The 279791-nt window shown below is 54.2% G+C and overlaps 5 protein-coding genes across 11 annotated transcripts; 3 read left to right on the top strand and 2 right to left on the bottom strand.

Moving 5' to 3' along the window:
- The first annotated feature begins 6359 nt into the window (after positions 1-6359).
- Positions 6360-19825, top strand: MRPL45 (mitochondrial ribosomal protein L45). Its single transcript, XM_047758299.1, has 8 exons — positions 6360-6508; positions 7335-7512; positions 8227-8344; positions 9774-9872; positions 16867-16915; positions 18160-18309; positions 18974-19147; positions 19332-19825. Exons 1-8 carry the CDS (start codon positions 6374-6376, stop codon positions 19416-19418), a joined length of 990 nt encoding a protein of 329 aa, XP_047614255.1. The 5' UTR covers positions 6360-6373; the 3' UTR covers positions 19419-19825.
- A 4098-nt stretch (positions 19826-23923) lies between these two features.
- On the bottom strand, positions 23924-40436 carry GPR179 (G protein-coupled receptor 179). Its single transcript, XM_047758845.1, is given in 12 exon segments — positions 23924-29170; positions 29172-29567; positions 30550-30696; positions 31485-31590; positions 32751-32889; positions 33084-33322; positions 33624-33733; positions 34115-34183; positions 35279-35514; positions 35945-36032; positions 37897-38005; positions 39643-40436. Coding segments are annotated over 12 exon segments (7167 nt in total). The 3' UTR covers positions 23924-24436.
- Positions 40437-49033: 8597 nt separating this feature from the next.
- SOCS7 (suppressor of cytokine signaling 7) lies at positions 49034-85367 on the top strand. Of its 3 annotated transcripts, XM_047757153.1 has the most exons (10): positions 49034-50150; positions 57781-57845; positions 61656-61760; positions 62513-62614; positions 63692-63822; positions 64318-64486; positions 67843-67971; positions 74600-74735; positions 75163-75316; positions 79627-85367. In XM_047757153.1, exons 1-9 carry the CDS (start codon positions 49177-49179, stop codon positions 75284-75286), a joined length of 1935 nt encoding a protein of 644 aa, XP_047613109.1. In that variant the 5' UTR covers positions 49034-49176; the 3' UTR covers positions 75287-75316; positions 79627-85367. The 3 variants fall into 3 exon arrangements, with proteins under 3 accessions (XP_047613109.1, XP_047613111.1, XP_047613110.1); XM_047757154.1 differs by lacking the exon at positions 62513-62614 and having other exon boundaries at positions 49036-50150; XM_047757155.1 differs by lacking the exons at positions 61656-61760; positions 62513-62614 and having other exon boundaries at positions 49035-50150.
- An 8747-nt stretch (positions 85368-94114) lies between these two features.
- On the top strand, positions 94115-191929 carry ARHGAP23 (Rho GTPase activating protein 23). 3 transcript variants are annotated; one of them, XM_047756931.1, is made up of 24 exons: positions 94115-94230; positions 134942-135103; positions 137926-137953; positions 139362-139457; positions 139659-139737; positions 139896-139950; positions 142845-144009; positions 146597-146752; positions 146982-147093; positions 147260-147317; positions 149851-149994; positions 156449-156769; positions 158077-158138; positions 158420-158550; positions 159386-159507; positions 161814-161969; positions 167914-167992; positions 171639-171712; positions 171969-172058; positions 172719-172844; positions 180569-180610; positions 181145-181241; positions 183608-183639; positions 189452-191929. In XM_047756931.1, exons 1-24 carry the CDS (start codon positions 94222-94224, stop codon positions 190475-190477), a joined length of 4422 nt encoding a protein of 1473 aa, XP_047612887.1. In that variant the 5' UTR covers positions 94115-94221; the 3' UTR covers positions 190478-191929. The 3 variants fall into 3 exon arrangements, with proteins under 3 accessions (XP_047612887.1, XP_047612888.1, XP_047612889.1); XM_047756932.1 differs by lacking the exon at positions 94115-94230 and adding an exon at positions 130625-130729; XM_047756933.1 differs by lacking the exons at positions 94115-94230; positions 134942-135103; positions 137926-137953; ... (1 more) ...; positions 139659-139737; positions 139896-139950 and adding an exon at positions 141792-141869.
- An 11150-nt stretch (positions 191930-203079) lies between these two features.
- Positions 203080-275177, bottom strand: SRCIN1 (SRC kinase signaling inhibitor 1). Of its 3 annotated transcripts, none has more exons than XM_047757969.1 (21): positions 274971-275175; positions 247713-248014; positions 244001-244099; positions 237072-237095; positions 232652-232847; positions 231861-232059; positions 231312-231405; positions 229955-230805; positions 228812-228904; positions 228520-228563; positions 228032-228219; positions 226712-226887; positions 219354-219484; positions 219066-219213; positions 218471-218717; positions 217203-217437; positions 215239-215393; positions 214775-214927; positions 214039-214161; positions 209727-209873; positions 203080-203398 (listed from the first exon to the last, which is right to left on the bottom strand). In XM_047757969.1, the coding sequence occupies exons 1-21, from the start codon at positions 275092-275094 to the stop codon at positions 203264-203266; spliced, it is 3864 nt and encodes a 1287-aa protein (XP_047613925.1). In that variant the 5' UTR covers positions 275095-275175; the 3' UTR covers positions 203080-203263. The 3 variants fall into 3 exon arrangements, 2 of the variants coding, with proteins under 2 accessions (XP_047613925.1, XP_047613926.1); XM_047757970.1 differs by having other exon boundaries at positions 237072-237092; XR_007131857.1 differs by lacking the exons at positions 203080-203398; positions 209727-209873 and adding an exon at positions 211102-211471 and having other exon boundaries at positions 212729-214161; positions 274971-275177.
- Positions 275178-279791: the final 4614 nt, after the last annotated feature.

Genomic DNA, 279791 nt, shown 5'->3' with positions numbered 1-279791 from the left:
TCAGAAGATAAACATTTGTAAACCCCAGAGAGTTCATTTATTTTTTATTTTTATTTATTTTTAGGGCCACATCTGTGGCATAGGGAAGTTCCCAGGCAAAGGGTCCAATTGGAGCTGCAGCTGCCAGCCTACACCACAGCCACACCACCACCAGATCCAAGCCGCATCTGTGACATATACCACAGCTCATGGCAACACTACGGCTCACAGCAACACTGGATCCTTAACCCAATGAGCAAGGCCAGGGATCAAATCCGTGTCCTCATGGATACTAGTGGGGTTCCTTAACCATTGAGCCATGACGGGAACTCCTGCCCATAGAGTTTAGAAACAGTGGACCTGGCCACAGCTCCGTTAGTTGCCCCTATACTAAGCTGCTTTTGATTTGAAGTCCATTCAAATCAAAATAATTAGAGACTAATTTATTCGAATTAAAATAGTAGAGGCTTCATAAGCCTTCCAGGAGCAGTCCAGGTAAGGAAAAATGAATGGAGATCTCTAAATCGCTGAATATAGCTATTTAAAAACCCTGGAATCGTTGGGTTTGCATAATAGGCCTCCCTGCAATCTGAGATCCCAGTGCAACCTGGGTACCCTCTAGTGGAAGTTTCCTGCATTCACAAAGGTTCCCTGGCTTCCACCCCAAAGAGCTAGAAAGGAAGTCCTCGCCCAGCCATTGGAGAGCAACCCCAAAGGAAGGTCAACTAGAAGATACCTTTTCTTATGTCAGGCAGGTAGAGGAAGAATACAGACCAGAGGGGAGCATGTGGCTCACAAGGATCCCCCAAGGAAGTCCTGGTCAGCTTTTGTGCTTTTTTTTGGCTGCGCCTGTGGCATGTGGAAGTTCCTAGGCCAGGGACTGAACCCTCGCCACTGAAGCAATCCAAGCCACTGTAGTGACCTTAACCCGCTGAGCTACAAGGGAGCTCCTGTGCATTATTAGTACGAGCTCAATACATATCACAAGGCACTGTAGGTTTTGGAGGCACTAGAGAGTGATTTTTTTTTTTAAGGAATTTTTTTTTTGGGGGGGGGGCACATCCATAGCATATGGAGATTCCCAGGCTAGGAATTGGAGCTACAGCCACTGACCTATGCTACAGCCACAGCAACGTGGGTCCCAAGCTGCGTCTGCGACCTACACCACAGCCCACGGCAACACCAGATCCTTAACCCACTGAGCAAGGCCAGGGATCAAACCTGCAACCTCATGGTTCCTAGTCGGATTTGTTAACCACTGAGCCACGATGGGAACTCCAGAAATTGTTTTTCGGTTTTTGGTTTTTTGGTTTTTTTTTTTTTTTGGCTGTGCCTGTGGCATGTGGAAGTTCCCTGGGCCAGGGAATCAAATCTGTGCTGCAGTTGCAAACTACACACTACACCGAAGGTGTGGCAACGCTGAATCTTTAACCCTCTGTGCCACAAGTAAACCTCCTCCAGGGAATTGTTTTTGCATTCATCTGCCCACAGTCTATACACTTTTCATTCTTTTGTTCAACACATGAATAGAATGCCTCTGATTACCAAACACGACTCTAGGCTTTGCTTTTCAAGTTCGGAGACTCTTTTACTGGGTATCCCAGCCGATGAGAACAAGCTCCCAGTCTCCTGAACCCCATGCCTACAGCCCCACAGGCACTCCTGGAGTTTCTTCCCCAAGTTCCCAGTGCCCAGATGTCAGATTTATTTCTGTCTCCCACCTCCTGCAGAGGTAATCCCTGGCAATGGAAGTGGGTTAGAAACAGATTACTCTGATCCAAGGGCTTTGCTCTCTCTTCCCTGAATGTGGCACGGGACGGGGGGAGGGGGGGAGAGGAGTCACAAATAGCCTGAAATTCCCTTTTAGGATTATCTCTCGATTTAGCCAGCTGGGGCGAAAGTAGAGCAAGAAGAGGGGAGGCATTAATTGCAGATGTCACTTGAACAGTGGGATGCATGGGCTTCTTTTCTGGCTGAGCCAGGATGAGCAATATCTCTTCCTAAACATACCTTTACAAACAAAGATTCTGAGGCAGGCAGCCAAAGATAAAGGAAAAAGTCTTTGTCTTCAGCAGCAGGGATGAATGAAAGGATGGATGAGACGGAAGAGCAACTAGAAGAAAGTCATACAGCCCAGAAATAAGGAATACTTTGGGGCATGGAAACAGCCTGCATTTCGATGGTTTTAGCTTCAACAGAGGTGAGAATGGCTCCCTAGGGGAAGAGAGCTAACACACAGGGCTTCCTGAGGATTTTCAGTTCTTCTTTGCTGCAAGGATACCGCACTAGGGTGGACTCTGGGGCCATGGATGTTATCTGTGTCCAGCACAAAGAACAGTTACTAGGACTCTGCTAGGCTCCACATATATTCCTTCCAGGTCTATCATGAGGCTTGAAAGCAGTTACCATGACTAACCAGAATGGGAACATGTGGTAACTCCCTTAATGAGTTAATAACAAGTCTATGAATTAGGTACTTAATTACTCCTTTTCTTTTCTTTAACATTTTTTAATTATAGTTGATTTACAATGTTCTGTCAATTTCTGCTGCCCAGCAAAGTGACCCAGCCATACATCCATATACATTCTTTTTTTCACATTATCCTCCATCATGTATCACAACTGATCAGATATTGCTCCCTGTGTTTAATTACTCCTTTTTTTTTTTTTTTCCTTTTTTTAGGGCCTCACCTGCGGCTCTCAGGGGTCGAATAGGAGCTGAAGCGTCTGGCCTACGCCACAGCCACAACAACGCCAGATGCGACCCGAGTTTGCTACCTACACCACAGCTCATGGAAACCCCAGATCCTTAACACACTGAATGAGGACAGGGGCAAAACTGGCATCCTCATGCATACTGGTTGGGTGCATTACTGAACCACAACGGGAACTCCCAATTACTCCTTTTCTCTAGTGAAGAAAAGAGGTGGAGCTAAGATGTAAATTCATGCACTATAACATTCTTTTTCGTTTGTTTGTTTTTGCTTCTTAGGGCCGCACTCACAGCATATGGAGATTCCCAGGCTAGGGGTCCAATCGGAGTTACAGGTACCGGCCTACATCACAGCCACAGCAGCGCCAGATCTGAGCTGCATCTGCAACCTACACCACAGCCCACAGCAACACCAGATCCTCAACCCACTGAGCGTGGCCAGGGATCCAACCAGCATCCTCATGGATCCTAGTTGGGTTCATTAACTGCTGAGCAACCATGGTAACTTCCATGCACCATAACATTCTTAACCACTAGGAGAGAGCCATAGAGAGTCAACTCTCCTAGGGGCAAAGAAGCTCTGCTAACATCGTTAGCTAAAGATCAGTTGAGAATATTTCTTAGAAAGTCAAAATTCTTGGTTTCTTCTATGTCACCTTATCTCGGACAATTCACTTCTTTTCCTCTTCATGCTCTCACTCAAGGGAGGGAACTACAATATAAACATATGGCAAGCCTATTATTTGCTTCAATCCAAGTATCATACTGTCGCTGCGCTGTTTGGGGGATTTTTTTTTTTTTTTGGCGCTGCCCTCGACATGCGAAAGTTTCTGGGCCAGGGATCAAACCTGAACCACAGCATGGCAGCACTGAATCCCTAAATGCTAGGCCACCAGAAAACTCCTTGTACTGTTTATTGTAATCAATAAACATATTGTTATCAGATTCTTCCAATTCTCCAGAAGGATTTTCCTTGTTCAAATCAACTGTGCCTCAGAGTTCCTATCTTGGCTCAGCGGAAACAAATCCGACTAGGAACCACGAGATGGTGGGTTCGATCCCTGGCCTCACTCAGTGGGTTAAGGATTCTGCGTTGCTATGGCTGTGATGTAGGCCAGCAGCTGTAGCTCTGATTGGACCCCTAGCCTGGGAACCTCCATATGCCAAGGGTACGGCCCTAAAAAGCAAAAATAAGGAGTTCCCATTGTGGCTCAGTGGCTAATGAATCCAACTAAGAACCATGAGGATGCGGGTTTGATCCCTGGCGTTGCTCAGTGGGTTAAGGATCTGGCGTGGCCATGAGCTGTGGTGTAGGTCGCAGACACAGCTTGGATCTTAGTTGCTGTGGCTGTGGTGTAGGCCGGTGGCTACAGCTCTGATTAGACCTATAGCCTGGGAACCTCCATATGCCAATGGTTCGGCCCTGGAAAAGGCAAAAAGACAAAAAATAAATAAATAAATAAAAGCAAAAATAAATAAACAAATGAAATGCGCCTCTCCTAGAATATCAATTACTAGGCAGAATTTCAGAGTTTCTGATTTTTGATATCCTATCTGCCACAGGGCAGTCGGGGGGAGAGTGCAAATATTGCACATATCTCACTGCTCATGGGCTATCCTATTTTCTTTGGATCCACTTAAATTTCAATAAGACAAAAAGATTCTAGGAACTCCCTGTATTTAGAGAAACAGGAAATCAACTTTTCCTTCTGCCTAATCATATTTTATCTGGGATTCTAGTGATCTATTTATTGAATAAATATTTGACTATTTACTACGTGCAAGACTGTTCTTTGCAAGGCTGAGCCCTAACCACCTTATTCCTTCCTCTAATGACACAATGGGTTTCCTTTTCTTGCTCTTACCTTGCTTCTCCTGAAAGTGAGCTACTGGGGTTGTAGGATTAAGAAATATTCTTTTTTTTTTTTTTTGTCTTTTCTGGGGCCACACCCACAGCATATGGAAGTTCACAGGCTAGGGGTCCAATCGGAGCTGTAGCCGCCAACCTACACCATAGCCACAACAAAGTAAGATCCTTAACCCGCTGAGCAAGACCAGGGATCAAACCTGCAACCTCATGGTTCCTAGTCAGATTCGTTAACCACTGAACCACGACAGGAACTCCAAGAAATATTCTTTTAGTGTCACGTCCCCAGCAGACAGCTCCCAGTTGTCCATGGAGTTAATGAGATGGGAAGATAATATGAATTTTCCAGAAGAGCAGCTAATAAAGCCCACTTGTAATTCATCTCAGAATGAATTAACCGAGATTGACTCCCCTTATTTCATTCAGGTTGATATGGAACAAGTCTTCATTCCCTGAAAAATTGGTTAGAGGGCAGGCAAAGATGATACGGGATGTGTTGGCTACCATGTAAATCAAACATAAAACTCAACAGTGAAGCAGATAATCCCAGATAGACTGTATCAGTGTTCCATATTAATAACCATTCATCATGGAGTAGAATTTCTTCGCTTTGTCAGGAAAACCAGTGGGGAAAAAAGTTCATGTTTGGAGTTCCCGTTGTGGCTCAGCAGAAATGAATCCAACTAGGAATCATGAGATATCAGGTTTGATCCCTGGTCTCGCTCAGTGGGTTAAGGATCTGGCGTTGCCCTGAGCTGTGGTGTAGTTTGCAGATGCAGCTTGGATCTGGTGTTGCTGTGGCTGTGGTATAGGCCAGGGGCTACAGCTCCAATTCGACCCCTAGCGGGGGACCTTCCATATGCTGCAGGTGCAGCCCTAAAAAGACCAAAAAAAAAAAAAAAATTAATCGGCAAAATGAGATAAAACCGTAAAGTTAAGTGTAGAAAGCGTTTGCCTTTCGGCAATGATTACAGCACTGGCTTTTCCAGGATGATGCATGAAGCAGTACAAGGTAGCAGTCAGTGAATGGGTTCTAGAATTAGACTGCTTGAACCTGAATCCTAATTCTTCTAGTTCTTAGCTGTGTGACCTTAGAAAAATTACATAATTTCTGTGCAGCCCAAGTTCATATGTAAACGAGTATTACTCCTACGTTGATGATTGGGTAAATAAATGTAAAATGCTTAGCGAATTGCCTGGCAATGCCTAAGCAAATGCTACAGGTACCTCTGTACCTCCGTCCCAAAAAGACAGATGTTTTTATCAGTCCATGCATCTTTTGTTTCAATAAACACAATAGTCATTAACTACCTTAATTTGATGGTAAGAAAGACTATTATCCTTCATACGGTATAGATTGGGAAAACCATATTATTCCATATTAATACTACATTGTTAACTCCGCCTTAAGGTTGTCCGAGGACGGACCCAGACCCAGAACCCAGTCATTTTTGCCATTCCTAAGATCCAAATAGGCACTGAAGAAAAACACTTGTCTCAGAAGAGAAACAGCTTCTCATTCTTTACGGACTAGAAGCAAGGTGCAGCAACATGCCAATTTTACAGGAAGGGAGTAACGCCCGGCCGCCAGAACGCCTGGTGCGCAAGCGCAGCTCTGGCTCCACGCCCTCCGCCTGGCGCGTGACAACCGTGCTCCCCCCCGCCCCCAACGCCGTCTTACCACGCAGGCGCAGCCCTACTCCACTCCCCCACCCCGCCCCCCTCCCCGACGTGCACGTGCGCGTTCGCGCCTCTCGCACTTTGGAGGAGGGCGCGCGCCCTGGAAAATTCCACGGCCGCGCTAGCTCCACCCTATGCGCCTTCTTTCCTGCCCCAGGCTCATCACTTTCAGTCTCCATCCCAGCTGCCTTTGCGTGAGCAAAATGGCAGCCCCCGTAACACGGGGCTTGTTTTGCTTACCCAGGGTTTTAGGATGGTGGTCTCGGCAGGTGGGTAGGGACGGGGGTGGATAGGACTCTTGGGGCTGGAGGAGTAGGAGAGAGTAGAGAGAAATACTCGCTTTGCAGTTGTCCTTCGTGAGTTTGGATGATATGAGTCGTACCTAGGCTAGGGAAGAGTTGAGGTAAACGGGACACAGCTGTGTGGCTGAGTGGTGAGAGCCTCGGTATGGCCATGAGAACGAGCATTTTCTCGAGGATTAAGGTTTCTCCCGTTAAGTCTGGGTCTGACGAGCGCGAAGGTGTTAAAGGGGAGAGAATGGTTTGGAAGGTGGGCTCGCTTCCCTTTTATTTTTATAAATATTTCGATTGCACAGTGGCTGTACAGGAGGGAGTCTCGCACCTGCCTGAAGAAATCTCATGATCAGAGAGAAGAAACCTGGCCTTTGAAAAGGTTATTGATCACTTGGGAGCTAGAGCGACAGAGTGAAGTTTACAGTGAGGCTTTCAATAGAATGTAATCTGAGTAAATGTAGAGGAGATACCAAAGAGTTGGTGTTTAAGTTCCCCATCAGACTGAATGTTCTTTGAAAGCAAAAGCCTTGCTTTCATCAACTCTGCATCCCAGGGGTTTGGCATAGTCCTGTGCCATGGAAAGTACTAAAGGAAAGCCATGCGTAAACATTGGGTTGTGTTAGTAAAGTTACTTCCTGCCTTTTAGTAAGAGACAGCCATAATTGTTAAGATAGTAGTGCATTTCCCCTTGTGACATGTGGCTTTATAATTGTTCCTAAGTCATTTTTTGGATGTGCCGTTTCTATCTCTGCTTAGAGTTTGTGCAAGATTGATTATCTAACCTTTTTCTGCTATCCTCCAGCCAGTCTTGGTGACTCAGTCCACAGCAGTAGTTCCAGTGAGAACTAAAAAACGTTTCACACCCCCTACCTATCAACCCAAGTACAAATCAGAGAAGGAGTTTGTAGAACATGCCCGGAAAGCAGGACTGGTCATACCTCATGAACGTTTGGAGCGCCCCATACATCTAGCCTGTACAGGTGAGACATGGTATTTCTGAAACCGAGACCCAGTCTCCTTTTGTCAGAGATTTTCTTGGAGAGTAGAATGATTTGGACTGTGATTTTTTTTTTTTTTGGCTTTTTGTCTTTTGGCAATTTCTTGGGCCACTCCTGCAGTACATGGAGGTTCCCAGGCTTAGGGTGGAAGCAGAGCTGTAGCCACCAGCCTACACCAGGGCCACAACAACTCGGGATCTGAACCATGTCTTCGACCTATACCACAGCTCACAGAAATGCCAGATCCTTAACCCACTGAGCGAGGCCAGGGATCGAACCCACAATCTCATGGTTCCTAGTCGGATTCGTCAGCCACTGAGCCATGATGGGAACTCCTTATTTGGGCTATGATTGAGAGCATTTAATTAACCACAGATTAAGTTCAGCTTCAATAATTAACATACACTACATTTTATGAGGTTGTCTTTGACTGTGCTTTTAAATTATTCATTGAAGTGGCCTTCAAGGAATTTTACCTGGCGGGTAAAATTTCTCCATTTTGTATAAGAAGAAGCTCTGAGAGAAGACTAAAATTACCTTATTCTACTTTTTCTAATGCAGCATAAAACCTACATGGGAAGTCTATTTCATTAGTCTGTTTTGTATCCAGAAGGGCTCCCAATTTTTTTATGACCTCAAGATGACTTTTTCTCAATCTTTCAATGCTTTCTTAGTTTTCTCCTTCTCTCTTTACAGCTGGTATCTTTGATGCCTATGTTCCTCCTGAGGGTGATGCCCGGATATCATCTCTTTCTAAGGAAGGACTGGCACAGAGAGCTGAGCGACTGAAGAAGAATGTGGCCTCACAATTGTCGTAAGTGTCTGAGATAGCTGGGGGTCACTATTAGAATAAAAATTTCTTGGCATTCCCATCGTGGTGCAGCAGAAACGAATCTGGCTAGGAACCATGAGGTTGCGGGTTCGATCCCTGGCCTGGCTCAGTGGGTTGAGGATCCGGCATTGTTACAAGCTGTGGTGTCGTTTGCAGATTCGGCTCGGATGTGGCATTGCTGTGGCTGTGGCATAGGATTGGACCCCTAGCCTGGGAACCTCCATATGCCTCAGGTGCGGCCCTTAAAAGGCAAAAGACAAAAAAAAAATTTCTTAATCACCATTTTATTCCAGAGAGGCCATCTTGGGTTAATCGGGTTGGCTATAACTGGGCAATATTTTCTTCCTTTCTTTTCCTTTTTTTTTTTTTTTGCTTTTTAGGGGAGCAGGCCTAAAAAGTACCCACATATGGAGGTTCCCAGGCTAGGGGTTGAATTGGAGCTACAGCTGCTGGCCTGCACCATAGCCACAGCAACACCAGATCCAAGCCACATCTGCAACGTACACCATAGCTCACGGCAACGCTGGATCCTTAACCCACTGAGCGAGGCCAGGGATTGAACCCACAACCTCAGGGTTCCTAGTCAAATTCATTTCCATTGTGCCACAACGGGAATGCCCCTGACAGTGTTTAAATTATAGGTTCTTTAGGGTCATATGTAGATTTCTGTGCACAAGCATATTGAGTCAGTGTTAATTATTCATGTGGCCATAGCATATTTCTCTAAATACAGATCTTATTTCATCAACTCTTTTGCCACACACTCCTTTGTGGTTCCCTGTTACCTGAAGAATAAAATCTAGATTTCTTTTTTTTTTTTTTTTTTTGCTTTTTTGCTTTTTAGGGCTGCACCTGCAGCATATGGAGGTTCCCAGGCTAGGGGGTCAAGTCGGAACTGCAGCTGCCAGCCTACACCACAGTCATAGCAACACCAGATCAAGCCGTGTCTGTGACCTACACCACAGCTCATGGCAATGCTGGATCCTTAAGCCACTGAGCAATGCCAGGGGTTGAACCCGCAACCTCATGGGTCCTGGTCAAGTTCATTTCTGCTGCGCCACAGTGGGAACTCCGAATAAGTGCATTTATATCATTTTTTTAAATTTCACATATAAGTGATATCTTAGAATATTTGCCTTTCTGTAAGATTCTTTTAAATCTTCCTTCGATCATCCATTCTAATAATTATCTTTCCCAACTACATAACCGTCTAAGCTATTGATTTAAAAAAAATGTATCTGATAGGGAGTTCTCGTCATGGCACAGCGGAAATGAATCCGACTAGGAACCATGAGGTCGCAGGTTTGATCCCTGGCCTCCCTCAGTAGGTTAAGGGTCCATTGTTGCCATGAGCTGTGGTGTAGGCTGGCATTGTCTTCTTTAGAATAAATTCTCATGTTTAATTTTACAGAATCCGCAAGATAAGAGAAAGTGATCCTAATTTTAAAATTAAGGACTTCCCTGAAAAAGCCAAGGATATCTTCATTGAAGCGCACCTGTGTCTAAACAAGTACGTGAACTCCCTGTTTTATACCGGTTATGTTCTGAGCAGCTGTTGCTCTGGGCACAGAGTTTTCTTTCCTTCAGATAAGAGTTCTAGAGTGGGAGCACTTCCTCTGTGGGAAATAATTGGAGCCTGGAGCTATCCTTGACTCCTCTCATGGCTTCTGGGAGTTTTTACCATTCGGTCTGGCTCAGCTTCACCAGCAAGTGTTGGGACTCGGCTGAACTGCTACTGTTTTCATCCCATCTAATTCCTAATTCATCTTGACCTTTTTTGTGTTCATGCCTTGTGTAAATGTACATTTCCTTTGCTTAATTATTTGGAATACACTTCTTTTAAAAATTCCCAACTTGGAGATCCCATCATGGCTCAGTGGTTAACGAATCCGACTAGGAACCATGAGGTTGCGGGTTCGATCCCTTGCCTTGCTCAGTGGATTAGGGATCCGGTGTTGCCATGAGCTGTGGTGTAGGTTGCAGACGTGGCTCAGATCCCCGAGTTGCTGTGGCTGTGGCGTAGGCCAGTGGCTACAGCTCCGATTGGACCCCTAGCTTGGGAACCTCCACATGCCTCGGAAGCGGCCCAAAGAAATGGCAAAAAGACCAAAAAAAAAAAAATTTCCAACTTTTTCTTGATTTAACCAGGAGAGAAGTCAAGGCTGCTAGAGAGTTGGAAAATCAACACGAGGGGCCTGAAATAATTTTTTTTTTTTTTCTGCTTTTTAGGGCCACACCTGCAGCATATGGAGGTTTGTAGGCTAGGGGTAGAATTGGAGCAGTAGCTGCAGGCCTATACCACAGCCACAGCAACTCAGGATCTGAGCTGCATCTGCAGCCTACACCACAGCTCACGGCAATGCTGGATCCTTAACCCACTGAGCGAGGCCAGGATTCGAACCTGCATCCTTATGGATGCTAGTCAGGTTCATTTCCATGAGCCATTACAGGCACTACCTTTTTGCTTTTCTTTTAAAAAACATTTTAAATTGTGAAATTTTGGGAGTTCCTGTCATGGCTCAGCCAAAACGAATCTGATTAGCATCCATGAGGATGCAGGTTCCATCCTTGGCCTTGTTCAGTGGGATAAGGGTCCAGTGTTGTCATGAGCTGGAGTGTAGGTCGTAGACGTGGCTTAGATCCTGCGTTGCTGTGGCTGTGATGAAGGCTGGCAGCTGAAGCTTCAATTCGACCCCTAGACTGGAATCTTCCATGCTGCAGATGTGGCCCTAAAAAACAAAAACAAACAAAAGAAATGTGAAATATTGGATACATATAAAAAAGTGCCATTCAAGGTAATAGATGTTTACATTTTGCCATATCTTTTTTTTTCTTTTTTTAAGATTTTAATTTTTTTCATTAGTTGATTTACAGTGTTCTGTCAATTTCTACTGTACTGCAAAGTGACCCAGTCATACATTCATGTATTCTTTTTCTCACATTATCCTCTGTTATGTTTCATGACAAGTGATTAGATATAGTTCCCTATGCTATACAGCAGGCTCATTTTGCCATATCTGAATGCCTGATTGGGGGAGGGGACAAGGATAAAGCTTTATAGCTAAAGGCCCAGCCTCCCCATTCTTTTCCTTCCTAGGGAGAACCACTGTCCTATCATTCCCATGAAGGTTTTTTTTTGGTTTTTTTTTTTTGTCTTTTTGCCATTTCTTGGGCTGCTCCTGCGGCATATGGAGGTTCCCAGGCTGGGGGTCTAATTGGAGCTGTAGCCACTGGCCTACGCCAGAGCCACAGCAATGTGGGATCTGAGCCCCATCTGCAGCCTACACCACAGCTCACAGCAACACCAGATCCTTAACCCACAGAGCAAGGCCAGGGACCGAACCCGCAACCTCATGGTTCCTAGTCAGATTCATTAACCACTGCGCTTCGACAGGAGCTCCTCCCATGAACATTTTTATACTTTCATCACGTGTACATATGAATAAACAACGTACAGCATTGTTTAATGTATTGCGAAAATTTATATGAAGGCTGTATGTTTTCGTTTTTTGCTTTTTTTTAGGGCCTCACCCACAGCATATGGAAGTTCCCAGGCTAGGGGTGTGATTGGAGCTGCAGCTGCCGTCCTCTGCCACAGCTACAGCCACACTGGATCCAAGCCGCGTCTGCAACCTACACCACAGCTCCTAGCAACGCTGGATCATTAACCCACTGAGTGGGGCCAGGGATTGAACCTGCATCCTCATGGATACTGGTCAGGTTTGTTTCACTGAGCCAAGATGGGAACTCCTGGATTTTTCTTAAAAGGGCTTTATCATGTTGAGAAAGGTAATTTCTTTTTTTGTGTATGTGTGTGTCTTGTCTTTATAAGGCTGCACCTGCGGCATATTGAGGTTCCCAGGCTAGGGGTCCAGTTGGTGCTGTTGCTGCCAGCCTACACCAGAGCCACAGCAATGCCAGATCCAAGCCGTGTATATGACCTACACCACAGCTAACGGTAACACCGCATCTTTAACCTATTGAGCAAGGCCAGGGATCGAACCCGCACCCTCATGGTTCCTAGTTGGATTCGTTTCCGCTGCACCACAGCGGGAACTCTGAGAAAGGTAACTTCTAGTCCTAGTTCATTGAATGTTTTTATCGTGAAAATGTGTTGGATTTTGTCAAATGCTTTTCATCTTCAGTTGAGATAGTCATGTTGGTTTTCTCCTTTCATTTTATTATGTGGTGTATCACATTGATTTTCCTATGTTAAACCACCCTTGCATTCTAGAGATAACTCCTACTTGGTCATGATGAGTAATCCTTTTAGTGTGATGTTGAAATTTGGTTTGCTAGTATTTTATTGATTTATCCTCATAAAGGATTTTGGCCTATAGGTTTTGGGGTTTTTTTTTTTTTTTTGGTCTTTTTTAGAGCATACCTGCGCCATGTGCAGGTTCCCAGGCTTGGGGTCCAGTTGGGGCTGTAGCTGCCAGCCACAGTGACAGCAATGCCAGATCTGAACCATATCTGCGACCTACACCACAGCTCACGGCAACTCCAGATCCTTAACCCACTGAGTGAGGCCAGGGGACAAACCTGTGTTCTCATGGATATTAGTTGAGTTCATTACTTCTGAGCCATGGTAGGAACTCTCCTTGTAGTAAATTTTTAATTTCATTTACTATACTTTTAAGTCTAGAATTTGGTTCTTTCTCATAATTTCTATCTCTTTATTGATATTCTTATTTTGTACATTGTTTTCTGATTTTCTTTAGTTCTTTGTCTGTAGTTTTGTTTATTCATTTATCTCAATGAGTGTAAGTAGGATAGTTGATTGAACGCCTTTTTTTTTTTTTTTTTTGTCTTTTTAGGGCTGCACCAATGGTGTATGGAGGTTCCCAGGTTAGAAGTCGAGTCGGAGCTGTAGCCACTGGCCTACACCACGGCCACAGCAACGTGGGATCTGAGCTGCATCTGCGACCTGCACCTCAGCTCATGGCAATGCCAGATCCTTAACCCATTGAGCGAGGCCAGGGATCGAACCCACGTCCTCCTGGATGCTAGTCGGGTTTGTTAACCACTGAGCCATGAACTCCTGATTTAACATCTTTGACTAATAATTCCAGTGTCTGGGCTTCCTCAGGTATGGTTTCTGTCAAATATTTTTTTTCTGTGGATAGGTCATGCCTTCGTGTTTCTTTGTTTACTTTGTTTTTTTAATATGATTTTTATTTTTTCTGTTGTAGTTGGTTTACAGTGTTGTCAGTTTTCTACTGTACAGCAAAATGATCCAGTCTCACACACACACATATATATATTCTTTTTCTGACATTATTCGCCATCGTGCTCCATCATAAGTGACTAGATATAGTTCCCAGTGCTATACAGCAGGATCTCATTGCTTATCCATTCCAAATGCAATTGTTTGCATCTATTAACCCCAGATTCCCAGTCCATCCCCCTCCCTCTCCCTCCCCCTTGGCAACCGCAAGTCTGTTCTCCAAGTCCATCAGTTTCTTTTCTGGGTAGGTTCATTTGTGCCACATACTAGATTCCACATATGTGATGTCATATGGTATTTGCCTTTCTTTTCCTTTTTTTTTTTTCTTTTTGCCATTTCTTGGGCTGCTCCCTCGGCGTATGGAGGTTCCCAGGCTAGGGGTTGAACTGGAGCTGTAGCCACCAGCCCACGCCAGAGCCACAACAACGCAGGATCCGAGCCGCGTCTGCAACCCACACCACGGCTCACGGCAACACCGGATCATCAACCCACTGAGCAAGGGCAGGGACCAAACCCGCAACCTCATGGTTCCCAGTTGGACTCGTCAACCACTGCGCCACGACGGGAACTCCTGCCTTTCTTTTTCTGACTTTCTTCACTTAGTATGAGAGTCTCTAGTTCCATCCACATTGCTGCAAATGGCATTATTTTGTTCTTTTTTATGACCGAGTAGTATTCCATTGTGTATATATACCACGTCTTCTGAATCCAATTATGTGTCATGGACATTTAGGTTGTTTCCATGTCTTGGTATTATGAATAGTGCTGCAATGAACATACAGGTGCATGTGTCTTTTTCTATGAAAATTTTGTCTGGATATATGCCCAAGAGTGGGATTGCTGGGTCATACGATAGTTCTATATTTACTTTTCTAAGGCACCTCCATACTGTTTTCCATAGTGGTTGTACCAGTTTATAGTGTAGGAGGGTTCCCTCTTCTCCACATCCTTTGTAGTATTTGTTATTTGTGGACTTGGTAATGATGGTCATTATAACTGGTGTGAGGTAGTATCTCATAGTACTTTTGATTTGCATTTCTCTAATAATCAGTGATGTTGAGCATTTTTTCATGTGCTCGTTGGCCAGATATCTTTATATCTTCTTTGGAGAAATGTCTATTCAGGTCTTTTGCCCATTTTTCCATTGGGTTGTTGGTTTTCTTGCTTTTGAGTTGTATCTTTACTTTGTAAAATTCTTTTGAGAGCTAGACATTCTGAGTAATATCATGAAGTAACTCTGGAAGTCAGATTCCTCCTCTCCTCAGGAATTGCTGACTTTGCTCATTAGTGCCGCTGCCATCCATTTGTGACTTTTCTAAACTAACATTGCTAAGTGTGCATTCTTTGTTGGGGGTAGTCATTGAAGTTTCTGTCCTATTATCTCTGCAGTCAACCCAGTGACCTGACAAAAATTTCCTAAATTGTCTGGCTGAATAAAAACAAAACAGGTGTTCTTGTCCCTTTATCCCTTTAAATCTTCTGCTTGATGTCAGGGGGAAAAGCTGCTGTAGCCAGCAGGGCTGAAACCAGGGCAGCATTTGCTCTGGTCTCTTTGTGATCCAACTAGACTGACCAAAATGTGCAGTTCAGAATTTTGGAGGGCAAGGCCCCCAGTACCTGCCCTAGCACCAGCCATCCACTCCAGGAACATGGCAGGGCCGAGGGAAGGAGAAGGACAGATTTGCACATGTTCTTAAATCCAGGGTCACTGGTTTCTCCCTTCAAGCACTGCCCTAGTTGTTCATAAATATCTAGTCAACATCCAGAGTCCTGAAATTGTGGTTTTGGTCATTTTTTTCTAATTGATCAGTTGTTTCCGTGGAGGGATCTACCCTCAGTGTTTCCTGCTCTGTCGTTTTGCTTAATGTCTCTGTCTTTGGTTTTGCTAGATCGAGTCCAGAACACTTTGTAATGTTTCATTGTAAGCTTTGGTTTAGTGGAGAGTGTTTCTTCTGAGGGATTTCCAAACAACTTAAGATGGGAGTATGCTTCTAGAGAGGTTTTGTTTCTGTCAGATACTCAAGGGATATCATTCCCAAGTATCAGTTAATTTCTTAGCTTAGGTATTCTTTTTTTTGGGCTGTGCCCAAAGCATACAAAAATCCCCAAGCCAGGGATTGAATCCATGCCACAGCAGTAACAATGACGGATCCTTAACTGCTAAGCCACTGGGAAACTCCTTGGCTTACGAATTCTTACACCACAGATAAATTCTGTGTCCATATCTGTGGATAATGTGGGTTTAGGGCTTTAGTTTTTTAATTTGGGGGGGGTTGTTTTTAGATTCCCCCCCCCCCCCCCCGACTCCTCAAGATCTCTAGACAGAGGGAAGCTTTCTCTCTAGGTTGGTAGACTATTTTTCTAGGTTCCCTTTCTCATAGGTGCAAGACTCCTTTTTTTCCTTGGCTTTTTGTCTTTTTTTTAGGGCTGCACCCGTGGCATATAGAGGTTCCCAGGCTAGGGGTCTAATCAGAGCTATGGCTGCCAGCCTACGCCACAGCCACAGCAATGGAGGATCCGAACCGTGTCTTCGACCTATATCACACCTCACAGCAACGCTGGATCCTTAACCCCCTGATCGAGGTCAGGGATGGAACCCACAATCTCATGGTTCCTAGTCGGATTCGTTAACCACTGAGCCATGATGGGAACACCAGTGCAGGACTCTTTTGGAGGTCATTCAGGGATCTCAGTTCCAACTCTCCGTCCTTCCAGTGTCCAAGGTTTCAGGAAAAGTCAAGCTTTAGCCAGCAGATCCTATTTCTGGATCCCTTAAGCGTCTCTTATGCTGGTGTGGTATCAGGTTGTGTTTTTTCCATTCTGCTTTTACTTCCCACTTCCTTTCTGGCATCTGGAGATTTTAAAATGTGTGTGTGCACGTGTTTTCTCTCCAGCCTTTCTGTCTTTTTTTTTTTTTTAAGGGCTGTATCTGCAGCATATGGAAATTCCCAGGCTAGGGGTCAAATGGGAGCTATAGCTGCTGGCCTACACCACAGCAATGCCAGATCCGACCACATTTTCGACCTACACCACAGCTCACAGCAATGCCAGATGCTTAACCTACTGAGCGAGGCCAGGGTTGGAACCTGCGTCCTCATGGATACTAGCCAGGGATCGTTACTGCTGAGCCACGATGGGAGCTCCACTAGTTGGATTCTTAACCTGCTGAGCCACAACAGGAACTTCCTTAAAAATTTCAGGGTGTGTGCAGCCCTAAAAAGACCAAAAAAAAAAAAAAAAAGCAAGAGTCAGTGATATATATCTTTTTCCTTTTTAGCTCAGACCATGACCGGCTTCATACCTTGGTAACCGAAAACTGCTTTCCGGTAGGTTCTCATGCTTCTTAAAACTGTGGGATGCCTGAGCAGACATTGTCTAGATATCACCTCTGGTTTTCTTAAAGATCGGTTTTGAAAGTGCAGGAAGTTTAAAGCAAAAAGTTGAAGTTCGATTATTTTTGGCTGCATGATAAAGACTTGAAATGGAGTCTTGTAAGGGCCATGCAAATGAAGGAAGCAGAAGTCCCTCAGCAGACAGTCCTGAGACTCCAGATCCTGGGATCAGGGTACAGGGCCACATTAGGCCAGCCCCGCCCATGTCTTTTCAGCCAGAAAGGATTTGACAGATATTCATGAGGCCTACACTGTGTGATAACAGGAGTGCCAGGGGAGTTCCCTGATGGCTCAGCAGATCTGGTGTTGTCCCTGCTGTGGCGCAGGTTCGATCCCTGGCCCGGGAACCTCTGCATGTTGCAGGCGTGGCTAACAAAAAACAAACAGAAGAATAACGGGGTGACAGGTACTTTAGGAGACCCCCCCCCAAGAATGAGGACTTTACGGTTCAGTTAGAGGTTCAAGAATAAGAACCTCAGTTTCTGTCCGTTCTGCCTCACCTCCCCAGGGACAAGTATAGCTTACTGTGTCTTAGCGGGTTAGCCTTTATATTCCTATAAAATCCCATCTTTCACTGCCAAAAGGTGAAAGAATCAAAACCCCAAACCTGAGCAGTCAACAGAAATGCATGCAGTAATGAGCAGGTTATGAAGGGGTTGTAGAGGGGTAATGGCATAGTAGGTAAGCTGGTAGTTTGGAGTGTGCTTTTCATTGATTTGGAGAAGGGTCCTCTCGAGGAGGTAGGTGGGTCTTGAGTTGTGACTTAGAAATGAAAAGAGAGGAGTTCCCGTTGTGGCCTACCTGATTATGTACCCAGCTAGTACCCGTGAGGATGCAGGTTTGATCCCTGGCCTTGCTCCATGGATTAAGGATTTGGTGTTGGCATCGAGCTGTGGCTTAGGCTGCAGATGTGGCTTGGATCTGATGGTTTTGCAGCCCTAAAAAGAAAACAACAAAAAAGAAGAGAAATGAAAAAAGAGTTGTTGTGAGGTGAACTTGAGCAGTAGCTTCAGTGCAACTTGGAAAGGTGAGAGAGAAAACAGGCCCCAGAAAGCATTTGGGAGGAAGTGTTGCATGTGGACTGTAATATTGCAAGAAATGAGAGCAAGTGTGGAAATCAGCAGCGTCTTCCTAGCAGGGAGGAAAAATCCAGTTGAACTGTTCTCCTCTGCCCTCAGGATATGGTCTGGGACATCAGATACAAGACTGTCCGGTGGAGCTTCGTAGAATCTTTAGAGCCACCCCAGGTGGTGCAGGTTCGCTGTTCGAGTCTGCTGAACCAGGGCAACATCTATGGCCAGGTCACCGTCCGCATGCACACTCGGCAGGTAGAGGCACCAGTCTGCTTTCCTCCCCGCTTTTCTTCACTCTTGGTTTGGGCACCTGCCTCCGAGTCCTGGATACAGCTGCCCGGGACCGTGAGTTTTAAGGAAAGGTTCACCGTGGCCTTTTTTTTTTTTTTTTTTTTTTTTGATTTTGAGGGCCACACCCACAGCATATGGAGGTTCCCAGGCTAGGGGTCCAGTTGGAGCTGTAGCTGCCAGCCACAGCCACAGCCACAGCAATGCTGGATCCTTAACCCATTGAGTGAGGCCAGGGATTGAACCTGAAACCTCCTGGTTCCTAGTTGGATTCGTTTCCTCTGAGCCACGACGGGTACTCCAAGGTTCACCATGGTCTTGCTTGCCCTCTCTCTGCGCCTTCCTGCCGCTGGATGTTAGCTCTGCGACAACAGTGTGAGGCTTTTCTAACCCACCCTTCCTGACTCCTTCCCACCTACTTCCAACCCTTCCACCCCAATCAGAAACCATCTAAGAGTAAAGTGTCAGTGGTTGATCCGTCAGTCTAGATTCAGAAATCTGAAAACACTTGTTTCTGTCCGTTAAATTTTTTTGTTCTGGTTGTTTCAAAAATAGTTGTGTGGCAAAGAGGAAAAAAAAAAAAAAAAAAGCTCTGAGAACTAACAGACTAGATTTACTTTCATCCTTGCAGACTCTGGCCATCTATGACCGGTTTGGCCGGTTGATGTATGGACAGGAAGATGTGCCCAGGGATGTCCTGGAGTATGTTGTCTTTGAAAAGCACCTGGTGGACCCTTATGGGAGCTGGCGAATGCATGGCAAGATCATTCCCCCATGGGCACCCCCTAAGCAGCCCATCCTTAAGGTAAAGTACATTGTGTGGTTTACAACATGGCATCCTAAGCTACCCGTGCTGGGCTCTGCCTAGTGGAGAGAGGGGGTGATGCAGGGTCAGGGAAGAGGAATCCTCCTGTTGGGAGTGGGCCTGAATCTCTCCTGGGTAAGCCATGGACTTAGATGGTACATAACTCAGCTTCCTGCTCTTTCAGACGGTGATGATACCTGGCCCCCAGCTGAAACCCTGGGAAGAGTTTGAAGAGCCACAGGGAGAGGTCCATAAGCCTCAGCCTGCGTGACGGCGAAATGACTCCTGAGGTGAAGCGTGGGTGATGAGATGGCTGGAAGCTGTGAAGTCTAAGAATCTGGGAGCTGTGAAGTCATCTGTCTTCTTCCTGCCGTAGAAAGAACTACCTTTGCTCTCTCTTGCTCTGCGTGGCTCTTCTGGGCAGTCTTGTTGTCAGTAACCACTGCTGATGGCTGGGCCCTGGTAGGTGGGTCCTGTGCACAGCCATGGACCCTCTTCTTCTTTAAATCTTATATCCAGCTTCTGACTCTGGATGAGAAACAATGTGGTTCACAGAGCATCTGATTATCAGTTTTTCCCACAGCAAGAACTGTCAGGAGCACACTGGCTAACTTTCATTTCTCATTACAGGGCAGGGATCAGAGTTTGAAATAAAACACTGTCAGGTGTTGGACAAATTGTGATAAGTCCAGTGCATTTCTCCTAGTTCAGGCTGGAAGTAGACTAGCCTTCAAAATGGCAGAAATGGAAGTTATCTTAATTGTGAGTGATGAGACTTTTAGGAAATCCAGACTTGGGAAAAATTAGTATTTATAAAAGATGGTATCATTTAAGGGGGTCTTTTCTCATATACTGACTGACTGAATCAGCATTTGTATTTCACAAATGAGTGTAAATCCAAAAAATCATTTCTCCCTCAGCCTTTGTATTTTGTTCTTTTTTTTTAAATTTTTTTTGCTTTTTATGGCTGCACCTGCAGCATATGGAGGTTCCCAGGCTAGTGGTCGAATCGGAGCTGCAGCTGGCAGCCTACTCCACAGCCACAGCAATGCAGGATCCAAGCTGCATCTGCGACCTACACCACAGCTCACAGCAACACCAGATCCTTAACCCACTGAGCGAGGCCAAGTATCAAACCCACAACCTCATGGTTCCTGGTAGGATTCGTTTCTGCTGCGCCACGACAGGAACTCTGTATTTTTTTCTTACTTATCAGCTCCATTCTGGTGTGATCCCAGGAAACATTGGGGGAGGCAGGGATCAGGGAAGTGTTGATGCATTTGGAAGATCCATCAGTGAGACTTGGTTCCCTGATTTATAGCACCTTTTGGAGATGGTGGCTATTTTTCCAGACTGCACTGGAAGCAAAGGTACCGGACTATGGACCTGTGTAGCGTCAAACAGCGCAGCTACCCTCCTTGTTCCTTAGCTCCAGCTGGGCTGTCAGGAGGAGGATGTGGGCCCTTCAGTGCTCATGGGTCATCGGAGGTATGACCAGGGAAATCATTCTCCCCTGCAGCAAGCTTGGCTTACAGTACTGTTATTTTGATCCGCCCATGAGGGCTCCCTGTAAAAATCAGGACCTAAATTCTCGTGTTTCTGTTTTTCAAGTCTAGAATTTTTTTTTAAGAAACTTATCACTTCAGTTAAGGATTAATCTGTTTTGACCTTAACTTAAGAGGAGAGGCCAAGGAACTGGAATCAGGCTGAGAATAACCTGACTCCTCAGTCTCTGTAAAGCTACCATCTCAGCAAAGCAGCAAACAGACCAGGCCTCACTGGGGGAAACTGATGTTTTCGTAACAGCTGCCGAGTGCTGACCATGGAAACAAGGTGTGTGTACTTAGAGGCGGGGCGGTGCTGGTGGGTAAATCCAAAGCAGCCACTCATCGTGCTACTTAGTCGCAACCCTTTTTGCTTAAAGTGTACATCAGTTTCCAGCACTGCTGCCCAAGTGAGGTTTGTTCATATCGTATTTGCCTGAGCTGTGGATTAAGGCAAAATGAGGAGGGAAGTGCTTTGAGTAGGATCAAAGGGGAATATGGAACAAGGGGAGGGAATCTTGGGAGGGTGGGGAAGCAGAGAAATAAGAAAAGCACACTTAATGACCACACAACACCTTCATTTCTCTGGGTATGTGAAAAAACAATGTTTCGAATAAGCCGTTTCACCCCATTCCCTGGTCTGTCTCAGGGGTCTCTAGATAATCCCAAATAGCAGCTAAGCAAGCAGTAGCTGCCACCAGGGAGCCAGAGGATAAGTGCAGTTTTCATTTCCCCTTGGAATCAAATCCAGCTGAGCAAATGGCCCAGATGTACAGGATTGGCTCGACGGGCCTGGCGGAGACCATTGACTGCCTGCCATGTAGCTGGGCACTGGCAGAATTGGCCAGTCCACCCCATGGTCCTGAAGGCCACAGTGTGGCTTTATTTATTTAGTCTTTGTAGCTGCTGGCCTACACCACAGCCACAGCAATGCCACATCTGAGCCGTGTCTGCGACCTACACCACAGCTCATGGCAACGCTGGATCCTTCACCCACTGAGCACGGCCAGGGATCAGACCTGTGTGCTCAGGGATGCTAGTCAGATTAATTTCCACTGAGCCAGGATGGGAACTCACTGCAGTGTGGCTTTAGAACAGGCCTTGTTCTTTCCTTTCTTAACCTACAATTAATATTTAGAAACGTTGAGAAAAGAAAGTTACCATCATGAATAAATTAGAAATAACTGCCACAGTCAAGAAAAAAGCACTTTATTTTTTTTTACTTTTTGCCTTTTCTAGGGCCACTCCCGTGGCATATGGAGGTTCCCAGGCTATGGGTCCAATCGGAGCTATAGCCACTGGCCTGCGCCACAGCCACAGCAACGCAGGATCCCAGCCACATCCGCAACCTACACCACAGCTCATGGCAACGCCGGATCCTTAACCCACTGAGCAAGGCCAGGGATCAAACCCGCAACCTCATGGTTCCTAGTTGGATTCATTAACCACTGCGTCACAACGGGAACTCCAGCACTCTTTACTTTTAACTTGTGGTTTATTTCACAACCGTGGGTAGAGGGCCAACTTTTCTATTCCTAACTAGTCCAGACCCAATGAGATTGTTCTGAGGTACAGAGTTTGCATTGGTTCAGAAGTTATGAGGCTAACGCAGAGCCCAGAGCAACAACACACTTCAGTTACTGCTCTGAAAGCCAAGGGGAAGGGACCTAGGAAGGAGGGCCTAGATACCGGAACAAGGCCATCTGGCCCCTGGAAATGGGTTACTCCATTCCTCTTTCTCCTTTTTGGAAATGGACCACTTTGCTGCTTTTCCTGTCAAGTCCTATAGCTGCCCAGAGTATTTACATGCAGCCTCATCTTTTTCCCTTTGAGTGTTTGATCCCCACCCCACCCCACCTGCTTGTCCACACCCAAGGCATATGAAGGTTTCCAGGCCAGGGCTGGGATCAGAGCCGCAGCTGTGGCAACACTGGATCCTTAACCTGCTGCAGCACAGAGGAACTCCTGGTCCCCCTTGCTTTTCTTTTCCTGAATGACATCTGTATCTGTCCCATTAGAGTGTGGGTCCCTGCCATGTTTGGTCTGCCTGTTACCACCCTGCCAATCCTGGGACATCTGTGACACAGTGTTTTTTCTCCTTCCTCATTTCCCTCGGGTAGTGTCACCTAATTCTAGCACTCTTATCTGGGACCGATTTAAAGGTAGCCTGAACTGACTTGAGAGAATGGAGCCGAGCTAAGAAGAAAGCTCCCTAAGAAAGGAGGCTTTGTAGTTACCCTTCCCCTGGCCTCCAGGCCCCTAACCTGCCCCGCAGCACTCTTTCTGAGGGCTGTTAAAGTGCTGGCTGTAAACAGGACCTCCTTTCTTTTGGCTTCTAGGGAAAGAGACTAATGTGGGCCTCTTGTTACCCAGCAAGTGAATCGGAGCAGTTCTTGCATCAGAACCAGAAACTCCCCCTGCTTCTGGTTGCATTTGACAACAAAGATGACAAACAGAGGTTCCTTTGATGACAGCACTGAAAGGCTAGGAAGAGAAAGAGAATGAGCCAGTGGGATGAACTCTGCAGACTGGCAAAAGATGGGCAGGCAGAAGGGAAGATGGTCTAAAAAAGCCAGCAAGAGGCATGCTTCTTAAACCATGAGAGGGCTTCTGGAAGGGAGAGCTGTCCCTGGGCCTGCCTCTCCCTTTAAGCTGTCTGACTCAGGTTGCTTCGAATGCCAGTTATTGAAGATACGGTTCCTATGGATGTGAGTGCTTAGTTGCTCTACTTTAGCAGTCAAGCAGGACAGGTATGAGGACCAATAAAGCAGAAACTGGAGATCCAAAGACAAAATGACAAGGTCTTTAAGGCATTTCAGGCTCCTCTTTTGAGCCATTTAAGTGCTCCCCCCCCAAATTCATCTTGAATTAAATCGTCTTTTTTTTTTTTTTTTTTTTTTTTTAGGGCTGTACCAGCAGCATATGGAGGTTCCCAGGCTAGGGGAACCACAGCAATGCTAGATCTGAGCTGCATCTGCAAACTACACCACAGCTCATGGCAATGCTGGATCCTTAATCCACCAAGCAAGGCCAGGGATGGAACCCACAACCTCATGGTTCCTAGTGGGATTCATTTCTGCTGCGTCAGGATGGGAACTCCTTGAATTAAATCGTTTCTAAACTTCCTATGGTGACTTTTTTTGGCCATACCTGTAGCATGCGGAAGTTCCTGGACCAGGGAGTGAACCCATGCCACAGCAGTGGTTCAAGCCACATCAGTGACAATGCCAGATCCTTAATTCACTAGGCCACCAGGGCATCCCCTATGGTGACCTTTATAACCTTCTGTAATCTTCAGCCCTATGTTGCCGATACCTTATGTGGTTTAGTTTCTTTTCAAAAAGTGTCCTTTGTAGAATTCCAGGAGGGATGGGTCTTCCTTTGAGAAAATGTGGGCTGGACACTGACTTCCTTTTATCACTATTGGCTTTACAAACGAGTGTCCTGTCATGGGTGGCCTGTGTTGAGAACTCTAGCTGGATGGGAGGTGTTATTAGAAGTAGAAGGTCCAGCCTTTATTCCCTGGAGCAAGAAGGAGAGTTGGAGGTAAAGAGAGGATGGGATTTCTGAGCTTCACTCTTCTTGAACAATTTGTCTTTGGAACGAGATGACTTCTGGCCTTCTTGGAGAGGGAAAGTGGCGAAGTGTGTTTGATTCAGTTGTTTTTGGAAACACCTGGCCCTTGGAAAGGACCTTGGCTTTGGTAGGCTAGCCACCCCATGTTTGACTTCACCCAAGGGAGTTGCTACTCCCTGTCCCAAGGATAGACACTTGGAGGGCTGAGTTCTTCCTGTTGAGCTATAGAAGCTACTTCCCCTTGGTCTTCGGTTAAGGAGGAAGACTTCTGAGCCTCAGTTTCTTGGAGTGTTAGCTCTGGGATTAAGCTGATCCTTGGCCCAGGTTCTGAAGGTACTTGGAGTTCTCTGACGCCTTCCAGAGTAAAAGCACTGGCTGGCTTGCTCCCTTTGGGGCGGGGGCTTTTGCTTTCTGGAAGGAGGCCACCCAGAGGTCTGTGGACTAGAAGGCATGGTGGGTTCTCAGGGGCCATGGGGGAAAGTATTTCTGTCTGAGTTGTTCTTAAAGCTGGGAGGCCAGATCCCTCAGATGGGGCTCCAGTTCCCTCCCAAAGATGGATGTCGATGTCTGCCATGGTCCCCTTTATTTTATTTCCTTCAGGATCTGTGACTTCCCACTGACACAGTTCTGCCATCCTGCTCCCCACACCACTTGCCCCGTGGGGACTAACTTCGGGTTGGTCAACATCTGGAGCCTCTGACTGTGGGGGGAGCCCCCCTGATCTTGAACCTTCCCGGGGGCAGACAGTCTCCTGCTCGCCACTGACTTTCGCTACTTCTTTTGAAAAGTGTTCTTCCATCGTGCCGGCTCCTGCCTTTTGCTGGAACATCTCTCCTTGCCCTTGGAAATCTCTATCCACCTCTTGTTCCAGTCTCTCTTCCTCTGCTGCTCCCTGGCTCACCTCCCAAGGGCAGATTTCTATTTTCTTATCACAAGGAGCCTCTTCTGCTTCCCATGGACATAATTCTGCTACCCTGGCCCTGGCCCTGGCCTCCGCCTCAGAACTGCTATTGCTTCTGTCAGAAGCTTGTAGGGCTGGTTGTGGAAACAGATCTTGACTGTCCCAGGGACACACAGCCTCTTGCTCTCCATCCACCCTCTCTGACTTTTCCTGAACAACCACAACTTTGTGCTCTGGTTTTCCTGGAGCTTTCTCCTTGTCCTCTTGAGGCTCCCCTTCTCCATCCTGTCTTGACACCCCTTCTTCAGGGATTCTTCCAGTCACCTCCCAGGGACAGATCTCGGCACTGCTGTCGGGTTTGTGAGCATCCACAGCGTGAGCATCCCACGGGCAGACCTCAGTGAGTCTGCCCCCAATACCGAGGGGCAGCTGAGAGCCGACCTGAGGTCGGGCAGGGCACTGGCTGCCAGGGTGGGAGAAAGTGCCTGCCGGGGCCATGCTCTCCAGTAGATAGATAGGTCGTGACTCATCGTTCGCTTTGCCCCCATCTTCAGCGGCAAATTCTCCTGCTTTTGAAGATAGAGCTTTTTCTGGGGTTACGTGTTCCAGGAAGGAGTCCATCTTTAGGTCTTGTGTCAGGTCCCCTTTCTCTGCTGCCTCCTCCCTCGCTTGCAAGGAATGCCCCTCTGCCCCCCTGCCCCTCCTGCTGCTGGGCAGGTCTGAGCCCTCAGGGGCCTGCGCAGAGGGTGCCCTCGAGTCCTCCCAAGGACATGTAGCTTCCTGCTCTGGACTCAGTTTTGTCTCCCATTTTGGTATGTCTTCTCCCAGGGAGGCAGGTCTTTCCTTTTCTAGAGTTGTCTCCCTCTGCCCCACTGAATCAGTCCCCACCTCTTGTTCCAGGCCCTTCCCAGTGGCTCCTTCGTTCACCTCCCAGGGACAGATCTTGGCTTTTTCACTGATAGGCACTCCCTCTGCTTCCCAAGGACACACCTCCGCTGTCTTGCACCCACCACAGTCCAGTTCCTGGAGCCCCACGTTGGGCTTGTCAGTGCCCAGAGGGTCTGAAGGCTGATAGAAGCCCCCCTGATCCAAGCTCTCCCAAGGACAGGCCACCTCTCGCTCTCCAGGCGGCGGCTTCTCTGGCTTTTCTGGAGCAGTAGCAGCTATCTTGCCAGGTCCGGAGTCTGCAGAGGCCTTTCCTGTATTGTTTGGAAGTTGCCTAATGGCCTCAACTCCCAAAGCCCTTTCCTCCCCTGCTCCATCACCCACCTCCAAGGGACAGATCTCTGCTTTCTCAGCAGGAAGTGGTTCCTCTGCATCCCACGGACAGACCTCATCAGTTTTGCTTCCCACACCGCCTGACACCTGGAAACTGGCTTTGAGCTGATCTGTGTCTTGAGGACCTGGCGGTAGGGAGAAGCTGCCAGGGTTCACGCTCTCCCAGGGGCAGACTGCTGCCTGCTTTTGGATGTGCCCCTCAGGCTTTTCCCAAGTTGTGCTATCTTTGCTCGCTGATGTTCCAGGCATCATCTCCTTGTCCTTTTGCGATTCTCCTCCTTTTGGTGCCTGTCCCGACATCCTGTCCTCTGTTGTCCTTTCATCCACCTCCCAGGGACAGATTTCTGCCTTGGCAGGTGTTGCATCCTTTACCTCTGACCTGACATCCTCCCGTGGACATGTCCGATCCACGCTGCTTCCTCTGCTGCTGAGGAGCTGGCCACTGGTTTTGGATGAGGAATTGTCGAGATGGGGGCCGGAGTGCCCAGGGACTGTGCTCTCCCAGGGACACACCGACTCCTGCTGTGGGCTAAATTTTGGCACCGCTTTCCCAGTTTGCTCCCCCATCTCTCCGGAGCTCCCTTTGCTGGAGGTTTCCCCCCTTTTCTGGAAAGATTCTCTACCTGGCCCCTGATGCCATGTTTCCTTCCCCATTGCTTCATCACCAAGCTCCCAGGGACAGATCTCTGCATTCCCGTGAGCAAAAGGATCTCCTGCCTCCCACGGGTGCACCTCAGAAAGGCTGCTGCCCAAACGCCCCGAGCATCCAGGGGTTCCTGGCACCTGTGCAGAGACCACTGAAGGGCCGCGGAAATCTGTCCTCTCCCACTGACAAAGAGACTCCAAGCCTTCACCTGGTTTCTGTTCTTTCCAGAAGACTGCTTTCTTGGGGCTCTTCTGCTTTGCCTGGGGAAGCTTCTCTACTTCCTCCTGGGACGGTTTCTCATTCTCGCCTCCTTGACCTGCCTCCCAGGGACAGAGCTCTGTCTGGCCGATGGCAGGTGTCTGAGGTCTGGGCCCAGCAGCTTCCCAACGATGCATCTCCACCTCTCCAGGGTCCCTACTGCCCCCTGCCTCGGACCTGCCCTCGGTTCTCTCAGAGTCCTGAGGGGCTGATCCAGGGTACAGACTCCCGGGATCGGCACCCTCCCAGGGACACACTGCCTCCTGCCCCCTGACCAGCCTCTCTGGCTTTTTCCGAGCAGCGGCAAACATCTCTTTGGGCTTTGATTTTTCTGAGGCTTTCCCCCTCTCGTCTTGGGAGGCATCTGGATCTTGCCTCAGAGCCCCCTCCTCAGGGGCTCCTTCACTCACCTCCCAGGGGCAAATTTCAGCCTTGCTGCTACTGCCAGGCTGACGCGTTTCTGATTCGGTGACTTCCCAGGGACATACCTCTGTCACCCTGTGCTCAGCCCTGCCCAGGGGCTGGAGGCCAGCTTTGGGTGGTTCCCCACACCCCACTGGGGCCCCTTTTGCTTGCTTAGACATTTGGTCCCCAACTGTGCCCTGCCTGACCTGCTTCAGTGGAGCAGGCCCTGTTTTACCCCCGCTCTCAACTTTCCCCTCCCCTAGGCCCTGGGAGGTCCTCCTGCCTCTGTCTTCCTGTTCCCTGCTGCCCTCCTGGTGACAGACCTGGAGCAGCCTGCTGGTGTGAGTGTTCTGCTGGTTCTGCAGGGACTCCTCGTTATCACAGGGGGCGAGCGCAGCCTGCCTACCCACCGCCTCGGGCCGTCCTGGCCGGGGAGACCTGGGGCGTGCCCCCACACCCTCGCCCGAAGCTCGGCCCTTCTCCTTCTCAGGACTCCCTTCCCTGCTCTCCTTCTCTCTGTACGTGCTCCGAGAACGAGTCAGAACTCTGATAGCCAGTCCCAAGCTGCGCATGGAACCCTGCTGAACAGGGGCCTTGAGGCTGTAGGATTTAGAGACAGTCTTGGGCTTGTCCTCACCCCCATCAGCAGCCTCCCCTGGCAGGCGCCCCACATCTGTATCCATCCCGTTCTCCCCAGCCCCCCTTCTCTCTACTGCCACAGAGAGGGCCCTCCAGAGCCTGGTCCGAGCAGGGGCGGGCGAGTGGGTGTCCTGCTCCGGTCCAGAGGGGCCTTCTTGAGCCACCTTTTCTTTCTTCGCTGGCAGTTCTGCATTCTCCCAGGGGCAGATGTAGCTGAGCAGGCTGGGGCTTTGGGGGGGAACTGGGACGGGTGCCAGGACAGGGGCGGGGGCGGGAGCTGGCATCAGCGCTGGGGCCAAGGTGGCCGTGGGAGACAGCATCCCTGGCTCCCCCAGGCCAGCCCCAGACGTGACCATGACGGGGGTGGAGACTTGATGCCGGATGGGCGGGTGGGGCAGCCTCCTCGCAGCCTCGTGCAGCTTTCCGGAGGCGTGCGAGCTGTCCACGCTGCTGCTCTTGGCCGGGGAAGGGGGCGCGGACAGCGGGGCGCCTCGGGCTCGCTCCAGCCGCCTGGTTGACGGCCGCCGCGCGGGGCTGGCCGCGGCCGCCTCCGCCTTCCTTCTCTCCTCGCGCTCCCTGGCCAGCCGGTAGGTCTCCTCCAGGTAGGCCTGGCTGGCCAGGAGCAGGGCCTTCTCCCTGGAGCCCGCCACCACGCTGAGCGACTTGTGCAGCGAGGCGGCCCGGGCCCGCGGGAGCCGCTCGCCCACGGTCAGGTTGTGGGCGCTGGCCGACCTGAAGCCCAGCGCGGGCGGGCCCCGCCGCCGCCGCCGCCGCCGCCACCGACTCGCGGCTCTCGGTCCGCGGGCCCTTCCTGGCCAGCTTCCGCCTCAGCAGCGAGTCGAGCAGAGGCGGGGCCGGCTCGGCGCGGGGCTCGCGCGCCGGCTCGCAGGAGCTGCGGGACTTGCGCAGGCCCGGCGGCGCGGCGGGCTCCCGGAGGCTGGCGCTGAGCAGCCGGCGGCGGGAGGAGCCAGGCAGGCTGCTGCGGCCCGGGGAGCCCGCGTCCCGGGAGTGCTGGCGGGCCAGGGCCTCGGGGAACTCGGCCAGGTACCTCATGAAGGAGCGGCCCAGGCCCTGGCGCCAGCTGCCCCGCTTCTTGGGCAGGTGCGGGTTGTTCGCGGCCATTTCCTTCGTCTTGTGGACCTCGAGCTGCGCGTAGAGCTTCTTCAGCTCGTCCTGGGGGCAGGGAGGGGCCCGGAGAGCAGAGCTGACCTTGAGGGCTAAGCCTCTCCACCTGCTGGCTCCTCTGCCCCTCGGCCCTTGCTGAGACCATCATTCTCGGGGGGGGGGGGGGGGTCTCTTTCTCACCAGCTGTGTCCCTTCCCTGCCGGTTTTCCTTTTTCGTTGTGGGACCCCAGGTCAGATGGAGGTTCCCAGGCTAGGGGTGGAGTCGGAGCTGCAGCTGCCGGCCAACGCCACAGCCACAGCAACGCCCAGATCGGAGCCTTATCTTCCACCCACACCAGGGCTCAGGGCAACTCTGTATCCTTAACCCACTGAGCCAGGCCAGGGATGGAGGCCGCATCCTCACAGAGACTAGTACGGTTCTTAACCCGCTGAGCCGCAGCAGGAACTCCCCACCAGGTCTTAGCCTCTACGTAGGGTTCCCATGACTATACAAATAACCTTAAGCAGAAAAATAGGGCAAGGATTCTCTCCTGATGTAAGACTCAGGAAGAACTTCCTTTCTCGAAGACTGCCAGTCTAGGGAAAGGGGATCCTCATGTGGAATCCCTGATGGCCACTACCTGCCTCAACTCCCCAGCCCCAATGGCCCTAAGGTCGCTAACTGCCCTGGTCTGTTGGAGACTGAGAGACTCCTTAGTCTGCCTCTCACGATGGCCCTGCTGAGTGGGAGTGGAGGACATGAGCGATTCCAGCTCCACTCATGGTTCTGCCTCTGCCTTGCCAGGTGGGCCTCAGGAATCTGGCTTCTGCTGTTTGGGGGTCTTTCCACTTGTGTGGCCTCCTTCGAGGAGAGTCAGGGGAAGCAGCTTAGGGCAAGGGTGGAGAAGACAGGCAGATCTTAAGAGAGAGGAAGAGCTAGGGGGAGCGGAGAGGACCCGCAGGAGCACACAGCCCAGGGGGCAGGGCAGCAGTGCCCGCTGCCCCGTTCCTAAGCTAAGCATCAAGAGGAGGCGGGGAGACTGGTACCTACCCGAATGTCTCCAGGGTCCAGGCTGCGATCACTCCAGGCCGAGGCGATGCTGCTGTTGAGGTAGGAGCCCGAGCGCTGCAGGTTCAGTTCGTCCTCGTACACTTCGTCCAAGATCTCCTCTCGGGGGGAAGCTCCGGGCTTCCGGAACTGGCGGGGGTGGGCATGATTGAGAAAAAAGACTCACCTGGCTCCCTGCCTCATAAATAAGTGGAATTACTTCCTCCATAAATCTTTACCCCCCTCTCTAATTTGGAATTCTGGGGAGTCAAGGAGTTGGTTTTGGTTTTTGGGTTTTGTTTTGTCTTTTTAGGGCCACACCTGAGGCATATGGAAATTCCCAGGCTAGGGGTCGAATCGGAGCTGTAGCCACTGGCCTACACCACAGCCACAGAAACGCCAGATCCAAGTCGCATCTTTGACCTACACCACAGCTCACGGCAACGCCGGATCCTTAACCCACTGAGGGAGGCCAGGGATCAAACCTGAGTCCCCATGGATACTAGTCGGGTTTGTTACTGCTGAGCAATGATGGAAACTCCAGTCAAGGAGTTTTGTTGATTTTCTCCAGGTCAGAGATTGGGGTCTCAACTCCCCACTCCTGCAATTCCTAGCCATGTCCTTCAGCCTCCTCACCTGTCTCTCCGTAAGGAAATGTGTACCTGCTTCCAGTTGATTTTCAGAGGTCACCAACTTCCCAGTTGTGTTTCAAGGGCCCCTCCAGCTCTAGCTCTTATTTCCCTTGCTCAGGAAGTGGAGACAGAGCTTTCTTCCCCGACTCCAAGGTGGACTCCTTGCTTAGGTCCAAGTCCAGCAGGGCCCACTCACCCCCAGGGTGTCGTTCTCACTCTGAGCTGGAGAGGGCGCTGCCACTACAGCAGAGCCACAGTGCCCCTGGCAAAAGGGCTGGGGTCTGCCTCACAGGGGGAAGACCTCACCTTAGGGATGAAGATCAGAGCCAGTGTGGCAGTAACTGTGCTGTGGGTGTGAAAGAAGAAGAGGAGGAGCGTCCAGTCCGGGTGCAGGGAGGGAACCAGCACAAACCTGAGGGTTAGGCGGGAGAGGGATGGTTAGTTGCAGAGGCCGGTGGGAGCAGCCTCTTACCCCCTCACCCATCTCACAGGCTCTGCCCCTCTGTCCCAGCCCTGATCTCCTAGAGGTGCTCAGTGGAGTGAGAAGGGCACTCTTCTTCCTACCCTCTCTAGGATATAGGGCCCACCTCAGGTCTCACATTAATCCCCACCTCCGAGAAGCCCTCCTAGACTACTCCAGCTCGCCTTCCCTCTCTCTCTCTCTCTTTCCTTTTTAGGGCCACATCCATGGCACATGGAGGTTCCCAGGCTAGGGGGCGGATCAGAGCTAAAGCTGCTGGCCTACAGCACAGCCGCAGCAATGCCAGATCCGAGCTGCCTCTGCTGTGACCCACACCACACTCAAGGCAACACTGGATCCCTGACCCACTGAGCGAGGGCAGGGAATGAACCCGCATCCTCATGGATACTAGTCGGATTTGTTTCTGCTGTGCCATGACGGGAGCTCCCCAGCTGGCTTCCTCTGACAGTCTAAGGACCACAGGTTATGGACAGCCCTGCGGGTGGCTTCTACCTTCACCACAGGGCCAGGTCCCTGTGGACCCTCATGGCAGGCCTGCTACTGGGACAGCTGAGGCGTGAATGGGAGGAAGGCAGGGAGAATGGAGTCTGTCTTGGGAGGAAAGTGGTGGGGGTGGAATGGGAGAGGAATTAGAAGTGTGGCATGCTTCCTCGGAGTTCCCGTTGTGACTCAGTGGAAATGAATCTGACTAGCATCCAGGATGCAGGTTCGATCCCTGACCTCACTCAGTGGGTTAAGGATCCAGCGTTGCCATGAGCAACGAGTCTTGGATCCCGCGTTGCTGTGGCTGTGGTGTAGGCCGGCAGCTGCAGTTCCAATTCAACCCCTAGCCTGGGAACCTCCATATGCTGCAGGTTCGGGCCACCCCCCCCCCCAAAAAAAAAGAAGGAGTGTGGCATGCTTCCTCTTCTTGGGTGTTGGTTGTGACACAGGGTACAGGAAAGGTACCTGTGGGGCAGGGAGAGAGCTGCAGGTGGGGGGCCTTCCCCACCTTGCTGAGGCATAGCAGGTGATGCAAGGAGGGCTGGGATGGCGGGACCCTCACCTGGGAGAGAGTGGGAAGAGCGGTAGGTGGGAGGGTCCGTCCTCACCTGGCTGCATGGAAGGCGGCAGAAAGCAGCAGCTCATTATGCAGGGCGATGCCCAGGTACCGAGGCTCGTGGAAAGCCGAGGGGACAGCCCGGGTGGCGTAGCAGAGGAAGCTGCCCCAGCACAGGAGCAGCATCTCAGCTGTGGGGGAATCAGGAGGGACAGAGCCACGTACCACCTCACCCAGCAGCCATGCCACCCTTTTCTCTGAGGGCCGTGCTGGGGTGGTGTGGGGTGGGGTGGAGCCTGGACCAGGGGTCTGGGTACAAAGCGGGACCCCCACAGGTACACAGCCAGGGATCAGAGTGAGGCGGGGCTCAGTGGAAGCAGCTCACCCACAACCATGATGTAGTCCCAGCGGTCGTGGTGGCAGAGGTAGAAGTGGCGGCCTGTGGGAGTGTGGCCTCGAGTCACCAGGGATGTGTGCTGAATGCCTCGCTCTAGGACCCCCGCCGTCCATACAGCCAGGAAGCCCAGCACGAGCAGCAGGAGCAGCCCCAGACGCCGCAGCAGCCGCCCGCTGCTCAGATGGGGGCCCCGCTGGGCCGATCGAGACAGAAAGAGCTGGAGCACTCTGCCAGGGTTAGAGTGTGGGTTGTGGATGCAGGGAGGGGAGAGGCCTCTGTGCATTGCTTCCCTCCTGTTCGCTCAGACCTGTCCTCCCATCCCTTCCATGGTTCACTGCCTCCTCTTACCACCACCCCCTCCCCCCAAAAAAGTTTGCATGGGTGGGAGGGCTATAGTGATGGGAGCGGGCCTTGGGGGCACAGAGGAGCAGAGCTGCTAGGGGTCTGGCTGTGAAGAGCTCATTCCCTAGATGAGCTGGGGTGGCCTGGCATGAGCAGCGAGAGAGCAAGGTCTGCCCGAGACCCTACCTGTAAAGCTTGAGTATAATGGTGCCGTAGACAATGGCAAAACCCAGCAGCCGGACCCAGCGGAGGGCAATGCAGCGGAATACACTGGGCTTGAAGTAGAGGATGAAGACCTGGCGGGGAGAGGACAAAAATAGCTGCTCTCCACTGTGCGTCCGCTATGCGTCAGGCCCAAGCTAAGCACATTGCTGGGCCTTTGTCATAGAGGCACCATCGCCTCCTTTCTGCCAAGGAGCAGTTTTGTTATCAGAGAGGTTAGCTAACTTGTCCTAGGTCACAGAGCAGGTCATGGAGCTCTTTTAAGCCTGGACTCTTTGGCTCCAGCGCTCACTAGGCCAGTCTGACATTTGTGGATGTGAATAGGGGGATTTCGAGGTCTCTGAATTCCCCCCAACAGGGCAGAAAGGAAGGATTCTGGGGTTTGGTGGGTGCCAGGTTGGGACTGTGGGGGATCCTGTAGGGGAGATGGGGTCCGCCGCTAGCTACAAACTCACAGGGAAGTAGAGCAGCAGGGATCCAAAAAGGATGGTTTCCAGCAGTACCACTCCAGATGCCCGGATCCTCTGCAAACCCAGGAAAGAGAGAGGCGTGTAAGCAGGGCGGCAAGAGGACAGAGACTGGATGGTGGTGCTGGAGGGTCTCAGGCCTGCTTTGCGGTGGGGGGGTTGTCACTCAGTGGCCCTGGGCTAAAAGCTTCGCCCTGTAACATTAGCCCTGCCCTCTCCATCCACACAGCCTCTCCTACCACAGGCTCTTAGCTCCACTGGCACTAAGCCTAAGGCCCACCCAGGATTCACACAGCCCCTGCCACCCCAGCCCCGTGCCCCTCCCAGTCCCAGCCTGGGCCTTGCTGCAGACCCGGGCTAGAATCAGAGGTTCCTGGAGCGAGAAGGGATCTCAGGCTTTCCTCCAACTTTGGGTCAGACTGCTTCCTTTTCTAGAAACTCCATCCTCTGTCAGTTGACCTTGGCTCACATGTCCCATTCTCCAGAAAGCCTTCCCCTGCCATCTCAAACAGGATGATTGGTCCTCCCCTCCCAGTTGCCATAGCAACTAACATCTCCACCCTGGCCCTCGTCTTGCTGTGCTGTCATTTTATTTACATGTCTGCTCCTTCCATTCAACCAGAAGCTCAGTGAGGGTTCGGATCATTTCCCCTGGGGCCCCCATGGTGTTCCGAATCAAGTCCGATGCCTTCATTTTACAGGTAAGGAAACAGGCCTAAGGTGATGAGATCACCTGCCTGATGTCACATAGCGAGTTAGATGAAGAATCAGGACCAGGAGTTCCCGTTGTGGCTCAGTGGTTAATGAATCCGACTAGGAACCATGAGGTTGTGGGTTCAATCCCTGGCTTCACTCAGTGGGTTAAGGATCTGGCGTTGCCATGAGCTGTGGTGTCTCGGATCTGGCATTGCTGTGGCTCTGGCGTAGGCCGGCAGCTTCAGCTCTGATTAGACCCCTAGCCTGGGAACCTCCATATGCCATGAGCATGGCCCTAAAAGGACAAAAAGACCAAAAAAAAAAAAAAAAAAGAATCAGGACCAGACCATTTTCTCCCAAGTTCTGGTCCTAGGTAGTCTCTGGTCTCCGGTGATGCCAGAGACCCAAGACGGGTAGGACACATGTGCAGAAGAGAGATGTGGGGCCTTCCCTTGCCTTGCTCTGGCGGCAGCGGTAGGAGGCCAGCATGCTTACGAAGACGGCCAGCATGCAGCAGGTCTGACAGGACAGCACTGCTGCCCGCAGCACTGGGGCTTCCTCTGCCAGGCATGGCGTGGCATCCAGGCAGCTGGTGCAGCCCTCAGCACACGGATGGCACCGCAGCAGCCTCCCGGAGCTGCCTTGATTGGACCCGAATTCCCCTGTAGGCCGGACAGCACTCTCCTCTGAGCCTATGAAGAATAAGACAGATGTGGGGAGAGGGGCATGGCTGAGACCCCAGCCTTTTTTCCCAGCGGTCCCTGCAGCTCTCTCTCCCCCCTCTCCTATGGTCCATGGCCCCTGGGATAGGGTCAGGAGGGGTAGGAATAGGAAGTGGGTATTTTCAGGGGAAGGCATTGTTACAGAGGTGATGCCAGGCTAGGACCCATTGCAAGGTCAGCTTACATCACATTGGCACATTATAGGCTCATTCTCAGAAGGCACAGACACCCCGAAATTCAACCCAGCCTGCCTCCCCTGCTTCTCTTGACTTTCTGACCTTGCCCTACAAGTTTTCTCCCGGTATTTCACCCAACCTGCTTTTCTTCCCCAGGTGCCCACCCCTACCCCCATCAGCTCAGCCTGTAACACACCTGCCTGGCCCTCACCATCGTTACGTACCCCCGGAGCTGCTTGCCCCGTAGAAGCCAGGTCGGCAGCGGCAGAGATAGTGGCCAAGGACAAAGCCCTGACTCTCCAGGGGGATGCACTGTGGGGATGACAAATACCATAGGGATTCGTATGAGGCTTTCCCTTCTGGGAAGAAATAGAGGATCCCTCTACCTTCTTATCGGCAGCACTGGAGGCTACACTAGAGAATCCACCAGAAAGTTTCCCCAGTCCTGGGGATGCCTCCCCTCCCTGGAAACCTTGTTCGGCCCCTTACCAGTGCCTGTCTTCTCCAAGAGACCTCTAAGCAAAGGGTAGGGAGATGGATGGCCCTTTGATTCAGACTGCCCATGACAGGAGCCTCACAGATCCCGTTTCCCAGTGCCCAGCAGTTGCTAGAGCGAGGTGCTGGGGAGGTGGAAGCAAGGAGAACTCTGAGCTCAACTGCACCTGTGTGTTTACATCCTACTTCAGAGGGTCCCCATTGGCTCCCTCTTGGGCAGACAGGTGGGTTGAAAAGGCCCCCACGGATGAGCAGCTTCCTTCCCCAGGGCCGTCCGGCTTTGGCGCAGGACCACTCTCCCCAGCCCTAATGCCAGGCTGGTGGGATGCCAAGGCCAGCTCTTTATTCCACCTCTGCCTATTGATGTTCTCCCAGCAGGGGACAGAGCCGACCTCAGAGCCAGGCAGGGAGGAGGAGCACATGGATGAGGTCAGATCTACTATAGGGAGTCCTTGGGAACAGACAGCCGAGGGGCAAAGGAAGGGAACTTCCATAGCCCACCCCTGACCTCACCCATAAGGTGCTTCTGCAATCATGGTCCCGCTTCCTCTCCTGCTCAGAACACTGGAAAGCGCCCTGTTCCTGCCACCGTCTGTATAATCAGACACATGCATCTCCAGAGATAGAATGGGTTTAAAAGTACACTAGACAATGGGAATCCTTTTCCATTCCTGGACTTGTAGCTCCAAACCCCTGGGCCCTGAAGAGAAACAGATGCCCAAACCCACCCCACCTCCCACCAAGCTGCAGGGCTCGCCTTGGCTTTGCTTCGGCTCAGGAAAAAGCATTTAGTCAGTGCGGATTAGTTCATGGGCCTCCCAGTTTCCCAGTGAGGCTTGCAGGATTACCAACCATTGCTTTCCATTATCCAGATTCTCCTGCATCCATGGCTTTGCTTTTTGCCAGCATCTGGCCTGGATTCCATCATCCCTCCCAGTCCCAAAGCTCTTCAAGCTCCTTCTTTGGTTAGTCTCCTACACCCCAACCAGTAGTACCACTTATTTCAACAAACACCCAACAGAGCATCCTTTGCGGGCCAGAAGGAGCCCAGAGCTCTGTTGACATGGAGGATGTGGTCAAGGAGAAGGAAAGGGGATGAGAAGGTGGTCCTGGGAAGTGATCCTGGGGCCCCAGTACCAGTGGGAGAGCAGACAGGGAGGCATGCTGACATTTCAAAGGAACGAAGGTGGCTGTCTTGGGTGGGGGATGGGGCTAGGCTGTAAGCGTACTCACTTTTTTTTTTTTTGTCTTTTTGCTATTTCTTGGGCCACTCCTGCGGCATATGGAGGTTCCCAGGCTAGGGGTCGAATCGGAGCTGTAGCCACCGGCCGACGCCAGAGCCACAGCAACTCGGGATCCGAGCCGTGTCTGCAACCTACACCACAGCTCACGGCAACGCCGGATCGTTAACCTACTGAGCAAGGGCAGGGACCGAACCCGCAACCTCATGGTTCCTAGTCGGATTCGTTAACCACTGCACCACAATGGGAATTCCCTGTCCTTACTTTTTAAAAGCCCATCTCTATTTATCTCATCAATAGGGACTCCCCTGTAGCCCTGGGAGGCTGGTGTGCCTCTGTCGGTTGCTCCTGAGAGCTGAGTGACAGCAGAGATGGGGAAGTGTGTGGGGGGATGGGGTGGGGAGGCAGGACCCCAGCACCTCCACCCTCTTTATCCTTACCTGGGTGCTGTTGAGATCACAGAGGTGTGTGTTGGAGAACCAGCCTGGGCCGCTGGCACACTGGTTGATGTCCACACTCTGAAGATCTACGTCCATCTGCACCTGCCCCCTAGGGCAGTGAATTGGCAGTTAGGGGTATAGTGAAGGATGCTAAGGCAGCCTTGTGTCCCTGGACGGCAAATCACGGGGCAATGCAAGCTGTACAAACTTTATTTAGCACAGTGGCTGCAGTATGCCAGGAGAGAGGGCACACAGGCGTTCCATCTTCTCATGCTGTTAACCCTCACCGTCTCCTCTGTAACAATCCTCCCGCTAGGTTCTCCCTGCCCCGCCAGCCCCCCCTCCGCTTTTCAACATCCTAGCATTTCCCGATTTCTATCAATGGGTGAAGGGAAGGGGCAAGACATATGGGTGCTGTGGCTCTGATGATCTCTCTGAAAAGCATTTTCACACTTACTCACTGGCACACACACACGCGCGCGCGCGCACGTACACACGCACACATACGCGCACGCATGCATGCACACACATAAAGCTCAGCTATTAACCACCCTCTCTCTTTGCCCAAGCCAGGTCTGAATTGATCACAGCAAAGCAGATATAAAATAGAGGAGCCCAGGAGTTCCCATCATGGTTCAGTGGTCATGAACCTGACTGGTATCCATGAGGATGTAAGTTCGATCCCCGACTTCGATCAGGGGGTCAAGGATCCGGCGTTGCCGTGAGTTGTGGTGTAGGTCACAGACGAGACATGGACCCCATGTTGCTGTGGCTGTGGTGTAAGCCAGCAACTGCAGCTCTGATTCGCCCCCTACCCTGGGCCCTGGGAACCTCCATATGCCAGAGGTGCGGCTCTAAAAAGCAAAAAAATAAAATAAAATAAAATAAATAAAATAAATAAAACAAAACAGAGGAGCCCAGAGTCAGAGCTGCTCTGGGCTGAGTGGGGAGACAGCTGGCAAGGAGACAGGCTGCCTGTGGCCAGGAGAGGAACTCTGCTGGGGACAATGAATGGGGAACAGAGAGCTGGGAAAACAACGTTGCTGGTTGAATGCCTGGCAGTACAGTACCCATTTGCACCCTCCTTCCCATCAGGGCTGCCCATCACCTTTTCACTTGGCTGAGGGAGGAGGTCAGTTATTTGAGGAGAATTATAAACTCCTGGGTCAGGACTTGAGGTGAGAACAGAGCCATTAGGAGTGACCCTGGGGGTCCGGCCAACACCAGGACAAAAAGGGCAATGGTTCCAAGCCCCCCCCACCCCCCGCACCAAGTGTCTTCCTTCCCCTGCAGAAGCCTCCTTTTATAGTTCTAGATGGCTAGAGAGTGGTGGGTTTCACGCCTGGAGAGCCCCCCTGACTCATCCGAGCAGCCGGTGCATGGATGGTCACTGTCAAGGCTGTCACTTGTCACATGTAACGTGTCATCCACACAAGCCCTCTCCTGCCTTGTACCCAATACTCAGACCTGGGGGCCAAGACCTAGGCCCAGCTACGTGCACACATCTGTGCACACACGGATATATCTATGTGTAAATGGATTGATACAGGGCAGACACACACCCGTATAGGTTAACACATAGTTAGAGATTCAACTGTAAATACACACGGCTGAATGCACATTTGCACCCCACCCCGCGACACGCAGGGGCATGCCCAGTGGCCTATGCAGAGCTGACTGGACTTGGGCCCCCTCCCTGCCCCCACAAATCCACAATAGCGTCACATCTCACACAAACCCACTTACCTGACCTCTGGGCTGAGGTCGGGCTTGAGTCCATAGAAGGTGGCTGAGAGTGTGATGAGCCAGCCGGGACGGAGCCGACCCTCCTGGCATTCCAGGAAGGGAGGAGACAGCCTCACGTGCTGCGTGTCCCCCACATAGCCATCCCCCTGTGGCCACTTGGGGCTGCCAAGGCTCCCTAGGTCATTGGTCAGCACCCGCTTCTGCAGTTCAGCGGTGTCCAGGGCCCCGGTGGGGCTTTCCTCCTGCACCCTGTTTCCGGACAGGTCCTGAAGGATGGTCTCCTCCCCCATCCGGGTGGCCTGTAGGGCCAGCTGCAGGTGACTGGCCCCTGGTGGAGGGTTAAAGGTCAGCAAAGCCCGGTATGCCCTTGGGTCCCCCTCAGCCACGCTGCGGACCAGAGCCTGGTACCACTCCACGTCCTCCTCCACGCTGGACTCCCGGATGTCATTGGCTTGTAGCAGCATGTTGAGGAAATTGGCAGCCTGGCTAACGGTGCCTGCTGCCCTCCAAAGGATCGGGGGGAGCTGTGGTCTGGCTCCTGCCCCATGGGCTTCGTAGCGCTCACTGCAATTAGCCCCCGACAGCTGTTGGGCATCTCCAGAGTAGAGGAAAGCCAGGGCTGCCTCAGCCCCCTCTGGGGGGACCCACACAGGTACAGATCCTGGCTTGACTTGGGAGGACAGAGCAGGCAGAGAGCGGAGAGGCCTCGGACCCCCCAGAGCCCAGCCAAAGAGGAAAGAGCAGCCCAGCAACCCCCACACAGGAAGAGGCATGACTGCTGCCCAGGTGCCCATCCTCAGGGCAGCTCTCAGGAGATCCCGAGCAGAGGCTGGCCGCAGTCTGGGGCTGCCTGCTTCCACGCCTCCTACCCTCTTCTTCTCTCTTCCTCTCTCCCTCTCATGCTCAGGCTGTCTTGCCTGTTTTTTTCTTCTAACGTCATCAGCTGGCTTCTGGACGTAGGCATGAGGGTTGTGCTCCCTCCTCTCTCTGTGTGGCACCCCATCGCAAACCCTCTTAATCCTGGCACACCACTCTTCCCTCCCCCCAACTCCCTACCCCACATCTGCTCCAGAGAGGAATAGAGGGGAGGGGAGGGGACGGGACCCGTCGCTCTCTCTCTTCCTCCCTCCCTCCCGCTGCCCTTTGCTCCATTAGGAGAGATGGGCAAATCCAGGACGGGGCGCCATAGCAACCACAGATGAGCCTGTGCCCCTCTCTCCACCCCTCTGCTCCACTCAGCCTCCTGGCAGCAATTTCGACGGGTATGATAAAGGGCCAAGCTGCAGCTTCTGGCAATCTGCTCGAGCTGCCTCTACCCCCCTGACACCACACTGCGGAACCGGAACTTGAGATTGGGGCTGGCGAGGGGTGGGCAAGAGGGCCCAGCAGAACCATAACTGATATCTGTACAGACTGCGGCAGTTTTTCAAAGTGTTTTTCATGTGCGTTATCTGAATAAATCTTCCCCACAGTGACCTGTGCTGAATATTCGCATCCCCATTTCACAGATGCAGACAGTGAGGCTCTGAGACTCGTACCCAAGATCACATGGCAGCTCCCTTTGAGACTCAAACCCAGAGCTCTGGAGTGCCCGTTGTGGCTCAGCTGTTAACAAACCCGACTATGAGGACGTGGGTTCAATCCCTGCCCTCGCTCAGTGGGTTAAGGATCCAGCGTTTCTGCAAGCTGTGCTGGAGGTCGCAGACGAGGCTCGGATCCTGCGTTGCTGTGTCTGTGGTGTAGGCCGGCAGCTACAGCTCCGATTCGACCCCTCGCCTGGGAACCTCCATGTGCCGTGGGTGTGGCCCTAAAAAGACAAAACAACAACAACAACAAAAATTCCAGAGTTCTGCTTCCCCTACATTGCCCCATCAATTCCCCATCAATCACCCTATTATTCATCCTTCAAGAGCTCAAGAAAGTCTCATTATAGAGGGGTAAAGCCAGTCCCAGAGAGCTCAAGGGACTTCCTAGGACCACACTGTTGCTTGTGACAGAGCAGGAGCCTCCATCAGGTCTCCCCTTCCCCACCCCCCGAAGGGCAGTCTTGTTTTTCCTGCCCCACAGAGTTAACAACCAGAGCCAGAGGTAAGGGTAATGGGAGGGGCTGAGGAGAAGAGAAGAAACAGTTTTTCTCTTGTGGAACAGTGGGTTAAGCATTTGGCGTTGTCACTGCTGCGGCTCAGGTTGCTGCTATGGCTTGGGTTTGATCCCTGGCCCGGGAATTTCTGCATGCTGCAGGCGCAGCCAAAAAAGGAAAAGAAAACAGTTTTGCCTCTGCTTCTTCCACCTTCATTTTGTCATCCTAAGCCCTGTCCTCTTCGTTTCTTCATGGAAACCATGGTAACCCCTCTGGCTCTTCCTGGTCTTCTTACACCTCCCATCCTTCCTTCTGTTGGACACAGTTAATGGGGAGCCCAGACTTAGCATTGTCTGAGGCAGCCCCCTGGATCCACAAGGGTGTGGATTTCTTTTTGCTTTTTAGGGCTGCACCTGCGGCATATGGAAGTATGGAATTTGAATTGGAGGGACCTAGGGGATGAATTGGATCTGCAGCTGCTGGCCTACGCCGCAACCACAGCAATGCCAGATCCATGCCACGTCTTCACCACAGCTCAGATCCTTAACTCACTGAGAGAGGCCAGGGATTGAACCCATGTCATCATGGATACTAGTTGAGTTTGTTACTGCTGAGCCACAACGGGAACTCCAAGGGTGTGGATTCTTTTATTTTCTTTTTCTTGTCCTTTTTTTTTTTTTTTTAGGTCTGCACCTTCGGCATATGGAAGTTTCTAGTCTAGGGGTCAAATCAGAGCTATAGCTTCTGGTCTATGCCACAGCAACAGCAACGCAGGATCTGAGCCTCATCTGCAACCTACACCACAGCTCACAGCAACGCTGGATCCTTAACCTGCTGAGTGAGGCCAGGGATTGAACCCACGTCCTGATGGTTAGTCAGATTTGTTAAACACTGAGCCATGGAGTTCCCGTCGTGGCGCAGTGGTTAACGAATCCGACTAGGAACCATGAGGTTGCGGGTTCGGTCCCTGCCCTTGTTCAGTGGGTCAAGGTTCCGGCATTGCCGTGAGCTGTGGTGCAGGTCGCAGACGCGGCTCGGATCCTGCGTTGCTGTGGCTCTGGCGTAGGCTGGCAGCTACAGCTCCGATTGGACCCCTAGCCCGGGAACCTCCATATGCCGCAGGAGCGGCCCAAGAAATGGCAAAAAGACAAAAAACAAAAACGAAAAAAACACTGAGCCATGATGGTAACTCCAGGGGTGTGGATTCTTGAAGTCAGCCACAGAGCAAAGCCCTGCCTTCCTCTGCTTCTCTCTTCCACCGCCTTCCATCACTGAAGTGCTCCCCGCTCACCCAGGGGCACCTGCAATCTGCTGTTTTTTTCCCTTTCTCACTCTGGCCCCACCCCCCCTAAACCTTTGATGTCCCCAATCCCAGTATCTATGTAGGAAGGGCTGGGTGGTGATCCCCTTGCTTTCCAGGTGGCCTCTACAAACAACAATTCTGCTTTGAAACCCGCAAGAGGAATGTAAGGCATGGATGAAGAGAAGGGGGCTAGAGGACAAACCCCCACAGCATCCCTAGGATGTCAGAACTAAAAGCGTCTCTGTGGAGTTTCCATTGTGGCTCAGCGGGTTAAACACCCACCACAGTGTCCATGAAGATGCGGGTTCGATACCTGGCCTCACTCAGTGGGCTAAGGATCTGGCATTGCCACAAGCAGTGGCATAGGTCAAAGATGCAGCTCGGGTCCGGCGTTGCTGTGTGGCGTAGGTATAGCTCCCATTCGACCCCTAGCCGGGGAACTTCCATATGCCGCAGGTGTGGCCCTAAAAAGGAAAATAATAATAATAATAAAAGGGTCTACAGCCTAGACCTCACTCTAATAGAGAAGGAAATGAAAATAAAAATTGAATGTCAGCTAAGTGACCTCCTGAAGGCCACCAAGCCAGTGAATGGTCACTGGGGTCAGACCTGTATCACACATCCATAGCTCCCTCCTCTGCCTCTGATTCCCTGGGTTAACAGAGAGACAGATGGGGAGGGAGCATGCATCCCATTCTACGTTCTGCGTATTACTGGTTACCACTAGTTGAGGGAGAACAGAACACCTTGGATGAAGACGTAATAGTAAGTTGTTTTTTCCCCCAAGAAGATTTTCATAATAATAACTAATGTTTGTGTAGTGCTGTAGTTTTCATTTAATCCCTACAAGAGTCCCACCAAGGGGGGGGGGATTATTATTGACCTATTTTTGCAAATGAAACACAGTTCAAAGATGTTTAAATATTTGCTCTTGGCAACATGTCCAGGAAATGGCATGATGAGGACAAACTAGATGGCAAACTCCAGAGGCCAGAGACCGTGCCTGTCTCACTTGTCACTGCACCCCTGAAGCACAGCCCATTGCTGAACGACTAGGTGAACTCAGGACTGGTTTAGATTCTCTGAGTTGTTCTTTGCTAATCTTTTTTGTTTTTTGGTCTTTTTAGGGCCACACCTGTGGCATATGGAGGTTCCCAGGCTGGGGGTCAAATCAGAGCTGTTGCTGACAGCCTATACCACAGCCACAGTAATGCCAGAACCAAGCCACGTCTGTGATCTATACCACAGCTCACGGCAACGCTGGATCCTTAACCCACTGGGTGAGGCCAGGAATTGAACCTGCATCCTCATGGATACTAGTCAGATTTGTTTCCCCTGAGCCACAACGGGAACTCTGTCTTTGCAAATCTTTTAAATTAGGGTCCTACCACTGCAGGGACCACTTATATAGCCCTCAGGAAAGAGGTAGGTTTATTTTTATTTTTTTGCTTTTTAGGGCCACACCCATGGCATATTGAAGTTCCCAGGCTAGGGGTCCAATCAGAGCTACAGCTGCTGGCCTATGCCACAGCCACAGCAATGCAGGATCCACGACCCACTGAGTGAGGCCAGGGATCGAACCCGCAACCTCATGGTTCCTAGTTGGATTTGCTTCTGCTGTACCATGACAGGAACTCCCAAGAGGTAGGTTTAGACACAAAACCCACCCAACACACACACACACACACACACACACACACACACACACACACACGTGCGTGTGCATGCAAACCCAACTCACATAATATACTTCCTTTGCTCAGAGCTTAATTTTCAATATTTTCTCCCAGGAACTGGGCTAAAGGCCTAGATGTGTAAGGAAATGGAGACAGGCAGCAGTCCTTGCCCAGCCTTAGAAAGAGCGTGTTTGTGTCTCTGTGCGCTCTGGGCAGGTGGAGGTACCCAAAGTGGTGGAGCTAGTCAGCCTCCCTCTGGGGCCAAGAAAGTATCTGGACAGCAGAGGGCGCCATGGAGCTACAGACCTCGCCTTCATGGGGTAATTTTGCTCTGGAGCCAGTTTTCCAGAGGCAGCCAGGGATCTTGGTGGTCTTCTTAGGGCTCCAGTGTTCAATGATCCTATAGCGATTTGTCTTCTTTTCTGCAGAAACCTAAGTGACACCTAAGAGGTAGCTGAGGGAGAGAGGGTAGAAAATATAAACTTTGGAATCTGAGCTGGTTTTTTTTTTTTTTTTTTAAGTAGTGTATTTCTTTTTTTTTTTTGTCTTTTTGCTATTTCTTTGGGCTGCTCCCGCGGCATATGGAGGTTCCCAGGCTAGGAGTCCAATCGGAGCTGTAGCCACCGGCCTACGCCAGAGCCACAGCAACGCGGGATCCGAGCCGTGTCTGCAAGCTACACCACAGCTCACGGCAACGCCGGATCGTTAACCCACTGAGCAAGGGCAGGGACCGAACCCACAACCTCATGGTTCCTAGTCGGATTCGTTAACCACTGCGCCATGACGGGAACTCCTGAGCTGGTTTTGAATGCTACCGCACTTTTTAGAATTATGTGACCTTAGGTAAGTAACTCTGAGCTTCAGTTTCTTTATGAGCAAAGACAGTTATTAATTCTGTTGTACAGAATGAGATGAATTTTTATGCCTGGTTAGCATACCCATGGCATATGGAAGTTCCCAGGCTAGGGGTCTAGGCCTCCTTAGGAATTTTGTCTTTAGCCTAAGAACAATGAGAAACCACGAAGTCTTACAATTCACAGGCTCTTGGCGAATATTTGTTTTAAAAAGTTCACTGTGGCTCAGTGGTAATGAACCTGACTAGCCTCCCTGAGGATTCAGGGTTGATCCCTGGCCTCCATCAGTGGATTAAGGATCTGGCATTGCCAGCCGCTGTGGTGTAGGCCTGCAGCTGCGGCTCCTATTCGACCCCTAGCCTGGGACCCTCCATATGCCACAGGTGTGGCCCTAAAAAGCAAAATAAAATAAAAATAAAGGAGTTCCTGCCGTGGCGCAGTGGTTAACGAATCCGACTAGGAACCATGAGGTTGCGGGTTCGGTCCCTGCCCTTGCTCAGTGGGTTAACGATCCGGCGTTGCCGTGAGCTGTGGTGTAGCTTGCAGACACGGCTCGGATCCCGCGTTGCTGTGGCTCTGGCGTAGGCCGGTGGCTACAGCTCCGATTGGACCCCTAGCCTGGGAACCTCCATATGCCGCGGGAGCAGCCCAAAGAAATAGCAAAAAGACAAAAAAAAATAAAATAAATAAATAAATAAAAATAAAAATAAAAAGGTCTCTCTGGCTGTAAAATTCATAGCAGATCCTTGATCATCTTCCCCTCAGTGCACCTTCAGATACTAAAGTTGCTAAATTTTGCTGGCTGATCCTCCCTCCTTTTTTCTTTTTATTAAATATAGTTGATTTACAATGTTATGCCAGTTCCTGCTGCACAGCAAAGGGACCCAGTCATACATATATATACATTCCCTTTCTTATATTATCTTCCATCATGGTCTGTCCCAAGAGACTGAATATAGTTCCCTGGGCTATACAGTAGTATCTCATTGCCTATCCAGTCCAAATAATAGTTTGCATCTACTAACCCCCAACTCTCAGTGCATCCCACTCCTTCCCCTTCCCCCTTGGCAACCACAGATCTCTTCTCTATGTCTGTGATCCTATTTCTGTTTTGTACATGGGTTCATTTGTGCCGTATCTTAGATTCACTATAAGTGATATACTACGGCATTTGTCTCTTTCTGAAGTACTTCACTTAGTATGAGAATCTCTAGTTGCATCTACGTTGCTGCAAATGACATGATTTCGTTCTTTTTTTACGGCTGAGTAGTATTCCACTGTATATATGAACCATGTCTTTTTCTTTTTAAACCACATCTTCTTAATCCATTCATCTGTTGATGGACATTTAGGTGGTTTCCATGTCTTGTGAATTCACTATTGTGAATAGTGCTGCTATGAACATACGGGTGCATGCATTTTTTTCAATTGTAGTTTTGTCAGATATATGCCCAGGAGTGGGACTGCTGTGATCCTTCCTCCTTAACCTTTGCATCCTTCAACATCTCTTGGGGACAATTGCAATGGTTTCCAGACTGGTCTCCCTGTTTCCAGTCATACTTCCTCTACACGATCTTAATCTTATTTGATCTGCAGAGCATGCCCACAAGGAAGCAAAGGAGTAATCCTTATCTCTATTTTGCAGATGAGAAAACTGAGGTCTAATGGTACTGTGGAGCTGCCTCATACAGGTTTGGGAAAGCCAATTGTTAAGATTTCAGAAATTTTGCAAGCCAGCTGTTAAACACAGCCAACTATTAAAAATTAAATTATACAAGGTTATAATTAAATATACTAAAAACAAAGGTAATAAATATCCCTAACTCATCACTTCCTAGTAAGTTTTGTTATTATTAACCTATGGTCTAGAGGTTATTTGTGTTATTATATCTGCATGATGAATCTACTGCATAATAGTATGCTCTATGTGGAGTTTCTGTCGTGGTGCAGTGGAAACAAATCCAACTTGGAAACATGAGGTTTCGGGTTGGATCCCCGGCCCCGCCCAGTGGGTTAAGGGATCTGACATTGCCATGAGCTGTGGTGTAGGTCGCAGACGAGGCTTGGATCCAGCGTTGCTGTGGTGTAGGCTAGCAACTACAGCTCCGATTTGACCCCTAGCCTGGGAACCTCCATATGTTGTTGGTGCGGCCCTAAAAAACCAAAGAAAAAAAAAGTACACTCTGTGTTCAGTAAAGTCATGATGGTCAATTGAAATGAGCCTTGGTGGAAGTCTTTGCACCATGAAAATCTGCAAATGCTACAAACTGGGACTTGATTTGTTTTGTTAATTATCTAAATTTAAGAAAGTGATGGAGAAAATGTTAATACTTAAGGTTTTTTTTCTTTTTTGGCCACACCCCCAGCATATGGAAGTTCCTGGGCCAGGGACTGAATTCCAGCTAGAGCTTTGAGTTATGCCTCTGCAGCAATGCCGGATCCTTAACTCACTGCGCAGGGTTGGGGATGCAACAGACGCCTTCACAGAGACAAGCTGGATCATTTACCCCTGTGCCGCACTGCACCACAGTGGGAACTCCAATATTTAAGATTTTACATGAACGTGTTGTATCTGCAGCCATTACATTGTGTATGGCACAGAAACTCAGGAAATATTCTTTCAGTATTTGAAAACAATTTTCCAATTCAGCAAAGAAGTCGCTTCCATAATGGACAGTTAAGAAGTCTTTGTTTTTTCACTTCCCTCTTACACTGATGCAGAGAACATCAACTAACATCTATGTCACAATTGTATTCTCCAGTCAACTGAAACGACAGGTTGGCCACTCATACAGGAGTCTGGCAAAAATCAATGAAAGCATTCTGTGAGAATCAATTGGTTATAAGGAATTTGCAGTTGTACATTATTATTTGTAAATTCTGTGCTTCACATCTTTTACATCAGCACAATTTATGATAAATGTGTGTGTATATATATATAATATGCATACATTCCCGTTTTCTCTCGACAATCAGCTGTTCAACACTTATTAGCACATGTCCTGGTCTAGAACATGTTATTCATGTGTCATTTCATAAATACTCACTAGATGCCAAGGGAGGGGGGAAAATACAGTTAATCAATGAACAAACGACATGGCCACAGTCGCACCTCGCAAGCGGCATAGGAGGGACCGGAGCCAGGGGTACTGTTCTCTCCCAGGGCCAGCGGCTCTCTTCCAGGACTAGCTCAGGCTTCCCAGGGCCACCCCACCTCACCCGCGGGTGGGGGGGGGCCTCGGCCTGAGCACCTGGGAAGTGAAAAACCGGGGTCGCAGTAGCGGGCTAACTGCTAGGCGAGAAGAAGCCCATTGCCAATCGCAGCCCAGGCCGCGGGCAACGTCATGCTCCGCAGAGGCCTGCGCGAGCAAGCTCTGGGGAAAGGGGTGTGGCTATCACGCCAGGAAGTGACGCCACCAGGGGCGGGGCTCGGCGGCGGCGGCGCGCGGCCTGGGCTCGCGCTGGGCTCCGCGCGCCCCCCGCCCCCTGTATGAGGCAGAGGCCGCGGTGGCCGTTAGCGCTGTCGCTCCGGGGGCCGCGGCGGGCGGGGCTCCGGCGGGGCCCGGCCTAGTCCCCACCCCAGCCCGGCTCCCAGCCGCCCGCCCTCCCTCCCTCTCCCCGATGCAGGGGGCCGAACTCCGGGATGGCGAGGCGGCGGCGGCGGCCGCTTCGTACCGCGTCCTGAGCCGCCTGCTCGGCTATGGAGAGGCGGCCCCCGAGCCAGGCCCGCCGCCGCCGCCCCCGGGCCATGGCCCCGCGCCGCCACCCTTCCTCGCGCGGCCCGGCCCGCGGAGCTCCAGGCCGCCGCAGCTGATGGTGTTCCGCAACGTGGGTCGGCCGCCGGAGGAGGAGGACGCGGAGGCGGCCCCGGATCCGGGACCCTCAGAACTGCTGTGTCCCCGGCACCGCTGTGCTCTGGACCCCAAGGCCCTGCCTCCGGGGTTGGCGCTCGAGCGGACCTGGGGTCCGGCAGCTGGACTAGAGGCGCAGTTGGCGGCCCTGGGGCTCGGGCAGTCGGCGGGGCCGGGAGTCAAGACGGTCAGCGGGGGTTGCTGCCCATGCCCGTGCCCCCCGCAGCCGCCCCCTCCGCAGCCCCAGCCGCCTGCTGCCGCCCCGCAGGCCGGGGAGGACCCCACGGAAACCAGCGACGCGCTGCTGGTCCTAGAGGGCTTGGAGTCGGAGGCCGAGAGCCTGGAGACTAACAGCTGCTCGGAAGAGGAGCTCAGCAGCCCGGGCCGCGGAGGAGGAGGGGGCGGCCGGCTTCTGCTGCAGCCCCCTGGCCCTGAATTACCCCCGGTGCCCTTCCCAATGCAGGACTTGGTCCTTCCAGGGCGCCTGAGTAGAGGGGAACAGCAGCAACAGCAGCAACCTCCCCCGCCCCCGCCTCCTCCTGGGCCCCTCCGGCCGCTCGCGGGCCCTTCTCGGAAGGGCTCCCTGAAAATTCGCCTCAGTCGCCTCTTTCGCACGAAGAGCTGCAACGGTGGCTCCGGCGGTGGGGATGGGGCCGGCAAGAGGCCTTCTGGAGAGCTGGCTGCTTCAGCTGGGAGCCTGACAGACATGGGAGGCTCTGCGGGCCGGGAGCTGGACACCGGGAGGTGAGACCGGCTGGGGCGGGCGGTCGGGCTGCCTGATAAACTTCCCCCTTCTTCTTTCATTTTCCCTTTTATTGTACTGCTAACACGATCCTGACAGTTCTTCGGCAATGGTCTTCATAAGGAGGCAGAGACTTGGGGCTAAAGGTGGTGACATTGCTCATTATGTCAGCGCTCATTGTGGGAGCAGCATTCACTCTGAGAATTCACTCCCAGGTGAGACTTCTCAGCTGGTTAGAATTTCTCTAATCGGGAGATAATTTGAAATCATTCCCCACACGCCTACCCTGGCCCAGCTTTTAAAGTTTTTCCAAGGTATCTTATCTATCCTAACCCCTGGCAGGGAGCTTGCTGGAAATGTGGGCCCTCTGGGGCAAAAAAGTTGATGTTGCGTTTTGACTCCTTTGCTGATTCTTCTGTGTACCAGCACCCCACTTCCTTCACACTCATGCGTAGAGATGATAGGACAGACTTGTGAGGTTATAGGCCTGCAGCAGTCAGTTGGGCAGCTCTATTCACAGTTTTAATGTTTTCTTGGTTGGTCGCTTAGGTGTGCTTGGTATCCCAGCCTGTGTGCTGACCACTGGGAGAACAAATCGCTTTTCTCAAGCCCATGTGAGAATTCTAAATATGAGCTATAGGCACTGATACATGAGTTCTAGGCCAGTTGATGAAGATTCCAAACTTAGACGTGGGGTTTTTTCCTGCATTTCTGAAGGGTTGCATCCATTGTTAGATCTGTAGGTTGTTTGTATTGCCCTTGTGGTGTGCACTGCTGAGTGGGTTCTTAGAAAGATTGGAACTGGTTTTGGTGCAGCTCCTGTGATGGGTTCGTGAGACATCCTGACAGTCACAACCCAAGGCTGAAAAAACAGACAAATAAACAGAACTTTACTGTGCCCCAGTATCACGTGGGAAGCTCTGGGAAAAGATCAGAGGGCCCCAGAATTCCAATTTTTAAAAAACTCCCCAGTTGGTTCTGAGGTATGATCTAAACTGGAACCACTCATCCATGGACTTCTCTTTTCAAGAGAACTTGTACTCCCAGAGGAAAGTGTGGGATCAGTTTGATTTTGTTGCCGTCTCTGAACAGCTGTGCCAGGGGCTCATCCTGGGTTCAGACCAAACCTAAACTCCAGAAAGAAATCAGTAGGCAGATGTCTGTTGCCTGTTCAGGTAGACGTATGTTTCCGCATCTGCCTGGCAGTGAACTTATGCTGGGCGCTCAGGTCTGAAAAAGTGTGTGGCTGCTGAAACAGCTTTTTTTTGTGGGAGACTCTGCATCTGATGCTCCACTTAACCAGTTTAGATGAAATTTTCATCAGCTGGGGGGTGCGGAGGGGAGGGCAGGATGGAAGCTGTGGGTAACGACAGGATAGATTGCTAATTTTCCTGTGGTTTGTCTTGCCTTTGTTCCATATTGACCAGGACTTGGTCTAAGATTCCAGAGACACCAAATATGAGGTGTGGCGTGAAATTAGCTGCTACGTCTAATAGATTAGGAAGGGGAAAAGACATATAACATTATACGGGTTTTTGCCTTTGGAAGCAGAATTTAATGGTCATTGGCTTCTCTTGTCACCAAGCCTCACAGTAATCACAAAGCAGTTTTCTACTGCAGAGCACATTGGGCTGTGGCTCTGCAAAGAAGCTTAGTGCAGGGCACTGGAGAATTACATTTATTGGTCCAAGAGCTCTTCTGATGAATTGGAAAAGAGCTAGGTATTCCTGTATGAACGTTTGGTTGACTGCTGTTAGGAGGCAGCATGTTGCACAGAGAATGTGACCATCTCGATTCCATTTAGGAATACAATGGCAGCTGTGGGATGCAGGCCAATTTTGCTGTCTTCATGCCCCCCCCTTTCAATCTGTAAAATGGGAGTGATTCCTGTCTTGTTCCTGTCCTTATAGGAATAGAGTGAAGACAAGAGAAACTGAGAGGGAATATTTTGTGCTTTTGGAGGAAAAGCATTATGATGGAACTGGTGATTAAAAAAAAAAAAATGCTTAGGACTTGGTGCTGTTAGATTTGCTTGTTAGCTTTTCCGCAGCTTACTATGTGCCAGTCTTGCTGGCAGCCTCGCACTGTGAGAAACTTGGTAAGTCTGGCCAGGGTAGTTGTGATTTCTATGGCTCTGCACCTCCTTCATAAATCCGCCCTGTTGGAAGGAAGGATAAGTTTGGATTTTTTGCTTGTTCTCTTGTTTTGATTGGTAGGACCTGAAAGCCTTGAGAAATGTCAGTCTTTTGCTAGAAGGTATGTGTCTGCCTTCTTATTGTTGGCTGGAGTTAATTATGAATCTCTGCATCTTTGCTGTGTAATTCGGGGCTTTTACAGTAACCTCTGGGCATGATTCTCTTTGCTCTTCTCAGTATCTACCTCTCCCCATCGCTGTCACTAGAAAGTACCTCTTCGAATCATTTTAAAGCTAAACAGTTTCTATATTTTAACTTGAAGCAAGACTTTATTTCCTTTCAGATGCTAAGTTGACCTTCCTGGATGTACTGAGTCTTAAGTCTAGTACGAGTTAACTTAGAGAACTCTTTTGAAGTGAGGGAAGAAATGGGCCCACCAGCTAATCAGGTTTCTGTTTTGGAGAACTGGGCTAGGCTGTGTAACACACATATGTTGGAATTCAGAGAGCTGGGCTTGATGCCTGTGGGCTTCGGTGTTATATAGGCTTGCTATTTCAGGAAAACCAGTGAGTTCCCTTGTCTGTTTCACATATGTTGAGCTGATTGTCTTCCTTTGTATTTGGTGAGAAATAGTATTTGATCCGACTTTTTTGAATCATTACATAATGCACACTTGGTTGGAAATGGGTACCTTGTTCACTTCTCTAGGTTTGTTTTTCTTCATATGTAACAATTGAGGCTATTAATGGCAGTCTTCAAAGTTGTGAGGAGGAAAAATGGAGAACAGTTCTGTAGTGGTTGCCTATCTATTTGTTTGGGAAAAAAAGATACAATTCTGGAAAGAGATGCAGGCTGCCTTGGCATCAGTCTGGGGCCCTGCTGTTGTGGACAGACCTGGCAGACATGAGAAACCCTTTTCTCTGTTTTCTTGGGTCTTCAAGTCTAAGGGAGGTTTTCTTTTTTTTTTCTTTCTTTTTTTTTTTTTTTGAGAAAGAGCTGAGAGAAAGATTTGGTGGTGTGGTGAGGAGGGTCTGACTTTATGTTTGGATTTTGGGTCCATACTCCGTTGATCTTTTTAACTGTTTTTCCATGAAGTGGTTGTGGCTGGCACCTCTCTTTTGGAATGAGCAGCCTGGCTTCAGAAATCTCTGTCCATAGCTCTTGCGTCTTTTACTTCTTAACATTTTGCCCACTGACATTCCTAAGGTTTTAGACCTTGGGCTACGCTTCTGGGCTTTTCCCTAGAAGTTCCCTCCATAGATTCTTTAGTTGGTTTATGGTGGAGTTTTGGATCTGACCTTGTTGCACAGATGTCTGTGTATTGGAACTAAAAATGAACACATGGTTTTTGTGCCTGTAGCACATGAACAGACACTGGCTTATGATGTGTTGGAAATGGCACAGCCTGGCTAACTTGGCACTGTGTGCTTTAACAGGGGCAGAGGTACATTGTGGCTGCAAAACCTGATATTTGGGCATCCTACTTTATTTTTCGGCTTTTTAGGGCTGCACCCGGGGTATATGGAAGTTCCCAGGCTAGGGGTCGAAACAGAGCTGCAGCTGCCAGCCTGCACCACAACTCGGGATCCAAGCCAAGTCTTCGACCTACACCACAGCTCACAGCAACACCAGATCCTTAACCCACTAAGCGAGGCCAGGGATTGAACCCATGTCCTCATGGATTCTAGTTGGGTTCTTTTCTGCTGTGCCACAATGGGAACTCCTGTAGACATCCTACTTTAGAAATTAGAAAAGGATACGTGTAAGACTTAAGACACTGTTGAGGGGATTTATGCACAAGCGTGGGAGAGCAATACTCCTTCATTGTTTATATTTTAGGTTTCAAGGAATTTAAACAGTGGCAATGGTTGTATCAGTGTGTTGTCTGCCTGTCTAGTGTAGTGCTTTTAACGCCTTTTATCCCACACACCTGTTGCCATACCAGTAGTGATTTACAGAGAGGAAATGGACAGAGGTGTCCTATCTCTGTTACCTGCACCACACACGGTGCATAGCTGACACAGTGGACTGCTAGCCTCAAAGAAAAGCTTTAACCTAAGGTCTTGTTCTGCCACCTAGGCCTCGCCCGCCAAGTCCTACCCTACCCCACCCCTCAGGTCTTTCGCTGCTGAGATGCTAATAGCCCACTGGCAGAGTTACAGTGGCTTAACTTTGTACCCTGATGTTTGTTAAGGTGATCTGGGGAGAAGTAAAATAACATGGGAATGTAGCAGATAGAAGAGTTAGTTAAAAACGTTATCTGGGAGTTCCCGATGTGGTGCAGTGGGGTCAGTGGTGTCTTGGGAGCACTGGGACACAGGTTCAATCCTCGGTCCAGCACAGTGGGTTAAGGATCTGGTGTTGCCATGGCAGCTGCGGCTTAGGTTGAGACTACGGTTGGAATCTGATCCCTGGCCTGGGAACTCCATATGCTGCGAGGTAGCCAAAAAAGGGGGGGGAGGGGGGAAGGTTATCTGTGGTCCTATCATTCATGTTGCTCTCCAAAAAAACAGCATATCCAGCTTAGAATGGTTATCATTTTAAATGTTTCCTGTATACACAAGGAGATGTATAAAGGGTATGTACTAGAATAACAATGAAATGTACACCCATCACTAGGCTTAACAAATCGAATGTCATCAGTACCTCTAAAGACCCCGGTGTGTTACTTCCCGTTTACAGCTCTCCCCTCCCCCGTGGAACCACCATCTTCAATTTTCTATTAATCATTCCCTTGCTTTGTTTTTTTTATGGTTGTCTAGATTGGTCTTTTCATGAATGACTGTCAATAGCATGCTCTCAGGATCCTTGAGACAGAAACTGCTTTGGATTTTTAGTTAGACAATATCTCCCCAAAGAGTGAAGGAAGCACTCGTTTATTATTAGCCTTTCAGCCTCTTAGACCTTCTCCCTGTCTAAGCTTCCAGCTCTGGGGCCCCTTTATTTGCCAGAAAGAGCCATTCCAAGGCTCTCAGATGGCTCTGCCTGGGTTTAGAGTCATATGCATTTCTTTTTCTAGATCTTAGAAGCTATGATTTTCTTCTTCTGAATGCTGGGGGCGGGGAGAAGAGGAGCTGGAGTGAGAAGGCCTCCGCAAGATGTGTGCTTTTGGGTACTGCTGTTCTTCAGTGCTTGGCACTCAGGAGGCCCGTCCTCAGCATGGGCAGATGGCAGAGTAATGCAGCTTCCTTTGAAAAGAGGCAAACGGCCAAATGGCTGAGGTGTGAACCCTTTGAAAGGCCAGTGCTTTAGGCTTCTGCTTGCTGAGTTTAATGTTGTATCCACGAGTTATGGAACAGAAATCAGCTTGGAAGCTCTTGAGTCTTCAAGTTCATGTCCAGTGGAATTAACTTGCCATTCCAGGCCTCTGGAGTATTAGGACTAAGGTACAGACTGCCATGAGCAACTTTCATAAATAGAGGGGCTGTGTGTGCTGTGTCTTGTTCAGATGCAGTCACCTCTCCTGGGTGTGCCACGTGCAAGGTGTTCACAGTGGGTCCCAGAAGGCAGCGTGGAGGTGGTGGCAGTGGGAGTGTGAGACAGGTCAGGAGAGGAAATCCAGCGTCTGGCTATTTCTGAGTGAGGTCTTCACAGTATGGTTTTGAAATTCTGTTTGAAGTGAGTTCTGAGTAGTGCAGACACCTGTGTTAAAACGTACATGCATAAAGATCTTCCAAAGTTAAATAATTTTAAATAGGATTTCATTTTGAATTTTCTTTGCTTCTGCCCTAGTCTATTGGTGCAGTTGAAGTTTTACTCAGTCCTTTGGATGAGAGTAATTTTGGAAAGTGAGCCGGCTACAAGGCGTGGAGTCAGGCGCTAAATTTGGTAGTGGAATTGTTTTTTTTTAAGTCCGATTTATTGAGATATAATTTATATACCACCTAAAGTTCTCTTTGGTTTTTTTGGCTGCACTCTCGGCATGTGGAAGTTCCCGGGCCAGGGATCGAACGCATGCTACAGTTATGAGTTGCACCCCAGCTGCGGCAACTCTGTATTCTTAACCTGCTGCACCGCAAGGGAACGTCCTAAAATTCACCTTTTTCCGTTCTCGGTTTTAATAATTTTGACAAATGTCAAAATCATAGCCTTTGCCCCAAAGTAGACCTCTTTTCATTGCCTTCACAAGTTCTTTCCCTTGTAGTCATTTCAGTCATCCCAAGGTGGACTTTTTGAACCTAGCACAGGGCTAGCCAGAAAGTCTTTATCAGAATCTTTTGGATTTTTTTTCATTTCTCACTAAAAAGCCAGTGGAAATTGGTGCAAAGTGAAGTTACCTTTGGAGTATCTTCATGGGAGAGCTGGGTTTTCCAGGTGGTTGGGAGCAGCATCAAGGAGCAGTCATGGAGTGCCTGTCATGGTGCAGTGGTTAACAAATCCAACTAGGAACCATGAGGTTTCGGGTTCGATCCCTGGCCTTGCTCAGTGGGTTAAGGATCCGGTGTTGCTGTGAGCTGTAGTGTAGGTTGCAGACTCGGCTCGGATCCCACGTTGCTGTGGTTCTGGTGAAGGCTTGGCAGCTGCAGCTCCGATTCGACCCCTAGCCTGGGAACCTCCATATGGCCCATATGGCGTGGGAGTGGCCCTAGAAAAGGCAAAAAGACAAAGAAAAAAAAAAAATAGGAGCAGTCGTAGGAGAGCGCTGTGACTAGCAGCTTAGGGGAGGGGGCTGCCTTCTTTGGGTAGAGTCCCTCACTCGAAGAGGCCCCCTTATTCTCCAGTGCCTTTGACCCGTGGTTTGGGGCATTTGTGTAGAAACCAGAGGTGTTACTGGTCGAAGATTGCATGTGCAGCAGTTCCCGCTGTTGTGCAACAAGATCAATGATGTCTCTGCAGCGGCAGGGGCTCGGGTTCGATCCCTGTCCTGGCACATTGGGTTAAGGATCCGACATTTCTGCAGCTATGGCATAGGTTGCAGCTCCAGGTTGGATTTGATCCCTGGCCAGGGAACTCCAAATGCTGAGGGATGGCTGGAAAAGAAAAAGAAAGAAAAAAAAAAAAGGTTGTATGTTCGTCCTGGGGTGCTCTTCTCAAGCCCCCAGATCTTGGCCGGTTCACTTCGGGACCTCCTGATCCTAGGGGCAGGCCCAGGGTGAAAGCTGTTGCTCTGAGATGGCACCTGTTCAGGGCAAGAACCTTCCTTTTAGCTTCCATGTGAAAATCAGTTCTGCATCCAACTTCCTTCCTCCAGAAATGGACTTACTAATTACACTCAAGGTGTTTTACTCTTTTAATGTGCTGGGCGTGGAAAGATCCAAAGAGATTTCTTACTGCTTTGTAGGCTGGTGAATTCTGTAGCCAGATCTATTTAAGGAATTGCCTTAATTATTTCATTCTCCCCCTTGAAATTTTAGGCTTTATTACAGAAGTGCGGCTGACAATGACTAGGATTTGCTTTTGTTTTTTTCTGTGCATCTGGAATCGAGTGTTGCAGTGACTTCAATGCATGTGTGTTCATGCCCCGCCTCATTCTCCCTCTGTGCTTTCTCACCCCCAGGAAACCCAGGTTGACAAGAACTCAAAGTGCCTTTTCTCCAGTCTCCTTCAGCCCCCTGTTCACAGGTAAGGGCGATCGCTTTCTTTTTCTTCTGACACCTGAAAGTGGCAATGTTCTGAGACCTGTCAGGAAGCACTTGCAGATGCATCACAGAGGGAGGGAGCTTCAGGCATGTCTGCAGTTATTTTCTTCTTTCCGCGCCCGCTGGCTTTGGGGTGAGGCTATTTTTATGGTGTGGAATGTGTTCTTGACTTTGGATGCTTTATAGTTTGAGGTAGAGACTGTTGGCTGGTAATTAGGTGGCCCTAGCAGTTATGCAGTGTTTTAGTTCAGGGCCATCACATATAAATTAAAAGTAGGGATTACAGATTTATGGGCTCATAGTGCATGAAGGACTCTCTAGAAGTCATGCAATTCTTGTGCCTGCTTCCATGAAAGGAGTTCATGGATTATCTAATAAACATGATCCATGATGATCTGGTCTATTTTTAAAGACTTGGGGCAAAGGGAATCACATGAACTCTTGTCTAACCCATTATAGGGGCTAGCAGTTCTTGCAGCTGTTAGTGTACGTCATTGTATCCAATTTAAGTGTCTCCTCTTGCAGCACGGAACACAGTTGCTAAAGTAGGAAAGCAGGCAAATGTCCTTTTGCCTTCTCCTTCAAAGGAGGGCTCTTTCTGAGAGGGAGACTGTTTGTTATGTGAGTCAGGTGCGAAGCTCCTGCTTAAATGAGCTGGAGAGAGGGCGTTCTGGAGCACAGAGCCTCCTGTCGCAGAAACCGAGTGCTCCTCACCAGGCATGGCCGAGAAGCCTGTAAACCGAATCCCAGTTTCAAGCTGTTTGGGCTGTTGTGTCCCTCAAAAAGATGACTGCAAGAATTGTGATCTGGGAACAGACATTTCCAGGAAAATGTTAAGCAGGCTCGTGGAACCCCCATTCCTGAGTAGACCACCATGAGCTGTCAGGTTAGTTGGTGCCTGTGATAGGCACAGATGGGGAAGGAGGGCCTCTGTTCTTCTCCCAAGCCAAGAATTACAGGATCTTAACCTGTAGCAGAATGTCTTCCTAGTTAATAGTTGTTTCCTTTTTAAAACGATAAAACCCATATTTGTAGTTTCAGGTTCCATGTTCGTTTTTCAAAGAGCCTTAGCTCTCTTGAATTACATCCTTTAAATGCTAAACTACCTCTGATCTAGACCTCTCTGACCTTCCAGAAACACAGCTGCCTGGCTCATTGCATTGCTCTGGGCAGCTAGGCCCTCAGTTATTGAGCTGTGTGATGAGTTCCTAGAATGTCCACTGATGACTTTTGGAAGAGCTTTTTCGCTTATCTCAGTTAGTGTTCAAGGCCTTTGTTAAAAAATTGTATATAGGAGTTACCCTTGTGGCTTAGTGGTAACGAACCTGACCAGTGTCCACAAGGACACGGGTTCGATCCCTGGCCTCACTCAGTGGGTTAAGTATCCGGTCTTGCTGGTGAGCTGTGGTGTAGGTCACAGATGTGGCTCAAATCAGGCGTTGCTGTGGCTCTGGTGAAGGCTTGGCAGCTGCAGCTCCGATTCAGCCCCTAGCCTGGGAACATCCACATGCCACATGTGTGGCCCTAAAAAAGCAAAAAACAAAACAAAACACAGCTGTATAAAGATTCTGAAGGCCCAGCCCCCTGGCCTTTTAGAGATACTCGTTTCCTCATTTTCTTAACTGGGAAACATTAAAATTCTAGCTGAAGGGCCAATTCAGCTTCCTAAATAAGAAAGAGGTGTTGAAAGTTACACCCTTAGGGCCAAGTTAGAGAAATCCCAAGTTCTTTTTTTTTTTTTTTTTGCTATTTCTTTGGGCCGCTTCTGCGGCATATGGAGGTTCCCAGGCTAGGGGTCGAATCGGAGCTGTAGCCGCTGGCCTACGCCAGAGCCACAGCAACATGCGATCCGAGCCGCGTCTGCAACCTACACCACAGCTCACGGCAACGCCGGATCGTTAACCCACTGAGCAGGGGCAGGGACCGAACCCGCAACCTCATGGTTCCTAGTCGGATTCGTCAACCACTGCGCCACGACGGGAACTCCAAGAAATCCCAAGTTCTGACCTGTGGATCAGACCTACCAGAACCAACCTATTCTTGGAGTTCCCACTATGGTGCAACAGATCAGGCAGCATCCTTGCAACACCATGTCTCAGGTTCGATCTCCAGCCCGGCAGAGTGGGGTAAAGGACTGGGCAGTGCCACAGCTGCAGCGTAGGTGGGGCAGCCAAAAAAGAAAGGGGAAAAAAAGAACAAACCTATTCTTGGCTATCAACCTGTTGTTGATAAAATAACCCCTCATTCTCTGGTGCTGGAGAGAAGGTAGATGGGGTCGAGTGGCAAGAAGGAGTGTATATGGCTGAGGACAGAACTGCAGGACATGCCGGGAAGTCAGAGAAACCATGTGCCCCCCGCCCCTCTAGGGAAACTTCCTCTAGGCTTACCTGACTTTTGGCTGACTGCGGAAGAAGTGAACTATTAAGGTTTTAAGTGCACTTTTCAGCCTTTGTAGCCTCAGCTATTAGGAATCAGTTGATATCTGAAATGATTGGTTCTCTCATGAGTAAATATACTAGAAAATCTAAATGTGGCAAGCAGAGTGCCCGTCATGGCGCAGCGGAAACGAGTCTTGACTAGGAACCATGAGGTTGCAGGTTTGATCCCTGGCCTCCATCAGTGGGTTAAGGATCTGGCATTGCCATGAGCTGTGGTGTAGGTCACAGACTCTGCTCGGATCTGGCATTGCTGTGGCCTAGGCCAGCAGTTGTAGCTCCGATTTGACCCCTAGCTTGGGAACCTCCATATGCTGCAGGTGCGACCCTAAAAAAAATTAAAAAATTAATGTGGAAAGCCATTTAGGAAGAAGTTAGGGATAACATTGGGACCTTTTTCTGCCTTCAGCTTACCACCATTTCTTACATTTTAATGACACCTGCTTCCCATGTCCATCTGGGCTGGTAACAAGCTGCTTGTCTTGCTCCCTGAGGCAGAAATTGGTTTACAAGTCTGTAGAAATAAATGGTGTGGCTTCCATTTGAGTAAAGAAGACTTCTTGTTCCAGGTTATATCCTCAGTGGAAGAGCCAGCATTAGATGGCGTTTCCACTGTCAGTCTCACGTTGTCCTAAAGATCTTTATCAGGGTAAAGGAATGATAGGACTTAAAATTGAGTTCCCAAGAGTTCCTGTGTGGCTCAGTGGGTTAAGAACCCCGCATAGTGTCCATGAGGATGCGGGTTCAATCCCTGGCCTCAATCAGTGGGTTAAGGATCTGATGTTGCTGCAAGCTGTGCCTTGGAACTAGTGTTGCTGTGGCGTAGGCCTGCAGCTGCAGCTCCAATTTGACCCCCTAGGCAAGGAACTTCCATATGCTGCAGGTGTGGCCTTAAAAAGAATAAATAGGGAGTTCCCATTGTGGTGCAGTGGTTAACGAATCGGACTAGGAACCATGAGATTGTGGGTTCGATCCCTGCCCTCGCTCAGTGGGTTAACGATCCGGTGTTGCTGTGAGCTGTGGTGTAGGTTGCAGACATGGCTCGGATCCCGCGTTGCTGTGGCTCTGGTATAGGCCGGTGGCTACAGCTCCAATTGGACCCCTAGCCTGGGAACCTCCATATGCCGAGGGAGCGGCCCAAGAAATAGCTAAAAAGACAAAAAAAAAAAAAGAATAAATAAATACAATTGACTTCTCAGATGTTATGGGGGGATCCAGCCATGGGAGCATTAGATCCTGAGTTTCCTGAGAGCAACGGACTGCTAGCCTCTCTTGCTTGCCCTTTGCTTCCCTTTGCTTCTTGGCCTTGGCTTTGGGCAAGGCGCTTCTGTAACATGCTTGCTCCATGAATCTCTCAGGTGAAACAGTATCACTTGTGGATGTGGACATCTCTCAGCGGGGCCTGACCTCTCCACACCCTCCAACTCCCCCTCCTCCTCCAAGAAGAAGCCTCAGCCTCCTAGGTATAGTCTCCTCCCGTCTCTGCCTTCTTGCCTTAGGGGGAGGGCTCACGCTGTGAACCTGTTGTTCTCTGCCTGGAGCCAAACAAGCTCCTCGGTTGCTCCGGATGGGATGGCCCAACTATTTCCTGTCCCTTTCTCAGCACCCGGTCATCTCATGAAACATCTCCCAAAGTGGTTAAATGGGTCTCCTGCCTGCATGCTAGAACATTACTGTCCATGTGTGCTTAGATCAGTATTTATCTTGCCCTGTATCTACTGCTAGTGGGCAGCTTTAAGAATATCCTGGCTGCAGTTCCCTTTGTGGCGCAGCAGAAATGAATTCAACTAGGAACCATGAGGACGCAGGTTTGATCCCTGGCCTCGCTCAGTGGATTAAGGATCTGGCGTTGCAGTGAGCTGTGGTGTAGGTCGCAGATGTGGCTCGGATCCGGCATGGCTGTGGCTGTGGTTGTGGTGTAGACTGGCAGCTACAGCTCCAATTCAACCCCTAGCCTGGGAACCTCCATATGCCATGGGTGCGGCCCTAAAAATACAAAAAAAAAAAAAAAAAAAGAATATCCTTGCTTTCCTGCTTTCAAGCAAAGGAAACCAGATTAAGATGATCATTGCCCTCTGTGCAAAAAGACAGGGTGAAGGTCAGGCCATCTTGCCCCAGCGGGCAACCTGGGGTTCCTTCTCCCTGTCCTCTGCCTTCACCTTGCTCATTCTGCGTTCATATTTCTGAACCTCTTGCTTTTGTTTCTCTTTTCTAGATGATATCAGTGGGACGCTGCCTACATCTGTCCTTGTGGCTCCGATGGGGTCTTCCCTGCAGTCTTTCCCCCTACCTCCGCCTCCTCCACCCCATGCCCCAGGTTAGCTTAGCTTAGAGGCAAGACTTGCAAGAGGGGGGAGTACAAAGTGATAGACCTTTGAGGGATGGGAGAAATCTATTTGTGGAAATAACAGAACTTATGAAAAAGCTTAAATACTATCCCTTTGGCTGGACTAGAACTTCTTGGAAATGAGGCCAAGAACTGGTTTTTCTAACCCATTTTCTTTATGGAGGTGCATCTGATTTTTGTTAGACATAAAAACTATTGGGGAGCTCCCGCTGTGACGCAGTGGGATTGGTGGCATCTTAGGAGCACTGGGGCGTGGGTTCCCAGCCCAGCACAGTGGGTTAAGGATCTGGTGTTGCCGCAGCTTCGGCTTAGGTCGAGACGGTGGCTGATCTGATCCCTGGCCCTGGAGCTCCATGTACTGTGGGACGGCCAAGAAAAAAAAAGTCTATTGGATTTTTTTTGTCTCTTCTGCTGAGACCATCCTTGAGTAGATATCACTTAGGAAACTGCCTTAATTCCAGTAGAGTGAGGAGGTTTAACATGTTGCTGGTTTTCAAAGCTTTGTGGTTTTTCTAAGCTTTTACTATTTACTGCAGCCTTGTAAATAAGTACCAAGCATTTAGTAGCCCATACCTGCTTTGCCAGCCCTCCGTACCCAAGGAATAAAAAGAATGGAATCAGCATTCTTTTCTGCTTGCCTGGCAACATGTCCTTGCCTGGCAAAATCCGTACCCTTCCTGGGCAAGTAAGCGAGTCACTATTTCCAAGGCTGCTTTACCGGCACTTCACCTCGAGGTGGGAGAAGTTGGATTCGCTCTAGGCTGGTGAAGGCCCTGAAGTAGTCACCTTAGTCAGGTTAGTGAGCAGCTCTCCGCCCCTTTCCTGGGGTTAAAAGCCCCCACCCATCCTTCACAGCTTACACGAGCCCACACAGCTTTTTATCCCAGCCCATCCAGCTTTTCCCCACTGCTTTGGCTTCCACCCTTTCTGGCTTAGCTTCTAATGCCTTGCCCCTCTTCAGTTAGCATCTCTGTCTTGGGGGGAGGGTCTGCTTGAGGCTGGGAACAATGAAGGTGAACAAGTGACCACCACTCCCTTGCTCTGCAGATGCATTTCCCCGGATTGCCCCCACCCGAGCAGCTGAATCCCTGCACAGCCAGCCTCCCCAGCACCTCCAGTGTCCGCTCTACCGGCCCGACTCAAGCAGCTTTGCAGCCAGCCTTCGAGAGTTGGAGAAGGTAGGTGGTGCCTGAGGACTGGTGGCTTGCTCCTCTCGCATTCTCCTACTTCTGTACCAGTCTCGCCTTTTATTGTTTTCAGAGGAAGAGTTGTGTCCTTGCCTCTGCATTTGCAGTGACAAAACAATATGCTGCCATTATTAGTTCTTTAGGAGAGGTCATAAAATTGAATCTGAAAGAAAAATCTGAACGTAATGAAGAAAGATTTTGGAGAAATGTTTACCTGGTCTAAGCTGATTGTGGCAGTTAACCGACCCGTGTCCCTCTTCTCTTCTCTGTAGGACCTTGGTAACGGAATTGTAGGATTATTCTGTTGCTGTGAAGGATTAAATGTATGATGAGCCCAATGTTTGTTGCTAATGGTTGAGACGCCCTTAGCGGCGTTTACCTACTGCATTGTTTTGGAAACGGGGGGTTCTTGTGGAAGATCAATTGTGCTGAAAACCTTGGCATTTCTGTGTTCCGTTAACTACCTGACCACTCCTTCTTCGACAGTGTGGTTGGTATTGGGGGCCGATGAATTGGGAAGATGCAGAGATAAAGCTGAAAGGCAAGCCTGATGGTTCTTTCCTGGTACGAGACAGCTCTGATCCTCGTTACATCCTGAGCCTCAGTTTCCGATCACAGGGTATCACCCATCACACTAGAATGGAGCACTACCGAGGTGAGCGTGCCACCTTTGAAGGAAGCCTTCTTCCCCCCTTTGCCTTTCTCTGCCTTTGCTATCTGACTTTTTCATTGGAAAGATTCACAGAAATGGACCTATAAATAGGGGGGGAAATCTCATAGACCCAATTGAATATTGATGTGGACACTGGTTTCGATCAGTAAAAGAAATGGGGGTGCGGGTGGGGGCAGGGAAGGAGAGTAAGAGTTCCATTTAAAAATATTCTCAGGGAGTTCCCGTCGTGGCTCAGTGGTTAACAAATCCGACTAAGAACCGTGAGGTTTCGGGTTCCATCCCTGGCCTTGCTCAGTGGGTTAAGGATCCGGCGTTGGCGTGAGCTGTGGTGTAGGTCGCGGACATGGCTTGGATCCCTCGTTGCTGTGGCTGTGGCTGGCAGCTGTAGCTCCATTTTGACCCCTAGCCTGGGAACCTCCATATGCCGGGGGAGCAGCCCAAGAAATGGCAAAAAGACAAAAATAAATAAATAAATAACAAAAGTATTCTCAGTATCTTGTCTCCTAAATAGATGAGTCTGAAGAAGACTACTAAAGAACAGAACAAAGCCAGTAAAACTCTCTTGGTAGAAGGAAGAATTAACCTGGGACCATTAGACAAGTTCTCTCAAGCTTTGGTTCATAATTAAACTTACCATCTAGAGATAGTTATCATTAAATCATATATGCAAGGGGGGAGTTTAGTGTTGATCCTGTGACTGTTCTGTTCCAAATTTCTTTGCCTGAGTCACATCAGCTCTTCCTGTCAGGCAGCATGATGAGGATCATTCTTTCTTTTGGTCAATTTTGGAGTCTCATAGGAAGTCGTCATCAGAACCCTGAGAGAGTTTGTGGGATCAGCATGCTTTAGACCGTCCACCTTCCTTCCTGGCAGTATCTCCTGCTCTGTGATCAGGTTGTGCTTACTGGTCCAGTCATATCTAGAAGCTGACTTGCTCAGCACTGCTGCCTGGATTGCCTTTGCACTGGGGCATTCTGTATTTGATGTGGGCCTCAAACTTGTGATGGTCGTTGGTGGTAGGGCTGAGTAATACTACTTTGTCAAAATTCCTGCAATCTGCTACACATTTTATTTATTTATTTTTGTCTTTTTTAGGGCCCCTTCTTGCGGCATATGGAGGTTCCCAGGCTAGGGGTCTAATCAGAGCTGTAGCCACTAGCCTGCATCAGAGCCACAGCAACTCGGGATCCAAGCCGAGTCTGCGACCCACACCACAGGTCACGGCAATCTGCTACACATTTTAGAAGTGTGTAGAACTCTGGGGAGTTTCCGGGACTTGCCTCTCCCATTCCTTATACTCTTCCCACATGTGATCCACCTGAAATGAGCTGTATTAGATAATGCATTTCAAGTAAGATCCTCTTTCATGCTCTTAAGTGCCACTGCGTCTTTCCTGCTCTCAGCCATGTTCTGCTGGATTGATTTGGTTTGCTTCTCCTGTTGGGCAAGAAGTAGCTGTTTAAGTCAGCATAGCTTTCCTCAGCCCCCACCTCTGCGTTAGAGATGCCTAAAGAGAAAGGGACTTCAGTCCGAAGTCCTGAGACCTCAGAGTTCCCGTCATGGCGCAGTGGAAGTGAATCTGACTAGGAACCATGAGGTTGTGGGTTCCATCCCTGGTCTCGCTCAGTGGGATAAGGATCCAGTGTTGCCGTGAGCTGTGGTGTAGGTCGCAGACTCGGCTCAGATCTGGCGTTGCTGTTGCTGTGGTGTAGGCTGGCAGCTGCAGCTCCGATTCAACCCCTAGCCTGGGAACCTACCATATGCCATGGGTGCAGCCCTAAAAAAAAAAAAAAAAAACCCAAAAACCACAGAGACCTGAGAATTCAAGAACTGTGGGGTAGACAACTGTCTGTTTACCCACTGTTCCTAAAAGTTAGCAAAAATTAATCAAACAAAATAAAATGCAAAACAAAGCATTTCAGAGTGAAGTGCTTTTATAAACCTATTAAGATTCCGAGGCATAGAAATGAGGAATAAACACTTGACCTCTAAGTCCCTGATAGGTGAGGTGCCAGGAATGGGAGAACTGTTACAGATGGTTCTCCAATTACTGTTTGTTCAAAGGGACTTTTCTTTCTTGAATGAATGGAATTTTTAATAGAAGCTTGTGAGCCTTTCTTTTGCCTGTCTGCAATGGTACGGTTTGTCTTCATCTTTTTATGTGATCCTGCAGAGGTGAGAGGAAGACTGAAATCTCCAGTTCTCTGGAGGGATTAGTATCTCTTTTGTGACTCCTTTGGATTTAGTGCTTTAGCTGTTGGGTTTTGTTTTTGTTTTTGTTTTTTGCTTTTTAGGTCGCACCTGCAGCGTATGGAGGTTCCCAGGCTAGGGGTTGAATTGGAGCTATAGCCACAGGCCTATGCCAGAGCCACAGCAATGCAGGATCTGAGCCTCATCTGTGACCTACACCACAGCTCACGGCAACGCCAGATCCTTAACTCACTGAGCGAAGCCAGGGATTGAACCTGCAACCTCATGGTTCCTGGTAGGATTCGTTTCCGATGCACTACAACGGGAATTCCTGTTGTCTTTTTAAGCCATGAGAGTTCAGGTTTCCTTTTGCTTTTGGGGAATCTAAAGTTTGGGGTGGGATATTTATTTATTTACTTATTTATTTTTTAGGGCCATACCCATGACACATGGAGGTTCCCAGGCTAGGGGTCGAACTGGAGCTGCAGCTGCCGGCCTACGCCAGAGCCACAGCAGTGTGAGATCCTTAACTTACTGCATGAGGCCGGGCATCGAGCCCACAACCTCGTGGATGCTAGTTGGGTTTGTTACTGCTGAGCCACAGTGGGATCTCCAGGGCATGCTAGTTGGGTTTGTTACTGCTGAGCCACAGTGGGATCTCCAGGGATTTTAGACATTAAAGAAGAAAAGACTTAGAATTTGATTTTTGTGTCTAACACACACATGAATGAGTGAGACCCACAAAACCGCTGCCCCTGGCTCTCCTGGGCATTTCCGTGAATACTCGAAGTTGTAGATCTTCTTGAGGGGATGTCATTTAAACTTGCTTTTGCTAGAGCAGTTTTTTCTTTAGGGTCTGTGGTTTAAAGGTTAGTGTCCATACTCAACAAAAATCTTTTATATCTTTTTTTCTAACTTGAATTCATTATTTAACGAAAACCTTGTAAGACCTGATTTATGTGTTATTAAAGGCAGCCTCTTTCTTTCCATTAGTTGTGAAGCAAGCAGGAACAGTGACCTTTGTCTGACTTAGCTTGACCACAAACTACCCTCCCAGAAGCGAGAATCGTTAGAATGTTCACGCCAGTCTCTCAGAGCTTTTTAAATTAAGTTTTGCATTTTTACCTCTCCTTATCTTTCTGTGGCAGGAACTTTCAGCCTATGGTGTCATCCCAAGTTTGAGGATCGCTGTCAGTCAGTGGTGGAGTTCATTAAGAGAGCCATCATGCATTCCAAGAATGGGAAGTTTCTCTATTTCTTGAGATCCAGGGTTCCAGGTAAGGCTGTCGTTACATTATTTAACTTCCTGGGGTATGAGCCAGCATAGGATCTCCACTCCCATCCCTGCTCCCACCCCTGCCCTCCCCAAAAGAAAATCAAAAACACTCAAAAGGTTTTTTTCCTGCCTCTCATAACAACCACTCTTCCCCAAGCCCAAGGGTTAACTCCTGCCCTTGTACATCAATCCCTCAGCTTTGTACCGAGAAGGAATCTTTGCTTCTCTGACCACGTTCGTGAATGAGAAAAGAGATCCCTTGTGAATACTTAACTTTCAGAGGTTTCTCTTTGTCCCCGATCCCAGCATCTCATATTTACATGTGACACAGAGGGCAGGTCATTGCCATGGGGAGCAGAAAAAGTAAGAGTCTTCCTTAGAAGGGCAATGGTGAGTGTCAAGGAAGCTGGATCCCTAAGCCTGCTCTGGATGTGGTCCATTTGTACTAAACTTTCTGTCAAAGCGTGGATACTTTTTTGCCGTGTCTTGTCTCTCTCCCAGTATTGAAAACAGAGACTACTCTCCATTTGGGAGCACTGGGCAGTTCGCATCCTTGCTGGTGTGGTTACGTAACCACAAGTAGGGAGGGAGAGGAGAGGAGCCAGTTTGGAGGAATCCACTTTTATAGTGTTGGGAAAAGTAAAACAGCAAGTTCATCAACTGAGGACTTCGTGAGAGATGAACAGAACTTAAAATGAGAACTTCCTGCTTTTCCGTTGAATCACATTAAGATTCTTAAACAGACTGGGTGCCAAGAAATTGCTCTGAAAAGAAGTTACAGGAGAGCCTCTGGCAGAACATCAGTAACAGGATTGGGCCAGGTTACAGGAATGTGTTTTATAATCTTGGTGATTTAAATAAGGCATGACAGGGTGTGAACTGTATTAATTCTCACTTCATTTAGTATTTGCCTCAGTGCTGTCAACACAGTTGGGTCTCATGCAGTTGACTCGGTTAAAAGGAAAAAGAATCCTTCCTTATAGGAATTGACTGTGTTTAGTAATTTTTAAAATTTGTTACTTTGGGGGGCATTTAACAAATATTTACTTTTTAAGCTCAGCATTAAAATTAAGCCACATCTCTACCCTTGGAGAGCTCTTAGCTTCAAAAAGGGCACAGGTAGGAAGATAAAGGCAAGAGCACATGTTAAATTTGATGCCAGGCATGGCAGTGATTGACAGGAACAGGATGGGTGATCAACTCTGTGAGTGAACCAGGGAAATCTTCCCAGAGGAGTCTGGTGCCTGGAGCATGTATCTACTCGTAGAGTGTTGAGAGACCTCTGGAGTCTTGGACTCCTCAGGTATAGCTCGTTTCATTCCACAGATGTGCCCTGTCTGCAGAAATTTTAACTAAGATTTCTTAACATTGTTAAGGGTTAGAGCTTGCAGTGATGGCTACTATTTACTGAGTGCCTATCATGTGCCAGGTACTTTGTCAGGTTATTTATTGAAATATCTCTAATTGCTTGCAACAACCCCAAAGGTAGCTAGTTAGATTGGATTTTATAGATAAGACATATTATATATAATGTATATAATATACATATTTAAGTGGATTTTATTTTTCTTTATTTTGCTTTTTAGGGCCACACTCGAGGCATATGGAGGTTCCCAGACTAGGGGTTGAATCGGAACCATTCCTGCCGGCCTACGCCAGAGCCACAGCAACTCGGGATCCAAGCCAAGTCTGCGACCTATACCACAGCTCACGGCAATGCCAGATCCTTAACCCACTGAACAAGGCCAGGGATCAAACCTGCAACCTCGTGGTTCCTGGTTGGATTTGTTTCCATTGAGCCACAAAGGGAACTCATTAAGTGGATTTTATGTAGGATATCTATTTGCACATAGAATTGTAATCAAGTTGAGAAGATAAAGCTTCAATTGGTATTTGTGGCTAGGCCGTAAGCGACCTCTCTTTGAAGGATTGGGACAAAGAAGGCAAGGCCAGTGTTCTCCTTTCCCGTTTTGTTCGCTGCCTTCCTTTGCTTATTGCAGAGGTCTAGGCATTCCGTGAGGCTGACTTTATGAGGGGGGCGGATTCCTGTGAGGAAGCGGTGGTCATTAGTATTTAGGTGGAGCTCCGTCAGCCTACACCAGGGATTATGACTCAGTAGATTCTAAAATGAACCCACTTGTTTATAGACTTTGGGATGATGACAACTGAATGCCTATAAGGGGCCGGTATTATTTCATTTAACCCTCACGAAATCTTTTTTTTTTTTTGGTCTTTTTGCCATTTCTTGGGCCGCTCCCATGGCATATGGAGGTTCCCAGGCTAGGGGTCGAATCGGAGCTGTAGCTGCCAGCCTACGCCAGAGCCACAGCAACGCTGGATCCGAGCCGCGTCTGCAACCTACACCACAGCTCACGGCAACACTGGATCCTTAACCCATTGAGCAAGGGGCAGGGATCGAACCCACAACCTCATGGTTCCTAGTCGGATTCGTTAACCACTGCGCCACAACGGGAACTCCTCACAAAATCTTTTGAAGGGATATCGGTCTCCTCCCCACCTTTTTTTCTTCTCTAATACAGACTGAGAAACGATGTACAATACGTTGCAGAGTCGGGATGCAAAGTCAGGTTTTTCTGGCTCAAATCGAGAGCTGGAAGCACTAGCAGCACATCCAGACTGATGTGAAAGGATGCCATAGAATTTATAAAGCTCAGACTAAAGGGAAAATTCTGGATGGTGGCAGATACGGAGCAGAAGGGATTTAATTAGAATATGTGGAATAATTAGCCTCTGGGGAAGGAGTCACTGGTAAAAATGATGGTTTGCCCCTTATCTCTTCCTATGGCGGTATGGAGCATGGTCCTGGCAAAGCAGAGGTTGCTGATTACATCTCAGTCTGGTCCATTTCACAGTTGTAAACTAAACCCCTAACACCAAGCAGCAGTCTCTAAGAGAATGTGATTGGCGTAGCACAAAACTTTGGACGCTGTGAGAGCCAGAACTCGAAGTGAATGTGTCCTTCTTAGATGGGAAAATCGCCGTCCTCTGTGAAGTACACGAAGAGAAAATACTTTTTGTTTGTTTAATCATGCTTTGCATTGGACAACTCTAAGGAAATTGGTTGCTAACTCTTTTGTAACCATTGTTATTGTTATTTTTGTCTTTTTAGGGTCACACCATCGGCATGTGGAGGTTCCCAGGCTAGGGGTTGAATTGGAGCTGTAGCTGCCGACCTACACCACAGCCACAGCAATTCAGGATCAGAGCCGCATCTTCGACCTACACCACAGCCCACAGCAACGTCGGATCCTTACTCACTGAGTGAGGCCAGGGATCAAATCTGAGTCCTCATGGATCCCAGTCAGATTCATTTCCCCTGAGCCGTGATGGGAACTCCTGTAACCATTATTAAGGCCATAATTACTTGTTCAGTGATAACGTCTTCCTTAAATCTTAGAATTTCTTAAATCAGCCCTCTTGACAAATACTTGGGGCTGGATAATTCTGTTCTTCAAGGAACAGTTTGGTATGAGAGAAAGACCTGGGTTTAGGGTGCTCAGACCTGGAAGAGATTTGTCACACCTGACCTGGTCCTTTTTTGGGAACGAGACAATAGCGAAGTGGCTAGAAACTGGATTTGTACCCAGGACCCTGGCATGAAGCCCAGAGGAAAGTTCCTGATGATCACTCTTCCACCTCCCCCTTCCCATTCAGTTGCACCGGTGTCTTAGGTTGGGTTTATTTCTATTTCTGACCTGTTAACACGTTCTGGGTATGAGAGCTCCGATTGTTTGCTGTGTTTGGGGGCAAACAGTAGGTGGTCAAAATGATGGCAGGGAATATCAGAGAATTAGCAGGTGTCAGATTGCTGTTTGTGAACCTAAGGCTAAAAGTAACACAGTTAAATAGGCAAGTATATATAGCCATTAAAATTCAAGTAGGCAAACAATCAGATCATTGTATGCTGCTTATTATCCTGACCTCTTTAAACACAAGGCCCGTAGTACTGTCTTTGGGAATAAATAATTAGACACATAAATTACTTTTATCTCTGAAACATTGTGTTGAGTTTTAGCAATATTACAACCAACACCCAAAAACTTTATAGTTTACTGTGAGACTATTTTTAAAACACGAGAGAAAGGGTAAAATTCAAATAGGCATTTGAACCCCAAGTCATTTTAAAAACACTTGAGTTTCAGCATATTTAAGAAAGAAGGAGTTCCCCCTGTGGTGCAGTGGGATAAGAATCCAACTGCTGCAGTTTGGGTCGCTGTGGAGCTGAGGGTTCGATCCGTAGCCCCGTGCAGTGGGTTAAAAGAGCTGCAGCTGTGGCTTGAATTCAATCCCTGGTCTGAGCACTTCCATGTCCTGGAACCCATGCCACAGTAGTGATGTGAGTCACAGTGGTAACAACACTGGATCCTTGACTCACTGAGCCACCAGGGAACTCCTGAATTATTATTATTATTATTATTTTTTGGTCTTTTTTTAGGGCCACTCCTACAGCATATGGAGGTTCCTAGGCTAGGGGTCTAAACGGAGCTGTAGCCGCCAGCCTATGCCACAGCCACAGCCACACCAGATCCGAGCCATGTCTGTGACCGACACCACAGCTCACGGGCAATGTCGGATCCTTAACCGACTGAGCAAGGCCAAGGATCAAACCCGTAACCTCACGGTTCCTAGTCGGATGGGTTTCTAGTTGGATTCGTTAACCACTGAGCTATGACGGGAACTCCCTTTTTTGTTTGTTTTTAATGGTGTGTGAGGAAAGTGCCAACCAGTGGTTTGTGTGCGTGAAGGAGGGCTACACTGCTTCAAACTCTAAGCCTTGGGCTTGAAGGTTTGGGGTGAGAAGTCGAGCACAAAGAGAGCCTGGTCCTTCATCACGGTGCTGTGACTGTCTGGACAGCCCCCTGTCAGTCACAGGGGCAGGTGCTCTGGGGAGACTCCTGGAGACACCCCTCCTTTGCGGTTCCCTGGGCTGAATTCTTCCTCAGACAGAGCAGGTGTTCAGGGCAGGCCAGCCTTGCTGGTTCTGTGCTGTGAGCAGATTCTCTAAGCCCAGTCAGTAGCCCTCAGTTTCTTCATATGTGAAATGGGGATTATAGTGGCATGTGTCTCAGAGAACAGTTTTTTTGTTTTTTGTTTTTTTTTGTCTTTTTGCTATTTCTTTGGGCTGCTTGCACAGCATATGGAGGTTCCCAGGCTAGGGGTCCAATCGGAGCTGTGGCCCCTGGCCTATGCTAGAGCCACAGCAATGCAGGATCCGAGCCGCGTCTGTGACCTACACCACAGCTCACGGCAACGCCGGATTGTTAACCCACTGAGCAAGGGCAGGGACCGAACCCGCAACCTCATGGTTCCTAGTCAGATTCGTTAACCACTGCGCCACGACGGGAACTCCTCAGAGAACAGTTTTGAAGACTAAATGAGTTAAATGATTTTAGGATAAGCTTACTTGTTTAACGTAGTATGTATTTCAACTGTTTTTAGAAAGTCAGTTAACAACCATGAAAAGGCTCTGGGAGGCAATCTGTAAGCTTTAATTTTTTCTTCTCATGCCTTCATACAAAACTTAAAAACTATTTGAAATTAAATACCGAAAATAGTATTTTATTTTCTAACAAGTTGTGTCTACAGATTTCTTTGGATAGGACAATGGTTGAGAAAAGAATTCTTTCAAAGGTTTTGCATCTCAGATTCTCTCTGAGAACAGTTTCCTCATTTACCTTCCATGGCCCCTTTGTTTATTGAAACCAGGATGTTCTTTGTTCCCTTGGACCTGTTTCTGTGTCCCTGCCGTTCTGGGTGTCTCCATTCTGTGGTGTTGACCTCGATGGGGGGGGTGTGTGTGTGTGTGTGTGAAATTTCCCAGCACAGAGCCTGCTGGTGATGCGTGGGGGCTCCCCTTGGGCCTGGCTGGCATCAGTCAGCTGGCACTTGTGCAGAGTAACACTAATTCCAGCTCACCCAAGCTATGGTAGTTGCTTTTCTTTTAAAAGCATCGTTCTCCTTTTTTCTGTCCCTGTACCCATCCCACAATTTCAAAGCAAAGGAGGGTATTGGTGAGGGCTGGAGGGTTGGCAGGAAGGAAGAGGAAGCTAAACCTGACTCTCCCACCTGGAAGTAAATGGCAGGAGTGCTAGGCTTATAAACCTCGATCATCCCAGCGGTAACCTGCTGCTTACCAGCCTCTCAGCTGGAGTTTGAGGGACCCTGCGAACAGCCTTTCTGAGTCCTCTCCTTCAGGACACTCTAGGCGCTAAGCAGGTACCTCCCATTCCCAACAGGGTTGCTTTTGATGCTTGCCCTTCACTGAGCGCCTCGGGCCTGGGATGGGCCACTTGGCTCCAAGCAGAGTCTCTGGCTGGGCATTTCTCATTGAGCTGTTCTGAAGAGCAAGAGTCTCTGCTGTGAAGAGTGATGCCGGGCAGGCCCTTGGCAGGAGAGGACAGGTTCCCTTGAGTACGAGACACAAGATACGGTAGCGGTGATTCCGCAAATGGAAATCAGCAGTCCATTGTGGAAGGGAGCTTTTGCACACAATATGTACATGAACTTGAAGAAGCCCCATTGCCCTTCTCTGGATTCTCTTGGTAAGGGAAATTGTAGTTAGCTGCATTGTTTTATCTGACTCTTTCTCTGGGTTTTCATTCTTGAAGGACTACCACCAACTCCAGTCCAGCTGCTCTATCCAGTGTCCCGATTCAGCAATGTCAAATCCCTCCAGCACCTCTGCCGATTCCGAATCCGACAGCTCGTCCGGATAGACCACATCCCGGATCTCCCACTGCCTAAGTACTACGGGTTTTTGGGGCTTGGGGCAGGAGTGGAGGGTTAGGTACAGTGTTATTGAGGCCTGCAAGCTGAGTGCACAGGCAGAGCCTGGCAACTCCCAGGCATCATCCTTTCACTTCTCCTGTGTCTTAGCATCTAACTTAGAAATGTCACATCACAGCCAGGAAGGAGGAAGGTGTGTATGTGTGTGTCAGCTCCCCTTCTGTAGACTCCGTGAAGGGTAGAGTGAAGGTGGTAAGAGGGAGGGAGACAGAACTATGACAAGTGAGAAACGGGAATTTTGTCAGGGCAGAGTCTTTGGTGTCGTCTCAACCATATAGGGATTGGAAAGAAAGGGTTGGTTGAACAGAAGTAGTCTTTTTTTTTTCTTTTTTTCCTAATCTACATAAGTAACATTTTGTGTGTATCTCTCTTGTGTTTTTCAAAGGCCTCTGATCTCTTATATCCGAAAGTTCTACTACTATGATCCTCAGGAAGAGGTATACCTGTCTCTAAAGGAAGCGCAGCTCATTTCCAAACAGAAGCAAGAGGTGTTAGAACCCTCCACGTAGCGAGGGGCCCCCTGCCAGTCAGCACCGAGGGTATGCGATGCGCGCTCCGCCTCACTGTCTAGCCTGGTCTCTTCCTGGGCAGTCGTCATCATGCGCTGGGCCTGGTCCCCTCCCTCCCACCCCACGTGGTATATACCCCGATCCAGGCACCTGATCATGGAGTCCCAAGGGGGCACCTACCCCACTTGGGAGAAGGGCAGGTAGACACATAGCAGCTTAAAGAGTTATTTGCCAAGCAGCGTGCAAGCTAATCACTGAATATATATGAAGAGGAAAATGCACAAGTGCAGCCAGGTGTGCAGCCTTTTCTCCTCCTTTTGCTGATCGCCCTGCTATTGCACAAGTGACAAAGAAAGTAGGAAACCAAAGGGGGAGAAAACGTCATCAGAGGGAACACTAAACGCCCTTATTTGCAGTAGCCACGCGCTTCAGTGAGCGCCCACTCTGTCCCACGGCTCGAAATATGGGGATGAGGAAAGAGAGCTCGCTCTTCTGTTTAGAATTCCATCTGGGCCACTGAAAAGTAAATTGTTGAAAAGAATAGATGAATTAACTGCAGAATTCATTTATCTAAGAGGCTATTCTCCCATTCCTATGCTGAGTTCTACTCATTTATTTTCCCATAAAATATCGTGGAGTATTGGTTCCAAGATAAATTCTAATTAGTCCTCCTAAATTGCATTAATGTGAACGTTGAAAGGTAGAAGTGAGTGGAGAACAAAATTGCCAGCGAGCGGTGATTTTGATAGTGTGAGCTCTGCGCAAGAGCTCCGCTCTAGTGCTGCGCCGGGGTGCAGAGACCACCCCACCCCCATCTTTCCTCCCGGGGTGGAGTGTCCTTTTTCAGCACTGAATACTCCTTCTCTGTTCCCCAGTCTCATCCCCATACCAAATTAAGAGGAAAACCCACCCTCTCAGCTCTCTTCATAATGGGAGAGAGTGACAACTGGTGTCTGTGCCTCGTGGGTTTTCTTGGGCCATGGCTAAGGTGGACCCAGCTGTGTGTCTCCTCTTGGCTCTGGAGGTCCCCGATCCTATGCTGTTGGAGGAAAGCATGTGAGCCAGGCTAATAAGGATTAGCAAGAGCAAGTAGGAATGAAGACGAGAGATCAAGAAATGGTCATTCCGAGGGAAAAAAAAAAAAAAAAGGAGTTCCCGTCATGGCGCAGTGGTTAACGAATCCGACTAGGAACCATGAGGTTGCGGGTTCGGTCCCTGCCCTTGCTCAGTGGGTTAAAGATCCGGCGTTGCCTTGGGCTGTGGTGTAGGTTGCAGACGCAGCTCGGATCCCGCGTTGCTGTGGCTCTGGCGTAGGCCGGTGGCTACAGCTCCGATTGGACCCCTAGCCTGGGAACCTCCATATGCCTCGGGAGCGGCCCAAGAAATAGCAACAACAACAACAACAAAAAGACAAAAAAAAAAAAAAAGAAATGACCATTCCGGAGTTCCCACCATGACTCAGCAGAAACGAATCTGACTAGTGTCCTTGAGGACGCAGGTTCGATCCCTGGCCTCGCTCAGTGGGTTAAGGATCTGGCTTTGCCTTGAGCTATGGTATAGTTTGCAGATGTGGCTTGGATCTGGCATTGCTATGGCTGTGATGTAGGCGGCAGCTACGGCTCCGATTGGACCACTAGCTTGGAAACCTCCATACGCTGAGAGTGCGGCCCTTAAAAAAAAAAAAATAGAAGAAGAAATGGTAATTCTGACAGGCTGCAGAGTTTTAACTTAAAGAATCCTGGACTGGGTGTACAGTCACTTTGTCAGATCTTCAATTACAGGCATACATTGGAGATACTAGGAGGTTCAGTTCCTACCACTGCAAAAAAATCAAATATCACAATAAAGTGAGTCACATTTTTTGGTTTCCCAGAGAGCATATGAAAGTTAGGTCTACAGTATACTCTAGTTTATTAAGTGTGCAGTAGCATTATGTCTAAAAAAAACTATACATACCTTAATTTAAAAATACTTTACTGCTAGAAGTTCCCTTGAGACACAGGCTAAGGATCTGGCATTGCCAGCGCAGTTTTTGCCACGAGTAGGGCCAAAAAATAAAATCCTCGAAAAAAAATATATTGCTAAAAAATGCTAACCATCATCTGACAACATGGGGTTGCCACAAACCTTCAGTTTGTAAAAATGCAATATCTGCAAAGTGCAGTGAAGCGAAGCGAGTTAAATAAGGTGTGTCTGTATCTTCGAGTTGTCTGCCCTTGGAAGTGTCTCCTAAAACATCTAAGCGCTCTAACATCTAGAAGGACTTCTCTGCTTGGGGACTTTGCATTGAGGAGGGTGGGGGGCGCTAGGGAGGCCCACCTACCCAACTGCACTGTTGAGAAGTAACTGGGGCCCTTCTGTTAGAGCACCGCTTGTGTGCTGGGCCTTAGGAGGAGCCCACGTGAACACAAGCATCTCAGAGAAGGATTCAGGAGGTGGAGGGCTCCACATTTCATCATGGGGGGGATGAATGAGTTTCACGGAGCAGGGAAATTCTAGACTGAAAGGGGCTTGATGGCCGAAAGAAGTATTTGACGGATTTTTCTAAGGAAGAGTGATTAAACTTATTCTGTGTGGTCCTGGGGGCAGGATAGGGACCACAACCGATATAAGTTATAAAGTTAGATCTCAGTCCAACTTTATTTTATTTTTTTGTCTTTTTGCCATTTCTTGGGTCGCTCCCGCGGCATATGGGAGGTTCCCAGGCTACGGGTCGAATCGGAGCTGTAGCCAGAGCCACAGCAACACAGGATCCAAGCTGAGTCTGCGACCTACACCACGGCTCATGGCAACACCGGATCGTTAACCCACTGAGCAAGGGCAGGCAACCTCATGGTTCCTAGTCGGATTCGTTAACCACTGCGCCACGACGGGAACTCCCTCAGTCCAACTTTAGAAGAAACTTTTTAACAGATCAAATGTTTTCCACAGGAGTTGGTAGGTTCTTGGTTTGTGTATTCATTCAGCAGTTAGCTATATATAAGTAGCCAGTATGAATTGGGAAGACAGTGCTGAACAAAATAGTCAAAGGCCAGAGTTCCCATCATGGCTCAGTGGCTTATGAACCTGACTAAAATCCATGAGGATGCAGGTTCGATCCCTGGCTTGGCTCAGTGGGGTGAGGATCTGGTGTGGCCATAAGCTCGTGGTGTAGGTCGAGGATATGGCTCAGATCCCATGTGGCTGTGGCTGTGGTGTAGGCTGGCAGCTGCAGCTCTGATTTGACCCCTAGCCTGGGAACTTCATATATGGCAGGTGTGGCCGTAAAAAGATAGTCAAAGGCCCTGTTGTCACTGAGCTGCAGTTCTCACAGGGAGAGACAGACGGCAACAGGTAAATAAAGTAGGCTCATTTCAGGGACTGTACACGTTAAGGGGAAAATAGAACTGGGTGACGTTTAGTGGTTAGTGGTGGGAGACGACCAAGTTTGAACATGAGGGGGTGACACTTCCTCTGTGTTTTGAATATCAGGGAGTTAACACGAGAGACTCTGGAAGCAGCCATTCTAGGCAAAGGGCCTGAGATGGAAAGGGGTGTGATCTGATCAGGGCATAGGCTGCGGTGGCCATTTGTCATGAGTGTGGAGCAAGTCATGTATTGACCGGCCAAGGATTGCATGGAACTGCCGGGGTGTCTTCTGGCTGTGACCCTGGCATCCTTGCCTGTGGCATCAGGCTCTAGCTTGCTTCTAGGACCCCTTGGGTAAAGGGAAATAGCACTGTCCAAGGGAAAGACCTTTGAGGTGTGAAATTTGGCCATTTTTTCTCATTGGCCAGGCTGGTTTTAATTTCAGAGCTCTGAGTGAGCTGCTTGGTCTGTGTGCACTGTTACCTGAGGAATTTCACGCCGGGGTGCTTGGAGTTAAGGGACAGAGTGACAGCGGGAGCAGTGCCTTCTTAAATCAGACGGAAGACGCTGCACTGGCCTTTGCGGTTACATGTTGGCCCTCTCGGTCACCAGCGGCCGCAGGGCCTCCAGCTGTTCCTAGCCTGCCGCGCAAGGGCTTACTCCAGGGCCTTTGTTCCTTTTTCAGTCCCTGGAGCAGGTGGGCCTTGGGGAAGATGTGGGGGGAAAGTGGCTGGAAAATGAAGGCGGGGAGAGAGAAAGGAGGCAGTGCGGTGGGACATACTTCTTAGTCACTTTAGGACCTTGTTTTGGTGCCCTGACGAGGGCCGTGCTCCATGCCCGGCCAGCTGCAGGGTTTGCGGAAGGGAGCACTCGGCTCGCCAGGCTCCGGGCTCCCCTTGAGCAGCACGTCACCTCTAGCGGCCAGGCTGTCCCCTCTCCCCACTGTCGTTCCACTCTCACGAGCAACTCTAATTGGTCCTCCTTTTACCTAGGCGTTCGGTTGCCAAGCTCCAGTTTCAAAGAACCAAATGAAGCTAACGTGGAAAGGGCAGTGAGGAAAACAAGAGGGAAGAGGAAGGGTTGGGACCCTCTGCGCAGAGACTTCAGTTCCCCTCGCAGCCCTGGAGCTGGGAAGAAGCACACTGCCATCCTCTCTGAGCGGGGCTCCCCCAGGTCACGGCGGCCCCGTGCTGTCCTGGAACTGGATGAGCGAGCTCCTTGGAAAAACTGGAAGACGTCTCAACACTGTTTCTTTTTTCAGAAGTTTTGTTTTGAATGTTTGCATTTCTCGGTACGGAACACTCACCCTAAAGGCAGCTGGGGTTTGTGCCCATTGGATTGGAAGTGGTGCCAAGGGTGAGCAGGTCCAAAGCAAGGGAGGGGAGGGCAAGGGAGGGGACTGCCAGTGACGGCCGCTCAGCTGGCGCCAAAGGCAGAACGCAGGTCTTCATGGTTGACCTTGAAGAAGAGAAGGAGTCAGACGTGCACATCAAGCCAGGGGTTTCTGAGGGCTGAGACTCTGCCTCTCTTTTAGCGCGGGTGGCTTCAGCAGGAGCAGGAAAGAAAGGAGGGTGGGTGATGCACTGGACAGAAACTGGCATGTGGCCTCTGCTGGGGGCAGTAGTGACTCCTCGTTCGCATCCTTTCCTTTGAAGGTTTAGGAACCTGATTTCAGAATCACCTCTCATAGAAGCTGTGTTCGTTTGGTTTGACTGAATTCCCAAATTCTGTGACCTCAAGTTAGCCCTTTTCCCCCTCTACCCTCAGCCCGTTCCCTCGAGATAACCATACATTTCCCTCTGGTCATAGTAACATCATTCCTACAGCTTCTGCCTGCTGTCGAGGCTGTAGTTTTTCTCATCGCCGGAGCCGTTCAGAGCTCCGGTCCCGGGCTGCTGAAGTTAATGGTGCATGCTTCCAGATTCTTAATGGCAAACCGTCCCCGTGACTTAGGAGTCGGCGTGACTTACCTCCATATGTCTGTCAGCTAGTGAGAGGGAATGCGGAGGAAGGTGAGAAACGAAGCTATTGTCGTGGTGCTCTTCCTCGAGAAAGCTCCCTGGCGTCGCAGCCTTAATGGGCTGTCTTAGATCAGTGAGGAGGAGGGCATTACAGCTCGTGTTCTTGGGTGTGTCTGGAGCAGGAGGCAGGAAGAGCCTCTTTGTTTTCCTGTGTTCTTTCTAGCAACCCAAACGTTTTCCCAAGTTCGGTCCCTTTTGTCCTCCTTTCATTGGGAAGTCTGTCATGCCGATTTGAGAATTGCCTGTTTTCCAGGTGGGTGGGGAGGAGGAGGGAGGAAAACTCCAGGGCTCTTCAGTCACCTTTAACTTTTTTTCTGAACTGGGCCACTGTCAAATCATCTAACATTACGAGTTTGCTTTTCTATAGAGTTACTCTGGGGAGAGGGTTGCTATTAAGATGGGAAAATTGAGCTGTGTAATCTTTATTACTCTTTGGCAGTAAGCATTCTAATAGGCTGTCTCTTTTGGGTCCCTTATGCTGATATCGGCCTCATCTTGCGAGATAACTCATAGCGTCGGGTTTGTGGTTTCCTAATGGTTTGGGGTGAGGCCCTTGTGTCTTGGTAGCGTATAGGACTGCCTCATCCAGAAGCCTTGGCCTCTTGCTGTGCGTCCTGCTGCATGGAATGACCATTCTTCCTCCTCCTAGCCAAACAGGGAGGGAACATGCATTGTCACCCAGCTGGGAAGCCCACAAAAATGAGCTTTGAAGCTCACTCTGGTGTGTCGTGTGGTGCCTCTTCTCTGGCGGCCCTGGTAGTATTACCAACCAGTTACGATTATAATCTCAGAAATTGGGTTACCTTATGGGTCTTGCCTCTTGAAGGTGCAAAGCCACTTGCCATCTTGCAGAAAGTGCCCCCCAGCTGTAGAGCCTGCTGTCTGGCAGCCATTGAGATCCTTGAGTGATTGTTGTGCAGCTTCATGGGATTTTTTTTTTTTTTAAGTTGCTTTTTAGTGTGCATTTGCCTGGCTCTGGGCTACATACTGTGGAAAACACAAGAGGCACAAGACATGATATCTGGTCTAAAGGGAGCTTTTAGGTGACTGCCACACATGAGACAATGGGGGGATGACTCAGCATAGCAGAGAGAATCAAGGGCTGTCTTTAAAGAAATTCTGAGTGGCTAAGATGAGGGTAGACCTCTAGATGGTCCAGGAAAGCTCTGGGGCTGTGAGACTTGGGGTCATAGGTGAGGGCAGGCCAGTGAGAAACACAAGAACAGGAGCCTGGGAGCGGGAATCTGCATGGCGGGTGCTGACCAGCACACAGCCCCAAGTTAGAGCAACAGCGTCAGAGAATCCTCTTTTCCTTGCTGTGGTCTAGACCAAAACTTACCAGTCCTCAGGCTGGTCTGAGTGCCGAAGGTTTCTGATGGTGAGGTGAAATCCAAAGCCAGAAGCCAGGCAGGTTCCTGCCGGTGGCCAGGGACCTGACTGTTCTCAGCACAGCCTGGGTGAGGGAGGCAGAGCCCCGGGACCCCTTGTGGTAGCAGGGCTTTCCACTGGAGAACCCATACTCTCAGGTATAAAACCAAACCAGCTGAGGAAGCGTGACCCAACCTCACCTCCATCCTTCTTTCTCCTTCCGGGGAGGGTGGTGGTTACCTGTGTCCGTGATCTGTCTGAGCGTTAGTCACAGCCCAGGCTGCAGCCTGGTCCTTCCCCAGGAGAGTGGGCTACCAGACAGACTCCATCAGGAGGGGAGGAGGAGGGGCGGTTGGCGGAGGTGCCGGCCCTCAGAGGGGACAGGGACAGGGACAGGGAGCGGGAGCAGCTGGCCGAGCCGAGCCAGCACTTCCCCGTCATCTCTCTGGGCTGTGCCCCCGCCCCCTGCCAGGTCTGGGTTAGCGCTAATGGAAATGCAGGCTCCTTCCTCCTTGGTTGTTGTATTTTCAAGTCACAAGCTGGAAGAGGTTCTCCCTTCTAGGGATTGGTCACTGGTTTCTAAGTTGTGGATAGGCGACGCCAGTACTCTCAGGGCCTGCCTGTGTAACCTCGCTTGTTTGTGACCAATCTCCTGTCACCTTCCTCAGGACAGGTGGGCACCACTGTCAGCTAGTGACAGCTCCTGCTGCAGTGTGCTGTATTACTTGAAATTCGAGTGCTGTGTCAGTACAGGAAGGGGAGGGTGAAGGCTTTGGGGCGGAGACTAGATCAATGGGTGACAGCTGGGAGTTTGGGACAGTTGGTGATGGACCTAGGCCTGGTCGCCTACCTGTGCCTACTAGATACAGTGTGATACCCTGGAAGGCCAGCCCTGGGTGGCACGCGGCCTCCTGAGGGGGAGCTGGCTCCCAAGGTGTCTCCTCTTCCTCCTCCCTCCATGTCACTGCGGCTGATCCTGCAGGCCCCTGTTAAGCTGGGGAGTGAGCAGAGATGGTGGCCACCCCCGCTACAGCGCACATCCAGGAAGAGTTGCAGGGGGGGTGGGGCGGGAGGTGGGTGGGCGTTAGTGTCCCAGATCCAGATGTGAGAGACTAGAGCAGAGCCCGGAGCCCTGGGTGCCAGCCTCTTCAGTCCTCAACCTGGACCCCTAAAGAGCACGGCCTGCTTGGAGCTCTGGGCCCAGCAGAAACGGGGATGGGGATGGGAGGCACCTGTGCCCTAGGTTAAATCCTCCCCCGCCCTGCTGCCTCTCCCTTGGCTTTGAGCCCTGAAGTGGGGCCTGGGCGCTGGGCCGTATAGCTCCATGGCTGGGAGGTGGTCTGAAGTGAGTGTGTGTGTGTGTGTGTGTGCGCGTGTGTCCGTGTGTGTCTGAATCTTCATTGGCAGAAGTCTTGCCACGTTGGGGTGTTGAGAGCATCTCCGCTGGGGGGACACCTGCCGTTTGTCGTCTACTTTTAAAGAGAATGACATGCCCCCTGTCCCTAAGGGAGGAACTTTTTGAGTTAGACATTTTCCCTATGGGAATCCTCTTGGTTTGGTTTGTGGGAAAGGGGGAAATGGATAAATGATTTTTATCTCTTAATTGTCAACACAGCTGTTCTTACACTGAATTTGTGCTATTGCATACATGTAGCCATCTTTCTTTTCACTGCAGCAGTGTTTTATCAGTAGTTCAAAATGATTTATTTGCTCCTGGGGAGTAAAACTTTTTTTATTAAAAAAGAAAAAAAGAAAAAAAGAAAAGCATGACCCCCCGCCCCCACAATAGCTTATAGGATTATCGGGCCACAAGGCTCAAGAAGGCAAAGTCAAGTCTGCCCGTCCCCATGATCCATCCTGTTTGGACGTTGGAGTCTTCATGCTCAGCACAAAACGACAGGAGGCCTTGAGAAGATAGAGAGCGAAGCCCTGGGAGGAGTGAGGTGGGGGTTGGACCATAGAGACAGAGGCACTGGGGACTCAGAAGCTGCAGTTAGGTAAAGAGTAATGAGTTATATTTAAATTATTGATTCTCTAATCTGCCAGAGAGGGACCTTTCTTTACAGCAGATTCCATATTGTCTTTGTCCTTTTCGTGCTTCTTCACCTTCCTGGCAGGTGCTACCCAGTTTCTTCCTGCTTCCCATCTGGTCCTCTCTGCCCCTTCTCCCATCCCACTGCCGTCCACCTCGCGGGAAGCCAGCCCTGCATGCTGAGTCTGTGACATGCCTTTACGTGCATTTCACCTCCTTTAGAGGAACCTGGAACTGCTCCCAGCCCCTCTCTGCCAGGATGCCGAGAGGCACCCAGGGCAGCAGCCAGTCTCGGTGGAAGACCCGCATGTCTGCTCGCAGCTGGACTGCGATTGAAGCCGCTCCTGGAGATGGAGTGTGAGACGAACTTAGGACACTCTTGATCAGAACCCAGGATATCACCACCCACACAGCCCCGCCCCGAGCTGCGTCCTAAGCCCCCTACTCAGCTCAGGTGGAGCAGGAGGGCTGGTCTGACTACTCCATCCCTGGTGCTCCTTTGAACAGGGACCCGCCCCTCACTGTTAGGCCCAGAACCTTTCCCAAGGGACAGCATAATCCAGGCACTGCTCTGTGGGCAGGCCGGTCGTTGGAATGCCCAAACTGGTGCTGCCCGTGCCACAGCCACTGCTGTACGTTTTTTGGTTGTTTTTAAGAAACTCAATGAAGGGGTGTCATTCTGGGCTGGGGTGTTGCCAATTCTTCACCAGAAGGGGAGCCACACCCCCCTGCAACCACTTCCGTCCTCTTCAGCCACCCTCCCCTCCTCCAAGCCAAAGCGTGGCCTGGCTTTTGTCTTCCCATTTAGTTTTTCTCCTTTCCTCTACCTTTTTGTGCTTAATTTATTAAAATAGTTGCTGTATAATTTATTTTCATAAACTATAAAAAAAATTACTAAATGGTTAAAATAGACTTGCAGGCCAATCTTAAACGGGGTGGGAGGGTCCGAGGGTGGGAGGGGGAAAGGGAAAGATGTTTTGATATAAACAAAACAGATGCACTTTGGGTGTGTTTTGGTATTTTTCTGGGGATAGATGGGGGGGGTGTTGGGATGTCCCTGTAGATTAGTTCCAGAATGGGGTGTCTGTATATACTGTATGAATAGGCATGTTATGACTCTTGTAAAGGGACATTAGTAGCTGCTGCAGGTCCTGTTTGGAAACCCCATGTACAATTCCTGGTTTTTGTAAGTGTCAGTGCGGGAGACATTTGACTCTTGTGTTTGTATCTCCTTTTTATGATTGCTGTACTGACCCATGTCTTTTTGCGGAAGGGGTGAAAAGAGATTTGAAATAAAAATGTTTAGAAATTATTTCATGTTATTTGGGTTGGTTTTTTTTTTTTTTAATTTTTGTGGTCTTTTTTGTCATTTTAGGGCCGTACCCGAAGCATATGGAGGTTCCCAGACTAGGGGGTCCAATCGGAGCTACAGCTGCCGGTCTACACCACAGCCACAGCAACACAGGATCCAAGCCACGTCTGCGACCTACACCACAGCTCACGGCAACAACGGATCTTTAACCCACTGAGCCAGGCCGGGGATCGAACCTGCGTCCTCATGGATACTAGTCAGGTTCTTTAACCACTGAGCCACAATGGGAGCTCCGGGTTGGTATTTTTGTTTTTGGCTGCCCCTATTGGTGTTTTTCAATCCCTCTGCCATGTTGCGTGACTCCTCACACCATTGCCACCCTCTTTGGGTCAGGTGACCCACCCGCGGCAATCAGGGCATCCCCAAAATGTCAGCCAAGCAGAGTGTCTTGGGAACTGCCTTTGTCAGAGGTGGAGAGGCTGAAAACTCCCGAGGCTGATGGCCAGTGCTCAGAGCTGCTTTCCTCTTCCCCAGGAAATGCAGGAGAATTTCAGAGGCCTTTCGGGGGGCCTTTTTGCTCCACTTAGGGAGCGTTCCTCTTTTACCACAGTAGTCTTAGTATTTACCTGGGCTGGCAGTCAAGATTTTTTCATCAGTTTAACCTGTGTCCCTCTTGCCTTTGTAGCCCGTTCCTTCTTGAGCCATCCTTTTGGAGAGAAAAGGACCGGAAAGGTGTCTCTGATTGACAATGGTGTGTGCTCAGAGCCACTCAAATCTCCCCTCTCTCCCACCCAGTCCCTCTCCAAACGCCCCACTTAGGGGGCCAGTATACCACTCCAGCACATTCTGGAGAATTTTCTGCAGTTTCTCTGCATCCTGAGGGTGGGAAGCACGCTGACCAGAGGAAACCTCAGTTCCTGGTAGCTGCATTTTCATAGGATGATTAGAGGTGCCCCAGGAGGGCGTCTTGGAAGCTCTTTCAGAAGTCACAGGTCCGTGTTAGGATAAAACAGTGTCTTATCAATTCTGATAACTATTCTGTGAAGGCATGAACTCCTGATTGCAGGCCTTTTCCCTTTTGGAAGAAAAGCACCAAGCAATGAAGTGTGAACAACACTGCAGAGGAAAATGCTTAACTCAGAATCGGCAATTCAAACGCTCTAATGGCTGCCCTTTGGACACATTTTGTCCTTTGTCAGTTGTAGGGAATCTCGGCTAACACCAGTAGTCAAGAGTCTTATGCATTTCTTGAAAGTGGAGACTTAAGGAATTCCCGTCGTGGCACAGCAGAAACGAATCCGACTAGGAACCATGAGGTTACAGTTTCAATCCCTGGCCTCGCTCAGTGGGTTAAGGATCCAGCGTTGCCGTGCGCTGTGGTGTAGGTCACAGATGTGGCTTGGATCCTATGTTGCTGTGGCTGTGGTGTAGGCCGGCAGCTGTAGCTCCAATTGGACCCCTAACCTAGGAACCTCCATATGCCTCAGGTGCGGCCCTAAAAAGCAAAAAAAAAAAAAAAAAAAAAAAAAAAAAGAAGTAGAGACTTAAATTTTCATCATTTCAAGTTCAGAATCATTCAGATTAATGTGAAAATTTGTTAGGAGTTCCTGTCATGGCTCAGTGATTAATGAATCTGACTAGGAACCATGAGGGTTTGATCCCTGGCCTTGCTCAGTGAGTTAAGGATCTGTCTGGCGTTGCTGTGAGCTGTGGCGTAGGCCAGCAGCTACAGCTCTGATTAGACCCCCTAGCCTGGGAATCTCCATATGCCTCAGGTGCGGCCCTGGAAAAGACAAAAAAAAAAAAAGTGAAAATGTGTTGGATTTGCTTAGAATGATAGATATTATTCCCCTCTGGCTTGGCTCATAAAGCCTCTAGAAGAAAAGGCATTCTTTTGGAAACAGCCCAAGGTAAGACCTCCCACCCTCCGATTTGACCCCTAGCCTGGAAACGTCCATATGCCACAGGTGTGGCCCTGAAAAGACAAAGAACTCAACTCAGGAGTTCCCATTGTGGCTCAGCAGGTTAAGGACCCTGGCCTTGCTAGTCTAGTGAGTTAAGGATCCCAAAGCTGTGGTGTAGGTCACAGATGCAGCTCTAATCCAGTGTTGCCATGGCTGTGGTGTACCCCTCAACTGCAGCTCCAATGTGACACCTAACGTAGGAACTCTGGGTACAGCCATAAAAAAAAGTGGAGCTCAGCTCAGTCACTCTTCTTCACATCCTGGGCTTCTCATCTCATCCCTGCTTTATCCCCGTTCTACTTCTGAAAGACTTGGCTTTGTTTCTGGGCCTTGATTCTACAAATCATGAGTGATGATGGGACAGGTGGGAGAATAGGAGAGGCTATCCTGGGAGATAAAAATACGTGTGAGAAGGTAACAGTTGAGCTTGGGGCGGGGAGTTTGGAAGATCTGGAAGGGAGCAAGAGAGTCTGGCAGCATCTATCTTATGTGAGAGCTTGACAGAGTTAAAGATTTCAAGAAGTTTCACTACATTGGGTGTCATCTCCTGATGTCTGTTCCTTGCAGCTGCCACCTGCTCCAATGCCCTGATGTTGTGAAGAAACCAGCCATAGAGGAGTTCCTGTCGTGGCTCAGTGGAAACGAACCTGACTAGTATCCATGAGGATCCAGGTTCGGATCCCTGGCCTCACTCAGTGGGATAAGGATCCCATGTTGCTGGCTGTAGTGGAGGCTGGTGGCTGCAGCTCTGATTCGTCCCCTACCCTGGGAACTTCCATATGCCCTAAAAAGACCAAAAAAAAAAAAAAAAAAAAGAAAAAAAAGAAAGAAACCAACAAGAGAGTCCTTCTGGATATGGAGCTGTTTCTTTGAATTGAAACACTGTATGTAGAAGTGACTGGGGCACAGCTTTAGACCTGTGAAGCTGTTTTGTTTTGTTTTGTTTTCTCTTTTGGCTGTGTTGCGGCATATGGAGTTCCCAGGCCAGGGATCCGATCCAAGCCTCAGCTGAAACCTACACCACAGCTGTGGCAACACTGGGTCCTTAACCCACTGTGCTGGGCTGGGATCGAACCCACATCCCTGTGCTCCGGAGACACCACAGATTCTGTTGCACCAAAGCAGGAACTCCCTGGTGAAACTCTTGCTGCATGTGGAACGTGGGCTCTCTGTCTTCACCTTCAGCTTGTCCTCCACCCCATAAGCTCGTGGTGGGCCAGCACACCAAGAGATGCCCCCACGAATATTTGCTGCAAACCACACAGTAGATCCAAGACAGCCAGGCCAGAAGTGGACATAGCTGTGGAGGAAGGTCCTCTGGGCTGGAATCACCTTTGGGCCTGAATGGGGGGAACAGGGGACCAGAATGGGAATTCACCAGGGAAGCAAGGCTGGCTAGGGGAGTACCCAGAATCCCTTGCACAGCCTGTAGAAAAGGGACCCACCCAGGGCGGGGTCCTGCGTTTCTCAGCCAGAGCCGGGCTTTGGGGAGCCTGAATCATTTTTCAAATCTCACATTCACCCCAAGAGTAAGACACCTTCCTAGACTCTCAAAGGGTGGGGTAGGAGAGAGTGGGTGGTAAGGATGGCAGACCAAACTCAGATGCATCTGCTGGGTGCTTCTGCTCCTCCCCACGCCTACATCCACTCGATAACCCAAGGGAAGACTGAACTCCAGCGCAATCTATGCTTTCTCTGTCTCCTCTTGAGAAGGGGGAGAGGTGTTTTTATTTTATTTTTATTTTTATTTTTTTGTCTTTTTTGCCATTTCTTGGGCCGCTCCCGCGGCATATGGAGGTTCCCAGGCTAGGGGTCCAATCGGAGCTGTAACTGCTGGCCTACGCCAGAGCCACAGCAACGCAGGATCCAAGCCGAGTCTGCGACCTACACCACAGCTCACGGCAACACCGGATCGTTAACCCACTGAGCAAGGGCAGGGATCAAACCCGCAACCTCATGGTTCCTAGTCGGATTCGTTAACCACTGAGCCACGACGGGAACTCCATTTTTTTTTTTTTTTTTTTAACCTCTCTGTGAGTAGATGAGATAATGCATGTAAAATGCCTGGGAGCTCCTTAACACTCAATATCTGTTAACAGCCACGGGCATTAATTATTATCGTTATTAGTGGCATTTGAGGAGGCTGAGAGCCTTTTGCCTTCCCAAAGGCAGAAGGAAGAACGAAGAGACTTCAGGGGCTCCATCGAGGGGCTGGAGGCACAGTGAGGGTTGGGCTGTAGGGAGCGGGGCGAGGAGGTTGCCGGAGGGTAGGGCTTGGGCGGGTGGAGGGAGCAGGTGGAGCTGGGTTAGTTGTTGGGCTCGTCCTGCCACCTAGTGGCTGCTCTGGGCGAGGCCACCCAGCTGTCCCTTCAGGTCTGGGTGGCGGTGGGGCGAGGCTGGGCTGAAATATTCCTGAACATTTATCCCCGGTCCTCTTCTGCTGCCTGTACTTATAATGAATGCCCTGTCCCCTTGGGGACCCTGGCCCGTGACACATCCTCCGCATGGCCCTGGCCTGTAAGACAAGCCCCCTTTCTCCAGGTGGAGGAGGAGGAAGCCTTTGTTCTCTTGGCTCCCAGGCAGAGTGGGGGGAGCTGAGGCAGACACCCTGGGTGGGGGCACCCTCACACCCCACCCCCACTTCCACTGTCTTGCTGGCGCCTAATGGGACCCTCGCTCCAGGGGGATGCCAGGGCCTCCTGGCACTGGGAGTCCAGACCTGTCTCAGTGTCTGCCTAGGGTTTTCATTTAATTCTATAAATATGTACTACTTGGTGCAGGCCCTGCCTGGCCGAGTTCTCCTGAGCTCTCCCATCCCAACCTTCTCTGGGGGATTTTGCCTTTTGTCTCCAGGATGCGTGCGAGGAAGCAGACACAGAGACCCGAGGCCCCAGGCCGGCTGGTGAAGGGCCCACTGGGGGCCCCGGAGTCAACGTGGCGTCTGAGTCTCTCATCATCTCCCGCCCCCCATGAGGCGGTTCCCTCCCTCTGCGGAGGCTCCTGCAATGATGTCCTAGTTGCATCATGTCTGCCTCCTGCTTCAAAGGCAGTTGTGACTCTTTGGGGACGGGGCTGACCCTGGGTGAGGGGCTTCAGGAGGGCGGCCAGGAGCCACAGGAAGGAGTCCCCTCTTGGGCTGGGAATCCCAGGTCTGGCACCCACAGGCCCCTTGCTTCTGCCCTGCTGCCCTGCCCTCCCCACCCCCAGCGCCCACTTCTCCCTCTCAGGGCCTTGCAGCCTCAGCTGCACCAGGCCTGGATTGCATCATTCTTGGCTTTGTTCACAGAGCAGCAGGTGGAGGAGTGGGGCCTGCTGCCCACCGCCCCCCTTCCCTCTCATCTCCTTCTACGCCCTCCTGGGTAACCCTCCTCCTTACCCGGGGAGTTGTCCGCCTTACCCGGTGGCTCTCAGCTCTCTTCCCACCTTCTCCTGCTCCCTAGGGAGCCCGGAAGGCGACGGAAGCAAAGAGAAGGAGGCTGGGGAGGCAGGGATTGGCACCAGGCTGGAAACCGCCCTTCATTCTGTTCTGCACCCAGCTAAAGGCAGGTGCTGCCCTCAAAAGCAGCACCTGGTTGTCACCAGCAAATCAGAAACGGTCACCTGCTGAACTAAAGGTAATAATAATCAGCGTAAGAGGAAATCATTCAGATTCTTTATGGAAGGTACTTAACTTGTATTGATGATTTTGGCATGTGCCCATTAGAGGACCAAGCGCTTAACACTCGCATCTCATTTAATCTTTCATCAGCCCCTGGAGGGGGTGCTGCTATGCCTCCTGGTTTCCCCTGATGAGGAAGCTGGAGCTCAGAGAGGTGAGAATACCTGCCCAAGACCACAGAGCTACTAAATTTCGGCAGATCTGCGGCTTGGAGCTTAGCCTGTCCTCCTCTAGTGTAACTCAAAGCTTTTCAATGAGATGGAAAATCTGATGCCGGCTCGACTTGGACATTTTTTACCGTCTGAAAAGAGATTTTTTAAATTTAATTTAATTTTAATTTTTTTATTTTTTTATTTTCCCACTGTACAGCAAGGGGGTCAGGTTATCCTTACATGTATACATTACAATTACATTTTTCCCCCAGCCTTTCTTCTGTTGCAACATGAGTATCTAGACAAAGTTCTCAATGCTATTCAGCAGGATCTCCTTGTAAATCTATTCTAAGTTGTGTCTGATAAGCCCAAGCTCCCGATCCCTCCCACTGCCTCCCCCTCCCATCAGGCAGCCACAAGTCTCTTCTCCAAGTCCATGATTGAAAAGAGATTTTTGCCCAAGACACTCATCAAGGGATAAGACTGTCCTCCCTCCCCTCCCTTTTTTTTTCCCAGCAATGGAAGCCTGTGGAAGTTCCGAGGCCTGGGATTGAACCCAAGCCACAGTGACAGCACTAGACCCTTTAACTGCTAAGCCACCAGGGAACTCCAAGACTGTCTTCTTTTAATCTTATGAAGGAGATAAAAGAAGACATACATCCAATGACCTGAGCTGGGCCCTGTCCCTGCCCCACTGCTGCCCCTTGGAGGTAAAGCTGCGGCTGAAGGTTCTGACCCATGTCCAGTGTAGAAACAGAAATCAGAGTAGGAGCTTATCAGAGATCCGGGCTGCCAGGGAAGAGGGAGGACTGGGGTGGTTGCACATGTGGACCCCGCAGGCTGGGGTAGAGATGCTGGGCAGTACCACCCCTTCTGTTCACTGGGATTCTCTGCTTATGAAGCTTCCTGTAGTGCTCAGGGTGCATTGATAAAATAGTTTTGGGGTCTACCAATCTAGCCACCATGACTTTGGCTAGTAGGAGTCTACTCCTCAGGGCCATATCAGCATCTTTGGGGACAGACAGTTCTCGACCCTGCAAAGCCCCAGGCCAGACCTTAGCCCTGGGCAAGCAGCAGCTGATTCAGAGACCAGAATGGGTGGCCACTGCCACTGGGCCACCTCCTCTTCCTCGTTTTCACTTCCAGTGGCTGCTTCAGCCCGGAAAGAAAACCAGAGGGAAAGCAACTGGGAAGAATGGAGCCTGCCTTCCGTAGCCCTGGGCCCAGCTCCACCAGGGCTTGGGAGAGACCGGGTCAGGGGGACCGTGCTTGCTGGCTAGCATTCTTCTCTGTCTCCTGTCTCTTTAGCCCAGGACAGATTCCATCTGAAGGGACAAAGGGCCTCATTGACCCCATAGCCTTGTGATCCCACCCAAGCCTGTCGCTCCCCTCCCTGGGCAGCCAGCAGGGCATCCAGTCGGGTAGCAGACGGGGGCCACGAGGCCGCTGAGAGGCCATGGCAGGGAAGCCAAGAGAGGCCGCAGCCAGCTGGGCGGGGAAGACTGGGAGTGTGTGGGCAGCGCCCAACAGATCCCTGAGGGGAGGGGTGGCCGAGACTCCTGGCTGCAGTCCCAGGAGCAGAGCAGCACATACTCTGCAGGGCCAAAGCACGGGAGGGCTGGGGGGGGTCCAACCTCAGCCCCAAACTGGGCTGCCTGGGAGCTTGGGGCCCTCCCGGCCTGCATTCCTGCCTTCCTCCCCCTAGTATGCTCCCCCCACCCCCAGCCTATAAAGCCCCCTTTGTCTGGACCTGCTGAGGATCTTAACTCTCCCCATCTCAGCTTCCAGCCCCCTGCCCCCTCACCCTCTGGTCCCTCTGGTGGTGGCTAGGGTGCCGTGAGGGTGCACAGACCCAGGGGGTTTGTGCAGCCAGCCTGATGCCCCCACCCCACTGCCCACCTCAGGGCAGGTTAATTCCCAGCCTTGTCCACTCCGGGTCTACACACTCCTGCCCTGGGCAGCATGCCTGCCTCTCACGTGCCTGCTCATGTGGTAGCCCCCTTGGTTTGGCCCTGCCCTGAAAGGGGCAGGACGGGGGTGGGGGTGGGGTGAGGGGTGTGGGGGGGCCTGGTGGGTGGTCAGGAGCCACTCCTGATGGGGGAGGGAGTATCAGTGGGGGAGGCAGTCTTTTCGCCCCCTTCCTGGCCTTCACCAGAGTTGGTGGCTCCACTGCCCACAGGTCGGGTTCCCAGCTGGTATTGGAGCTTCAGATGACCCTTCTCTGTCACTGGACAAACAGTTCAGCTCCTCCTCCTACTTGGCACATGCCCCGGGCATGGCACACGGTGGGCGACAGGAATCTCCATTCCTGCTCTCCACACCCACCCAAGGGCGTCGGGGAGACATTCGAAGAGAGGCTGGATCCTGGCGGCAGGGAGTGGCCCCTCCCTCCCCAGCTCCTGTCCTCATCGGGTCACAGGGCTCAGACTCCTGATCACGGGGTGGGGTCTCCCTGGGGTCCAGGCTCTGTGGGTATCTCTGGCGGGCTCTCAGGTGATCACAGCCGTCTGAGTCATGGGGTCAGCTCTGTCACCAACCTGCTGCGTGACCTTGGGCGGGCCTCCTCTATGGTCCCCATAAAAAAAGGGCTGGGGCCCCTTCTGACTCTGATCACCTCATAAGCGAGGAGAGGGGCTGCCCCGAGAGTGGATCTTCTCTGGACTAGCAGTGCCCCCCGGACAGGTGGAACAGGGGGTGCTGGCAGGATGTGCCCCCTGGGATGTTTGAGGAGTGTGTGTGCATTATATGTGTGTGATTGAGAGAGAGAGAGAGAGAGAGAGAGAGAGAGAGAGAGAGAGTGTGTGTGTGTGTGTGTGTGTGTGTGTGTGTGTGTGTGTGTGTGTGTGTGTGTGAGCGCGCGCGGAGCCTCTACCCGCGGGTGGGGGAGGGAGGGAGGGGCGGGGCGGGGGCGGGGCCTGCGGGGCGGGGCGGGGCGGGGCGGGGGTCTGGGCGGCAGACACCAGGCGCTCCTCGAGCGCACGGGGGCGGCTGGGTGCTGCACCGACCGGGCGCATGGAGGAGCCGCCGCCCCCTGCGCCCCACTGGGCTGGTGCGGCGAGGACCGCATAGCAGTCGGCAGCATGGAGCAGGTCAGCGGGCGCCGGGCGCGGGTGCGTGTCTGCGAGGAGAGGGCGGGGGCGTGAGGACTGGATTGAGGGTGGGGGCGCCAAGAGGGAGGGGGACCGGCCATCGCGGGAGGGGTTGGGGCTTTGGAGCTCCGGGCGGGGCCGGCGCTCTGGAGAGGGAATAGGGCTGGTGTGACACAGAGCTGGTACGCGCGCGCACACAGACACACACACGCACACACACACACCCGAGTACTCCCCCACCAATGACACTTAGGGAGGTGCTTATCTAGGGCTCGCACGCTGTCTGTCTCCCCACCCCCACTCCCAAAGGAAAGCATTTAGAAGCCCCCCCTCCCCACTCAGTAAGGTCCTGGCCCCTTCCAGGATCCTAGCAGGCGCTGCATAATGAAGGAGTGGCAGAAGGTGGGGGTGGCTCTCCGAGGCCATACAACCCGGGACCCTCCCGACCCCCCCTGGTGGGACCTCAAGATACAACTCCCCCCTCCCCCCACACATCAAGGGGCTTCTCCCAGCCAGGCTCCCCCTCCACTCCCAGTTACAGCAGCTGCAGCAGCTGCTGCCACCATTTCGTGGCAGTGAAAATATGGGGTGGGCTGGGCAGCTTCTCCACGTGCCCCCCAAATACAGACCTGCAGCTCCAGCCAGGCGCCCAGGGGCTGTCTTTCTTTCACACAGCCTCCATGCAGGCACGGGTGGGAGGGTGTCAGGGTAATGGCCCCCTCATGTTAGAGCTCCTCGCTCCCTCCACAGAGCTTAGCAAATCCTGGACAAGGGGTGGTCTGTCCCGTTGGGGGGGGACTCTATCCCGACTTGCAGCCACTAAGAGGGCCAGTGTCCTGATGTGGGCTGGTGTGAGGGGGCCGCCTTGCTCCCTTCCTAATCCGAATTTGGTGAGAGGTCTTGGGTTGGGTGCGCTGAGCTTGTCCACATTCCCAGGTTCTACCTAAAGCAGTGGCCTGGGGCCCTGGGATCTGGGACCCCTGCCCTTTGTGGCAAAGGGCTTCTTGGGTTGCCTGTGACTGTGGTGAGGAGGGGTATGGGGAGGGTTGGAGGGTGAGGAGTCAGGGGCTGGGGTGATCCTAATTTTGGGGGGTTGGAGAGGGGCTCTGAGGAGGCGTGAAGTGTTCTGGGCATCTTCCTAGGCTGGGCCTGATGTGTGGGGAGGGCTGTGGGCTGGTCTAGTCTCCAGGCCTGCTGGGCATCTTGGCTGTTAATTTAAATGGCCAGTGGCAGCTCCCTGGAGCATCAAGCCTGGCAGGGGGAAAGGGATTCCATTTGTCATTCTCTGCTGTTGTCATTACAGACTTTACCCTCAACTTCACTCTGAGCACAAAAAAGTGGGGGTTGGGGGGGACAAGACTAAATGCCACTGAATTGCTCACGTTGAAATAGTTAAATGTATGTTATGTGAATTTCATCTCCGTTAAAAAAAAAAAAAGAGGGGCAGAGCAGGGGACATCACTACTTTCTGCCTAGATGATTCTAAATGCATCTCACTGGGCCTGCAGCTCGGCCTGGGTTGCTCCTCCATCAGCCTCTTGTACTTCTTCTGGGGCTCTGGGGCTTTCCCCTTTCCCAGGGGCAGAGCCTGGCTCCCCTGTGCCCTGGCATCATCGTGGAAGGGAGGACAGAGCTTGGAGGAGAGTCAGGACATGGGCCTCCTGCCCCAGCCCCATCAGAGGATGCTGGGAGCCCTTGCACATCCATCCTTTCTGGGCTGCTGTGAAATCCCTGCCAGCTGTGCTGAGCGGTGCCTTTCCAGGTCCTTTCCCTGTGTCCTAAGCTACCTCTGCCGAGAAGCCCAGCAGCCAGCCTGTCCCCTGGGCGTGCGCGCGACACTCCCACCCCTGCCCCCCCACCAGGGGACTCTGATGGTCAGCACAACCTCGGAGGGGCCCGCGCTGATGCCACCAGCCCCGAGGTTGTGTGGTTGTGTCAGGTGTCACCAGCTTTCTGGATGTGCCGGAAGCATGGTGTGTATGAGGTGCTTCTGAAACCAGAGCTGCTCTCCCCACGCCAGGGGAAGCTCCTATTTTAAGTTTCCCATGTGCCAAGCCCTCTTGTGAAGCAAAGAATCCTTTTATAGTGCAGGGACCGCCCTGATGGGTCTGTTTGGTATGCCTGGATTTTGGCATGTAGGGTTTCCTTAAAGGGGAGCACGCCTGGAATCTCTCACAGGGGCTGGAATGGCCGGGTGGGGTGGGTGCCAGGGCCGAGGGGCTTGCTCCCCTGTGGTCAGTGCCCTGCCCCTCTTTTCTCTCCAGTGAAGTCCCCTCCCCGCGTCCCCCCCTCCCAGGCTTGGCTCAAGGCCAGACAGAGGAGAGGGGAACAGCTGCCGGGGATTTCCAGAGCTTCCAGGGGGAGGTGGGCGCCACCCCTCCCCTCCTCCTTCTGCCCCTCCCCTCCGACCCTCTCCTCCCTCCTTCTCTTCCCTGCTTCTGTGTTCCCCTCCAATCTCCTCTGGTCATTTTAACTCCTCTCCCCACCCCCACCCTCCTGAAGGGCAGGGTGACAGGGAGGAGAGGGGAGCAGCCCCTTCTCCGTGCATGGGTGCATGTGTGCGCGTGTGCGGGGTAGGGGCGTGGGGGGTGTGCAGGCAGGGCAGGTGGAGCTGGGAAGGCTCTGAGTGCTTGTGGCAGAAGCAGGGCTGCAGGCCATTTGCTGGCAGAATTTCAAAGCCCTCACACAGAACCATGGAATTTAGCATCCTGGAGCTCCGAGGGACTACCTGGCTTAGCTCCTCCCAGAGGGATCACAGAGTAAGAGCTTTAGTGTCAGACTTCGGCAAGTTCCTTAAGCTCGTTTACATAGAGAGGCTTAGGTGTGGTCATGGAGAGTCAATGAAAGAATGTTTGTAAAGGAGTTCCTGTCGTGGCGCAGTGGTTAACGAATCCGACTAGGAACCATGAGGTTGCGGGTTCGATCCCTGGCCTTGCTCAGTGGGTTAAGGATCCGGCAATGCTGTGAGCTGTGGTGAGCTGTGGTGTAGGTCGCAGACTCGGCTCAGATCCTGAGTTGCTGATGGCATAGGCCGGCAGCTACAGCAATGCTGTGAGCTGTGGTGAGCTGTGGTGTAGGTCGCAGACTCGGCTCAGATCCTGAGTTGCTGATGGCATAGGCCGGCAGCTACAGCTTCGATTGGGTCACATGCCATGGGAGCGGCCCTAGAAAAGCCAAAAAAAAAAAAAAAAAGAATGTTTGTATAGACCATGGCACGTATTAGGTGCTCAACACATTTTGATTCCTTGCAATCTCCATCTTGCTGTTTTCAAGCCCCTGCTAGGTGATGTCACCGTCCTTGTTAAGTCATCTGTTAACCTTGCACACACGCTCCCATATGCATAGTCCCAGCCACCGGGTCGGCAATTGCCTGGTGTCACACAGTGGAGAGCCTGTGGGGCTGACACCCCAGCCCACGTCGTCCTCTTCCTCTTCCCAACCTGTGACACAGGTTTCCCAGCATGATTCCCCTGAAGGACTGCTGAGAGCGCCAGGGCCCAGGCATCTCTCATCACCCCCCCTGTCCTGACCCTGGGGTTTCGCTGGGTGTGGCTGCCTTGCCCTGCTGCCAGCCCAGAGAAGCTGCGGCCTCTCCGTCCACCCCCACGTCAGCTGTCCAGAGGGTGCCAGGCTGGGGCCCCAGCTGTTGTGCAGGTTGCCAGTGCCTCTGGCTCTAGCCTGGCCAGGGGGCTGTAGCCTCCCCCCCCACCTCCCTGTCGAGGGGTGTTCAGATGGCATTCCTCTCATCCAGGATTCCTCAGGGACCTGGCAGCAGGGATGAGGGTGGGGATGGGCAGTCTGGAGTGGACAGTTGCCCCAGCCTGCATCATTCAAGAAGCTGACAAGGGGAGCTTCCTTCGTGGCTCAGCGGTTAAGGAACCCAACTAGGATCCATGAGGATGTGGGTTCGATCCCTGGCCTCGCTCAGTGGGTTAAGGATCTGGAATTGCCGTGAGCTGTGGTGTAGATTGCAGACACGACTCAGATCTGATGTCACTGAGGCTGTGACATAGGCTGGCAGCTGTAGCTCCAATTCGACCCCTGTCCTGGGAACCTCCATATGCTGCAAGTGCGGCCCCCCCCAAAAAAAAAGCAAAAAAAGAAGAAGAAGGTGACAAGGTGCGAGGTCCCCTCTATGGGATGCTTGGGGCTCTGTCAGAGCTGGGCCCCACCCCCTCCCCAGCTCTCCGCCTTCAGGTCCTGCCTGTGGGGGGCCTTCAAGGTCTAAGCAAACACTACCTCACAAGGCCCCTGCCTCCTCCCCTCCTTATCCTGCTTTGCTCAACGCCCTGCTTGTAGCCCCCCCCACAGCACCATCCCAGCCATCCTCTGCTGTGCTCGTCGCTTGTCCCTGTATGCGCTCTTTGCTGACAAGGACCCGATCTGGTTCATTCTCCACTACCCCACACCACCGCAGCTTGCATGTAGTTAGCACTCAGTAAATGGCTTTTGACCTGACTGAACTGGACTCCCACCTGCCTTGGAGATGAAATTTTGTGGGTATGGGTTGCTTTGAGGGGACAAGCCGAGGACCTGGAGGCTGAAAGCCAGAGTGAGGAGAACAGATCAGGTCTGTCCTCAGCCCTTCCCTCCAAGGGGTGCCCTCCTGATCTTCTCCACCAGGGGGTGCTCTTTCCCCTTCTGCAGAAGGGCCAGACGCTGTGGCCAGATTAAGGCCACCCACTCTACAACCCGCCTTCCATCCATTGCTTTGACTCCATTATCAAATGCAGTAGGAGACTGGCGGCAGGGAGAAGGCCTACTGTTTTAATCTAACAGAGGGTGAGACCGAGGTTCAGAGAATGTGCTTTTCCTCAAAGACATTTAGCCACCACGTGGGCAGGATGGGAACTTGAACCCAGATCTTTGGATTTTTGGTTCAGGGTTCTTTGATGACACCATACGACCCCTTGCCAGCTGCTGGGCCAGGCTCAATCTTGACTCTGAACTGCTCTGGTCTGGAGACTCCCTGACCTCCCCACGCTCCCCTCCCAGCCTCACCTGGCTCTGGGGAAGGTGGGTTCTTCCTCAGGCACCGACTCTGGGTTCGTTTTCCTCTACCCCATTCTTCCTCCCTCGGGCCCTCTCTCCCCTGGCTCCTGCTCCTCCACCCAAAAGCCTGCTCCAGTGTCCCCCACCCAAGTGGAACCATGCCTCACCGACTCACCTGTGCTGCCCAGCCATCTCTTCCTGCTCATTCTGTCAGTGGCCCAATTCCGTTTCACCACCCTAGGTGCTCTTCCTCACCGCACAGTCTGGCCCCCGCCCCAGCCATCCCCTGCTCTACGCTGTGCCACTTCCTCCCGCTCTGCCCTCTCAGTCCTCCTGGCTGCCTCGTCCCCCCCACACACCCCGAAAGATGGGTGCTCCTCGGGTCCTTCTCACATCTGGTCTCCTCGCTGCGCTGTCCCTGGAGAATCTGAACCACACTCCAGATCCGCCGATGACTTCCAATGCCAGGTCTCTAGTTCTAGACTATTTTTTCTTTTCTTCTTTTTAGGGCCACACCCAAGGCATGGAAGTTCCCGGGCTAGGGGTCGAATCAGAGCTGTAGCTGCCGGCCTACACCACAGCCTTAGCAACTTGGGATTTGAACCTCGTCTGTGACCTACACCACAGCTCACGGCAACTCCACATCCTTAACCCACTGAGTGAGGCCAGGGATCGAACCCTCGTCCTCATGGGTACTAGTCAAATTCTTAAGCCTTGGAGCCACAATGGGAACTCCTAGCTCAGGACTCTTTTCAGGGAGATGCACCCAGGGTTTAATTGGCCAATCACAACTCCATTGGCCACACAGCCTGCTGGTTAGGTATGTGGACTCTGGAGCCCAACTGCCTGGGCTCATATCCTGCATGGCCTTGGGTAAGATACTCAAGCTCTCTGGGCCTCATTTTCCTCTGTGGAGGCACCAGTTCAATCCCTAGCCCAGCGCAGGGGGTTAAGAATCCAGCATTGTTGGAGTTCCCGTAGTAGCTCAGCAGTAATGAACCCAAGTAGGATCCAAGAGGATGCAGGTTCGATCCCTGGACTTGCTTAGTGAGTTAAGGATCCGGCATTGCCATGAGCTTTGGTGTAGGTTGTCGATGAGGCTTGGCTCTGGTGTTGCTGTGGCTGTGGCACAGGCCGGAAGCTACAGCTCAGATTGGACCCCTAGCCTGGAAACCTCCATAGGTGCAGCCTAAAAAAGCAAAAGAAAAAAATTAAAAATTAAAAAAAAAGAATCCAGCATTGCTGTAGCCGTGGCACAGTTCCACTCAAATTCAGCCCCTGGCACAGGAACTTCCATATGCTGTGGGTGAGGCTGAAAAAGAAAAATAAATACATAAAATGAGGATATTATAACATCTATTTCATAACTCCTTTGTAAGGCCAAAGTGGAATAATATATACAAAGAATTACTTAACCCAGTATCTGGCATGTCATGCAAATACTCCAGACAACGAGTCTACCTGACATTCTGAGCCAGAAACGTTGAAGTTGTTCTAAAATCTTCCATCTCCTTCCTCCAACCCCCGGTTGGTCCCCAAGATCCGGGAGCCTCTAATAATCGGTACCCCTGACCCCCCGTGTGACCCCCTCCCCCATTCCTGACTGCCCTCCCCCCACCCCTTTCTTGTCTCCATTGTGCCACGGTGGCCCTGGCACATCTCCGCTTAAATCCCTGCGCTGGGCCAGGCTAGACTCTCCATGGCTCAGGCCCAGTCACTCCACGGTGACTTTCCCACCCGCATTTCCTTCCTCATCCCTCCACGCTTCCTGCCACGTACCTTCCGCTGGGCTCCAGCCACAGGGCTAGAGGCTGCTCTCTCCTGCCTCCCCACCTTTGTCCATGATAGTCTTCCTCCCTGGAGTGCCCCCCCACTACCGCATTGCCTACCCCACCTCACCCCATCCAGGAAGCCCTTGAAAGTTCATAGCCACCTGCTCCTGGAAGCCTTCATCTGTTTCTCCAGTCTTCTGTGGCTCCTTTTCTGGAATCTCAAGCTAGAATCAGGATTGGTAAGACCAGGACCCCCGAAGGCAAGGAGCTAAACCTATATCTTCATACCCCCAAGGGGCAACTCCACTTTCCCACCACAGTAAGCATTTGTGAATGAAGGAAGGTGATTGGGCTGGGAGAGAACTTTATTTTTATTTTGTTTCTGGTTTTTAGAATGAGGAATTTATTGTTAGCACATGGACAAAATTCCTCCTGATAAAAAAAAGGATAACTGGGAGTTCCCATTGTGGTGCAGCGAAAACGAATCCGACTAGGAACCATGAGGTTACAGTTTCGATCCCTGGCCTCGCTCAGTGGGTTAAGGATCCAGCGTTGCCGTGAGCTGTGGTGTAGGTCACAGATGTGGCTTGGATCCTATGTTGCTGTGGCTGTGGTGTAGGCCGGCAGCTGTAGCTCCGATTAGACCCTTAGCCTGGGAACCTCCATATGCCATGGGTGCAGCCCTAAAAAGCAAAAAAAAAAAGGGGGGGGAGGGTAGCAATAACTTACTTCGCACTGAGGGTGGGAGAAGTTTAGAAAGAGGGGGCGTATTAAGAGGTTCTTCAGGAGTTCCCATTGTGGCTCAGCGGTTAGTGAACCAGTCTAGCATCCATGAGGACTCAGTTTGACCCCTGGCCTCACTCAGTGGGTTAAGGATCTGGCGTTGCTGTGGGCTATGGTGTAGGTCAAAGACTCAGCTTGGATCCCGTGTGGCTGTGGCTGTGGCTGTGGTGTAGGCCGGCAGCTTCAGCTCCGTTTGGGCCCCTAGCCTGGGAACCTCCGTATGCCAGTCTACAAAGACAAAAAAACACAAAAGGGGGGGCCTTCATTGAGGGAGCCCCTCCATCCCACGTTGGGCTTTACTGCCTCTAAAGCCCAGAGAAAGAGGGCGTCAGGAATCGTGAATTTGGGGGTGGATGGTGGCATGCAGGGAGTGAGACCCAGCTGTCAGAGGGGATGGGAAGCCAGGACAGAAAGAAAGGATGAAAGAGGTGCTGGAGAAGATGGAGTGGGGAGGGCCGGCACAGGATGGAAGTGCAGGTCAAGGTGCAGGAAGAGGTGGGAAGGGCAGCGGGGTGTGGGGAAGAGCGCACTTTCTGGGAAGTGGGAGAGGGTGGGGGAGGTGGGTGCAGTGCATTGTGAGGGAGGAATTGCCGGCTGGCCAGTGTGAGCTCATTTCCTCTCACCGCCTCCTGCAGTGTCTGAGGGCATCAGGCACTGGAAAAAGTGAGCCAGGGGCACCCCAGAGGCCACCACCCGCCTCCCCTCCTCCCCAGCCTTGGTCCAGTCTGGATCTCCGATGCCATCACTCCCCCTCCCCTACACACAGACCACCCATTTGTCCTGAAAGGAAAGGACCCCAAAGCCAGGGTGGCCAGGGTGGCAGCAAGCCTTGGACGGTTGGAGCTGCAGGATAGAAAGAGTCCGAGCAACGCAGCTGAAGGTTAAGCAAGAAAATACAGACAGTATGACGGATTACAATCAGACGGCAGGAAGGACTTCTCAGAAGTGGGACGTAATTCTGGCTGCACCTGACCTTGATGAGGAGAGGTGGGGAAGGAAGAGGAGTCATTAACTGCCCCTTCATCATTACAAAAGCATCTCTTTCCATTGACCCCCCCCCGGAATGTAAAATAAATTTAATAGGGAGTTCCCTCTGTGGCTCAGCAGGTGAGGAATGTGTCTAGTGTCCCTGAGGATGTGGATTCGCTCTGTGGCATAGGCTGACAGCTGTAGTTCTGATCTCCCCATAGCCTGGGAACGTCCATATGCCACAGGTGCAGCCGTAAAAATAAAATAAACGTATGATTTAAAAACAAGTCAATATCTTCTTCAGGCTTACAGGAATAGGTATGGCCTAGCTGGTGTCTGGGCCACAGCAGCCCCCTACAGGGCCTGAGTCCCTGATTGTCATGGGGTGAGGGGGTCCAGGGCTTGGGGCTGATTTGCTCTCGGCAGTCAGGGGGTGGTGAAGCACATAGATTTTTATGAGGCTCATTGCCCCAAAGGAGGTGGGCCATTCCAATAGGCAGAGGTGGCCTTCTCACTTTCATTGCCTGCCTTCCCCTAATCCTATTCCTATTGATCTGTGGCCTCTGCCTTCCCTTCTTCAAAGTCTGGGTGAAAGAATACAGGAGACCTTTAAAATGACAAGAAGGCATGGAAGGAGGCAAGCATAGGCTTTCCCCCTATAGAAAATAGGAGGTAGTAAGGATGTCAGTTAGAGAGCGAAAGAACTTGGCAGCAGAAACTAAAGACTGAGGGACAGTCCCTTCCCAGACCATCAGGGGATGGGCTGCAGGGCTCTTGCTTGGGGGCAGGGAACTGAGAATCTGACTCAGGACCCCGGTGGGTCTTTGGGTCCAGCTCAGAGCGAAGCCAAGAAGGGAAGCTGGAGGGTCTCTGCTCAGAATGTCATCCATTGCAGAGGGGTCTGTGGACTGTCTAGAGGCCTGAGCCACGCTGGGGGTCTGAAGGGCTGGATCACCTGCTTCTCTAGTACAGCCCCCATTTCCCTGCCTGCATGGGGTCCTGGGCTGAGACTGCCTCGGAGGGGCATCCTAGATTAAGGGGCATGGAGCCCCTGAAGGTCCCCCCCTGCCCCGCCGCCCCATTCCCTCCCCGGTGGGTATAACCATCACTGTCCTTGTCTCAACCCCCGTGAGTCTCTGGATGGAAGGCTCCCTAAGTCTTTTCTCTTTCCCATTCTTCCAATGTCCCGTCTCTTCATCTTCGTCTCTGATTTCCTCTGCCATTCTCTACCCTGTCTCTGTCTTGTCTGCCTCTCTCATGCTTTCTGTGTCTCTCTGTCTCTGTTCATTTCTGTCTGGCTGTGTTTCTCTCCGCCTCCCTTTCCCTTCCTTCCTCCCTCTCTTGGTGCTAGTTCTGGGTTCTGTGCCCTTGTCCTCTTTCCTTGGCCGCTCGGATAACCGTCCACCTAGGCCAGACCCCTGGAGGCCGGCCCAAACTGTCACCCCGAGACCACCTCTCTTCCGTTGGCTGTGTTGCGCCTTCCAGCTCCCCTGCCAGCGTGGGTCCCAGCTTCAGCCCTTTGTACCAGTCGGCTACCCGGCGAGAGGCAGAGGGTGCGCCCCGTCGGGAACTCAGGGGGCGGGGCGAAGAGACGCCCCACCCCCTCGGCGCTCGGCCCCGCCCCTCCTGGGTCCCTGCCGGCGCCCCTAGCAGTGCCCTGGCCGCAGAGACGCCGCTGCCGCCCGATGAATGGAGTCGCCTTCTGCCTGGTCGGGATCCCGCCCCGCCCGGAGCCCCGGCCCCCTCAGGTGAGGGCACTGAGCCAGGGGAGGGGGCGGATCCAGGCGCTGCCGGGGAGCTGACAGCAGGGCTGGGGTCGCGGCGCCCCCGTTCGGAGGGCACAGCCTGGGGCGCTCGACGCGGGCACCGCGGGCACGGCTGCCGGCAACATCTGCTGGTGGCCGGGGAGAGGGCCGGGGCCGGAGCTGCCCTGGGCAGGGGGCGCGGGAAGGAGGAAGGTAGGCAGGGGGCCGAGATGGCGCACGGGACTGCCGGGGCTGGGGGCACCGACCGGAGCGGCGGTGCCAGGCCCGGGGCGGCCAGGCAGCGGGGGCGGGAGGCCCGCGCCTTTTGTCCGGGTTTTTCAGGCGGGGCGCCTGCCGCCGTTTCCTCTGCCCGAGTTTTCGTTTTCCGTTGGCGAGGCCCCGGCACAGCTGGAGGGAGAGGGAGTGGGGGAGGGGGTTCCCGGAGCGGGATGTCCTTGGCCACTGTGGCCGGACACCCCCTCCCTGCGCCACCCTCCCCCCAGGCCTGGCCCGACCCTCACAACGAGCTGCCCGGAGCGGGTCCGCCGCCCCCTAGGTCCTGGGGAAGAGAAGCAGGCCTGGGACCCCCGGGTCCTGCCGGCGCGGCTGCCCTCTCCTCTGCCCCCTCGGACTGGCTGTGGGTGGGTCTGGGCGCGGGGTGCCAGGGGTATTACTCAGCGCTGGGCTGCTTTGCTTGGGTTCTTTCATCTGCCAGCTGCTGAGGCTGGGAGGGGCCAGCAAGGGCCCCCGGGCCCCATTGGGGCCAGCCCTCTACCTCCGATCCTGCTGGAGAACCCTAACAGTGATTTCCCCTTTCCAAGTGGAAGGGTTGAACACCGACAGCCCAGTGGTTTTCTGAGCTTAGGAGAGAAGGTCCCTGGGGTCCAGGTTGGGATCAAGGCCTGGACTGAGGCCTCTTCCTCTTTTGACAGGGCGGGGGGTGGGGGTGGATTTAGGGACATCCCTCCACAACCCTCCCCTCGGAGTTGGAGGTGGGGTCTGGGGCTTTGCAAACTCAGACTGGTGTGTTTCTCAGGAGCTGGAAGTATGCAGCGTTCTCCCTCCGACTCTCCCTTCACCTTTCAGCCAAAGTGTTTCCTAATTACAAACTTGAATTTCAGGATGGACAGGGGATGGAAGTGGAGGTCATTATCCTTGAATCCCTTGGGTCCCCCCACCACACACACACACACACACACAAACACACACACACCCCAACACATACTTCATCTCCTCGGCCCTGGCCCTAGGATCTCCACCTCCAGCCCCACCCTGTGGCCCCACTGTGGGTGGAGGGCCTTTGATTCCTTGGGGTTCTCCTCCTCTGCCAGGACAACAGCCCCATTCCCCAAAGTGGCCGCTTTCCCTGAGATGTTCTCATTGGCATGCGATCTGAATCTCCATTACATAACCAGTCATTTTGCCTCCAAACACAGCCCGCAGGCCCCCAGCCTCTTCTTCCACTTGCTCACAAGGTGGTTGGGTCCACCCAAGGTTGCTGGGAGCTCCAAGTTCCCACATGGGAGGCCCCACCCTCCCCTTGGGAATGATGAAAGTGGTAAATCCTTCCATGCTGGATTTGAGGGTCTCAAAATCCCTGGGTGGGTAGTCGTGTCTGAGACCACACAGTGATAGTGCCCGGTCTAGAACCCACATCTTCTGATGGGAGACATAGCACAAGATGAAGCTCGGGGCGGGGGGTGGGGGGAGCATTATTAGGAAAGTGGCTTTGGAACACCGTGGGGCAGGCGTTTGAGGATCCCAGCTCAAACAGAGAGGGACTGGACCCTGGGAATAGGTTTTATGTTTGGGCAGCTTGGATGGGAACCTCTGTACCCCCGCGTCAGGCCAACCCTGAGCTCATGGCAAGGGGAGCAGGAGGCCCAGGGGTGCAGCATTTTTGGCACCGAGTGGGTGATGAGGGAGGGTGCTGGGCAGAGGCATTTATCGCAGGTGTGGGCAGAGGCATTTATTGCTTCATCCTTTGTCACAGGGGTACTTTGAAGGACTTCATAATATATCAGGTTAAAAGAGAGTCTACAGAGGAGAATGAGGGATTGCAGTTAGCCATTTGGGAGAACTTTTTGGAAGAGGCTTACAAGCTGCAGCTAGCCTGGAGCATCAGGCAGGGAAGTTTCCTCCAGTATAGTGAGTTAGGAGACTGCTGTGATGTTGGATTCCAGTGTAGAAATCTGGAGATCCTTCAAATGGACTTTGAGTGCCAACTTAAAAAGAAACGTTTTGGGGAGTTCCCGTCGTGGCACAGCAGAAACGAATCTGACTAGGAACCATGAGGTTGCACGTTCCATCCCTGGCCTCACTCAGTGGGTTAAGGATCCAGTGTTGCCATGAGCTGTGGTGTAGGTTGCAGATGCGGCTTGGATCCGGTGTTGCTGTGGCTGTGGTGTAGGCTGGCAGCTACAGCTCTGATTAGACCCCTAGCCTGGGAACTTCCATATGTCTCTGGTGTGGCCCTACAAAGACCCTCCCCCCAAAAAATTGTTTTGGAGTTCCCATTGTGGCTCAGTGGGTTAAGGACCCAATGTTGTCTCTGAGGATGTGGGTTTGATCCCTGGCTTTGCCCAGTGGGTTAAGGATCTGGCATTGTCATAAGCTGTGGCATAGGTCGCAGATATGGCTGGTGATGTAGGCCCCGGCTGTGGCTCCGATTTGACCCCTGGCCCGGGAACTTCCATGTGCTGTGGGTGCAGCCATAAAAAGGAAAAAGAAGAAGAAGAAAAAAAAAATAGTCTAGCTGATAGCAATTACTCTGGGCAAGGATTTACTTAAGTTACCTCATTAATTAATTTATTTTTTTCAAGCATATATTTTATTTATTTATTTATTTGGCTGCACCCACAGCATGTGGAAGTTCCCCATGCCAGGGATCCAGCCTGCACCATAGCAGTGACCCAAGCCACAGCAATAGCAATGCCGGATCCTTAACTGCACCAGGAACTCCTTAAGTTACCTCATGTAATCCTCACAAAACCACCATGATATAGGTGCTGCTATTGTCCCCATTTCACAGTTGAGGACACGGAGGCACAGAGAGCCAATAGCCTGGCCAAAATCACATTAGTAACAAGTGGCAGAGGAGTTCCATTGTGGCTCAGTGGTACCGAACCCAACTAGTATCTATGAGGATGCAGGTTCAATCCCTGGCTTCACTCAGTGGGTTAAAGGATCCGGTGTTGCCATGAGCTGTGGTGTAGGTCACAGACTCATCTCAGATCTGGTGTTGCTGTGGCTGTGGCGTAGGCCAGCAGCTGCAGCTCCAATTTGACCCCTAGCCTGGGACCCTCCATATGCCATGGGTGCGGCCCTTAAAAAAAAAAAAAAAAAAAAAGTGGCAGAGCCAGGGTAGGAACCCAGCAGTCTGGCTCAAGTCTGTAGTCTCGCCCCATTACCCTGCTTCTCATGACCTGCCTTGTCTGCTGTCACTCCCACCCTGAATCCGGGGATCCATCTTGGACAAACACAGGCCAAGATCAAGGTCAGCCTTCTGCTGATGGGAGCTTGGTTGCTTGTCTTTCTGCTCGGACAGGGATGGGGACAAGAAGCCTCAGGGTGGTGAAGCCCCGGGTATCCATCTGTCCTTGGTGGGTGGGGAATCAACTTGTTTACTCCTCCAGCCTGCCCATCCCACCTAGTGCCAGCCCATCCCACCCAGTGCCAACCCACCGCACTTGGGCCATGGCTTGGTTCATGGGTGTTTTCCTTCCAAAGGGGCATCAGGCCTGCTCTGTTGGCTGCAGGGGTTCAAAGGTGAGATATTGGCTTGGTCAGGGATTTGGACAAAGCCTGGTTTTAATTATCCTGCTCTCTCTCCCTCCCCAGAGAGAGTCATGAATAGGGCCTGTGGGAGCTGGCTCTGCCTTCCCCCTAGCACCCTCCACCCCCTTCGAACAAGCCGCCTTTAGATCCAGGCCCCCTTGTTTCATGTGAAATTATGCCAGCTCGTCAGCAGGGCAGTGCCAGTCAGCACCAGGCAGGCATCTTCTTGTCACTGCTTCAACGGGACAGCAGGCGGGGATGGCCTCGGGACTGGACTCTGGGGCGAGGTGAAAGCTCTGTGGTGGTGGAGCGTATTCATCACCTGCCAGAGTGAGTCAGGACCAGAGCAGTCAGCTTGTCCAAGAGCAGGGAAACTGAGGCCAGAGAGTGCCCAAGGTCAGAGAGCCCGGGAGTGGTGGACATGAAGCAGGGGGCGTGGTGGTTCTGACCCCCCCCTGGGTTCCCAGGCCATGCCTTTCCCCACACAGTTCTGTCCTGGGTGTCCCCGCTCCAGGGCAGGGTTCTGAGGCTAGGCCGGGGGAGGGGAAGGGAGGGAGCAGGGATGAGTGGACAATGTGTCCTCTTCATCTCTGTGTCCCAGTGGCCAGCACAGTGCCTGGCACAGAGTGGCCCTCTCTAAATGTTAGCGAAGTGCAGGCCAGGGAGCAGCCCCTCCCCTGGCCTCCCAGGGTGCCCTGCGCCCTGGCTTTGTGATGCTTGGTCTACACACCAGGCTTCCCTGCTGGATTGGACTCATTTGATGGCAAGAAAAGTAAGCATTGCAACTACTTCCATAGAGCCTGCCACTGGGTACATTATCACCATACCATCTGACAGATGAAACTGGCACAAAGAATTATGTGGCTTCCTAAGGTCACACAACTAGTAGGTGGCAGAGCTAAGGAACTGACTGTGCTTATTCCAAGCAGCCGCAGAGGTATCGTGTTTATCTTGGTATCCACAGAGCCTGGTATGCAGTCAGTACTCAGAATGTTTGTTGACTGACTGACTGACTGACAGTGTATGGGAAAAAAACACAGAATTCTGTAATCTAATCCCTTGGAAGTAGCTGGGGTCTTGGGAAGGTAACCTAGAGATGCATCATTGTGTTATCTGTGCCAGGAGTGACTGAGTCAGACCTAGAGAGGAGGAGTTCCCTGGTGGCTCAGCAGGTTGGTGGTTGTCACTGCTGTGGTGCAAGTTGCTGTGTGACTTGGGTTCTATCCCTGGCCCCAGAACTTTTACGTTAAAGACAAAGAAACAGGAGTTCCCATCATGGCTCTCAGTGGTTAACGAAGTGACTAGTATCCATGAGGACACGGGTTTGATCCCTGGCTTTGCTCAGTGGGTTAAGGATCTGGCGTTGCCATGAGCTGTGGTGTGGGTTGCAGATGCTGCTCAAGTCCTGCGTTGCTGTGGCTGTGATGTAGGCCGGCAGCTGTAGCTCCGATTGGACCCCTAGCCTGGGAACTTCCATATGCCACAGGTGCAGCCTAAAAAGACAAAAGACAAAAAAAAAAAAAAGACAAAGAAACAAACAAAAACTCACCCAAAACCTAGAGAGGCAAGGAGAGCTCGCCTACACCCTGTATTATCATCCTCCAAGGCTTAACAGGGCTGGTAGGGCCCCCAGCTTGTCGGCTTCTCTCTTGCTCTCCCTCCCTCTCTCTCCCAGTTCCAAAGGGGCAGTGCGACACCTTGAGCAAGTGGGAAAAGACTACAGGTTGGATTGAAGCTCTCTGTTCCTTTTGCATCTCTCTGGCCCTGAGATGTTCAGCCCCGTACCTCCCCTTGGTGGAAGGTTCTGTGCCTTTCAAGTTAGATGGTGGACGGAGTATCCGGTTTGGGACAGGGCCTCTTATAGTTATCTGTTCTCCACCTCTCCCAGGAAGGGGTGTTGGGTGTCCAGGCACCTCTAGTCCTAAACCTGAGGCCCAGGGTCACCTCCTGCAACCTCCTCCCACCTGTGTGTCCCTAGGCAGGTGATCTCTTCCCCTCTTACTCCCTCTGCTCCCCATTGGCTAGTTTGAAGGAGCATCAATCTGTTCCTGTCCCCAGCCGCACTTCATGTGCTGACAAAGGCTGGTGGGAGCCAACTAGGAAAAAAAGAAGACTCCACGTGAGGGGTGTGGTCTGCCCTCTAATATGAGCAGGAACCCGTGGGAGATGAGAGGACAGGGCCTGGCACGGCCCCTGGTACTGGGGAGGAACCATGGGGTGTCTGGGCTCTGCCTTCAGCCTGAGGAGGTTCAAGTTTCAGCTTTATCCCTTATTCACTCCATGATCTTGGCCAAGTTGCTTAGTTGTTTTTGGCCTCAGTTTTATCCCTGAAATAATCCCTCAAAATTGTTGAGAGGATTAAATGAGGTAATACAGGTAAAGAGGCTGACATTTGATAATCTCAACTATTAGCAGCAACTATTATTAAACAGACAGTACTCAGTGGATGGAGGTGAGAACAACACATTTTGGGCTCAATAAAGAGAATCCTTGGAGTTCTCTTGTGGCAACAGTGGGTTGAGGATCCAGGGTTGTCACTGTAGTGGCCTAGATCACTCCTGTGGCACGGGTTCCATCCCTGACCCAGGAACTTCCACATGCCCCAGGCACGGCCCAAAAAACCCACAAAATTAAATGAGAGAGAATCTTTTATGTTTGGAGTAATCTGAAGAGGAAATGAGCCGTCGCTGGAGGTAATGAGGCCCCTGTCAGTGGAGGGGAGCAAGCAAAGGCTGGACTAGAGGGAATTCAGGCATTGATTGAGGGGTTGACACAGAAAACCTTAAGGACCTTGCTTTGGAATCAGCACCGTATGGTAGGAAATTAGAGGAGCAGATGAGACCTGGTTCCTGCTGTTGGGAATTAGGGAGAGCAGTGAGAGTGGCTTGTATGGTTTGGGCTATGAGGATCCTCTGGGGAGAGGGAGTCCTGAGAGTCTGCCTGGAGGAGGCCTGGAAGGATGAGTATGGGTCTGATGGGTGGGAGAAGTGGAGAGGCCATTGCAGGCCCGGGAAGGGCTTGGTGGGAGTTCCCATCGTGGCACAGTGGTTAACGAATCTGACTAGAGGTTGAGGGTTCGATCCCTGGCCTTGCTCAGTGGGTTAAGGATCTGGTGATGCCGTGAGCTGTGGTGTAGGTTGCAGATGCGGCTTGGATCCCGAGTTGCCGTGGTTCTGCTGTAGGCTGTTGGCTACAGCTCCAATTCGACCCTTAGCCTGGGAACCTCCATATGGCGCCAGAGTAGCCCTAGAAAAGGCAAAAAGACAAAAAAAAAAAAAAAAAAGAAAGAAAGAAAGAAAGAAAAGACAAAAAAAAAGGAAGGGCTTGGTGGCTGAGGGGCAGTGAGGTGCCTGGACCGCTGGCTCTGAAGTCAGCCCAAGGCTGCATCCACATCCTGGCTGCCCCAAAGGGTGGGGAGTATGGTGGGGGTGGGGAACTGGTAGCTCCCTGACCCCCCGCCTCCACCCCCAGACCCTCCTGGATGAGAGGCCAGGGCTACTCCCTGTGGCAAAGAGCCAGGGCCTATAAGGAACGGAACTGGGGAAAGAAAGACTGCTTATGCCCCGTACATTTGGGGGCGTCCGGGGGTCGGGGGAACAGTGAGGCCTTTGTCCCCAGCCACCGGGAATCTGGCCGAGCCGCCAGCCCTGGGTCTGGCTGGGCCCTCGGCAGGCAAGTCCTCTTTGAAGTGACCCTTTCAAAGCACAGTCTGAATCCCTGGGAGGAGAGAACTTGGGGCGGGGTGTGGGGATGACTGAGCCCCGAAAGCCAAGGGTGGAAAGAGACCTAGGGCCGGCCCCTTTGGGCCAGGCGAGCTGGCAGGAGGTGTGTGGGCGGGAGGAATGCAGCCAGGCTCGGAGGACATGGGGGAGCTGTGTGGGAGGACCACCACTCCAGGGGGGGTTGGTTGCCCAGCAGGGGTGACTGTAGGCCTGGTTTCCAACCGTGCCTAGCTTGGATTCTGTCTGGGCTCCTAAATCTGCGGCTTCTTCCTTTTTAGTTTCCTCAAAGAGGAGTTTCCCATTGTGGCTCAGTGATAACGAACCTGACTAGTATCCAAGAAGGATGAGGGTTCGATCCTTGGCCTTGCTCAATAGGTTAAGGATCCGGCGTGGCTGTGAGCTGTGGTATAGTCAGACTTGGCTGGGATCTGGTGTGGCTGTGGCTGTGGCTGTGGCTGTGGTGTAGGCCGGCGGCTACAGTTTCAATTTTACCCCTAGCCTGGGAACCTCCCATATACTGTGGGTGTGGCCCTGAAAAAAAAAAAAAAAGAAAGAAAGAAAAAAAATTAATTTCCTTAGAGTGTGAGAGCTCCTTAGAGAACCTCAGTGTAGATACAGGACTTTAAGCCCTCGTAGGAGGGAGGAGTTGAGAACCAGGCTCTCCGGAGAGCCCCCGAAAGGCCGGAAGGAAAGGCTGCAGTGCATATCCCTACCTTCCACCACGGAGCTCCCCTCACTCTCAGTGCTGAGGAAACTTTCTCCACAAAAGCGAGGCATCGGGGAGAGAGGCCCCTGGGAGAGGGAACATCTCTTTCATTTTAGGTGGATGGATATGAGAGGCTACCCTCTCTGCTGCTCCAAGGGAAACTGAGGCCCAGAGAAAGGCAAGGCAGAGAGGCTAGAAGCAGAGGCAAAAAGGATAGGCACAGAGTTCCCATTGGGGTGCAGTGGAAACGAATCCGACTAGGAACCATGAGGTTGCGGGTTCGATCCCTGGCCTTGCTCAGTGGGTTAAGGATCCGGCATTTCCGTGAGCTGTGGTACAGGTCGCAGACACAGCTCGGATCTGGCGTTGCTGTGGCTGTGGCTGTGGTGTAGGCCGGCAACTGTAGCTCCAATGAGACCCCTAGCCTGGGAACCTCCATGTGCTGTGGGAGCGGCCCTAAAAAGACAAAAGACAAAAAAAAAAAAAGACAGGTCAGGCACAAGCGGGAGGAAGGAAGAACAAATGAACTTATTGACTTAGAAAACAAACTTTGTGGAGGTGGAGGGCAGACCAAAGCAGACAGGTGGAGGGCGCGAGGGACGGACTGGGGGCTTGGGGTTGAGTAAGTGCACTGAAGTATGTGGAATGACTGGGCAGCAGGGACGAGTCTAGCACAAGGAACTCTACCCAGTGTTCTGTGATAATCTATATGGGAAAAGAATCTAAAAAAGAATGGATGTGTGTGTGTGTATAACTGATCACTTTGTTGTGGAGTAGAAATTATCACAACATTAGAAATCAACTGTATGTCAATAAAACCTTTAAAAACGGGAGTTCCCATTGTGACTCGGTGGGTTAAGAACCTGGCTAGTATCCATGAGGATTCGGGTTCGAACCCTGGCCTCGCGAGGTGGGTTAAGGATCTGGCGTTGCTGTGGCTGTGATGTAGGCCGGCAGCTGCAGCTCCAATTCGACCCCTAGCACAGGAACTTCCATGTGCCACGGGTGCGGCCCTAAAAGGCAAACTAAAGGATAAAAAAGTGGGAGGAAGAGGAAGGATGGATGCCAGGTGAGAAGGGGGTTCAGGTTGCCGAGTTCTGATCCAAAGGTAGTAGAGACGTGCCCATGGTCTCTTCAGCTCTGACCTGCTGTGACTCCATGACGGGGGGAAAGCAAGGGGCAGGTTTCTTTTGGATTTTTTGGGCTGAGCAGTGGGCCCGTTTCATGCTTCGCATTCCTGTCTCCTCCGGCCTCATGGCATTCTCTCTACTTGGGAAGATTCTTCTAAATCTCCTTATCCTCTTCTAAGGGTGGGGCCCCTAGTTGCTCCCCAAGAGAAGGGGAGGAGGGAGCTGAGTGTCCCAGGTTGTGATGGGGGACTGTGGGCGGTTCTAGTACTTTCCCTATCATGCACCGGCATCTGCCAAGCTTAGCCTTCATTAGCTCTAATGAAGCCTTGGCACCGTGCCCCCCTCCGCCCGGCAGCACCTGGTGCGGGTGAAGGCTGCGGGGGCAGCCGAGGCTGGACCTAGAGCCCAGGAGGGGGTGGGGTGTCTCTAAGAGGGGAGAGTGGGAGTCAGGAAATGGGGGTCACATAGCAAGGCTGGGACTGCTGATGGGATGAGAAACAGGCCCCCCCTCCTTTCCCACTGGGACCTTGTCCTTCTCTGGTGGCTCCCAGATGCTTAGATCCCCACAGGGTGAGGGAGAGCATTATCTGAGACTGGGTGTGGCCCAGGGTACTGAGGACATTGCCAGGCCTGGCTTGCAGGAGAGTGTCCCTTTTTCCCTAATTTCAGCCTGGGGCAGGAGAAGGATCCAACTCCAGAAACTGGCGGCTCCATGCCTGGGAAAATCAGGCAGCGGCTAGATCTTCATGCAAACTGGATTTTGTTCATTTGGTGCCCGTCTCCTGTGTGCCCTCTCTCTTCCAGTTGCTCTCTGTGGGTCTTGGGACCTGGATGAATACGACATAGCCCTGTTCTCAAGGGGGCTCCTTGTCTGCTTTTCTCCCCGCCCAAAACCTCCATTCAAATTTTATAGGGGGCTCTGATGGGGGGCCCATCGTGGCTCAGTGGTAACGAACCCTACTAGTATCCATGAGGACGAGGGTTCAATCCCTGACCCTGCTCAGTGGGTTAAGGATCCCAAGATGCTGTGGCTGTGGTGTAGGCCAGCATCAGTAGTTCCAATTCAACCCTTAGCCTGGGAACTTCCATATGCCACAGGTGTGGCCTTAAAAAAAAAAAAAAAAAAAGAGGAGTTCCCATCGTGGCACAGTGGTTAACGAATCCGACTAGGAACCATGAGGTTGCGGGTTCGGTCCCTGCCCTTGCTCAGTGGGTTAACGATCCGGCGTTGCCGTGAGCTGTGGTGTAGGTTGCAGACGCGGCTCGGATCCCGAGTTGCTGTGGCTCTGGCGTAGGCCGGTGGCTACAGCTCCGATTCAACCCCTAGCCTGGGAACCTCCATATGCCGCAGGAGCGGCCCAAGAAATAGCAACAACAACAACAATAACAACAACAAAAAAGACAAAAAAAAAAAGATTTTATGGGGGGTTCTGAGATGTGCAGCTAGCCTATCTGCCAGTCCAGAACACCCCTTGCCACCTCCCCACAAATATTACATAAAAACAATCCTGATCTAACTGAGGAGGCAGACTCACAACAGATACAAATGAATATCTTCACTGTGGCATCATGTGAGTGTGAACGTTGTCATAAAAGTGGTCACAGGGTTTAAAGATGGAAACAGTGTCACTGGGTAGAATTGCTCTACAACTTGGTTCAAAACCAGTTTGTGGTGTGATTAATCTCCTTTCTCTCAATTCCTGTTTCTAAACCTATTGCTAAGTTGAGGATTCTTTAGAAGAAGTTCAAACTTCTTTTGATGGATTTTCAAGGACCATCATGAAGTGGTTGTGTATTTACTGATACAAGAACCAAGACCCTGAGAGGGTGAATTACTCCACCAAAGGTCACGCAGCATCCGAGTTTAAGTCTGATGTGGGCAGACTTCTCCATGGTTCTGCTTGCACGGGGATTCTCCCTGTGCCTGCTTGGAGTTTGGGTTTGCTCATGAGTGGTATGGAAGACCCCAGGTTCCCCAAGGAACTTGACTTGCTCCCATAGATGGTGTGGAGCCACCAAAAGGGGTCAGGAAGTGGCGGCAGTAGACCAGGTGAGGGATGATGAGGGTTGACCGTGGAATTGGAGATGGACAGGACAGGATCAGAGTGGGAGGCATCACCCTCTTCCCCTTCCCGGGAACCTGCTATATCCCATCTCTTTGCTTTGTCTGGTATATCCTCTCCTGCCTTCTGTTTCACAAACTCCTATTTATCTGTCAATGCCCAGTTCAAATATCTTTCTCTATAAATCTACCACCTAGCTTCCCCCCCCGCCATCCCAAACTGCCAATTCCTCAAATATATGGGAATTTCATCTTCTGGGCACTAGACTAGACTTTAAGTCCCATGAGGGTAGGAACTTTGTCTTTTTTTTTTTTTTTTTTTTTCTATTTTAGGGCTGCACCCACAGCACATGGAGTTTCCCAGGCTAGGTGTTGAGTCGGGGCTGTGACCTACACCACAGCTCACAGCAGCTCGTGATCCTTAACCCACTGAGCGAGGCCAGGGATCAAACCCTCATCCTCATGGATCCTAGTCAGGTTTGTTAACTACTGAGCCATGAAGGGAACTCCAGGAACTTTGTCTTGTTCACTGCTCTATCTCCAGCTTCTAGACTAGGCCAAGCTGAATGGCTGTTGTTGACTGATTAACTGAAACTTCCCACAGCACTTTGCACTGCATTGTGAGAACTGCATAATAATAACAGTAGGAGTATTGGTTTCGACTAACATTTATGGAACATTTCAATGCCAGGCTCTGCTGTGCTGAGCACTTTATACACACTCTCTCTTTAATCTGCACAACAGTCTCATGGAGAATAGATTGTCTCTTTTATAAAAGCAGAAACAGAAGCTCAGAGAGGTTAGGAACTAGCCCAAGGATACACAGCTAGGAAATGGGATCAAGTTGGGATTCAAAACCAAGTTCTTCAGAATCCTGTTTAGGAGTGTTTAAACACAATGCTTTGCAGCCTTTTAAATTTGTCTCATCTTTGCCTCCTCATAAAATCGGGAACTGTTTTATTAATTTAAAAAGATCTTTTTTTTGGAGTTCCTGTCATGGCACAGCAGAAACAAATCCAGACTAGGAACCGTGAGGTTTCGGGTTCGATCTCTGGCCTCATTCAATGGGTTAAGGATCCGGTGACGTATGTTGCAGATGCAGCTTGGATCTGGTGTTGCTGTGGCTGTGGAGTAGGCCAGCAGCTATAGCTCTGATTTGACCCCTAGCCTGGGAGCCTCCATATGCTGCGGGTGCAGCCCTAAAAAGACAAAAAAATAAAAATAAAATTTAAAGTTTTTTTTTTTTTTTTTAAAGATCTTTTGTGGACTACTGAACTAAGATTTGTTGAACAATTCCCATGTTCCAGGCACTCTCACAGAGTCCTCTCAAGGACCCCATTTATAGCTGAGGAAACTGAGGCTTGGAGAGGGAAGGGCTGGACTGGGATCACACAGCTGGGGCCTGGTCTTATGTCTCTTTGACTGCTCACCCTCCCTGACGCCTAGTCAATAGTTCCAGAAGGAAAGAAAGAGGAGCCGGGCTCTGAGGTTGACGGACTTGTTTGGGGGCACACGAGGGGCTGGAATGGGCCACTGAATGGGTCTCCTGCCCCCAGCCCAGTGTGTTTCCTCACTTCCTGATGAGGAAAGGAGTCCAGAGGCAGGGATGGGGCTGTTGTAATTTCCTAAATGTCCAGCTGCCTGTGAGGCAGATGAGCTCCAGAGGAGAGGCTGACCTGGCGCTGGGGTGGGCAGGGATGGCGTCCCAGCAAAAGAGCCCTACCGGGGCCTTGACAGAAGAGGGTGAGAGGCCTTCAAAGGATGGATGCACACATCAGTGTGACTTCAGCCACTGGGTGACCCAATGGTTTGGGAACCGCGGCCGCCCGCCGCGTGGAAGCGGGCGTGGGCAGGGTGCTAACGCCCATTCGGCACACCTTCCCAGAAGGGCAGAGACCCGCCAATCAGATACGCCAGCTGCTCTCTATTTGCATGTCATCTGCATGGCCACACCTCTTCACTCCTGCCACTCAGCCTCCGCGCCCAAGTGTGCCTCCTTGGCCCGCAGCCCCATTTCAGGACCCTGTGCAGGGCTGGCGGGCATGGGAGCGCTGGGGCGGGGGCTGCGGGGCGTGAAGGGCCGACCTGGGGCTGGCGTAGTTCGCATACTTGGCGTTACTCACGTCTGGCTGGCCCGAGGCTGCCGCCTTTCCGCGCTCCTCCCTCCCACCACTCCTCTTTCCTCCCCTTCTCCCTCCTCCCTTTGTCTCCACCTCCACCTTCTATCTCGGCCCATTTTCCTGAAAACTAGGGGTGGCAGGAGGAAACTGAGGCCTGGAGAGGGGGCGTGTCTTTCAGCCGGGCCTCCAGGGAAAAACTGGTAGTAACGAGGCATGTAATGAGGTGGCTGAGGGGCTGGGCTCTGCCGGCAGAAAGACCTGGGCTTGAATCCGGGCCGCTGCTAGTGGTGGTACCCTGGCAACGTCCTTAGCTTGCAGTTCGGGAAGTTTTTCAGAAACAGTCAAGCCGAGACCTGGAGGATAAGGAATCAGTTAAGGGAAGATGAAGGAAGGAGAGAGACAGATGTTATAATCCAGGGAGAGGGAACTGTGGATATGATGGGCCAGCCCTGAGTGGACAAGGGCTTGACCAACTGGGGGAAGGGACAGAAGACCCTGCAAAGGAGATGCAGCAGCTCCCTACCTCTTACTCTCTTATTCTGGTAACCTCACTTTCTGAATCTGGTTCCCATTGAGGAAGAGTGGGGGGGAGGGTACCAAAAAATGGACAAGGATCTGAAGCTGCTTCTGCCCCAGGTAGATGCTTCATCCCCATCTCCTGGGGATGGGGTTCTGCCAACCATTTGCTTCTCTGAGGAGAGGCCCCTTCATTCCCCTACATTCAGAAGCAGCATGCCGAGCACCCACTTTGTGCCAGGAGCCCTGCCAGGAGCTGGGGATTTGACTACCAGACATGGTCTCAGCCCTTCCAGATCTCACCACTCCAAGGGGGAGATGTTGGTCAAAATAAGCTCATAAATATATAGACACCATCTCAAGAGAGCTGTGAGAGGGTGCACAGGGACCTGACCTGGTCTGGGGACCAGAGGAGGTGTCTCTGGCAAGTGACTTTTTTGCTGAGAACAGCAGGGTGGGTAGGAGTTAATCAGGGTGTGGGTTGGTGAGGCAGGGAGGGAGCTGGGGAAGAGAGAACAGCATTCCAGAAACAGCATGTGCAAAGGGCCTGAGGCTGGAAGGGTGCCTGGTCCTCAAAGGAACTGGAAGGAGGCCAGGGTAACCAGAGCATAAAGGAAGGAGCAGGGTGGTGGGCGTGGAACACAGAGGCATGTCCCTTGGTCATATTAAAACAATTAGTCTGGACCATGAGGGGCCAGAGAAGTGATGGGAGCTTGGAGCAGAGTGTCCACTATGGTGGACATGGTGAAGCGGGGGGACTCAGGGGACGTTTGGGAAGCAGAGCCTACTCTCTGATGGGTGGGATGAAGGGCTGGGGCCATTAACCCTCCCCCCCCATTAATTGGTTCTCGGAATGCTTTCCCAGCAACTTTTTCAGGCTGCTATCCCTAGCTTCACTTTATAGCTGAAGAAATGAGAAAGCCTGTGTGACCTTGAGGTCACACAGCCAGAAAGACGCGAGGGCCAATACCACTGGCAAGTGTCACCCTTTCTCCAGATCAGCCTTCTCTATGCTGGGCCAGGGGTCTCTCTCTCACCAGCCTCCTATCCCCCCACCTCCCCACCCCCACAGGTGCCCAGTGGGTTTGCTCAGAACTCCTTCCCTAGCACCAGACTGGGTGGGGGGGCCCAGGAAGCCAAGGTGGTATGTGCGTGTGGGTCACACTTGTCCCAAGAGGCTGCTCTGCTGCTAAATGAGGTAATGCACGAGAAGCATACCTGAAACATAGTAAGGATGCAACAATTATTAATTTCTGCTGTGGCTGCTACTGTGTCCCCAAATGCAGAGCCAGGCACATGGTGAGGGGGAGGTTCTGGGCAGAAGGCGATGCCGTCTGTCTTCTGGACCACACAGCCCAGTCCAGAATCCATTCCAGCTCCCTCATAGGCAGAAGCCCAGGGGAGGTTGTTTGTCCCTGAGGAGCCACCATCCCCTCCATCCTTCCAGCTGCCTCTGGGGCATCATAGGCTGGATTAGGGAGAAGTTCAACTCTTAGGCTGGGTGATGGACTGAACTGGTCAGGTTGAGCAGGGCCTGGGGTGAGGGGGTGGTGGTTTCAGGGGTGGAGCTGAGAACCTCTCCCTGCAAGGGAGCCCCATATGCCCTTGAGGGAACTTTCCGGAATCTGTTGAGACCTGCCCGGGGAGGGGATGTGGTCTTGGCTTGACTGGGACTGAGTATGCCCCTGAAAGAAACCAGTGAGCGCACCTGTCAGCTCTGCCCAGGTGGTCAGACAATACGAAAAACTTCCAGAGAGGGGTGTGGGGGCCTGGAGGAAGAGCCACGCCGAGTTCTCCCCCAGTCTCTTCTGATGTGAGCTGTTCAGATATGATGATTTTGGGGAAGAGTCACTGCAGGCACAGTGACTGCCCCTAACACAACCTTGTCTGAAAAAGGGCTCTGGCCTCTGTCTCCAGCACTTCTTGACCAACCAACAAAGAGAGATCCTTCTTATGATCCCACAGTCGTCCTGTCCTTCTGCAGAAGACCCTGCTCCTCTGTAGGTGATGGGGCCTGGAGAATGCAGTGGGGGAGGCAGGGTGGAGGAGATGAGGGCGCCCTGCCGTCTCTGGGCTGTGAGGGAGATGAGTGCCAGACCTGGGCCAGCAGGGGGCTCTGCCGCACGCTGGACCTGCCTGCGTCTCTGGCAAGACAGTGCCTCCTTCAGCGTGCTGGCATGCTTTTCTTGGTGTGTGCATGAGAGAGCGTGCAAGAGCAAGGACTGGCCTCCGTGTGCACACCCTTGTGTGTGTGTATATGTTACAGGTGGTATGTAAACATATGTGGGCTTGAAAAAGACATGTGTGCCATGGGCTATTGGGCCTCGGCAGGGGGGTCAGGAACCCCACCCTTAGCCTGGCTTTTGCTAGGAAAACTTCCAGGGTCCTGACACCTTGGCATGCAGCATCTCAAGAGATTGCGTGCCCATCAGTCCAGCCTCCGAGAGATGGTAGATCCTCAATGCCAAGGACCTACTGCATGTGAGGTTCAGAATCCCCTGGCAGTTTGAGAGCTCCCCCTGTGTGGGGACTGCTAGGGCCCCAAAGATGAGCCAGGGGCTCAGAGAAGTCACAATGGAGAGGGGTTCGATGAACAAGGTCCTCCAAGCAGGAGGTCCCCAGCTGTCCTGGGCAACCTCTGTAGGCAGAGCCTGCTCCTGGGCCCCATTGGAAGACCCATTCATTTGTTCCATCTTCTTTCAATAATATTTGTTTTCTCACTTGATTTCGGACTTTGCCATTCTTTCTTATGTGTGTGTGTGCTAAAATATACATAACTTAAAATTTAACATTTTTAGGGGGTCCTCTTGTGGTACAGCGGGTTAAGGATCCAGCGTTGTCATTGCAGTGGCTAAGGTTGATGCTGTGGCACAGGTTTAATCTGTGGCCTGGGAATTGCACATGCCGTGGACACAGCCAAAAAAAAAAAAAAGTCTATCATTTTTAAATGTACATTTCAACTGTTTCATCTTTTTTTTTTTTTCCTTGCTTTTTAGGGCCACACTCAAGGCACATGGAGGTTCCCAGGCTCGGGGTCAAATTGGAGCTGTAGCCACCGGCCTACACCACAGCCACAGCAATGCCAGATCCAAGCCCGGTCTGTGACCTACACCACAGCCCACAGCAACGTCGGTTCCTTACTCCCTGAGTGAGGCAACCCCAGATCCTTAACCACTGATCAAGGCCAGGGATTGAACCCACATCCTCATGGATCCTAGTCGGGTTCGTTAACCACTGAGCCATGACAGGAACTCCTGTTTCATCTTTCCAAACTGAAACTCTATACCCACTAACCAATAACTCACATTCCCTTTCCCCTAGCCCTTGGCAGCTACCATTCTATTTCCTGACTCTACGAATCTAGGTATCTCCTATAAGTAGAATCATACAATATTTGTCCTTTTGTGTGTGGCTTATTTCACTCAGCATCGCGTCTTCAAGATTCATCCATGTTGTAACATGTGTCAGAATTTCCTGGTTTCTTAAGACAATAAAGTTCCATTGTATGTATGTACCACGGTTTGTTAATCCATTTTTCTGTCAGTGGCCATTTGGGTTGTTTCCATAGTTTGACTCTCATGAATAATGCTGCTGTGAACCTCACTATATGAATAGCTGTTTGAGTCCCTGCTCTCACTTCTTTTAGGTACGTGGCCAGAGGTGGAATTTGCTGGATCCTACTGTAATTCTACATTTAATTTTTTGAGCAGCCACCACATCGTTTTCACCATTTTGCATCCCTACCAGCAAGGCACAAGGGTTCCAATTTTTCCATAATCTTGCCACCAGCAAATCTTTATTTATTTATTTATTTATTTTGCTTTTGGGGGCTGCTCTTGCAGCATATGGAGGTTCCCAGGCTAGGGGTCCAATTGGAGCTACAGCTGCCGGCCACAGCACGAGATCTGAGCAGTGTCTGCGACCTACACCACAGCTCCCAGCAACTCGGGATCCTTAACCCACTGATCGAGGCCGGAACCCGCAACCTCATGGTTCCTAATCGGATTTGTTTTCCCTGCGCCACGACGGGAACTCCATCAGCAAATAATTTTTGAGAGTCCTACTGGCACGACAAAGACATGTCTGAAAATTCAGTTGCCCTTGCTCTTAGGAAGCTCTCTGTCTAATGGAGGAGGCTCAGGCCAGGCCCTTGAGCAGTCTCCAGTCTGAGGGGAAAGACACAGGCCATGACCTCTGAAAGACCTTGGACTAATAGGGGACAAAACAGCCACCATCCTGCTCTCAGGGAGCCCTTTTTTTTTTTTTTTAAAGGGCCGCACCCGTGGCATATGGAGGTTCCCAGGCTAAGGATCAAATTGGAGCTATAGCTGCCGGCCTACACCACAGCCGCAGCAACACTCCAGGAGCCCAATCTGATGGAGGAGGCATAGCTTCTTCCTTTTGGGGAGCCTCCAGACAGGCCCAGAGACCAGAATGGATACGTGGAGGGCCTGCACTGAGACAGTTGAGGGGCTGCTGAGTGGAGTAAATCAGGGGGTAGAGACGGCTTGTGGTGGGCCCTGTCCCATGCCGGCCACGGTTGCCTGGGCGATGGCCCCACTGTTTACTTTGTGGCTGGCTCCAGACTCACCCTTTTCTGCAAGTGCTCATTTCCCACCATGAGGAAAGAGACTCATCTGAATTCCCCCTCCCTTGGGCATCCCTGAGGAGGGACCTGGCTCTCCTGCTGGGAAGAGGCCTTGCCAGCCTGGCACCTTTGTCACCATGTCCCTCGTCTGCCCCAGGCTCCATCCTGGGGGGAGGTGTCTCATGTCACCTACCCCTTCCCCCCTCCCAAAGCGCCTACAGACAAGGCTCTGGGCCTGTCAAAGTTCTGCTAGGGGAGGGGGGCTCCTGGTGAGTCCTTCCTGCTTGGGGGACCAGCAGTGGGAGGTGGTGGTGATGCCCATGAGAGCAGGTTCATGGCTTTGTGCCGACCTCCTTGACTGCGTGTGTCTTTGTGTCCTGGTGGCTGAGTTTGTTTGCAGGCTGAATGAGCATGTGTTTGGGTGTGCGAGAGTGTGAATAACCCAAAGACAATGAAACCATCTTGCATTGACCTGGAGGGCATGCTGCTAAGTGAAATAAGGCAGAGAGAGAAAGACAAATACCATATGTATGATCTCACTTATATGTGGAATCTGAAAAAAAAACACCCAAACCCCAAGTTCACAGAGAACAGATTGGTGGCTGTCAGAAGTTGGGGGTGGGTGAAACGAGTGAAAGGAGTCGGAAGGTGTGAACTTTCTATTTTTTAATTTTTTTAAAATTTTTATTATAGTTGATTTAGAATGTTCTGTCAATTTCTGCTGTACAGTAAAGTGGCCCAGTTATACATACATACATACATATATATACACACACATTTTTTTTTGTCTTTCTTTTTTAGGGCCGCACCCATGGCGTATGGAGGTTCCCAGGCTAGGGGTCGAATCGGAGCTGCAGCTGCCGGCCTACACCACAGCCACAGCAGTGCAGGATACGAGCCACATCTGCGACCTACACCACAGCTCATGGCAACGCTGGATCCCCAATCTACTGGGCGAGGCCAGGGATCAAACCCGCAACCTCATGGTTCCTCGTCAGATTTGTTAACCACTGCGCTGGGACGGGAACTCCTGTTTTATTCTTTTTTATGGCTGAGTAGTATTTCATTGTGCATATGTACCACATCTTCTTAATCCATTCATCTGTCGATGGACATTTAGGTTGTTTCCATGTCTTGGCTATTGTGAGTAGTGCTGCAATGAATATAGGAGTGCATGTATCTTTTTCTATAAAAGTTTTGTCTGGATGTATGCCCAGGGGTGGGATTGCTGGATCATATGGTAGTTCTATATTTAGTTTTCTGAGGTACCTCCGTACTGTTTTCCATAGTGGTTGTACCAATTTACGTTCCTACCAACAGTGTAGCAGGGGTCCAAAAGGTGCAAGCTTTAAATTATAAAATAAATAAGTCCTGCGGATGTCGTGTACAGCTCAGCAACTATAGTTAATCACAGAGTATTGCATATTTGAAAGTTGCTAAGAGGGTAGACCTTGGAGTTCCTGCTGTGGCGCAGTGGGATTGGCAGTGTCTCTGGAGTGCTGGGATGCAGGTTCTATCCCTGGCCCAGCCCAGTGGGTGAAGGATCCAGCAGTGGCATAGGTTGCAGCTGCAGCTTGGATCTGATCCCTGGTCTGGGAACTCTATATGCCATGGGACGACCAAAAAACAAAACAAAACAAAAACAAAAACAGCAAAAGAGGGTAGATCTTAAAAATCCTCACCACAAGAAAAAAACTCCATGACTAAGCATGGTGACAGATGTTTAGCTGGACTCATTGTGGTGATCATTTCCAGACATGTGTGAACATCCAATCATTGTGCTGTACACCTGAAACTATTATAATAGTACATGTCAATTATGCCTCAATACAGGTTTTCTTCAAAGAAAAAGAAAAACAGGAGTCCCCATAGTGGCGCAGCAGAAACGAATCCTACTAGGAACCATGCGGATGCGGGTTCGATCCCTGGCCTCACTCAGTGGGTTGAGGATCCGGCGCTGCCGTGAGCCGTGGTGTAGGTCGCAGACGCGGCTCGGATCCCGCGTTGCTCTGGCTCTGGTGCAGGCCAGAGGCTGTAGCTCCAATTCGACCCCTAGCCTGGGAACCTCCATGTGCCGTGGGGTGCAGCTCTAAAAAAAAAAGAAAAACAAAAGAAAAAGAAAAACAAAAACTTTCATTCATTGAAGTCTTACGAAGCGTTCAGGACTTTACTTAATTCTTCCAACATCCTATGAGGAGGAACTTAGGGTAGTTCCCATTTTACTGGTGAGGAACCAAGAAGGTTAAATAACTCACCCAAATTCTCACAGCCAAACAGTGGTAGAGATAAGGACTCAGACCCAGAGGTCCTGAATTCCAGAGGATTCCAGGGCCCATGCGCTAACCCCTGTGCAACACTGTCACTGAAAAACCAGGGGATTCTGGAGATCCCACTCTGGCTCAGCAGAACCCACTAGTATCCATGAGGTTGTGGGTTGGATCCCTGGCCTCGCTCAGTGGGTTAAGGATTCAGCGGTGCCGTGAGCTGTGATGTAGCTTGCAGATGTGGCGCGGATCCCACATTGCTGTGGCTGTGGCATACGCTGATGCGTCCCTTAGCTTGGCCCTATAAAGCAACCCCCCCCCAAAAAAAACCAAAAAACAAAAAACTAGGGGATTCTGTGCAGTTTAGGATCATGTGGGTCTGTCTTTGAAATGACTGTGGGTGTTCTGGAATCCCGAGGGCTTCCTCCTTCCTTTTTCTCTCCCCCTCCCCTCCCCCAGCCTTCCTTGGCTCTGGCCCAGTTTCCAGGCAGAAGGGGGGGGTGTCACAACACCCCAAGGCAGCAGCAAGACTGGCCCTGGATGGGGAGACCATGGGGTCTGGAGAGACCCGCTGAACCACCCCTTGCACACAGGCCGGACCGAGTATGGGGTCCCCAGGCTGCCAGTGATGTGGGCTTGTCTACACACTGAGGGTGTTGGGGAGACGGGCCTGCCTGGCCGGCTCGTCAGCCTGGCCTGTTGGGGCACGTCGGGACTGCACACAAGTGGCGCTGGGAAGCAGGCCTCCCAGTGGGGCAGAAGGGTGGAGGAGGGCCGAGGGGGTGGCCGCCCTTGAGCAAGGAGACTGGGGCAGGGGTCAGCGGCGCAGGCGTGGGCGGGGCGGGCATGCCTTGGGTATCGCATTGCCGGCATGCCTGGGATGGACGGGCTGGCAGAGGATTTGCTCCGTCTGTGTGTGAGGCCGCGGGGCGGTTGTGGGTCCCAGTTTGGTGGTGTGTGATGGGTGTGTGGAACCAGTCGGAGCTTTAGATTCTCTTGGGGCGGGGGGGGGGGGGGGGGACGACACACATTGTCCTGTCGGTTGGAGCCTACAATCTGGGAGGAGACACTCAGCAAACTGGAGGAAGGAAAAGTAGGCGAATTGACCCCGAGGCCCCTCTCGCTCACTTCCTGAACCACACGCCTTTTGGTAGTATCAGTTTCCCTCCTTCTCACATCACCCAACCCTTGGGCCCCAAGAGGTGCTCCTGTTCCCCAGATCCCTGTGGTCAGGCGGGCCCCTTATTCTTCGGCTCCTCCAGCCCAGCCTACTCTCTGGTTTAAAGGCTAACCTGAGAGGCCCCTAACCCCACCTGCAAACTGTCCCCGAATAGAGAGAAGAGGCCTCAAACCCCTGACACAGGGACCCCTTTGGTATGTGTAAGGGGGGCGGTCTCCCTTGGTCGGGGGCGGGGGGGGGGGTGGGTAAGGCAGCTGGCTTGGGCCTGAATCTGGAACCTGGAGACCCCTGAAGACTTCAGGAGCTAGGACAACACTAATAGAACTACCCCGAGGTTCAGGTCTTATCCTCTAAGGTGTCCAGCCCCTGGCCAGGCACCTGGCCCACAGCAGGCACCCGGCCCACAGCAGGCACCCAAGATGTGGCTGTTGAATAGACAAATGCGACGATAATGGAAAGAGATCTGAGTTAAGGGTTAGAAACCTGGGATGGTCCTAGTTTAGTCCCAAGTGAGCCTCGAACCAGTCACGTGTCTTTGAGCCTCAGTTTCTGCATCTGAAAAATGGGTGTAAAGGCAATCTCAAATATCTGATTTTTTTTTTTTGCCTTTTTGCCATTTCTTGGGCCGCTCTCGCAGCATATGGAGGTTCCCAGGCTAGGTGTCTAATCAGAGCTATAGCCACCAGCCTACGCCAGAGCCACAGCAACTCGGGATCCGAGCCGCTTCTGCAACCTACACCGTAGCTCACAGCAACGCCGGATCGTTAACCACTGAGCAAGAGCAGGGATCGAACCCTCAACCTCATGATTTCTAGTTGGATTCGTTAACCACTGCGCCACGACGGGAACTCCTCAAATATCTGATTCTTAGGGTAAGTGTCCAATGAGACCAAGTGAAAGTGCTTTGACGCAGTAAAGAATGATGATCTCATTTGGAGAGAGAAAGACTGGATGCCCTCCCTTTGGGGGTGTAGCCCCCAAGCCCTCCCCAGGGACCTTCGGGGAAGATCTGATTGAATGGATTTTGCAAGCTGGTCAAAGTAGAGGATGATGGGAGGGACGACTTAGCAGGGGTAATTCCTGACGTGGGGGGAGGAAGCTGGGGAGGGTGTAGGGAGGAGGACTCACACCAGGCAGGAAGCCTTGGAATAGAATCTCAGCTACGCCTGGTATTTCCCAGCCCTTGGCCCCCTCCCCCACCGCACTCTGGGGCCCACCCCACATTCCTTTCCCAAAGGAAATGGGGGAGGGGGCTGAGAGGCTCCCTAGGCCAGGAACAGCATTTGTTCCAACCAGGCCCTACTGGGTGTACTCAGCTCCTGACGTCTCTGCAGAGGAGGCTGGGGTGGATGGGGCTGGGGTGGGGAAGGTGGGGGTTTGTGTTGGAGGAGGCTGTTTCCTAATTGGGGAGGCCTAGTTGCTCCTGCCAGGCTAAGAGGGCAGGAGATGGGCATCATATATGGCTTATCGTTTTCCAGGTCTCTGCAGCCCTGGACACAGAAACCCCCATGCTGCTTTCCCACCTCGCCTCTCCCTGCAGCCCTCAGAACCCTCAGCAGTCTCCTGGGAGGGAGGTGGGTTCCTGATCCAGACACACAGCAGCACCTGTTGGCCATGCGAGCCTCCATGGGGCGTGAGAGGAGAGAGTGGGTCCATTTCCTCAGAACCTGGGATTGAACTCGCGGCAAGAGGAAAGGAAGTTAGGCAGCTGGCCACTTGCTGGGAAAGCAGGTCAGACTCTGAATCAGGACATCCCTGTGGTCACTGCTCTCCATTTGGGGCGGCCGAGTCTGACACGGCTGAGGACATCTTGGTGATGCTTCCAGCTGGTCTGAGGACCCGGTCTTGGGAGAGCAGGACAAGGGCAGAGGTGGTCCTGGATCCAGGGTCCTCGGGTTTTCCAGTGATCGGAGGGCAGGTGCTGATGGAGAGGCCAGGAGTCCTGGTCCCCGTGACTGCGGTCCTTTCTCCCTGCTCTGCCCAGAGCCCTCCTGACTCAGCGCTGGTGGCAGCCTTGCTCTTCCCTTCCCGTCCCGGCTTCCGCCAGGGTGGGGGTGGGGGTCCAGCTTCTGCGCAGGGGGCCCAGCGAGCAGCAAACAGGAAACAGGAGAACAAAACCGCTCCCTGGCCCCCCGCACGCCTCACCCTCACCCTTCTTCCTCCCTCCCTCGCTCCTGCCCACCCCCGTGGTCCTCTGTTCCTCCTTCTATGCCTTGGTTTCCCCTCTCTTCGTGCCCCTCTGTCTCTCTCCTCTACCTCCCACGGATCCTCTGTCCTGGCCTGTCCTTGCTGGGGACAACAGGTGACAGGATCAGGGAGGGAAGGGGGACCTGACTCTTCTACCTGGTTGTCCCTTCTGGCGGCCACCTCCTCAAGGGCCCAAGCCTTTGACTCGTCCTCCCCTGACCCTTGGATTTGGGAGTGGAGTTGGGCTGGATCTACCCCTCCTGCCCCCGGCCTCACTGCCCTGGATGCTGGCTAGAATTCTGGCATAAGATCCAAAAGTTGGAATGAGGGGCTCTGGCCTTGGAGTCCCGTTGCGGCCATAACAAGTGGGGTGCTTCTGCCATTCCCTTCTCTGAAAACAGGGTCAGGGCAGTGGCCCCGGGCCCCGGGAGTGGCTGTGGAGGGAAGCACACCACTTGGGAACCACCACCGTCAAGTGGGAGAGAAATGGCGATGGTGCTGACACATCTATGAGCCCCACCCGGGAAGGGGCCTGGGAAGAGGGAGAGCCAGGAAGGGGAGGAGGGCAAGGTCTGCCATCATGGACTGGGGCTTCCTGTCTGACTCACATGCTGGGGCGAGGTGGGCGCCAGCTTGGAGCCCATTGTGGACTTGGTGGTGGCCCTTCTGGGTAGAGCCAATGGTCCAGGGGTGCTGGGGGAGGGGGTTGGTTACATGTTCCCACGAGGGGTGTGGGAAGGGTATAGCATGACTCTGGTGTGGGTATTATGAGAGACTGCTGCCCTCTGTGCAGGACAGTGTGTGGTGTGTGTGTGTGTTGTGTGTGTGTAAGGGAGAGACCGGAGGGGATATGGTGGCAATGCAAGGAGCAGGAGCACTACGCAGTGTGTGCCTGTTTTCTATCTGCCCCCATGGCATTTGTGGGTGTCTCTGTGTCCTGTGTGTGAAATGTATGGCTGGGTATGTGGGGGGCCTACTGTGCTTTCAGGGGCACCTGCTTGCACATGTGTCTCTGTGAGGTGTGGGGGCTCTTGTATTCATGGGAGGGAGTCCAAAGTGTGTGTGCATCCAGAAGGGTGGCTACGTGCAAATGTGTATGTGCGGGGAAGAGTGTTTCTGTGGGGTATGTGGACAGAGGAAGAGGGAGTGAGAGTGTGTGGTGGTGGGGGGCGTGGGGTGTATGGATGTGTGTGTGCTGCCGGTCTGTAAGAGTAGGGAGGGTGTGCATTTACACGGGTGCCCTGGAACGTGTATTTCTCTGGGGCGCTGGAAGCTGGATGAGCTTTGGCCTGGAAAGAGTGCACCGTGCGCGGGCGGGTGCAGTGAGTTTTGTGTGAGTTCGCGGGTGGGGGGGGGGGGGGGTGGGAGGGCTGCCCGCCTGTACGGGGTGTGCAGTTGTGACTGCGGGGGCGCTGTGCAGGGCCTCTGGTGTGTGGGTGTGTGAGTATGTGGGATGGGGCGGCCGCGGACAGGGGCCGCCCCGGAGGGGGAGGCGTCTGCCCTGTGCGACTCGCCGGCGTGTCCGGGCTCGGGCGCCTTCGGCCGGGAGGCGCGGGAGGGCGCGGAGTCGCTGCAGCCGTCCTGCCGCCGTCCGCGCGGGCCGTCCGTCCCCTCGGGGCCCCCGGGCCCCGGGCCCGTGGCTCCGGGGGGCGGGCGGAGACCCTCGGGGTCCGCCCGCCGCCCCGGGGGCCGAGGACGTCGCCCGCCGGGCGCCGAGGAGCGGCCGCTGGCCCCCGCGCGGCGCGCCCGGCTCCGGAAGCCCGGCCCTCGGCGCGCTGGGGCCGGGGCGGCGGCCGGGCCCTGGGGCCCCCGCCGGCCGCGGCGCTGGTTGGCAGCGCCGTGTGGCGCGTGGAGCGCGCGGGGGCCGGGGGCTGGCGCTGGGAGCGCGCCGTCGGCGTGGACTGCAGCGCCCCGGAGCCGCGCTGCCTCTGGCTGCCCTGCCTCGGCCACAGCGACCGCCGAGCGCCCGGGCCGCGCCCGGCCAGGGTGAGCCCCGAGGGGCCAGAGGGGTCGGGGGCAGGGGCAGGGGCAGGGCCCTGGGTAGGCCTCGCCGGAATGGGTGGGACCCGGTCACCTACTCCCTGTGATCCTTGAGGTGTGTGCACCCGGTGTTCCGGGACCGATGCCCCGGAGTAGGGAGTGAGTGAGGAGCAGAAGAGATGCAGGTGAGGTCGTCAGGGTTCTGGCTGAGAGCTTTTCCATGGGTGCTGGATGGCACACACACCTCCCCACCCCCACCCCACCCCCACCCCCGCCCTGGTCTGGGTGGTGACCTCCAGTGGGCTTGAGCCTCTTGGCTCACAGGCGATGGAAAGATGGAAGGGACCAGGGTTGTTTGAAGAGATGCAGGGCATGGAATCCTGGAGAGTCTGGGCAGGCACTGGATCTGGGTCAGAGGCAGACAGGGGTACCACTAATGGAGCAGGCGGGGCGTCACTCTGCCCTCCCTGTAGGGCACCTGGGCACGGGGACCCACAAGGGTTTTCAAGAGCGTCAGGGAGACTGAGGAGGCAGCCTGGGCCCCAGCAGGTAGTGAGTGATCTCAGGATGAGAACTGACAGGGCTGGAGAGGGGGTGGGGATAGAGTTTCTGATGTCCGGGATGGACCAGGCTGGTAGGGTGTGAGTCACAGTGGGCACCATGCCCAGCATGAATGCCATGCTCCCTGCAGTGACCTCTTTATGCTCCTGGGGAGGGGAGGAGCAGGACTCCTGGGTTCTAGTTCCTGGTGTTGCCAACCCACCATGTGTCCAGCTCCATCTCCTTTGTGGCTCTGGGGGCATCTGTCCTTTTCCCACCATCACTTAGTATTTTGGGATGTCTCTTTCTTCTTCTTTTTTTTTTGTCTTTTTCTAGGGCCGCATCCGTGGCACATGGAGATTCCCAGGCTAGGGGTCTAATGGGAGTTGTAGCTACGCCAGAGCCAGAGCAATGAGGGATCCGAGCCACGTTTGCGACCTACACCACAGCTCATGGCAACGCCGGATTCCTAACCCACTGAGTGAGGCCAGGGATCGAACCTGCAACCTCATGGTTCCTAGTTGGATTTGTTAACCACTGAGCCACGACAGGAACTCCTGGATGTCTCTTTCTTTCCTGATATGAGGGTGGGAGCGTTTGGAAATAGACCTGGGCCAGAGAGCATCATTAATCAGTGACACCCCTGTGTCCCCCAAGCCTCTCTCTCTCCCGCCTTGTCTCTGTGCTGACTTCACACCCAGGGGATGTGTGTGAACTGTACCCCTTCCCCATCTCCTCGCCTTCCATTCCATTGCTGGCTCCTTCTCTGTTTCTGCATCTATTACCTCCCTCCCCGTCAAGATGAGACTGAGAACCAGTGTGGTCCAGGATCAGAGGGGAGCAGAGGAGAAGAAATCCATGCATATATAATAGCATGAAGGATTGAGGCTAAACCCAGGGAAGAACTTCCCACAGGGGCGCTGCCAAATCTGGCCACTGGTGGGGGCTGCGGTGTCTCCTGTTCAGGCAGGGGTGTGGTCGCTGTGGCAGGGGGATTACCACACTGACATTCTCAGGAGCCTAGTTGGCACGGATGGGGGGAGGGAGGCTGGAAGGAAGGAAAAGAGGAAAGGGAGAGGCAGAGATAAGGGAGGGGGCGCTGGTGGTGCCTGGGTAAGGAGGGGACCTATGAGGGAAAGGCATGCCCACTGCCCTGGATTGCAGGCCCCCCTTCCCTCAGGAGTGGCACCCCCAGGCAGCTGGCAGTTCCAGGCAGGATGTGTGCTGGGGGAGGGGTGGGGGGCGTGCGGGGACCTGTCCCAGCCACTTCTCGTCACTGGGGCAGCTGGTGGCTTAAACCTTAATCCAGGACACCAGCAAAACAATAGGCCCTGCAAACAGCCTCAGCCTAGAGCCCGGGTGGAGGGCATGCAGGGGAGGCAGCCCAGGCCGGGGAGAAGCAGAGCTTCTGGTAGGAGGGGGCAGCGGAGGGTCCCCGGAGGCCCTCTTCTCTCCCTGATCAGTTCCTTGCCAGGTCAGCAGAGATAGGAAATCCAGGGGATTTCAGACCTCAGCAGAATTCCCAGAGAATTTTCTCCTCTGGACTCCTCAGACCCCCATGAGGCCATGGGGCCCGGCGGGAGCATCCAGACTGTAGCCACAAGCAGAGGGAGCTGAGGGGCCATCGCTGGACCTCTGGTTAAGGCCTCCTGGACTGAGGGGTCGCCCAACTTTTGATGGGACCCCTGTGAGGACAGAGAGCTCACAACCTCGCCTGAGAAGCTTTCCAGATGCATGTGGTTAGAATGGTCTCTGGGGCCAGAGTCTCACCCGGCCTCCCTGGATCTTCCACCTGGCTGTGTCCTCTCAGAATGTATGAAGCAAGCCTATTGCCTCTGTCACATTTTTCTTTAAGCTTCTGAGATTTAAGGCTATCTTCTCCCCAAACCTCCCAGCCCATGCAGCCCAGCCTCCCAGGCCACGCACAAATCCCTAGCTTAGGGCTGGGCACAGGATCCGCTCCTGCCAGATGTGTGAACAGGAGGGTGGGTGGATGCTTGCAGGACCATCTTCTGTCTTCAGATCAGTACATTTAAGGGGCCGCTTTGTGCTGGGGAAGCAAGGGGAACTTTCAGGTGAAATGGGAGCTCCTCACCCCAGAACAGCTGGGCTACTTCCCTCTGCACCCAGCTGCATCTTTCTCCCTGCAGCGGAAGGCTCCAGCCTGGTGCCAAGGAGGCCTGAGGGGGTAAGGCTGTTGGGGTGGGGGGGATTCTTGCCCTCTGAGGGGTTTGGATAAGGGATATTCCATAGGTTAGGCTGCCTGAGATTGGGGTGGAGCCCCCGAAAGAGCCCTTCTGGCTTTTCACTAGGCAGCCTGCCTTTGGCGCCCATCTCCTCTAATCTCCCCAGGCACCCATCTCTCTGACACCCTCCTGTCACCCACTTTCCCTCTCTGTGTCTGAGCAGGGCATCTGAAGGAATCCCCTCTCAGGCATTATCCTCCTCTTCTCCCTCTCGCCCAGAAACAGACCTGTGTGCTCCGGAACCCTTGTCTTCCGACACCCTCGGCCCTGTCATCTTGGGGAATCTCAAGTATTCCGGGCGGGTGGGTTGGCCATAGGGCAGCAGAGTGTCCCCCGCCTCCCCTCGGTTCCCCCCTCAGTTCCAGTGAACCAGCCAGGCCCCTGGGCTGGGTCCTGAGCCACAGTCCCTTCGGTTGTCTGATGTCCGGTCCACTCCCTTGTGGTTCTTCGTCCCCCACCTGTTCCCACTGCTGCCTCCAAAGGATGCATGTGTGTGCTAGTCCCATAGATGTGTGCTTGGTGCGCATGTCTGTGTGTCTGTGCACCTTTGCATGTAAGTGTGCTTGTCCATGTGTTTGTGGCGGGTTCTGTCTGCGTGGGTGTGTATAGAGGTGCCAGTGTCTGCCTACGTGTGTGTGTTTCAGGTTGTGCAGCAGACAGGGATGAGTGTAGATGGCAGCAGACCGTGTCCATGAACACTGGCTGAATTGAGCTCAACAAGCACCTGGTTCACTGCACTGTTATTTCCCTGGACACAAAAATGTCAGGAGGAGGAGATTCCATTGTGGCTCAGTGGTTAAGAATCCGACTAGGAACCATGAGGTTGCGGGTTCGATCCCTGGCCTCGCTCAGTGGGTTAAGGATCCGGCATTGCCATGAGCTGTGGTGTAGGTCACAGATGCAGCTCGGATCCCATGTTGCTGTGGCTCTGGTGTAGACCGGTGGCTACAGTTCCGATGAGACCCCTAGCCTGGGAACTCCATGTGCCGCAGGAGCGGCCCTAGAAAAGGTAAAAAGACAAACAAAACACAAAGATGTCAGGAGGGGATTGAGGAAAGAAAGAAGGCTGATGATGAGAGAGTTTCCGTTATGGCGCAGCAGAAACGAATCAATCCGACTAGTATCCATGAGGATGCTGGTTTGATCCCTGGCCTCACCCAGTGGGTTGGGGATCCAGCGTTGCTGTGCAGAGGCGGCTCGGATCCGTGTTGCTGTGGCTCTGGCGAAGGCCGGCAGCTGCAGCTCCAATTCAGCCGCTAGCCTGGGAACCTCCAGAAAAAAAAAAAAAAGAAGGCCGATGAGGGTGGGAGAGACAGGAGGGGAGAAGGGGGTCAGGGGCACAGGAGGGTCTGTGGGCTCCAGGAGTCCTCTCGGGTTCCTCTGGGCTGGTATGCACACTGGCCTCTCACCCTTGCTCCCTGTGCTCCCGCAGCTGCCACTGGGCCCCAGAGATGGCTGCTCTCCTGGGCGCCCCCTCCCCTGGCAGGGCCCGAGGACGCTGCTGCTGCACAAAAGCCTCCAGGACGGATTTGGCTTCACGCTGCGCCATTTCATCGTGTACCCACCTGAGTCTGCCGTGCACTGCAGCCTGAAGGTACGCCCTGCGCCTCTGCCCGCCTGGCCTGAGGGAGCTTGGCGGGGGGGGGGGGGTTCCCTCTGTATTGTGCCCTCCATAGTGCCGCTGTGGCCTGGGGAAGAGGATCACAGAGAGGCAGGGGCAGCCCTTATGGGCAAGCCCCCTGCCTGTTCTGGGCTCAGCCTTCTCAGGAGAAGGATGGCTCAGGACAAGGAGCTAGAGGTGGGGGAGCCAGGATGCTCACCCACAACCTGGACTCTCAGCCTCTGGAAGGTGAACAACCTCTCAGAGAGGTGGAGTTCTGGGGCCCCCTTGTCCACTGGCCACTTCTGATCTGGGTGGATTGCACCCCCCACCAAAGCCTGAGCTCTTGGGGTGGGGTCTGTCCCTCGCACACCTGGCCTCAGTCGCGTGCCTGGGGTGGGGTGGGGGGCTTGGGCTGGGCTGGAGAGCTGGGCTCCAGTCCGGGTACAACCCCTAACTCGCTGTGGATCTTGGGTGGTCTCACCCTTTCCGGGCTCTGCTTCTTCTGCTGTCCCTGAGGGCATTTATCTCTTTGAGCCCTGAGGATCCTTCCAGCCCTAATGTTCACATCAAGTTCTTGAGTCCAGGAACTAAGGCTGCTCAGCCTAAGCCAAGGTGTGGCCTGGGTGGTGGGGGGCGGGGGGGGGCGGGGGGGAAGGGCCCCCGACAGTGAAGTAGGCATGCGTGCAGGAAGGCAGGAGGGGGGCCCAGGCAGGAACCAGGGCTCCCCAGGAGGGCCAGCTTCCCCCCCTCTCCCAGCAGGAGGGGAGAGAGTTGTCTTGGAGTCCATGAACCTGTCTCTCCCCTCCCCCAGGGCTGGGACCAGCCTGCACAGCTGTTGAGGGACTCTCCCTCGGGGAGCTTAGTCCCAGCTGCCTGAGGACCAAGGCATTGGATTTCTCTGCCTGTGTCTGTGTGCCTGCACGTGTCTCTTTGTATGCACACGTGCGTGCATGGTATGCTAGTCATGTGCGTGCAGGCGTGTACCTCTTGACATGTGCATCGAGGTGTCTGTATAGAATATGCTGCACGTGTCCGTGTCACTGTGCAGCTCTCACCCCTGTGTGCCCGAGTCTGGGGGCCCCTGCATAAACTCTTCCCATTGGCTGCTTAAGGGTGTAAGTGGAGGTTGACAGTGTGCGGGGGAGGGGGGGGGCAGCGGCTGCACCTCCATGCCCAAGCCCCCCCCCCCCCCCCCGTTCCCTGGAACCTCTGGTCCTTTCTTCCCTCCTTCATGGCCCTTCCACCTTCCTTCAGGGGACCCTGCTGAGGGTGACTCTGCAGCAGCAGCCTGAGAGGTCTGGCTGGGGAGGGGACCTGTTTCAGAGAGACTTCCGTCACACGGGGCGCTGGAAGACCCCAGGGCAGGGCAAGCCAGGGACGGGCTCCATCCCTTTCCAGAACATGCCCAGGGCTGGGAGCCTGCAGGGACCTCACCCGTCTAAATGCATCCATCTGCCTCTGCCACCCGCTCACTGTGCTGTCAGCTCACATCAGCGGGCACGCTCCCTGCACAGGAGGGCAGGGGCAGAGGGACTGCTCTCCAGCAGAGCCCAGCGGCCTTCCTGTCCTAGCTGGGCTGCCCAAGCCTCCCGGGTTCCGGCCCTGGCTCCTCTCCTGTCTCTGAGTGGTCCTGGAAAAGTCACGCCCTGTCATCTGTAAAATGGCTAGATCATCCATGGAAAAGATTAGCCTGAATGACCCCAGAGGTCCGAGGCAGCTCTCAACCGCCACATCCTGCTGGCCCGTCCTGTCTGACTTCTCTTGTCCTTGCTCCTCTCTCCTCCCCACGTCTAGTGCCCTTCCCCCCACTCACCAGGATGATCCCAGAGGCCTCCCCATTGGGTCTCCTCGATTCTATTAGCCCTGCACCTAGATGCCAGAAGTATTTTCACATCTACTCTCTCCCACTCGAGAAGCTTTGCTGGCTCCCTCTTTCTCTCCTTTCAAACCTGAGAACTTTAGTCTGACTCCTGTCACTTGCTACTGTGGAGTGTCTTTCACCTTCAGCTCAGCTGATCGAGTCCTATTTCTGCCACGGAGTGCCTGCACATGCCAGTCGCCTCACCCAGAATGCCGTCTCCCAGCCGTCCTCACACTTGCCCTAAAACCCTCTCCCCCAGGGGTTCCTGTTGTGGCTCAGTGGAAACAAACCCAACTAGTATCCAGGAGGATGCGGGTTTGATCCCTGGCCTCCCTCAGTGGGTTAGGAATCCAGCGTTGCCGTGAGCTGTGGTGTAGGTCGCAGACGAGGCTCAGATCTGGCATTGCTGTGGCTGTGGCGTAGGCCAGCAGCTATAGCTCCGATTCGACCCCTAGCCGGGGAACGTCCATATGCTGCAGGTACAGCCCTAAAAAAAAGCAAAAAAAAAAATCTTCCCGCAGAGGGACACTAATCAGGCCTTCCCTCCCATTCTCTGAGAGCTGATAGCCGCTGTTTACACTTGTCACGCCTGCTTATCAGTGTCTGCCTGGGTCCTGTCTGCCTGTTAGTGTTTGGTCCCTCCTCTGTCTGGCTTTGAGCTCCCCAAGGGATGGGGTGATGGGTCCCCCCCTTGGATGGGGGGCTTTCGGATGGCGGAGACGCTGATGCAATAGGAGCAGCAGGTGTAAGAGAGGGCTTCTGCTACTGGGGGAGATTGCCTGGGACGTGACCTCCCTGAGGACGGCCCTCTGCCCCCTCTGGCTGCTGGGCTCGTTGAAGGATGATAAGAGGGGAGGCTGCTGGACAGGGAGCATTGAGGGGCCCGCCCAGGTGGAGCCGGGCCTCCCCCTGTGCTGCTGAGGGCCCACACCCGCCTCTGTCCCCCCCACAGGAGGAAGAAAATGGAGGCCGAGGAGGAGGTAAGGAGTGGCCGGGGGCCGGGGACTGGTCCTCCAGCCTGTGTCTCTCCCTGTCCCCCAAGGCAGCCTGGATTCTGCTGCGCCCCTACCCCTGACTGCCGTTCCTGCCTTTGCTCATTGGACATCTGCTCTCGCTCTCTCTCCTCCCTTTTCTCACATGTATCTCCCTTCGGGCCTGTCCATTCTGCGCTGGGGGTGGCGTTCTGGGGAGCAGATGGGTCTCTAAGCCCCGGTCCCCGCCCTGGAGTTCCTCCCAGCCTTGACTGAGGCAGAGGCAGGGCCCACAGGGCCCTAGGAGCTGGAAGTAGAGTGCTGCAATCAGGGGTTTTCCTTGGGGACAGAGACACTGGGGTTCTCAGGGCATAAGGAGGAGCCCTGAGGTCTTTCTCTTTTCAGATATGAGCCTTAGTCCCCTGGCTGTCACCCTGGCCCTCCAAATAGCCCCTTACCGGCACCCAGGCTCCCTGGGGTATTCAAAGGCAGAACCCCTTAAACAGGCAGACTTCCTTCTCTGCCACCGGGGCTTCTGCTGAGCAACCACGGGCACATTGTCCTCCTAAGTCCCGGTGGCAGAGGCCTGCGATGGGGAAGGAGCCCGCTGACCTAGAGCAGGCCCGTTTCTCTGATGGGACAATTAGTGGCAGAGGATATTGCTGAGGCATAACGTGATGTCCTCTGGGGGTGAGTCCCTGTCCCGGGATCCTCAGGCCTCTGCTTGAAGCCCTCGACCCTGGGGAGCGGGGTGGGGTGGGAGGTGCGTGTGTTGTATGTGAGTTTCAGCACCTTGCCCGGCTCTCCCTGGTCTGGGTGTGGACATTCTCTGTGCATGCAGGTGGCTCTCCCTGCTGTGTATCTCTTATGACACCCGTCCTTTGTCTTATGATGGGCGTGTGTGTGTGTGTGTGTGTGTGCGCGCGCGCCCGCGTGCGCATGCACGTGTCTGTCTGTCCCACTAGACATTGAGCGTGGGAAGGGCAAGGGCCACGTCTGTCCACCCTTTGTCATCTACTTTCTTTTTCTGAGTAAGATTTGTATTTTTTCTATTACAGTTGATTTACAATGTTCTGTCAATTTCTGCTGTACAGCAAAGTGACCCAGTCATGTATACATATGCATACATTCTTTTTCTCACATTATTTCCATCACGTTGTCATCTACTTTCTAGCACAGTGTTGGGATGAAAGAGCCATTTAAGGAGTGACTCTGTGTGTCTCTAGAGGCGTCCATTCTCCCAGCAGTGTGTCCTGTGGTCTGATCCTGTGCATCCGTGTCCCTGTGGATGTGTGGGTCTGTGTTTGTGTCCATGTGAGTATGGTCATTCTCTGAGTGTGTGTCCCCTGTGTGTGTAGCTGTGCATGGGTGTGACCTTCAGCCGCCACCCCCAGCTAACCTGGCTGCTGCTCACCAGGACCCTCCCCCCGGCACCGCCTGGAGCCCATGGACACCATCTTTGTCAAGAATGTGAAGGATGATGGCCCTGCCCATAGGGCGGGGCTTCGCACAGGTGAGCTGTCCCAGTTACCTGGCTCATCCGCACCCCTCTGGGTCTCTTCTCCCCACCCTCCGGACAGGAGGGAGTTCTGGGATCCAGGTGTTGGGGAGGTTCCTGTCCCCCATTGTCATCCATATGTGGTTCAGGGGCTCTCAGATGGGGCCATGGACACCCTTTGGCCTGCTCACCTGGGGCCCTGCCCCTTGTCCCCAGGTGACCGACTGGTGAAAGTGAATGGGGAGAGCGTCATTGGGAAGACCTACTCCCAGGTCATAGCTCTGATCCAGAATAGGTGAGCGCCCCTGCCTCCCTTCTCCCATAAGCCACCCCCCCCCCCCGCCCACTCCCACCCCACCTCCTTGGCCCTGGTGGTGCCCTGGCGACCAGGATCCCTGTTCTCCCAGACCCTGTTGCCTCAGCCTGGCCTGACCCCCTGCCCTGTCTCTGTAGCGATGATACTCTGGAACTCTCCATCATGCCCAAGGACGAGGACATCCTCCAGCTGGTGAGTCCCGCCCTGCTGTCTGAGGTGAAGGACCCTGGGTGCCCGAGGAAGGATACATCCCTTCTCCTTGGTCCTCCCTTCTGCGCTGGCCCCTCTGGGAGGCAGAGCAGAGAGTGGAGGGGGCAGCCCCAGCCTGGCACTGCCTGACTGAGCATGTCAGACCCGAACCCGGGGCTGGGACTGCTTGTTGCTTCATTCAAGGCCGAGTTGTGCGCGAGAGGGGGTTGGCGCTGGCCTTGGCCGGCAGGATTCCTGCCAGGGTATCAGGAAGGAGGGTGGCCCAGCGGGCCCTGCCACACTGGCACGTTCCTGTGACTCCTGTGAGATGCCTGTTCCCTGCCCCCCTCCCTGCCTGGGCCCAGGGAGCATGCCTCCTGTAGATGGGTCCCCCCCAACACACACCACACTTCACCCCACTGTCGTATGCTCCCATTCACACACCATACCCTGCAACTCTTGATACATAAGTAGAACACACTAGAAACACAGCCACACAACACAGCCCCACCCTTCATTTAGCACGCTGTACACCACGGTGGTAACGCACACCCCACGCCAGACACTCCCCACCAGGCACTTGTCACGGTACACACCACCCCGCAGTACTGCCCACAGGCACCCAGGACCTCACATGAAACCTCACAGCCCATCACACATGCCTTGACGTCTCAGATCCCCACGACACCACACCGAGTGGGTCGCAGCACACGCCCTCGAACTTCTCACCACAGCACAAACACTCATGACAGCCCAAGTGCTTCCTGTCGTCCCAACACGTATGCCCACAAACATCACAGCCTGTCTCATCCCAACACGGGCGTGCGCGCCCACCCGTGTCACAACAACCCAGACTTAGGCAATCACGACGCACAGTGCAAATGCCTAGAACTCGGCCTTCAGCCCATAGTGCAGGTACAGACGTGGCCCGCAGCAGCCGTGCACTCACAGGTGGACCCGTTTACTCTGCACCCTCTGTGCGCATGCCCACAGGCAGACACATACACACACACGCACACACGTGCACGTGCGGCCTCTCTCTCTGTTCCCCCCCATCTCTGACCCAGAGCCCAGGGCAGTCCTCTCTGCCCAGTTCCCTAGTCTTAGGAGTGCCAGCCAGATGCCAGCTTGCTTGCCCCCAAGGTCACAGCCCCCCAGGAGAGGGCTGAGGGCCAAGCCTGGGAGGCCCTGGGAGCTGCTGGGCTGGCTTCTGCCCTGGATGTGCTCTCATAACTGCTGGTAATCACAGTGCCATGCTTGGCACTCTGCCTTGCTGGGAACCTCCACCCTGGTGACCTCCATTATCCCCGGGCCCTTCCTGGGGAGGGGGCGGCAGGGAGGGGCCCCAGAGAGGTGGATGGCTCTCCCCAAGTCTCAAAGACCCCGCCTGCACACCCTTTCCCAGACTGAGGGAGGCACGCTGGGGCGGGGGCGGGTGACAGGGCGGGACCTAGGGCGTCGCTCTCTCCCACCGGAGGGGGGCAGGGTGGGGCTGCAGCCCTGAGCGCGGGCTGCCCCGACTCGGGTGGGCAGACAGCCCCAGATGTCAGCATCTGGGGGCCTGCGCTGGCCCCCCCTCTCCCCGGCTGGCCAGAGGGTGGGGCCCAGGCATTCCTGTGGTTGGGAGCCAAGGCTGGAGGCCAATGGGGCCGCGGCAGCTGCTGACGCCACCGCCGACGCGGCGAGGCCCCTCCACACCCATCCACCCCTCCCTCCTCCTCCCGCCAGCTAGAGAGAGCCGGTGGGGGCCGAGGGCAGCCGCAGAGAGGGAGGGCAGACCAGGGGTTCGGAGGCCAGGGCCGGCACCGGGGTCAGTGGGGCTTCGCGGAGGGCGGGGGGCGGGTGGAGGCGGGGCCGGGATGCTGCCGCCACCACCGTGATGCGGGGAGTCGGGGGAGCCGGCAGGATGGCAGGAGGGAGAGGTATGTGAGTGGCGCTGGCCGGGGCGTGTGGGTCGGAAGGGGGCTGAGTACGGGGGTGTGGTTTAGCGCATCCTCATCACATGATGTGCCTGAGACTGGAGGTGTAGTTATTTGTGTGTGTTTGTCTCATTGTGTTTCTGTGTGTGTGTGTGAGTGTGTCTCTGGGTGTGTATTTTCTTGTGTCTCCTTGCGATGTGTGTTTGGTTTCCCCTCCCTCTGTGATACTTCCCCCTGAGCTAGGCCCCCCAGGCCACCCATCAAGGGCCAGCCTAGGCCAGGGCCACAAGGCCGCTGTCCCTGGGGGCTGCCTCCTTTTTTGGCCGGGCCTGGGCGCTGGGTCTGTCAGTCCTCAGCAATGCAGCGTCAGCCTCAGCTCCCAGTGCCAAATTCCAGGCCTGGGGTGGCAGAAGGTGGCCCAAGGCTCCTCAGTGGGCCCAGCCCCTCCCCCAAGCCTGGCCCAGAGGAGCGGGAGGCGGGCAAGTCCCTCTTCACCAGAGTGGCCCCAGCTGCGCCCCCCCCCCTCCGACCCCAGCCCACCCCACCTGGGTCACACCCCTTAGGTGGCTTCCTTCCCTGTCATCTGCCACCTGACTGGTCTCTGATGGGGTCTCCCAGCTCCGCCCGAGGGGCTTTGGGCACCGGTGGGCATGAGGAAGCAGGGAGGCAGCTGAGGCCAGCGTGGGGGGAGGACCCCAGAAAACAGATGTCGGAATGTTTGTGGCTAAAGGCAGTCCTTGTCATAAGTCTTAGAAAATTCCTGGCTCTTTCCTGAGTGAGTGTGTGACTCTGTGTGTGTGTGTGAAGACTCTCAAAGCCTGCTTATTTCTTTGTCTCCCTCCCGGTTCTCTTTCACCTCCCCTCTCAGGGCCCCCCTTCGGTTCCCTTCTCTGGGGGGTCTTGACTTCCCAGGGCTGCTGCAGCCCTGCCTCTGGGGCCTGTTCAGCCCCGCTCACCTGCCTCTGTGTCCCCGGCCAGGCCTACTCCCAGGACGCCTACCTGAAGGGGAACGAGCCATATTCTGGAGAGGCCCGAAGCATCCCAGAGCCACCCCCGATCTGCTACCCCCGAAAGACCTACGCCCCACCAGCCCGGGTCTCCACCTGGGCCACTATGGTGCCTGAGCCGCTCTCAGCCCTGCCCAGTGACCCCCGGAGTCCTGCTGCCTGGAGTGACCCGGGGCCCCGCATCCCGTCTGCCACCCGCACCCGTCTGGACAGCCCTTCCTTGGGGATGAGCCAGCCCCGACCCAGCCCTGGTGCCTTCCCCCGCCTCCCTTCGGAGCCCCGGACGCCTCGTGCCTTCCCGGAGCCTGGCAGCCGGGCGCCTCCCAGCAGACTGGAGTGCCAGCAGGCTTTGTCACACTGGCTGTCGAACCAGGTACCCCGCAGGGCGGGGGAGAGACGGTGCCCTGCCATGCCTCCTCGGGCTCGCAGTGCCTCCCAGGACCGGCTGGAGGATGTGACTGCCCACCGCCCGTGGCCCTGCTCCACCTCCCAGGGTGCCTTGAGCCAGCTGGGCCAGGAGGGCTGGCACCGCGCTCGCTCGGATGACTACCTGAGCCGGGCCACCCGCTCAGCCGAGGCGCTGGGGCCAGGGGCACTGGTGTCACCCCGCTTGGAGCGCTGCGGCTGGGCTTCCCAGCGTCCATCTGCCCGCACCCCCGCCTGCCCACCCAGGGACCTGCCCGGGCCCCAGGCCCCACCCCCGCCTGGCCTGCAGGGCCTGGACGACATCGGGTACATCGGGTACCGGAGCTACAGCCCATCATTCCAGCGCCGGACTGGCCTCCTGCATGCACTGTCCTTCCGGGACTCACCCTTTGGGGGGCTGCCCACCTTCAACCTGGCCCAGTCCCCGGCCCCGTTCCCACCGGAGGCCTCTGAACCACCGAGGGCCGTCCGGCCAGAGCCCAGCCCCCGGGCCCTGGAGCCTCCCGCCGAGGATCGCCGTGACGAAGTGGTCCTGAGGCAGAAGCCGCCAACGGGCCGCAAGGTCCAGCTGCCCCCCGCAAGACAGATGAACCTTGGGTTTGGTGACGAGTCCCCAGAGCCAGAGGCCGGTGGGCGCGGGGAACGCCTGGGCAGGAAGGTGGCCCCTTTGGCCGCTACCGAAGACTCTCTGGCTTCCATTCCGTTCATTGGTGAGTGACAGTGCGGGTGGCTGTCTTGGGAGACTTGGGTTTCTGTGCCTGGTTGTACTCCACCCACCCACCACTGTGGGTGGAATTCTGGGTGGGGTACTGATGGGATCAGCTCGTTTCTTTGTCCGTTCATCTGTCCATCCATCCATCCATCCTCCTGTCTCCCTCCATCCTTCCATTCGTTTACCTTCCAACCTTCTTTCCATCCCCCTGACTTCCCCCTCCCTCCTTCCCCCCTTTCCTTCCATGCTTCCCTCCCTCCTTCCTTTCATCCTTCCATTCTTTCTTCTTCTATCCTTTCTTTGTTCTTTTCACCCTTTGTTCTTTCCATCCACCCTCCATCCCTCCATCCCTCCCAGATTTGTGTCACGCCCTGTGCTAGGCTCCATGCTCTCCTGGAGTGTGAGGTCCAACCATGGGGACAGACAATCAGACAAGAACAGTCCAGTTGGGAGCTCCCATCCCTGCTCAGCAGTAATGAACCCGACTATTATCCATGAGGATTCGGGTTCGATCCCTGGCCTCAACTCAGTGGGTTAAGGATCCGGCGTTGCCGTGAGCTGTGGTGTAGGTTGCAGACGCGGCTCGGATCCCGTGTTGCTGTGGCTGTGGTGTAGGCTGGCAGTTGCAGTCCCGACTGGACCCTTAGCCTGGGAACCTCCATGTGCCACATGTGCAGCCGTAAAAAGCAAGGAAAAACAAACAAACAAAAAAACAGTGCAGTTGGATGGGTGCGTGATAGGCATACAGGCAGCTCTACGAGACAGAAGGGCTACAGCCAGACTGGGGCGTGGTGGCCAAGGAGAGAATCTTGGAGGAAGATTTCGGCTACAACTTGAAGAGTTAATCAGAGGAAGAATATTCAGGAAGAGAGGATAGACTATGCAAAGACCCTGGCGTGAGAGGTGGGATGCCCTTCCAGGTCACGGGGAAGGTCTGGAGGGGCCTTGTCAGTCGCTGGCGGGTTTGGGCTTTATTCTGAGAGCAGAGGGAACACTGACAGTGTGCTGCCTTGAGATGAGATGTTGGGTAAGGGAGAGACGAGAGAGTGGCGAGGTGGGAGCTTCCTGGGTTTCTGGCCTCGCTGGAGGGTGGTGCCCTGACTCCGAACTGGGGAAGAGAGGGAGTGAGGCAGGAAAAGTTTCCAGTTTGCTGAATAAGAGGCGCTCGTGAGGGAGCAGGATGCGCTGGGCTGGGTCTGGGGGCTTGGGAGGAAGGCTGGGGCGCAAGATCTTGGGACTGGGAGCCGGGAGCCCAGAGATGGTAACGAGCTGAGAGTAGTGAGCTCACCCTCGGGCAGCCAAGGGAGTGAAGGAGGAGAGGCCTGGCCAGGAGGGGAGGCACAGCCCTGGCCTCCCCCAGGCAGCCTCAGACGAACAGGGCAGGCCCAGCCTTTTGTCTTAGCACCAGATCTGAGGGCACAAGGTAGTCTACAGTTTCAGGGGACTTCCAGTCTGAGGCGGAGACGAGGCACTCACCAGCTGATGGGGGAGATGGTCCTTTTAACCTCAAGAAGCTCCCAGTCTGGGAGTTCCTGTTGTGGCCCAGCTGAAATGAATCTGACTAATATCCATGAGGATGCGGGTTCCATCCCTGGCCTCGCTCAGGGGGTTAAGGATCTGGCAGTGCCATGAGCTGTGGTGTAGGTCGCAGACACAGCTTGGATCCCACGTGGCTGTGGCTGTGGCGTAGGCCAGCGGCTACAGCTCCGGTTAGACCCCTAGCCTGGGAACTTCCATGTGCTGTGGGTGTGGCCCTAAAAAGCAAAAAAAAATAAAATAATAAAATAAAAATTTAAAAGAGAAGCTCCGAGGAGTTCCCGTTGCAGTGCAGCAGAAATGAATCCCACTAGGAACCATGAGGTTGTGGGTTCGATCCTTGGCCTTGCTTGATGGGTTGAGGGTCCGGCGTCGCTGTGGCTCTGGCATAGGCTGGCAGCTGTAGCTCCCATTAGACCCCTAGCCTGGGAACTTCCATATGTCGTGGGTGCAGCCCTCAAAAGACAAAAGACAAAAAACGAGGAGTTCCCGTCGTGGCGCAGTGGTTAACGAATCCGACTAGGAACCATGAGGTTGCGGGTTCGATCCCTGCCCTTGCTCAGTGGGTTAACGATCCGGCGTTGCCGTGAGCTGTGGTGTAGGTTGCAGACACGGCTCAGATTCCGCGTTGCTGTGACTCTGGCTAGACTGGCAGCTACAGCTCCGATTAGACCCCTAGCCTGGGAACCTCCATATGCCGCAGGAGCGGCCCAAGAAATGGCAAAAAGACAAAAAAAAAAAAAGGCGAAACAAAACAAACTCCCAGTCTGATGGGAGAGGCACAGTCCATGGCCTCAGAGAGCCTTCAGTCTGGTGGGGCCCTCAGGAGCCAGGTCTAGGGTGGGTGGCTCCAACCCCACTCCTGGGTGCCCTCAAGTGTGATGGGGCTCAGCCTCCACGTGGGTTTGGTGGGTCGGTTCCCTGCAGGGCCTTGGAGGGCTTTTGGAGCCTCAGGACTGTGGTTCCTCGGATGTGAATGTGGGGCTGGGGGGGAGCAGACAGGTTCAGCCTTCTGGTGCCTTCACCCACCACTCCCTCTGCTCTCGCAGACGAGCCCACCAGCCCCAGCATCGACCTCCAAGCCAAGCATGTCCCTGCTTCTGCTGTGGTCTCCAGTGCCATGAACTCAGCCCCCGTCCTGGGCACCAGCCCATCCTCCCCAACCTTCACCTTTGCCCTCGGCCGCCATTACTCCCAGGACTGCAGTGAGTGCTTCCCGCAACCCCAGCCCCACCCCGATCCCTTGCTGCCTGGTCTGCTGGGTCCCTGCTGGGCCCGCTGCCTGATGTCTGGCCTCTTCCGCCTGGCTTCTGCTCCTCCTGGGACCCCGGGGGGGAGAGTCCCCTCCCGGCCCTGCCTGGATGGGAGGGCTCCTGGGAAGCCCCCTGCCTGCTGCCCCGCTGACCCTGGGACCCCCTGTGCCTGGCTTCGCAGGCAGCATCAAGGCCGGCCGCCGCTCCTCCTACCTGCTGGCCATCACCACGGAGCGCTCCAAGTCCTGCGACGACGGGCTCAACACCTTCCGGGACGAGGGCCGGGCTCTGCGGTGAGCAAGGGGGCCGTGGCGGGGCTCCCGGCCCTGGGGTCCTCCACACATGGGGGCAGCATGCTTCCCCCCCCCCCCCCACTCCCGAGGGCCTTTGAGCCTTGGGGCCTTGGGGAGGCCCTGGCTGGGCTTCCCGCACCCCTCACCCTCGGTCCTCACTCCCCAGGCGCCTGCCGAACCGCGTACCCAGCCGGCGGATGCTTCGAAGCTTCTTCACTGATGGGGTGAGTGGTACGTGTGTGCGGGCAAGGGGGTCAGAGAGCTAAGGAGGGGCCCCGGCCTTGGCCTTGGACGCGGCCTGTGACTTCTATGATCTGAAATGGGCCGTTCCAGCTCATCTTCCCCTTCCTCCCTTGGGTCATCCCCACACTCCCCGAATGTCAACCAGGTGACCCACCTTCTTCCCCGGGCTCTGTCATCACCTAGAGACACCGAGCCCTCCCTCCCAGGGCCTTTGCACTGTCCTGCCTCTGCCCCCCACCGTCTTCCATGCCCCTGCCATAGCCACCTGACCCACTTTTTCACTTTCTTCAGATTTCTTAGGGCTCCCCTGAAATTTCAGCCTTTATTTCTTCTTCTTCTTCTTTTTTTTTTGTTGTCTTTTCTAGGGCTGCACCCGTGGCATATGGAGGTTCCCAGGCTAGGGGTCTAATTGGAGCTTGTAGCTGCCGGCCTACACCACAGCCACAGCAATGCCAGATCTGAGCCAAGTCTGCAACCTACACCACAGCTCATGGCAACGCTGGATCCTTAACCCACTGAGCAAGGCCAGGGATCGAACCCGCAACCTCATGGTTCCTAGTCAGATTCCTTAACCACTGAGCCACGACGGGAACTCCCTACTTCTTTTTTTTTTTCCCCCTTTTTGTTTTTTTTAGGAGCTGCATCCTGGGCACATGGAGGTTCCCAGGCTAGGAGTCGAATCAGAGCTACAGCTGCCGGCCTATTCCACTGCCATAGCAACGAGGGATCCGGGCCACATCTGTGACCTACACCACAGCTTCCAGCAACACCAGATCCTTAACCCACTGAGTGAGGCCAGGGATCGAACCTGCGTCCTCATGGATACTAGTCAGGCTCATTTCTGCTGAGCCACAACGGGAACTCCTACTTCTTCTTCTTTTTTTTAATGTTTTATTGAAATATAGTTAATTGGGGAGTTCCCGTTGTGGCGCAGTGGTTAACGAATCCGACTAGGAACCATGAGGTTGAGGGTTCGGTCCCTGCCCTTGCTCAGTGGGTTAAGGATCCGGCGTTGCTGTGAGCTGTGGTGTAGGTTGCAGACGGGGCTCAGATCCCGCATTGCTGTGGCTCTGGCAGAGGCTGGCAGCTGCAGCTCCGATTCGACCCCTAGCCTGGGAACCTCCATATGCCACGGGAGCGGCCCAAGAAATGGCAAAAAGACCAAAAAAAAAGAAATATAGTTAATTTACAAGATTGTAAATTAACTATATTGTTAATTTCTGCTGTACAACAAAGTGACCCAATCACACACATACACACATCCATTCTCTCTGGGATTCTTTTCTCACATAGATGATCACAGAATACTGGGTAGCGTTCTCTGTGCTGCACAGCAGGTCCCTGTTGACTAGTCGTTGCATATACCTCAGTTCCACATACCCCACATGCCCCCGTCACCACTTTGCTTTCGCCTTGCACTTCTCGTATTATGCAACGTATGTATCCATTTCCTTTCTTACGTGTCTCCCCACGAGAACATAAGCCCTGGAGCTCCCATTGTGGCTCATCGGTTAGCGAACCCGACTAGCATCTATGAAGACACGGGTTTGATCCCTGGCCTCCCTCAGTGGGTTAAGGATCTGGCGTTGCCGTGAGCTGTGGTGTAAGTCACAGACGAGACTCAGATCCTACATTGTTGTGGCTGTGGTGTAGGCTGGCGGCCACAGCTCCGATTCGACCCCTAGCCTGGGAACCTCCATATGCCGCGGGTGTGGCCCTAAAAAGACACCCCCCCAAAAAAATAGAATGTAAGCTCCATAAGGGCAGGGATTTCATTTGTTTGTTCACTGCCTGACCCCTCTGAGTACCTGGACAGGGCCCTCACTGGGGAGTATTTGCATCGTGTCTTCAGGGGACTGGGGATGCCCTGGAAAGGGAGGGGCCAGGGTTGAGAGTGATGGAGAGGCCCAAGCTTCTAGCCTCAGGACCTGGGGAGACACGGGATCGGTTCTGATTATTGGACGGGCTGGAAAAGGCATCTTGATGTCAAACCCTCAGTATCTTTGGTTCATTTAACCCCTGATGACACTGTCACCTGGCTTATTCCTCATCACTTCCTCTGCTTACTTAACTCTCCCCTGACCTGTCACCTCTACTGCTGCAGTCCTGCTGATACGATCACTTCCTCTGTTTAACTCCTTGTGGACATGACTCCCTGCTCCACCGACTCGGGCTTTGTTGATGTTCCCACTTCCCGTGTTGGTGTAACTCCGTGCAGGCACAATCACTTCCTCTGTTTCCTTAATTCCTCCAAGTCTCTAAAGTGACACGTGAGGCATGTGGCCTGCAGGTCACAGCCTTTCCTCCTTTCTGGCTTCCCCATCACATACATCTCATGACCTCAACACAAGTGATTCAGAGAGGGCAAGCAAGGCCCAGGAGGCCACACAGCACAGCAGAGCCCCGTGGCAAAGGCACACGCCAGGCCCGTGTGTCTGCAAGTGGTCCATGGGGTTTCTGAGATGCTGGCACTGTGGGAGCCACCCTAAATTGCCCTCTGTTGTCTCTCTGCAGTCCTTGGACAGCTGGGGCACTTCCGAAGATGCTGACGCTCCTTCCAAGCGACACTCCACCTCTGACCTCTCAGATGCCCCCTTCAGCGATATCAGGAGAGAAGGCTGGTTGTATTATAAGCAGGTCCTCACCAAGAAGGGGAAGGTAAGATGGCTGGAGGAATGAGCTGGAGGTGGACGGAAGCTGGCTCCAGCAGAATTCTCCAGATTTTCCTTCGCCCACCCCACAGCCTCTGGAGCTGAGGAGAACCAGCTGAGGTGGCAGCATGAGGGCCAGAGGTTAGATGCTGGAAGCAACTTCCTGGGGGACCTAAAGAACGGATGAAAAAGAATTAACTAGAGAGGCGGTCTTTGCTCTGGGCTGGATCTGACGACGTTGCGCTTGGAATTCTGACGGCGCCATCCCATGGCTGATCCCTGGCTGGCAGATCACTCCCAGCATGACCACTGGGGCTCATGGACAATGAGAGAGCAAGGCCAGGGTGATTCTTTTAGCGGGGGCTGAGGCCCCTAAAGAAAGCAGAGGTCAGCCTTTTTCAAGGCCAGAAAAGGTTTTAGTCTTTTTTGAGGAAGTTCCTGGGCCAGGGATCGAACCTGAGCGACAGCAGTTGACAGCTGCAGGTTCTTAACCACTTGACCACCAGGGAACTCCAAGGTTCCAGTCATTCTGCCAAGGGCAACTAAAAGCCCCTGAAGCCTTTTCCATTAGCTTCATTATGAGTGAATTAGAGAGGGCGAGAGTGAGGCCAGAAGACCATCTAAGGGCGGCCACAAAGATGCAGATGAGAGATGAAGGGGGCTCGGGTGGGGCAGGGAGATTAGCAGCATCCCAAGGGGAGAAGGCGGGGCCCCCTGGGCCCACGGAGTATGAACCCCCGGGTCTAGACAGCGCCCTGGGCTGCGGAAGAGTGGGGAGGAGGGAGCCCGGCTGCCGCCGTCCCTCCCAGCAGCCCAGGCAAAGCAGAGCAGAGCAGTTACCGTGAGCCTGGGCTGGGCTCTTGTCTGTGCCATGACTCCAGGGAGCTCGGGCGGCTCGCCTGTCTATGACTCAGTTTCCTCGTCTGTAAATGGAGCTAATCATAACCCTGCATCACACTCCCGGGCTCAGGATTAAATGCCATCTCAGCAAAAGAGTCCACCCGGTGCCTGACCCCAGGGAGCTGCTCTTCTGCTTATCTCTCTTATTTGAATTTTCTACCCTGCCTTACAGGGGTCTTGGACCTGGAAAGAACATAAGCTTTAAAGTCAGACAGACTTGGATTGTCTGCCCAGCCACTTATCAAGGATAAGGCTTTGGGCAACCCCCTTGACTTCTTTTTTCTCTTTTCTCTTTCTCTTTCTTTCTTTCTCCGTTTCTTTATTTTTTTCATATTTGGCCACCCTGCGGCATATGGAGTTCCTGGACCAGGGATCAGATCCGAGCTGCAGTCGCGACCTAAGCCGAGGCTACAGCAACGCCAGATCCTTAACCCACTGTGCTGGGCTGGGAATCGAACCTGAGTGCCAGCGCTTCCAAAATGCTGCTGATCCCCTGGCACCACAGCGGGAGCTCCACCCCCTTAACTTCTAAGCCTCACTTTTCTGATCTGTTAAGATGGGGCCGGCGTGAGGGTGAAGTGGGGTGTGGAATCCAGGCAGGGTTTGTGCCCGTCTGTGCCCTCGTCCAGCCCGCGGATAGTGACCAATGGCCTGCCTGGCTCCAGTTCTCCACTGAGGTTGCAGGGATTCAGTGGTGAGGGAGCCAGGCCAGTCCTGCCCAGCTGGGGTTCATGCTGAGCAGAGAAAGCACATCTTACAAAACAGTTACCAGTTATGATGGGGGAGTTCAGGGGAGCATATGACCCTGACCTCAGCAGGGTGGGGGGGTGTCTGGAAGGGCGTGTGGGGATCCACAGAGCAGGGAGGGAGGGCAGTCTGGGAGAAAGGTGGGAGTGGGTGCTGGGCAGCTGGGAGCCAGGGGCAGGAGACAAAAGCGAGGTGAGGAATCGGGCGGCCGAGCAGCCCCATCACTCAGGCTAAGCCTTTGAGGGGATTTAAAGTCTCAGGGGTGGGAGGTGAGCCCAGGAGGGCACTGTTACATCTGTGAGAGGAGGAGACGGTGCCATTGCTGTTGTCCAGGTGAGCCAGGCAGGTGGGGCCTGATCAGGTTGTGGCATGGGAGCTCCAGAGGAGGGGACAATTTAGCGAGATTTAAGGGGAGGGCAAGCCTGGGCTCGCTGATGGCTGGGCCATGAGGGAGGGTGGAGGAGGCAGTGCTGGTTCCTGGGGTCCCAGCTTGGGCTGTGGGGTCGGTGAATGATGGGACCCTCCCCTGAGCCACAGGGCACTGGAGGGGCAGGTTTGGAGAGAGGAAGCCAAGAGGTTCCTTGGGGGCCTTGTGGAGTCTGAGGCCCCTGGGACTCATCCCGGTGGAGGTGTCCTGGCGACAGAGGCTCCAAGGGAGGCCCACCTGAGGAGGGCATTTTTCCATCAGTGCAGACGCACCTGCAGCCATGGGTGTGGGGACACAGCTAGGCCTCGGGAGGAAGTGTGGGATGGAGACCAGGGAGGAGGAGCCAGGTGTGGACAGACCCTTCCAACACAAGGCTTGAGCCCCTCCGAGGGCCTGGGGAGAACTCCTGACTCCTGCCTGCCTTGTAGCCTGTCCCCCAGCTCTGGGCAGCCTGTGGCAGCCCAGCCACAGTGTCCTGGGCAAGGAGAGGAGAAGACCTTCCACTCCCATCCTAGTCCCTTGTGGCCAGGGAGTCAGGAGATGGAGCCTCAGGTCAGCCTCAGGCCCTGGGTCTGTCCAGGGTCCTGATCACCAGCCAGATGTCTGCTCCAGCGAGTCCAGCCTCCTCCACCCTCCAGCCCCCAGCCTCTTTCAGAGACCACTGACTGTCAGGCAGAGGACGGGCTGGGTGGGTGTGACACGTCCCTGCAGCCACAGACCCAGCCTTTGAGCTGGATGTGACCTCGATCACCTGTTTTACCAGTAGGGCTTAGTGAGGTGGTCGGGGAGGAGGCCTGACTTGTCCAAGGTCACCTCGCTGGTTCAGTCTCAAAGTAGCACCCTCGTCACCACCTCAGGCTGACACTAAGCTGTCTCCTGCTCTGAATGTCCTTGTCCTGTGTCCAGCAGATCTAAGGTGATGGGCAAAGGTTCATGGCCAGACCTGGCGTGTTCACCTGCCAGCCCTGAAGTTTCCTCATCTGATTGGCTTTGAGAACAGAGGCTCCTGCTGGGTGTGGCATGGGAAGGGGGCCATGAGCCTGAAGAAAGGAGCCCCGACTTTGATGGGGAAGATCCTGCAGGGTGCTCCAAGGATGATTGACTCATTGATTCAGTAAATATTGATGAGTGAATATTGATACGTGAACCAGCATGGCTCCAGGCTCTGGAGTATGGAGCTGAGAGGGCAGTCGAGCTCCCTGCCCCAGGAATTTTCTACCTACTGGAGAAAGCCTCCTACAGCCAGGACCCCGAGATTGCAGTGAGCACTCAGGGAAGATGAACAGGGTGATGCGGTTGCCTTTAAGCTGGGAGGAAGGGGGGAGCTGCCGTGACGGGGAAAAGTGCTTAGAGACGGCCTTGCTGAGGAGGTGATTTTTTTTTCAATTAAAAAAATTTTTATTGGAATTCCTGTCGTGGTGCAGTGGTTAACGAATCCAACTGGGAACCATGAGGTTTCAGGTTCGATCCCTGGCTTTGCTCAGTGGGTTAAGGATCTGGCGTTGCCATGAGCTGTGGTGTAGGTCACAGACATGGCTCAGATCCTGCGTTGCTGTGGCTCTGGTGTAGGCTGGTGGCTACAGCTCCGATTAGACGCCTAGCATGGGAACCTCCATGGGCTGCGGGATCGGCTCAAGGAAAGGCAAAAAGACAAAAAGAAAAAAAAATTATTTAATTTTAATTTTATTTTTATGTTTTGTTTTTTAGGGCCACACCTGGGGCATATGGAAGTTCCCAGGCTAGGGGTCAAATCATAGCTGTAGCTGCCGGCCTACACCACAGCCACAGCAATGTGGGATCCAAGCCGTATATATGACCTACAGCACAGCTCACAGCAATGCTGGATCCTTAACCCACTGGGTGAGGCCAGGGATCGAACCCTCGTCCTCATGGATACTAGTTGGGTTCATAACCTGCTGAGCCACAACGAGAACTCCAGGAGGTGACGTTGATGACACTTGAGCTCAAACCTTAAGGGTGAGAAGAAGGCAGCCACATGAAGAAGCGAGAGCAGGGGCTCTGGGCAGAAGGCACAGCAAATGTGAAGACCCCGGGGAGAGGAAGGGCTTGGCTCATTCACTGGCAAAGCTCCCTGTGGCTCGCTCACCATTGTGAGAAAGAGGGAGAGAAGGTGGTTAGGAGAGGGAGGGACCCGATCAAAAAAGACCCTAGATTTGATTCCAGGGGTAGTGGGAAGCCATGAGAGGTGCTAAGCCGGAGAGAGACAGAATCTCGTGGATATTTCTCTCTCTCTCTCTCTTTTTTGTCTTTTTAGGGCTGTTCTCATGGCATGTGGCAGTTCCTAGGCTAGGGGTTGAATTGGAGCTGTAGCTGCCGCCTACGCCACAGCCACAGCAACATAGGATCTGAGTCTCGTCTGCCACCTACATCACTGCTCATGGCAATGCTGATCCTTAACCCACTGGGCGAAGCCAGGGATCGAACCTGCGTCCTCATGGATGCTAGTCAGATTCATTTCTGATGATCCATGACGGGAATGCCTTGTATGCATTTTCAAATGCTTGCTGCAGCCGCTGCATGGAGAATGGCTTGCAGACGGGAGAGTGGAACCTGGGGAGGTTTGTGCAGTTATCCAGGCAAGAGGTGCTGATGGTGCGGACAAGATGGTGGCAGGAAAGAGGGAGTCAAGCAATATTTTGGGAGCAGAGCAGTTGCGGCTTCCTGATGGATTGCATGTCTAGGATGAGGAACAGAGAGGAGTCAAGGGAAACTCCCAGGTTCCCGTTCAACTGGGTGGATGTATCGAGCTGGAAAAGATAAGGGTGGGGTGGAGAACAGGTCTGATGGGGAAAGTCAAGTGCCACATGGTGAGCAAAGAGCATCTGCAGTGCCCGTGGGACAGGCAGGTGGGGACACTGAGCAAACAGTGGGAGGTACCAGAGAGGCTGGGCCGGGGGTATATCTGGGCATCACCATCAGCAGACAGACAGGCTTCAAAGCCACAGGCATGGACAGCATCGTGGGAGAGGTATGCAGAGGGAGGGGGGCTCAGGACAAAGTTCTGGACCTCCCCCCTCTTTCAGGGAAGGGACTCAAGCTCAGCTCTGTTGACATTTTGGGCCAGATGACTCTTTGCTGAGGGATTGTCCTGGGCATCTGGCATGCTTAGCAGCCTCCTTGCCCTCTCCCCACTTAGCACTTCCCCAGCTAAACAACCGAAAGTGTCTCTAGACAAATATCCCCTGGTGGCACTTCGCCCTAGTTGAGAACCGCTAGTGCAGAGGATGTTGGGAGTGGGGGGAACCAGGGAAGTCGCCAGCGGAATTAGGAGGAAAACCAAGGACCATAGGGTTCTGGATGCCAAGAGGGAAGGAGTGACTGCAGGCAAGAGGCTGAGCCAAGGACTGAGAAGGGCCCAGAAGCCACCACTGACTTTAGCAGCATGGGGACTGGGTGCCCTGATGAGCAGCTTCCTGGGAAGGGGTTGCTAAGTTGTCCTGAGTGAGAGGCCAGAGAGAGGGGAGAGCAAGTGTGGTTGGCAATTTTTTTATTTTTTTGATTTTTAGGGTTGCACCCGAAACATATAAATGTTTCCAGGCTAGGGGTCCAATCAGAGCTGCAGCCACCGGCCTACACCACAGCTCACGGCAACGCCAGATCCTTAACCCACTGAGCGAGGCCAGGGATCAAACCTGCAACCTCATGGTTCCTAGTCAGATTCCTTTGCTGCGCCATGAAGGGAACCCCTGGTTGGCAATCCTTGGTTAGTTTTGCCATGAAGGGGAGCAGTAAGTAGGTGGACCAGTGATGGCTTAGAGGGATTTTACTTAATGTAAGGTGGATCATGTTTGGTGATGGTGGTGGTAGGGTGGGGGGCTGTTTGCCCTTTGGAGCCCCCCCTGCCGGTTCTCTGGGGCATTGCCGACCCCAGAGGAGTATCGATGTCAGCATTTAAATATGTTAGCATTTTATTTATTTATTTATTTATTTATTTATTTATTTATTTATTTATCTGGCTGTGACTGTGGCATGTGGAAGTTCTCAGGCCAGGGATCAAACCTGTGCTACAGCAAGGATCCAGTCTGCCGTGGTGACAAAGCCAGATCCTTAATCTTCAACTGGGGAACTCCTCAATATGCTAGCTAGCATTTACAGAGAAGGTTGGGGACCCTCTGGGGGCACCGAGAGCACCGGGTAGAGGTGTCCAGGCAGGTGAGGGCTGAGAGACTGGGGGGACCGTGGAGGCTGCCCCAGGTGCCTGCAGGAGTGGAGCAGGGGGCTCCTGGCGGGCAATGGGTGGGGTCCCCACTGCTGTCCCCTGTCGGCAGCTTCTTAGGCCCCCCGTGGGGCCCTGGGGGCGGGGAGGGCAGGCCTGGCCTCTCACCCCTCCCCTCCCCTCTCTCCCCTCTCCCCTGTCTCCCTGCAGAAAGCGGGCGGCGGCCTGCGCCAGTGGAAGCGGGTGTACGCCGCGCTGCGGGCGCGCTCCCTCTCGCTGAGCAAGGAGCGGCGGGAGCCCGGGCCGGCGGCGGCGGCGGGGGCGGCGGCGGCCGTCGCAGGTGAGGACGAGGCGGCGCCCGTCTGCATCGGCTCCTGCCTGGTGGACATCTCCTACAGCGAGACCAAGAGGAGGCACGTGTTCCGGCTGACCACCGCTGACTTCTGTGAATATCTCTTTCAGGCTGAGGACCGGGATGACATGCTGGGCTGGATCAGAGCGATCCGGGAGAACAGCAGGGCCGAGGGCGAGGTGAGGGCCGGGCCGGCCCCAGCCGGGCCGGGGAGGGCGGGCGCAGGCCCCGGGCGCCCCTCACCTGCCGGGCTTCTCCCTTCGCTGCTCTGAGCCTCAGTCCCATATTGTGTGAGATGGGGTAACCGGGGGACACTGGACAACCGTGCCCACCTAGGGTTTGGTGTGAAGGGAGGATGCGTGGAACAGTGGCTCACAGAGGACTTGGCATCCTCAGGGTTTCATGACTGGCAGTAACCAGAATAGCTGGGGGAATGATAATTATTATTCTCATGTTGTTATGTCTGCCTTGGGCAGGCTCTGGCCCAGAGGTCAGCTCCAGGCCAAGCTCAGGCTCTTCTTGCTGGAGGTTCCAGAGTCAGGGGTCTCCTGTGCAGCGTATTACAGAATGAGGTGCCCCCGGGCCAGAACCGTGGCTGGCGCCTCTGACAGAGCTGGCCTGTCTGCAGGGGCACAAACACATTGACCTTGGGAGCAGGCCAAGAGGATTGGCCTTTGGCAGCCGGCAGCCGGGGCTGAGCCAAGGGCTTTGGCAGGGACTTCAGGAGAATTTTTCAGTGGCGCCCCCTCCTGGGCAGCCACAGCTGCACACCAGGGGCCTGGGCTGGGGTTTCTGCCTCTGCTCACCCCCTCTGCCAGGTGCCCCCCACAAAGGTACTTTCACACACCTGCACAGAGTTATGTAGGGGTCTTGAGCTTGGGGACTGGTCTCCACCAAGAGGATGGTGGGCTTGGGCCCTGGTCCAGACGTGCACCTGCTCTGGCCACGGGGACAGGGGTGCTAGGGCATGCTGAGGACACGAGGTCTCATTGAGCCAGGCCCTGCCCCCCAGTACATTGTTTCTCCTCACTGCCAGGCTGAAAGTACCTGGCACCTGGAGCCCTTTTCTAGGGGGACTGGCTGTGCTGTCTCCAACAGGGCACGATCAGGGCCGGGGAGGTCCCAAGTCACCTTCATTATTGCAAGAGCTGCCCGTCTTGGGTACCTCATCTGTCCCTTGCCAGGACCACCATCAGTGCTGTGTGCAGAATTCTGCAGCCCAGCCCTGAGGTTGCCATGTTATCTCCCCCTGTTACTGCCCAGGAGACTGAGGCTCAGAGAGGCTAAGCGGATTACCCAAGGTCACACAGCTGGTGAGGGGTTGCTCGGGAGTCCAGCCCTGGTGTTTCTTCCTCCAGGGGCTGTATCCTCCAGCTGGCGGATGGAGGAGAGGGGAGGCGAGGTCGAGGCAGGGGCCAGGGAGAAGCCCTAGGTGGGCTGGCCATAGGCACTGATGAGGTCTGCTTTCTCTTCCCTTCTCCTCCAGGACCCCGGCTGTGCCAACCAAGCTCTGATCAGCAAGAAGCTTAATGATTACCGCAAAGTGAGGTGAGGCCCAGCCTTCATGGAGCAGCCCTGGCCGTGGGGTGGGGGACACCCTGGGCAGAGGTCATCTTCCTGGCCCACCTCCAGGCCGGAGGGCCACCCCCGAATTGCCCTCTGCTGGAGGCCGGGAGGGTGGCAGGGGCGTTAAGGCCTCCAGTCCCCCGAAGGGCATGCAGGGGTGGCCTCAGGGCTGGAGGGGAGGTCTGAAGTGGTGGGAGGCCAGGGCAGGGGGCATGCTGGTCACCCCCCCATGAAGACCTCTCCTCTCCCCTCTTCCTACACAGCCATAGCTCTGGGCCCAAAGCTGATGCCTCCCCAAAAGGCTCTCGTGGCCTGGGGGGCCTCAAGTCTGAGTTCCTCAAACAGAGTACGGCACGAGGCCTCAGGACTCAGGACCAGCCTGCAGGGAGCAAGGGTAGGAAGGCGGCTGCTGAGGGGGTGGCGTGCACGCATGCATGTAGGAGGGTGGGGGTCAGCCTGTGGGTCTACATGGGAGCAGAGGGCGTGTGTGTGTGTGTGTGTGTGTTGGGCTGTGTGTGGGTCTGTGGCTGTGCATCTCGGTTATCCTTGTGTGTCTGTCTGTGTGTGTACACCTGTGAGGGTCTGGGGGCTCTCTGAGCCTCAGGGGTGGAAGGGTCTGGAACTTGATGTCTTTCTTTCTGTGACATCCGGGTGGTCCTTCAGTCTCTGCTTGTGCCCCTTCGGGAGAAGGAAGCTCATCCTCTCTGCAGGCAGCCTTTTTCATCTTCACACAATTTTTTTGCCTTTTTTTAGGGCCATACCCATAGTATATGGAAGTTCCCAGGCTAGGGGTTGAGTCAGAGCTATAGCCTGTGTCCTCATGGATACTGGTCCCGCTGAGTCACAACAGGAACTCCCATCGTCGCACACGTTTGGCTCTTAGAATGTTCTTCCTTTGGTTGAACTAGAATCTATGGCCACCACCTTGTTAAACAGGGGGCCACACAGAAGTCCTGACTTTACTCTGAAGCCACTTCTTTGGGGCCACACAGAAGTCCTGACTTTACTCTGAGGCCTCTTTTCTCCAGGGTAAATACCCTCCCCTCTTTGGCCTTCTCTGTTGGGATGTAATTTCCCATCAGCCCTCAGCATCCCAGTTGCTTCTCTCACAGGGTCCCCGTGTGTCCAGTGTGTGAATGCGAAGGGGGGGTGTGTGTGAGCAAGTGCGGCTGCTGCCCCTCCCAGGGCCCCCAGCTCACCCCGGCTCTCTCTGCCTCTCCCAACCCCAGATGACAGTGCCGCCACCCCCAAAGCCCCCTGGGGCATCAATATCATCAAGAAGAATAAGAAGGCAGTGCCCAGGGCATTTGGGGTCCGGCTGGAGGAGTGCCAACCAGCCACGGAGAACCAGGTGGGTTCCAGCACACTCCAGAGCCAGGGAAGTGGGGTGAACGAGGCAGCGAGGCACTTTGGAACCCGCTCTGCACCTCGTTTTGCCGTCACAGTTGGGCACACGGCCCAGGGAGGGAGCCGCAGAACTGAGACAGAGCCCAGAATCCCTGACGCCCAGCTGGTGCTCCTCAGACTATGGCCAGGCTTTCGTGCTATTTCCAGCCCCCAGACTGGAGGTGGCGAAGGCCTTTGTACCCGTGCCCTTGGCTTCTGCCCTTGCACTGCTCCTAGCTTGCCCTCCCCACCTCCTCTGGCCCATTGGTGGAGAATGTTGGCTTTTTTTTTTTTCATATGTTGAAGCATATATAGTTGCTGTACAATATTGTATCAGTTGCAGGTATTCAGTACAATGATTCACAATTGTTAAAGGTTATAACTCTATAGGAGTTCCCGTCGTGGCTCAGCGGAAGTGAACCCAACTAGTATCCATGAGGATGTGGGTTAAATCCTGGCTTTGCTCAGTGGGTCAGGGATCCCACGCCGCCATGAGCTGTGATGTAGGTCGCAGACACGGCTCAGATCCTGTGTTGCTGTGCCTGTGGTGTAGGCCGGCAGCTGTAGCTCCGATTGGACCCCTAGCCTGGGAACCTCCATATGCCACAGATGTGGCCCTAGAAAGATAAAAAAAAGTTATGCTACTCCATAGTCTTTAAAAAATATTGTCTGTTTCCTGTGTTGTACTATATATAAATGTATTTTTGGCTGCCCCTCCCCAGCATATGTAGTTCCCGGGCCAGGGATCAGATCTGAGCTGCAGTTGCAGCCTATGGTGTCAGCTGCGGCAGTGCCAGGTTCTGAACCCACTCTGCTGGGCAGGGGATTGAACCTGCATCTCAGGGCTCCGGAAATAATGGAATTGGTGAATTCCATTATGCCACCAGTTCTGTTGCATCATAGTGGAAGCTCCTGTACAGTATATTCTTATAGCTTGTTTTATACCTAATAGTTTATACCCCTTACTCCCCTCCCCTGTATTGCCCCTCCCCGCTTCCCTCTCCCCACTGGTAACAGCTAGTTTGTTCTCTAGATCTGTGAGTCTGTTTCTTTTTTTTTCTTTTTTCTTTTTTTTTGCCTTTTTGCCTTTTCTAGGGCCACTCCCGCAGCATATGGAGGTTCCCAGGCTAGGGGTCAAATCGGAGCTGTAGCCACCGGCCTACGCCAGAGCCACCAGAGCATCTGCAACCTACACCACAGCTCACAGCAATGCCAGATCCTTAACCCACTGAGCAAGGCCAGGGATCGAACCTGCAACCTCGTGGTTCTTAGTCGGATTCATTAACCCCTGTGCCACAACGGGAACTCTTTTTTTGTTATATTAACTAGTTTGTTTTATTTTTTTAGATTTCACATGTAAGTGATATCACACAGTATTTGTCTTTCTCCGACTTATTTCACTTAGCATAATGCCCTTCAAGTGCATCCATGTTGCTACAAATGGCGAAAGTTTATTCTTTTTCATGACCAAGTACTATTCCATTGTCTATACACCACATCTTTATCCATTCATCTGTTAATGGGCGCTTAGTTTGCTTTCATATCTTGGCAACCATAAATAATGCTGCTATGAACATTGGGGCGCATGTATCTTTTTGAAATGGTGTTTCTGGTTTTCTCAGATACATACACAGAAGTGGAATTGCTGGGTTGGATGATAGCTCTAGTCTGTTTTTTGAGAAACCTCCATACTGTTTTCCACAGTGGCTGTGCCAATTTACCTTCCCACCAGCAGTGTATGAGGGTTCTGTTTTGTCCACATCCTCGCCAACACTTGCTTTTTGTGGTCTTTTTGATGATAGCCATTCTGACAGGTGTGAGGTGGTATCTCATTATGTTTTTTTTGTTTGTTTTTTGGCCACATGGGCAGCACGTGGAAGTTCCCTGCGTCAGGGATTGAACCCTCGCCGCAGTTGTGACCTGCACTGCAGTTGCAACCTGCACCACAGCTGCAGCAAGGCAAATCCTTAACCCCTGTGCCACAAGGAAACTTGCTCGTTATGGTTTTGATTTGTATGCCGTGGTGATTAGTGATATTGAGCAGCTCTCCATGTGCCTGTTGGCCGCCTGCGTTTCCTCCTAGGGAAAAAGTCTATTCACTTCTTCCGCTCATTTTTCAATCGGGTTGTCTGTATTTCTGATGTTGGGTTGTAGGAGATCTTTGTGTATGTTGGCTGTTAACCCCTTATTGGTCATATCGCATGCAAATTATTTTCTCCCGAGAAAGCTGTTTTTACCCTCCCTAACACCCCAGCCTTGCTGTGTCCCCAGCGTGTCCCCCTGATCGTGGCTGCGTGCTGTCGTATCGTGGAGGCACGGGGGCTGGAGTCTACGGGCATTTACCGAGTGCCAGGCAATAATGCAGTGGTGTCCAGCCTGCAGGAGCAGCTCAACCGTGGCCCCGGTGACATCAACCTGCAGGACGAGGTGAGTCTGTGGAAGGGGGGCCACTGTGGTGCGTGTGTCTGTTGTGTCATTGTGCTCTGTGATGTGCCCAGCACTGGACCAGGGCACCACAGTGGACAAGACAGGACTTGCCTCTGAAGGCCAGCCCGAGGATGGGCATCGCCCCAGCTGCCGCCCAGCAGGTGGATGTGTTCATGGCCTGGGAGCCTGGAGGCAGAGGCTGGAGGCTGACAGAGTTTTGGGCCTCGAGGATGAGTCAAGTTCACAAAAAGCCAGTGAAAGCCAGGAAAGGGCACTCCAGGCAGAAGGAACGGCCTGGGGGAAGGCGGGGGCCCGGAGCTTTGCCAGCAGTCACCACGCCTTCTCTGGAAAGGGCCAGGTGGCAAGTATTGCAGGCTTTGGTTACCACGCGGTCTTTTGCAAACACTCCTCCTCCTTCTTCGCTTCCTTCTCGTTTTTCTTTCCTTCCTTCCTCTGTCCGTTCTTTTCTTTCTTCCTTCCCTCCTTCCTGTCTGTCTGTCTGTCTGTCTGTCTTTCTTTCTTTCTTTCTTTCTTTCTTTCTTTTTCCTTCCTTCCTTCCTTCTTTCTGTCTGTCTCTCTCTCTTTCTTTTTAAGGCTGCACCCATGGCATATGGAGGTTCCCAGGCTAGGGGCTGAATTGGAGCTGCAGCTGCCGGCCTACACCACAGCCACAGCAACACGGGATCTGAGCCACATCTGCCGGCCTACACCACAGTTCACGGCAACGCCAGATCCTTAACCCATTGAGTGGGGACCAGGGGTCGAACCCATGTCCTCATGGATACTAGTTGGGTTCTTAATCCACTGAGCCACCACGGGAACTCCTCATCCTTGTTTTTCCTCACAATCCTTTAAAAATGTAAAAACATTTAGCTCAAGAGCCACAGGAAAACAAGTTGTTGGCCGTGGTTTGCAGACCCCTGATTAGAAGAAGGGGAGCATGTAGTGTTTGCTGAAGTGGCTGCAGCTCGGGAAGAGAAAGGGCCGATCAGATGAGACCAGACCAACTCGTGAACGGATCTGACAATCACACTTCAGGGTTTGCAGCAGGTTATGATGACTGTAAATGGAACATAACCTTTCACAGCTGTGAATCACTGTGGTGTACACTTGAAACTTATAATACCGCACATCAGCTGTGTCTCAACTAAAAAGAGAAGTGTTGGCGTTTCTGCTTTGTGCAGTGGGTTAAGAATCCAACTGCGGTGGCACCGATTGCTACAGAGGTGTGGGTTTGATCCTCAGCCTCGCAAAGTGGGTTAAAGGATCTGGCACTGCCACATCTGTGGCATAGGGAGCAGCTGTGGCTCAGATTCAGTCTCTGGCCTGGGAACTTCCATATGCCTCTAGTGCAGCCAATTTAAAAGGGGGGCTGGGACTTCCTGTTGTGGCTCAGCGGTAATGAATCTGACTGGAATCCATGAGGACACAGGTTCGATCCCTGGCCTTGCTCAATGGGTTAAGGATCAGCGTTGTCATGAGATGTGATCTTGCTCGAATCTGGTGTTGCTGTGGCCGTGGTGTAGGCTGGCAGCTGCAGCTCTGATTCGAGCCCTAGCCTGGGAACTTCCATGCTGCGGGTGTAGCCCTAAAAAGACAAAAACAAAAAACAAAACAAAACAGGAGTTCTCATCTTGGCTCATTGGGTTAAGGGCCCAATGTTATCTCTATGAGAATGTGGGTTTGGTTCCTGGCCTTGCTCAGTGGATTTAGAATCCGCGTTGCTGCAAACTGTGGCATAGGTTGCAGTTACAGCTCTGATCCGGTGTTCCAGTGGCTGTGGCGTATCCCTTAGTTGCGGCTCTGATGATTCAACCCCTGGCCCAGGAACTTCCATATGCTGCAGGTGTGGCCATAAAAGAGACAGAGAGAGAGAGAAGTGTTTAAGTCCGGAAAAAAATTACTTCGAGGAGCTCTAGTTAAAGTAGAGCAAGCACTGTCCATCCAATCTTTCCTACTGATTCAGCCTAAAAATCCTGGGCAGGATATATGAATACCATCAATAACTCTGAAGAATGGATACAGCAGACCAAAGAGGTCAAGGCCATGAATGCCGCATTCCAAGGAAGATCAAGGCCATCTAATGGAAACTCCCAAACTGTCTTTCCTGTCTAAGAATGTTTCTGCACTTTCTTCTTCTATTTTTTTTTTTTTTGTCTTTCTGTCTTTTTTAGGGCTGCACCTGCGGCACATGGAGGTTCCCAGGCTAGGGGTCCAATAGGAGATGTGGCCTCCGGCCTACATCAGAGCCACAGAAACTTGGGATCCAAGCCGCGTCTGCGACCTACGCCACAGCTCACGGCAACGCTGGATCCTTAACCCACTGGGCAAGGCCAGGGATCGAACTCACATCCTCGTGAATGCCAGTTGGGTTTGTTAACTGCTGAGCCACAACGGAAACTCCTGATTCTGCACTTTCATTGCAATTCATCCTCTTCTGCTCTCATGGAGAGAGATGTTCATGTCTGCAACCCATGTTTCCCTATTTCCTCTAGAATTCTGCTCTGTCAGTCATCTCTCCTTTCTCTTTTGCTGTGAACTGAATTGCGTCCTTCCAGAATTCATGCGTGGGAAGCCCTAATTCCCAGGATGACTGTGTTTGGAGAGGGCCTTGTAGGAGGTGTTTAAGGTTAAATACAGTCGTAAAGTCGGGACCCTGATACAACAGGATTAGTGTCCCTTGTAAGAGGAGGCCCCAGAGAGCTCCCTCCCTCCTTCTCCTTTGTGAGGACACAGCAAGAACCAGGGTTGCCTGCCCCACCAAAGACCAAATGGGCTAACACCTTGATCTTAGATTTCCCAGCCTCCAGGGTTTTAAGAAAATAAATAAATAAAGCTGGGGCAAATATCCAAATAAATATTTCAGTTTTTAAAAAAGTTTGCAAGAGTTCCTATTGTGGCTCAGTGGTAACAAACTGACTAGTATCCATGAGGATGTGGGTTTCATCCCTGGCCTTGCTCAGTGGGTTAAGGATCTGGTGTTGCCATGAGCTGCGATAAGCGTCGCAGACACGGCTCGGATCCCGTGTTGCTGTGGCTGTGGGGTAGGTAGGCCAGCAGCTGCAGCTCTGATTGGACCCCTAGCCTGGGAACTTGCATATGCTGCAGGTACGGCCCTAAAAAGAAAAATACATACCCACTTGCATACGTACATACATACGTAAACTTTGCAGCAGGGTCAGTGTTTCCCAGAATCCTAAGGTTCCCCAGAGAGGCTGTGGGAGGCCAGGGGCAGGTCAGGACCCCCCACCCCCCATCCTTGTTTGAACTAGTGTTGCCTGCTTTGCTCTGTCTGCTTTTTTACGTCGATTTTTTTCCTGTTGAGTTTTCACATGTGATTTTACTTGACAAAAAAGGCTCTGCTGGAAAAGATGTTTTGGAAAACCATGAGCCCAGGCAGTGAAGTCCCCTGAGTCACATACTCTGAAGCTGTATGTGAAGCCATAAGACAGTTTTCCTGCCCTTGGGAAAAGATTGGGAGACAAGACAAGTACGTGTGAAACAGCGGACAAGAGAAAAGGCTGATTCTCCTCAAGGACCAGGCTGTGTGATGAGGAAGGAGGGGTTGCTGGGGGCTGGAGCAGTGGTGACCTTGAAATGTTTGAATCTTTGAAAGATGAATAAGGAAGGCAGTCCAGGCAGGGGGTGCCGGCATTTTCCAGAATCCCAGAGAAAGGTCTGGGTGTCAGAATGGACCCACCTCCTAAGCCTGGGGGAGGGTGAGGCCCAGGGCAGGAGACAGAGGGCTTTTGATGGCTTCATTAAAGCCTTTGACCTTGAGCCAATGGACAATAGGGAGCCTTTGATGGTTCTTCAGCTGGGGAGGCATAAATGAGAGTGGGGTTTGAGAAAGTAGTGTTTTAGCTTTTGCCTAATGGGTATGAACCAGGAAGGCCCAGAGCAGGGCATCCTCGGTGGAAGAAATTACCAACATATTGGAAGTGGGAGGGATCAGGACTGGCCGGGGGAGGGGGGGGAGCGGATAAGGAGGATGGGAGCAGTTCTAGGACTTGGCTGCCAGAGGGGCTGGAAGAGCCAAAAGGTTGAGCTGCAAGCTGGTATCTGTCCCTGGCAGACCCTGGGGAATAGGGCAGGAGGGGGAGGACGTGTCAGGCAGCAGCCCTGTTGGACTCCAGGTGGCAGTAAGTCACCCACATGGGGCTGATGCATAATCAGGCTCTAGATGGAGGGTGGACTGGGGGGTGGGCCTAGGGTCACTCTAGGGCACAGAGGTGAGAGGATGGAGGGAGCTGCTGTTTGGGGAGAGGGCGGGCCCTGGAGACTGCAGGGGCCAGGCTCTGAGTGGGGCAGAGGAAAGGGGTGCTCAGGTGAGGCTCAGGTTGGGGGGCAGATAGGACAGAGCAGAGGAGGGGTCAAGAAGGGCAGGGCAAGGCCTTGGGTTTGGCGGCTGGGAGATGAGAAAAGCCCACGAATCAGGGCCAGGAGGTGATGGAGGGAGGTGGGCAGGAGTGCACTGGGTGGGGTGGGGGTGCATATCAGCTGGGCCCCAGCCAGGGAGGGGGGACCACGGTGGGGGCGTGCCGTGTGCATTGGGTGTGCAGCTTTGTCTTAGACATCGGTTGAGACATTTGTCGTGATGAGTACTGGAAATTAAGAGCTGTGTGCTGGGTAAACCTATCTCCTGTTGAGCCTGTGGATGGCCCGACATTAAGCTGTGGACCCATTGAAGTGAGTGTATATATCTCTGAGGTGTGTGTCTTTGTGTATCATGCTGCTTTCTGGACATGAGTTGTTCTGAGCCCTTCCTAGCAAGGCTGTTATCTTTGACTCTGTGAAGGTTGATGGTGCCCCCTGGTGGACAGAAAAGACAATGAGCTGGCTCTTCATTCATAGACCAGCGTTTCTCAACCTTGACACTTTGGGCAGAATAATTCGTTGCTGTGGGAGGCTGTCCTGTGCCCTGAAGGAAGTTTCGAAGCATCCCTGGCTTCTATCCACTCGATGCCGGTGGCACCCCCCCCACCCCCCAGTTGTGAAAACTGAAATGGTTCCAGACGTTGCCAAATAGCCCTGGTGTGGGGCGAGTGGAGGCAGAGTGGCTCTGGCTGAGAACTCATGATTTCGACCCCGGAAGTGCTGGGCTAATAGGGCTGGCTAGGGGATAGGATCGCGGTGCAGCCTAAGACAGATGGGATCCCTGCCCCCTATGTGGCTTACAGTTCCGCCAGGGAAATCGACAGGAACGAGGAAACGAATGCATACGGTGATGATTGATTGTGGTGGGTGTCGAGGAAGGAGAAACCAGTCAGGGCTGTGATCCAGGTGACAGGCGGTGGGGATGGCGGCCGCCTTAGCTGCCACGGTCAGGGGTCAGATGAGGGAAGGTCTCTCTGAAGAAGCTGGAGGTGGGGAGCCAGTCCTGTGAAGGGCAGGGGGTGGGAGGTCCAGTGGAGGGAACTCGTAAGTGCAAAGGGCCTGAGGCAGGAAGGCGCCAGGCATGAACAGGCGCCATGCGGTGGATAAGGAGGGGAGTCCGAGGAGGACTTCCCTAGACGGGGAGCACTGGCAAGCAGGAGTTGGCACCAGCAGGCCCAGTGGGGGTCTAATGGGCAGGCTCGCGTGGGGCTGGGTTTTGCTCACTTTGCCCCCCCCCCCCCCACAGTGCCTGCACCAGGCAAGATACCTGCTTCTTTCTCTGGATGGGCCAGGGGGGTCGGGGGGCTAGGACCTGGCTGGGGACTCTGTTCTGCTGTCCCCTGATGAATGTTCTTAGCCCAGAGATCCCTGGTCTGGGCATAGCTTGGTGTGAGTGGATCCCAGCGAGGGCCTGGGCTGGGCTGGGCTGTAGGACTGGACCAGCTTGGAGGTGTGGACACCCGGGCGGGGCCTTGCTGGCTCTGAACCTGAGGGCCGGGGGTGGGGAGTGGATCTGGGCGCCTGGGCAGGTCCTGCCTGTGGCCTGACATCTTCATCCCCTCCCCAGCGCTGGCAAGACCTCAACGTGATCAGCAGCCTGCTCAAGTCCTTCTTCCGAAAACTACCTGAGCCGCTGTTCACCGATGGTGAGTAGGGGCTGGACGTGGAGGATGCGGGGAGGGGGGATACCTGTCTGTGCTGCCTCCTGACCACCTCTACACCGGGTGTGCTGGCGTTCCTTTGGAGGGGTTTGTTTTATTTCATTTTTCCCTATTTACTTTTTTGCTTTTTAGGGCCACACCCACGGCATATGGAGGTTCCCAGGCTAGGGGTCAAAATGGAGCTGCAGCTGCTGGCCTACACCACAGCCACAGCAACGCGGGATCTGAACGGCATCTGCGACCTATACCACACAGCTCACGGCAATACTGGATCCTTAACCCACTGAGTGAGGCCAGAGATCGAACCTGCATCCTCATCATGGATGCTAGTCACATTCGTTTCTGCTCAGCCATGATGGGAACTCCTGGAGGTTTTTGTTTTACTGCAAAAGAAACACGTGCTTGTAAAAAACTTAGTACAGATAAGAATAAACCCAAAGGTCCTTGTCATTCTCCCATTCCCTGTCCCCAGATCTTAGCTTAACACTCTCTGAGCATTTACTGTGTGTCCAGCACTACTTCCTACAACTCCACGAGGTAGGTACTATTACTTCCTCAGGGAGGAGTCTGAAGTACAAAGGCCCAGTGACTTCCCCAAGGTCACAGAGGCTGTAAGTGTCTGGGCCAGGATACAGCCTCAAGCATCTGGCTCCAGAGCCCAGCTCTTGACCATTCGCTGAGCTGCTTAGTAATGGTACGTTGTGGAGTTCCCCTGTGGTGCAGCAGGTTAGGGGTCCGGCGTCGTCACTGCAGCGGCTCGGGTTGCAGCTGTGGCTCAGGATCAACCCCTGGCCCCGGGAACTCCCATGTGCCATGGGCACAGCCAAAAAAAAAAAAAAATCGTATGTTGTGTTTCCTTGCAGACCCTCTTACTCACACGACAAGGACACACATGCGTACACAGGGCTTGAGGTTGGATGGGTGCAATGTCAAGCTGGTAAACAAGCTGGGAAACGTCTCACACGTGCCTCTCAAGGGAAAAAAGCCGTGATGCGTAGCATTTTCCAGCTTCCATGGGATAAATGCCCCACCCTGGCTTATGTCAAGCCCCTAATTTGCTATCACCAACGTGAGTTGGGAAGAGAAACACAACCCTTTGTCAGGAGCCCGTATGAGCAGCTCCCTCACACCGGGTGAGTGGTTCTTAACAGGAGGCTGGTAACTTTGACTTTCATGCACGTCCTCCAAAGAGCCCTACCTCATTCTTCTTTTAAATCAACCCCCTAGTGTTTCATAGTCTGAATAGACTATCATTTGTCTAATCACTCCCCTCCTGTGGATTTTCAGGTTGTCTTCATATTGTTGCGATTTCAAAACATGGTGCAGTGGCTTCCCGTTGTGGCTCAGTGGTAAAGACAACGACTAGTATCCATGAGGACTCAGGTTCGATCCCTGGCCTCGCTCAGTGGGTTAAGGATCTGGTGTTGCTGGGAGCTGTGGTGTAGGTCACAGACGAGGCTCACATCCCTCGTTGCTATGGCTGTGGAGGGCCGGCAGCTGTAGCTCTGATTCGACCCCTAGCCTGGGAACCTCCATGTGCCCAGGATGCAGCTCCTAGAAAAAAAAGAAAAGGAAAAAAAAAAGAAGAAGAAGTAGGGAGTTCCCGTCATGGCTCAGTGGTTAAGGAATCTGACTAGGAACCATGAGGTTGCAGGTTCAATCCCTGCCCTTGCTCAGTAGGTTAAGGATCTGGCATTGCCATGGGCTGTGGTGTAGGTCACAGACACGGCTCAGATCCAGTGCTGCTGTGGCTGGGCTGTGGTGTAGGCCGGCAGCTGCAGCTCCAATTCGGGCCCTAGCCTGGGAACTTCCATATGCCGTGGGTGTGTCCCTAAAAAAAAAAAAGTTACAACGGCTTTCCTTGAATATGTCCCTACACACCTGGACGGGTGCCCCGAGGTAGATTCCTAGACGTGAAATCACTGGGTCAAAGTTCTGGAAAAAAAATTTTTTTTTTTTCTGTTTTTAGGGCCGCACCTTTGGCATATGAAAGTTCCCAGGCTAGGGGTTGAATCAGAGCTGGAGTGGTGCCGGCCTGCACCACTGCTTGCAGCAATGCCAGATCCCACTTGCCTTCCCACTGAGCAAAGCCAGGAATTGAACCAGCATCCTCATGGATGCTATATCGGGTTCTTAACCTGCTGAGCCGGGGTCATTTCTGTCATCACTAGGGAGATTAACCATCTTTTCATTAGTTTATTGACCTTTACTATTTCCTCTGTAATTTCTTGTTCAGACTGTGTGCCTGTTTTGCTGTTAGGTCGTTGGTCTTTTTTTCACATTGATTTGCAGGCGACAGGCTCTTTGTATATTGTGGATGTTAGCCTTTTGCAAATATGGTAATGAATCCTGCTAGTATCCATGAGGACTCAGGTTCTATCCCCTGGCCTCGCTCAGCGGGTTAAGGATCTGGCTTTGCTGAAAGCTTCGGTGTAGGTCGTAGACACAGCTTGGACCCCGCATTGCTGTGGTTTGGCTAGTGCCAACGGCTGCAGCTCCAATTCAACCGCTAGCCGGGGAACTGCCATATGCCGCGGGTGTGGCCCTAAAAAGACCAAAAAAAAGGAAAGAAAAAAGAAAACAGTTATTTTACGTGTCGTCAGGCTGTTAGCCTTTAATGGATTCTGTTATCTCATGTTTAGGAAGGGTTTATGATTAAAGTATTTTCTTATTTTTCCTGATATTTTCATAGCTTTTCTTTTGGGCTCCGTAATGCAATTAAATTTGTTTGTGTATTATGTGAGCTACAACTGGATTTATTTTCCCAACAAGACAGCTAATTGTCCCGGGGACATCATCACCGCCTCCATTCCTCCCCCACTGACTCGAAGAGCTGCCCTTACCACATTATGAAGATCTGTCTCTCTCCTTTCTGCCCTGGCCCTTCATCGGCTTTCCCTGTCAGGGCCACACTGCCTTAGCTGTGCCATCTTTTTAGTGTGTTGCAGTATCTAACAGGGCAAATTGCCCCCATCATTCTTCCTTTAAGAAATATTCTTGGTTGGAGTTCCTATCGTGGCTCAGTGGCAACAACCCAGCTAGTGTCCCTGAGGATGAGGGTTCGATCCCTGGCCTCGCTCAACGGGTTAAGGATCCAGCGATACCCTGAGCTGTGGTGTAGATCGAAGATGCAGCTCAGATCCCACATTGCTGGGGCTGTGACGTAGGCCGGCAGCTACAACTCCGATTCGATCCCTAGCCTGGGAACTTCCCTACACCATGGGTGTGGCCCTAAAAAAAAAAAATTCTTGGCTGTCTTTGAGCATCCAGTCATCCAGATCAATTTTAGGATAAACGTCCCACGTCTCATTTTTTTTAAGTTCCCTGTGGGTTTCTTCTGAAGGGCGTTGAGGGAACCGTGTCACAGATGAGGAGGGGTATCTGGAGGTTGAGAGGCCCCTCCCTTTTCTCTTCTGACCTTGTGGTGCCCTTGTCCCGGAGGCTGGGGCCAGGGCCACCTGAGAGCGGTGGTGATGGGTTTGGTGGCGTGAACACAAGGCCACGGAGCCCTCCTCCCCCAAAGTGGAGCAGCCTGGGTGCAAAGCGCTGGCCTCCCAGCACGGCCTCCTCAGCCAGCGGAGGCCTTCAGCTGGAAGCAGCCCCCCTCTAAAGAGCCCTCACTGTGTTCTAGACAAATACAACGACTTCATCGAGGCCAATCGAATCGAAGACTCGAGGGAGCGGATGAAGACGCTGCGGAAACTGGTAAGGAGGGAGCGATGCTGTCAGGCGAGAGGCAGACTCGACGGGGCGGGCAGCCCCGGCCCCCAGGAGCCCAAGCCCCATGCCCCCATTCCCTCTGTGACTCCGGAAAGCCCTTCTCCACGCAGGGCCCACCACAGGGCCAGTTAGAAGATGGATTCCAGACCCCCTGAGATACGGCAGTGGAGCCCCCTGGAGCGGGGTGGGGAGGCGGGAGCCCTCACAGCCCGGTCCCCTGTCCCTTCCTCCTGCTGCCCAGATCCGGGATCTCCCAGGACACTACTATGAGACCCTCAAATTCCTCGTGGGCCATCTGAAGACGATTGCTGACCACTCGGAGAAAAACAAGGTGGGTGGGGCCCCGGGGTGAAGTGCCCGGGAAGGGGGGCCCCCCAGGGTCTCCTCAGCACAGTCTCAGCTCCTCCAGGTCCAGTTCATCTCAAGCCCCTCTGGCCATGCCCTCATTCTGTCCCCACCCCTTCTGTCCATACTGGCCAGTGCTCCTCTCCCTGCAGAGACCTGTGCTGAGTTTCTGAGGGTCCTCCAGGGGCCAGAGTGCCTCAGCCCCCCTGCGTCTGACGGAAACCTGTCCTGTCATCCGGCTCAGATCCCTTGTGTGGCATTTTCCGGAGCAAACCTCTGCTATCCTCTGATTCTGCAGGGAGGGGGAATGAGGGGGGCTCTGGGCTCTCTCCCAGACCCAAGACACCCTCGGCACTTCCAGTGGGTCCTCAACCTGGGATCTCCCGCTGCCAGCACCGTGTGGGTGTGCAGGTGGGGAACTGCCCATGACTGCCGAGCCCTGGGCTGTGTGGGGCTGAAATCTGGCCCAATCTCTGCTTACCAGGCACCTCCGTGCCCAGAAAGGAGGCCTCCGGCCCCTAAACCAGGGACAGCTCAGAATGTGGTCAGGCTGGGGGCCTGAGGGGTCTGGAGGGAGGGAGGCCTGGGGGCTGGAGATCAGAGCTCACAGGGTGTTGACACCGAGCCATGTCCCTCCTCTGCCCAGATGGAGCCCCGGAACCTGGCCCTGGTCTTCGGGCCAACGCTGGTGAGGACATCCGAGGACAATATGGCAGACATGGTGACCCACATGCCTGACCGCTACAAGATTGTGGAGACGCTGATCCAGCACGTAAGTAGCCACCCTGGCCCGGGCCAGGTCGGGCACCTTACTCCTGCTTGTCTGGGTGGATGTGCGGCTGGGCTGGTGGATGCCTTACAGAAGCAGTAGGATCTGTTTCAAGACTGGATGGCAATGGGAGTTCCTGTCGTGGCTCAGCGGAAATGAATCTGACTAGCATCCATGAGGATGCGGGTTCGACCCCTGGCCTCATTCAGTGGGTTAACAATCTGGCATTGGCATGAGCTGTGGTGTACGTCACAGACATGGCTTGGATCCCAAGTGCTGTGGCTGTGGCGTCGGCCGGCAGCTGTGGCTCTGATTAGACCCCCAGCCTGGGAACCTCCATATGCCGCGGGTGTGGCCCTAAAAAGACAAAAGAAAAAAAAAAGGACTGGATGGAAATGGATCCTGAATCCCTGTCTTTGGAACATCAGCAAAAATCAGGAGGCCCCTGGAATTCCCATCATGGCTCAGTGGTTAACGAATCTGACTAGGAACCATGAGGTTGCAGGTTCGCTCCCTGGCCTTACTCAGTGGGTTAAGGATCCAGCGTTGCAGTGAGCTGTGGTGTGGGTCGCAGACGTGGCTCCGATCTGGTGTTGCTCTGGCATAGGCCAGCGGCTACAGCTCTGATTAGACCCCTAGCCAGGGAACCTCCATATGCTGTGGGAAGCAGCCCTAGAAAAGGCAAAAAGACCAAAAAAAAAAAAAAAAATCAGGAGACCTCTGAGCTTCCAAGATGCCCGTGAGGGTCAGAGGGAGGAGGAGCATCAGGGAAGGGTGCTGCTGGGTTGGAGGGAAGGTGGAACGAATGCGGGGGTGCCTTCAGAAGGTGGCCCCCACGAGAGGAGTCCTGGCAGAAACTGCAAACAGATGCAGAGATGGGGGCAGAGCTCAGTCCTGCAGCCCCACTGAGACTTTGGGGAGACAACAGTGATGCCCAGGGTAGGGGAGGCAGATGGGGCAGGAACCTGCGCTCCTGCTCAACCTGTCTTGGGCTGGCCATCTTCCTTGTCGTGGCTACTGGGAGGCTCCAAGAGTGGGTTATCTCTAAGGATTCTTTCTGTCCACCACCGAACAAGAACCCAGAGCAGCCAGCAGAGGGCGCAGGAGGCCTTGGTTTTCCAGCGCCAAATCCAGGCCAGCACCGCCCCCTTCTGGGGCGTTCCGGGGGATGTTTTTATGAATCATAGATTTTCCATTTCCAGACCTTGGTGTGGCCTGCGGTCTAGCCCACAAAAAATGGAACCAGAACTCTCCTGCCAGGAGAAATAAGATTGGCAGCGGTCAGAGCAAGGGAAACCGCAGCCTCCCCCACCTCAGGCATGTTAGGGAAGGGAAAGCAGATCATGTCAACTCCCGTTTTACAGATGAAGAAACTGGGGCTCCGAGAGGCAAAGTGATTGGCCCAAGTTCACTCAGCTAATAAGTAGCAGCTCCAGGATTTTAGGCCCAGACCTGTCTGACCAAAGCTTTACTCCCCAACCGACGGGGAGGGCCGACTCCTGGGTCTGTCCCGGCACTGGCTTTGGAGCGAGGGAGGTTGGTCAGAGTCAGCCAGGTGAGGCCGTAGGTAGATTGCATCACGCGGGCTGGCTTTGTCTGCTCGTTTCCTTTCTTCACCTCACGGTCAGGGCTCTGGGCCATAGCAAGGTGCTTCAAAGCCTCTTCTCACCCTCACTCTAGGACTGCCAGCCTGGAGGCCCACTCCAGAGTTGTCCAAGAAACTGGGCCTGCTGGGCAGGGTCGGGGGTCCTGATGAGGCCTTAGTCTGGGGAAGCTTATCTCCCCTGGAAAAGTTCAGCTTCCCACGTTAACAGGGAGGCACTGGATCCCCCATGAGTGTAAGCCTTAGGGGGCAGGGGGAAGAGAAGACCAGCCCCCTGGCTCCTACCAAAGTCCCAGGAAGCCTGAGGCCTGTGGTCAGCTGGGAGGTCAGGAAGGGCAGCCTTCAGGAGAAGGGAGGCGCAGTGTCCACTTACCGTCCCCTAGGGCCCCTGGGGTAGTCCCCAGCCAACAGCAGCCCCTTCTTTGGGCGGGGCTGGGGAAGGTGGGACACATCAGTCTCCTTTGTAGGTGTCACCCCAGTACGCAGCCTAGTTCCTGGGACATAGTGAACACTGTTTATTAAATGAATGAATGAATGGCTTTTTTTTTTTTTTTTGGTCTCTTTAGGGCCACAGCATATGGGGGTTCCCAGGCTAGGGAGCTAATCAGAGCTGTAGCTGCCGGCCTACACCACAGCCACAGCAATGCCAGATCCAAGCCACATCTGCAATCTAAACTGCAGCTCACAGCCATGCCGGATCCTTAACCCACTGAGCGAGGCCTGGGTTCGAACCTGGGTCCTCATGGATACTAGTCAGATTTGTTTCCACTGAGCCACAATGGGAACTCCCTGAATTGCTCTTGTAGTTTTGCCAGTGTGGGCCTTCCCGCTGAGGGATTCATTCCTGGGAACTAACCGAGCCTGGCAACCCTCCATTCTCTGCCTCCTTGGCATTAGAGTGTAATCAGCCCTGGGTGATTGCCAAAGGAATGAGCTGCCCGCTCTGTAAGCCCACTGAGCCCGCCCTCCCAGGTTGGCCAGGGTCTGTCTAGCCCAGAGGCTCTAGAGCCAGGGATTGGTGTTGTCACACCCCAGACAGGGCAGGACTTGTGGCAGAGACCGCTTTGGCTCTGAGCCCCTGGCCAGTCAGCTGACCGGTCAGTTGGAGTTGGTGGGTCACATGACCCCCTGCTATGAGTTTCTGCTGCAACTGTCCCCTGGCCCCTCTACCCAGGGCTCCTGTCTTTGGTGGAACTCTCAGACAGCAGAGCCAGAAGGGCCCTTAAGGCGTCAGATCGGACCTTGCATTGTACAGAGGGTGGAAACTGAGGCATGAAGAGATGCGATGACCTCCCCAGGGTCGCACAGCAGGATAACGGCAGAGTGGAGACAAGCAAACTTACCCAGTGGCAAGGCACCAACCAGCTCATACCCATGTTTACTAAGTCAATTGGAACCCAAACAAAGACCATGCCAAGGCATTTGTTCATTTATTCACTCAACAAACGTGGTGATTCCTACTCTATGTACAGTGGGATTACACAACCCGCCACTGGGGCTTTGCTGCCAGATCATTCCTCTTTGTAGGGGGCCATCCTGAGTATTGCAGCATGTTTAGCAGCATCTCTTGGCCAGATGCCAAGAGCATCCCTCCACTTGTGACAGCTGAAAATGTCTCCCCGGTGGTCCAGTGGTTAGGACGGGGTGCTTTCACCTCTGCGGCCCAGGTTCAATCCCTGGTCTGGGAACTGAGATCCCACATCAAGTGGCTGCATGCTGGCAGCAAAAAATAAGAAAGGAAGGAGAGATGGAAGGAAGGGAGGGAGGGAGGGAAGAAAATATGTCCAGACATTGCCTGGGAGGGTGAAGCAAGAAATAGCCCTAGTGGGGAACTGGTGGCGCAGAGGCTGAGCGCCTCTGGAACCTGCCTGCCTGAGGTCGAACCCTGGGTCTGCTCCTTACGTGTTGTGTGGCCTTGGACAAGTTACTTACTCTTGGTGCCTCCATTTCCTCACCTGTAAAGTGGGGGTGATGATAGGGTTACCTCCGCGTGTTACCGTGAGGGTAATGTGGGTTATTATCCTTAAAGCACTTTAAATGGTGCCTGGTAAGTAGGGAGTGTTATATAAGAATTCGCTCTCATCATCGCCAGTGTCAAAATTCCATGCCAGAGGCAGTGCAGGTGCCAGGAACACAGAGGAATGGAACTCGGGCCCTGCACTGAAGGAACGCTGCCTGATGAAGGCATCTCTTCTTCCCACCCTGGGCTGTTGCCCAGGAAGCCCCCTGGCAGGACCCAACCCAGGCCTGGGTGTAGGGCTGGGACCTTAGTCGGGGAGTTTTTGAAAGACCAGAAGGCAGAGAGGGAGAAGGAGCATCCAGGCAGAGGGAACAGCATGTACAAAAGCAGGCAGGCATGGAGTTCCCGTCATGGCTCAGCAGTTAATGAACCTGACTAGTATCCATGAGGACGCAGGTTCCATCCCTGGCCTCACTCAGTGGGTTAAGGATCCGGCATTGCCATGAGCTGAGCTATAGGCCGCAGACACGGCTCCGATCCCATGTTGCTGGACTGTGGCTGTGGCGTAGGCTGGCAGCTACAGCTCCAGTTCAACCCCTAGCCTGGGAACGTCCATCCATATGCTGCGGGTGTGGCCCTGAAAAGACACACACACACGCTGGTGTGATGAGCTAGTGTGAATTCTTCCAGAAAACCCTGGGCCACCCAGACGCTTCCTGTAGATTTCCAGGTTCCCAGAGCACTTACAGGTGCCTGCAAACCCGAGTTCGAGGCTGGTTCCTTAGGGTCCTCTCTCATCAGTCTGTCTCCAGAGACTGCACCTTCTCATAATAATAGCTAGTATTTATTATACACTAATGTGTTGTATCAGATGTTTTACCTACAGGATTTATTTCTTTAGTTTTCTTTTAAAGTTAAGATGTAATTGACCTAATTCTGTATTAGTTTCATGCTTACAACCTAATGGTACAATGTTTGTAGCGATTGTGACGTGATCAGTACAAGTCTAGTTAACGTCCATCACCATACTCGTTACATTTTTTTTTCTTGTGATGAACCCTTTTTTTTTTTTCCTTTTTTGGCCACACCCGAGCATGTGGAAGTTTCCGGGCCAGGGATCACATCAGAACCACGGCTGCGACCTACGCCGCAGCTGTGGCAACGCCAGATCCTTAACCCGCTGTGCCACAGCAGGAACCCCACGTGATGAAAACTTTTAAGGTCTGCTCTCTTAGCAACTTTCAGATATGCAGAATAGTCTTATTGGCTGTAGTCACAGAGATGGACATTACATTTCCAGGATTTATTTTATGACCGGAAATTCGAACCTTTTGACTACCTTAACCCATTTCAGCCACCCTCCCCCCCCTCACCTCTGACAACCACCAGTCTGTCTGTATCTAGGAACTCAGATTTTTTTTTTAACTCCACATATACGTGAGATCTTGCAGTATTTGTCTTTCACTGTCTGGTTCCACTTACAGTGTAATGCCCTCAAGTTCCACCCAGGTTATTGCAAATGGCAAGATTTCCCTTTTTCTAATCTTTATTTATTTATTTTCTTGTCCGTGCTCTCAGCCTGCAGAAGTTGCTGGGCCAGGGGTTGAACTCATGTCCAGCAGTGAGCCGAGCCACAGCAGCGAAGTTGCTGCATCCTTAACTGCTAGGCCACCAGGGAACTCCCCCCTTCTTTTCATATATATCTCACATTTTCTTTATCCATTTATCCACCAGGGGACGCTTAGGTTGCTTCCATGTCTTAGTTATGGTTAAATAATGCTGCAGTGAACCTGGGGGCACATATATGTTTTCAAGTTAGTGGTTTTGTTTCCTTCAGACAAATACCCAGAAGTGGATTTGCTGGATCCTCTGGTCGTTCTGTTTGATTTTTTGAGAAGCCTCCGTAGAGTTTTCCATAGTGGCTGTACAGTTTGCATTCCCACCAACAGTGCTTGAAGGCTCCCTTTTCTCCACATCCTTGCCAACACCTGTTATTTCTTGTCTTTTAGATAACAGCTATCCAGTATTTTATTTTTAAATTTTTATTTACTTATTTATTTTTTTTAATGGCCGAACCTGCGGCATATAGAAGTTCTTGGGCTAGGGTTCACATCAGAGCTGCAGCTATGGGCCTCCACCATAGCTACAGCCATGCCAGATCTGAGCCTCATCTGTGACCTGCACTGCACCTCAAGACAATGCCAATCCTTAACCCACCGAGCGAGGCCAGGGATCAAACCCACCTCCTCTGGGATAGCGGTCTGATTCTTAGCCCACTGAGCCACCACGGCAACTTCCCAGTATTTTATTTTAAACCTCACCACAGCTCTAGAAGTAGATTCTCATATATTATGCCCATTTTATTTATTTTTTTATTTTTTTGTCTTTTTTGCCATTTTCTTGGGCTGTTCCCTCGGCATATGGAGGTTCCCAGGCTAGGGGTCGAATCGGAGCTGTAGCCACAGGCCTACGCCAGAGCCACAGCAACGCGGGATCTGAGCCAGGTCTGTGACCTACACCACAGCTCACGGCAACGCCGGATCGTTAACCCACTGAGCAAGGGCAGGGATCGAATCCACAACCTCATGGTTCCTAGTCGGATTCGTTAACCACTGAGCCACGACGGGAACTCCTGCCCATTTTAAAGACAAGCAAATACACTTAGGTAATTTACCTGAGGTGAGCTTGAGCCCAAGGCGACTAACTCCAGAGCTTGCATTTCTCCCTTATCCTGTCTCACTCTTTTCTCTTCGATCTCTTTCTTATTCCTCTTCTGTGCTGCTTATTTGAGTTAATCATGTGCATGATTTTGGTGAACAATAACTGAGGTTCGTGGCACAGGTCATAATCAACATTGCAGGTCTCCTTGTCTCCACACTTCATTCCTGACCCCGATCTGCCTGCCCCCCAATAATTACCCGCCTAATAGATTAATGTGTCTTTTCAATCCACCTTCTATACGCTAATTTTATTTTTTATGTTTGTTTGTTTGTTTTTTGCCGCACCCATGGCATGTGGAAATTCCCAGGCTAGCGATGGAACCCGAGCCACAGCAGTAACCAGAGCCATGGCAGTGGCAACACCTGATCCTTAACTCCTGAGCCACCAGGGAACTCCCATCCTTCCTTCCTTGAGCTTGTCGCCCTATCCTGGATTCATTTCCTCACGTGCTCATGTAACTCAGTTAAAAGAGTCTTTGTGTAGCAAACTTTCTGATGTCTTAGCTTTATTTCACACTCAAATTTAAATGAGAATTTAGCAGGGTATAAGATTCGAGGAGTTCCCATCATGGCGCAGCAGAAACGAATCTGAGTAGAAACCATGAGGTTGCGGGTTCGATCCCTGGCCTTGCTCAGTGGGTTAAGGAACCGGCATTGCCATGCCTGTGGCGTAGGCCAGCAGCTACTGATCTGATTAGACCCCTCCGATTAGCCTCTAGACATCCATATGCCGTGGATGCAGCCCTAAAAATAAAATAAAATAAAATAAAATAAAATTCTAAACACATTGAAAGTATCACTTCCTTATCCTCTTGTGTCTGTTGCTGCTGAAAGTTCTAGTCAAAGCTGATACTTGGAAGCATCACCTGTAAGCATTACTGTTCACCTGTAAGCAGTCTGTGTTTGTTTCAGAAAACTTTTAGAAGTTTAGCGTCAAGATTTTCAGATTTCACAAAATAATGTTTGAATGGGATTTTTCACTTATTTTCTTTTCTGTTTGGCATTTATGAGAAAACCCTTGACTGCCCCTCAGGGACCCTCCTAACATCTCCCTCTGGCACTTGCCTTTTCTGGGGCGAATAGGGTACCACTCTTGTGTCAGTGTAGAGCCACAGGGCTGGCCTTCTCCCTGCAGTGAACCTGGCCAGCACTAGATGGCGCTGCTGTCCCCTTCTGGTTTGCAGTAGGGAGCCCGCCTTGGCGATACTCTCGGACTGTCAGCGAAAGACAGGCAAAGAGAAGCTCTCCCTGAGCCAGTCACCCACCTGTTCCTGTGTCCTCTCCCACTCCGGGCTGTGTTTCCTTTCGACACTGGGGTCCAGACTTTTTCATCAGGTGCCTGAGCAGGTCGTCTGAACTGAGCAGGTGGGGAGCCTGTATCTCCCCATCTTTGCTCAGCTCCTTCCCACGCTGATGCCATCACTTCCTTTTGTCTCCTCCGCAGTCAGACTGGTTCTTCAGTGACAACGAGGACAAGGGAGAGAGAGTGAGTATTGCAGAGGGCCTGTGGGGTGGAGTCTGGCCTGAGGTGGGCCCTCGTCCCAGGTGGGTGGGGTGAAGGTCTCTGCCGTGACGACATCCCCAAGTCTGATGGAGGAGACAAAGGCTTTGTCCTCGGGAGCCTCCAGTCTGATGGGGACAAAATTTTCGCCTTCATGAGCCCCCAGTCTGATGGGGGAGATAAAAGATTTGCCCTAAAGAAACTGAGTCCAGTAGCAGCGGCAGACTCCAGCCTCCAGTCTTACATGGAAGATAGAGGTTTTAGGAAGGTCCAGCCTGATGGGGGAGATACAGCTCCTGCCCTCAGCCGAGCGCAGGCCTTTGGGGTTCAATCGAGGTGTTGGAAAAGGCACCAGACAGTCTAATGGGCGGCACGTAGGACCTGCCCTCAAGAGTGCCTGACTGATGAGCGACACAGTCCCTGCCCCGCTGAGCCCCAGTCTGACAGAGGGAACATGAGCCCTGTCTTTGGGGCTCCCTGTTCCGTGGGGGTGCTGACTGACACTCCTTCTGTTCGCAGACCCCTGTGGACGACAAGGAGCCCCAGTCAGTGCCAAACATCGAGTACCTCCTGCCTAACATTGGCAGGACAGTGCCCCCTGGGGACCCAGGTTCAGGTGAGTGGAGGGGCCTGGGGGAGGGCAGAGAGGGGGTGGGATCTGCCTTCCTGAGGGTCCCAGACACCTGGCCAGACGCCCAGCTTCCCCGCTTCTGTCCCTGTGGGTCCCCCCTGGACTGGGTGGGCTGTGGTGGGGGCTTCTGCCTCTCTGGGGAGGCCCGGCCTGTGTCGCACCCCCTCCTCATCTGTGCAGCCGCCCCAACCCCGGGCCGGGCAGGTGCCTCGTTCGCCCTCCTTCACTGGTCTCTTTGCCGAGCCTTTGATTTCTCATGGGCTTTGTGTCCTGGGCACATTCCTCTTTTTAATTTTTCTTTCTTTTCTCCTCGCACCCCTCCACCCGCCTCCCTCTTCTCCCTGTGCTCTGCCCCCGTCCCCTGGATTCTGCCCCTTCTCTTCCCCCCCTTCCCTCCTCCAGCGGACCTGTTGGAGATTTAAAGGGTACAGTGTGGCATTGCGGCCGCGGTCACTAACAGTGGCGGGTGATTAGAAGAAGGCTGGGCAGGCAGAACCGTCTGGGGCTCTGAGGACCTGGCCCTGATGCACTAGTCACCCCTGCTTGATAACAACGCACCCCGACCCCACTCCTGGCGAAAAACCTTTTCTCAGGAGGGAGGCACTTGCCAAGTCCGATCCCCCTTGCCAGGAAGTCTGGGCACTGCCTGGCTGTCCTCCCACTGTCCCCCACACTCTGTGGCTTTCTTCTGTCCCAAGCTCGGCCACTTCTGGCCATCTGGGTGGGGGAGACTGGGCTGGTAGCGGGACCCAGCCTTTTCAGATACCAGGGATGTTCCCGCAGAGGCCTCCGTACACCCGGAGCTCCTGCCTCAGCCGCCTCCAAGTGCTGGTTCTTCCTGCTTCTGAAACCAGAGCCCCTGGGCCCTCAGCCCCTAAGTCCTGCTCCCAGGCCTCTGGCCCTATTAGAGGGGAGTAGCCCAAGGACCAAAGAACAGCCAGTCCCTGCTTGTCTCCAGCCACTAACTCCTCCCACTCAGTGGGTGACCCGCCCTTAGTATTCTGATCGCTTCTGTCTGTGACAGAGGCATGCTGTAGCACCCCGAGTTGCAAGAGGCAGTATGGGGAGAGGGCCAAAGGACAACAGGGAGTGTAGATGGCAGAAAGGAGCCCCCTGTCTCTTCTAATCACCTGCTGCCACTCTCCTGCCTGCCCCGTGTGTGTTGCTGTGTGGTCAGTCCATCTGCTCTTCTCACCGTGGGTGGGGGCGGGGGCAGGGGCAGAGGGCTGGGTGGTGGTGGCTGGGGAGGAGGCATCTAACTTGCTTGCCCGAGAGTGTGGATTAACCGCACCTGCCCGCTGCCCCATCAGACCCCAGGAGATCCTCGGGTCGGCCTCCCCAGTCCTGGAGACAACACTGCCAGGACTTGTCTCTGGTTCTTCTGGTTCTTTCTGTGCCCCAACAATATTGAGAGAGTGGGAGCCACCTCCCTTCATAACTCTGATTAAAAACAGAGGCCTACGGAGTTTCCGTTGTGGCTCAGCAGGTTAAGAATCCAGCTAGAACCCATGAGGATGTGGGTTCGATCCCTGGCCTTGTTTAGGGGGTCAAGGATCCGGCGTTGCTGCAAGCTGTGGCATAGGTCACAGATGCAGCTCAGATCTGGCACTGCTATGGCTGCCAGTGTAGGCTGGTGGCTGCAGCTCTGATTCAACCCCTAGCCTGGGAACCTCTATGTAAAAAGAAAAACAAGCAAAAAACAAACCAGTAGGGGTCTTTCCCCATAAGAGCAGACTGACCCCGATTCTGGAGGTTGAACCTCTCCAGGCTGTAACCACCAGCGCTCTCTACCTCCTGCCCCACCCACTCCCTGTCTGTCCCTGTATGCCATCCTTCACCTAGGCCCTCTGCCCTCTCACGCCCTGGAAGTGGGGGAATGAGGGTGGATATTGGGCACCCACTTGTCTTTTCACTGTGTGGTCTCCGTTTCTCCAGAGCACCTGTGGTTTGCTGTGTTTTGTTATTGTGGTTTTCATGGACTGCATCTGATATTTGGCATTTTTCTCTCCAGTGCTTCAGAGTAACAGGGACAGGAGGGGAGGGGAGAGAAACTAGGCCAAAGCAAAGCCCCCCACCTTGCCCTTAATCCTGGGCCAATGAGGGTCCGTGGCCAGCAGCCTGACGTCACTTCCTGTCTCAAAAGGAAGTGGCGATGGACATCCTTCTCTGCTCCGTCCCTGTCCCACAGGAAATGCCCTCAGAGGGCCATCACTCTCCCAGGACCTGGGGCGATCTCAGGTGTCTGAACTCCCTGGTTTCTGAAGCCTTTGAGGAGAGGGAATTGTGTTCACAGGACTCAGCCTTCCCTCGCCCAATCCAACTTTCATTTTTCTTTCATTTCTTACCAACAGATTCCACCACCTGTAGTTCAGCCAAGTCCAAGGTAAGTGCCATGGCAACTTGGAAAGTTATGCCCTTGTACGAGCCGGCCCACTTTGCTTTTTGGTCAAGGGAATTGGGAGAATGTGATTGGCTCCTTGAGGAAGACTGATAGTCACGGGGAAGGAAGGTAGGAAATACCGCCTTGGACACGAGGTAGACTGAGAAGTCGCTGACCTTGGCAATGCTTGGGGAGGTAGCTGGTATGGTAGAAGATCTAGTTTGGGAGTTAGGTGGCCTGGAGGCAGTGTCATCCAGTGGTTAGAAGTACAGAAAGGAGGAGTTCCCATCGTGGTGCAGCGGAAATGAATCCAACTAGGAACCATGAGGTTGTGGGTTCGATCTCTGGCCTTGCTCAGTGGGTTAAGGATCGGGCGTTGCCATGAGCTGTGGTGTAGGTCACAGATGCACATCAGATCCTGCGTCACCGTGGCTGTGGCGTAGGCTGGCAGCTGCAGCTCTGATTACACCCTTAGCCTGGGAACCTCCATATGCCTCGGGAGCGGGCCTGAGAAGACAAAAAAAAAAAAAAATACAGAAAGGAGTTCCCATCGTGGTGAAGTGGAAACGAATCTGACTAGGAACCATGAGGTTTCAGGTTTGATCCTTGGCCTTGCTCAGTGGATTAAGGATTTGGCGTTGCTGTGGCTGTGGTGTAGGCTGGCAGCTGTAGCCCTGATTCAACCCATAGCCTGGGAACCTCCATGTACCGCAGGTACAGCCCTAAAAAAAAACCCAAAAAAAAACCCACCCAAAAGATGAAGTACAGACAGTCCTGGGCTTACGTCCTGGCTCCGTCACTTAGTAGCTTTGGGACATTGGGCAAGTTTCCTAACCTCTTTCTGATCCTCAGCTTCCTCATATTATTTACGGGCATGGGGATTATATAGGGTTAACAACAAATATGGCTGAGATATGATTATTTTTTAAGGTCTTTGCAGAGCCCAAAGCCCACAGAAGGAAGGAAATTATAATAAAGACAATCCATGAAATTGAAAATGATTGAGAAAATCAGTGAAGCCCAAGCCTGTTCTTTAAACCAGCTTGTCACCTGCTCCAGAGCCTGCCCTCTGAGGCAGAACCAGTAGGGCCAGAACAAGATGCTGACCTCAAGCGGGCCCTGCCCAACTGTTAGGTTAGAGCTTGAAGACCAGGGATGTGTCTTCATCAGCTCTGGCTGCCACAACAAGATACCGTAGACTGGGTGGCTTAACAACAGAAGTTTATTTTCTCACAGTTCTGGAGGCTCCAAGTCCAAGATCAAGGTGTCAGCATGGTCCGTTTCTGGTGAGAGCTTTCTTCCTGGCTTGTAGATGGCCGCCTTCGCACTGTGTCCTCAGAGAGAAAGTGAGCAAGGGAGAAAGGGCGAGCTCTCTGGTGTCTCATCTTATGAGGGCACTAATGCCACCCTAAGGGCCCCACCCTCATGACCGCATCTAAACTGAATTACCTCCAAGGGCCCCAAATACTATCACACTGGGGGGTTAGGAATTTAACATATGAATTTGATGTGTGTGGGGGGGGAAGAGTTCTGTCCATAGTAGTGGGTGAAATTAGTTCAGTGTTGGCTGATCAAATGGGCTCATTTCTGGGAATTCCTGTCATGGCGCAGTGAAAACGAATCTGACTAGGAACCGTGAAGTTGCGGGTTCGATCCCTGGCCTCGCTCAGTGGGTTAAGGATCCAGCGTTACCGTGAGCTGTAGGTTGCAGACGTGGCTCGGATCTGGGCTTGCGGTGGCTGTGGTGTGGGCCGGCAGCTGTAGCTCTGATCTGACCCCTAGCCTGGGAACTGCCCCATATGCCAAGAATGCGGCCCTAAAAAGCAAAACAAAGGGGGGGTTGGGTAGGGGCTCCTTTTGGTCTGGGTCTCTATGCACTGGTCAAGTACCAGTGAGACCAGTGTGCCTGACACCAAGCAGGTGCTCATAATGTGTCAGATGAAAGCACTGGACAGCAAGAAAGAAGGCTGCTCTAGTTTGGTGCAGGGGTTCCCTGTAACCCCTCCTTAGAGCCTCTGCCTGCACACCCTCTGGTGACAGGGAGCTCACTCTACCTCAAGACTGCTATGGCAGGGAGCAGGTTCATCATAGTGACCTGAATCTAGCTCTTTGTCCCCTCCACCCCCTGCTCCTGCTTAGCCACATGGTGTCCTGTAGCCTCTCCTGGACTGACCCCTTGACCTTGAGGTGACCCCTGCATTCCCTGGAAGTGACCATTCTGACCTCACTGCTTCTATAACTAGCCAGCATGAGAGGTCATTTGATCAGATGAGTCAGAGAGCAAAGGCCAGGAAAGAAATCGGCCTTGGCTGCCACGGGCCTCAGGTTGGTCACAGCAGTGCTGTGTGTCACACAGCTGCAGCCCTCTGGAGTCGCGCAGGGTGGGCACCCAGGGCCCAGGAGCCACACACCTGTGAACCCTGAATCCCCAACAGACTCCAGCTTTATCAGAACTGAGCGATAGGAGAGTGTGTAGGGTGCAGAGGCCATGGGTGGCATCTCTGGGTCTCCACCCATTCCAGGCAGACCTTGTTTTCTCATACTTCCCTTCATTGTACTTCACAGATACTGTTTTTTTTTTTTTTTTTTTTTTGCTTTTTAGGGCCATATCCATGGCATTGGAAGTTTCTCAGGCTAGAGGTCTAATTGGAGCTGTAGCCACTGGCCTCCATCACAGCCACAGCAATGTGGGATCCAAGCCGCATATGCGACCTACACCACAGCTCACAGCAACGCCGGATCCTTAACCCACTGATCGAGGTCAGGGATCGAACCCTTGTCCTCATGGATGCTAGTCAGATTCGTTTCTGCTAAGCTGTGATGGAAATTCTGCTTTTTTTTCTCTTTTAACAAAATGAAGGTTTGCGGCAACCCTGTGTTGAGTGAATCTGTCGGCACCATTTTTCCAAGAGCATTTGCTCACTTTGTGTCTCTGTGTCACATATGATAATTCTTGTGACATGCCAGACTTTTTTTTCATTATATTTCTTTTGTTTTTGTTTTTTTGTCTTTTTGCTATTTCTTGTGCCGCTCCTGCGGCATATGGAGGTTCCCAGGCTAGGGGTCGAATCTGAGCTGTAGCCGCCGGCCTACACCACAGCCACAGCAACACGGGATCCGAGCTGCATCTGCGACCTACACCACAGCTCACGGCAATGCCGGATCGTTAACCCACTGAGCAAGGGCAGGGATCGAACCCTCAACCTCATGGTTCCTAGTCGGATTCGTCAACCACTGCGCCACGACGGGAACGCCTTTCATTATGTTTGCGATGGTGATCTGGGATCGGTGATCTTTGATGTTACTATTGCAAAAAGATTACAACTCTCTGAAGGCTCAGATGATGGTTAGCCTTTTTTAGCAATAGAGGTTTTTTTTTAAGTTAGTGTACATTTTTTAGACATAATGCTAGTGCAGGCCAGTAGGCTACGGTGTACACATAAGTTTTATATGCTCTGGGAAACCGAAAATTCATGAGACTCATTTTATTGCGGTGTTAGCTTCACTTCTGTAGCCTGGACTCCAGCCTGCGCTATCTCTGAGGTATGCCTATATTACACTGCGGCTGAAACAGGAGGTAGCCTGTGAGAAGGGATGGAAGGACCCAACATTTCTCTTGGAAGATGTGGGTTCAAGCCCTGGCCTTGCTCAGTGTGTTAGGGATCTGGTGTTGCTGTGGCTGTGGTTTAGATCAGCAGCTGCAGCTCCAGTTGGACTCCTGGCCTGGGAACTTCATAGGCTGCAGGTGCAGTCTTAAAAAAAAAAAAAAAAGAGGGATGAAGGGCAGGTCATTCCAGCCCATTAGGGGACCAGTCCTGGCATCGGCTTCTACAGGGATCCTTGTGCTCAGGGGACTCCATTCACCCATTTGTTCATTCATTTAACATTTCTCTCTCTCTCTCTTTTTTTTGGGGGGGGGCTTTTTTAAGGTCACACCTGCAGCATATGGAAGGTCCCAGGCTAGAGGTGGAATGGGAGCTGCAGCTGCCGGCCTACGCCACAGCCACAGCAACACGGGATCCGAGTCATGTCTGTATCAGGTTTTTAACCCACTGAGCCACAAAGGGGATCTCCTCATTTAACATTTCGTGAGCACTGTGCTAGGAGTCATGGATGCAAACACACATAAGCCACTGCCCTTGCTCTCAAGGAACTCAGGGTCCGATATGCATGATGTGGAAACAAAGCCATTCTGATGTGAGAGGAACTGGCGTATGTGCATTTTCCAAGGCCTATGAGAACAGAAAAGGGACTTCCCAGCTCAGCCAAAGGGAAGGCTGGGTGGGAGGTTGCTGTGCAGGAGTTGCCCAGTTGGAGTTGGGCCTAGTAGGGGGAGTAAGAGCTCATCCTTAAATGAAGGTGGGGAGGGGCTGAAAACAGAGCCCTGGAATGATGCTTCTTAGTGGGTAAAAGGGGAAAGAAGAGCTTCCCAAGAGACAGAAGGGAGCCCAGAAAGGGAGGATTAAAAACCAGGTTGGGGGTTCCCGCTGTGGCTCAGCAATAACAAACCCGACTAGTATCCAGAGGACGTGGGTTCCATAGCTGGCCTCACTCAGCGGGTTAAGGACCTGGCATTGCTGTGAGCTGTGGTGTAGGTTGCAGACATGGCTTGGATCCCATGTTGCTGTGGCTGTGGTGTAGGCCGGCAGCTGTAGCTCTGATTTGGCCCCTAGCCTGGGAACGTCCATATGCTGTGGGTGTGGCCGTAAAAATAAATAAAATAAACAGGTTGGAAGTTCCCGACGTGGCTCAGTGGTAATGAACTCAGTATCCATGAGGATTCCGGTTCAACCCTTGGCCTTGCTCAGCGGGTTAAGGATCTGGCGTTGCTGTGGCTGTGGCGTAGAACAGTGTCTAGAGCTCAGATTCGACCCCCAGTCTGGGAACTTCCCTATGTTGCAGGTGTGGCCCTAAAAAGACTAAAAAATAAAAAAATATATATATATATGTATATATATATATATAAACCATGTTGGAGGAGGCAGTGATGGGCAACTTGGGCTCTGCTGGGGGATCATGGAAGGCCAGGACCAAAAAACATCCAAGTTGCTTAGCAGTGAGAACAGTGGCAGAAAGTTGCCCACCTCCTGGTCGTAAATCACAACTTGGAGGCAGTTTCAATCCAAACCATCAGATTGTGCAGGATTTTTTTAGCCGCTTTGGCAGCAGAGCTGGTGGTTAGATTGGTCTAGGGTTGGGGATTGTCCAGATGGGGCGCTGGTGGCATGGCCGAAATGCAGACATGTGGTGGGAAGTGACATGAACTTGGGCAGGTTGCCTTGGAGAGGTGTGTATCTGCTGCGTTGGTGGAAAGGCAGGTTTCCCAGGTGAGAGTGAGTGGGGAGGGAGGGAGGAGCTGTGGTTCCAGAAAGGTCCCTGCCGACTTTGGTATTACAACCGCAGGATAGTATATGTGAAATGGGTTCAGACTGGCAAATGTCATTCGCTGTTGAGAGCCTATTAGTACCTGAGCTGTGTCTAAGAGGATTTATGTCGCACTGGATGCAAGTTGGAGCGAGGTGAGAAACCAGCCTCCAGCTCACAGGAAAGAGCTGAGAGTCTGGATTACGACCCGGAGGAGGGGCCGAGCCGGAGGCTTCAGGTTGAGGGGGTAGCAGAGGGCTTGTCTTTAGAGGGGAGAGTGATGCTTCCAAGAGGAAGAGCGGACATGTGCCTGTGGAGGTGCAGGGCTTGGCTTGGACCTGTTGAGATTGGGGGCTGTGGTGTGGGGCGCGTGGTGGTGGTGGCGGGGGGGTGGCGCTGAGGCTCCCCGGGCGCCTCCGGCACACTGACCTGTCTCCCGCCTCCCGCACAGGGCTCGTGGGCCCCCAAGAAGGAGCCGTACGCCCGGGAGATGCTGGCGATCTCCTTCATCTCGGCGGTCAACCGCAAGCGGAAGAAGCGGCGGGAGGCGCGGGGGCTGGGCAGCAGCACGGACGACGACTCGGAGCAGGAGGCGCACAAGCCCGAGGAAGGGGCGCCGGCACCGGAGGCTCAGGACCGGCCGAAGGGGCAGCTGCCGGGCGCCGCCCTCCCCGAGGCCCCCGGGCGCCTCAGCCCCCCGGCGGCGCCGGAGGAGCGGCCGGCCGCGGACACGCGCTCCATCGTCTCGGGCTACTCCACCCTGTCCACCATGGACCGCAGCGTATGCTCGGGCGCGGAGGGCCGGCGGCCGGGCGCGGGGGACGAGGCGGACGACGAGCGCAGCGAGCTGAGCCACGTGGAGACGGACACGGAGGGCGGCGCGGGGCCCGGGGGACGCCCGGCGCGCCGGCCCTCGTTCAGCTCGCACCATCTGATGCCCGGCGACACCCTGGCGCGGCGCCGCCTGGCCCGGAGCCGCGCCGACGGCGAGGGCGCGGCCGCGGGGCTGCCGGGCTCGGCCTCGTCCAGCAGCCAGGAGTCGCTGCGCCCCCCGGCGGCCGTGGCGGCGGCGGCGGCGGCGGCGCTGGGCTCGCGGCCCTCGCGCCTCGAGGCGCTGAGGCTGCGCCTCCGCGGCACCGCCGATGACATGCTGGCGGTGCGGCTGCGGCGGCCGCTGTCGCCCGAGACGCGGCGGCGCCGGAGCAGTTGGCGCCGCCACACGGTGGTGGTGCAGAGCCCGCTCACCGACCTCAACTTCAACGAGTGGAAGGAGCTGGGCGGAGGGGGCCCCCCGGAGCCCGCGGGCCCGCGGGCGCACAGTGACAATAAGGACTCGGGCCTCAGCAGCCTGGAGTCCACCAAGGCGCGGGCCCCGTCGTCCGCCGCCTCGCTGCCGCCCGCGCCCGGGGACCCGGGGGGCCTGCAGAGCCAGCCCCCGCGCCGCTCGGCCGCCTCCCGCCTCCATCAGTGTCTGTGAGCCTTTCTCTCCCCCGCACCTTCCCGGCACCGTTCAACCCACCCCAAGCCCCTTGGTTTCCCAGGAGTCGCCTCTGCTCGCACCCCCTTTCGGTTGCCGGTGGGTGCATGGGGTGCAAGTGGGAGGCGCTGAGGCCTCGTCTCCGGTTTGTGCGCTGCAGTTGGTATGGGGTGGGCAGAGGGGAAGGCCGGGGCTGGACACAGAGTGTAAGTGGGAGGGAGGGGGGCTCCCGGAGTGATGGCACGGGGGACAGATAGGCTGCTAGGGGTCTCACGTCCGTCCCTTGGATAAGTGACAGATAAGCCCTTCTGAGCCTTTGCGGCTGCACTTAGGGACTCCTGGCGGCCATGAAGTGTGGATCGGGAACCCCTAAGTCTCAGACTAAAGAAAAGACACTGGGTGATGCTGGCTCTTCACCTCCCCCCCCGCCCCCCCATTAGCTCCTAGCTGCCCGCTAAGGTGGGGGGTTGTGTATGTGTGTCTGGGGAGGGGGGTGGGGGGAAAGGGGGTGGTGTGTGCGAATGTGTGTAGTCACTGTCCAAAAGTGTTTCCAGTAGCAACTTCTGCCACTCCTGCCCTCTTCCAGCCCCGCCCCCGCCAGGACTCCCCTGCCTTTGGTGCCCAGGGATCCTACCAGCAAACCCCTGCCCCCTTGTCAGAGCCAGAGAAGGGGGTTGGGGCCGCTCCGCAGAGGAAGCTCAGAGACTCTCCCCAGGGTTGCTCCCCACACCAGCCTTTTTCCATCTCTAAATCACCCCCCTTCCAAACGCTGTGACCATGGGGAGCTGCCTATTCCCCAGATAGTTTGGGGAGGGGCCAGGGTCCCCCCCTGCTAGACCTCTCCTGCCTGTCTCTTTGTTCTTCCAGCTGTGCCTGCTCCTTCGGGCACACAGACCCCATTTTCTTCCCTTTAAGAGGGAACGTTGTAAAACATCCCTGGTGTTTCTCTCTCTCTCTCTCACACACACCCCTGATTTACTGATCTGAGCTGGGCTGTTCCTTCAGGAAGGGCTGGACCCAGCCCCTCTTCTTCCCATGCATTGTAAATAGTCCTCAGATCACAGGCCTCCCCCCACACACCCTCACTCATTCCAGGGAAGCCCACGTGGGCTTGTGAACCCACTGCCACGTCTATCAGTCCTCTTGTTTTATGCAAAGATTTGCTGTAAAGTAGATTTCTCTGGCCCGCCCTCCCCACCCTTTATTGTAAATATTGTCTCTAAATGTGTAACATATTATAAAGAATTTATAAGGATTTTTAAAGATGTTTTGCTCATTTAAAAAAAAAAAGTGTTGTAACAGTGTTGGATAAGCCTCCGCCCCACGTGCGCATGTCTCCTTTCACTGTGTCCTCGACACACTTCTCTAGGCGACAACTAAGATTTCCTGCTTCTGAAAAGTCCTGTCTGAAAAAATATAGTCTCTATCTTGGAAATAAACGGCCTTCCTGGAGGCATGAGTCAGCGTCTCACTTGTTCTGGAGGGAGGAGAGGGCCAGGGTGGGGCTGGGATGGGGGAAGAGGGGGTCCCTGGCTCATGGAGGAGGGCAGGGGGCGCTGGACCGTGTGGTGGCAGAATGGAAGCAAACCTCTGCTCCCTGGTAGCTTGTAGGTGTCCTGGGAGACCGGCCTGAGCGATGACTTGGGCTCCGCATGCAGGACGGAAGGGCGCTGCCCCTCATTGCTGCGGAAGCTGTTCCTGCATCTGCTCTCTTTTCCTGCATCTTCCTTCCTTCTCAGGCCTTCCCGGACTCGGAATGGTCCAGAGAGGTTGCTTGGCAGAGAGAAGGCTTGGGCAAAGCCCAGGCCACTGATGGCATCCATCCTGGCCAGCTGTCCTCATAGGCACTCCAGACCAGACAATATCCCAGCTGGACAGTATGGGTTTTGCCTGTTGTTTTATTCGCACGGGTCAGCCTGCAACCTGGGATGGACTTCCTTCCATGTCATGTCTCTGAAGTTGTCCCTGCCAGCTTCCAGGCCACCTCCGATGAGCCTGGTAGCCATCTGTAGGGAAAGCAGGTGACAGCCATCAAAGAGAACCTAGGGAGGAGCCCTGGAGCTGCGAAGAGCTTAGTGGCTCCTGAATCCCTTCCTTCCTCCAACTGTGCCCACAGATTGGTTTTGTTTGGCAAATGAGCTAAGAGCTAAGTGTTATTGTGGGCTCACAGAAACCCCAAGGGCTTTATGTGCCCTAAATTAATCCTCCAGCAGTCTTTTTTTTTTTTTTTTTGCTTTTTAGGGCCGCACCAGTGGCTTATGGAAATTCCCAGGCTAAGGATTGAATCAGGGCTGCTGCAGCCGCCTACACCACAGCCACAGCAATGGGGGATTCGAGCCGTGTTTATGACCTACACCACAGCTCATGGCAACACCGGATCCTTAACCCACTGCAGGGGGCCAGGGATCGAACCTGCGTCCTCATGGATACTAGTCAGATTTGTTTCCCTTGTGTCACAATGGGAACTCCGAGTCTTTTGAGCTCTGGCCATGACACTGTTATGTCCATTTTATATATGAGGAAACTAAGGCACCCAGAGGTGATATACTTGTCCAAGGTCACACAGCTCGTAGGTGGTGAAGCCAGGCTACATCTAAGACCAGAGAAAAGACATAGGGACTGCCCGTTGGGCCACCTTCAAGGTGTAGTAGGCAGTAGGGCTTTGGATGAGAATGGCTCAAAACACTTAAAAAAAAAAAAGAATTCTCTAGTGGCTTAGTGGTTAGGACTTGGCACTTTTGTTGCTGCAGCCCGCTTCAATCCCTGGTCCCGGAACTGAGATCCCACCCACATCAAGCCGCTGCAGTCTAGGGGAAAAAAAAAAAAAAAAGGAATGGATCAAAACCTTGTGCTGTTCTTCAAAAACAGAGAGAAATGAAGACATCTCCAGCAAAAAAAAAGAATTTGCCGTTAGCAGACCTGACCTATAAGATATACTGAAGGGAGTCCTGCAAGCTGAGATGAAACAGACTAGGTGGTAACTTGAATTCACACAAAGACAAACACCAGTAAGGGCAACCACATAGGCATTATGCAAGATGGTGTATACATATATACATTTTTTTTTTTTTTTTTTAGGGCCACATCCAAGACCTATGGAAGTTCTCAGGCTAGGGGTTGGATCAGAGCTGCACCACAGCCAGATCCGAGCTGCTTCTTCGGCCTATACCACAGCTCATGGCAATGCCCTATCCTTAACCCACTGAGCAGGGCCATGAAAAGAATTACAAAGAAAAACATTTATACTGGAGTTCCCATTGTGGCTCAGCTGGGACAAAACCAGCTAGTACCCATGAAGTTGTGGGTTCAATCCCTGGCCTCCCTCAGTGGGTTAAGGAACCGGTGTTGCCATGAGCTGTGCTGGAGGTCGCAGACACAGCTTGGATCCTGCATTGCTGTGGCTGTAGCTCCTATTCAACCTCTAGCCTGGGAACTTCCATATGCTGTGAGTGAGGCCCTGAAGAGCAAAAAAAAAAAAAAAAAAAAGCAATTGCATAATGCAATAATTACAACACTGTGTTGACAGGCTTATAATATATAAAGATCAGATTTGTATGACAGGAATAGCACGAAGGAATCAGGAGGGAATGGAGCCATAATGAAGGAAATATTTTGCACAAAATGAAAATTAAATTAGTATTAATTTGAACTATATTGTTTTAAATTAAGATGTTAATTATAGGAGTTCCCGTCGTAGCTCAGTGGTTAACGAATCCGACTAGGAACCATGAGGTTGCAGGTTCGATCCCTGGCCTTGCTCAGTGGGTTGAGGACCCAGCGTTGCCGTGAGCTGTGGTGTAGGTTGCAGATGCAGCTCGGATCCCATGTTGCTGTGGCTCTGGCGTAGGCCAGAGGCTACAACTCTGATTGGACCCCTAGCCTGGGAACCTCCATATGCTTCGGGAGTGGCCCTAGAAATGGCAAAAAGACCAAAAAAAAAAAAAAAGATGTTAATTATAATCCTCAAGGCCACTAAGAAAAGTAATGTCCCCAAATATTATAAATGAAACAAACAGGGAATTTTTTTTTTTTGTCTTTTTAGGGCTGCCCCCATGGCATGTGGAGGTTCCCAGGCTAGGGGTTGAATCGGAGATGTAGCTGCCAGCCTACACCACAGCCACAGCCACGCCAGATCTGAGCTGCATCTGCGACCTACACCACAGCTCACGGCAACGCTGGGTCCTTAACCCACCGAGCAAGGCCAGGGATCGAACCCGCAACCTCATGGTTCCTAGTTGGATTCGTTTCCACTGTGCCATGACAGGAACTCCACAAACAGGGAATTTAAAAGATACACCAGAAAACATCTATTTTACAGAAAAGAAGGTAGGAATCACAGAATAAAAGAACAACCACCACAAACCAAATATAAGACACATGAAAAAAATAGTAAAATGGCAGACAAAAATTCTACCTTATCAGTAACTGTATTGAGGATAAGTGCAGTTAACACCCTAGTCAAAAGGCAGAGATGGGCAGAATAGATTTAAAAAACATGATCCAGGAGTTCCCTTGTAGCACAGTAGGTTAAGGATCAGGCATTGTCCCTGCAGCGACTCATGTCACAGCTGTGGTGCAGGTTCAATCCCTGGCCTAGAAACTTCCACATGTGGCAGGCATGGCCAAAAAGGAAAAAAAAAAAAAAAGATCTGACTACATGTCCACAAAAAATTTACTTTAGATTCAAAGACACAAGAAGGTTGAATGTGAAAGGATAGAGAAAGATACAATGCAGGAGTTCCCATCGTGGTGCACTGGAAACGAACTTGACTAGTATCCATGAGGCCACAGGTTCGATCCCTGGCCTTGCTCAGGGGGTTAAGAATCTGGCATTGCTGTGAGCTGTGGTGTAGTTTGCAGATACAGCTTGGATCCCGTGATGCTATGGCTGTGGTGTAGGCCAGCAGTTGCAGCTTCAATTCGACCCCTAGCCTGGGAACTTCCATATGTGGTGAGTGCGGTCCTAGAAAAGACAAATAAAATATAAAGTAAAATAATAAAATAAAGACAAACAAAATATAAAATAACTAATAAAATAAAATAAATAAAATAAAATTGTAAAGCACTATAGAATTTAAAGATTCATTCATGGTTCGTGCCCACCCAGGGACGCCAAAAATAAATAAATAAATAAGACTCATTCAATAAAAATGAAAATTGAAAAAGAAAGTTTCTCAGAGAGGAAATCTTAAGTTCTCAGTACAGAGGCTGCTATGATGCAGTGGGTTGAGGGTCTGACTGCAGTGGCCCAGGGAGCTACAGAGGCATGGGTTCGACACCCAGCCGGCGCAGTGGGCTAAGGATCCAGCATTGCTGCAGTTAAAGCATAGGCCGCAGTCACAGCATAGGCCGCAGCCTAAGCTACAATACTGGCATCCGGATACACTCATGTTTCCCAGGAAAAATTTCTTTGGGAAGACCTCAGATCTGTTTGGGTTGAATTAAGAGGAATTGGGATTCTTCCCTGACCTGGGCAAGTAGAAGGACTATGAGGGTGGCCTGAGCTGAAGCAGAGAATCTGTGGATTTTGAGTGAAATTGCTGGCACTGTGGCCGGGGGTGTGGGATGGAGCTTCCTGCCAGGTGTCGCTGTGAGTGCTGTCAATCAGCCAACCTCAGGGAGTGTCAAGGGAGCCAATATCAGCTAATGGGCATGGTGGTCTCCGGCCCAAGGCCCCAGCTCTGTGGACAGTGCTCAGCTGCCCTGTGAGCTCCACAGTTGCTTAAGCCACTCAGATATGAAAGAGGAAAGACAGGAGTTCCCATCGTGGTGCCGCGGAAACGAATCCCACTAAGAACCATGTGGTTGCAAGTTCGATCCCCGGCCTCACTCAGTGGGTTAAGGCTCTGGCGTTGCCGTGAGCTGTGGTATAGGCCGGCAGCAACAGCTCTGATTCAACCCCTAGCCTGGGAACCTCTGTATGCCACGGGTGCAGGCCTAAAAGGACAAAAGACAAAAAAAAAAAAAAAAAAAAAAAGGAAAACATTCCCAGGGGATTCAGAGATGCAGGACATCGAGGGAGAGAAGATGAAGGTTTCCCAGGTTTCTTATTTATTTATTGTCTTTTTTTTTTTTTTCTTGCCATTTCTTGAGCCGCACCTGCGGCATATGGAGGTTCCCAGGCTAGGGGTCGAATCAGAGCTGTAGCCACCAGCCTACACCACGGCCACAGCAACACTGGATCCGAGCCATGTCTGCAACCTACACCACAGCTGCAGCAATGCCAGATCCAAGCAGCATCTTCGACCTACACCACAGCTCATGGCAACGCCGGATCCTTAACCCGCTGAGCGAGGCCAGGGATCGAACCCGCAACCTCGTGGTTCCTAGTTGGATTTGTTAACCACTGAGCCATGATGGGAACTCCAAGGCTTCCCAGGTTTGTGTGTGTGAAGCAGTCTCTTTGCTCCTGTGAATTAGGATCCAGCTCTGAGGCCAAGCTGATGTCAATCAAATCCTTGCTTTGCTCAGTCGCTCCCCGCATCAGTAGACTGGAGATAATAATACCAATAGCCTACATGGTGAGGGTTAAACAGACAATAAATACAGGGATGAGTATTATAAAGCACTAAGAAAGCATGGCTACCAGGAGAGCTAAGTTGTGAGTTGGAGTCTTAGCTCCATCACTTTGTAGCTACAAATCTCTGAGACTCAGTTTCCCTCCCTCGGCCATCAGACTGTTCACTTTGAGGGGGTCCAGGCAGCAGTCACCTACACCTGCCCCTAAATAACACTCCGAGCTTCCTCCTGCCCCATCACAACACACCACAGCCGGAGCTAACTTCTGAAACAGTGTCAGGTCATGTCACTTTCTTCTTCTTTTTTTTTTTTTTTTTTTCCTTTTTGTCTTAGGGCTGCACCCTCAGCATATGGAGGTTCCCAGGCTAGGAGTCCAATCTGACCTGCAGCTGCTGGCCTACATCACAGCTACAGCACACAGGATCGAGCTGCAGCCTCGATCTTTGCCACAGCCAAGGCAATGCCAGAGCCTTTAGCTCCCTGAGCAAGGCCAGGGATCAAACCCGAATCCTCATGGATACTAGTCAGGTTCTTAACCAGCTGAGCACAACGGGAACTCCAGATCACATCAATTCCTGACTTAAAATCTTCCAGCTGGTTCAGTGGCTTCAAGAATTCTGCCTCCCTTCACTACATTCCTGGGAGTTCCTGCTGTAGTGCAGCGGGTTAAGAGCCAGTGTTGTCTCTGTGGCAGCGAGGGTTTGATCCCTGGCCCCGCACCATGGGTTAAGGATCTGGCGTTGCTGCAGCTGCGGTGTAGGTTGCAGCTGTGGCTGTGATTCAATCCCTGGCTGAGGAACTTGCCATATGCCACACAAGTGCAGCACCCCCCCCCCAAAAAAAAAACCCTTTCCCACAGTTCTGGAAGACCTCTTACGGTGAGGCTTTGCTCACCACTCCGTCTCCTTGGGTTTCATCCATTTTCTAGAACCCACAGATGACATCCCACTTCAGGGCCTTCTTGCGTGGAACACTCAGCCTCCAGCTCCCACACAGCCACCCTCTCCATTCCTAAGATCTCCCCTCCAACGTGACCTCCGGGCCTGGTCACACTCTCTGAGGTGGTCCCCATTGCTCACGGCCACAGCTGTTGCAGGCCTGCAGGGCTGCGCTGTCTGTCACGATTTTGCCCAGGTATTTGTGTTTTGGCTGGTTCTGCCCCCAGGTGCTGAGCCATAGACCCAGTGAGTCAAGGAGAAAGGCCCAGCAACGAGTAGTCAGCAGGCATTTGAAGGATGGATGAAGGGCCTGGTGTAATTCCTGCCATGCACTGATTGTCTCATTTATTACTTGATCTTGAGCCATCAGTGAATGGGGTGATTATGGAAGATAAGGGGGGGTTGGCTACTTGCCGAGCCTTCTGGGAATAGGAGGCCGAATAGGATGGGCGAGAGAAGGCAAGACCAGCTGACATTTAAAAAGGGTCACAGGGGAGTTCCTGTCGTGGCACAGTGGAAATGAACCTGACTAGGAACCATGAGGTAGCGGGTTCCATCCCTGGCCTCGCTCAGTGGGTTAAGGATCCAGCGTTGCCATGAGCTGTGGTGTAGGTCACAGATGCGGCTCAGGTCTGGCATGGCTGTGGCTGTGGTGTAAGCCAGCAGCTGTAGCTCCTATTGCACCCCCAGCCTGGGAAACGCCATATGGAGGTTCCCAGGCTAGGGGTCTAATCAGTATTTTTCGAACTGTGGGTACTGACGCATTCAAGTGTCAGGAAATCAATTCCGTGGGTTGTGATTAAATATTTACAACTGAACACCAAACAGCAGAGTGCATTGTATGTAGTAGGTGCTGTTTCATGAAATAAGTGGTTGTTTGTGCATGTGTATGTCTAAACCATTGAGACATAAAATGTCTTCCTTACTGTGAGTTATCATTTTTATTTTATTTTATTTTTGTCTTTGGAGGGCTGCACCTGCAGCATATGGAAGTTCCCGGGCTAGGGGTCAAATCAGAGCCACAGCTGCCAGCCTATGCCACAGCCACAGCCATGCAGGATCTGAGCCATGTCTGTGACCTATGCTGCAGCTCTTGGCAACAACGCTGGATCTTTAACCCACTGAGCGAGGCCAGGGATTGAACCCGCATCCTCATGGGTACTAGTTGGGTTCTTAATCCACTGAGCCACAACAGGAACTCCTAAAGTTGTTTTTTGTTGTTGTTGTTTTTAAAGTTTGAAAGCTGATGTTCTTGAAAGGAGAGATGGATACCATTAAGGGGTCATCCCACCCAAAGGGCAGGAGGCTGAGACCCGACCCAGGGCACTGCTGGAGGTAATCGGACCCTACTTGGTTTAGGTGGTGGGGGAAGCACTGGGTTTGGAGCCAGGCAGAGCTGGACTCCAATCTGGACTCTGCATCTAACCAGTTGTATGACTCTGGGCAAGACACCTAACGCCTCTGGCTCTGTCACCTACAGGTGTGGGTAATGTCAGGAGCAGCCTCACCGATGGTGGAGAAGCACCAAGCTGGCTCCCATGAGTTAGTGGTGTTCTGCTCCAGTGTCCGGATGATGTTGGTTCTCAGGGGCTCTTGGGGGCAGCTGCAGCCCCAGGGCCACCGTTTGAGCCCCTCCTGCGTGCTGCCGGCTCAGTGGCCGGCGAGGCAGCTGGTTGTCAGGGATTCCCCATCCTTGGCCCCACCCACGCCAGCACCTTCCAGGGTGAAGAGGAGAAATAATGAGACAGCAGCCGCTAGGAAGGAGATCCAGGAGAGGAAAAAGAAACAAGTTTTATTCAAGCCCCAAACACTCGGCTAGAAAAACCGAAAAGGAGAGAGAGCAGGAAAGTGGGAGAAGAAAGGGGACATTAAAAAAGAGAGACAGAGAAAACACAGCAACCCTTTTCCATTTAGAAATTGTCAAGTTACACTGACAGAGGTCACAGAATATCCACAGAAGCCATCACTGCTACACCAACACGGGCCCTACAGGGTGGACAGGGTGGGGTGTGGAGCTGGGGCTTGCCCTGGGGGGGACCCCAACCTGGGACCCCCCCCCTCTCAGAGCCTGGGGCCTAAGGCTCCTGGGGAAACAGCATATTGTGGAAGGGGCGGGAGAGAAACCCCCCATGCGAGTAACACAGCACAGTGGGCGGGGGCTGGGGGGACCAGGTACAGAGGTCCCCCCAGACGTCTTGGTTTTCTCTTGGTCAAGCACACACTGATGGACAGAGCAGCGAGGCGCATGCAGCTGGGGGGGCCTTGACGTGCTGCAGGTCTGAGAGGGCTGAGGGGCTGGGGGCTCTGGAGGGGAGCCGGAGCGAGTGGTGCGGGGACAATGGAACACACGCAGGCGCTCCCACCCTCGGGGTGTACACGAACGTGCACACACACACACCTGCACACGCAGCTCACATGCCTCCACGTACACCCCTCTGTCCACACGCATACAAGTCTCACAGCTGCACACACACGTCCGAGCGCCCTCCCACGCCAACCTCTTCCACACCAATGGGCAGGTGGATGCGTGCCAAGGCCCAGGCTGGTTACATGCACCGCAGCGCACACGCCTCCCTGCACACATGTGTGGCACGTCATGCTGGTGCACGCTCATGCTTCCTTCTCTCCACACACACGAGTAAGTGGACTTGTGCAATGGACATGCGCGTGCACACACACACACACACACACACAGAGGCTGTGCACAACTCCTCGAAGCCCATAAATGTGCAGGCACCAAACTGAAAGGAAGATGCAAATTCCACTGGGCTCCAGGTGAGCAGGTGGGGTGGGGCCCAGGGCTCCCTCCAAGTGTCCTCTCGAGGATGGACGTGCCCCTCCCCCTCCCCCCACAAAGGGACATTCAACTCAGGACAGTGACGATGGGGCACACGTTCAGGGCACCGGGCTGAGGGTGGGCGGTGGGGGGGACAAGGGAAAAGTCGCAAGCAAAGAGTAATGGAGCGGAGGGAGGAGGGGGCACCACTCCCCCCTCCTCTCCCAAGTCAAGGGGTCTCTGTACAGCCAAATCGAACCAAACCGTTTCACTGGACCACAGAAGCCAGGCTGATGTGCCCACCCTCCAGCCCCCTCCCCCGCCAAAACAGCGGCCAGGGAGAGAGCGCCGTGGTTTCCTTTTTTTTTTTTTCTTTTTTAAATATTTATATATATTTATATTACGTATATTATATATATATAATATGTAAATATATTTTTAAAACAATATAAAATGTTAAGACACTTCACTTAAATGTAAAGAGTTGCCTGCAATTAAAAGTAATTGCATCATTTATGAGGTCCTTTTTTTTTTTTTTTCTATTTTTCAGGGTTTTTTTTTTTTCAGGAGGGATTTTTTTTTTTCCTCTTTTGTTATTTTTCAAAAAGGCTTGCTTGCCTTTGTACAAAAATGATCCAAAGCTAGAAAACAAGGATGAACCAACAAAAACAACAACAAAAAAGAAAGAAATGAAGAAACACAACCCGGCTCCCCCTCCCTCCCCAACCCTCAATAGCTCCCCCTGGCTCTCAAGCACCAGGCCGCAGGGTCTAGGAGGTTCTGCCCCTTCAATGGCTCCTTCTTTCTGTGCTTCCTCGGTGAGGGGAGCGGGGGGTGACTAATCCCAACCCCCTTCTCCTGTGCTTATCCCACTTTGTGCTCCAAATAGGAATCCTGCTCCCTGGGGACCTCACTCCACCCTCCTCCTCCCCCACACACATCATCTCCCTGCTGGCTGCTCGCTGTGCCCTGGGGGCGGCCCGGGCCCCAAGACTCAACATTGGTTCTCCCTCCTCTTCTCAGGACCTGGGCCCAAAGCCTCACTGGCCACAGCCACTGCAAGGCAGGCGCCCACAGGTTGGGGGCGCTGTGGCTGGTCGGTCAGGCCTCAGGGACCCTCAGGGATCTCACCAAGGGTCACCAGCTCCTCATTTACAAAATGCATCTCACCCCTTCCCTGAAAACCCTCAGGTCTCAAAAAGGATGACTGAAGGCCAAGTCCCCCCCACCTGGGGGGTCAGAGCTGTGTCCTCACTGCCCCCCATTTATTCCCCCAACTTCCCTCCCGACCAGACCCTTCCCGCCCCCCAGGCCTCAAAGGCTCATTTGCTAGGCCCTTCGTTCTTGCCCACCCCACCCCCATTAAATAAGTTAATGCCGTTTAAAGTGCTAAATTAGGAAACTAAAAGTAACAATACCCCTCCAGAGGGGCCGCCCTCTCCCAAGGCAGTGTCCCCAGTGCCCGGCTGTCTGCTCAACGCCCGCGTCCACAACCAGCAGTCCCGAGGGGCCCCTCCCTCTGATGGGCACAGGCCGGGCAGCTCCTCACCACAGGAAGGCGGCTCCGGGAAGCCAGCTCCTTTCCGGGGACGGGGACGCACAGATTCGACGGCCTCACGCCACCCCGAGCGAGGCCCCTCCACCTCCTGCCTCCCTCTCCGGCCCGTCCTCTTGACTCCCGGGCCCACCAGGGCAGGAGTCGGTGGGAGCAGAGAAGCCTCGGCGTTCAGTCACGTCCCCAGGGTGGACAGGAGGGGCGCCTCCAGGGCCAGAGTCTCCCCACGTCCCACCTGGTCGGTCCAATGTCCGGGTTTGCCTCCAGGAAGGTTTCCGAGGAAGGGGAGAGGGAACGCCTCGTCGTTGTCGCTCCAAGTCTCCGTGGCTCAGAGTTTGTTTGGAGTGCGCTTGGGAAGGTTGGGGGAAAGGCGAGAAGGGAGGGGAGGAACTTCAGGGTGGGCTTGGGAGCGGCGCGGGGAAGAGAAGGGGGGGGGGGGATGACAGGAAGTGCGCCATTTTGAACAGGAAATCGAGGGAAGGTGGGGTGTGTGGGTTTCTCATTTTACTGGTTTGCTTGGGTTTTTTTAATTATTTAAAAAAAAAAAAAAGATGGGAGTTCCCGTCGTGGCGCAGTGGTTAACGAATCCAACTAGGAACCATGAGGTTGCGGGTTCGATCCCTGGCCTCGCTCGGTGGGTTAAGGATCCAGCGTTGCCTTGAGCTGTGGTGTAGGTTGCAGACAAGGCTCGGATCTGGCGTTGCTGTGGCTATAGTGTAGGCCAGCGGCTACAGCTCCGATTAGACTCCAAACCTGGGAACCTCCATATGTCTCGGGTGCGGCCCTAGAAAAAGACCAAAAAAAAAAAAGATAATTAAAAGTAGTCATTTAAAAAACCGAAAACACCAACAGGGAATGGGCCGAGAGAGCTGAGCAGGACCACATCTGCCGTAAACCCCTTGGAGGGTCTGGAGGATGGGGTAGGAAGGAAGGGAAGAGGAGAGAGAGAAATGGCAGCGATGGGGGTGGCAGGCTGGGGTGGGGGTATAAGGAAGCTTCTAGAAGGAGATGGAAGAATTCCTCGCCCCAAAGGAAGTCAATACGGGGATGGAGGTTCTGGAAGCTGAGGGCTTTTCTGAGACTGGGCTTGAGGTCTCGTTTGACCCGCTCATCTCTTTAGATGGTTTAGTGGCCTGGAACAAAAAGAAGGGTCAGGGGTCAGACAGCGGAAGAGGAGCCTTCATGCTGGCTACCAGCTAAAAGTTTTTTAAAAAATGAAAAATCTCGGAGTTCCCGTGGTGGCGCAGTGGTTAACGAATCTGACTGGGAACCATGAGGTTGCAGGTTCGATCCCTGCCCTTGCTCAGTGGGTTAACGATCTGGCGTTGCTGTGAGCTGTGGTGTAGGTTGCAGACGCGGCTCGGATCCTGCGCTGCTGTGGCTCTGGCATAGGCCAGCAGCTATAGCTGCGATTCGACCCCTAGCCTGGGAACCTCCATATGCCGCAGGAGCGGCCTAAGAAATGGTAAAAAGACAAAAAAATAAAAGAATAAAAAAAATGAAAAATCTCCACAAATCCAAGAGAAAATTAATTGCAAAAAGTAAAAATCAGAGGAGCATCTTGGAGAGAGTGGTCCTGAGATGGGAGGAGGGGGGCACAGGGTTGGACCAAAAAGCCTGGGAACTGGGCTGGAGGGTAGGCCCACGGTTACTGATAAGAAAGAGAGGAGTTGGGAGACCAGAGAAGCCCAAGGGAGGGCAGCCCAGGACCGGATGGGGACCAGGACAGGGACAGGGACCAGGACCAGACCAGATGGGGAGTGGGGCAAGGCAGGAGAGGGGAGGAGGAAGTGAACCCTTAGCTGCAAAGAGGAGATGGGAGGGGACAGCCCAGCCTGGAGGAAGGGGGCTCTTTGCTCCAGCCAGCCAGCAGCCCAGCCCCAGCCCCTTCCAGCCTCAGCAGGTCTCAACAGTGGCAACTGAGTAAGCCTGTCCTCCTGGTAGCACTTCTCTAGAGACCCGCACACCTTCTGTCCCCACAGGTGTTTCTCCAGCTTTGAGCTGTGCCTTGTGGGCAATGGAAGGTGACGTCATCCTTTCATGACATGTCCTGCTCTCAATGGTCACTTCTTCTTTTTTTTTTTTTTTGGCTTTTAAGGACCACACCCGTGGCATATAGGGGTTCCCAGGCTAGGGGTGTAATCAGAGCTATAGCTGTCGGCCTACACCACAGCCACAGCAACTAAGATCCAAGCTGCGTCTGCGACCTACACCACAGCTCACAGCAACGCTGGATCTTTAACCCACTGAGTGAGGGCAGGGATCAAACCCGAAACCTCATGGTTCCTAGTCGGATTCATTTCTGCTGTGCCATGATGGGAACACCTCTGTGGTCACTTCTGATAGAAGCAGCTGTGCCCGCCACCCCCACCCCCTCCAGCAGACTCCTTGCATCCGCACGGGTCCTGGAGGTGTGATATGGTCCCAGAGCCATCTGCATCACCTCGAGGGGGAGAGCGTGTCACCAATGCAGATTCCTGAGCTCAATGCAGGTGAGCTCAGGAACCTGCATTTTAGGCCCCAGGTGATCCTGCTGCACAGGATCCACTGCATGAGGACTATACGAAGCGGGGTTTCTCCCTGTAGTTGGATCCACTGCCCCTCCTGGCCTTGCTTAGTAGTTACTGTGATAACTGAACCACTCTGATAAGAAAAGACAGAAGGGGAGTTCCTGCTATGGTACAGCAGGTTAAGGACTTGGTGTTGCTGCAGATGTGGCATAGGTCACAGTTGCTGCTCAGATTCAATTCCTGGCCCAGGAACTTTTATAGGCCTTGGGCACAGGCAAACAAACAAACAAACAAAAAAACAGTTCTTGGAAGTTCCCACTGTGGTTCAGAGGAAACAAACCCGACTAATATCCATGAGGATGCGGGTTCGATCCCTGGCCCTGCTCAGTGGGTTAGGGATCCGGCATTGCTGTGCCCGTGGCGTAGACTGGCAGCTACAGCTCCAATTAGACCCCTAGCCTGGGAACCTCCATATGCCTGACATGAGGCCCTATAAAAGCAAAAAGCAAAAAATAAATAAATCAATAAAAGATCTGGCATTGCCATAAGCTGCAATGTAGGTCATAGACTCGGCTCAGATTCAGTGTTGCCGTGGGTATGGTGTATACTGGCAGCTGTAGCTCCAATTTGACCCCCAGCCTGGGAACCTCCATATGCCCCACATGAGGCCCTATAAAAGCCAAAAGCAACAAACAAACAAACAAACAAAAAACTCCCCCAGGAGTTCTCTGATAGCCTAGATGGTTAAGGCTCCTGTATGTTCACCGCTGTGGCTCAGGTCACTGCTGTGGCACAGGTTAGATACCTGGCCTGGGAACTCCCAGATGCTGTGGGTATGGCAAAAAAAAGAAAAAGAGAGAAAAGAGAGAACCTGAAATAAACGTTGCAACTCTCATTTATAAAAAAGAGAGAGGACTGGAAGCAGAGTGGCGTGGCACGCTGCCAGAGACCTCCTGCAGGTTAGGTCTGGGCAGGGTCATGCCATGTCTCCCCCACCTACACTACCACCCAGCAGCTGGGCAGCCTCTAGCAGATGCCCCGCAGAGGGAAAGCTAGATGGTGCCTCCCGCAGCCTGGAAGGGAACCAAGGAGACCGCATGCACCTGTCAGGCTGACAGTGAACTTGCCCTTGAGGTTGCTGATCACATTTCTTCCTCCACACGAGCACAGGAGCCATCTGGCCTTTGCTCCCTACCCTGTAGTCTGCAGCCTACATTCTTTCCTTGATGGAAATCCAGCCAAGAGCTCCTTGTTTGGGTTTTCTAACCCCGCCCGTCTTGACTATGGCTGCTCATCCTTCTTTAGAGGGGTTCCAGGCCTGCAGCCCCAGATCCTTCCAATCATTCGGCCTCTGGCTGAGTGCCACATGCCAGGCCTGGCCCGTGTGTGCAGGGTCCCTGTACCTGCACCTAGAGACAGACTTTTTTTTTTTTGTCTTTTTGCCATTTTCTTGGGCCGCTCCCGTGGCATACAGAGGTTTCCAGGCTAGGGGTCAAATCGGAGCTGTAGCCACTGGCCTATGCCAGAGCCACAGCAACTAAGATCCAAGCCTCGTCTGTGACCTACACCACAGCTCACGGCAACGCTGGATCCTTAACCCACTGAACGGGGCCAGGGATCGAACTGCCATCCTCATGGATACTAGTTGGGTTGGTTACTGCTGAGCCACAACGGGAACTCCCCAGACTTCCTGTTTTGTGAGACAATACTTTTCCTTGTTGCTTAAGCCATTTTGAATTTCTCTTGCTTGCAGCTAAAAGCATTCCAATTGCTACATGTGAGGCCCGATGTTGCTCCCCTAATGTGCTCGTCTAGAGTATTTCTGTCACTTGGGCGCTCTCCCCAAGGCCTGGTGACGCCTAGAGGTCCAACTCCCCTGGTACCTCAACATCTCCTGTCCCCTTCATTAGAGTCTCTTCATTTGAGCCATCTGAGGGTGTTCAACAGATGTCTTAGCCCAGGTAGAAGAGGGGGATGTCCGGTTTCAGGCCCGCACCAAGCCCTTGATCCTTGCACCCCTGGGAATCTGGCTCCCATCCCACCTCTGAACCTTGAGCACAACATCCGAGAGCTTTTCCTCCATCATTTCCTCGGATTTCTCTGTAGTACCAGGCACTGTACTATCCTGGTACAGTGCCTGGCACAAGGTACCCTATCCTGGAAACTTCTCTGCTCCTCTACCCCATTTCTGCCACTCTGGTCCCTCCCGCTCAGCATTGTCAAGGCAGCTCCCAGCTCCTAGTATTAGAACCATGGGGTGTTCCCGTCATGGCTCAGTGGTTAACGAAGCCGACTAGCGTCCATGAGGATGTGGGTTCGATCCCTGGCCTCATTCAGTGGGTTAAGGATCCGGCATTGCTGAGAGCTCGGTGTAGGTCATAGACGCGGCTCGGATCCAGCATTGCTGGGGCTGTGGTGTAGGCTGGCAGCTGTAGCTCCACTTCGACCCATAGCCTGGGAACCTCCATATGCCTCGGGTGTGGCCCTAAAAAACAGGTTAAAAAACAAAACCCATCATCTATCAGAACCATGGGATGAGGGAGAGGCCTCCGCCCAGCCCTTGGCCCTGACAAAGGTAAAGAGCAGCCGAGCACAGTGGTGCCTCCTTCCCTTTGGGGCGGGCTCTGTGGCTTCCGACGCTCTTCCCCACACTTGGCATTATGTGGGCTCAGAAGCCTGCCCCAGGGTTTGCTCCCCACTGTACAGATGAGAAAAGGGCCTGTGCAAGGCAGAGGACTTTGAGCGGGGTCACAGCGGAGCTGGGATGGAGCAGTGCCCTGGCTCAAGGACAGAGGCCCAGATGATGCAGGGTGGCTGGGACAAGTTGGAGGGGCTGGGAGGGCTGGGCAGAGGGAGCCAAGGCTGGTGGTGAAACGCCAGGGCAGCCTTTGAGGGAGTTTCCACGTTCTTACTGGGCAGGGGCTGGAGGGCATGGCTTGTAAGCCAGGAGAGTGACAGAAACAGCCCTCTGCACCCTGCAGGCCTGGGACGGGAGGCTGGCGGTCACAGAAATCACAGGGACACCTTAGAGGGGCATGCACTGGGGTGGTGAGCCACAAGGTAATTTTTGTCCCCTGCCTCTTTTTTTTCCTTTTTTTTTCTCAGCTGTGGAGGCACGTGGAAATTCCCAGGCCAGGGATCGAACCTGCGCCACAGCAGTGACCCAAGCTGCTGCAGTGACAACACCAGATCCTGAACCCACTGCACGGCAAGAGAACTCCCTTCCCTGCCTCTTTGTAGCATTGCTTCACTTTAAAACATTTCCACGAGGGACATGCAATATTTCATTAGAGAGGAGATGCTTTTTTTAAAAGAAAGCTTACTAGAAAGAGTGAGAGTGAGAGAGACCACAAGACCGGTGGTGCGGGAAGCAAGAACCGCCGTGGACCTGGAGGAGGTGGGGAGCGGGGGGAGCTCGGCGTGGGCGACTTTCCCCGAGGGGAGGGCAGCTGGGATAGTCTTGAGCTCAGAACAGAGACTAGGCAGGGACGGGTGGTGCCCGGTGCCTAAGGAGAGGAGCGTGTGGTACGAGGAGCAAAAAAGTGGAGGATGGGCATAGGGAAGCTGGGCACAGAGGCCTGAAGAGGTGGGCAGAGGGCAGAGCGCCCGGGGCTGCCAGAGCCCTGGGGTGAGAAGGGCTTTGGGATTTTGTGGCCCCCGTCCTGGCTCTGAGGCCACCTTGCTGTAGGCCCTTGGGAAGTCCCTTTCCTTCTCTGAGCTGTCCCCTTGTCTGTAAAGGAGGCAGTGGGACTTGCCCATCTCTAACCTCCTGTGAGCCTAGAACCTGCTTCAAGCCACAGCATCTGGACATCTCCCAGCCCCCACGCCCACCCAAGCTCACAATGGGCCTGGCTGGACACTCAGGAGCAGCTTGGAAATATCTGCTGAACCCCAGGAGTGCCCCACACATCTCTTTCAACGTCTAGGCCTGACGACCACCCACCCTGCGACTTCTGACCAGGCCACAGATGGGCCACAGGGCAGAGATGCCCATGGGTGAGGTTGTCAACTCTATATACCATCCCCAAGCCCGCTAATTAATATTTTTTTTGTCTTTTTATGGCCACACCCGCGGCATATGGAAGTTCCCAGGCCAGGGGTTGAAAGGGAGCTGTAGCTGCCAGCCTACACCACAGCCACAGCCACTTGTAGTCTGAGCCAAGTCTGTGACCTACACCACAGCTCACGGCAATGCTGGATCCTTAACCCTCTGAGCGAGGCCAGGGATTGAACCTGTGTCCTCATGGATACTAGTCAGATTCGTTTCCGCTGAGCCAGGACAGGAACTCCACCAAGCCCTCTAATTAAATCGGAAAGAGGGTGCAGCAACCCCCCTCAACTCCCACCCCATCTGGGGGCCGAAGTACAGCTCCCCTTTCTCCCCCTCCACATTAATGTCAGCAGGGACCCTGCTGCAAGGCAAACACAAGACTGAGAAGTAGATGCAAAATTGGTTTCTCCCTCAGCTGGGAGGTGGCCTAAGAGCTGAGAAGGAGGCTGAGATGAGAGTGGCAGCCCCAGAGAGCGGGCAGAAATTGAGAGCAGAGAGAAGGCAGGCGAGGAGAGGAGGGGCGGGGCAGGAAGATGGGGGCGGGGCGTGGGGGCTCCTCCCACGCCCCCAGGCCTGGCCTTAGACCCGCCCAGGCGTCGGCGGGGCTCTGAACCAACGCTCCACCTCCTCCAGGAGCAGCTGGGCCTCTCTGGCCCTGAGTGAGGGGCCGTCGAAGAGGGGCGTGATCTGGCTGAGAACATAGGGCCTTGGGCTTGGGGACAGGAGGGAGACGATGCCCCAAGGGACTGGGGGGGGGCAGTGCTGGCAGGGAGGATCTCTTTGGGCAGCCGGCAGGACAGCGGGCACAGGAACACTGGCAAAAGCGCACAGCATGGCCAGTAGGGAGTGGGAGGTGGTCAGGAGGGGGCCCGAGCCCCACCCCTGGGGTGCCCGACTTACCTGCTGCTGGGCCTGGATCCTCATGTACTCAGCCCTCTGCTTGCCATGCTTGCCTTTGTCAGGGCTGCTGGCCTGGCCCTGGGCCGCCTTCAGCCGCGAAGCCCCTGGAGTCACCACCTTCATGGGTGGCACACTGCCTCCGCCACTCTGCAGGAAGAGGAACAGGGTGGGGTTGGAGGTGGGATCCCACAGGAACCCTGGGCACAGTGGTCCCTCTGGAGAGCCCCTCCCGGCTCCACGTTCCTGTCCAGGGCTCAGACCCACTCTCTGAGGCCAGGTTTAAGGCCTCCTTGCAGAAAAAGGGACTAGGCCCCCCCCAGCCAGATTCCCAACAGCTCCTGAGAACTTTGGTGGCTACCTGGAGTAGCCCAGGGGCAGCTGGTACCCTTCTGAGGGGCCACTTTTAAAGTGAGGGTGCCTGGTACCACCCACTTCTGGCCAGGGGCACCATCCAGGGCCCAGGAGAATATGCCTGAGATTTGGGAGAGAGATCTTGTTTTTTTTTTTTTTTTTTTTTTGTCCGCTCCCCTGGCATGTATAAGTTCCGGAGCCAAGGATCGAACCCATGCCACAGCAGCAACCCAAGCTGCTGCAGTGACAACGCAGGATCCTTAACCTGTTGCCTCACAAGAGAGCTCTGAGAGGTCTTTATAATGGCAGACAAAGTAGGACTGGCGGTCCCAGGCCACATCTTCCTCTGAATGGAGGATGGGGCAGAGTTTCCCTAGAGATGGACGGTCCAGCCCCCTGAATCCCCCCACGGGGACCAGGCCTGCCCAGAAGGGCTCTGGGCATCCAGAGGCGCAGGCAGAGAAACAACAGAGACAGAGAGCAGACAGGAGAGGGGAGGGGAGTGTGGGGGATGGAAAGGGAGGAGAGAACTTTATTTATTGGTTTACAGACACAGAGCAGAGGGGAGAGGCCCGGTCCCCGCCTGGGCTGGTTAGGCCAAGCCCTGGATAGGCCAGCTTCCCAGCCTCCCTGGGGCTCTGCCTGCAACCCAGGCCTGACGCCAGGCTCCTGGGATGGTGGCGGGTGCTGAGAGAAGGCCAGGGAGAGGAGGAGGTGGGCGTGGTGCTTCTGCAGCCCCCCACTCCCTCCAGCTCAGAAGAGACTGGAGCCTGAAGACAAGAGGAGAAGATGGGGGAGGAGGCAGCCACCTGGGGACCAGGGGCCGGGGGTGGGGGGCTGCCAGTGGGTCCTGTGGCAGGGGCTGTGCCCATCTGGCTCAGGGTGGCTTCCAGCTCCCGAAGTGTCTCCTCCAGGCTGTCCATCCGCTGGGTGGTGGCACCGTGCCCCATGTGGCCCAGGCCAGCATTACACTGACCCGGGTGCTCCCCTCTGCAGGGCTGGGCGTCGTGTCCAGAGTCCTTAGGCATCTCCTCTCGGGGGGTCTCAGCAGTGGGGGGTTCCCGGGTCCTGGCTGGAGCAAGTCCCAGAGCACAGGGGACCCCAGCTCCTCCCTTTTCTGGGCTGCAGCCGGCGGCCTCCAGTCTTTGCAGACCTGCCCCTTCCTGCTCTGGCATCAAGCTGTTCCTGGGCTGGGAAGCCGCGGCCACTGCCCCTGGCAGGGTCCGTGGACAATCCCAGCCCCTCCTTCTGCCAGGCAGGGTCCGGGGTTGTGGGATGGGGGCTGTCCTGGGACCTGGCTCCTCAAGCCTGGACTCTGGTGGGGAGGGCGGGTTGGGGGCGCACTCAGTCAAGATGATCCGGGGGACGCAGAAGGACCTGGGGCCTGCGGCAGCCTAGGGGGGAGAAGAAGGATGAGGCAGAGCATGATCCCTGCCCCCAAAACACCCCGGGGTGGGAATGGAGGGTCGCACCAGCCCCTTCCTTTCAGAGATGGGGAAACTGAGGCAGGGGAGGGTCTTGGTCAAGCTCACCTAGCAAACTAGTGGCTAAGCTGGGACTAGAACTCCGGCCTCTTTCCCCCACAGCCTACAGTCTCCCCCTTCCTAGCAAAGGTGCCAGTTTACCGAGGAGCACAGCCCCATGCTTTCATCTCATCGCCCATGTTAAAGTCTGGGGGCAGGTCTCCTAGTTTCTGCCGCGAGTCTGCCCATCTGGGCAACGACAACGTGAGGCTGGTGGGGGATGACGTGGGCTCACGTGGGCATGTGCTCAGAACAGGGTCTGATAGCGACCAGCTATTTGTTGAACTGAACTGAGACCCGCAGTCTCTGGCCTGGGACGGAGGGGCTCACATCCTCGTCTCAGGCCAGAGACTCCTGGTCTCCTCGCCTACGGTGGGAGCTTTCTCCGAGGGCTTCACAGCCACAAGGGGAGGGGCTCAGGCAAGTCCCTCTGCTGCACAGGCTAGTGGGGGAGCTAGAGCATCTGCCTCTGGGTGAGCGGCCCTGGCTCTGCCTTTGGTGGGAGCACAGAGGGGGGCCTACCCCCCTTGGGTGATTCTGGTCTAATTCTGAGCAGTCTTGTCCCAAGAATTGCCATACACAGCTTCATCTTTCATCCCTATTGTATCCCATGAAATGGCTACTACTCTCATCACTTTTTTTCTGGTCTTTTTGTCTTTTTAGGGCCATACCTGCGGCATATGGAAGTTCCCCGGCTAGGGGTCCCATCGGAGCTGTAGGTGCGGGCCTACGCCAAAGCCACAGCCACGCGGGATCCGAGCCACATCTGCAACCTACACCACAGCTCATGGCAATGCCAGATCGTGAACCCACTGAGCAAGGCCAGGAATCGAACCCGCAACTTCATGGTTCCTAGTCGGATTCATTTCTGCTGCGCCACGATGGGAACTCCTACTCTCATCACTTTACAGATGAGGAAACTGCGGTGGCAGGGGGTGTCATGGACTTGACCCAAGGTCACTTCACCACCGCTACCAAGTGGCAGAGCCAGGATTTGAACCCAGTCAGTCTGACTCCAAGTCCCGTGCTCTTTCCACTAAAAGGAACCATGGGGAGATGCATGGGGGCAGCAGGGACTCTCCCAGCCCCCCTCCCAAGACAGCCCGCCGAGCCCTGTCACCTGCTTACCTGAAGGTGGGATGCGCAGACTGAGAAGGCAGAGAGGGCGGCCCATGCCCGCCCGGTTCCACTGCCTGATGGCGCCTCAGGATGCGGAGGCCCCGCCAGCCCGAAGGGCCAGCGGAGGAGCTTTCCCACTGGACCCCTTCAGGACTGGCTTCCAGGGCCAGAAAGGGGCAGTGGCTGGGTGCAGCGGGCCAAGGTGCTGAGGGCACAGCCAGCCAAGGGCAGCCCCGCCACACTACTCAAGCCCAGATGGCTCCTTGGAGCTCTGTGGCCACCCTCTGCCCAGCGGACAGCACTGTCCACCCGTTTGGTGCCTATCTGCTCCCCTGGATCCAGAGCCAAAGCACCACTGGGCCTCAAGCTAGGCTAGAAGTCAGGCGGCGGCCAGCACAGAACCCACTGGGGGCCAAGGGGACCAGATGAGGCAGGTGGGCACGTGCGTGCACGGGAGGCTCCCCTCCCCAGAGACAAGGCCCCCCTACTCCAACCTGACTGGGAGGAGGGAGAGAGTCCCGGACCACCGCCACCCCCCAAGCACAGTCCCCTGGGGTGCAGACCCCCAGCTCCCCCTCCCCAAGCACAGTCCCCTAGGGTGCAGACAGCAAGTCACCCTCGAACTCCCAAGACAGAATAAAAAAGAAGTAAGTGCAGCAGGACAGCAGCAAGGACTGCAGTTAGAGAGAAGGAAGAACTTCCCAATGCCAAAAGACAGAACCAGCAGCCAAGGAAGGGCAGGGAATTTTTTCCATCCCAAGCTCTCCGACCAGATGGGGCCACGGGAAGGAGGGAGGCTGGAAATGGGCCTTTCTCCTGGGAGTCCTGGCCCCCAGGGCAAGGTGTGGATTCCGGTGGGAGCACCCCCACCTGGCACGGGCAGCAGAGAAGGGCCTATGGGCTCAGGGACTAGGCGAGGGCTCAGAAGGAAGTCAGATTTTGAATCATGTACGGAGCGAGATCCAAACTTGGACCAAGACAAAACCCAGGCTTCGGGCCAGACCTAAACTCTGGCTACAGATCCAAACAAAATACCCAAGCCACCACGGGCTGGGCACGGAATCAAGCCTGTAAGGAAACGCAGACCCAAGGGGCCACCAAATACCAGGCTGCTGGCGTCTTGGAGAGGGAAGGGAGGGTTCTGCGCCGGTCCTTGGAGCGGGGGAAGGGGTGAGTCAGTCCACAGGGGTGAGGCTGTGGCAGTGCCAGGACCCAGGGATGTGACTGGTGTTCTAGCAGGTTAGCGTGAGAAGTGAGGAGAGGCAGCGTGGAGGCACAGGCAGAGAGAGCGCCGTGAGAGGTGGGGGGCAGCCCGTTACCTTCCATGTGGGGCCCGGGGCTGAGCCCCCAGAGGGCCCCAGGTCCTGGGGGGACAGCAAGGTGGGGATCGGCTGGCGGCGGGGCGTGGGGGGGAGGGGAGACACTGAGCTTCTCTCAAACACCTGGGGAGCAGAAGGTGGGGGGGCAGGTTTGAAGGAGGGGGCACAGGGAGGATGGGGGTGCTGGGCTCTGGCCCCGGGGAATCATGGGGAGGGGTGGCCTGGGCTGGCCCTGGGGATCCCCCGCCTCACTCCTTGGCCCCTGGACGTGGCTGCTGGCCACTCTGCCCTGCGTTTGTCCCTTCTCAGAGGCCCTGGTGGCCCAGGTCTCCAGCCTCTGGGTGGGTGGGGGGGTTGCTGCGAACACCCACGTCTGGGTGATTTACAGCACTGGGAGGGGCTCAAGGCACATGGATATGAGGTTGTCAGAGCATCTGTTGTCACAGCACTTGGAGATGGGGGTCACAGAGCATGGGAAGTGTCAGGGCCATTGCCGGGTGGTGTCAGAGACAATAAAATAGCATGCAAGGGGACACTTTAGATCCCCTCCCCCACTTTACAGTGGAGAAGCAGCTGAGGCGAAAAGGATGGGATCCTGAAGCAGCCTCGGGTGGGGGGTGGGGGGGTGCGTCTGGCCCCTGTCCTAGTCCAGGCACCTCGCCCTGGGGTCAGCCTGGCGGGGGAAGGGCGCAGGGCCTGGCTGATGACGCGGGGGCCAGGCGCACCCCTGACCCACCTCCAGCTCTGCGATGATACGGTCCTCGTCGTCCTCGTCCTTGACGGCAGAGGCCATGATGGGGGGTGTGGAGGCCGGGCGGGCCACCTCGGACACGGTCCGGCGCAGCTTCACCTGGGGCTTCTGCACCTCCAGCTCCTCGGACTCTGCCTTCTGCAAGGCCCAGGCCCCCGTCAAGGCCGGGCTCTGTCCCCCTCCAGCACCAGCTCATGTCCTAGGCCCTGTCACGACCCATCGTCCACCTGCCCTGCCTCTTCATCTACCACTTGCTCTGTCCCCTGCCAGGATGGCCCCTTTCCCTTGGAGGAAGTCCAAGCCAGAAGCAGAGTCAGTACCCACTGGCCTCCTTTCGTTCCTTCTAGTTTCTCTGTGACAGGGGGCCCCCCCCAGAGGGTCCCCAGAAGTCATCTCTGGTATCCCCCCAGTTCAACCCCCTCGTTCCCTACCCAAGGGCAGGCTGGTACCTTGATGAAGGCCGAGTCCTTCTTGCTGGTGACCACGACCTCTCCGGTGCGCGTGGTGGTCAGGCCGTGGGAGGAGGGGAAGCTCCGGCGGGGAGGGGGCGGTGGGGGAGACTTGGACGGCTTCTCCGTGCGGTATCGGGGCACCGTCAGCTCATCTGCGGGCAGCCAAGGGACTGGGGGTCAGCGGCCCTGTAACCCTGGAGTCCGTGTGCCACATCTGACTCCAAGGTTAGGATGACGTTTGCTTCCTCCTCCAGGGAGCGGGGAGAGGAGAGCTCAGAGGAAAGGCGCCAGGCTCTCCCACTTCTCCGCGATCCAGCCCCAAGCCCCGCCCCTCCTCCTCTTACTGCGCTCTCATCCCTTGCTACTCAAAGGGTGGTCCAGGGACCAACAGCACCGGCAGCATCTGGGAGCTGGTTAGAAATGCAGAAGCTCGGGCACCACCCAGAGCTACTGGATCAGAATCCACATTCTAGCAGATCCCGGCTGATTTCACGGGCACGTGCCAGTTTGAGAACCGCTGCTCAAAGCCATTCCTTTCCTGCCCGCCCTTCTGCCCTGCCCTGGCACAGAGCCTCATTCTTTCTCCATCCAGAGAGAGCGGTCAGAACTAATGCCAGGGTCTGGCCCCTCCCATCGGGCTCTCCCTCCCCAGTTCCTCCAGGGGTGAGGGCGGTTTCCTGGGCAACTTGGAGAAAAGTCACTCAAACCTGACATTCCTCTGCCTTTGAACCTTCCGTGGTTCCCCATGACCCCAAACTATGTTCAAGCTCCTTGGCCCAGCACCCGCCATGCCTGCCAACCTTTCAGCCTCAGCTCCACTTGCTACTCCCTGGCCTGGACCCTGCTGGGCAACACCAAACACATACCTCCAGGCGTTTGCATGTGCTGTTCTCTCTCCCTGGAATGTCTCCCCTCACTGGCCAGGCAAAGGCACGAACCCAGTGGAAAGTCCCCTCCCATGGGAAGCCCTTCCTGCCCTCCCAGGACCTCAAGGACAGCACAGCACCTTTGCTGCATTTAGCACCTACAGCCTACTTCTTTTCTTTTCTTTTTTTTTTTTTCTTTTTAGGGCTACACCCACGGCATAGGGAGGTTCCCAGGCTAGGGGTCCAATCAGAGCTATAGCTGCCCGCCTATACCACAGCTCACAGCAATGCTGGATCCTGAACCCACTAAGTGAGGCCAGGGATCAAACCCGCAACCTCATGGCTCCTAGTCGGATTCATTTCCGATACACCACGAAAGGAACTCCTGCGGCCTATTTATAATTTACATACTAGGTATGGGCTGGAGTTACTTAACCATATTGAGCCTTAGTGCCTTCATCCGTAAAATGGGAATAAAGACTGTATCTGGCTCCTGGGGTTGTTGCAAAGTTATAAGGATTAATATAGCGAAAGCATTTGGAGCAGTTTTTGCCACACAGTAAGTGCTTGATAAACATAAATGTTGGTATCATTCTCCCAGTACATTTTAAACTTCTTAAAACAGTCTTATCTCCTTATCCCCAGTGCTTAGCCCATAGTACATGCTTAACAAGTATATGTGGCGGGAATGAATAAATGAATGAATGATAATTGCCCTTTCTGGTTTGGGTTTCTGCCTCCCCGTGAGCCTACAGGCTCGGGGTGCAAAGGAACCGTGTCCAGATCACTCAGCGCTGTACCCCATTGCACAGCCTCGCTCTGGGCACAGAAATTGCAAGCGGCCGACCCACTGCCTGGACTTGCCCATCCTTCCCGCGTGGTCCTATCAGTGGCACAGGGCCCTGGGAAAATGCCTGGATGGAGTCCAGCGCCATCCCGGCCTTAATAGCTGAAGGTCAGGCCAGCACCTCCCTTCTCCGGCAGCTGGACCCCAAAGATTCTCACTCCCAAGCGCCTCTCCCATCAGCCGGAGCGCTGTGAGGCTGGGGCTCCCCCTCCTCTGGGCTCTTCGCCAGCCCCCACTCTGCACCATACCTGAGCCTCTCCTCCCACTGGGCTCCGTTCGCGGGGCTGTCTTCTGGCCGTGAGGGATCTTGGGGGGCTTGTGGTCAGGGGTGGGGGCTGGGCCCGGGTGGGCCTTGCTCGCACAGTCCAGGTCGGGGATGGCCTTCAGGAGCTCCGCCTGTGTCTCCTCCAGCAGCCGGTTGATATCCTTGGCGCTGTACTGGGTCAGGGCTGCCCGCTTCTCCTCCCAGTCCCGCTCTGCAGCCTGGAGAGGAGGGGGTGACAGTCAGGGCTGAAGCGGCTGCCCTGCTCCTGGACCTACGGGGCCTCAGCCACACATGCAAGGCACAGAAAGGAAGGCACCTGTCCCGTCTGGCCCCCAGAGGGCCCTCTGGCTTCTCCTTGAGTATTGTGTGGATTCTCTGGGAGTCTGGAGGCCCATCTTCCTTATAAATACTCCCGGGATAGACTTAGACCTGCTTTTAGACATTTTATTCTATTTCATTGAGCACCTAACCTATTCTCTTTTTATTTTGTTTTTTAAAAGTTTTTAATTTTTTTCTTTTATTCGGATTTATTGATTTATTTTTGCTTTTTAGGGCCACACCCGAGGTATAGGGAAGTTCCCGGGCTAAGGGCTGAATCAGAGCTACCGCTTTCAGCCTAACTCACAGCATCGTAGCTCACGGCAAAGCCGGATCCCCAACCCACTGAACGAGGCCAGGGATCAAACCCACATCCTCATGGATACTAGCCAGATTTGTTTCTGCTGCGCCACAGTGGGAACTCCTGTTCTTTTTTTTAGAATACATTTTTGAGTGATCAGTAACAAAAAAGGAAATTTTTTTCCTTTTAAGGCCACACCTGTGGCATATGGAAGCTCTCAGGCTAGGGGTTGAATCAGTGCGGTAGCTGCCGGCCTACACCACAGCCACAGCAATACGAGATCCAAGCCTCATCTTCAACCTACACCACAGCTTGCAGCCATGCTGGATCCTTAACCCACAGAACCAGGCCAGGGATGGAACCTGTGTCCTCACAGACCCTATGTCAGGTTCTTAACCCACTGAATCACCATAGGAACTCCCACATAATCTGTTCTTATGCTAACACCGCACTGCCTTGATTATCATGGGTTTGTCATATGCTTTTCCGTCTAGTGGGTAATGTCACCCTCAATCTGCTTGTTGGACTTCCTCCTCCCCCGGGAAAAAGCACCCATGAGCCGGCACTTGCCAACCTAGGGTGGAGGGAAGAACGTGTGAGACTAGCTCAGGCCCCCATCCCAGGCCCAGCACCTCAACAGACACAGCCTTGTCCACACTTCTCTTGCCAGGAGCATCCAGGCCTTTGGTGGGGTTGCCCGCCTTGGGCGTCGCAGGGGCTCCCTCCGCTGGCCCACTCAGCTCGTGGAGGTTCAGTGGAGGGCTGGGGGGTGGCATTTCGAAGTCCAAGCTCTTGTTGAAGTCACTCTCAGCTGTCACCTTCTTGGGGGACTGATTCAGGAGGTTGCTGGGGGGTGGCCAAACACCTTCATCCACTTGCCTGGGGTTGGGAGAGTTGGAAGCAGCTGTGAGGACAGCAGGGTGGGGGCCCCACAGACAGGAAGCCGGGCCTGAGGGAGCTGGGGTATGAGGATGGCTCTGGGATCTTGCAGGACAGATGGAAGGGCCTGGGGAAGAGTAACTGCATCCAGCACATGGATGCAGTTGTAGAGCCAAGCCTACAACCTGGGAGGGGCCACAGATCAGACCTGAGGGGCAGACCCAGTAGGCACACCATTGACCTCTGGGGGAGTCGGGATCCAGGGTCAGGCTATTCTACCAATCTGGGCCCAGTGTGTGACCCATGGGAAATCAGAGGTCAGAGATAAGAGGTCAGGGATAGAATGACCTTCGGATCTGGGCCAATGTGTCTGTGACCCCACGGCAGCGCTTGAGTAGCCCATCCAGACGCTGTGGCTCCTCCTTCAGGAACTTCACCGCCTCCACCTCCACACGCAGCACTACCCGCATCTTGCTCTGCAGGCCTGGGAAGTGAGCTGAGGGGAAGGGAAGGAGTGAGCTGGGGAGGGAGAATCTGAGGACTGGGAGGATGGGCAGTGGTGGCAGGCAGCAGGGGGGGGTGGTCAGTGCCAGGGGTGGGGGTGGGGGTGCCAAACTCGCTGGCCCCCGAGCTCACCCTTGAGCTCAGTCAGCGTCTCCCCGAGCTGCTTCAGCACCAGCGCCTTCTCTTCCAGTTCAGGTCCGGGCACCAGTCGGTGGTTGTGGGACACGTCCCTCTGGATCTTCTCCACCGACTTCTCCAGGTCACTGCAGCCACAGAAAGACCCTTTCAGCCCCTCCAGCCCCAGCCCAGCCCCCTGCAAATGGGTAGCTGGAAGGAAATCAGGCCACTAGTCTGATCAAAATTAAAAGCCATCCTGGACAGCTGCATGTAAATCAATGAAACTAGAATACACCCTCACGCCAGGCAAAAAAATAAACTCAAAATGGCTTAAAGGCTTAAGCATAAGACATGACACCATAAAACTCCTAGAAGAGAGCACAGGAAAAGCATCCTCTGACATAAACCGTACAAATGTTTTAATAGATCTGCCTCCCAAGGCTATGGAAACAAAACCCAAAATAAACAAATGGGACCTAAGCAAATTTACAAGCTTTTGCACAGAAAAGGAAACCATAAACGAAACAAAAAGACAGCCTCAGAACGGGAGAAAATATTTGCAAACGATGCCACCCCGACAAGGGCTTAATCCCCAAAATATACAAACAACTCATACGACTCAATAACACGAAAACAAACAATCCAATTGAAAAACTGGCAGAAGACCTAAATAGACATTTCTCCAAAGAAGACATATGGATGGCCAGTAGGCACATGAAAAGATACTCAACATTGCTAACTATTAGAGAACTGTTAAGTCAAAACTGCAGTGAGGTACCATGTCACACTGGTCAGAATGGCTGTAATTAATAAGTATACAAATAACAAATGCTGTAGAGGGTGTGCAGAAAAGGGAAGTACACTGTTGGTGGAATGTCAATTGGTAGAACGACTATGAAAAACAGCATGAAGTTTCCTCACAAAACTGAAAATAGAACTACCATACGATCCATTCCCGCTCCTGGGCATATATCTGGGAAAACTATAGTTCAAAAAGATACATGGGGAGTTCCCGTCGTGGCTTAGTGGTTAACGAATCCGACTAGGAACCATGAGGTTGTGGGTTCGATCCCTGGCCTCACTCAGTGGGTTAAGGATCTGGTGTTGCCATGAGCTGTGGTGTAGGTTGCAGACTCGGCTCAGATCCCATGTTGCTGTGGCTCTGGCGTAAGCCGGTGGTTACAGGTCTGATTGGACCCCTAGCCTGGGAACCTCCATATGCCGTGGGTGTGACCCTAAAAAGCAAAAAAAAAAAAAAATGCACCCATATGTTCACAACAGTGCTATTCACAATAGCCGAGACATGGAAACAACCTAAATGTCCATCGACAAATGAATGGATTCAGACATATATACAATGAAATACTATTCAGCCATAAAAAGGATGAAGTAATGCCATTTGCAGCCACATGGGTACAACTAGAGATTCTCATACTAAGTGAAGTAAGTCAGAAAGAGAAAGACAAATACCATATGATATCACTTACGAGTGAAATCTAAAATATGGCACAAGTGAACCTATCGACAGAACAGAAACAGACTCACAGACATAAAGAACAGACCTGTGGTTGTCAAGGGAGAAAGGATAAAATAAAAAAGAGGATAAAATAAAACACACACACACACATATACATATGCAACTGAGTCACTTTGCCGTATAGGAGAAATTGGCACGATGTTGTAAGTCAACTATACTTTAATTAAAAATTAAAATAGGAGTTCCCGTCGTGGCGCAGTGGTTAACGAATCCAACTAGGAACCATGAGGTTGCGGGTTCGGTCCCTGCCCTTGCTCAGTGGGTTGACGATCTGGCGTTGCCGTGAGCTGTGGTGTAGGTTGCAGACGCGGCTCGGATCCCGCGTTGCTGTGGCTCTGGCGTAGGCCGGTGGCTACAGCTCCGATTCAACCCCTAGCCTGGGAACCTCCATATGCCGCGGGAGCGGCCCAAGAAATAGCAACAACAACAACAACAACAAAAAAGACAAAAGACAAAAAAAAATTAAAATAAAGAAAAAAGCCATCCACCAAGCCACACAACCAAGTGAAATCAGAAAGCCAGACCTCAGAGATGAGGCTTCAGAGGGGCTCCCTAACAGATGCTCTGGGTCCCCCTTTTCAAGTTCTGATCTTCAGCAATATCAGCTCAAATCTCCCTCCACAGAACCTGCATCCTCGGATTCTCATGATGCCAAGAACACAGCAGAGAAACTGGCACCTTTTCAGAGAACTGGAGGCAGTTGCATGTGCCCCTAAAGAGCCTCTTCTTTTTCAGGGTGGCACCGCCACATTCATTTACCTTTTCTCAAATAATCCAGACACTCAGCCTCTTTCCTTGACAGCAAAGCTGCTTTCGATTTTCAGATTTATGTTGAGCTCGTTAGCCTTAAAACCTACATCTTAGGAGTTCCCATCATGGCTCGGTGGGTTAAGGAGCCATCGCTGTCTCTGTGAGGATGAGGGTTCAATCCCTGGCCTCGCTCCAAGGGTTAAGGATCCAGCTTGCCCACCTTAGGTCGAAGTTGCGGCTCGGATCTGACGTTGTGGTGACTGTGGCGTGGGCCTCAGCTGCAGCTCCGATTCAACCCATAGCCCAGGAACTTGCACATGCCGCAGGGGCGACCATAAAAAGCGAAACAAAGCCAAAAAAGCCCTACATCTTTCTAAAATGTAAATCAGACCACGTCATGGCCCCCTGTGTTGATCCTGAAATGGATCCCAACATTCTGAGGCTAAAAATCCAAACTCTTCAACGCAGCCAAGCAGGGTGTGAGGGTAATAGTTGAAAATTTGACTCTGGATTCGGATCCAAAATCCAATCCCAGCTCTGCCAGACCCAGCAGAGGTCTTTGGACACGTTACCAGGTCTCAACCTCCTCATCCCCCAACAAACGGGGATGGTAAGAGTCCCTCCTTCCTGCAAGGCTGCTGCAAGGGTTAAACGCATGAATGCCATGGGTGTGTCCCTGGAGACTGCTCTTATTTGTCCCTCTAACTACATCCATTGTCCTCCTGGCTTACTATTATTTAAAACCAGCCAGAATTTCTCTGAGGTCCTTGTCAGTGCTGCTCTCCCTGGGCCTTTATTTTTTTTTAATTTATTTATTTTTTGTCTTTTTGCCATTTCTTGGGCTGCTCCCACGGCATATGGAGGTTCCCAGGCTAGGGGTCTAATCGGAGCTGTAGCTGCCGACCTACCCCACAGCCACAGCAACACGGGATCCAAGCCGCATCTGCGACCTACACCACAGCTCACGGCAACACCGGATCCTTAACCCGTTGAGCAAGGCCAGGGATTGAACCTGCAACCTCATGGCTCCCAGTTGGATTCATTAACCACTGCGCCACGACGGGAACTCCTCCCTGGGCCTTTATAATGCCATTTCCTCTGCCTAGAACACTCCATGTACACCCCCCCAAACACACACACACACACACACACACATGTGTGATTAAGTCCCACTCAGCCTCAGGTCTCAATAGGAACCTCTCCCCCACTCCCTACACTTGGGGTTGGGGGTCGGCTTCCTGCCCGGAGCTCCTATTTGCTGGGCCAAGCAGCTCCAGGCAGATAGATACCGTGTGTTCCCGGTTCATCTCAGATTCCCTGCACCTGGCAGGGTGCCTGGAGCCAAAGAGATGTCTGTTAAATAGTTACAGAAGGAGTGAATAGGTGAAAGAAGGAAGCGCTCCCCAGGCGGGTCATCTTGATTCTGCGCTCGAGTCACTGCCATCCCTGACCCACGTGCAGCACTTTTCATACACTCCTGTCAAATCCCATCTGTTGGATTTCAGCTCAACCATCCAGGTAGGAACAACTTTTGAATCGCAGGGCTGCCATCCAACAGATTTGCTTCGCCTCAAAGCTCTGTGTCATCAGCACATCTTATCAGCAAGCTTTACATAGCTTCATCCAAGTAGCGGCTGAAAAGACAGACCGCGGAGGCGCCAAGGACAAAAGCCTGTGAGTCAGCACCACCAGTTAAAGAGCGATCTCGGACTAAGCGCTTATGGCTTGCCAGGTGTGCATTCAGCTCCTTATTTACCTGCTCCTTTCTTTACCTTGTTTAATCCTCACCACCAATCCCGTGAGTGGGAACCGTGATTACCTCCAGTTTACACATAGACAAACACTAGACTACATTTCCCAGCCTCCCTTGCAGGGAGCCGTGGCCAATCCCTTGCAGGGAGTGGGGCGCAAGGGGATCGGCCACTTCTCTGCGGCGCCAGGACGCACGTCCATCCACGGCCTGGCACAGCGGGTTAAAGGACCCTGCGTTGATGCGCCTGTGGCGTGGGCCACACCTGTGGCTCAGATCTGATCCCTGGCCTGGGAACCCCTTATGCAGGTGATCAAGAAAGGAAAAAAAAAAAAAAAAGAGTGGCCACTCAACTGAGGTCTAGCCAATGGAATACGAGTGGAAGGAGTACCTGCTGCTTCCAGGCCTGGCCCCTAAAAAGCTCCTATGTAAGCACCTCGATGCTGTTTTCCCCTTCCTATTGGTTGCAAGACAGTGACCCTGTGGGTGATCTTGGAAGGCACAGACAGACGTTGGCAAAAGCTCTATGAGCCTGGGTCCCTGCGTAACTGAATGGGGGAAGGCCATTCCACTAACCCACCACTACTGTTCCACAAGAAAGACACATGGATTACTGTTGAACCATTATACAATTTGTTATAGCGGCTATCCTAGCTAATTAATTAGCTACCCTAAAACAACAGTTTGGCACGAAAAGAAAAAAGAGGCTCAGGGAGATTAACTAACTTGTCACACAATTATTTTTTGGCAAAGCACAATCTACGCATGTCTGACTTCAGCCACTGGGTTCTGCTGCCTCTCAGCCCCACACGGGACTAATGTCACCCCACAGCCCTCCGCTGGCCCACCGTGGGACACCTGATTGGCTCAGGGTGGGCCAGCTTTGTAAAATGGTCACTCCCAAACATCACTCCACAGGAGAAGAGACCATCATTTAAAAGAGGACTCAGATAAGCCTCCAGAAGGAGATAACACATCAACACTCAGGCAGAAGGGACTAGTCCCCCTTAGGTTCAATTAGCACCTTGATTATCTGATCATACCATCTGCCAGAGTTTGGGGGCCCATAACCTGGGCAGGCTCCACACATGAGTCCAGACCAGTCCAGCCCAAGTCTAGATATTGGGATCAGAAAGGGATAGGGCTTTTCAGACCCAGGTTTAGTCCTGGAAGAGTTGAAAACTGAAGGTCAGGACAGAACCAGCTACATAATTTGAGGGGCCTAGAGCAAAATGAAGATTTTACCCCTAGTTTGAAAATTAAGAATTGCATGACGGCAACAGCACGGCATTAAACCAAACACAGGTCCCTACAAGCTTGAGGCCCTTTGTGATTACACAGGTCACATGCCTACAAAGCTGGCCCTGGGTTAGGCCAAGTTAGGCTCCAGAAGCCAAAAGGTCTCGGTCAGCAAAGGTTGCTGTCTAGACAGAGCTCAAGTGCTTGGCTGGAAGGACAGGTGAGTGAGCCAAGCTGAATGAAGCACAGAATCAGCCCTAACTTCCAGCAAGATGCCAGGGCAAAAGGAAGAGGCAGAGTGAAGCAGAGCAAGAGTGAGTGTACAGGGGCTGCAGCCAGAGAAGGGGTTAGGATGGACCTGCTGGCTAAACTAGGGCCAGGACGGCTCGTGAGAGCTGGGCGGGGAGCCCCCTCCTGGCCAAGCCGAAGCCACTGCAGGCCTGGTGTGCAGCCCAGGGCCTGCCCCAAAAAGACAGGAACTCCCTTCAAAGGGGATGGAGAATCCTGCCAGTAGCAATATATCAGCCCCCAAGCTCTCTCAAGTGAACAGTCTGAGCAATGGGCTTGACAACAGGGCAGCAGGCAGGGAGTCTGTGTATTCCCGGAGAACTGAGGCCCCCAGGAAGCGGAGGGCCAGACACTCATATGACGGGAGCATAAATACGTCCTTTCATCTCTTCTGCCTCTGTACTTTTATATTTCCTTTTATTTTCCTTTAATGTCTCAGTAAAGTTCCTTTTGAAAAGTCCAACCCAGCTCCTCTGTGCTGAATAAAAAAGGGGCAAAGAAAGGACAGGAAAGTTGGGTAAATGGAATTCCCTGGGTGAGGGGGGGATGGCAGCCGCCGGTCTATTTGGAGATCTGATTGGAGCTGTCACTCAGCTTTCACACCTGGAGTGATGGCGTGGCCGCCACCAGCTGACTTTCAAGTGGAATGGCCCCTTATTTCATCTCAGCCACAAGGGGTCACCAGGGGTCATGAGGATCTTTGCCCTGGGTGGCACTGAAATGCACACGCACTTCTAGGCTGCGTGGGCACGAGGCTGAGGAGCAGGGACCCTTCTCAAGGAGCCTCTTGCAAGGGATGCAGCCACTTACGACTCTGGTGAGGAAGCTGGGCTCCTCTGAGCAACCTCTCCTGGCTCCCTGTCACTGGCCAGTAGAACCCAAGCCCTCTCTGGATAGAACTGCAAAACTCTTAATACTGGGCACAGAGGAGGAGGCTGAAGCACAGAGAAGAAAATCACCCTGATCGCATAGCTTCTCAGGCTTGGGGCTGTATCTCAGGTCCCTTGTGCCTGTGCCACCAAGAGGGAGACTAGACAGAAGAGAAGGGTCTCTGTCTCAGAACCCAGGGACTGACTAGGAAAGGCTGCGATGGGCTGGGGCTGCTCACTCAGTGGATGGACAGCGGAAGGCGGCTTCTCCCTTAGTGGTGCCAGACAATCAAATCTTGGCCAGACAGCCATTTGCTAAATTTGGATCCCAGGACTGTCTTCTGTTAACCCTTCCATGTCTAAGCATTTCGGGGCGAGGTGTTCTCTACTCCTCAACCCATCTGAAAAAAAAAGTTAGAGCCCTGTTCCAGCTGCACTTAGGACAGAAGGAGGGTTTTCCTTGTCTATACCTGGTCTCAGAGATCAGGGAATTGGAGTGGTGGCAAGTGCCGCTGGTCCACATGGAGCGGACCACGGCCACACTGGAACATTCCACCTGAATACGCCAGTGGGGGGTCAATTTGCACCGCTAACAGGCCAGAAGGAAAGCAGGCAGAGGGCAGAGTGAAATCGGGCAGCTGGCCCCATGGGAGTAAGACTGCAGGCCATGGGGAAGCCAGACTGTGAACCACCAGAAGTAAAAACATAGCAAAAGCAGGCATCAAGCCAGAAAAAAAGAAAACAGGCATTATGCCAGACGGTCAAAGGTTTGTGGGTCACAGAGAAATCAGGCCACAGAGGACAAGGAAATCAGGCTTCTGAACAGACCAACGTCACCTGTGAGTCAGAAGGAAGGGAGCTGCGTCTTCCCGGGAAACCAGGTGGCGGGTCACCCAGGCGCACCCCCAGTCCCTCCCTCTGCAGCGGGGCCCAGCCTCACTTGAGCTGCTGGGTAATGAGCTCCTCGTCGTTGAGGTAGCGCAGCCGCTCCTCCTCCACCAGGGTGCGCTGCCGCTGCAGCGGGTCCTCTTGCCGCCGCGCCGCCTCCGACACGCGCATGCTCAGCTCCGCCTCCGTGCCCTTCAGCAGCGCGCGCAGCGACTCCAGGTTCTGGAGCTGCGGGACGCAGATGGACGGATGGACGGGGGTGGGAAGGGAGGGGAGGGGAGGGGAGGGGAGGGGGGCGCGCAGCAGGGAGTGGGCCGGGAGGAGGCGGGGCGACGCCCGGCGAGCTCCAAGGAAGATAGCGCTGCTCAGCGGTGGCTGGGAGTAGCAGCGAAGAGATGGCGGGGGGGGGGGGGGGGGGGGGGTACGGGCCGAGGTGCTAAGTTCTGGCTCAGAATAGAGGCAGGAGGAGAACGGCCTGGGGCTAGTGGAGGGAGGAGTGCCGAGTTGGGTCGTGCGGAAGGTGCGGCTGCCTGGCTGTAGCGGTTAGCAGCAGCGAAGGGGTAAGATGGTGGGGGGCGGAGGACCAAGTTACATTCCGGGGAAATACAGAGGCCGGAGAACTGGCGGGGGGCGGGGGGTAATATTTGGAGGGCAAGGGATGGCCTTACGTAGGGCCCCGCCCACCTAGCGGCTGCATGGCTGTGGCTTCAATGAAGGACCCAAGCCGTGGGGTTTGATAGAGTTTGCGTAGCCTGGAAGATAACTTAAGGCTGGAACCCAGGTCTAAGGCCGAGTTGGAACAACAGTGGTGGTGGGCGAAATCTACCCTTTGCCCAGATGGCAAGTCTCTGCCCCCTCTCCAGCCTGTCTCTGCTCATTACTCTCACCTGACGGGCACTGGGGCCCTCTCGAGGAGCGGGCACAGCGATGCCAGGCTCCTGACTGGTGGGACCATCTGCCAGGCGGGGCAGGCCGGGAGGACTGTGTGGACTCAGGAAGGGAGGGCTCAGGGGATCTGGGGGAAGGGCTTCTGCCCAAGGGAGGGGAGGGGAGAAAGGAATGCGGGGCAGGAGGGGACAGGGCTGCCCTGAGGGATATTGACAGGAGGAGGGAGCTCAGTGGGTTGGACTGGGGCTCCAGGAGAGCTCCACTGAACGGGGAGGATTCAGGAAAGAGGGCCTCGTGAGGGGGACACGGGCGACATGAGGGCTTGGTGAGGGAGTGGAGATTCAGCGAGATATGGGGAGTTCGAGGAAGGTTTCGACCAGGGCCCAGGGAAGCGGAGTTCACTGGGCAGGGTTCTGGCGGAGCGGGGCTTGGGGGGGCGGGGCTTTAGGGGGCGGGGCACAGGGCGAGGCCCGAGAAGTGGTACCTGGAGCTTCCGCAGTTGCTGAAGCTGGCTGCGCAGGTCATTGGTGCTGTTCTGCAGGCCACGCAGATGCAGCTGCATCTGCAAACGGTTGATGGCAGTGGGCTGCCCCGCAGGGGTGCTGCTGGCCGAGGGCGGGGGAGGGCCGGACACTGGGGTGGCCCCACTGCTCCGGCTGCCTGACCCGCAGGCTGCAGAGAGGGACGATGAGGGTGAGAGAAAGGAAAGAAATCATGAGCCAGGGAGGTGCCAGGAAAGGTCCTCCCCCACCCCTGGCCCCACACAGTAGCCAGAGAGAGATGGGGCTGTGGCTCCCTGCCCCAGCTAGTGGTCAGCCCTTTTATGGGGAGTAAAACACCAGAGCGAGGACCTCTTGGCTAAGGTGACTACTCGCTCATCCCTTGAAGCCTGGTGATGTAGCCACTTTAGAGATTAGAATCTGAGGCTCAGAGGGGACAAGGATCCGTGGGGGAGGGAGAAGGGTCACTCACGTGCTGAGGGCGTGGCTGCGCCATTGGAGCCTTCAATCTTCTCACTGTGGCACAGGGGAAAAAAGGGCTATCAGGGGTCCACGCTGGGCCCAGACCATCAAAGGTGGGTGAGACCTTATCATAAACTCCTCCAGTCCTCTGATATCAGGATGGAGTCCCAGAGAAGAGAAGGGATTCATCCAGGGGACCATGACCAGACATTGGCAGAGCTGAGCCCAGAGCTCCTGCTGCTTATTTTCCCTTCCTTTTGCCCCAACCGCAGGCCCTGGCAGTGGTGTTAGAAGAACCTCACCTGGGGGTCTCAGGCTCTGACCCTCGAAGCAGGGCACTCTGCACCAGACCTGTGAGGCTGGCAATTTGCTTCTCCATAGCCTCCATGCGCTCCCTGGGAAAGAGGGTAGCTTTGAGCAACTTTTTCTCCGTGTATGGGGTCCTTCCTGCCCAATACCCCCCCCCATCCCTGAGACTGATAATTCTCTCCCAACCACCGGCACACAGACAATTCAAAGGGCCCCAATGCCTAAGGATCAAGCCCACAGCCTCCCACCTAACACCAGTAAGGCCTTTTCCCATCTGACAGTCCCCCCCCCCTTCCAGCCTCATCTCTCATCACTGACTCCCTAGTGGGCCTCGCCCTGGCCTCTCTGGGCCTCTGCATATGTTTTCCCCCTGCCAGGCATGGCCCTGCTCCCTCCTCTTCTCTGAAGCCATCCCAGGGTCCCCAGCAGCCTTTGGGGAGTACACGCTCCCAAGAGAAGAGAAAGTATTTTTTTACCGTGTCTCCCCCACTAGACAGAGCAGGAACCTGGTTTGCCCAGTTTGACATTGACAGTGCCCAGTGCAGTGCCTGGCACACAGGCCACAAGAAAACTATGAATGAATCATTTGTCCTCACTTCTTAGCTGTGCTGCTTGAGGACAGAAGGGGGGCGGGTCGGTGCCTGGTTACCTCCTCCAGCCCTGCACCCTAAGCAGGGAGCTGAATGATGGGCAAGAGTTCCCCACTTCAGAGGCTACTTAAAGGACTGTGCCTCTCTCCCCATCCCCGCTTCTTACCAGCACCCCCTCCCTAGTGGACTTCAGCTGGCCCTGTGCTGGACAGCTCTCATGGAAGCACATTCTGTGTCTGAGCTGGAAAGGCCCTGAAGAGTGCTGCTTCAGCCTCAGTTTTAGCTGGGGAAACAGGCTTAGGGACTGGATGAAAACCCAGGTCTCCAGGGCCCTTGTCTGGGGCCCTCTCCTCCAACCCTCAGACCCTACAGGCGGAACGCCTCTCCAGTGTCTTCCCTGCCACACCCAAGACACCCAGGCGACTACTCCGGATCTACAAGGACTCCTAGGGCCTCAGAGTCCAGGTCACAATCTGCCAGGGGCACAGCCGTGCCCCCTCTCCCCACCCCACCCGCACAACCCCCAGCCTAGCGAGGGTCCCTCACCTAGTCTCCGTATCCTTGGCTGGCACAGGCGGCCCGAACCCAACGAGCGGGCGCTCCCCAGGCCCGGGGAAGAGCTCAGGAGGGGGTGCTCCGGCCGTCGAAGAACCCCCGGTGCTGCGGGTCTTGCCTCCGGGGCTCTCGGCGAAGACCGACGAGGAGCCCGAGTCTTTGCGGAAGGACTGGCGCACCGGCGAGCCGCGGCTAGGCGGCCCCGAGTAGGGGCTGTGCGGCGGCTGGGGGCCCCCGGGGGGCGCCGCCACATCCGCCAGCTTCTGGGGCGACGAGGGCGGCAGGCGGAAGCCATAGCTGTCGCCGTAGAGCGGGCCGCCACCCGCCGCCTTGTACAGCGAATCCTCCAGGTCCGACTGCAGCGCGGCGGCCGAGTAGGTGCTGAGCGAGCGTACGGAGCCGCGCTTGTACAGGCCGCCCGCGCCAGGGTAGGCGAACGGATCGCCGGCGGCCGCGGCCAGGCTCAGGCGGCCCTCATGGAGCAGGCCGTAGGGATCGGCGTAGAGGCCCTCGCCCTTCACCAGCACCATGCCGCCCGCCTTGCCCGCAAGGTCCTCGTCCGGCTTCACGTCGCGCCGCTCGAGGATGGCGCTGGGGCTCGGGCTGACGCCCGGGGCGGCGGGGGCGCCCCCCAGCCGCTCCGCCGCGTGGTGCACCGGGCTGCCGGCGTAGGAGGGCGGGCGCCCCCCGGCGTACGAGAGGCGCGAGCGCGACGGCGAGCCCGACGGCAGCCCGGACGGGAGCCCCGGTGGCGGCGAGCCGGATGCCAGGTGCGGCGCCGGCGACAGGTTGTTGAGACGCCGCGTGGGCGACGACTCCCGCGACGCATACACCATCTCTCTCTGTGCAGAAGACAGTCGCGGAACCCCCACAGGGCTGGTCACAAAAGGGATCCTTTGCCCTTGAGGAGCCAGCAGCTGCCCCCTGACGCTTAGGAAGTCCCTTCTGTTCTCTGCCTTCCCACTTTCCTGCTGCATCTTGGGCCCCTCTCCCACCAGGGCTCCCAACACGGAAGATGAAGGGGCAGATGGAGAGTCACCAGAGGAGCAATCCCTAGCCTGCCCTATGGTGGAGGATGGGGAAGCAAAAACGCAAGGGGTTATTCTTGAAAGAAGCCTCCTAGAATATTTAGAGGTGTGTTCCAGAACACCTGATCGAACAAGGGGGCAAGTGGCAATGAGGGGAGGGACTCCCCCATGACTCCAGGTTAATGGAGGCCACCCTCTGCTTCAGCCTCCACATTCTCTTCTTCAAAGCTGGCCCTGGTCCCTGGTGACAAGTGACTTGACTCTGATCCTGGACCCCATCTGTCCTGCCTCCCCAATGCCCTGGGCCTCCCCAGCCATACCCGGAGGTCCCCGTTGGTGAGGTGTGAGCCAGGGAAAGCGGCGTAGAGTGGCTCCTTCCTATAGATCTTGATAATACTGCGGTCCTGGATGTCCCTGGGGGAGGAATGGGCGCAGAAAGTCACCATCCCCCAGCCCTGCAATGAGGAGGGCAGCTACCCCAGGCAGAGGGAAGACGGGTGGCAAGAGGGGCCAGGAGCCCCAACCCCCTCCTAACTCCGTGCTCGGCGGATCTCGTGCCTCGGGCTGCCTGCTATCAACACACACACACACACACCCAGCAGCTTCCACCCCATCCACCTCCTCGGCTTCGGGGGGCCAGGTTCAGGTTCGCCCAAGCCAAGGCCAACCAGCAGGAACGGATGATTTAAGGGTTAGGGGTGGCGCCCGGATGACCAAAGGAGGAGGCGGGGCAACAGAGCTCCGGGAGGAGAAGGGAAAGGCTGGGATTGGGGCGGGGGTGTGGGGCTGGCGAATGGCCTGCGGAGTCGAGCCCCCCTCAGAGGAAGAGTGTAGGGGAAGCCCACCCCATCCCTCGGGGCCACGCCCACCGGACGTCCTCCAGCTCGTAGAAGACGTTGCGAGCCTCGTCTTTGATGAGGATGGCGGTGTTGGGCGACTTAAGCATGCCCATGGTGAGCTTCTGCGGGAACATGTGAGCGATGAGTGCGTGCAGCGTGTCCAGGCTGCTGACCTCGTGCGTGATGTGCACGCGCCGAGTCTCCTCCCCGAACTGCAGGAACAGCACCCCTACGAAGGAGACGCCGCCCTCGCTGTCGGTACCACCATCACGCCGCCGGCCCGGGGAACCTTCGGGAGCCGCACTGGTCCCGCAGAGGCAGGGTCTGAGGCCGGACGTTGCCCCCGAGTGCAGATGTACCCAGGCACTCCTCATGCTGCCCGCCTCTCAAGGCACCCCCTCCACCCGGGGCAGGCTGGAGTCTGGACGAAGGAATGGAATTGGGAGCAGCAGCAGGTGGGACAGAAACAAAGTGAGTGGTTTCGGAGGGGGAGAGAGGTGAGAAAGGAGGGGATGAAGGAAAGGAGGGCGGCTGAAGGGGGTGAGAGAGAGGCCAAAGGGAGAGGAGAGTCTTGGAGAGAGAGAGGGAGCACGCAGGGGATGCTGAGAGAGAGAGAGGAGGAAAAGGCTGAGAAGAGAGGAGCTGAGGGGAGGAGATTACTGGAGGGTGGGGGGAGATGGGGAGGAGGGGGGAAGGGATCCAGAGGCTTCATAGAAAGATGGTTGAGGAGAGGTGGGTGGAGAGGGTTCCAGGGTAAGCAGAGCAGGGGGAGGAGCCAGTGGCCAGAATGGCTGATGCCCAGGGCCACCGGGTGGCAGTACCTGGCGAGCGCAGCTTGGTCTGGCTGGCTGAGCGGGAGAGGGGCAGGCTCTGTCGGAAGCGGTTCATCCTACTGAAGCCCAGGGGCAGCTCGGCCTCCGACATGGTCTCCAGTGACTCAGCCGAGGCGTATGACAGCTTGGCCGCCTGGTCTGCCAGGCCAGGCTGGGCTCCCTGAGTGTGGCGCGAGCTGCGGGTCTGCAGGGGCAGGGTAGGGTGACAGGAACCAGGCATGAGGCCCTTCACTCCGCCCACCGGCCCCATCCAGGCCCAGGGAGCCCCAGCCAGCTAGCGAGACACACACACACACACACACACACACACACACACACACACACACACACACACACACACACGAGGGTCTCCTGGATCCCAGACCCACTGTGTGGCTGCAGGAGAGCTCCCCAACCTCTTGGGGCCTTGGCCTTCCCAGGACACCCAGCAAGTAAGGAGTGGGCAAGGGACTCAGGCACCCTGGGAAGCCAGACAAGAAACCATCTGAGTGGGAGCCATGGGCATGCCAGCTATTTTAAGCTTCCAAAGAACAACAACACAAATTTGTCACCTAGGTGAGCAGCAGAATCGTTGAGCAAATTGGGGCATTAGTTCCAGACATTAATTAAGCAGCGGTTTTGTGAGCAGTGAATTTATCCTTCGCAGAGTTCAGAGGGTTGGGGTGGGGGCAGGAAGCAAGGCCCAGAGAGAAAGCGGAGAGCTAGGAACCCCAGGATCCCAGATCTGGGAGGTGCGGGCCCTCACAGAGCTGGGCACAATGTCCTGGACCTAAGGTGACCGGGAGAGTCACCACCCCAAACCTCCCAAAGCCAGCTGGACCCCAACTTCAAACAGACTACCTGCCTAGTACATGCAATGCACATGCTCAGCTCACATGAACACATGGCACAAGTGCCAGGCCTCGGCCCCTCCCCGCATGGCACATGCTGCCACACAGCCAACCTGCCTGGCTAGCCTCCCAGAAAGGCCTCCTCCAGGACCCAGCATAGCAGCCCCTGGCCCCGAAGCTCCAGCTGAGGGTGATATCTGGCTGGGGCTAGGGAAGGGTGTCACCCAGTGACTTCTCTGCCCCAGGGACAGTTTGATTACTCTCCCCTTGGGGAAGGGGACACCACGATTGCAATTGCACTTCAAAAGCCTACTTTCAGCTGCAGGCTGAGGCTGTCACTCTGGACCACAGCTCCTGCCAGTCTGCCCAGCCCCTCCCCTCAAACATGGGTGCTGTCGGAAACTCATTTATTTAAAGGGAGAAAGATAATGAATCAGAACTACATCATTCTGTGTTATGTAACATTATATTATATATATATATCTCACGTACACGTTATCAAGGAAAAAAATCACATTGCCCAATTGTATTTTTCTATAAAATAAATTGCCTGTATTTAACAACAACAAATCACTTAAAACCATTTGTATTGGTTATCCTGGGGCTGAGACAGAGCCTTCTCTTTTTACTTTATACATTTCTCTGCTGGGTGAATTCTGCATCATCAGAATATATCATTTTTAAATTTAAAAAAACAAAGTATCTCTAAAAAAGAATTCTTTATTCTCCTTCTCAGCTCCCTCCTTCCCCAAATCCTGATTAACCCCTAATTAATCTCCACCTTCGTATTAACTCGATTTAATGTGCCAATTGATCAGCACTCTTTTTTTTTTTTTTTGTCTTTTTGCTATTTCTTTGGGCCGCTCCCACGGCATATGGAGGTTCCCAGGCTAGGGGTCGAATCGGAGCTGTAGCCACCGGCCTACGCCAGAGCCACAGCAACTCGGGATCCGAGCCGCGTCTGCAACCTACACCACAGCTCACGGCAACGCCGGATCATTAACCCACTGAGCAAGGGCAGGGACCGAACCCGCAACCTCATGGTTCCTAGTCGGATTCGTTAACCACTGCGCCACGACGGGAACTCCCTGATCAGCACTCTTGAAAAGAGAATGCATCTTCCTCTGATGGGCAATGTGCCCAGCTGTCCCCAAAGTGGCCTCCAGGGCATGGGAATGTAGCAGGTCAGATCTGGGGACCTTAGTGGGCACCCAGCCTCGAGCACAGTGCCCTGACCAGTGGGCAGGAATGGGTCTGGGGAGGAGGGAGGCAGCGTAGGAACTGGTTTCACTGGGGGGGCTCCCTGTGCCCTGACTTCAACTCTGCAGCTCATCAGTTCTGGGCTGATACCAGGGCCAGCCTGCGCCCTCTCTCTCATCACAGTGTGAGGAACCAGACCTGGTCTGGTGGTCATGGGGTTGCCAGGCAACTGGAAGGTCAGTGGTTGCCAGGCTAGTAGGGATGAGGGGCTACAGAATTCAGGCAGAATGAGGCAGCAAGCAGGGATGAAGAGTAGGGGGTGGCCACAAGGCTTGGAGGCACAAGTGAGTTACCCATAAGAAGATGGAACAGGGGTCAGAATGCAGGGGGGCTAGGATCCTGGGGACTGAGAAGCTGGCCCTCTGCCCAGGGAACCCTGGGAAAAGAGATGCCCACATTCCCTGCCCTGCCAGTTCCTGTCTCCATCCTGATTGTCCCAGCACCTTTCCATTCTTACAGCCTTTGTAGAGAACCCTCTTGAGAAGAGAGAGCGCCCATTAGCGCTTCTCTCCAGCCCTGGGCTGGGGCAACACTTTTTAGTGAGACATCTAGCAGGACTTCCTGGCTATGAGGGAGATGGCAAGGGAACAAAACAGGAATTCAAGCAGAGCTCCGCAAAGATAGGAAAGGGCTTCCCAAAGTCGGGAAGCAGTGAGCGCTGGTCCCTGGAGATGCTCCTGGGAGGAACCATTGACTCCCTGTCAGAGATCTGGCAGATGGAACCTTGAGCGGGGGCAGGCAGGCTAGGATCTGAGGTTCCCAAAGATCATATATAGGCTGGGGCAGGATTACATGGGAGCTCTATAAAAACCCTCCTTCCAGGGCCCCTCATTCTGAATCTCTGGGGGTTGGAGCCTGGGGTTCAGTTATTGACACGCTGCCAAGGTGATTCTGATTTGGGAATCAAACTGGCATCACAGCTAAGGAGGTAAGGCTCATGACGAGCCAAGCACTGTGCTTAGGACGGGCAGTCTTGCGTTTCTTCTGTCTTTACAATGACTCTATGATACAGAAGTTCCACTTTACAGAGAAGAAACCAAGGCTCAGGGAGATATGGAACTTGCCCCAGGTCACCTAGGTAGTTAGTAGCTGACTAAAATTCACCAGTAGGCAGCCTGGCCCTCGGAGCCCATGCATTGAACCACTACACTCTACTGCTTCCCCCGAAAAGGCTGTATGCCTGACTCCCTGACTCTGATCCCGTGTTTCTCTGGGAGTTCAAGGAGTTCTCTCTGGAAGGATGCATGCAAACAAAATGCTTGGAGCAAGGTGACACTTTGGCAGTCTGCAAAGAATAGCTCCCACCCGCTGTCAGGATGCCTCGGATTTGAGGGACCAAAGACTCCAGGACCCAAGCATCCTGGGTTTAACTTGGCTCAGGTCTGAGCCTGGGTGCCAGAGAAGATGGAAGAGGCGCCAGAGGGTGCTCCCCTGGGGTCAGCAAGATGCCCTTGGAGGGGGCAGACAGCCCTCCAGCTGTGGACAGTTCAGTCTCTCCAGAAGACACAGGAAGCACCACCCCTGAGCTCAGCCCTCCACTTAAGCCACAGGCTTGGGGACGCAGGGCTGTGAGTCTCTTGCCTGGCACTGACCAGCTCCCCGTATTGGAAAATAAGAAAGTGATGAGGGGAGTTCCCGACCTGGCTCAGCAGTAACAAAAACGACTGGTATCCATGAGGATGTGGGTCTGATTGGCCTCACGCAATGGGTTAAGGATCCAGCATTGCTGTGAGCTGTGGTGTAGGTCCCAGACGAAGCTTGGAACTGGCATTGCTGTGGCTGTGGTGTAGGCCGGCGTCTCCAGCTCCGATTGGACCCCTAGCCTAGGAACGTCCATATGCTGCAGATGTGGCCCTAGAAAGCAAAAAATAAAAATAAAAAATGTTTAAAAGAAAGTGATGAGGGATCCATTTGTAGTCACGGGGTGTCCCTGGAAGATGAAATCTGAATTCCGTGAACAGTTCCCTCAATACAATCATGCGGTGGTCCAGGTCCCTAGCGCAGAGCCAGCAGTCTCTCCAGGCAGGGGAAATGCCTCTCTCCTTCCCAAATACCCTATGGGTCCTGGGGAAGCCTGTGTGTTCCCAGCTCAGATCCCCAGCAGGGGTGGCCCACGCTCCCATACCGGATCTACAGGCCCCTGGCTGGGGAACCCAGATTCTCTCAAAGCAGCAGCCCCAGACTGCAGCCCCACGGCCCACTGCCCACAGCGGCCTGTCCCTTGCAGACGCACACCCCTGTGCAAAGCATGTGCAGGGAGGGGTGGGGGCGGGAGAGCACATGCAGTTGTCACGGAAGCAGAAGCACCGCACACTGACCTTGAAACTCCAGTAGTTTGGCTGCTGATGGAAATAAGAGAAGAGATGGTTATGCAGGGGCCAGGAGGGGAGAGTCGGATCAGGGGCAGGTTAGAGACTCTTGGCGCTCGGCGCTCAGCACTCAGCCCTGGGATGTGGGTCCTCCACCCTCCCAGGAACAGGAAGGGAGCAGGGCCTGGTTCATCCCATTCTCTACTAAGACCCCAGATGGCCCTGAGCAGGCTCCAGGCCTGCTGGCGGGGGCAGGGGAGAAACACTCCAGATGTTTCTAAGCCACACAATCTAGTCACAGTAACTGTCCTCAGAGAGTCACAGGCAGGAAAAGACACAGATGACCACAACAGAGGAAACACAGGAGACATCAGCAGAGATGAATCGGCGCCTCGGGGTCAGAGAAATGGCATCTGGTTGTGGTGAGCCAGGGAAACCAGAAGAGGTGGCATTTGAGCTGGATCTTTTTTTTGTGTGTGTGTGTCTTTTTGTCTTTTTAGGTCTGTACGCGGGCAAATGGAAGTTCCCAGGCTAGGGGTCCAACCGGAGCTGTAGCCGCCAGCCTACACCACAGCCGCAGCAACGCCAGATCCAAGCCACGTCTGTGACCTACACCACAGCTCATGGCAACACCAGATCCTTAACCCATGGAGTGAGGCCAGGGATCGAACCTGCAACCTCATGGTTCCTAGTCAGATTCATTTCTGCTGTGGCACAACGGGAACTCCTGAGCTGGATCTTGAAAAAATGAGCAGCTGGAGGTTGGGAGCAGAGGCAGAGGAGCCCGTGGAGGGAGAGGGCTGGGGCAGGCAGGTGGAGGGTGTGATGGGGGACTAGTCCAGCTTGGCAGAGGGCACGGGGCTCGGGAAAGTAGCAGATGAGGCTGCAAAGAAGGGACTAGGGCCAGAGAAGTGCCCTCAAATGCCCAAAGAAAGAATTTAGCCTTAACTGGGTAGACAAGCAGAAAGCATTTGAGTGAAACAGAGCAGGATGGGAACTGGACCCCAGGAGCCTAGGAGTGGAAGAGGGAGTCTGGGGCCACGGCCAGGCCACAGAGGCTTGTGTAGTAGCCTGATGGACCTGGCTTAGAGGGGATAGCGGACAGATGCCCATCAGCCCATAGTACTGGGCCATGGATGGGGAGCCATGGGCAGCAAAGGAGCATCGACAGTGTCCTGCGGCTGGACTGATAAGAGAGGGGGGCTCCTAGTACCCCTAGAACGGGGAGGAGGGGTGTCTCAGTTTCCTCCTCATTCACAATAACCCAGAGTCACCCTGGCTTCCCCAGAGACCAGAAGGTCCCTCCAGATGGCTAAGGACAAGGGAGGAGTGGCCCGGAGGCTGGGTTGGTTCTTGGCAAAGCTGAGGGCACCCTGCTGACCGGTGCCAGCCTCAGCAGGAAAACAGAGGCAGCAGATGGCCTGCCCCTGGGGTGCCTGGCACCAGCAGACAAGACTCCCTAGGCCTCAGAGTCACTGGCAGAGGAGAGGGACACAGAGGGTCCCTGATGGGGGGAGGACACCACGCCAGGGTGTCCTGTGCTGCCTGAATACATTAGCGGCAAGAAGCAGTTGGAGGGGGGCCCTGCTGGGATGGAGGCCTCAGACCTTTAGGATGGGGGTCATTCCAGGCCAGGACTGGAGCGAAGAACTTTCCTTACCGGGATCATCCCATTTGGGCCATCATCCCCGCCTCTGCCCCCAGGATTGGCTCCAAGAGATGCAAAAAATAATCACAAGCCAGGCAGTAGAAGGGCACAGCAAAGTCTGTGCCTTAGTCTGTGCCTGGAACAGTCTGTGGGCACATGCTACCCATGGGTGCCATGGATGCCCACAGGGGCCGAGGGGCTGGAGTAGCAGGCTCTAGCCACAGCTGCTTGTGGCCATGGGAAGGGGAGGCTGGGCAGGCCGAGCCAGGCAGAGGGCACAGGAAGGTTTGGAATGAGAGTCATGTCTGCAGCCCGGGCGGTGATGGACGGCTCTGCAGAAAGGTTGCCGTCCCTGGTCTGCAGCCACGATCACACCGTGTACACACAGGCCACCCACAGAACAGTGTACGGACTCTCGGACTCTCAGACATCCTCTGATAAGGACTTCGCCACAAAGACACACCCACAAAGGGACACAAGCTCTTGGAGCAAAGCCCTCAAGGGTCAGAAGCAAGCCCAGAACCAAAAGGAATCTCAGAGACAGAAATATTCGCACGTAGACCAACCTTCCCATACAAAAGCATGCATACTCCCCCCTCACGGGACGCTAACTTGTTCACACGTGCTCCCAAAAGGACCACGCCGGTCAGAACCACAGCGGCACTGTGGCACGTTCACACTGGCCCCCAGTCCCTAGGGAGTCCCAAAAACACACAGAGACATGGACCCCCATTAACACGTATGTACACACAACCCACCCTAGCTGCAGAAACACACAAAGCAGCGCACACACACACTACACACACACATAGAAAGAGAAAGCCTCATCCTTCCTTCCCCCACCAGCTAGGTCATGATGCCTCTGGCCACATCAGCCACTGGCCCCAGTGCCGTGCCTATGATGTCCCAGACATCATGTGTCAGGTAGGTGACCTCCTGATTCAAAAGAAGCAGAAGATGCCCCCCTCTGCCCCCAAATGTCAACAGGGCGGACTCGGTATGTGTGGATGGCTGGGGTCCTCCTGACTCTAAGAGGAAGACAGGGAGGGAGCCCGGCTACAGTGGCACTAGCTATGCCCTCAACATGGGGCTGCCTCAGGCTCCCAGGCCGGGCACCATCCCTGGGGCAGTCAGAGCTGGAAAGGAGGGATCATTAGCTGGGGCCGAGGGAGGGCACTGCGTGGCATCAGTGGCACAGGCCAGGCCAGCCCAGCCCAGCACCATGGGAGGGTAAAGATGGAAGAGTTGCTGTTTTCCTGCTTGGCGAACTTGGAGCAAGGCTGAGGTCAGAGCCATGGGACTTTGGGCTCGGGCTAGTAGAGCACACAGCGCATCCCTGCCCCTCTGTCACCTCTGGAAAGTGGGAAGGCTGATCCTCTTTCATGGTGGCCCCACCAGGAGTGAGACACAGAGTCTCCTGGCAACTCGGAGTCCTTGGAGGGGAAAAAAACCGTAGTGGGGAGAGGTCCTTGGGGATGTGGTCCATCCCGTCTCTGTCTCTTTCCAGGGTGTTAAGCCCCTGGGACAGCCTTGGGTGCCTGAGAGCAGAGGGCTCCTCCTCTGTTTGCTGAGGTAGAACTCGCCCCGTGCAACCTCCGGCACCCTTTACTCCTCACCCTCCTCCTGACTGTTCCCCCCTCCCTGTCCCCCATAGCGCCTGGTATACAGGCTCTCAGCACCTATCTGGCCATGAATGAATATCAAGAAAATAGAACCAGCCACGGGGGGAGGGGGCTATCTGCATACTCTGGTCTGGCACCACTTGCCATTTGCTGGCACCCAGCACCGCTCAGCCTTCTAGGCTTTTCCCTGGGAAGGTCCCAGCACCAGAAATACACTGGAAAGAGGGCAGAGGGCAGCCAGGACCCACGAGTGCTCTGGCTCCCCAGCTCTAGCAGAAACCTGCAGTACAAGGGGGAAGCTGTCCCCCTCCCCCATATGGGGTGGGGGCAGGGTGGTCCTCACTTTCCCAGAGGACAGTGACAAGGTAGGACAGGGTTAAGTAGGGGAGACCCTTCAGGGGAAATCACTTGCAGGAAGAAGGGGGTGGGGTGTTTGCAAAATCTAAGAGGATAAGATGGAAGCCAACCATCCACTCTGGAGAGGAGGCTTTGAGAAAGGCAGGAAGGGGAGCTTCCCAGTGGAGGTGCCAAGGAAGCAGAGCCCAGGGGTCCTCAAATTCCCCGCTAAGAAGCGGAAAGAGCCTCTTCCCTTCCTGAGGGCTAAGGAGTTAACTCCCTCCCTCATCCACCCCAGGCGCCCTTGGTGGGGTTCTTCCGTCCGTCCGGCTGCAGCTGGTCCTTTCTCCCCCTCGCGGTGCCCTGGGAGGGCGGGGCCGTGTCCCCTGGGAGCCTCAGCCCAGCCAGCTGAGGTCTCTCCACTCCGCTGGGCAGACGTCCCCGGCAGACTAGGTGAATGCGTGACCCCTTCCTGACCTCGAGCCCCACCAGCAGCACCACTACGACGACGACGACGCATCCTCAGGAGAGGGAGGGCAACCTACGGGTCGCACCCCCGCTCTTTAGCTCCCTGGCCCGGCGTGCACCGGCGCACACACCCACCTCTCAACTCCTATGAACGAACACGCGTCCTCATAAACACCCGCCTTCCCCCCAGGCTGGGGCTCCTTAAGCGCCCCCTCCCCAGGGCGCCAGCCTCCCACCGAGACGCACGTGCACGACCCCTGGCCCTCTCCCCGGTGTGCCCATCCACACGGCCACCTCCTACCCCTTCTCAATGCTGAGCACGTGTGTGTGTCTGTGAGTGTGTGTGTGTGTGTGTGTGTGTGTGTGTGTGGCGGGAGGGGGGGTGGAGGGAGGAGGGTGGTGTTGTGGGACCTGCTGTGAGCCGGGGGCGAGGGCGCACCGCGTAAAGGTCATGACTTTCTGCGATTGGGGCTCCCGCCGCATTTCGGGGTGGGGGCCAGGGCCCTGCGGAAGGCTGCGATTACGATGGGGGAGGGGAGGGGGCGTTTCTCAGGGACCCGGAACCGCAACGGTCTGTGCGCCCCCCACCCCTGGACCGCCCCTCCGAGCCATGGGGCGGGCCCCCCATCTCGGTGCTCCTGCCCCGCGGAACCCAAGGCAGCGACCCCGGCCCCCGCAGCCGCTCCCTCTTACCTGCGGCCACAGGTGTATACACCGGGCCCCCAGCCCCAGGTCCCGTGTTAGGCGGGGGAGGGAGGGCGGCCCCCTACTCCCTCCTGCCCGGCCTCTCCCCTGCCCCGGCCTCCTCCGCAGCCGCCACCGCCGCCGCCGGTGCCCTTTGCTGCAATGCGAGAGCCGCCGCTGCCGCCGCCGCCGCCGCCGCCGCCGCCGAGCCGGCCCGGGCCCCGGTCGCCCCGGTAACCGCGACTCCACCTGGCGCGGCACGGCGCGCCGCCGTGCACATCCTCTCTCCGGCCCCCTCCCCGGCGCGGCCCCGCCGGCGCAGCCCCGCCGAGGAACGGCGGAGGCTGGTGGCTGCGTCGCCGCGGTCACCCGATACGCCTGCCCGCCGCCCCGGACTCGGGTTGCAGCAGGAGGGAGGGAGGTTAGACAGCCTAGTGGAAGTGGGGGAGGGGCTGCGGCTTGGAATCAAGCCTTTGGGCCCCTCCCAGGGTCTTCTTCATGCCCCCACCCCCGACGGTCTGGCCTAGGGTTGCAGGAGGAGAGGGGCCGACTTGCCACCCTCTGAGCTTACAGCCTCTCTCCACCAGGGTCTCAGCTGTGCAGCTGCCCTGCTGTCTCTCCCGTGAGGCAATTCCCAGCCGGGTCTGGGAGGCCTAGGATGCCTAAATGTCCTTGATGGCCTCTGATCCTGCTCTGCTGTCTAACTCTGGCATTTGCCAAACGTCTCTGGTCCCCCACTTTACAAAAAGGAACCTCAGACCCAGCCGTGGGGGATGGGAAGTGCTCTAAGAGCTAAGTATAAAGTGATGACAAAATCCTGTGCGCAGCCACTTCTCTGTACCCACAAAGCCCTGGGGTGAGAGTCCTTTCAAGCTCTCCCCCTTCCTCCATCAGAGCAGATTCCAGATGTGGACAGGCCTGGAACCCCATAACCTGGTAGAACAGAGCTCGCCAAGTCCAGCCTCAGTTCCCTCCAACACCCCAACTCAGGATGCTCCATCTGCTCCCTCTGGGGTGCGCACCTGTCCTCTGGCTTATCACCATCCCTGCCCTAGCCCCACCTCCACCTCCAGTGCACACGTAGCCATCCCATTTGCGCATCCAGCCTTGGAAGGAGACACACCTCTGTTCAGTCAAGATACGGCTAAGAGCCGCGAAAGTAGTGGGCTGGGTGCCCTGTGAGTGATGCCAAGCATGCCAATCGGTAGCGAGACTTGAGATACACTCAGCTTAAAGTCCACGCTCTGGAGCCTCGTCTTCTCCTAAGCTGTCCCATTTTTCCTTCTCTTCATTCTCCTCGAAAAAGTCAAGCCTCGTTGCCCCTCTCCAGGGGGAGTGAGATACAGGAGGAAGAGAGAAGAGGGCATCTATGTGACTCACTGGCTTCTCCGCCACCATACCTCCTCTGCCACCTTCAAGCCCAGGTCCTCCCTGGGCTGCCCCTGACCTGTTGACTCCCTAACCTCTCCTCCCCTGTGCGCTTTCAGATGCATGTTTGCCTCCCACAGCGACATCCAGGCTTGAGCTGGGAGCCCGAGCCCTTTTGGATCCTGTCTCAGGGCATCCCTGTCCATCTTCCCATCGGGGGAAACTGAGGCATGATGAAGCATCAGGAACTAAGTTCAGAACAAATGGCTAGATGCCAAGGTCCTCGTCAGAGTTTGAAACTAAGCATTGGACATAGCAAGAGGGGTGGGAGAGAGACGTCATGATGGGCTTCCTGATGGTGAGACATCAGGGGAAGGTTGGGTCTGCTTGGAGATGGAGGGGAGGGGGGGGATGGAGGAATGAGAAAATCTGCAGTGGGAGCTGGGAATTGGGAACAGGGCACAAGAGACTCCTGAAAGCCAGTGGAGTGAGGGGAGAGAGGGACTCCTGTTTAAAGGAGAAACGGATTTTAAAAAAAAAATTTTTTTTTTTTTTACCTTGACCATTCCCCCTCAAAAAAAAATTCCTTCCGCAAAGCCAAACTTGGCCACAGGTTAGAGGAGGTAGCGGTGGGAATCAGATAATGAAAGGGAGAGGACAGGACACAGGAGTCTCCCGAAGATGGGGGAGGGCTCTACGTAAGAGAAAGGGATGCAAAATGGAAATCCTGGGTATCCCCCCTCCAAAAAAATCCCCCCCAAAGCCCAAGTCTGCCATGGGTTTGGGGGGCCGGGTGGAGGCGGGTGACTCACCTGGGCCGGCTGGCCAGCCCCGGAGGGGGCGGAGTCGCCATGGAGGTGGGAGCAGAGGGAGCTGAGGAGGCACACGGGGTCCACGGTCCAGCCGCCAACCTGTGTGTGCGAAGGGGGGGACACCCCATTAGGGGGAGCGGGCAGGAGCCGCTGGGGGGGCTGTGATGGGGCGGGGGGGGGGGATTCCTGGGACAAGTGGGGCACAGAGCTCATACCGCAGGGGGACTCTGCCACACTGGCTGGCTCCTTACCAAGGCTGGGTCTCTCACCAGGGCCCTGGGCCTGTTTCCAGGTCCTTCTCTCCTGTCAAGCTGGGGCGGGGCGGGGGGGGGAGCTCCTTGAGGCCAGGATAAGGCCTTTCCTGACAGATACCCGTGAAGTCAATGCCTGACTGCCTCTCTGTACCCTCCGAAATGGAGCTGTCCCTCCCCGCTCCCTTCTTCCTGCTCTTCAGCCCCATCTCACTGAAGATGTCACCTCCTACCCCACAGACACGGGACCACTCTGCAGGGGGCCTCACCCCAGCTCGCCTCTGCCCCCATGGCACCGACTTCTTCCCTGCCGGCTCGGGGAGGTGACGCTTCTTCTCCCACACCACACCTAAGGCTCAAGACCCATCCCCTTCTGATTCCTCCAGGTCCTCTTCCCCCCCCAGCATCTTCAAAGTCAGCCATCTCTCATTTGGTCACCCCACACACATTCACGGAGCCAGTGCTAGGCTTAGGCTCCAAGCATTCAAGGTAAGTGAAGCAGCCTTAGATTCTACCCACTTCCACCCTAAGGGAGGGAATGAATGAATGAATAAAGGAATGAGTTTGTGAATGAGTGCTTGAGCTTTGATTCCTCTACTAAGGTGTGTTTTTGTTTCTGTTTGGGGGCTGCACCTGTGGCATATGGAGGTTCCCAGACTAGGAGTTGAGTCGGAGCTACAGCTGCTGGCCCACACCACAGCCACAGCCACGCGGGAATCCGAGCCACGTCTATGACCCACACCACAGCTCCTGGCAATGCTGGATCCTTAACCCACTGAGCGAGGGCAGGGATCAAACCCCCATCCTCATGGATATTAGTTGGGTTTGTTACCCCTGAGCCACACGGGAACTCCCATTTACTAAGTGCTACTCAGTGCCTGCTCCGTGCCAGTGAACATGCCAGACACAAAGGGGGCCCTCAAACACACCCACGTCTTCCCTCACAGGCCTGAGGCCCCTTGAGGCCACCCTCCCGGCTCTCTACATGACTTTTCTGGCCAAACCTCCCCAGACAGGTCTGCAGCCCAGGAGTCCCAGTCCCTCACCATCTCCAATCTCCCCAACCCCTGACACCGGCTGTTACCTCATCAAAGCATGAGAAAGGAGCTCTCCACACCCTTGAGACCCACTGATCCTGGCCCATCCCGGCCCAATGGCTGTTTCTCTCTCTCTCCCCTTCCCTCCCAACTTCGGAAGGTCAGGGGGCCTTCCTGCTGGGCCTTTCTCCTCATTCCCAGTTCCTTCTCCCCATCCATCCTGGGCCCTCCCCCCTCTCGGTCTCCATTCTGTTCGGTGACCACTTCTGGCTCCCCAAGTCCCACGTCCATTTCTGCCCAGATCATGCTCAACCTTCTTCCTGAAGCTGTGATGCCTTCAGAGTCTTGAGCTGTAGGTTCAGGGCCTGACAGATATCCTTGTGACACGCCTAACCCCCTCTCAAATGCATCTCCTATATTCCTGTCCCTCCGCAAACTTTCTCTTTCAACCCTCTTAAAAACACCCCCCGCCTCCACCGCGAAGCTATCAACATCTCCCCACCACCCAGGTTTTTCTGTCTTTGCCTCCTGGATCCAGGCAGCAAACAAACCTTGCTCATTTTCTTTCCACCCCACTCCCACCCCATCCCCTTCCCTTCATCCTCGCAGAGAAACTTTCTTCCTCCTCTCCTTCCCCTGCCTCCATCCCTCCCCTCTTGCCCCCTCTTATATATCACTTATATACCAGCTAATCTACAGACAACCATGGCCCTCCTGGTCACCACTATTTGGCCCCCACACCTCCCACCCTGAGCCTTCTGCATCAGGAAGGTGAAGTTCTATGCAGGTCCCCAAGCCGACACTGGCCTATGCTCCGTTCCTACCCTCTCCCTACCTCCTAAAGCAGCATTCTCTTCTTCCACAACTATTCGGACCCTTTTCATCCTGTTCAACCTAGTTGAGGTACCTCCTTCTCCAGGAAGCCTTCCCTGACCAGGCCTGTCTACCTGATCTCCTCTCTTCCAATCCCTCTTCCAACTGACACTGCCCCCCCCCCTTTCTTTTTAGGGGCGCACCTGAAGCATATGGAAGTTCCCGGGCTAGGCGTTGAATCAGAGCTGCAGCGGCTGACCTACACCACAGCTCACAGCAAGGCCGGATCCTTAACCCGCTGAGTGAGGCCAGGGATGGAACCTTGTATCCTCATGGATACTAGTCGGGTTCTTAACCCGCAGAGCCACGACGGGAACTGCCTGACTCTGCCCCTTCAACTTAAGTTGAACCATCCTCTCACCCCATCTAGATCACCAGTGCCCCTGAACAAGTGGGCCAGATCTCTCCCATCTGCAGCTATGCTCCTGGGAGGACTCCAGAGCCGAAAAGCAGTAAAAGCTGGACAGAATGGAAGGTGACATCAGGGGCAGATAAGGGACCAGAGATGCACCAGGGTGTCCTTGTTCCCTACAGTGAAGATGGGGGTGGGCACACTCGCCTCCTTTCCCAGCCACGCCCAATGGTACTTGGAAAGGGGGACAAAGCCAGACAGGAGTGGGTGCAGGGACCGGTATCTCAAGGCTTGACCGAAAGGATGCTGAGGGGATGTACCATCCTCCCCTCAGCCCTTTCTCCCAGAGTGGACAATGCCTGAGTCTCGACAGCCAACATGCAGCAGCCGTCAAGGCCCCTCACCAAAGTGACACTGTAGGTAGATGGCCAATCCCAAGAAAGAACTTTCCTACCGGCAAGACTGCCATACTTGGATGCAGAGAGGCATCCAGGAACCCCAGGATCTGGGAGAGCTTTACCAAGGAAGCAGTGTACCCCATAGAGAAACAGATAGCTCTTGGACCAGAGGTAGGAGCCCTGACTCCTGTCTAAGCCTTCCTGAAGACCAAGAGAGAAACCAAGGCACAGAGAGAGGAGTCCTCTAGCTCAAAGTTACACAGCGAGTCTTGGTTTGGGGGAAGGAACCGGGTGGGGGAGGGAAAAGGCCCCAGGAATTCTGGGCTCTGTTGGCTGGGACACGTCAGACCCAGGCTTCTGAAGCTCCCAAGGCCTGAGCTTCCTTTAGGGGCCAGATCACAGAGGTGCCGACCCCAAGGTCTCAACTCCACAGGCTGAATGGATGCTCAGATTCAGAACAGTCAGTCCAGGAGGCTGTGCCCTTGTGCCCTCCTCCTCCCACCACTCCCTCTGCCGCCTCGGAGACAGCCTTCCTCTGCTCAGTCCAACAGCCTGGGCTCTCTCTCTCTCTCTCTGCCCGGTCCCACGCTCCAAGTTGCAGGACCGCAGGCAGAGGTCTGTAGCTGAGCCCCACCCACTCCTCTCCAGGCTCCAGAAAAGGCTGACCACTGCGGTTCCTGGACTTGCACATTTCCCCTCTCTGCCCCAGACCCCCCCTCGGAATCAGGATGAGCCTGGGGAGGCGGGGGGAGCACAGGTCAGACCACCCCCGCCCACAGCCCACCGTCCGGCCCCACTCACCTGCTCCCGCATCCTGTCTTGCTGACCCCGCAGGGCTAGGGCGTGCTGGGGGTACTTGCTCTTCAGGTGGTCCATGAAGGCATCGCGCTTGCGGTCGGCATCGGCCTTCTGGAGCCCGCTGAGCGCCTCCAGGCTCTGGGCGGCGATCACCGTGTGCCGCCGCTCGGACGTGTGCACCAGCCCCACGTTGGAGAAGCGCCGGCCCCCGCTGCCCCCGCTGCCCCCGCCCCCCAGGGTCCGGTACTCCCGCGGGTACTCGGCATCGTCCGCAGACAGCATGGGGGGGCTGCTCCGCTCTGGATCTGCGAGAAGGGAGACGGGGGGATGGCGGCGGGGGTCACGATGTGCCCAGCCTGGGACTGCCCATCCCCCACTGGGGTCACTGCGAGGAGGGGGGGCAGTCAGAGGATCCTGGGGTAAGCTGAGGCAGAGACTGCCCACCGCCCACTAGGAGCAGAAAGGGTAGAAGGTGGGGGTGGGGTAGAAAGTGAGTCCAGTGCTCGGAGGAGGATGGGGAGCCAGGGCCGTGTCCAGGTTTCTGCCCTTCTGCCCCTGGGTTTGGACGGTAATGACTGATGGTGACGTGCTGCCCTTTAAGGCCAAGGAAGGGTTGGAAGCAGGAGTCTTGGGCACCTCCTTAGCCATACAGCCCCTTCCTCCTTCTTTATGTTGAGGCGATGGGGGGGAAGGGGAGTTTCCATGTAGATGCTTCCTGAAAGCCGTGGAGAGGAGGCTGCACTGTCTTTCTTTCCAGAGCATTCTTGGGCTGGGGGTTGGGGGGGGAGGTAGGGGGGGGTAGCCTCCTCCCTCGGACTAGCTTGGAAAGGGGCCAGGACTAGGAAATACGCCAGGGGATGGGGGCAGGGAGCCTGTGGATGAAGGGCAAAGATCACCCTCTGGGTTCCCAAGGAGATAGAGGCCCTGGGGCTGGGGCACGGGACCCCCTTTCCCCTCCCTCCCCAGAGACAGACAGACAGACAGACAGGAGAGGCTGGGCACAGAAAGGACAGTGAGAGATGGATCGGAGACAAACTTAAAGAAAGCAGACAGAACAGCTCAAGCCTTCCCCCCTCCCCTGTCAGACCCTCCACCCCCCCTCCCTTTCTCCTGTCTCCTTTCCCAACGCAGACAAGTTCAAGATCTATAAGGACGCACAGGGGACAAAGAACAGTACAGAAGCGGAAAAAAAAAGAGTAGGCCGGGGGTTGAGGTCTCCCCCCACACCCTCCAGCCAGAGTCCTGGCTGCCCCAGGCCCAGCTCTGCCATATCCCACCCTCCAGCCTCAACGCTGGCCTTCTCACAACCCAGCAGGGGACAGTGGTTCCAGAGTGTCGCCCACACCTGGGTGACGGGGTGGGAGAAGTTGCCTGGGCTTACTTGAGCCATATTCCTGGGCATAAAACAGATGTGCCCTTTTCCTTCATCCCCAGAAGTCACCCCCATTGAGAGACAAACACCCCCCCAGCATATCCCTGGCCTCACAAGCCAACATCCTCAAAGCAGCACCCCTGGGGGCCATCAAACCCTGTAGCAGACGCGGTTGCCCTGATGCAGGGGCTCACTCACAGGGCCGACTGGGGCAAAAAGAGAAGGGGCTGAGGTTGGTGGGACCCAGCCGGGTTCCTTTGTCGGCCCCCTCCCTCCACGCACCCACTGGTCATCAAGCCCACTGCCAGGCCTCCGTCCCCTCCTGTTCAGCACAGGAAGAAAGAGGAGATTCAGCCACAGTCCAAGATATGCCACCCCTTGCAGCCCCCTCCCTCCCTGGGCTGTGGCCAAGGCATGGAGATCTTGGGGATAGACCCCCCCCCCCCACCCAGAGGTCCCAGCACCTCCCATCAAAGCCAAAGGAAGAATGGCTCCCTTGGACACAGGGCTCCACAGCTTCCAAGGGCCTTCAAACCTCCCGACCCCCTGGGTGCGGGGGTATGACTGCGGCCCCATTTCCGAGATGGGGCTCCTGAGGTCAGAGGAGCTTGAAGTCGAGTGACATGCCCAAAGCCACAGTGAGTGGGAGACGCCAGATGTGACCCCAGTATTTATAGGCTCACCTCACCCCCCCCCCCCACCACCACACCCTCCTGGCCAAAAGACAAGTGTTTCCTGATGGAACCATGACACCGCCACCAGCACTGGGCATCTTCCTTGTCTGGTTTACCTGCTGTCTTCCCACCTGGCACTGGGTCTGGGGTCCTTGCCTCCTCCCTCCCCCAGGCAGGTGTCCCTCTTACCACAGCCACAATCCTCTGCTGTGCTCCTCAAAGCGGGGTCCAGATACACAAGAGGGGGCTGTGGAAGGACCACTGTTCCATAGTTTAATAGTTATGCCTTTATTTTCATGAGAATTTTTACAAAACCAACCAGAAGGTCCAACTACTGATGTCATGGATACATTCCTGGGAAGGTAGTGAGATAAGATTTCCTTTTTAAAAAATTTAGGGAGTTCCCACCGTGGTGCAGTGGTAAACGAATCCGACTAGGAACCATGAGGTGGCAGGTTCGATCCCTGGCCTTGCTCAGTGGGTTAAGGATCCAGTGTTGCCGTAAGCTGTGGTGTGGGTCACAGACGCGGCTTGGATCCCGAGTTGCTGTGGCCCTGGCGTAGGCTGGCGGCTATAGCTCCAACTGGACCCCTAGCCTGGGAACCTACATATACCGCGGGAGCGGCCCTAGAAAAGGCAGAAAGACCAAAAAAAAAAAAAAATTTAGTAAGTTCAAAATGAGTTGACCAAGAACATAGGGATTAAGAGTGCAAATGTTCCTTCAGAGGGAGGAAGTTCCCGAAGTTGACCCCTGATTGAGGCTAGGAATCCTGGGGTCATCTGTATTGTATTGTATTATATTTTTACGGTCACACTCACAGCATATAGAAGTTCCTGGGCCAGGGATTGAATCTGAGCCACAGCTGTGGCAACCCACTTTAACCCACTGCGCAGGGCTGAGGATCGAACTCACACTCCACAGCCACCCGGACCACTGCAGTTGTGGTTTGTTTGTTTGTTTGTTTTTAGGGCTGTAGCTGCAGCACATGGAGGGTCCCAGGCTATGGGTCCAATTGGAGTTGTAGCTGCCAGCCTACGCCACAGCCACAGCAACGTGAGATCCAAGCCACGTCTGCGACCTACACCACAGCCCATAGCAACGCTGGATCCTTAACCCACTGAGTGAGGTCAGGGATCGAACCCGCCTCCTCATGGATGCTAGTCGGGTTTGTTAACCACTGAGTCATGACAGGAACTCCATGCAGTTGTATTCTTAACCCACTCTGCCACAGTGGGAACTCCCCCCAGGGTGACCTTGATGGGGACCTAGTCCTTGCCCTTGAGAAGCTGGTGGCAACCCACGGTGGCCAGCAAATATGGCCAAAAGGGAGTGACCTGATAATCACCTAGAAGAAGGAGGGCCAGGATGGAGGTCCTCTGGGTGCTGAAGAAACAGCCCCAATCAGAGGCAGGGGGCTGCCTCCCATGACCCTTAACCTCTCTCTTCCACTCCCCCTCACCACCAGCTGGAAGTTTGCAACCTCATGGGGCACGACCGAGCAGGAAGAGACCCTCCTGCCAAGCACCCTGGACACTCTGTAGTCCTCCTTTTGCCCAGGGTGGGGTGGACTCTGCCCAGGGCCTCACTGCTGGAAGCCCAGCTCTAGAGCCCAGTCTGAGCCCTGCCTGAACAGGAGGGATCTCCCCTGTGCCAGCCAGTCAGGCTCACTGTGCCTCCCAGGGCTCCGGATATGCATAGGTGCCCTGGGAAAGGTCTCCAATTCTCATCCGCCCTCCTGCCCTTCTGCCCTCCTGGACCCAGAAAGGATGCTCATGCCCCCTCACACCGTCCTTGCCAGCTCCTCCTTCCCTGGGTCCTCGGGTGGGCGTCTCAGTGCATCCATGGTGGGGCAAGCCGTTTGCCAGCCTTAGAGGAGCAGGGACTGTGGGAAGGCTCCTGGGTCACCCAGGCTCTCCCAGGTCAGTTAAAGGAGCCGAGACAGAGCCGGCAGGAGGGGTCCAGGTTGCTAGAGCCTGCAGTGGGGAGGCGGAGGCTCCAGACAGGGGACATATGCCACAGCCTTGTTGATGACTACAGCCCCATAAATCAGTGCGGGGGAGGGGGCTGCATCAGGGCTCACCCCTCAGGTGCCCAGGCAGTGATGGAGGGCAGGGTGATGGTGAGGCAGGAACTGGATTCTATAGGGGGTGGCAGAGAGAGAGGAGAGGTAGCTGAGACAGTCTGCTCTCCCTGAGGCATGGGGGGCTTTGGCCCGAAAAGCTGTAGAGTCTGTTTAAGATCCTTTGAGATCCTTGGCTTCATTTAACAGAGACTCGGGGAAAGAGGTGAGGTGCCTGCATAATCCAGGAGTCCCAGCCCCCTCTCTGCCAAGAATTCTCCCCGCTCTGCAGGGTCCCAGTGGCCTGGGATTCAGGGTTGGGGGCCATCCTGTTATCTTTGGGAGAAAGAGGCCTTGGGGGGCTCTAAGGGCTCAGACATGAATTTATGCTGAGCCAGCCCTAGGCACTTGAGGTCAGAACATTGGGGGAAAAAAACCAGGCCAGAGACACCCTGGGTTTAGAGTCAGCTCCTTCCTCGAGGGGCCCCCCAACTAAAGGTTGGCCATTTCTTTAGTCATCCATTCGGTCAGCCAGCCTCTTCCCTCTCAGAGCCTCAGGGCGCTAATCTGTAAAATGGGGATGTTGGCCTCTAAACCCTCCTGGGCCCTGGGGGAGGAGCTGGCAGGACATTGAGGAGCAAGCGCATTGTTTGGAATTAAAGACACTCCCTGACATGGTTCTGCTGGGACAGCGGACCAGCCTTCCCATTAGCCCTGCACCTGCTCCAGCCACCGCCAAGGCCCCTCACCCTCCCCAGACTGAGCAGCCCAGTGAAAAACCCAGCAGATTGCTTCCTGGGTTAGAGTTGCTAGACTGCTTGAGTCTAGCAAGCAGTGGGCTCTGGGCACCAGCAGCTCTGAGCAGATCGATGCTTCTTGTTTACCGGCAGGGGGCTGGTGAGGGATCTATATGGGCAGGGGTCTTGTGTGTGTGTGTGTGTGGGGGGGGGGGGTGATTGGGGAGTAGATGAGACAGGGAGGCTTTGAAGGGGTTGCAGGACTGGGTTCTATCGGGGCAGAGACATAGGCAATGGAAGGCTGTGAGGTGGAGAGGCAGGGGGCTCTGAGGGCAGAGGAAAAGTGGGGAGACCCTGGGGGGGAGCAGAGTTGGGGTACACTGCTGGAAGGAGCATTGGGACTGAGAGCCCCTGTGGGATGGGGGCTGGGGGAATCACAGAGATAAGCTGGGGTGGGAGTGTTTGCATCTCTCCAAGTATCCTCAGTGTGCAAGACCAGCTGTAACGTTAAGAGTCAGAGATTGAAGCTACGGGGTTTGAACCCCAGGACTGGTGAGATCCAGATAGAATGAGGGGGAAGGGAAGAGAGGGAAGGGGGGGCTCTGGTCACCCTCGGCCCAGCCTTCCCAGCCTGGGCAACCAGGACGTGAGCCCACCAGAGGCTGGGATGACCCAGGGAGCGGTGGGCGCCCCCCAGTGGCCGGCTGCGGATAAAGGCGCAGGTGCTCAGGAAGAGAGCGACATTGTTACTTGTTCCCGCAATTCCAAATTCCACGCTTATTTATGAGCCCGATTTATTTTTATCCTCCACTGCATTCTTTTATATGAGATCACAGTAACTCATGATGAGAATTAAGATCCCAAGGTTTGAGTGACACTGTCTCATTAGCCACTGAGGCCCTCCCCACCTGGTGCCTTTATCCCAGATGTCGCCAGCTACTCTGTCCTCTGGCTGCCACTGGGCAATGTTTACCCATGACATCATCTCCCAAGGAAGAGGGTGTGGAGGAGAGCGGTGGGGAGGGAGAGGGAAGAAGAGAGGGGAAGGGGAGGAAGTAGACGGAGGAGCAAATACGGAAAAGAGAGGGCCTCGCTTGAGGGCCCTGCAGCCAAGACTGGGAGTTCAGGTCCCCAGCTCTCTCTCTAGAGATGGGGAGGCTGCACGAGGCCCCTCCCTTGGGGACCTGAGAGGCCTCACATGCGTGCCCCCATCCACTGCCTGGGGCCCACAGAGTCCCTGGGCTGGGCTAGATCCCAGTGAAGCCCACCAGCAGGGCAAGGGAAGGGGTGTGTGGAGATTGCTGGAAGGGTGGAGGGCCGGAATCAGACCCCAAAGACCTTGGCCTCCCCGCCCCGGCCATCACACACACTTGAACACATGCAGCTCAAGCCCCACCCCCTTCAGTGCCACCAACTACAGCCAAAGCGAGAGAAGCCCAAGTCACCCAGAAGGAGCCCCGAGGCGACTGCCACCATCGATTGTGCCTGACAACTCCATCCTGCTGGGCAGTTGCTGCGGTCAGGAAGCACACTGTGCTGGGAGGTCAGAGGCCAGAGGACAAAGGCCAAGCCTGGCAGAGGCTCCAGGAACCTGGATGAGGTGAGGGGATCATCTGTCCACCTCCCTGCTCCTCCCCCCATGAAGAAACTGGCCTCCCTGTCTTTGGGCACCCTGGCGCTGGGCTCTCTGTATGCCCGTGGCCCTCACTCCGTCGGCTGTCTGTCTGTGAGTCCTTGGAACAGAAGCCCATCTGTGTCTGTTTTCTCAAACCATCTTTTCCGCCCCATACCACAGCAACCAAAGTCATTTTCCGGGCAATTGCCTTTCTGTAAACATTCCTGTGTAATATCCCCCCAAATTGCCAATGCCCAGCACCCTGTCGAGTCTTCCTGTCACTCCAAGCAGAGCCTCGGAGGTGGGGGCGGGCACTGGGATGAGGGGGGATCAGAGGGGAGGAGGCTGCTGCACTGAGGATCAAGGACAGGGCTTCACGTCCCGGCTCTCAGCATGGAACCCCCCAAACCTGCCCCCCTGTGTCCCCCTTCCCTCGCAACCCAGACCCACTTTCCCTGAAGGTCAGGCCTCCTCCAGAGAGTCTGTCTGGGTGGGAAGGGATGACAGAGAAGAAGGGGGAGGGGAGCCCATGGAAGAGACGCCTGCAAGGAAAGGGAGACTTGAAAGCATGGGGGTGATGGTTAGACAATCAGGGTGACTTCCTGCTGCCTGGGAGCAGGCGGGCAAGGCCAGGCAAGCCGTCATCCTCATATCCCCAGGGAAAGCAGCTCCCCGGTCGCCCAGGCGTGAGAGGGAGGATCCAGAAGAGGGACGAGGCCAGGCAGAGCCCGTCCCCACGATGGATCACCACCCGGGCCAGGCGAGAGGGTATCAGAGGCAGGACGGTCCTTGGCTGCTGACACGCGTTTCCCCTCCTCAACCCCCAGCACTGACCGACAGAGCCACCGTGAAGGGCCTGGGGTGGGTCCGTTCTCCCAACAGTACAGCAGGGAAACTGAGGACCAGGGAGGCTGAGTGAGCGAACAAGTTGCTGTGTAGACTCCCTTCCCCAGGCTGGGAGGTGAGAGGGGGACTGTGGCCTGTGACCCCCCCTGGATTCTTCTACCCGCCACCCCCCAGGGAAGCTGGGCATCTAGATTCAGGTGGGGAAGTGGGGTGGGGACCACAGAGCTCCAGAGGGAGCCAGGAGGCAGGGGAGGGCGCAGGGCACTGCCAGTCACCACCTCACACGGGTAGAAAAACACAAAGCAATTTGTGCAGATTTAAAACCCACTGAAGGCCACTTAGTTGGTAAACGAGTCAGAATCTAATTAAAGGACCTCGACAGGGCTGCGGGGAGGGAGAGCTCACCTGCCTGGGTCTCAGCTGCTCCCAGCAGAGCTTCTGGGGCTTTCCCCAGGGAGAGAGAATTTGAGAGAGAGGGTGCTGGGCTCCCTGGGGATAGGGCAGGCGCTGTCCCAGCCAGATGCTCCCCCCGCCTCCGCCCCCATGCTTCCTTCTCACCCGTCCATGGGCTGACTCTGTCCTGCAGATTCTGTCCCCTCACTCAGACTGGGAGCCCCCGGGAAGGGGCCTCTTCCCTCAAAGGGGGCACATTCCAGGGCAGGACCCACGGATCCTCCCTCAGGGTGGGACAGGGTGGGACAGGGTGGGACTCCTTTGTCTGCCCCCTTAGACTAGGGACCCCCCCAAAGCCAGGCCCCTGTCTCCCCCATCAGACTAGAGACTCACTTAGGTTGGAGCCTTGTCTCCGCGTCCAATGGACTGGGCACAACCTGTGCCTCCTCCCCGAGGGCCCTGTTTACGTCTTTAGATTAGAAGCTCCTTCAGGGCAAGGCCCTCGTCTCCACCCTCAGATGGGGGGCCCCTTGTTGGCAGAGGCACCACTCTGCCCCGACTGGGTGCTCTTGTTGACAGAACGAGGAGGGGGGAAGAGAACCACAAGCCACCTCAGGAGTAGGGGCGGAGGCCTGCAGACCATTAAAGATGGCCTCAGTGGTGTCTCTGCCAGCCGCGCTGGCTCTGTGTGGCTGTGGAGTCCTTGTTCCCGGCTATCTGCTGCCCTTTCCCCACCCTGACTCTCACCCTCCGACTCCCCACGTCCACAGGGCACACAGCACAGCAGCCCTCCATCCCTGGCGAGGAGAGGCTTCCCTCCCTTCCGCTCGAATCTCTTAGAGGAGTGAAGGCTTCAGACTGTTCTGGTTAGCCCTGCCTGCGTCTGCTTTCCCTGCAGCCAAATGCTTTTTCATGCAAGGAAGGTGAGGCCCAGAGAGCAAACCTGACTCAGTCATACAGGAGCTGGAAGCAGAGCCAGGAATGGAACCCAGGCATCCTGGCTCCAGGGACAAGGACTTCTCCACCCCCTCTATGCCACTTCCCAGAAAGCAATTGCCAGGGGAGCCCCTCTCCAGGCCCCAGGCCCCAGGAGGGCAGAGACTAACCACCTCCTTAGGAGGAATCAGCAGCCGAGGCAGATAACCTGAGCCCCAAAGAGACAAGAGCTGTGGGTCACAGTCCAGCCGCACCCCAGCCCAGTGGATGCTCCCCACACAGAAATCCGGGTCCCCCACGTGGCATCCGGACCATACTCCTCAGACGAGACCAAGCCCTCCTTGCAAAAGGGCCAAGAAGCCGACCTCTTGCCCAGAATTTCAGATACACGAGTTTCCGAATTCTCCCTGCAGCCCTCCCCACAACGGGCAAAGCCAGGGCATTGCCTGATATCACTCCATTTGGAGGTGAGAAAGCTCGGCTCAAACCCATCTCTGCCACTGACGGTGCGACCTTGAGCAGCTCAGCAGCCTCCCTGAGCCTCAGTCCTTTCATTTGTTTAAAAACAACTGGGAGTTCCCACCGTGGCTCAGTGGTTAACGAATCTGACTAGGAACCATGAGGTTGCAGGTTCGATCCCTGGCCTTGATCAGTGGGTTAGGAATCCGGCGTTGCCGTGAACTGTGGTGTAGGTTGCAGACGCGGCTCGGATCCAGCGTTGCTGTGACTCTGGCCGTGGGCCGGTGGCTGCGGCTCCAATTCGACCCCTAGCCTGGGAACCTCCATATGCCGTGGGAGCGGCCCAAGAAATGGCAAAAAGACAAAACAACAACAACAACTAACACTGGGACGGGCGTGTAGGTTGTACACTGCACGGAAGGCACCAGCCTAGGGGAACAGCTCCTTCCGGATCTGCCCAATCGCCTGACGTCCTTTCACTCCACTGTCAGAGTTTTATCAGACCCAAGGTGGTAGAGTTTGGAGTTCCAGCTCCTAATGAAGATCTGGCTAATTGGCGTCCCGGGGAAGGGAGGGGGCGGAGAGGCAGAGGGGAGCACAACACCCTCGTCTGAAGCCGTCGCTGGAAGAGCTGGGAACAGCCCTGGCGTGTGCCCACACAGCCCGCGCTAACAAGCTAACCCTCGCCTAGCGTCTCCGCCGTCACGCGCCCAGGGAAGGTGTCCTGTCAGCGCCACATCTCCCTGGCGAGGCAGCGGAAAGGAACACAGGCCGGGAGGAAGGGAAGGAGAGGGTGGGTAGCGAGGGAGGCAGACGCGTAGCCCCCCAGGTCTGCCGCCACGGCAGGGGGTGTGGCCAAGGGACCTTTGCCATGCCCTCAAGGCGGCCTCAGGCTCAAAGCATGCGCAGAAGGAGGCACCCTGCGCCCAGAGGGAGGGACCAATCTGTTGATGCTGAGGGATGGAGGGCCCAGCCACCACCCCATCTCCCAACAGGGAAGTGCTGTCAATACCGGGGACTCACGGTGGGGGGGGGGGGGCTGAGAAATGTTGGCCCCTCCCCCACTTCCTCCCAGCCCCCGCCCTTCATGGGATCAGCCTCACCTAAGAGGCATTTCCCAGCCCCACAACCCCAGCACCCAGACGGCTCCCTCAGCCACCACGCAGACTCCAAGCACAGGCACCCACGTATTCTCATTCTTTTTTTTTTTTGTCTTTTTAGGGCAGCGCAGGCTGTGTGGGCATATGCAAGTTCCCAGGCTAGGGGTCTAATCGGAGCTGTAGCCGCAACAAGCCAGATCCGAGCTGTGTCTGCAACCTACACCGGGGTTGCAGCTCACCGCAACGCTGGATCTTTAACCCACAGATGAGGCCAGGGATCAAACCCCGACCTCATGGATACTAGTCAGGTTAGTTACTGCTAAGCCATGATGGTTATTCCCACAGGCAGCCACTTCTGCTCATCATACCTGTGCACTGCGGCGCACCCCCCCGGGCCCAGCCCAGACTCACAGATGTGTGCCCCGTCACAAAGGCCTCCCCTGCCTCCACCACAGGCATCTGCAGGCAGAGTGGCACACTGGGGCCCAGCCCAGACCAGGTCACTGCAGAGACGCCACCATGACCCACCACTCTGCCATCTTAGATGCCACATGGACGGACAGGGCCCTGTGCCCATGCACACACACCAGGTACATTTCAGACCCCCAACAGAGTGCAGTGCACATGGGGGCTTCCTCAAATGCCTGCTCGATGCATCTCCAACTTGGGGTGAAAGACAGTGGGGACCCCATCTGCCCACCCTGAGTGCTGCTGCCGCCCCTTCTCAGACAGACAGCTTCCTTGGCCCCTCTCCTGCTTTGCCAAGTTCAGGGTCTCCTCCCTAATGTGTTTACATTTTATCTTGAAATAAAGGCCACTCCACTCTGACTAATGTTTACCCAACCAGCCAATGCCAAGGACTGGGATGCTCCTCCTGGACCTGGCACCCTAGCCCTTGTCTCCCTCGACAGGTGCTCAGCCTCCTGCACCAGGGGGAGGGGCCCACGGGCCTTGGATCTGCTTCCACCTGCTGCGGGAGGATAAAGGACAGGGCTGCTGGGCTGCAAGTTTCAGCCCTCGCCTGACAGGTTAGCTCCTCTACTGCGCTGCAAGCCAACTGGGAACAACAGCCAAATCTGCATCCCATTATGATCCCTCCCTAGGGGTGTTGAGGTTAGTGCCAGGAGAGATGGAAGGTGGAAGGTTGGAAGATGGGGGGGCATCAAGGGAAGGAGGACACTCAGAGTTTTCCGCCTGACTCCTGGGTCCAGACTGACCTAGGAAGCCTGATGGGATTCCATGGACATCTTTCAGTAGCGCTGTCTAACCTGAACCATCCCAGCAGGGCAGGACCCGGGAAAGTGGAGCGCTGGTTGGAAAGCAGGGGAGAAAGAAACAGCCTCGCCTTCCATCTGCAAGACTCAAACTCCAACCTTCTCGTCTCAGTTAAATCCACTCCTCCATCCGGAGTGATGATGTCTGAACTCAGTACCCGGCTTGCTGGATGCCGAGGTAAATGCACAGGCTGGCTGTGAATGACAGCGCTCCTGATCACCCCTCCCCCCCACAGGACAGCCCACAAGAGGCTCTGTCCGCCACTATTCATTCAGTTCTCAGAGTCGCCTCGAGGGTTGCTCTCCTCCGTTTTATAGGTGAGAAAGCAGAGGTCCAGGAAGGGGTGACTTATCTATGATCAGAGCTGGTACCAGGAGAAGCCTGGTCTTGACTGCGGGGTGGGGGTGGGGGGGTCCTCAGCCCAGATCCCCCTTCTTCCCTCTACACCCTGCTACCCGCCGAGGAAGAGGTGGACTCTGCCACCAGGGCATCCCTGAGTCTTCATCTCGGCCACTGGGCCAGAGCCCCGGGGGTCCCCTCAGTCTGTCCAGCACCCTGAGAAGGGACCACTCCAACAGCACCTCCCCAGTAAAGCACAGAGACCCTCAACCCCATCCTTTTCAGGGAGACCTCACACCGGAAGAGCAGGGACCCTTCCCCGGGGCAAGGCTGAGAGAGAAGGAGGAGGGGCAGGGAGCAGAGCTGCTCAGGGGGCCACAGAAGCCCAGGCTGCAGAGGGGGAGTCCTACCTTGCAAGGCCCTCTTCTCAGACATTAATTTGGTACAGGGTCCTCCCAGCCCTGGGCACAGGCTGTGCTGAGGCAGAACTGCAAGTCCTTCCTATTTCAGGAACACTATCCAGCCAGGACTTGGATACCTCCAGAAACAGCGAACTCATGACTTCCAAGAGGCCCATCATCTGGTGCGACTCCTCGTTGTTTAAAATGATCCCATGGCCTTCGGAGGAACCTAGGGGTAGGTCCTCTCCCTCTGGGACAGGATGGAGGCTCCTGAATCTGAATCTTCTCTCCTGAGCCCAACACATCAAGTCCTTCCTCCCACGGCCTGGCTTCAGCTCCGGGCCATCTTCATTGTGCTCTGTTGGGTCAGCCGCGTGTTGTCACCACCTCTTAAGTTGGTGGCCTTCAAAACTGCTCCAGTGGTCCAGATGACGTCGGAGCAGTCCCTCCCTGCTTCTGCTCTCACCAGCCCTCCCCCTGCCCCCAGCGTGTGAACCAGGGGAAACAAATGCCCAAGGTACAGCCAGCCCTGCCCTGGGACCAGAATGTACCTTCCTTGCCTCTGGCTCCTAACTCTCAGGCCTCCCCTGACCTTGGGCCTTGGGGCCAACTTGACTCCTCCCGCCTGGGATGGATGACTCCCCTGGCAAGCCCAGCTCCCTTGGCTCCTCCTCGGCACTTCCATCTGCCCTCTGCTGCCTAGCCTTGCTAATGCGATTCCAAGAGTTTGCTCTGAGTCTTAGCCCCTTCCTAGCAACCATGCCCCTCAGAGCCCCAGCAAGCCATATCCCAGCTCCAGGCACCAAAGTGAATGCCAGAGGTCTGAGTGGACAGCCTGCTCTGCCCATAATTCTCTGATTAGTGACCTTGAGGTCCTGGATACCCTGTCCAGCAGCCACTGTGCCACCAGCCACTCTGAGAACTGGAAAACCACAGCCCACATGATAATATCTGATGCATATTAACCACACAGTGCTTCCTCCTTGTTAACCTCCTTCCTCCTCCTCAGACTCTGCCCTCCTGCCAGAAGGCCCAGGACTAGGAGGAGAGGCTCCCTCACCGCCCGGCTGCTTCCCAACACTCTGCCCCATATCTGCATCCCATGCTCGCACAGTGGCTAATTCTGGCATCTCATCAGACAGTAATTATGGGGGAATCAGCAGTGCTGTCATCTCTGCAGCTCGGCACCTGTCACCGCGCTGCCATCCCCAGGCTGCTGGGATGGGACCGGAAGCTCAGGGAGGAGGGGGGTGTTGGAGAGGGGTGTCTGTTCCCTCCCCACCTCGGCAGCCCTCACCTCCTTCAACCCTACCTGCCCACAGGTGCTCAATGCATGCCAACCAGGTGGCCACTGGCCACACAAGTGTGCTGTGTTACCCACATGTGAATGCATGTGTCCTGTGTCACAGGTACACATGCTCAGGACCAAACAGAGCAGGAAGGACACAGTAAGCCAAGGCTCAAATCCTGTCTCAGCTCCTTCCCATAAGCGTGACTTTGAACAAGTCATTTTACTTCTCTGGATGTCAGTTTCCTCAATGTCAAAATGGGAGAAATAGTGCTTGTCTTGGGAAGAAGGGAAGAAATAAATACGTGAAGTATCGAGCGCAGTGCCTGACACATGTACAATCATGTAGTCACTCAACAAACAACTAGTATACTGCTGAATAGCACAGGGAACTACATCCAATCACTTGTGATAGAACATGATGGAAGATAATACGAGAAAAAGAATGTCTGTATAGGTATGACCGGGTCACTTTGCTGTACAGTAGAAATTGACAGCACATTGTAAATCAACTAGACTTTAACTTAAAAATTTTTTAAATAAAAACAATTAGTACACACCTACTGTGTGCAGGGCAATAGGGGGATGCCAAGGTCAATGAATCACAGTTTAGCAAAGATCACACTCAGGCCACACTGGGGCACAGGCATTTTGTTTGGCTGGTGGTGTTTTGTTTCTTTGAATTTTAATGCCTTTAAGGAACACAGCTATGTTTCTCCTCGCTGCAGTCCTCACCCTTCCCTTTTGTCCTCATCCACTGCTTTACTCATTTCCAGGCCCTGAAAGCACTGAGTCTGCTGCCACAAGAGCAAACATGAACTAGTAGGTTCGGTTATATCCAGAACCAATGCCACGAGAGATCTGACAGAGCCATGGGAGGTGGGGGGGCGGGGTAGGGCCACCTCAGGGAGTAGGAGAAGTGGGAGGTGACAAAGGGAGGGCCTTCCTGGAAGAGGAGGTGCAGAAGCAGAGGCTCACAGAGGGAAACAGCAGGCCTGTTGGGAGCTGATGGAAACAGAGGCATCCAGGGCTTGGTCCTTCCCAGGGCCGGATCTCTGCCCTGGGCTGCCGCGCCTCCTGCTCCTCCAAAACATTTCCTGGGTGGGTCGTGTCGGGGGAGCTACATTCTAAGACCCACGTTTCCTCGACTCACAAGCAGCATCTACTGTCCCAACCAAGGCACGGAGTCACTTTCCTGGAGTTCAGACCCCGCCCAGATGAGGAGGAACTCTGGCTGGAACCAAAATGAGGTCTGCCTGTGAGACCTCTCTAACCTTCAGTCCCCCTCCCAACCCTTCTCCAGGGTCCAGGAGCCCCTGAGTCTCCCCACCCCCCCCCAGCGGGGGGACTGAGGAACAAGGCAGGGGGAGGGAAGCGGAGATGAACCTCAGAGTTGACTCTGAATCTCGGGGAACCATGCTGGCGGAAGCGCAGAAAGTGAGGCAGTAGCACCCGACCTGCAGCGTGAGGGATCGAGGCTAGACCCAAGAAAGGCTTGGGGGAAAGGCAAAATGGAAGGAGGGGGAATAGGGCTGAGGCTGCCATGACGGCTCATCTGTGTGATTTAGGGCATGTTACTTAACCTCTCTGGTCTGTCCCCTCCATCATAAAACAGAGACCACGGCCTGGAGCTCATAGAACAGTTGTAAGGATGAAATGAACCAACACAGGTAGGGAGCTTAACCCAATATACGGCTCAGATATTTCTTTTATTTTTATTTATTATTATTATTATTTTTATTTTTTGTCTTTTTGTCTCTTCTAGGGCTGCACCCGCAGCATATGGAAGTTCCCAGGCTAGAGGTCTAATCAGAGCTGTAGCCACCGGCCTGTGCCAGAGCCACAGCAATGCCAGATCCGAGCCACGTCTGCGACCTACACCACAGCTCACGGCAACACCGGATCATTAACCCACTGAGCAAGGGCAGGGACCGAACCCGCAACCTCATGGTTCCTAGTCAGATTCGTTAACCACTGAGCCATGATGGGAACTCCCACTCATATATTTCTGAGTAAACATTCAATAAACACTGATCAGTAGTGTTTTCATTATTATCAGGGAAGTTTTTTTTGTTTTTTTTTTTCCCAAAACTCAGTAACAATTAAATGACAAACCCCCCCCCCCATAGTTTGCCAGCCTCCACTCTCTTGCTCTCTCAGAGCCACAGAAAGACCCTGGAGGTCTCTTCTAACTGAAACCAGAGTCAGCAGGGAGCCACTGACCCCACTCTGGCCCCAGACGATGCCAACCCCCTCACCGCCTCCACCGCAGGCATTCTCAGCACCCTCACGGCGCACTTCCAAGAACCCTCATGTCTTATTCCGCTCTGGGTGGTTAAGCAGGACAGGGGCTTCTCTGGCGCTTTACAGATGGAGAAAGTAAGGCTTGGAAGGGACTGAGCTCCCCGCCTCTGGGAGTATTCCAAAAGAGGAGGGGGGATGGGTGAGAGAGGAAAGCATTCAGGCCCCCTCCATGGTTCCCTGCCCCTGAGCCTTGGCCCCTTTGCAATTTGCATAGGGAAGGGAGGTGGTGGCCTGCGTGACCTGGACAAGGGGGACAGAAGGGAAAGGCTGTAATTTCAAGTCACTCCTGCCTTCTCCCCGGCAGCAGCCACGGATGGGGGAGGGAAGGGAGCAGCGTCGTTGCTCTTTTAGGAAAACGGTAATTTTAATTAAGAGGCAGACAAACGAGTGCTCTGCAGATTGTCTCCGAGCAAAGTTATTAAAAAGCCATCAAGGCGGCGGCAGCCACAGTGGCAAGAAGGGCTGCCTCCCCCATCTGCCCGCCCGGATTGGGGCCAAGCATCCTTCAGAGAGCTGGAGGATGTGGAGCCTGCAAAGAGCCAAGACAGAGATTCTGCAGCCCCTTGCCCAAGGGGGGACCAGGGTGGCACTCAGACAGTACCCAGGACACAGCCTGCCAACCCCAGGGAGCAGCGGGGGGAGGTGCAGAAAGGGAACCAGCAATTGGGCAGCTGCTGCCCCGGGGCCAGGCTCTGGTCCAGCGGATGCATTTCTTATCCTCTTCTCAACAAGCCTGCCATTGCACAGGCAAGGACATGGAGGCTCAGAGAGGGAAAGTGACTGGTCCACGTCCGCACAGCTAGACAATGGCTTACGTGAGCATCTGAACCCCGATCAGGCTGACTCTCAAGTCCAGGGCTCCAGGCCGCTGGTCCTGGGCACAGGAGTGGGAGGTGGGTTCCCAGAGGTCCTCTGAGGTGGCCTCAGCTCTGGCTTGACAATGCTGCCCACAGTCCCCAGTCATTGCCTTGGAGCTCCGGTCACTGCCTGTTTGGCAGGTCAGGGGACACTCTATAGGGACATGCAGTGCAGAGAAGCTGCCAGCAGGGGGAGCCCGGGCGGATGGGGCATCACCGATGAGGGTCACAGTCCTTTCCAGGCAGCCAGCCCGGCCACAGCCACCCCCCAGGCCCCACCGCTGGAGATTTCCGCCAAGCCCTTAACCTCTGTCTGTGCACCACTTAATTAATGAAAGAACCTTATCCGTCTTGGTCACTGCTGGCCTCTGAGCCTAGCCCAGTGCCCAGCACAGGAAAGATGCTCAACAATCTTCACTGAATGAATGAAGGAAGGAAGGAACAAATGATTGACTACATGGAATTAGATCACAGGTTCACGAGTGCCTATAAACTAAACAAAGCTGTACTGAGGTTCAAGTGGGCCCATCTCCTCCCATCCCCCATCCTCTGGCCCACGCTGGAATCCGGGCTGTCCCCCATCAGAAGGGCCCCCTGCTCCTGACCCCCTGTCCCCAGGCTGCCAGTCCCCTCAGCCGAAGGCTCCTGCCTCCTCCCCTCTCCCCAGACCCCAAGACACAGAGCTTTGCGGCCAGCACACACACAGGTACATGCACACGTGCTGGCACACGTACACGGAACTCACATGCACACACGTGCACACACACACGTTCTCTGCCAGGCAAGGTGCCCTCCCCAGAGTCAGGTCTCTGCTGCCCCCCTCCCCTGGCAAAGGCCTGGGGCCACCAGGGACAGTCCCCTCCCCCATTTCCGGCCCTCGAGGCTGGAGTGGGGCATCTGGCTAGGGAGCAGTGGGAGGCAGGATGGCGGGGAGAGGCCCCCCTCCTGGCTTACCAACCTGGAGACTTTAAACAGAGGGAACAGAGTCCTGGAGGCTTCCCTCCCGCTGCACGCTGGAGCCCTGGGTGAGGGATAGGAAAGGAGGAAAGTCGTGAATGAAGGCCCCGAGCCAGAGGAGGGGCCGGGGCGGGGCTCCCAAAGCAGGATGGGCCTGGGCCAGGGGCCTTGGGCCATGGGCAACGAAGGGACAGGGACAGAGCAAGGCAGAGCCTTAGGAGCTGTCCCTTTGGGGGTCACCAAGGGCTGGGGGGCAGACAGGATAGAGATTGGGTGTTGGAGGAAGAGCAGGGGCTGACGGGGCAGAGACACTGGTGGGAGACAGACAGGAGGACAGACAGCAGGACAACACCGAAAACATGGGGTCCCCAGAGTGGGGTCCCTAGGACAGACAGTCAACAACTCAGGCCAGAAACAGGGCCAGACCCGCTCCTGGGAGCCCACATAAGATCCCAAATGACAACACCTCGGAGGGTCCATCTGCCGTCCCCAGCCAAGGTCGCCCCACTCTGGAAGGTTGGTGGCTTCGGAGTCAGATGGGCCTGCCATTATTGCTCGGCTGACAACCCCCTCCCAGCCCGAGACCCTCTCCCCACATCTGCTCCACTCACCCCCTAACCCTGAGGAAGGCCCCCTCCTTTGGCTGAAGCAGAGGCAACAGAGGCACTTCACAGCCAACACGCGTGCACACAAACTCGCCGTGTTGGGGGCTGGGCGGGCAAAGGGGGCCGCCCTGCCCAAACTGCCCAAAGCCCGGTACCTCCTGCCCCCATCCCACCCAATCCTCGTGCCCACCCAGTCCTCAAACTGCCAGGGCAGGGCCCCCCTCCTGCTGCCTCCCTTTCCCTCTGCAGGAAGTCCTTCTACCTCTACTCTGTGTCCCTTGTGCTACAACACCTGTCTGCTGCCCTTCATCCCGGGCCTGCAGCATCGAGACCCTCCCTGCATGGAGGCCCTCTGGCCCGGGCACCCTCTCAGGCACAGCCTGCCCTTGGCTGGCTCAGACCCATCCATACCCATGTCACGTCTGGCTGCAAAGCCTTCCCAGAGCCCCCTGCCAATCTCACGGTTCCAATTTTCCCACCGATTACCCAAGACGCAGGCATCCCGGGGAGAGGCAGCTGTTGTACCCAGATGTTGGAATGCTGGGGCGAGAAATCAAGAATGTTCATTCACACAGCGAGCCCTGGAGGGCTGCCTGGACAGGGCACCAGGGGCTGGGGATGGGACATGGAAGGGGCAGATGGAGAGAGGGTCACAAGGTGGGAGCATGAAGACTCCAGACTCCTCACCGCCAGCCTTACACTGAAGTTCCAAGGGCCCAGGTCCAGACAGGAGGAGATGGGAATCCGGGTTCTAGATAAGACCAAAGAGGCTTCTTCTTCTTTTTTTTTTTTTTTTTTTTTTTTTTTGTCTTTCTTAGGGCCACAGCCGTGGCATATGGAGGTTCCCAGGCTAGGGGTCGAATCGGAGCTGTAGCCGCTGGCCTACACCACAGCCAGAGCAACGCCGGATCTGAGCCACGCCTGCAACCTACAGCACAGCTCGCGGCAACGCCGGATCCTTAACCCACTGAGCGAGGCCAGGGATGGAACCCACAACCTCCTGGTTCCTAGTCGGATTCGTTAACCACTGAGCCACGATGGGAACTCCTAAATAGGCTTCTCATGGATGCCCCTTCCTCCTGGGAGAGTGGTCACCCATTCATTCCTTCATTCATTCCTTCAATTGGACAGAGAAGAAGAGGATGAAGACAAGGATGTTATTTACTCAAGGTTCACGATGGGCCAGAAACTCTGCCTAAATTACCTCATTTAGGAGTTCCCGTCGTGGCTCAGCGGTTAACGAACACCACTAGCATCCATGAGGACACGGGTTCGCTCCCTGGCCTCGCTCAGTGGGATAAGGATGTGGCATTGTCATGAACCGCAGTGTAGGCCACAGATGCAGCTCAAATCCAGCATTGCTGGGGCTGTGGTGTAGGCGGGCAGCTACAGCTCCGATTAGACCCGTAGCCTGGGAACTTCCATAGGCCGCAGGTTCGGCCCTAAAAAGACAAATAAATAAATAAATAACCTCATTTAATCCTGATACCTGCCCTGTGAGGAAACCACCGTTGGCCCCAATTTACAGATGAGGAAACTGAGTTTCAGAGAGGTGAAGCGTCTTGCCCCACTCCACACAGCTAATAAGTGTCAAGACTGGGACTCCAGCCCACCCAAATCTAGCTGTCTGATTCCAGAGCCTGAGCCTCGAGCCCTGAGCTGAACTGTTTCCCACCTGTCCTCTCCAGTCTTTGTCTCCATTCTGTGCCTCTGGGAAGATCTGCCTAAAGTCTAACCTCTTTCCATCCCATGCTCCAGCATAAATTATGTTTTAAGGACAGTAAGCGGAGGAGAAGCCTTTGCTTCAGTCTCTTTTTGCCTCATCCTAGGAGTGGGAGGCAGATCATTCTAACCTTAGGCTGCAAATGGACCAGGGATCTGGGGAGAGGCGGGAGCTGTTGGGTCCAGATCTCCTGAGCTTCATCTTTGAGTGACTGTTGTAGCCCCTTTCCTACTCTCCCACCTCCATCATAGAAGAGGCTCCAGGAAGCCCTCGCTGGTCTCTCTCTCTTTTTTTTTTTTTTTTTTTCCTGGCCGAGCCTCTGCATGTGGAAGTTCCCGGGCCAGGGATCGAATCAGTGTCACAGCTGTAACCAGAGCCACAGCTGTGACAACACCGGATCCTTAACCCTGAGCCACGAGGGAACCCCCACAAGGGTCTCTTGTTTTAACATCCAGAAATCGCCAGAGCACCCAGGCTGGGGAGAGCCTAAAAGGTCAGGGGCAGCAAAGCGAGAGTCCCTGGCCGTCCTAAGAGCCCCAGCTTTTCCTCAGAGTGCCAACTTTCAATTAGAAGGAGTCTGGGCCAAGAATGGGGACTTAGAAGCCCAGCATGGCCACTAGGTGGGGGCAGAGTAGGCAGGGGACAGCCTAGGAGAGGCAGAGAGGCCCGGCTGTATCTGCAAGGGCTTCAGTGAGCCGTGGAATGCCTTCCCAATGAGCTGGGATCGTTAATTCTTCCCCAATGAGGCAGATGTTGGTGCCTGGGGTGACGCCACAGATGCCTGCTGTGTCTGCAATTATCAGACGCCCTGGGGTGGAAGGAGAAGGCAGGACACACACACCCTCCACCTTCTATGCTCTGCACAGACACTTCTAGCAAGGGCCGATTCGTGGGGGTCTCAGGGTCCTCAGGGCCCCCTGTGGCTTCCTTGGTCTGGGGTCTCTGGCATGTTCTGCGGCTAGGGTGAAAAAAAAGCCAGTGTGCTGGGATGAGGATGTATGCAGAGGTAAGGGAGGCAGGCGGGTGAAAACCCAAACTCCTCCCCAGGCTTTTTTTTTTTGTCTTTTTGTCTTTTTTTTTAGGGCCACACCTGTGGCATATGGAGGTTCCCAGACTAGGGTTCAAATCAGAGCTGGAGCCCCCGGCCTACGCCAGAACCACAGCAGCATGGGATCTGAGCCACATCGGCAACCTACACCACAGCTCCTGGCAACGCCGGATCCTTAACCCACTGAGCAAGGCCAGGGATCGAACCCGTGTCCTCATAGATGCTAACTGGGTCCGTTAACCACGGAGCCACGATGGGAACTCCTCCTCCCCAATCTTTTTTTTTTTTTTTTTTTTGCTATTTCCTGGGCCGCTCCCGCGGCATATGGAGGTTCCCAGGCTAGGGGTTGAATTGGAGCTGTAGCCACCGGCCTACGCCAGAGCCACAGCAACGCAGGATCCGAGCCGCGTCTGCAACCTACACCACAGCTCACGGCAACGCCGGATCGTTAACCCACTGAGCAAGGGCAGGGACCGAACCCACAACCTCATGGTTCCCAGTCGGATTCGTTAACCATGGAGCCACGATGGGAACTCCTCCTCCCCAATCTTAATGCAAATCCATTCCGGGATCTGCAGGCAACTGGGCCAGGTGGCTGAGGCTACAGAGAACCAGGAAGAGGTTGTGGGGGAGAAGAGCCACCAGCTGGAAGAAAGCGCTTCCACAGGAGAAAATATGGACTGGCATACAGTCCCTGGCTGGAACGGAGTGTGGCAAAGCCTTTTCTTTCTGGAGTGGGAAGAAAATTGACAGTAGCTGAATCCTAGAGACACTCCTTTACCCATCCTCTGGGCTGAGAGGACAGATTTAGGCAAAGTGTACCTTTGGAGCAGGAGGGACTGTTTGTCAGGGGCGGGCAGGCACAGGTAAGCACCAATATTCTCTTGGGCCAAATCTCCATTCATCCTGGTTTGACTGGAGCTGGGAAGTATTCTTTCCTCCCTCTTTGTGGCAAGGCATGTATCAGCTCAGGACAGAGGAGGTGGGTAGAACCTGTGACGGCTGGAAGGGACCTTAGAGATTCTCTACTCAGACCAAGGACACAGAAGACCAGAGAGGGCAATTAACTTGGCCACAGTCACACAGCAGTAGGGGAAGCAGGCAACGTGACACCTACCCAGTGCTTGCTCTCTACACTGCTCCTGACCTCTCTGCCGTGGGGGCTCAAAGACCAACCTCCCTGTCCCCTGCTCTTCCCTGGTAGCTCTGAACTCCTCTCCATCGAGAGCCCACTGCACTGTGCCAACCAGCACAGCCACCAGAGATTAAACCGGATCTACCAAGCTCCCTAGGTCATGTCCTTTTTTTTGTTTTTGTTTTGTTTTGTCTTTTTAGGACAGCACCCTCGGCATGTGGAGGTTCCCAGGCTAGGGGTCTAAGCGGGGCTACAGCCACAGCCACAGCAATGCGGGATCCGAGCAGCATCTGCGACCTACACCATAGCTCATGGCAATGCCTGATCCTTAACCCACTGAGCAAGGCCCTGGATCCAACCCGCATCCTCAAAGTTCCTAGTTGGGTCTGTTAACCACTGAGCCACGACGGGAACTCCTCTCTAGGTCATCTTAAAGGTCGTGTCAGCCGGTCCCCTGCCCCTCAGGACAACACTAGCTGACACACCATTGAGGTTAAAGATGCAAAAAGCCCACAGTAGAGCGGCCCTGGGAGGCACTGGGAGGTTTCCTTCCTGTCTAACCTTGATTCCTATCTGACCTCGATTCCCTGCAGGCTGGGACCGTTTCCTCTCAAGCTGTCCTGTGCATAGACAGGGGGAAGGGGAGAAGAACAGGATTCTCGGCCCCCAAACCCTTCTGTTTGCCCACCTGCGGCAGAGAGGACAAAGGCAGGGTGTCCCAGGGCGGCTGGGCCCTGCGCCCAGTGCAGGCGTGGTGCAGGAGGGCTGGGGTGGGGAAGCAGCAGCCTGAGTGTGGGAGAAACAGCTCTTCTGCGACGTGTCCTTCCGACTCCTCATCCACTGCAAAGTCCTGACTCTCATGGTTAGGGGAGGGTCTTCCCTGGGTTCAGAGCCATCTGTTCCCTCCCTCAGATCATTTATTGAATGTTGATTACATGTCAGGACATTTTCATCTATTATGTCATTTAAGCTTCACAACAATTGCACGGCCAGAAATTAATCTGCCCCTTGACTCAGTTCCTCCTTAAGTCTAACCTTGATCCCTCTTGCTGCATTTCCTCTGGCCTGGTCCTCTTTGGTGATAACAAGGATTTTAGCCTCTGTTTTCAGAAATGTTCACCTTACTCAGTGGCCCACCTTATCTTCTCCAGGCTGCCAATCTTTACCCGAGTCTTGCCCCATGTGATGGGCGTTATGGGGGTGAAAGGAAGTGAGGTAGTTTGAGGGCTGGGATACAGGGCACTGGCCTGTGCCAGATATGGTGGCAGAGGAGGAGGCCCTGGGGCTGTCCCTGTGACATCAGGCGGGGCTGACAGACATGGGGGCAGAACTCAGGGCAGCAACTTCTCCCTCCCTGTGACCCTGGCAGGGAGCATGCGGCCTCACGTGTGGTGCGCTGACCAGGCAGGGCCCAAGATGCAAGGCTCTAGTTCTCTCTCAGGGACCATCCATCAGGTTCAAGTTCAGCCCACACATACCCAGAGCCCAGGGGCCTGACACCTAGCGGGTGCTCAGGCCCTGCGAATGGAGAAAGGAGACCTCCAAACCCCTCCTCCAGGCTCGGTGGGGCTTCACATATCCCATGGTAGCCACAGACGACTGTAGCGAATTCACATCTACTTGGCTTCCTTGTCTGGACTTTTGGGAGCGGGAGTGATGAGTCAGGGTCCGCTCCACAAGGGGACCCTCCTGCCTCCAGCATGGCTGGAACACAGGAGCCAGACCCACTTCCCCAGGGAAGGCTCAGGCCTCAGCTTCCACCCCTCTGGGAGATTCCCGCAGAGAGAGCCCGGGCCAATGGGCAAGGGGAGTCGGAATGGTGGGTGGGACTCTGGTCCCTGTGGGCGGCACCCTCCCCCTTCAAGCAGGCACCATTAATATATGCAAAGCATATGCAAATCATCCCGAAGAGAGACACAACATCGGTGGAATGTCAGAAGAGGCCTTTGGAGATGAGCCAGCCCATGCCCCCTCATTTCACAGGTGAGGACAGAGGCCCTCTCCAGGAAGGGACTTGCTCAAGGTCACTGGGACATTTGGGCTCTGAGGAAGGATCCTAACGAGGTCTCTTTCCATGATGGCCTTGTCTTTCACATGGGGGGCTTCCAAGATCCTGAGGGGGTCATGGGGCCCTACCAGGGTTCCCCCGGACCCCTCCCTTCCCCCTCTGAGCCTGGGTAGCGGGTGGGAGGGGAACAGTGGGCAAGGGTGGTGATGATGCCTGGGGCAGTGGGTGCCCAGAGGCAAGGAGGGGGCCAGAGGCCAGAGGCATTGGTTTCTGCAGCCAAGCAGTAGAAGGCGGCTGGGGAACTTGAGCATCTGAAGCCCAATGTCAGGGCAAGGTGCCCGCTGTGTGTGGGGTGGGGGATGGCGCCTGACTACACACACATGTCTAAGTGCTCAGCAGCCCCCTTCCGCCTGGACTCTGATAACTACAGCGCCTGACAGACCGTAATAGTCCACTCAGGCCCCTCCCTGCCGTGGCTGCAGCTCCCCTACCCGCCCCCGACCCCCACCAACTTGGCTTCTCAACCTTCTAGACAGTCCTAGAAAGCAGGATAGATGCTGGGGCAAGAAGACAGACAGATGGGAGGGGGCAGACAGAGAGAAAAGGGGAGACTGAGGAGCAGAGGGCCAGAGACAAAGAGGGAGAGAGAGCAGGAAGGGCAGAGCCGGAGAGATGGAGGGGCAGGGACATGGGACACCGGGGCAAGAGAGTGGGGGGTCTGAGGGGCAGAAGGGGGGAATGTGGGAGCAGTAGAGCAGAAGGGGGGCTCCCAGCCTCCAGAACTGAAGGACCAGGCTGGAGCCTGGGCGTGGGACAGAGGAGCCCCGTTGAGGCCCGAGGCTGTCTGGCAGGGGTCGGGGACCATGCCCCTGCCCCTCTGCCCACGTCCCCAGCGAACCCCCCTGCTGCCAGGAAACCAGTCCTCTCTCCTCTGCCTCCCTCCCGCGCTCCTTCGCTCCCTCCCTCGGGGCGGGCAAGCGCTGCTTCCCAGCCAAATCCAAAGCCTTCATCTCCGCTTTTCAGAGCCGGGAATGAAAGAAGGGGAAGCGAATGTAGCCCTCAAACCCGCTGACGGCCAGATTTTTATTATCTTTGCTCGAATGGGCCCTAGGAAGCCAACAAGGGATTCTTCAAAGAGCATCTGAGTGGCTCATTGAAGCCTGCACCTGCACTGGCCCACCCACGACAGGCAGCCGGGGCTTGGGGGGCACGACCTGTCCCCCATCTCCCACCAAACCCAGAGACCAGATCAGAGGCTGCAGGGAGCCTCACCCTCAGTTCCCTGTGCCTAGGCAGGGGCCACTGGGTCGAGCAGCCAGGCTCGAAGGCCAGACTCGGGCCCACTCGGCCTCTGAGGCAGTCTCTGGCCCTCTCTGGGCCTCGAAGACACAAACGAAGGAAGAAATCGGATCGCCTTGCCAGGGCTTGGAGGAGATAAGTGCTTGGGATTCCTCGAAAGAGAAGCTTTTATGGCAGGCCCCAGCTCCTTCCCCTGAACGCTCAGCTGGCCCCCCTCAACAGCATCCTGAATCCCTCCCAACCAAGCTGCCTTTCCATTCCCGAGCCCCAGGTCCACCATCCGGCATGATCCTCGAACCCCAAACACAGCTCCCTTGGTTCAAATCCTCAACCTCGACCTCATCTCCTTTCTTTCCCCGAGACCTAACCTAGGGTGGAGATGGGGCTAAAACAGACCTGGTACTTCAAAGAGCCCAGCCCCCTCCCTCCTAAGCTTGGGTTTTGTCAGAGAAAGCCAAGGCTGGCACTGGGCAGACGGCAGCCGTGCCACCCTCCCCCCCAGCTCTGACCACACTGGTGAGATCGATGCCCACAGCCGAAGACAGAATCAATGGTTCTAATTAAACATTTCTTCCAGGGTGGGTCCCCGGCCAGAGAGAAACAGACAGAGATCATCTGAGGCTCTGCACCCCAGCACCCCACTCTAAATCCTATGCATATTTCAGAAACCCGGAACCCTGGATTCCCAGCAGGAATCGGGTCATGAAGACCCCAGACCCGCCCATCCCCACGCCGCATTAGGCGAGGAGGCGAACGAAAAGTACATATGGTGGAGCCAAGCCTCCTCATGGCTTATTCCCAGGGGCCCTTCCCCTAGAAGAGCTCCCCGTCTCCACTTAGCACTGAGGACCACAGTTGCTTCTTCCAGGTCTCCAGAGCACATAGGGGACCTGCATTTCCATCCTAGCCCTGAGGGTCATCACAGAGAGCCGGCCATCACGGTAAGGACGGAAGGAGCAGGGCTGGTGGGGGGTGGGGTGGGGGGGGCACTGGACAAAGACCCTCTTGTCCCCAAGGCGGGGTGGCAGGAAGCCAGGGCAAAGCCTTTGCACTGGCTGCCAATGGTGCCGGGGTGCCAGGCAGTCTGGGTGGAGGGGGGAATCTCATGCTTGGAGCCCCCTCCCCTTAGGTCCAGAGCCCTTACCCCATCCCTTGGTTCTGCACTAGGCCACCAGCTAAGTCTCTGCCCCCACAACTCCCAGCTTGCCCGGAGCCCTCTTCCTGTCTGAAGGCTGGGCCCTGACACTTGCCTGCAGTGGCCCCAACAGCAACTAGAACCAGCCAAAGACCTCACATATAAATCATAACTGCCCCCCGCGTACGTACACACGCGCAACCACGCCAGAAACTACCACCATCACAGCCGCCACCAGTGATGACAGAACCTCACCTCTTCACAGTGAAAGTTTCCATCAAATGCATCATCAATTCTTTAAGACCAGCAAGAGGGACAGGAAAGGGAATGAGAGAAACTGAGGCACCGAATTAGACAGCAAAGCAGTTGGCTCAAGGTCACCCAGACCAGGATATCCAGAGTTGCAAAGAAGCAATTCTCTTCGACCCCAAAGTGCTCAAATCCAGCACCAAGGAATATTCAGACCCGTAAGCATGGAAGTCTGGCCATCTGCCCGCCGCCACCACCCCCAGCCCTCATCTGCGCCCCCCCACCCCCAGCAAAACAGCAGTAGCTTCAACATCTCCTGAAAGGCTGCAGCCGGGAACCCACTTCCCTTAAAGTTGGGGGTTGTAAGACCTCCTGGTTCCCTAGTATTTGGGGAGAGGGACTGACAGTCCAGGATCTCCTCGCACCCACTCCCTGTTCTTGCTCACCTGGCTCCCCTCGGCCCCCGGGGTCCCTCGGTCCAGCCTCCTCCCTGGGAGATCGGGAGCTGCCCTCCGCTGTCCTCTCCCACCAGGCCAAGGCAAAGCGCCGGAGGCACTGCCAGGGCTGCATGGGGAGGGGTGGGGCGGGGGGGCTTGCACTAGCAGCCGTACACGCCCCGCCAGGCCCTGCCAGCCGAGCTGCGGAGGCACCCGGCCGGCCCCCTCTGCTTCCACCAGCATCCTGCTGCCCCCACCGACAGGACTCGGAGCTGGCCCGGGAGGTTCTGACGTAGCAAGGGGGTGCGTGGGAGGGGAGGGGGGGCCAGAGCGCGTCCCTTCCCCGGCCCCGCCCTCTGCCGCTCAGCCTCCAGCAGTCCCTACCTCCTCACTCTCCCTAGATGCTCTCCCCAGCTGGGGGCGCCCTCCTCTGCCCTCTGGCCTCTGCGAGGGGAGGGCTTAAGATCAAATAGCCCCTCCCCAAGCCCCTCCCTCTTGTGGCCCCTCCCTACACGCCAGCCGAGCGGGGAGCGGGTCCCCAGTTTCTGCAACTGCTGCCTAGGCTCCGAGGTCTCCAGGGCTAGGGCCTCGAGGTGACTGGGGCGAGGGGGAGGGGGGCAGGGAATACAGGCTTGTATCCTGGCAACACAGCCAACCCCAAAATACACTCATCCTCTTCCTTCCCTGGAGGGCTAAACTCCAAGCGCTTACCGCCACCATCCAAGGGCGTGTACCCCATTATGGGACCTGGGGGAAGGAGAGGCCTTTGATGCTCCCACCACTTCTCCATCTCCTTCGCCTCCCCCTGCATCCTCCTCTTCCTCCACCTCGGATGGACCACTCCCCTCCCCCACTCTCCTCACCATCCATCCCCCTTCCTCTTCTCTCCCTCCCTTTCCGTTCCATTCAAACCCTTTTAAATTTTGACCCCTCGAGCCCCCTTCCCCGGCCTTACGAGGCCCTCCCCACCCGGTCTCCGGCCTCGCCAATGCCTGACCCCCTCTCTGGTCCCAACACTTCTCTCTCCCGGGTCCTTCTCCCAAGCCCGGCGCGCTGCGGTCCCCTGCCCCCATACACCTGCGCCCTGAGCATCCCTCGCCCCACCGGCCGCCGCCTCCCCGGCCCGGCCGCCACCCCCGCCCCCGGCCGAGGGGAAAACACACAAAGAAAACAGAAATACCTTCCACTTAAGCATGGAGGCACATTAGGGAGGAGAGAGACAGGGACATGCCTTGGGACGGAGCGTTCCCCATCGGGCGGGGGCACGGGGGGCGGGGGCCCCTGGCCGGCCTGCCTGACGCTCGCCCTCTCGCCGCCTCGCTGGCTCCTCGCTGGGCCCCAGCCCCCGGGGGGGGGGGCGCGGTGCCAGGCGGGCGGGCCGGGGGCGCGGGCCCCGCCGGGGTGGACCAGCTGGGAGGGCGCCGGCGGCCGGGCGTGTGGGTGCGCGCGCGCGCGGGCGTGTCACCGAGTGTGCGAGAGAGAGAGTGTGTGTGTGTGTGCGTGTGTGCGCGCGCGCGGGCCGGCGCGGGTGTGTCGCTGCAGGCGGGAGCGCGCGCGGCGCGGGCACGCGCGTGTGGCCGGAGCGTACAAAGGGCCGCAGGGGTGGCGAGGAGCGGGGAGAGGAGGGGCCGGGCGCCTCGCGCCCTCCAGCTGCATGGCGGGATCCGGTGGTGCGCTGCCGGACCCGGGGTGCGGGGCGCGCTTACGTTCCCTTCCCCGCTGCACCTGCCTCTCCCATTCCAAGCAATCCTCCAGCCTGGATAGAGACAAATGCCTAAAGCCGGGGACCGGCCTCGGTGGAAGGGGGTGCACCCCGAGGGTGCGAGAACTTCTCGCTCTCCAAGCCCTGGCGCGCCTTGGGATGGAGAAGCATTCGGGAAGGGATGGGGCCGGGAGGGACCAGGGCAGTACTCTTCAGCCAAGGTGACTTCCGAAAGCCACAGCCGTCCTGTGCCGGGAGAGTCTGGACCCTCCTCTGCCTCTTGCCGGGACACCCCCACCCCCGTCACCCGTTGGGTAAACGCGGCTCTCCCGAGGGGATCCAGTCCCCTCCCCCGGCGCCCCCTGCTGGACTGTCTCCTTGCCCCCAGCTTCGGGGAGGGCCCCTCCTGCAGGCGTCTGCTAGAACTGCAGGGGTCCGTGCTGAGAGTGAGGGGAGTCTGCCCATTGGCCAAGAAGGACCCCAAAGGAGGGCGCTCCAGCTCCTACCCTTTCTCACACCTCTCTTGGTGACACCATTGACACCTCTACCGAAGCCTACAGAGCGCCAGCTCCGTCCCACCCCCTCCCTGTCCCACCGTGGCCTACCTATGGTCTCCAGAGACTTCTCCAAGTGACTCTGACCCCTCCTCCCGTCCGGGTTCCTTGCTCCCTTTCTCTCTCCGGTTCTCTGTCCTGTCCCTTCTCTCTCAAGCTTCTCTTGGGGAGGAGAAGGTGGGCTGAGCCCCCTGCCCCTTTTATCTATTCCCGGCATTCCCAAAGGCAGCATAGATGAGCAAGAAAGGGGCCCAGGACATCTCTTCGCTGTAAGCCACCAGGCAGAGTGGCAGACAGGCAGAGAGGCAGGAGAGGAGACCCCACCCCAAGTGGCCCAAATGACAAACCGGTTTCCCCACTTCCTAGTCTACTCAGATGCAACCTTATTCTAGGCTCTCCGGCTTTCCTTCCCGCCCCCGGGCCTGCCCTGCACCAGCCACATGCCTGGCTAGGGGTTAAGTCCCAGATACCCCTTACAGATTAATCTCCAGTTGCAGTAACTTAGGTGGCCCAGCCAGGGGAGGAGGAGGAGGGGCCGTTCCCAGCTCCAGCCCGACAGCTCAGGAGGGCAGCCAAGAGCCACGTCCCGGACACACCGTCTGGGCACACGACCCCAGCAGTCGGCACCCTGACTTCTCCCCTCCTGGGCCAGCTGCCTCTCCCTCTGCCAACTGGACGGTGCCCATCTTTTGGCCTCTGAGCATGCTGTGGGCTCCCGTCCAGTTCCCTGCCTGGCTGCTTGCCCAGGATGGGCATGGGAGGCAGAGGCTCTGTGGAGGAAAGGGGTCGGCAAGGGGAGGGTGGCTTCTCTGCTGCAGGGACACCTCCCTCCTAAGCCTCTCAGAGCCCAGTGGCTGCAGACTCACGCTTCTGCTCTTCCATCCAGCGCCCCCCCCAACCACACAGGACTCTGCCCTTTGCCTCCCCCTCAGCTCCCCTCATGAGGCAAAGTCTCCTCCTTTCCCTACATCGTGCCCACCTAAGAGGGAGGGAATCAGCAGGTGCTTTAACCACAGTCTCTCATTTAACCCTCTCGGCCACCCTGTGGAAGTGCCATTTTCAGCTCCGTTTCCGACCAAAAGGCGTCAAGACTCAGAAAAGCATAACCACTTGCCCAATCGAAGAAGAGCAAAGGTGAAATTCAAACCCAGACTTGCCCAACTCCAAATCCCAGCCTCTTTTCTATCACTACCACCATCTCTTAAGGCTGTGGGCTGCCAGAAGTAGGGACTAACACCTGACATATATCTCATGACCATAAAGGAAAAGAAGAGAGCTGGGCTCAGGGACATGGCCGTGGGTTAAGACATATGGTTATTTAGGAGTTCCCATTGTGGCTCAGTGGTTAACAAATCCGACTAGGAACCATGAGGTTGTGGGTTCGATCCCTGGCCTCGCTCAGTACATTAAGGATCCGGCATTGCCATGAGCTGTGCTGTAGTTTGCAGACGCGGCTCGGATCCCGCGCTGCTGTGGCTCTGGCTCTGGCGTAGGCCGGCGGCTACAGCTCTGATTCAACTCCTAGCCTGGGAACCTCCATATGCTGAGAGTGCGGCCCTAGAAAAGGCAAAAGAAAAAAAAAAGAAAAAAAAGAAAGGCATATGGTTATTTAATGACATAAATAAAGTTAAGGAACTAGCCGTTATCACCGGATGACGATTGAAAAGGTGCTTGTCCTGTCACATGGAGGTTTTTCTGCGCTTTACACTAGATGCCAAGAAGTCACTGGCTTGGGGACTTGGGGGAGGGGAGGCTCTGTGAATTAGCCCGGGGGGTTGGGAATAATTCCAAATCTGTCAGCAGGACAATGCATCCATCTGTCCCCACCCTAAAGTGACCCCCCTCCACAGAGAGGAGCTTAAATCAGGTTCAGGTAATAGATTTTATTTGTGTAACTCGTTTGTTAAAGACAGAGTCTAAACATTTCTGATCAGCTTCATAGCTGGGAGCTCATTTGACCCCTCCTCCCCAGGACAGCAGCCTCCATGGTTTCCAGGGAAGGGTGAGAAGGGACAGAGCTCCTGAATGGGAACAAAGACCCCTGAGATCCAAATTGAGGTGAGGGTGGATGGCTGGACACCCGTGATGTTCAATGACTCCACTCAATGCTCTGCCCACCCCCCACCCTCGTCCCTGGGAAGATAGGTGCGCCCCCCCATCCAATCTCAAAAACAAAGATTCTTGATGGAGGGAGAAGGCTGAGGAAGCCATTTCCTCTGATCAGGGCGAGCGAACGCAGGTATTATTTCTCCAGCTGAGAGACCAGAATTTCTCCTGGAAGCTGGCATGGTGCCCGGGCACAAGCCATGTGCCAGCTGCCTCCACCTGAGATGCCTCAGGTGCCACCCCGCCCCTACTCTCATCCCTCAACAGGTTACTTCCCTCTGGCCTTCCTCCCCTGCATCCCTGGCATTGGGGTAGGTTGGGAGGGGCCCGCTGGCTTGTTGAAGGGATTGCAACAGCGAATCGTAACTACCCGCCTTGACCTTCTCACTTCACCCAGCTTCCGTGGCTGTTCCTACGAGCCTGCGGGAACCAGGTTAGGAGGGAACACCCGGGAGGTGAGAATTCCCA

The sequence above is a fragment of the Phacochoerus africanus genome, chromosome 14 (genome assembly GCF_016906955.1).
Source record: "Phacochoerus africanus isolate WHEZ1 chromosome 14, ROS_Pafr_v1, whole genome shotgun sequence".
NCBI classification, from domain to species: Eukaryota; Metazoa; Chordata; class Mammalia; order Artiodactyla; family Suidae; genus Phacochoerus; species Phacochoerus africanus.
This window is presented reverse-complemented; position numbering and strand designations above follow the sequence as displayed.

What these genes read in the sequence shown, in the direction of transcription:
- MRPL45 (XM_047758299.1), top strand. Translation starts at nt 6,374, where the DNA reads ATGCGCCTTCTTTCCTGCCCCAGGCTCATCACTTTCAGTCTCCATCCC. An exon ending in TAGGATGGTGGTCTCGGCAG is followed by an intron (nt 6,509 to 7,334) that starts GTGGGTAGGGAC and finishes GCTATCCTCCAG; the next exon opens with CCAGTCTTGGTGACTCAGTC. An exon ending in CTAAGCAGCCCATCCTTAAG is followed by an intron (nt 19,148 to 19,331) that starts GTAAAGTACATT and finishes CTGCTCTTTCAG; the next exon opens with ACGGTGATGATACCTGGCCC.
- SOCS7 (XM_047757153.1), top strand. Translation starts at nt 49,177, where the DNA reads ATGCAGGGGGCCGAACTCCGGGATGGCGAGGCGGCGGCGGCGGCCGCT. An exon ending in CGGGAGCTGGACACCGGGAG is followed by an intron (nt 50,151 to 57,780) that starts GTGAGACCGGCT and finishes TCTCACCCCCAG; the next exon opens with GAAACCCAGGTTGACAAGAA. An exon ending in GCCTTCGAGAGTTGGAGAAG is followed by an intron (nt 63,823 to 64,317) that starts GTAGGTGGTGCC and finishes CTTCTTCGACAG; the next exon opens with TGTGGTTGGTATTGGGGGCC.
- ARHGAP23 (XM_047756931.1), top strand. An exon ending in AAATGGAGGCCGAGGAGGAG is followed by an intron (nt 137,954 to 139,361) that starts GTAAGGAGTGGC and finishes GCTGCTCACCAG; the next exon opens with GACCCTCCCCCCGGCACCGC. An exon ending in ATAGCTCTGATCCAGAATAG is followed by an intron (nt 139,738 to 139,895) that starts GTGAGCGCCCCT and finishes CTGTCTCTGTAG; the next exon opens with CGATGATACTCTGGAACTCT.
- SRCIN1 (XM_047757969.1), bottom strand. Translation starts at nt 275,094, where the DNA reads ATGCAGCCCTGGCAGTGCCTCCGGCGCTTTGCCTTGGCCTGGTGGGAG. An exon ending in CGGGGGCCGAGGGGAGCCAG is followed by an intron (nt 248,015 to 274,970) that starts GTGAGCAAGAAC and finishes CCCTTCTCGCAG; the next exon opens with ATCCAGAGCGGAGCAGCCCC. An exon ending in CTCATTACCCAGCAGCTCAA is followed by an intron (nt 219,485 to 226,711) that starts GTGAGGCTGGGC and finishes CTGTGGCTGCAG; the next exon opens with TGACCTGGAGAAGTCGGTGG.